This window comes from Phalacrocorax aristotelis, chromosome 11 (genome assembly GCF_949628215.1).
Source record: "Phalacrocorax aristotelis chromosome 11, bGulAri2.1, whole genome shotgun sequence".
NCBI classification, from domain to species: domain Eukaryota; kingdom Metazoa; phylum Chordata; class Aves; order Suliformes; family Phalacrocoracidae; genus Phalacrocorax; species Phalacrocorax aristotelis.
In genome coordinates this window covers 619,130-871,559 of record NC_134286.1, presented here as the reverse complement: position 1 = coordinate 871,559, position 252,430 = coordinate 619,130, and the positions used below count along the sequence as shown (strand labels likewise).

Below are 252,430 nucleotides of genomic sequence, written 5' to 3'. Positions count from 1 at the left end.
CCTGCGAATTGCAGTGGTTGATTGCAGCCCGTGGGGACAGTGTCCCACATGGCCTGTTCCACACACACCATCCCACACACACTGTCCCACGTGCACCGTCCCACACGCACTGTCCCATGCACAGCATCCCACACGCACTGTCCCACGCACACCATCCCACACACACTGTCCCATGCACACCGTCCCACACGCACTGTCCCACGCACAGCATCCCACACACACCGTCCCACGCACAGCATCCCACACACACCGTCCCACGCACACCATCCCACACACACTGTCCCACGTGCACCGTCCCACACGCACTGTCCCACGCACAGCATCCCACACACACCGTCCCACGCACACCATCCCACACACACTGTCCCACGTGCACCGTCCCACACGCACTGTCCCACGCACAGCATCCCACACACACCGTCCCACGCACACCATCCCACACACACTGTCCCACGTGCACCGTCCCACACGCACTGTCCCACGCACAGCATCCCACACACACCGTCCCACGCACACCATCCCACACACACTGTCCCACGCACAGCGTCCCACACACACCGTCCCACGCACACCATCCCACACACACTGTCCCATGCACACCGTCCCACACGCACTGTCCCACGCACACCATCCCACACACACTGTCCCACGTGCACCGTCCCACATGCACTGTCCCACGCACAGCATCCCACACACACTGTCCCACATGCACTGTCCCACACGCACCGTCCCACACGCACTGTCCCATGCACACCATCCGTGCACACCATCCCACGCACACCGTCCCATGCACACCATCCCACACACACTGTCTCACATGCACTGTCCCACGCACACCATCCCACACATGCTGTCCCATGCACACCGACCCACACGCACTGTCCCACAAGCACCATCCCACACGCACTGTCCCATGCACGCCGTCCCACGCCCACCATCCCACGCACACCATCCCCCATGCGCTGTCCCACATGCACCGCCTGTCCCCAGCCATTCCACATGACATGGTGGTGGCACAGCCTGTGACCAGGCTGCTGCACACAGGCTGCAGCTCTGCCGTGAGGACGGATAACGGGCACTCAGTCTACAGCCAGCAACGGCTGATCAGTCGGCAGCTGCTGGTGAGTCCCAGCAGTTGGGAACATCTGGGAAAAGCAGGCTGTTTTTCCAGGCCTAAGCGCTGGCTTGACTCTGTTTCATACCTCAATTTCAAAGACAACGCAGGCCCACCTGACGCCCGTATTCAGATTTATTTGGCTCTGCTTTCCACATCATGGCCAAGCCTGCATTCCCCGCGGTGCTTCAGTTCCCCACTTCCCACACAGCCACGAGCCCACCAAAACCACCTGCTCAGCCCTGCCCGGGGGTGTAGGTGAGCGCGGCACGTACAGGCTCTTGCCAGGGTAGTACTTCTCATGGGGGGCTGCAGCGCACTCAGGCTTTACTGGCACAGGCATCTATGAGGGGTGATCATGCTGGTACAGGCAGACAGCAAGTCTGTGCCTTGCCACGCGCGGTCCAACGGCGGACAGTGGTTTCGCCACTGTGGTACAGAGCAGAGCTTGTGGTGGAGCCATGCCCATCCGGAGCCCTGAGCCCGCCAGAGCCCTGTGCCCGCCAGATCCCTGTGCCCACCTGGAGCCCTGTGCCCACCTGGAGCTCTGTGCCTGCCGGAGCCCTGTGCCCACCTGGAGCCCTTTGCCCGCCAGAGCCCTGTGCCCGCCAGAGCTTTGTGCCCGCCAGATCCCTGTGCCCACCTGGAGCTCTGTGCCCGCCGGAGCCCTGTGCCCACCTGGAGCCCTTTGCCCGCCAGAGCCCTGTGCCCGCCAGAGCTTTGTGCTCACCAGGAGCCCTGTGCCTGCCAGATCTTTGTGCCCGCCAGATCTTTGTGCCCACCAGAGCTCGGTGCCCACCTGGAGCTCTGTGCCCGCTGGAGCCCTGTGCCCACCTGGAGCGCAGTGCCCACCCGGAGCGTGGCGCCCACCTGGAGCACTATGCCCACTGGAGCGCTGGCATGGTCCTCCAGCACCGAGACGCCACAAGCACGAAACAAATGCCGGAGACTGTAGAGGTGAACCTGACGAGAGAAGTGCAGCACATCGCGCTGTGTCCCCCCGCGTAATACCAGCTACTCCTGCTTCTCAGATGTCTTTAAAAGTGAAGGGGACGAGGTTTAGGCCAATTGATTGCCACATGTGTGTTGTGCAGAAAGCAGTGCCAGTGCTTCTGCTGCTTGGGCCGTGCAGGAGCTGAGCATCGCCATCAGCTCTTCAGGCAAATGCCGTCATGGTACATCTGGGTTCTTTGCAAACTCTCAGCAAGAACAATTTTCCTTATACTTTTCAGTCATGCTATGGGATTTTCATTAAAGGAAGGGGTAGGGAAAAACCCAAAACTATCGAAGGGGAGGATCTCTCTTTACGGTTATTTGTAATGGCTTTTCCTCCCTGGCTGGCTCTGGCTCTGACTGTGCTCTTCCTCCTGAAATCCCGCCATGTGGGTGGCAACCGAATCTGTAGATGACCTTCCTGAGTGCCAGCCAACAGGACGGTGTTCTTGATAGCCTTTCCTATTTTAGAGGGCTGCAAGCAATTTAAATGTTGATGTGATCTACTACTGATATTTGCAAATGAACCGGTAAAAAAATCCTGCTGGTGCATTCCTCTCTTGTGGAACGTTTTCTGGCTATTAGCAGAAGAATACAATGAATAACTGGGTTGGTAATGCCCTGATCTGTCATCAGCAGGAGGGTGTTTACAAGCAATCTGAATCGCGTCTCTGAAGAGCTTTGTATTTTGCATGAGCTCATGTCAGTAAAGTTTTCATTAGTCAATGAGAGAGGAGGTATCCTGCTGGGTACTTTTCTGCTGGGAGATTGGGAAGAAATCAAACTTAATAGGGATTTGCGTGCACTGATTTGCTGGTGGAAGCATAGTGCAAAAGAAAAACGGTTTTGAAGGGGATACTGCCTATGTATAATCTGCCAGCCACATGCAACTCACGTGTATGGTGGCTCCCCAGCTGCGTAAGCTTTAAGAAGGGGGCAGGAGCTCCCCTGAAGTACCCCTGGCTGATGGGGCAGGGGAGCAGTCAGGCTGCCTTCGTCGACAAGTTCCCCAGAGGCCCTGGGCGCTCAAGTGGGGCGCTGGGGTTATGTTCTGTGTCTCTTCAGCGTCAGAGTAAGCTTCTGCAACTTTTTATTCAAAAATTGACTTTTTATGATAGCGTTAGAGGAGTGACCGGAGGGCGTGGGAACCAGGATCGCCAGCACCTGAGTCTCTGTTTGCCAGGGAGCGTTAATGCTGTTTCCTTGTTTATTTTCCTGGGCTGCTGCAGGAACTGGGGAAAAAAGAGGCTTGAGAAATACCAAAGTCCAGATCCTGCCATATATATTTTTACTTTGTGTTTTCTTGTCTACTTTTGTTTTAATAAAGCAAAGAGGATTTCACCATCTTCACAGTCATGTAGAAGCTGCCCCTGAGGCTTCCCTCGGGACAGCCGAGCCCCGGGAGAGGGGACCCCCTTGGCATCGCTGACTCACACTGCGGGGGAGCAGACCTTGTCCCAGTCCCCCTTCGGTTTCACTGGCTCTGCTCTGGTTTATGTAGGGTGCGTGGGCTTTTGTGCTGGCTTAATCTGGGTCCCGGCTCAGACCATCAGCTCCCGCCGAAAGCAGCGGATGGAAGGCAAGGAGCACACACGTTGGCCTCAGCCCGGGAACAGCATTTTTGCAGAGGAGGGTACAATTTCATGAGAAAAAGTGTGCGAGATGAGGTCGCCTTTAGTTAGGGCAGGAGGAACTCTCCCTCAATCCCGTGTATGCCAGAGGAAGTGAGCCGGATGCTGCGGTGCTGTTGCATGCCTGGGCGGGCAGCGTTCCTGGCCCAGCAACCGCAGGCCTTCGCCCGCCGTCGCCCATCAGGCTCCTGCCAGCACCGTCGCAGTCAGCAGGGAGCTTTGCTCAGCAAGGGTAAGAGCATAGCGAGGGTAGCGGCCTTCCGCTTGGAGAGGCTGCGTGCATGTTTCTGGAGAGCCTGGCAGCATCTGAACGCTGTTCCCATAGAAGCTGCGAGGCCCTTTGCGCTTGGCTCTGGGACGAATGGTGCTCAGCAAGGTAGCTGCTGCGGGAGTCGGCCCCGCGGGGGAAGGCAGGACGCTCACCGCCTTCGCCACCGTGCGCTGGCTGCACGCTTGTCGCACCGGCCGTTGCAGTGCTGGCGGGGTCGTCGCCATGCCCACAGGGATGCTGTGGTGGTACCCACGGTGTCCCCTGGCCCGCAGCACCTCTGGGACGAGCTGGCCTCCCCTGCAGAGTCACCTCCCAGCGCAGGCTGTGTCCGCAGCTCCCCGCTACGTGCGGCTGGCGCCCACTTGCTGAGCTCTCTCCCTAGATATTTCAGTAACATATGTTAAACGTATATATATTTTTAAAAAGGCATGCCCCATTTTATATTGCTAAAGATATCTATTTAATGTAATGCTCTAAGAGAGTCTCTTTTCTGACCGCACGCTGATTGCAGCTAAATATTCTTCAGGGGAAGAGTCAGTATGTGCCAATATTAACAGAATTTTTTAATGTAATAATATTTTTTTTGTTAGGTACTGCCCAATTTTCAAAGGCACATCCCTTTGTGGCATGAATGGAGCATACACTGGCACAGTCTGGTGCCGGTATCTGCTTCTCCAGCTTTCCTGTAGCTGATTCTGGTTAGGCAGGGCTAGTATTTGCACTTGGGGGACAACGGAGTGTTGTTTATTTCTGCCCTCTTTGCAGAAAGTGTCCTTGCACTTTAGGGCAGAATCCTGGAATTAAAGAGCGGTAGCTGTTTTCTAACTGTGTCAAAGGAGGCTTGTAGAGGCGCGCAGATCCTTTCTTGCACCATGACAAGCGGCCGAGTGGTGCTCTGCACCGTCTTGTCCTGCTGCCTGCTATGGAGAGAACCTGGAAGCGGGCAGCTGCCGAGGTGCCGGTAGCGGTGGCGGTGCCGCGCGGCTGGGACCGTGCGCTGGCCCGGCGCAGCGGGTTGGGCACCCACCACGGGCCCTGGGCACGGCCTGGCGGCCCAGCTGCACGCAGGAGCTCCAGCCTGGCCGGAGGGGCACGGCACCGCGCCGGAGACCAGCGCAGGCTGCAGCCTTCCCGCGCCCTCCGACGCTTGCTCACCTGCTCCCGGGTAGCACGGAGCGGCTTCTGCTCATTCCCTTTTAAAACAGCAGGTGAACATGCACTCGTGATTCAAAAAGTAAATATCTACATAAAAAACCACAGCAAATTTATAATAAGCTGCTCTCTGTGCCAGGTATTTTGTGTCCTGTGGCAATTCACCGCTGTTTTTATTTGTTAACGTGTCTCTGTAATGAAAAGAGTTCTCTATATTGATATATTTTCTTTGTAATAAGCTAAAAAGCTCATTGCTGGTGCCTTTTTGCTTGGGGAGGACTCCCAGCCCACAGCTATATTCATGAAAGTAACAAAGCATAATGTCTCTGCAATTGCCCGTTTCACCATAGCTGAGCAAACACCACAGGATCACCAAAAGAAAAAGAACAAGGAGCCTACGGAGTGGGCAGGAGGACTTCAGGTACAATAGCATGGTTATTTCCCTAGGCGCGGTTCCAAGGCGAGCGGTTCCAAGGCAAGGGCTAAGCTTTCAGCTTCCTACGCGTGACATGGGAAAAAAGCCTTTGCCCTGTCTCGGCGGGGCTTTGCTGCTGCGTTGCGAACCTTTACCCTTTGCAAGGTGTGCAACGAGGTCAAAGCAAACACTTATCACTTTATTACGGTTGCAATTGTATTGTGGTCGCGCCACTGTAGTCTTTTTCAGTCACCTTTCAGAAATGGCAGCGTTTTGCCTTAAATTAACCACATCTGAGGCCAAATTCTGCTTCTAGAGGACGTTAGCTGGGTTGCTGCCACTGCTCTGGTTTTTTTTCAGTCGGAACTGTGATCTGGCCCCAAATACACTGAATAAGGAAAATGGAGACCTGCAACGTTACAGCATCATCGAGGCTGGGGAGCAGTGGCAGCCGCTGCCCTGGCCAGCAAGACGCGGCAGAGGATCCCATGAGGCGACCGGGACTCGGAAGTCACCTTACGGGCCTGAAGGACATTTATTCTCACAACCAGAAAGAGGAGCCAGTTTGGCATCTGGGGTAAAGATAAAACCAATCACATGAGGCTAGGGGAAACAGAACTAGTCACTTTGGGGCTGTTTCGGTCCACGCAACACTCAGCTGGTGCTGTGCCGTGGGGCAGACCTTTGCGCTTAGTGTTCAGCTCTTTTTGTAATCTGAAAATCTGTTGTTGTTCTAAGTACAATAAAGGCAGAGTCTTATTTGTTGGAACACTGCTCTATGCGTGTGTTTGGCTTCTGTTTCAGTTATGTGCATGAAAAGCATTATCTGCTGTGACCAATATTAGCTATTGAAGATGCCAAGAATAAGTGGGTCATTTTTCAGTGGACGAGGCTGTATGTTGGGTTATTCGTAGGCTGTTTTTCACAGTCAGATTTTGCTATTAATCACATGTCTGAACTGATAATTCATTTACACATCAATTGACCGATCCTTTCGTATATGCCTCTTTGGGTCTTTTAGATTGAATTTCATTTGATTAATGTATTTCTCAAAGCAAGGAGCTAATAAAGGCCAGTGTCCTCCTCCTTTTGTTGTTCTCGGTATCTTTATGAGCGGCTGTAAATCCATTCCGCTGGAACTTTGTTATAAAATTGACCTACGCTCTTCAAGTAATAAAAAAGGCTGCTTATCGGCCCACTTTTTTAATTCAAAGCACAGATGTGTATACTGCACAGGGTCAAGATTTTGTTCGCTGTGAGACAAACCAAAGAGCTTGGGAGAAGAATAATACCTCATCAGTCCACAGAGAGCTGGCAATGTCTGGAGTAAAATTGCACAGCAGCGGCACAAGCGCCAATACCCCGCAAACCGAAAGCACGGGGTAGTTAGCAGTGCAAAAACCCTTGCCCACGTGGCATAGTGTCATGCTTAGGCAGCTGCAGAGGACCTGCTCCCGTCCCTCTGAGCCACAGTAGAAAATGAACGCATTATTTTCAAAATTCACCGTGAATCGATATTGAAAAAATCCACCGCCGTTCGTGGGCTGCGGTGCCGTCTCAGATGCTTGTCAGCATCTTTTCGTCCCAGTGTCCTCCCATCAAACTTTTGCTTGGCCACAAATGTGGCCGGAGCCGCTGGTCCAGCACGTCATGGGGTGACGGACCCAGCCCTTTGCGTGGCTTCGCACCTCCCAGCCTTACGCTGGCCTCCGTCCTCTCGGTGGGCTCCAGCCTCGTGTGGCTTGCACGGTATTTCCCTGTAGGAGAAGAGTAAGGAAATTTGTCTGCAGAGGATTGGGTCTGGCCAAAAGGGCGACTTCACCTGAACTAGTTTTGCTCTGTTACGCTCCAGCCATTTCTGCTGCACCTCGTGCATCTCTCCATCACGATGTTCATTGTGACCCACAACTAACATCGAAATTGCTGATACCCCTGACAGTTTCGAATAGCACACGAGCCACACAGGCAGAGCTGGCGACTGCCGCCTTGCCAGCGCGGTGCCAGCACTCCTGCGCCACATGCCTGGAGCGCTCCAGAGCAGCCCTTGGAGAAGCCTCTGCTCTCCAGCTCTCCGAGAGCCCTCCAGTTACCATAAGGAAGAAGGAGGTAATCGTGGTGTGCAAGTCCAGCACAGGTTCAGCCAACATCTTCTGTTTTACCTCCTTACTTTGCCAAAAGCCAAGCGCGCCAGGGTAAGACACAACCAGTGGATGTCTGGCAAGGACAGTTTCTGATACTGGTAACTGTAGCATTGGTCAGCGCTCTGCCCCGGCTCTGAATTCAGAGCACAAGGTCCCCAGATAAAGCCACCTTTTGGGCTGTCTCTTGGGAAGCCCTTGTGGTAGCGACTTGTGGTAGAGACTCCAGGGCTCATTTGCCTCTGAGCCAGGTGGCGGAGCTGCCTGCGCTGATCACTGCCGCAGCGGCTCTGACCGTCGCTCATCACCCCCAGCCAGAGGAGGAAGACCAGGCATGGGAGACATGGTGGTTGCAGGCATGGAGAGGCTCCAGGGTGGGCGAGAGAAGAGCCCGGGGAACCAGGCCTGATGCTTGTGTTGGCAATGGGCATCTCCGGGCGACGCGTTTCCACACAGAGGGAGAAAAGACACACCTATGAAATCTCATGAAGGTGGTCATGCAAAGAAAAAAAAGACACTTTTCCCCTCTTTGCTGCTTGTGGCACAGCCGCTCCCCAGCTGGGCTGGCAGGGCGGTGGGGCGGCTGCTGAGCGCCCGGCACCGCGGTCGGGAGGCTGCCAGCTCTCTGCTGCCAGCGCTGGCAGGGCTGCCCGGCTCTGCCCCACAGCACCGCCTCTAGCTGAGGCTACGACACTCTGTGCCAGCCGAGCAGGGGCCGGGGACCACGAGCAGGGCTCGTCGAGCTCTCCTGGCTGTCCTCAGAGCAGTGGCTGGCGCTCGCATGTCTCCATTGCTGCAGGGCAAAGTCGAAGACCTTGAACCCACTGGGCGGGCAGAGCTGGGCTTGGGCAGCCCCCAGGGACGCAGGATGCACAGCTCCTGCCAGGCAAAGCCGTGCTCCCCTGACCCAGGCGAGAGCTGCCCCAGCCCTCCAACCCAGCTGAGATGGGGGGCTCGGGGGGGCTCGGTGCCACCCAGCCTCCAAAGGGAAGGGAGAACCACTCGGGCCAAGTGCTCTGTCCTTGGCAACGTAGAAACCCACTTAATATCCACAATAACCATTTGATATAGAAAAGGCAACACTTTTGAGCAAGGAGGAGGACTTGCTGGGAGGTCTAAGAGGGCTGCAGAGCTCCACTTCATGCTGCCAGGTACATTTTTCTGGCGGCCTCTGGAGACTCCTGGCCCTAACCCTCCTGGCCCAGTCAGCAATAGCCCCTGTCCCAGGCAGGCTGCCGGCTGCCCTTTCTGGACCTTTGTGACAAGAAATACAGCAGGACCTTTCCTGAAAGACTCTGTCAGCCGAGGGAGCAGGGCTGCTCTGGGCACAGCAGCCCTCCTGACGAAGCAGCAGGGGGTGTCTGGCAGGAGGCCCGCCTGCTGCAGGAGGGGCTCTAACAGCAGAAACCAAGCAAGGAATCAATCTTGCTTTTTTTGTTTGTTTGTTTGCCAAAAACATCTCATGTCAAGCAGCCCTAAAATGGCTCTGTGCTTCCAAGCAGTTCGCTTGCTTTTGTCCTTAGAACAGCCAGTGGGAAATTTTTAAAAGATAAAAGATTTTTCCATTTCCTAAAACGATAATTAGTTGCTTTAAACTCACATTTCAACAGTGGTTTACCTCCCTGGGGCCCTGGGAGTACTGCACACGCTGACACAGCTGCACTGGCAGCCGTTTCCCTGTTTCCCTTCCAGTTGTGTCAGGGTTTGGGCTGCACCAGAATGAGCTGGTAGAGGGCAACGCTCTGCATGCTGGTTTATTTCAGGAGCCGTGGATGGACCCCGGTCAGCAGCACGGCCCAAACCCATTCCAACTGCAGGGACCCCCAGCGCGCAGGTTGGCCAGGTCCCCCGCAGGACACCCACCTGCTGCTGAAGCCCCACATCCATGGGGCTCCCCTGCTCCTCCTCCAGCCGCGGTCACGGCCCCCTGTCCCCGGTGGTCTGGGCGGCTCCTCCGCCCCCCTCGCCCAGCCGGGCTCAGCTCCGCAGCCGGACGAGCTGGGGGCGAGTGGCGGGGGTGCTGAGCCACGCCGGCAGGCTGGCTGGTGCCTGTGCGTGCAGCCCGGGCCACACACGCATCGCGCCTCTGCCTCGCACGAAGGGTTCGGGATCTGGCCGTCGAACTGTCCTGTGACTGACGATGTCGTACAGCACTTACTTATCCCAAAGCACAGAAGTAGGTCTGGGAGCCACCAGGACACTGGCTTTCCATGGATCTAGAACTGCCTATGGACTATTTAAACAAAGCAATTGCAGACAATGGCCCGAGACTGCTGGCTATACAAACGCCAGCAGTAAGGGACTCCCAGCCCTGAGAAGCTGAGCGGGGCGGTGTGCCTGAGGCCACAGGGCCTGGCAATGCGCAAATGAGCAAAAACTGCTTATTAACAATTTTTGTTAAAATTAGTTTAGTTTCTCCAGTTTGCAAAACAAGTTTTTGCAACTCCCTTTGGGACAGACTATTTAAAGCTCCAGGCTTCACTGGAGCCCACGGAGAGAGCTCGGCTGCTGCTATTGCACTGACCCCCTCCAGTGCCTGGGCCGTCTCCAGCGCTGCTGCAGAGACCCCCGGGGCAGCCCCGGGAACGCCCGAGGACCTGGCGAAGGTGGCGATGGGCTCTCGCAGCTCGCTGCTCCTCTCTTGCCCAGCTCAGCCCAGTCCGAATCCCTGAGGGAGCACCACAAAAAGTGCTTTAAAAGGTACAGGTTTTAACAGGAAGGCAGCTTAGAGCTGGCGCAGGAGCATGGCAGGATGCTGCCCATGCCAAGCCTCTGCATGAGGCTTCTGCAGTGGGTTTTTTTGTTTGGTGGTAGGTTTTTTTTTACCATGTTTGAGGATGCCAGCTTCACACAGAAACCATCCTTATTGAGAGGAAAAGCATGGGGATGAATAATGAGGCTAGCAGCGTGCACGGTCAGCGTGCGCTGCTGAGCTGGGGCAAAGACATCAGGTTTTCCCGTGCAGCCGCCTCGCTGGTGAGCAGATGCACGCCCTGCCCCCAGGCTGGCGGCTCCAGGGGGACACCCCGGCTCTGGCCTCCGGCCCCTCTTTTGCACCTGCCTGCCCTTCCTGCGGGGCAGCTCCTGACCGCCGCTGCGGCTCACCCCACTTCTGGCCAGGGAGGAACAGGGAGGGTGGCAGGGGCTGTGTGCACGCTCCCTCGCAGGAGATCCCGACCATAGCACGGGTGTGTGATGCACTGGGCCAGGAGCATCCTGTGTGAAGGCACTGCTGCTTCTCTGGAGGTAGGGTAGAGCTGCCAGTAACTTGGTTGTTCGATGACAGGGATTGCCAGTTCCTCACTACTGTTGAAGTTTATGTCATGGCACACTTGGCACCTCCCGTGTCCCGCCTGACTTGAGCAAACAGCGCCGTGCACAGCTGCGAGAGGCGCCGGGGCTGCTCTGCCCTCCGTGTGTGCCGGGCTCCAGTGGCCTGTGCAGCAGCCACAGACCTCAGCGGGGTCACGCTGACTTGTGTCCTCTTGACACAAGGAACATCAGCCAGCTCTGGGGTTTGCTCCTTATCCAAAATCGCTGCCACCACTACCAGCAGGCAGACGCCAAGGAGAGGGTGAGCAGGGCCCTGCGCGCCCCGTGTCCCGCCCCACTGGAGCGGAGCGGAGCGACCGCAGGGGCACAGCGTGGTGCCGGCATGAGCCCATGGGGCCGAGGGACTGGGGAGGGACCAGGGAGCGCAGGGCGTGGAGCAAAGGATGCCGGACCTGTGAGGGGACGGATGTCCTGGGGCGCAACGTGCTGCGGGGATGAAGGGCTGTATTTCTCTAAGCCTCCGTGGGCATGGCAATGCTTACCTGTGCTTTCAAGAATCTTCAGAACATCTGCCTTTTAGGCGCGCTCTCACAGGCTCTGACTGAGGCTGTGGAAACACGTCTCCCATAAACTTCAGAAAACGTGGAAAATAAAAAACATCACAGCTTTTACTGGTTCAAAGCATCTCAGGATTTTTTAAGCCAATCTCAGGATTTTTTTTTGGTGGCCCAACTCTTGATTTATGACTGTAAAGGCCAAGTAACAATCCTGGAGGTTGCCAAGAAAACATCCGTTGTGGAAAGCTGGTCCTAAATCAGAGCATTCAGCTGGTTAATTGTGCAGCGAGTTGGGCCAGAGAGAATTATGGAGCTTAAAACTAAGACTCTGATCTTGCAAGAAGTCCTGCGTGGGTGGATTCCTGCGCCTTTATGGGTCTCTGTGCAACACATAAATTTAAGATGTCAGCACTCCACTAAGTACATTTCAGTTCTAAATGTATCATATAGATGTGTCTACTGAAGCGTGCCTTTAACCTCTGTAAATTCTTCCTCTGAGAAGTCCTCACTGAGGCCCAGTCTCAAACTTTGAAACTTCTTGTTTTGATATCTTTTCTCTGTATAAAAACCTACAAGGTTTTACTTATGCTGGAAAATATTTTTCTGGCTTAGATGAAATCAAAACATTTTCCTTAAGAAGGCAAACCATGCACCTGTGGGTTGGGACAACAGGATTGTTGGGATTGTGCCTCAGTGCTCGTTCCAATCTGTAATCATTCACTGCAAGGGCTAATAGAAAAAGAAAACAGTTTCTTTCCCTGAAATGCTGTTGTTTTGAATTCAGGCATCCATCCCTAGGAAAATTACAGCCCCAAAAAGAAACTTAAAAGAAAAAACCCAAAGCCTCAAGCTGCTGCTTCAGCTGGTGCTCCCTGGGCATCGAGCCCCGCGTCCCAGGCAGGGGATGCTCCCGGGCACAGGGGTGGGGTGGGACGCGCCCCTCCGGGGGATGCCATGCGTGGGGCTGCTCCTGCTGCCAGCCACCGCCACCGGAGGCCGTCGCGCTGCCACACTGCCCTTTGTTTTTTCCAGCTTTAACAAGGATCTTTGTTAGCTCTGCGTTCGAAGCATTTTATGCTTAACCAGCAAGCCCAGAGCCCGAGCGGCTCCGGATGGACCATGCAGTGAGGTTTTCTGCCAGCCAGGGTACCTGCGCTGGCAGCTGCAGCTGCGACAGACCCTTTGGGCGCAGGTCAGCACCGCAGCTGCAGCAAGACCTGGACAAGTGGCTCATCTAGTGATGGGAGGGCCAGCAGGGGCCACTTCCAAGCTCATCCATCCCTGCATGCTTTAGCCAGCCTTACCCTGCATCCCGCACTGCTCCCAGCACGTAGCCCCAGCCCCAGCCCCACTCTTCATCTCCTGCTCCTGGCTGCAGCGGCACCCTCCGCCTGCAGTCCTGGTAAGCGGCTCCTGTCTCACTAGCACCGTTTCCCTCCCCAAATTATTGCTGACAAACCTTCAACCTGTCCTTCGGTATCCCAAAGGTAACTCAGCAACAACAGCCCCAGATAAGCCCAGGATGAAAACTAGGAGAAGGTTTCCAATCACAAAGGAACTGAGATTTTGCAGTCTGTATTCTTGGGGGGGGGGATTAATCAAAACCTACCTGTGGTTAAGATGGGATTAGCCTAACTTATAAAAGGACAGGCACCGGGCTGTTCCGCTGCCTGTGTCGGTGGCAGGCAGGGCCCGCAGGGCCGTGGAGCATCCCCAGGTGATGCCCCAGCGCCAGCTGGAGCTGCCTGCCCGCCCCTGCCCTCCCCAGCCCCCCCCCACCCGCGATGGCCGACGGCCCCTGGCTCGAGCACCCACCTAAGTGCTGAGCCCTGCGGGATACAGATTCGCCCCGAGCCCGTGCGAGGGGGCAGTTTCACCGCCCGAGCCGAGAGCACTGACGCTGTACTGAGCTGCGCACTAGGCTGGAGGAGCTGAGGAGGCGTTCTCGGCCAGGCTCCGTCCTGCTGTGCGCTGCAGTACTTCGACTGGGACTGTGGGCTCTTGCCAGTTTATGTTACTAGGATTAGTCTTTCCAGCTGAAGAGACAGGGAAAACCAAAAAGGGAGCAAAGGAAGCCCTGCACATTACGTGCCGTGAGCCTCTTGCATGAACTGTGACTTGGCCAGCACCGGCCCACTGCTAACGGCAGAGCACAGCTATGAAGAAACAGCCTCTCACTCCTACTCCCTGCCAGGAGAGTGATTTTTCTTCTTTTGTGCCAACACGCACAAAGCGGCAGTAAATCCTGCCGCGGGGCAGCTACTCGGGGACTCCTCTTCCATTTCTGCTCCAGGTGGTAGATGGCACAGGGGCTTCATGGGCACCAGCAATTCCCAAGGCCGGCAGACGGAGGTGGGGGTGTGGGGGCGCTGGGGGGGGCAGGCACCCCTGTTCGGTTGCCCCTCGGGGAGCTGTGGAGCGCTGCATCCGCTGCTGGGGCTTGTCCCCGCCGCTGTAAGCGGGGCCTCGGGCTCCACGCCGCGATGCTGAGCGGGGAGCGGGCGGGCAGGAGCGTGCTGGGCAGGGACGGTGCCCAGCTGGGCGCTTGCTTGGGGGCCTGGAGTCAGAGCAAGGCACAGACCTGCTCCAGCCTGCAGAGGCGGAGCTCATGATGCAAAGCTCAGCACCCTTGAACCAGAGCTGGGATGGTACAAAATAATTGCAGCGAGGAAACGGAAAGAATATGGGAATTAGCAGCCTAAAAAGGCGTAGGTGAGAATGCTCCTGTTGTTCAGGTGAAGACCCTCAGAGACACCAGAGCTGAATTCGTTCATCTCAAACTGCTGGAGCCGTTCCTGAGCTGTGGCCCTTTCCGTCCACGTGTTAAAAACAATTAATAGATCCCTCAGCAAAGAAGGGAGTGGTGTACGTAGGAAATCTTGTGGAAAGAGGCTGCACCTCCTCTTCGGGGAGGGAAGCAGAGTGTGCAGGCTGCGAGCAAGCGGCGGGGCAGAGGGCAGCTCGCCTGCCCCACACTCCCCCCAGAACACCCTCCCTCGAGCTCCTGCCCGGCTGCCTTGGTCAGGCGCTTCTCCACAAATTCAGGCTCAGAAGCAGGCTGCAAGACTCCTGTTTAAGAGAAAACTGTTTTTTCCTGTGAGAGGTCTTTCTGTTAAAAAAAGGCAAGAAGCCTGAAAACCAAATGGTAGTGCACAATGTCAGAGTTGAGAGGGATGGGAAAACACTTGTGAGGAGGGGAAAAAGATGCCCAGCAGACGGGAAGAAGCTGGTGCTGTGCCTGCAGCGATCATAAATAAATAGAAAGGCACTTACGCTGACAGAGGCAGCGGAACAAGAATCAGTGAGCCAAAGTTAAAAATGAGAAAACATTTAAAGAACACGTGCTGTCAAATGTGCCTCCCTGTGCCAGGCAGAACGACCCGGCCCCGCGCACACCGGCGGCCCCGTGCCATGCTCGCGCGCCCTGCTTGCACGTGCAGGGGCCAGCGGCGACCCCGGGGTGCTGGGACGGGCCCTGCGCTGCCCGCAGGACCCGGGCAGTGGGATCTGCACAGCAGAGCCACACTGGAACATCGGTTGAAGTAGAAAACCAGCACGCTTAGGCTCTTCTTTTTTTTTTTTTTTTTTACTTCATGGAAACTTTATAAACAGTTGAAGTAATCTAGGCTTTTACATGACAAAACAGCTCTGAGGGCTGATGGCCAGGGGCCCTGGCATGCTGCATGGGGCAAATCCCACACTCCTGGCTGTGGCACTGGCAGCAGGGACTGTGCCCCGCAGCCCTCCACCAGCACAACCGAACACCCTACAGCCACTCCGCCACTGGTCCCTAGCGCTCGGCTGCGTGCATGGAGGAGGGAAACCCAGCACAGACACATATGCGACAAATGACTTTAAAAGGACACAATGAAATATGTTTCTAATAAGCTGCTTCCCTCCATTGTTCACATGTCAAACTTAAACCCCCCTCGGATTTCTTCCTTCCCACGGAGCCCAGCGCAGCCCTGCAGGTCCGCGCCAGGCAGCGAGCGCGAGGCTGACGGTGCACGAGCAGCGCAGGGGATGCGACGGCCCCCGTTCCAAGGGGGTGGGCACCGCTTGGCATCCACGCGTGGTGCTGGGGCTGCCGCCGCCAGCGCCACCCACGCCCACAGAAGCCCAGGCGCTTCCCAAACCAACAACCCCCAGCTGTCCTCAAAGCACAGCCCCGGGAGGGGAAGGCGTTTAGGGGAACGTTGGCCTTCTGTGGAGGAACCTGGTGCCCCTGGGACAGCCACCCCAGGAGGTGCCGAAGCCACCGAAGGGCAGGCTCGGGCACCAGCGCGCAGCGAGAGACCAGGGGCTGGACTGCCTGCAGCTGAGCCTGTGGCCTGCTGGAGGGGCTTCCGCAGCCACCACAGCAATTCTGGGCTGGTCAGGACACCTCCCTCCCTCCTTTGGTCTCGCTGGCTCGCAGCTCTCAGATACCTTATCACAAAAACCCTATGTGCTTTGTTTTGGTGCTGCTCGCACCTCCCAGCCACTCGTGAGAAGGTGCAGCAGAAAGGGCTCACTGTAGCTTCGAAAAGCCCTGAGAGGCCGGCGTGCGCAATACAGCCCAGGGGTTACCGCGGGTTTGATGTTTGCTTCTTTCTTTTAAAGCCACTTTTACGTGCCACTGTTCAAAGCAGGAGCAGCCGGGGTACCGCCGACCCCGAGGGAGCGGGAGCACCGTTGAGACGACATGCGCGCGTCCCGTCAGCGCCAGCGTTACATTCAGCAATAAAGCAGACAGGCACGGGATGCGCGCGGACGGCAAGTGCTGGGACCCGCCAGCAAACCCACGCCGGGCAGGGCACAAAGCGCACTCGAGAGGATGGAGCACCTGGGAAGCAGCTACTGGGGATGTTTGGCCACTGGTTTGGGAATGCTCCCAGCACCCAAGGAAAATCATTCAAAACAGGGAAGCCGCCTTTGGGCTGGTGAGAGGAAGCAGGAAAGCCGCTCATCACCTATTTACAGGTAAATGCTCAGGAACTGAGCCCTGGTGTCAGCTGGAAGCACAAATAAGCCTCTACTGTTAACAGGGGTACTAGGGGCGGTCCTAGCTAGGAGAAACCCTTCCAGACCAAAGGGCATCATCTACACAGCCACTGCTGAGGAAGAGAGACTGGACATCTCTTGGATGGGAAATTAACGTAACAAGCAAACAAGCAACTGGGTGCCTCTTAGGGAAGCGGAGGACTTTGACCCATATTCAGCGAGTTTCAGTTCCTCGCCACCTCTGTGCTGGCCACCAGAGACACTCCAGGACAGAGACTTCTTGGTGGGCCTGTGGGAAGCGGATGTGGAGGGAGGGTGGCTCAGGTGGGAGGAGGAGGAAGAGGAGGAGGAGCAGGAGGAGAAGGAGGAGGAATGCCTGCTGCCTCCTTCTCCCAGCTGTGCTCTCGGAGGCTGCTGACCCGACCGGCGCTGCCCGGAAAGCCGACCGGCAGGCAGGGGATGTGGTCGTGCTCAGGCAAAGCCCCCTGGCACAGCCGCATCTGTCCTGCCTGTCTTTGCACAAGCAGCATTTCCAGCAGCGTACACTGCTCTCCTACACACCAAAAAACACAGTATAGCTTACTGAGCGAGGAAAACTTAACATAAAGGCAGGAGCTTCTCATGGCAAGGGGGGCCAAGCCAAACTCCAGTCATTCTACCCTTGCATCCAAGCACGGGGAGTCAGCCCCTTCCCTTTCGATTCCATCGCCTGCCCAAGGTCACCCTTGCCAAGGTGCATTTCCCAAAAAGTGAGCAGGTGAACGGCCACTCCCGTCCTCCGCTGACCCTTCCAGAGCCCGTCGGCTGGATGGCTCTGCCCAGCGCTGCCACTGCTGGCGCTCGCCCAGCCCTGCAAACGCTGCCCGTCACCTGCAAGGGCACATGCGAGTGTCCTTTGCAGCCTGTGCAGAGAGGAGCGGCCGAAGGACTGGGAACAGTTCAACACAAACATCTGGGTAGGGTCTTCTCTCCATCGGTATCTCCCTCTCTTCTCATTTCTTGAGCCACTTATGACAGCATGCTCTGAAATTACTGTCCATGCTCTGAAATTAGCTGCTCCCCAGGGGCACTGGAACTGCAAAAGTCTTAGCTGTGACATGTCCGTTTCACAAGCACAGAAAATCTCCTGGGTCTAGCTGGGCTGAGGTGGTTACAAAGCCTGGAAGAAGAAAACAAGCACGCTCTGTGCAGCAGTGTAAAATCACCAGCGACGGCACACCAACAACCAGAGCAAGCCCAGGTCTCGGCACTGCCATTCGTACAGCGCTCACGCTTACCCCAACCGCTGCCATGAGCAGGCTCAGGAAGGGCAGATTTACTCCGCCCTGCCCCACCACCCCCAACAAAGAGCACAGACCACCTCCAGCCATTACCTTTCCTTCCGCAAGGGTCTCCTACAGGAAGGACATTTCTCCTGATCTTTCTTTTGAGATTCCCATTGCCTCCACCGGACCCCCACCACCCTGTAAATGCTAAGTTTGTGTAATGTGTGCTTTTGGTTATTATTTGATTTACTGTCAGAAACACGTACCTTTAGCCTCAGCTCTCATCACCTGGAATCCTGCCTTGTGGTGATGAAGAACTGTATATAAGGAAGTAGAAGAACACAGAAAAATAAATTAATGCAACAAGCGAGCTCAAATTCATATCCACTAACCTAAATAGAGGGCTGGGTAACTGTCCGGTCGGTGTAACAAGTGAACTCGCTGCCAACACTAACAGACAACATTTAGCACTTACATGCAAACCTGCTCACGCTTTTGGCAGAGGCCAGTGAACTTTAAAAGCGGGAAGCTGAAGCTTACTTGAGCAGATATTATTACAAATTAAACCCGCTGCCACAAACCACAATGCTTGCAATTCAAAGCCCTGCCACCCCAGCCTTGCCCGCAGCCTTCGGTGCGCAGGCTATCACTCCATCACGCCATACCTCTGTGGTGGAGCTACGCCTGCACGTACATTGTGTGCAGGCCCATCCACTCTGGTCTCGCACCTCTGATCAGCTGCTGTGACCCAACAGCCCTCCTCATCAGTCCCATGAGCTTATCTCTGCTCGTCGCAGTGGCTGAGAAGGGCAACGAGCACTACGCTGACTTAGGGCCGCACGCGTGATGAAAGGCACCCACAGATACGCTTATTGCTTAGCAGATTTATGTTTAACTTATCAAGTCTGTATCTGGATTAGCATTTGACACTTCGTGTTCTTTGTTTAGTTCCAGCATTTTAGCCGAGACCCATCTTCTGCCCACAAGTATGGGGCAAGGAAGGTCGGGGCTGGGACTTCACGAGCTGACTCGCTCTGCCTCGGAGGTAGCACCCTATGCAGCAGGGCTGCTTTTATTTACATGCCACCTTCTCAGTGCCAGGCTTACTTGCTTGTTCTTCGGGAAGCTGTCTCAAAGAACTTTGTCCTAGAGGCTACCCTGCAAAGAGAACAAGAGACGTCACTCCAGTTACTCGATGAGGCAGTTTGCTAACTAGATCTCATCCATGCCAAGGAAAGAGTGATAGCATTAGCGGACACCGAAGATGATCGCTTTCGAACGCTGTCTTTTCTGCTGAGGCAGCAGCTGTGCTCCTCAGGCTGCGACCTCCATTCCCCTCTGCCTTCCCGCCGCCCTTGCCAGGCAGCCCTTGATCGCTTCTGGCTAGACTGCTTATTTCCATGCTCTCGCTTATGTGCTGGTTTATAAACCCGTATCCATCACTTTTTATGGCCTCTCCTTCAGCTTTTATGTGCTTCACATTTAGCCTCCAACTGCCCTCATAGAAAGAAAAGTTCTAACACGCGACCCAGGAGGGCACAGGCGAGGCCTGCCCCTGCCCTGCGGGAGCCGAGCTGAGCCTCACGGCACCCTTGCTGGACTACAGAGGGGACACGCAGGACGTGGGTCAGCGGCACAGTGCGGCGTTACTGGGGGATCTCCGCAGAGAGCGGGGGCCAGTGCGGAGTGAGCTCCGGAGCTCTCCCACGGCCGGCCTTCCCCAGGACCGCTGCGGGAGATCGGCACTCGTGGGCTGCGTGGCTTCCACAGTGCAGAGGCACGCCAGCTCATGACAAATGCTTTTGCATCTCATGTCACTACTGGCGGGGCGAGGCCCGGGGGGTGGCCCCACACCCCACAGGGCTGCGGCACCGTGGCAGAGCGCCGGGTGAGAAGTGCTAGCGCAGACTTGGGGTGCTGCCCTGCTAGAACACCCATCTTTGGTGGCTGTGCGGCAGGAGCGAGCTCTGTGGCAGCACCCAGGTTACAGCCTCTGCACCAAACCAGCCCTGGCTGCTGGGTATTTAGTCACCCTTTTTAATTTTCTGATTCCCATTGAAGCCAGCCCGGTTTCTGTCTCTTTAAACTCTGGAAGAAACCTGATGATGAAGCTGAACTCCATCCAATTTCCTTAAGAGACATCCAAGCTGGATCTTGTCCTTCCCTGGGAAGCATCTCATTTGAGAGCCGTGCTCAGAGCCAGGCAGGGAGGGGCTCTCCAGCTTCACTGACACGAGAAATAGCAGAGAAGGTGACAGGACAAAGCTCAGCCCCAGGGCTGTATTTGAGAAGGTTCAAAGCTTTGTTTTTCCTGCACGGTTGCCTTTGCTACGGCCACGCTCCCCTCTCAGGCCGTGCCCTCTGCACAGCTTTCCAACGTGATGGTCAAACCCGTGCTTGCACTGGTGCCGAAGAGGACGTCCACAGGCTCCAGCCATCGCACGCCACTCGTGCTGGAAACCGATGTGGTATTTCTCCTCCTCCTCTTCCAAAATTCCCGGTAGGTGACGCCAGCTCCTACTGCTGCCGCCTGGGCTGACCTCGTCCCCACGCATGCTCCCTCGGGCCGAGCTGCCCACCCCGGCTACCATGTGCCTGCCGAGGGCTGCTGACTTACACGGATGAAGGCACCTCTTCTGCTGTTCCTGCTATCAGGTCCGGCCTCTGCTCCAGCCTCGGAGGGACGGGAGTCCTACACGGTGGGTCTGGAGGTCTCACAGGGGGACGCGTTATCACGGGCTTATCGCCATGGGGTCGTGGCTTAGGGACACTGTCATAATCGCCTGCAAGGTTGAGATTACAAACACTGAGTACAAAGCTTTGGTGGAGGGCTACGTGTTTATGAAAAGGCATTAAACAAGTTAGTGGGCTTAGTTCTGTCTGTCCGTCTGCCCCAACATCCTCTCTTTGATGGCGGCCAATAGCCAGAAGTTCAGGAAAGAGCCCCAGGAAAAGGCAGTTCTCATTCTGCTGCCCCAGTGCAGCCTTCCTGGCACTAGAAAGGGCTGATGCTGGACCCTGTGATGACAAACTCGATAGAGTTGCTGATTGCAAAGGTGGTACTGCCTGCGAACAATAAATTTTCTTAAACAAAACCTGTGCAGTGCCGCTCTTCAAAAGCGAGAGGAATAGCACAAACTGGCGATCCCTGCAGTCTGGGGCTGCTGCTTCTCCGAGCTGCTGTCTCAGACAGAGGCACTACCTGTCCTCTCCCCCAGCTTTCTGCTCTGCTCGCAGGAGCTCCTGCCTCGGCTGCTTTTCTTCCCCAAGATCCAGCCAACCTCGTTACTCACTTAACCCTTGAAGACTTTGAAGGGTTAAGTGAATAAGGAATAAGTGTCAGGCTTCGCCTGACACCCCTGGTGACCCCACACCTTCCCTCCATCACCCAGACCTCCAGGGCGCAGATCACAAGCAATCCTTGTGATCTTTTTATGTGGCGCAAAACCATCTGTATGGATTTAATGGCTCAAAACCATCTTTATATGGTTCAAAACCATCTTAAGGGCTGGGTTCCTGCCCTTCCAATTTATACATTTCCACAGCTAGAGAGTCCTGTTTCTGATTAGAAGTAAGTCAAAGATGTTTTTTCTATTTGGTAAGATAATTAATTGCTGCAATTACTTAGCCAAGGCTTTGTCAACCCCTTAGTTACTGAACTTTATCATACGCCTGTGTGCTAGCTCAAACACCAGCCCTTAACCAACTTTCCTCCATACTTGCATTTGTAAATTCTGATCCTAAATTTTCTCCTTGGTCAGCTATATAACCTGAATTTCTCAGTGAAAGGCCTGTTTTCTAATCCTTCAGCCTTTACTTCTTGGTTTCTCCAGTTTTTTCTAAATTATCCCCAAACTGTGCGCATTAAAAGCTCAACACAGCATTCTAGCACTGATTCCAAGTACCAACACAGATGCAATATAACTTTATTACTACTTCAGCCATCTATGCACATGTTCAAGGATCAATGCAGCCAGTTTCTCTAGGCTGTGGCTCCGGGACATGCTGACAGCACGCTATGCGTGATAACGCAAAGCCATAAAACTTGGAAGCACTAAATGCAGTTGATGTATAAGCCAACTTTAAAAGCTATCTTACCCTTCCAAAAGCAGATTTCCACCTACCGTTTATGCAACAAATTTTAAAAAAGCCAGTAGTGTCAGTCAGATGTATCTGATGTTTGTGCTACCCAGCCGGGCCTTTCTTCTTTCTCTCCAGTGCGCACAGGAGTCATTTGTCAAGAATGCAGCCTGGTTTTTATTTTATAAACACAGGGCTGCGAAGCTGTCAGGGAATGACAGCATCTGAAAAGCACTGGAAAGTGCACAGGAAAAGCTGGCAAATTGCAGAAAGCAATACATCTTTTATTAAGACCATCATCCCGAGTATTTTATAAAACTCGGCAGCAAATACCTGCTGCGAGAGCAATGCGTGCTGCCCTGCAAACGGCTCCCTGGTGTTGCAGGGGAGAGCGTCTACAGACACGCAGATACACACCGACCTGCCTTCTGCCACCAAAATGGACAACGCCAGCTCAGGTCTGGCCCCACACGAATTATTTCTACCTGTAATAAATTTCTGTGTAAAGCTTACTAGAGAACAAAAATTAATAATTATTTATGTTAAACACCAACGGATGAACTGTTGAAATAGATGTTCCCAGTAAAGCCTTGGTAAGCCAGAAGCTGCGTCACAGGGGGCCTGACAGATAAAACCATCAGGAATTAAAACATTAAAGTGACTTTTGCCATTTTCCTTGTCTCTGCTGAGGAGAGAGTTGACAATCCGGAGCACTTATGGCTGGTTAGGCTGGGTACAAATTGCCTCGTGTTTAATGGTCTTTAAATCATTACTGAAGCCTGAATTTTATGAGCCCACTGAGCTAGGCTGAGCTCAGCACAAACAGTGGTTTGGCTAGCACACGGGAAGCCTGCTTCATCTGAAGCTGGTGGCATCTGCCTAGCTCAGCAGAGAAGGGGCAGCACCAGCACCGGCACCGGCACCGGGCTCTGCAGGCTGCTCCGAAACCCCAGTAACCAAGAGACCAAAAGTACCCGCCGTCTGAAATAAAACGGGACAACTCAGGAGGCCAAGGCCTGATCAAACCCTGGGGCTGCACGCCCGTGCCCACATCTCAAGCTGTTCTGGCCTCCCAATCCCTCTTGCTGAGCTTCATCAAGAGGACTCAAGGCGAGAAGCCCACCACCCGCTCCGGCTGTCCCCATGTACGATGCGCAGCGGGGAGCGCTGGCTCAGGCGCCTCGAGCTTTCCTCAGGAGAATGGCTTGAGCTGGGACGCCGTCACGAGCCATGGCCCTGGGCGCACGCTCACCCTCTCTGCCGTAGATCCCGGGCCGGGGAGCTGGTCTCTTGGCCTGGAGCGTGGAGGTCCTCAGGGCAGGGCTGGCCACCACCCCGTTGGCAGCCTTGCTGGTCGGCTTTGCTGCTCCGTCCTGCAGCCTGGCCACCAGCTTCCCCACCTCCGCCTCCGCACGCAGGTCGGGCCGGCCCTCGGTGGGGGGACGCCCGGGCTCGTCCCCCCCGGGCCGGGGCGCGGGCAGGCGGCTGCGGTGCAGCGGCTTGGGGACCTCCGCGCTGAGGCTGCCGCTGCCGTTGGGGGTCTGGCCGTGCCGGTCTGCTGCGGAGCCAAGGAGACAGACAGCCATCGCGTTAGGAAGCAGTGCGGAGGCGTCATGGGCTCTGCCCCGCCGGAGCGCAGAGCTCTCCCCTGGAGCTGCTTGGCTGCTGCAGCACCACCGCACAAGCTCCCTCCCCCGTGGCAGGGAGGCCAGAGGAGACAGCTGCTTTGGCAGCGGCGGTTCCTCATGCTGAGCAAAATGCAAACAGCAAGTGGCTCATGCAAATGCTGAGGAATGAAGAAAACTGAAAGAGTGCTGAATGTAAGAATATACTTAAGGGTTGCTTCTAAATTTCCAGTACTCTTGCTTGGGAGAAGTTGGGTACCATGCTTTCATGTCCCTCCAAAAATCATTAATGCCATCACTCCAGCAACCTGTGCTAGAGACCCATGCACAGGGTGCAGAAGTGCTGCTACGAAACTGGTTGTGCCCTGCAGCCTTGGCGCAGCCTGACACTAACGCTTCTGCTCCCAGTTTGGAGAAATGTTTAAATGCAAGGGCACCTCTAACTACACATGACTTCAAAGAGCAATTTGAATCAGTCATGGTTTGCCAGTGCCAAAAAGTACACTTGTAGTATTAAGCCTAAAACATCATCAAAGCTCTGAAAACTCTAAGGGAAAAAAAGACTTTCTACCTCTTTGGTGATGATGTGATCTAGGGCGCAGCTTGCAACGACAGAGCAAATTGGGTGCAGAGAGACACACGATTTTAAACTGATGTGCCCTTTGACATGATACTTACAATCAAATGAATTTAACAGCAGAGTTGTACTTGGTCTGGAAGATACTATCACTGGGTCCTGAAAAAGCACTTCAGTGTTCTTGCTCTGGATGTAAAATGGCCGGCAGCTGAGCCAGCCCTGCAGACCCTCTCGGAGTGATGCGCTCTGGCAGGACAAGACTGAGCAGCACACAGCCCACCCTGGCCCGGGCACGCTCGCTCCTGTCCCACCAACTCTGATCCTCAGCTGCACTTGCATCGCTTCCCATTTTTACCTCTGAAGCTACAAAACCTCTCCACTGGGCTTCTCATATGCAAGACCCAGTCTTAGTTTAGCTAATGAAGAAGCTGCAAGTGCATGAGTATTTGCTTTCCCTTCTCGCTGAACAACAGACCTCACTGTCTGCCATGTTCACGGCCTGGAAGCACAGTCCTGCTATTGTTATCTCCATTGCTCCCGGAAAGGTGTTAAAAGAAAGAGGAGGGGTGAGAGGCAGGTAAGGCGTTAGTGAACAGCTGGACTGACCTCCGCTTTCTTCCACGGAAGCACCAAAGAAGACGGGTCTTTCCCTCAGAGGCCGTTTGGAAATGGTGATGGGTTTGTGCCGCCGGGCAGCCACCCTGGGAGGAGGCACCGGTGGTGCGGTGGTGTCTTCTGGGGGGCCAGAGTAGATCTGTAAAGGCAGACACATTTAGATGACCCAGCCTGACACGAGGGGGCTGCTGCCTCACCTCCAGCTGAAGGTCCCCCCGCCCAGCACAGAGGTGGATGGCGGCCCCCACCGACACCCTCCCCACGGCCCCTGCCCAGACTCCAGCAGCGCGGCGGTCAGAACCCCCCAGGGCCAGGCCCGTGCCGTGTGTCGGGCATCCCTCCCAGAACAGCCCACCACAGCCGCGCTCGAAGTCGTTGGGTCCCTTGGCTCTGGCAAGGAGTTCGGCCGTTGAGCCACGCCGGGAGCAAAGACCCAGCTCCCACACAGTAAGCGGCCACCCACTGCCTTCGCCAAGGATTCCCCGCTCCTCTCTCCTCTCCAGCGTGCACGGAAGCGGTCTGTGGCTGGGTCACAGCCCCAAGCCACCCCGACCAGCCCGCGGCCCACCAGAGCCTGGCAAGGCCCTTGCAGCCCTTTGCTCCAGCCCTGCAACCCCAGCTCCTCCAGCGCTGCTGGAGAGGGACAGACGGCGTGCACCAGCTGCCCTCAAGGGTCGGCAGCACCCGGCAAAGCCCCGGCTGCCGGGGCTAGAGACAGAGAGGGGCTGCAGCAGGGCTGATGCTTTAGTTACGGCCCTGCAGACATCCGTCCTGCCATGGGCTTTCCTACAGAGAGGCTGCCTGCTCCGCACGCTGCTCACCACGGCAGCAACCGCGCCGCTGAACTGATCAGTGGAGAAAAATCACAAATACGGACAAAATGTGTAGAAGCAAATTATCCTGGAGCAGACGAAGGAAGCTTTGAAGCTGACAGTTTCTGAGAAAACGTCAAGATTTCCACACCAGCGAGGCAATACAATCTACAGAAAGCACCTGAATAAACTGCCGCATTGTTTTTAAATTTAATGCTAAAAAGCCCTTCAGCTCTTGGCTTACAATGAAGTGTGTGGCACTATGAAATTATCTTGGATGAAATACTGGCACAAAAACAATGCTGCTAAGGAGTTTTATCTCCTCTTCTCACTGGTCATATGGCACCTATTTGGTTGGGTTTAATTTAGAGGCTCTTATTTATGTCAGTGCTTTTTTTAAGAGCTGAAAAAGAATTAAGCCTCCGGGCAGTCTCTTGAAGATCTGAAACACTACATTAATGACCAAACCCAACTGCTCTTGTGTTTTTCCCACGGATATTAATTGAGTTTATATTAGGCTTTAAGGAGTGAGTTGCTACAAACGGGGTCGCATGGCTGCCGAGAGCCGAGGCTGCGCTGCCCGTCCTGGGAGAACGTGGAGCTGGTCCCTTCCCAGCTGTCGGCAGGAGATGGCTCAAGCCCAGAAGACAAAAGCTCGCACCAGACCTTACTGACGAGCAGGGTCACCGCCCCCTCGGTGCACGCTTTGTTATGGAAGAACAATTTTATTGCGTCAGCCAGAAAAATTTTTAAATGAAGAAACTAACGTTCTGATTTGATTAAGTACGCTATTTCTGTAATTTATACTAAAAGCATGTTCTCTCTTCTCCCAGCCAAAGAGCAGTTCTGTGAAATCAAGATGGGGGGTGAGAGAGAAAACCACTCTAACCTCCTTGATCCCAAAGACCGGGTAGCACGTGCCTTGGTGAGGGTGGCACCGGCCATCTCTGCAGCCGGGCTCCCCACACCTCTCTTGCGTGGCCAGTGCAGGGGCAAGGTCGGACCTGAGCTGAGCCTAGCCTAGTCTGCCCAGGCTTTCACTCAGCAGGCTCGGTATAAATACAGTGTCCTGGCTCCTGAGTTAGTCTGCCCTATTCTGCGTACACTCTGCACCACCTGTGCAGCATCTCTTGGTGTGTTTAGGGCCAAGACCCAGATGAGCTCCAAAGCCCAGTCTCATCATTTGGCTGCTGGTGCCTAATGCCAGCAGGGACTCTGCCCTCTGCAGGGGCCGTACATTTTCTCCACTCACTCCAGATACAAGGTCCGGTGCGTTCCCCCTGCCTGGATTCAGAGGAATTTGCTATGACATTAACAGCCCATGATTTAAAAGCAGCAGCTCATGTATTATTAAAATAGCAAAGGTTTACTTGCAGCAGGGCAAATTTTTTTTTGCAATTATCAACCTCAGTCCCATATACTGACAAGTGTCCAATAATCTTTTTTATAGAAAAAAATTCAAGTTCCCCATGGATGCTTACACATGTACCACAGACTGCTATTTTCACAAAATGCTTTTCAACATCTGAGAACCATGCTAAAACCCACCGCAAACTACTCCTTTTAAGATGTGGGTTGCAGCCTCTGCTTTGCTTCTGCCTTCTAAATGATAACCCAAGTTAAACAACTTGAAGGTACAAGGATATTGACAGACCCTCATATTTAGAGGCTTGTACAATAAAGAAGGTGTTTCCAGGGCGATCAACTTATTTCATTTAGCCATGGCACTGAAATATAAGCTGTGGAAACAGTAATTACCCGCCAAGTCTTCATGAATAGTTACTTTGTCCTTAGAGTCTTCATATCGCACTGTATAAACCATAACCTTCTTCCTCCAGACTCATTTAGAGTGTTTGCTCATGTGTGAGCTGAAGACACTTTCAGTGCTGACGCTGGTCTTACAAGCTCAATCTAATAAATGTTACTAACTTAACCTTATCACTGCAGAAATTAAAAGCAAGCAAAGAGATGTCTGGCTTAATTAAAGATTTCATTCCAGCTCTTCGCAGTGGCAATGTAAACCATGTGCTGGCTCAGCCTGCACCGCAGGCTGTGGAAGAGGGGAGGACAGAGGCTCCGTTCTGGAGCAAGTTGCGTGAGGACCACAGCACACAAACGAGTCTGTGTTTTGCTGTGGGAACTTGTTTAAAGTGTTTGCAGAGACCTAAGAAGAAACTGGCTTGTGATTTTCATGAGGTTCTCGTGTGGATGCTCAAAAGTCTCTCTGAGCTTATTCATCCTGTTTTGCTGGTTTCAACCCTCAGCATGACAACTGACTCTCACGCCACCGATCTGGTCCCCGTTGGGTTGCCCCGACTCCACATCTGCTTTTGCAGGAACCCTGCTCCTTTAGCTCCGGCCTCGTGTTCCCTTCCCGAAAAGGGAGCTTTGCTTCTGCTCATGTGCTGCCCTGGCTGCTGGGAGCGCTACTCCATCCTCCTCACCGCAAACATGTCCGTTAAAGGATGGCTTCCAACTTTCCCTACCTCTACGACATAAGGGATTGTTTGGACACTCTGTCATGTAAAGTATTATGAAAAGCTGAAGGACCAAACTTAGTCCTTTGAACGCAGTACTGCTATCAGGAAGGCAGTCTGGTCCCTGGCACGCTCACCTGAATGCAAACGCTGCTCAGGTTTTTAAATATTGACATACAGCTCTGTCATCCTCCAGCCCCCCTGAAAACCCAAAGCCATTATACCAGATATCGTGAGGAGAAAGTGCTAATGCAGAAGACAGTGGAATATTCTGCTTTCCATCAGGAGACACACCACAGCAGGCTAATGCAGCCCGGGCATTTAGGCAGCGCTCGTAGGCGGAAATGTCCAGCAAAGATCCCGCGAAAGGCAAATGCTGCCGGGGCCCTCGGCAGGCTGCGCCGCCCCGGGCAGAGCACTGCCCAGCGCAACGGGCGCCGGCCGCTCGCTGAGCTCCTCTCCGGCTGCTCAAGTGCAGGCAGCAGCTCCCCTCCCAGGACTCACCATTGCCACCCCTACACCTGATCTGAACAGACCGTATGCACAGCTGAATGGTTTTCATCGACCTTTCAATACTTGTCTGCTTTGGGGTTTTTCCCTCTGTATTAATAGTTGTATAGTGCCTTATCTTGGACTGTGCGCGCTGACACCAGTTATGCTCTGGTCTAGCTCCTGTCTTCAGCAAAGGAAAGCGTAAAGTGCTGTAATGTCCAGGCATAGAGTAGTTTTCTGTTTTTCAATATAGATTCCTCTTATTTAGAAAGAAAAGCAAAAATCCCTAGACTCAGGGTTTCCTTTGGCACTAGCTAAGGGCAACAGTGAGGCATATATCTCTACACTTCTTGTTTCCCTTGGAAGCACTTTCAGAACAGTACATTATATAAAAACATCCCAGCCCCTGCAGACTCCAGAAGGAGCCAGAGCTCTACACTGTTGCCACAGCAACAGTTCGCATGAACATGATGGAGCAGCCATCATGCATGGAGGCGCTCCCGGGGCTCCCATCGGTACCTTCCCAAAGTGCTCGATGAGGATCTCAACTACTATGTTCTGGAACTTGATGTTCATCATCGCTGCCACGGTGTCCTCCTGGGCTCGCATGAGGGTAGGTCCAAATATCACCCCCATGTTAGACGGTGACATCAGGTTCTCTCGGCTGTGCTCACATATGCTGCGGAGAGGAGGGAAAGAAGGAATAGGTTTCGGTTTGGTTTTTTCCAAACAGATCTTATTCCAAGCAACAAAAAAAGGATACAGTAAGAATCAGGCGTTCTATGTTCTTCATTTTATTTCAGCAGAATTTGCTTCCCAACCCTAGCAGAGATAAAACAGGTCTCTAGCTACGACACACACGTTTGGCTAGGACAACCTTTTGGGAGAGCAACATGCTGACAGCACTTTTATTTCATCTCTTCCCACTCCCAGTTCGTCTCAACTCTGCAATCAAAAGTCATCTGCGCAACACGCACTCAAAAGGAATCATTTATATCGAAATATCCTATTTATCCAGGGTTGATTTTGGACTTATATTTTTCCCCTCTCTGAAGGAGGAGGACTGAATGTAGGGAGCACACTGCTGAGGTTTTCAATATATCTCTACACAGCATCTTCCTTCTGAAAGTACCCCTGTTTCCACAGAACAGAGCTCTCTGTCCAGCAGCCTTCAAGCTCTGGCGGAGCAGCCTCCAGTGCAAGCCTGAGCAGCAGCACCGTTTGCTGGCTGAAGTGCCAACCACCGAGGTGGGCACTACCCGCTTCCAGAAGCGGACCACAGGAGACAGACGCTGACATGTACTGAATTCTGGGTTTGCCCTGGAACTCTGGTGTTAAAGAGGTTTCTGTCAGCAGGAACAAGAGAGGGAACAGAATTTAAGCGTAAACACTTTAAGGAACAAACACCAAAAGTACAGCGTTAGCTTCATCTGACTGCACACCAGACACTCTCAGCTCTGCCACTTACACAGAAAGGTTTCTAAAAAACCACACAAACATACGCATGAAAGGCTGGAACCGGAGGGCAGGCAGGATGCCCCAGGCAGCCCTCCTCGCCACAAAGCGGGCACAGCACCGAGAGCCAAGCACTCGCCTTCGCATGTCAGGGCCTGACAATCCCAGATCAGCCCTGCTTATTCCTGAAACAGTCCGGTTTGGAAAATGACTTCTCCGAAGGTCCAAAGCGAGTCCTGTCAGTACAAAAGCCATTGCTTCTGCAAGGCCTGGTCCTTCCTGACCTGCACAGATCGCTCCCTTGCTTTCAAGATTCAGCATGGCTCGTCACAAGCCTCTCTCCCTGCTGCACCCCTGCTCCTCCCTGGGGTGGAGAGGGCAGAGCTTCCATACTGAGTGCGACAGGAGGGAGGAAAACACCCATTTCCCAGTGCAGTGCTGGTGCCATTATCATAAGTAACAGACTTTTTCGGTGGCTCTCTGGCAGAAGAAGACGGAAGCAGTGCTGCTCAGTGTCACCAAGCATCCAACATGCCTGTATGAGAGCAGAGACTGACACGCTCAAGCCTTCATGCTGCTTTAAGGGCTCAGGACATTGAATCCATAGGGCTGGGGAGAAAACCAAAGCATGCTTCATGTTCAGTCCACGGGCACAGGTCCTACAGCCCTTCCCAAACCCAGACCTAACGCTCCTGTTAACTGGAGTGAGAGGTGACAAATTATAGCTCTGCTGTCAGAGGGTATTTTCATGTTGAAATTGTTTCCTGCTTGGTGCTTGTCAGAAAGGGGATGAACGTGGCAATTAGAAGCAGAAATGAAGCAGAAGCACCACTTAAGGCAGTGGGTAACAAGGTATCACTTGTGTAGTCCAAATGTAAATTCCTAGGGGGAGTGTGGTGGATACAATTTTGTGATCCTGCCACAAAAAAAAAGGCTCATTCTGCTGTTATCCTTACTTTGGCTTTAGAGAAAAACATCTGCTTACTTGACAAGGTGTTGTATGAGGAGCTCTAACATCTCTCTGTTCTTGTCAGGTAGTTTATAGACCAGCGCATGAATGGCTCCCAGCCTGTAGTCCAGGTTCTCAGATTCTGGAAAGAAGTAACACAAAGAAAAGTTTGTGCCCACCACTTTCAAAGTAAATACATAAGAAAAAGATAAATCCAGAGAAAATCTGTGGGAGCTGCTCCTTCTGCAGCATCGGGCTGGCCAGCCAAACCCGGCCATGGGAAGCAGAAGGAAAGTGAGATTACACAGCAACAGGGTAATCATTGTGAGAAACGAAATGAAGTGAAAAGAGGGAGAAATGAAGCTTGAACGGGAGCTCAAGGACGCACTCTGCCTCTGAGCCTGGGTGGGGAAACAGGCTGGGCATGGCCAGGTACCCCCCTTCACACCCTCTCCCCGCACACCAGCACACCTGGGGAACGCATGGCCTCTCTGCTGGGTATCCTATCAGCCCAGACAGCTCTAACACTGAACAACAGGGTAAAATGTCCTGCAGGGAAAAAAATTGAGTCCCTGACCCAAAGAGGTCACCCTTAGAAGCATAAATAATCAAGAAACAATAAAATACTTGGTGTGAAAAGAATAATGGGGCATCTTGGTAGCTGAGAAGCTTAATGGTGCAAGTTTCTGAGGGAGGGTAGGGAAGGGATCACGGTTTTGCACATGCTCAGCCACCGTTGGTTTAACCCATTCTGAAACTAATAAATCTTGGGCTTGAGCACAGTCAGTAGGTGGTGGAAAATTTTCCTTTCTGAGAAAGAACAAGTGTTATTAATTCTCCAGAGGTCCAAACTCAAGAGATGCAGGCACTCTCCTACCCTCCCACTGACTTGAAGGAGGCATGGGGGTGTGAAGGATAATCCAAAGTGTTTCTGAGTGTGCTGTAGATTTCCAAGTGCCAGCACTCTCATGCTGAGGGAGATGACCACCTCCCTGTACCCCTCTAGTCTCCATCTCAGCATGCCGGCTCTCAGCACGCTCTGAGGATGCCAGTTCAGAATAATTACGGCTTATTTGAGATGGCCATAACAACAGGACAGCCGAGGGCCGGCCAGTTCAGCGCTGCCAGTGCACCCGTGTAACTTGGCTAATCTCCCTTAATACTGGCTGTGGCTCAGCCCCGAGAGCTGCAGCAGAAAAATGTCTTTCATGTACTGGCGGACACTTTGGATTCAACATCCCAGGACAAATGTCATGACCTAGAGGGAGCACCTATCTATCTGTGTGGCAACAGCGCATCCCATTCCCTCACAGGTTTTAAAATAAATATATTACTAGTGTTGAGAAACAATTCTTCTGGGACACTTGTGCTGACTGGAGGTTAGTTGACATCCCTTGGCTCTCCAGACCCTCCGAGAGCACGAAACACCGTTAGAGGGAACAGCACTGCAATAGCAAAGGAAAGAAGGGAATAAATACCGCCACCTCCCTGGCACAATTAAGCACTCAGAAGAGAGGGTCACTCATCTTTCTACAGGGGAAGGCGGCCAGACACCCTGGGTCAGGCTGGCAGAGCTCTGCCAAGTGACTTTGATGTGCAGTGTTTGGGGAGGGCAGGGCTAGGGGCCATCAGGGAGGGCAGTCGCAGGACTTACTGGCAGCCAGGACCAACTCTTTGTGGAGCTTGTATGTCATGACGGGTTCAGACAGGTTCCTGCAATAGACAGAAAGAAAACTGAGCTCTGGCAGGGAAGCGCGACCCACTTGTGACTGATCTCGAAGGACCGATGGGCAAACCTGCTCGCCCTCCAGCGCCACTGGTACCCAGTGCCATCTGCCCCCCAGCCAGTATTATTGAAACAGCTTTCCCCATAGGATGTGGAATTTCTACAACAGGCATATTTCTCTCAAAAAAAAAAAAAAAAAGAAAGAAACCCATTCCTCTTCCCAAAGCCTTTGTCACGTCTTTGCCTTTTCCGCCAGCCAGATGTTAACATCTGGCAGTTCAGTCCGCTTTCCTCCTGGCCCAGCCCCAAGCTCATTTGCCCACTGGGGGCAGGCGCGACCTGCAGCGCTACCTGAGATAAAACTTCAGTGAGCTGGTAATCGTCTTGATGTCCCAGTCGCCGCTTTGGAGGTCCACATCCCCTGGGCATTTCGGATCTGGAGGAAGAACAAAATGGCTTTAAAATAAGGTCCATTTTGAGGTTGTTAATAAATAGCATGCTCTCAGGGAGGGTACACTCTTGAGACAAACAAAGCTACAGAGGCACATGAAGAAAGCTGCTGATTCTCACGGCTGGGAAAAGCAAAACAACAGTAGCAACGTCAGTATTTTAGAAAGGCTGGGGAGCAGTGCTGACTAGGGACAAAGGAAGAAGCAGAAGGTAACATTTAAGCAGTGGTGAAAAGTCAGTGAGGGCATATTCTCTATAGTTTGTTTTTTTCCCAGCACAGCCAAGACTGGGAGAAACGCCACGTTTCAACGGATCCGAGACAAGCTTTCTGATATCCAAAGCAACCTAAGTGTCCAGCTCCAATCCCTCCTTCGCAGCTACTCCCCTGAAGGCTGTTCTGGAAACGTTCACTCTCGCTGCACGGGGAAGAGGGAGCTCAGAGGAGGAGGCACAGCAGCGTGAAGCACGCTTTGCTGCTGCCTACCCTCACCAAACCACCACATCGTTTCTGTGGTACGATGAAGTCAAGGACATGGTTGGAGGATGGGGGGCAGAACCATAGATGTGGCACACCACAGAGCTTCTCGCAGGGAGGGTGAGAATCTAGAAACAATAGAAACTTAGGCTAAGTAATTAGTCATCAGCCAAGCAGAACCGGATAGCTGCCCGAAGTCGCAGCTCCATGGGAATTGGGTACAGCTACACGTCAGCACAAACCAGCTGTTTTAATAAACAACAACAGTAAAAGCAGTAGTAAAACAACAGTAAAAAACAATTGTAAAAGCCTCTGAATACTACATTAATGTCTGCAAAGGGAGCTGGTGCGAGCCCGAGGCACACACAAAAACGTACTTCCAGCCCCTTGGGCAGGGACAGTGAGAATGGCCCAGCCTTTGGGCGGGCAGGAGACCGACCCTCGGGGCTCACCCAGGGGCTCACCCACATACCATGGGGCAGGGGCATGATGGCCTCGGCCAGGCCCCAGCCTGGGAGCGCCTGGCCTGGCACGGAGCAACACTGTGGAGCCCCACTGCCTGCTGCAGGGAGTTTAACCATTTCTCGTATAAAGACTACCCACCGATTTACATGCTTGTATTAAATAGAAGGTCCATTGCACAGAAAGGCTTACAGCAGAAATGTATACATCGATGTATTAACGTATACATCGCACGCAGTGAGGTGTCCCAGTCCTTCTGGGTGAAAACCTTAAACCAAGGTAACGGCCTCCCTGTGGAGGCCACCTTCCCAGTATGGCTCTCTGCAATACCCCAATGAGGAAAAGGGTCCCCCTGAGCTCATCTGCGGGGGCTGGTTTAGGAGGTGGCCATGCTGGACCCGTGGGACAAGGCACCTCCCCACAAAGAGCATTGGCCGGGTGAGTTCCCTGGCAGCAGCGTTGCAGGAGGGGCTGCCTGAGCGCTGAGGCCCTCGGGATGCTGCATGCTAATTAACGAGTGCTAGCTGTCACGTTGGCTCCCATTTGCACTGTCTAAATAAGAACGGGAACACAGGCTGTTATCAAGGGAAAGGAGTCCAACCATACGAAGTTTAACAAGGGCAAGTGCCGGATTTTGCACCTGGGGCATGGCAGCCCTGGCTGTACAGACAGACTGGGCAGCGAGAGGCTGGGGAGCAGCTCTGCAGAGGGACCTGGGCGTTCTGGCCGATGGCAAGTTGAGCATGAGGTATAGAGGAGAAACCGTACGAGGAGCGGCTGGAGTCCCTTGGTTTGTTCAGGTGGAGCAGAGGAGGCCGAGGGCAGCCCTCATGGCGCTCTGCAGCTCCCTCCCGAGGGGAGGAGGAGGGGCAGGGCTGGTCTCTGCTCTCTGGTGACCAACGCCAGGACCCGAGGGGATGGCAGGGAGTTGTGCCAGGGGAGGGTTAGGCTGGGCATTAGGGAAAGGTCCTTCCCCCAGAGGGTGGTGGAGCCCTGGAACAGGCTCCCCAGGGAGGCATCACGGCACCAGCCTGGCGATATTCCAGAAGTACTTGGACGAGGCCCTCAGAGACACGGTGTGAATTTGGGGTGTCCTGTGCGGGCACAGGAGCTGGGCTCGATGGTCCTTGTGGGCCCCTTCCAGCTCAGGGCATTTTATGATTCTGTGAGTCAGGACAGCTGGTAAGCAATGATTCATGCCATTGCTCGACTGTTGGATGATGCTGGCAAACCTGTGCCACGTGTGCCCGACTGCACGAGCAGCCCCGCTGTCCATGGCCCCTCCGCTGCTGCTGCGGCTCGACCGGCAGCTCCTGCAGCCCTGGACTGGGAGCTGCTGGCCGTGCAGGCAGCGCAGGAGACGGCGAGGGCTCATCTCTCTTTGGCTGACGTCCCGCTCCCCAGGCCTGTGGCAGGAATATGTCCTCAGCACGTGGCTCCAAAATGCCTGAATATTTATAGCACATGATGGGAGAAGACTTGTCCCCACTGCTCCAGGGTCACTGCCTCGCTTTACCTCGCTACTGCTCACTTAACTTAAAACGCAGGTTAGACCACAAACATAAATGCAGTTTAAAGGGAGAGGCAATAGAGCGGGTTGCAGAAAAAAGCCCGGAAAAGAAGGGGAAGATGTGCCTCAGAGGGGCCACAGGGCCCAACCACCGCACTGGACATTTCTCACTGTGAAAACTAATTATCTCTGTCCCTCTTAAACAATTACAAAAACAGGACAATCTAGGGGCACGGAGTAATTAATTCTTACCAAAAAAGGCGTTCAGCAACTTCTGCACCTGAATATTGCTGCCAACAGTCCGGTAGATGCCCTCCGTAGTAATGCCTAAGCAGGAGAAAGCCGAAGAGCGTTAGTCAGCCCCGGTTCTTCCCCAGCCGGTGGGAAGTGCAAAAGCCCCACCTAGTGGAACTCCTCGCCCAGCCGTCAGGGTGCTGGCTCCGCAGAAACGCTTCTGCCCCGGGGAGCCCCCGGGCTCCGTCCCCGCACCGCCCTGCAGCGAAGGGGCTGCTGCTGCCAGCGCCCGGCTCTGCGGGCAGAGGGCAGGGGGCTGCGGGCAGGGGCTCCGCTCGCCCACGGCCACCGGCGCGGCCGGGACGCGCACCTTCTGCCGGGATCGCGTCGCGGTCAGGGGAGCGCAGCCAAGGTGTGGAACCCGTGCTGGAGCTAGCAAGCCCTACCTGCCTAAATATGCTGTTCCTGGAGAGTGCTGCTTCAACACAGATTTGTTCAGATTGTCGCAGACGGCAAACACGTTTAAGCAGATTCTTTGAAAATACTAGCCTATGTTAGGAAAGACAGAACTGCTGTATTTGCCCGGCTGTGCGAGGAAGGCCACATTACCCTGCTCCTCCGCACTCCATCGGGGCGTGGGTGGCCACATGCCCCAAAGGCCCTGGAGGTGAAAGTCTGGGGATCCAGCTGTGCTGCAGTGGTTCACCTTCCTCCTGCAGCCCGTGTCAGCGATGCACGCTGGTACAGGCTAGGCGTCTCACAAAAGACCAGCAGGTGAGCTATCATCCATCAGCCTGCTTCTGTCCTGCTGCTTTTAACAAAATGGGTCTGAATAACCCAGCACCCCAGCTAACCCCTGCCTGTCCCCACAGTACAGACTTCCAGAGCTGTTCTCCTGCCTAACAATGAGTTTTCTCAGTGCCAAAGGTGAGAAACTGGTGAATGAAAACAGTATAAAGGTGGAAATTCAATCCTAACTGCAATTTGGTGTAACGACACTCCAGCCCGCGCAGGATTTCTGCTCCTCTGTCATGCGTTCTTCAGTCAACGACACGAGACTTTGACTTCTGTCTAACAGCGCGGTGCCGCAGAAAACGCAATACAGCTGCAGGCCGCGGGGAGCAACGCGTGCCAGGACAGCGGCCCCTCCGTGCCACGGCGGGCACCTTACCTTTCGTTTCCACTGCGTTGATGCACTTCCGTACAAACTTGAAGCCGACCTCGTTCAGCTCCACTGTTTGAAACAAGAGAAGCAGGGTTAGCTGAGCACCAGCACGTGGCTCCCCGCGGAAAGCTTCTGGGAAGGCCCCATGGCCGGACCCTACCCGGTACACAAAGCTGCAGCGCCCCAGCGCGCAGCCGGGTTCGCACGTGCATCTGCATCGCGCGCACCCCTCCGCGAAAACACAGGCATTCTTTAAAACCTGACAAGGAACTATTAAGTCCGTATGTTCTCCATTTTTCCTTGAGTCTATTTTGAGTTACAGCATTGCCCCCTACCCCCTTTCTGTCTTCAATAATAAAATCGTAAATCAGAGTCCCCACCCTATGTGAATTTGTGTCTGATAAGGAGATGATTAATCATTTCCAGAGCACTGCAAAATCTGCAGTTAAAGCTCTTCCACATCACAGGATCGTATAATTTCTGCTTATCTACTTGACTAGATTAAAAAGCAAAAACAATACAGCTTGATATGCTGAGTGAAGCGGAACACAGGTCTTTGTTCCAGCCAATTAACCGCAGACTATCTCCGTGCCTGTCTTGCAGGCATCACGAAGCAGGAGAAACTCACCATTTCTTTCTATACACATATTTCAACTTCTGTAATCACACCACTACTTCTGCTAATTCCACTGGGATATCTGAAAGCATCGCCCAAGTTATAATGCAAAATACCTTTCTGTTCAGTGCAAACATTTATATTGAATTTCTCCCAAATGACCACGCTGCCGTTGGTTTGGAATTTTTTGGGTTTGGGTTATTTGGGAGGAGTGTGGCTTGCCGGTTCTTTGTTTTTCTTTTTAACGTGGAACAACATTTTACCGGAAAAAAGAGCCACGGGACACATCTGGACCAACTCCAGTCACAGCACAGGCCGTGCTGGAGAACCCTATGAAATCACTGGATTTTCAGCAAGTTGTTTATAACTATTCCCTCTTCTCTGAGCAACAGCGACGACAAGCTCAGATGTATCTTAGCTCTAACATAGGAATGAATAAAGACACCGCTAAAGCACAGATCCACTCAGTACTTGGTCCTGAATGGTAAAATACGACTTGAAGTCTTTCTAGCTCTAATCTATTAAAAATAGAGTGTATTTACTTTTGTGAAACACCGAGTCGCATTCTTGCCAGGCGTGTAATGCGAACACAGTCTAACAACGGGTTTCATGCTTATGCCTCTGATAACGCCACCTCTGTGCTCATTAAAGTCAGCTAATGAAAGTGCTGATAAAAGTAAGCTCTAACACGCAGAACGCAAGTTCTCACCCAGCTAACGACGCCCAGAGTTCCCCAGGGCAGCACGCGCGGCCGCCGCAGCGAGGGGCTGCAAAGGGGGAAGGCAGGGGGGCAGCACCTGCCCTGGGGGCTGCAGGGGCCGTGGGTAGGGCACACCCTCCCTGTGAAAGGGGAGACACGGGACGAGGGGGTGGGATGGGAGCTCTGCGGAACTAAACGCCACCTCTGTTTTCCTATTACAATCGCTGCTAAGGGAAATGTCCTCAAAATCTGTCACTGATCTTTCTTCCCCTCTGTTCTTTTGGGGTTTGGAGGTGCAAACTGAACTCCGCATCCCGCTAGTTCTTGCTAAATAAAAACTGCACGTTGCAATTGATAACTTTCACCATTTGCAACTCCTCCTTATCTGGCCTCAGTGTCAGACACTGTGATGAGAAGAAGTTACACTGCTGTCACGGGGCGGGGGGGGTACACAGCCTATTCAGCAGAAATCGAGGACGGGCCTATCTGCGAGGAAACGCACTGCCCGACCTCCAGACAGCTTCGGCAGCTCAGAGGAACAGCAACAGAAGTTACTCACTTTCTTCCTGTTTTGTGATGGGACTGTGGTAGATCTGAAAACGGGAGGGAATGGAGGAGGAGGAAACAAAAACATAATGCAACGTGATTTGATATTTATTTTTGAAAGAAAATGCAGCACCCCATAAATCACCCAAAGCCAGTCACGCACAGTGAGACGATGTCTTGTAATTAAGCAAGACACCATTATCTACACAGTCAATGAGTTTTTGCTGGCTTCCTACGTTTCACTGGAGCACCTATTTCTATGAAAGAGGTCTCCCAAAACCAGAACAGGAATCTTTGTTTGTCCCTTAGTTGCCCTGTAAAAGCGGCAGCTGGACAGTCTGGCGCACAGCAGCTGTGGGTTTTTTGTTTGTTTGCTTGCTTTTAAAAATTTACGTGTCAAGACATTCCTTCATCCCATACAAAAATAAATTTTGTATTTTTTTATTAATAATAAACAGCAGGTACCATTCTTGATAGAAAACTCAAAAATCCTTTACACATAACAGCACGCCATGCAAACTGCGTGAGCCCCAGAGGTCCCCTAAGTGACCGGCTGCCCAGCATGGGCACGCTGACCCTCCACGCGACCCCATGCCCCCTCCTCTTCAAACGAGTAGGAGAGAAGTGCTGCGGAGGGAGCCCGTGTCCCACCTCCCTGCTCCCACATCCCACCTCTGCAGCAGCCACAGAGCCCTGAGCAGCTCAGCGAGCGTGCTTGCTGCGAGCCCTCCCCACCGAGCCCACCCAGGGAAAGGCCGCTCTCCAAGGGCTTGGCCGCTGCCAGGCACGGGTTGTCCGGTGCTGCGCATCACGCTCTCCATTTAGGGGAAAGGCGGTACGAAGCAGGGGTCTGTGCTTTGTTCAGACGACGGAAGGCAACACCGGCGGGCCAGCACCGGTGCAGGGCGGCCGCTCCCTTGGGCCAGACTTCCCAAACACTGCTCAGAGTGGGGATGGACCAAAATAAAATCCCCTCCCGCAGGTTGGAGAGCGAGTTGTGAGCAACAGAAATACCGAGTGTTCCAGACCCAGTAAGGCCCCCGTCCTTAGGCAGTCTGGCACAACTAGGGGGTGCAGCAGAGATTTCAAGGGGGAAACCCAAAGTCCCCACGCGAGCTGTGCCGGAGCAGAACAGCGCAAACCCCCGCTTCGGCTGTGCAGTGGCTGAACTGATGCCTGAGTTACGGGTAAGCAACAGCAGTGAAGTGGCAGCTGTAGCAAGGAGCCTGCCAGTGGCTGTCACTGCTCCTCCCCGGGGCCCACCAGCAGAGGACACTGCTCGGCAGCACATCCACGGCTGGGTAGCAGCTCCCCGAACACTTACCGGCTCCTTCCCGTCCATGGCTTCCATCCACAGCCTTCGATTGGCTTCTGAGAGTGCTTGCAGCGTGATGGTCCCAGACCTGCGCAGAGTTCACCCAGGGACAGGCAGGAAAATGAAGCAAAAGTTTTTAATAAACAGCAGAATACGATTTCGTCCAGGTTTACAGGGTTGAGCTGTCTGGAGGCCATTTGAATACTAAGCATCTCACCTTTCGTTAGTTTCGATGTCAAAACAAAACCTTTTGTCTATAGAGTCAGTCTTTCTCCTTACGCAGGATTTCAGTGTCAGGTCTAAGGTGCCCTAGGAGGGAAAATTAAAGCCAAGATTAGAGGAAAGAAATACAGGAGAAGCTTTCAGGTTCCTCGGCACCCTTAGGCTGCAGCCTAGCGCGGCACTGCCTGTGGAGCGCCAGGCTCCCAGGGGGTGCCCTGCCAATCCGGTGGCATTGGTACCAGGAGCACAGACAAGCCTTCCCACCACCAACAAAGACGGAGATCTTTATGAGCCAGGCTTCTGCTCCTCAGCCACAAAACGTCCTAGACTTCATGGCCCTAACCCGCAAACGAGTGCCAAATGTCTCAGCAACAAGCAGTGTGCTTCCACAGAGCAGGAACACTGCTATAACAAACCTCATGCTTGGTCTTTGAGGCCAGGACTGGGCTTGTCTGTTATCTGACACAGCTGGGTCCTAATTTTTATCAGGGCTGATCAGCGCTACCAGTTACCCATAGTGTCCATGGTCCACGCAGCTTTACGTAACGTACCTTGTAGAAAGAGAATGTTAACTGACCGAATCTGGGCTAGCTGCACTCTGATGAAAGGCTGGCACTGCGGGGCTGAGCTCTGGCCCTCTGCCTGTTAACGAAGGGGCATTAACTGACTCTACAGCAGAGTCAACTCGTAATGTGATCAACTTGCAATGAAAATCCATGACTTTGCAGGAGCTCCGAAGAGACACCCAGCAGACCTTACAAGCAGCCAGGCCCTCGGCTGAGTCTGCAAACCTGGAATACGCTCGTCACTGCCACTGCTGCTTCATCTGCATGACCTCTGACAGAAGCCGATCAAGCCGATCAGGACGGCCCGGTGGCAAGGACAGCCTCCCCAAGACTATGTCCGGCTTACATGCTGTCGCGATAACCTCCTGGCTGCGTCTTGTGCATGTGCTGGTTGTTTGGGGCTTTTAAGAGCACTCCTTGTAATTTTGGAATTTGAAGTTGTGTGGCCAGTTCTGACCCAAAGGCAGAGATTACCAGACTGCAAGAGTTTGAGAAGGGGACTAATTTAGATTTTTACGAGCCCCTGCCTGCATTAATTTGCCCTAATAGGCATGTTTACGGCAGAGATGACAACAGATCTCTCCAGTCAGTGTTTTGGACTTTTCTTTGCCAAGGTCTCTGACAAGGGCTTTCAAAAAATATATTTTATTTTACTGCTGCAGCTTGTAGAGGCCTGCCAAAGAACAGGCCATGAGATCACGACCTGGAGAACAGCACGCCTGACTGTGAAGTCCCCGGGGAATGTCACTCCATGGCAGAGGAGGGCGGGTGGACTCAGCTGGACGCACTTGCTGTACTCTGAGCCACGATCCGTCATCCACGCCTGCACCCTACCCCTCCTCTGTCATGCCGGGGAACTGCAGGGAACTCCCAGACACATCACTCACTGGTAAAAACCAAAGCATTTTGTGGAAGAAGCAGTTCCCCAAATCGTGCCCTATTGCACAGTTTAGAGCTGAAACTGCTGCCCTATCGTCCTCCCCTAACACCAGTCCCGTTCACATGTAGCCAGTTCTGAGGACAGAAATGAAAATCACGAACCAGTTACTCTGCAAACATGCAAAGGCAGAGAAAAACTGCTTTTGGAAGCACTCATCTACTAACCTGAGTAATTCAAGTACTTGCAATCATTGCCAGAGGGCTACGTGCAAACCAGGCTGCAGGTTCACCGCCCATTTGCATGGATAAATATAAAAATTAGCTTGTCTAGAAAGGCAGAAATTTCACACTAGACCAAACCTGCAAGTCACCACTGCCCAAATAACTCTTACATTAAACGAACCCGCGTCTCCGCTGCCAAACCCTGCAGGGCTTTGGGTCATCTGGGCGGGAGGGAGGTGAAACTTCTCTTCACGGAGGTGCTCCCTTCAGGTTGCACCAAACCACCCGCCTGTGCGGCCAGGCAGGGAGGGGACTGAAGCCCACTCCTCTGCCCCGTGGCCGGGAGCCCTTCCACAGCCGCAGTGTCAGGACCCAGCCCACTGTCAGCATGTCCTGAGGATCAGCGCCTGCCAGACGACCGCTCCCGGTGGCGGGGCTCGCCTCTGCTGCCCCGGACGTGGCACTTGCATGTCTATTTGCTTACGGAAAGAGATGACGTGGGTGGATTGAAGGTGAGACCTGATGGCTGGGTCAATGTTTGCAGACACCCCTCCAAGAAACCAACTCACTTGCTTAGCTCCAGGCTTCTGGTCCATGGGCGTCATCCGTAAGGTTTTTGCCTCTTTTTCGTACTGGCAATAGTATTTCACCCAGGAGATGCCCAGTGCCCCTGCAGAAACACACGGGAAGCTGGAGTCAGAGGCGGCACCTTTGCTGGACACAGCCGGCAGGGCACGGCCGGCATTTCCTGCGTGTCGGCGCGTCTCTGGAGACGGGCGCCGCCGGCCCTGCGGGGACACCTCCCTCGCCAGCGTCTCCGCTGCAAGAGCCTGGAGGAGCGAGAGGAGGAGGGGCGCAGGGCGCAGCCACCCCCAGTGCCCTCCCAAAATGCTGCTGGTGAAAGGGTGTTTGTGGGACTCTGGCCGCAAGCCAGGCTGGTTTGGCCAAGTCCAGCCAAGACCTACACAGGCAGGATCCTACGTGTCCTGAATGCTTGTTTCACACAGACACCACTATTTTTTCCTGTTGATGAAAACTTGGCAGTAAAGACAACAGCATCTTTAAGACACTCTGAAGTTCCTATTTATATCACACTAGATTTATTGTCACTTTTCTTTGTTGTCTTACCTGAACCCCTTTCCTATATGAAATATTTCAACTGATTTTTTTCCATGGTTTTTTCGTTTTTTTTTTTTTTTAAGTTGCAGTTGTCAGGAGCAAGAACTCTCTTCATACTCCATTTATAGGGGAAACATAAACCGAGGCAGCAAACAGCCACTGTCATGCAGGAACATGCAACATTTGCTTGTGGTCTAAAATTACTGTCTATGTGTTTTCTTTTAAAAGCAGGATAAACATACATACAAATATATGTATAAATACATTTGTATATATAATCCAAAAAACAACTGCTCACAAAGTAAGCTGGAGACTCAGAGGCCACAGCTCTGCATACAGGCTTTCATCCAGTGTTCGTGGTTCATTCTTGCATGGCCATGGAAAGTTACAGTGAGTATTTGTGAAAGACTGAAATTGGTTTGATTTGATTCTGCACAGAATCACAACAAGTTTCATTCTCGGCAGCTTAACTCTCATAGCGGTTAACACTTCAGCTGCGCTCAAATGCCCTCAGAGACACTGCGAGAGGAAAACTGGGCAGGACACCAGAATTGTTCTGATAAAACGCTGCCAGAGCTCCAGTCCCTCCAGCACTACAACGGAGTAATAAATCTCATCTAATTTGATCGCAGGGCAATTAGCTCCTTGCTTACATGGCTCATGTAACCCAGAGTAAGCTCTGTGCCACCGCTGAGAAAGCTGGCAGCTAAAGTTGCTGGTGATTCCCTGAGCACCCTGTGCACTGGCAGGCGGTGACACCCTGTGCAGCACAGCCCACAGCACTGCCGCAGCTAAAGCTGGGCATGGGAGCTGAGTGCAGCCCACGCCATGGGGCTGCGAGCAGGGCAGCTCAGGCTTACGTCTTCTTTAACACATTCAGGTGCATATAAAAGCCATTACATTTCTCCTGAGTGTACAGATAGCCCTCAATGGTCGGCTGCCCAGGTAGCTTGCAGGTTAGGGGGGCTTCCTTCATCCTCTTCTTCAGGTCTTCCAGCTCCTCGCGTGTGCTGGAAAAATGATTCCTTGTCTGTTAAGAGAAAACAAAAAGAAGCACATTTGAACATGAGCAACAAGCGAGCTTCAGGTGTCCCTGGTCAAATTTTGGTGCTTTGGCAAAAATGAATCGGTCCCCAAAGTACAAAATGCAGAAGCCACTCCAAAATTTCACACAAAAACTCCAGCGATAAGAACACGGGGCTCTTAAAAGATGACCGAAGAGACAAGGTTTAACAGACCGTGCATGGAAATGGAGTTGACTCCATGACTCCAGACTGTCATGACTGGGAGGACACTTGTTCTTTCAATAAAAGAAGCTTAACGCATTTTAAGGCTAGGTGGAGCAGAAGGAAGCACCTGAACCCCTCTGCACAGAACTGTTTAGGTAGCAGGCATATTCTCCTGCAAACGTGGGCATTGGTTCCTCAAAAGATCATGCTACACTGCTTGGCAGGAAATAATTTTTAAAGGGTCACATCAACGCAGAGTACAAAATCAAGGCACTTTTATGGAACACCACGTAGACCAATTAATGAGCCAGCAGCAAACTCAGCTTGGCACAAATTTATGGCTGTTGTTCCAGGGCAATGAGGGCCAGCCATCAAAGACTGAGCATGAAAGGAACAGGACAGATATTATACCCCATGAGTATACTTAGCCAGCGGAGGAGCTTACCAAAGCATGTAGTAAGCTGATACAATTAAGATCAAGATTGGAGGCCTTTTTAGATGATGTGCACAATTTTGATCTCATGAAATAATTGGAAGAAATTCTCAAGCTTGTTTATCCACAAGGTTAAATGATACAATTGCAATAGCTCCTTCTAGACAGAGAAAAACACTATAACAGCACCTGCAGACTCTCTTGTGCGGGAATGGAGAAAATACAGGTGAACTGAGAAGGAAATAACTTTATCTGCACCGCCCACAATGCAAACACGGACAGCCTGTTTTGCACGCAAAAGCCTTGCCACCAGAGGGATTTAAATACAAATGAGAACAGAAGTCACCCGCAAAAAAATACTTCAGCTAGGCAGTAACTCACATTCTGCAGGCTGAGCTGAAGCTGCTGTTTATAAGGGAGGAAATCCTGCGTGAGCTCAACTGTCAGGTTGTTGTAAGTAAAGAGGCTGTGGAGAAAAGCCAGCACCTGCAAAGGAGGGAAAGGACACAGATTAAACTTCTCTTCTGTATTTCTAATCAGAGGAAAGTGACAGGAAGCAGGCTTTCAGAAGTTACATATACACTTTTTTTTTCCCTTGCTATTCTGAAGCGATGCAAGTTTTAGTATGACTTATCCACCACAATGTCCCTGAAGTCCAGGTCTACCACCCACACATCTGTCTTAATAAAACACACCCAAAATGAAAGACCCTGCTGGGAGAACAAGAGCAGATCTGGAGATTGCTCGTCCAAGAGACGTACACGATCCCACGCTCAACCGCATCCGGCGCCAGGGCAGAGCCGCCCACCCAGGGCAGGGTCCCTGTACGCAGCCATGAGCTGCTGCCACTGCAGCCTGTGCAGGTAAGTGGACCGGATAACAACTCTCTCCCTCTGAAGTCAGCTAACGCTTACAGAACACAAGGTGCCCAAGATAATTCATAACAAGACCTCTGGCTACCTACGGCATCCAGCCTGTTGCTCAGGATCAACTTACAGACATGAGAAACAAGTCTGTGGCTTCACAGCGCTCCAGCAAACACCACTGAGGCTGTTAAGCTGCAGCAATCCAAGTATGCAGGGTTAACTCCTGCTCCATCACAAGACTCCCCAGGACCGAATCCAACCTGGTCACTCATCCCTTCCTGCAACTGTCAGGAAGTCAGCATATCTGGGCATCAAACAACAAGGCCTGAAAGAAAAGGAAGCTCCTACCGGTTCAACAATACTGAATTTCTTGCTTTCTTGAACTTCCTGGATCTGGTACACATACTCGAGGGAGGACTCAAAGAAATTGTGTCTCTCTTTGTCAACCTGAAGGTCAGCCTGGAAGAAAGAGGGAGAGGTGAAATAAGAAAATACATCACACCTAGCTTGACAGTATTTGACTAGCATTTGTCTGTCAGCCCACAAACAGTTCTGTCCTCACTTAAGAAAAAGCCTGCCAGTGGTGTCTGGCCCAGGCTGTGGACACTTGGCACAGAACCAGAGGACTGGAGCATTGTCCTTTCTTCTCAGGTCTGCCCTTTTCTGGCTCCCTTTCATTTATGGATCCAGAACCTCACCCCACTCTGCAAGAACAAGGTTTTCCTGAAGTGTATTTGTTATTTTAGCATAAGCTTCTTTGCCACCTGCAGCCCTGCACCGGCGATGACAAGGCCACTGTCACGACCCTCTGGCCTGACTCCAGCTGTGACCCGAAACCTGCAGTTCGAGAGCTGCAGCACCAGGTGGGACAACGTGGTGTGCCGTGTTACCACAGCACACACAAATTTCGCCTTGCAAAGATGCTTGTAGGTTAATCTGACAACTGGTTTGGCAGATCGGATTTGATCCAGTTACCCTGACATGGGTGGAACATGTTTGGCAGCAGCATCAGCTGGAAGGGGCAGCCCCTCCTGGGCCTGCTGCCACAGCTCCCCCTGCAGACACCAGGAGCTAGGCAGGAAACTACGCTGGCAAAAATAATAACCACCAGTTATTTTTCACCCAGATCAGTTCCCTGAGCCAGGTGAAAGGGTGGCCCATCCCCAGGTGCGCCAGTGTAACTGGTTGCTGCCCTGCACTAAAAGAGTGACATTGCATAAAGCCACTACTACCGCTGAACACACTAAGGAGAACTACGATCTCGGTTTCCTTGTCTCATGCAGAGAATCTACGCTTTAGGTAGATGTAGTTACTTATCACTTTCAACGGTTTACTGAAAAGGATGGTTTTCCCCCCTTTTTTAAGATCTAGAACAGCTGGTGGTGTTGCTTCTGGACCCAACTATGAAGAAAACTCCATACACACCTCCTGTAACTGGGACTCCTTCTTTTTGGAAGACAAATGCAAATGGCGATCCAGCATAGAATAAAACTTCTCACCATCCTTCTCAAACTTTTTCTTTCTCTCCTGTAGATGCAAGAGTTGAAGCAGAACCAGTTATTGGCATTTTCCAGATAAGAACATGCAACGACACCAAGATCTTTTGTGCGATTCAGTATTCCCATGGAAAAACTCTGGTCGGCCCAACCAGAACAGGAGGCAACTTTCCATTTGCTTTGCTTTCAGTCTGTTGCCTACACCGGATTTAGTTACGCCTCAAGACCAAGCTCTGAGAGTACTTTGTGGCACAGGCACTTGAAGTATTTTGTCATGTTAGCATTGTGGCAAAAGCCCCACCGACGAGGTATCGTTCCCCTCTCAATCTCTTTGATGTCAAGTAAACTCGAGACATACTAATATATCAAAAACCGAGTCTCCATTTGCTAATGTGCTGTTCACATAGCTCAGAAACAACCAGACAAACACTTCAATGTCAAAGACGTGTCTGGGATAAGAAAAGGTTTGTTAGAAGTTTGGCAATTTTCTATTTTGAAGCTTTAATTGTGTGTTTCTGATAAGTATCAGAATGAAAGCAGAAGAGAAGAAGGGCGATACGTGGGAAGGAACTCATCATCTCTTTCTTAGCAGTGGCGGGAAGAGAGATCACAAACCTCGCAGTCAAAGCTTACACAAATTTTACTGTGTAGCGCCCACCCTGAACACAGCCCTGGGGAACGCTGCCTCAGGGACAGCTGCGTTACAACACACAACGTGAGGGCTTCACCTCTTGGAGGTCCCCTGCAGATGGTCTGGTTCTCACCGATCTACTGTACATCTCAAACATGCCAACCGCAGGCATGCAAACACGAAGCGTGGGCTGATTTGTGAAGAAAGACTTTGTGAAGGAATCACTATAACAAAGTTATTTGCACTGACCTGAATTATGACCCTGTTATTTGCCTGAAAGGGTAAATGTCTACAACGAGAGCAAAAAGAGACATTTGAGAAGGAACCCAGAGAGAAGCTGAGCTGAGGACCTGCCTGTCTGCTCATGCCCTACAAAGAGTGTGAAACCACAGAGGGCTGTAACCATCAAGAAACAACCACAAGTAGAAGCCAGTTTGACAAATACCCACATCAGATGGTAACTGAGCCATCGGTGACTGCTGAGAGGCAGATAAATTGCTAAAATAAGGAAATTCCAGCCAGGCAGCAGCCTCAGTGCCAGGTCCCACTAGCTGAGGACTAGTATATACATACTACAGGGTATGTACAGGGTGCCCAAATCCTCTGCCTAGCTTTTGAAAGCTCAAAAAAGTGGAAAGCAGGGTTAGGAAGCCCCAGCCTCCTGAGGAATTACTGGTATCTTTCAACAGTTATTTCATAAAAGCTCTGAAATACTGTTCTCTTGCCCCCTTTCAGAAATTTGTGAATAAGCAAACACACACCAATGCCACCACGAAACAGAGCAGATGGACTCTGTCAGATACTAGTTATCTTCCTCATGAATTGAGCAGTGACTGCAAAGTTTGGAGCTGCATTTCCTAAATAAAGTCCTTTCTCTTTCTCCAGTCGGTTCTCCTGCCATGAAGTTTTGCCTCCCCATTCCACTTGCACAGACTGTTCAGTCTGTCAACGGGATGGCGTGCAGAGTGGGGCGCCCGAGTTTGGCTCCGCACGGTTAGCGCCTGCCGAACCGTCTGCTTTCTTCTCAGCCCCTTGCTCTTAGCGGCTACTGCCATATTGCCCCTGGAAGAAGAGAGGTTACTTTCTGGTGGGCACACTCAGGGAGACCCTCGCAGGTTTGTTCACTGGAGCACGTGAAGCTTGCACAGCTCCCCGTGTCACCCATCGTGGGGAGCAGCTCTCAGAGAAGGGCAAAGGCACTCATGTTCAACAGCTGGGTCAGACCTGCTGGCAACAGCCACCTCGGCCTCTGCTGGAGGAGCAGCTTGCCAGCAGCACCCCGGCTCGTGCGGGTGGACACCAGTTCCTTAGAGGCACCTCAGAGAAAGGGCAGACAAGCGTTACTGCCAGCTGCCTTCCTACGAAAAGGATTTCTCACCTGTTTCCCCCGTTCTTGCACCTTGTTACTGTGAAAGCACAATTACTATGGAAAAAAGCAAAGGCACCAACTCAAATATCCCTGCTTATATTTAACTGTCGGGAGCAGGGCAGGCTTAGACCAGTGAACTTTTTTACCCCAGTACTTACACCTACTGCCCTACAGAGACCCTGCGATTACAATACCCTGGAAGGGAAGTATATCTTCTGGTATCATGCCTTGCACCATCAGGGATACTGTAACTCCATGTTAGCAAATTCATGCCTCAGAACAAGACCCACATAAAATCCAGAGGAGCAGAGTCCTCCGAGAGCAAAACCTAATTTAAGCAGCACTGCAGCTGTGGGGCCGATGCCAGGAAGGACTGTCAAAACATTACCCTCGTGACTAACACCCCTGATAAGTAAATCCAAACCAGAGAAGCAAAGCATTTGTGCAGCAGCAATTACCACGTCTGTAAGGTCACGCTTCTGGATTGTCTGTCCGTGCCATTAGATGCCATGTCTAATGCAGCCAGGAGGAACCTAGGCTTGTTTTCATTTCTGTAACGAGGAGTCACCAAACCCCAAGGCCACAGAAGCGCAGTGAAACGCAGCTGCACCGAGAGCACCGGCGGCCGACGCAGCGCTGCGGGTCTGCAGCCTGCACCTCTCCTGCTGCCGGGTTCTTGCACCTCAGAGAGGATGGCTGAAATCCCCCGGTGATGGAGGGCCAGCCCTGAGCCCAACCAACAAGAGCGCAGCTACTCCCACGGAGGTGGCACACAGAGGTGATGTCTCAACACAGCACGGGACGGTGCCAGCCCCGCTCCCCGGGGGACCTGCGGGAGAGCAGCTGAAGGGCAGCAGCAGAGGGGCTGAAGCACGCTCCCATGCTCACCGTGCCGCTCAGGCATCCTGTCTTGCCTCTCGGTGCTGGTGAGCAGCACACGTAGGGTGACTCAGCCGCCCCCACCCTGGTGGAGCGGCCACGAGGGATGGCAGCCACGCTCCAGCCCAGAGCAGGGACCCACCTCTCCTGTCATCCCCGCCCCAGCTGGGCGGCTGCTCATCGTCCCAGGAGATGCGGGAAGGCGAGAGGCAGCGGCCCACCAGAGCCTGGTGCTGCCGCGGCCGGGCACGGCAGAACCCGCAGGCAGGGGAGAGGTGCCAGGCAGGGCAGGGGGACGCGCCTCTGCAAGCAGCAGCCTGGCAGCGCATGGCTCCTGGTGAGATGAGCATCTCGGCACCAGGAGAGGGGATGTTGCTGTGGGTGGCTCTGGTGCCTGTGCAGGCGGCCACACTACCACGAACCCATGGGGGAGACCACGAGCTGTGTGTGGCTGTGGTCCCCGTGCAGGCGGCCACAAGAGCATCAGCCTGCAGCTGCAGGGAGACCACAAACCAGGACCCACGCAGCAGCTCCGCCACCAGCTGGCATGTGCAATGCCCCATGGGAACACATGTCCCGTCCTGCGGCAGTGGAAAAGATAGGTGAAAAGAAAGAAAAACCCTGGGCCAGCAACGGAAGAGCTTTTTCTGCAGCGGGAGCTTGGAGGCCAGACTGCAACTCCTTCAGGGAGCACCTCCTCCTCTGCCAGCGCCCATGGGCAGGCAGGGGCACGTGGCTGCGCCAGGGGCGCGGAGTGACGAGCTCTCCCCAGGGATCAAGGGGATCGGGAACAATGGCCAAGATGGACACCAGTGCCCGGAGCATGTCTCACTCCTGCAGCACTGCTGCTGCGTGGGAAGGACTGCAGCACAGAATGCATTTTCGGCTACTAAAATGGGGCTTGCCAATCATTTCCCGCTATGGCTAATTAACATATAACTGAAAAGCAGAAGGATGAACTACAAATCCCTCCTGATTGTCAAGCCAAGGGTTCTAACAGCTTGTTGGCTGCTGAACAGAGCAAACCGCGACAAAAAACCAACACAAAAAAACCACCCAGAATGAAGCACAATCTGGAAACACGAGCACAAATTAGTTCCTCATGAATATTCAGCAAAGGACGACATTACCTTCCCATTAAGATTTGCCAAGTCCAAGGAGCCACCCAACTCTCATTTATTTGCTCACCAAGAGAAACCGAGACGATCTCACCTGAATGCAGGCAGAGTCGTGCAGCAGTGAAGGAGGGTGCTCTTCAAAAGCTTCGCGCTCTAAGCCTCAGCAGATGCTGCTTTAACCAGAAATAAGCCAGAGTAGTCGGAAAAGCACAGGGGTCAATCCACAAGCAGCTTTGGCTAGCTGTGCGTGTGCGGGGTCCTGCCCTGCACACTGCTGCTGCTGCTGGGAGCTGGGCGAAGCCAGAGCCCTTCGGCAGCCACTCAGTTCCAGCTTGAGCAAGAGATGGAGCAGCCAAGGACTGCGAGGGAAAGGGGCAAACGGGCTGTCCAAAACTCCCCCTTAACCATTAGTTGCTAATTAGGATCCTCCAAAATTCCCATCCTAGAAGAGGCAGAGTGAGCTGCAAGCGAGGACCCCAGCTCACCTGGCTACTTCTCTTAAAGAAAACCAAAACAAAATGAAATGAAACACACTTTGCCTGCTGGGAGCCTCCACCTCCGAACACAGGGGCAGGGTCCGGGTGGAGGATCAGCACCCCGCAGGACACGCAGCTGGCCGTGAATGGGAGACAGGCACGCAGCCGGCGCTGGGTGCTGCCGGGCTCCCCCCGCAGGGGGCTCCCCCCGCAGGAGCCCCGGCCCTGCTGCCCCCGCAGAGCAAAGCTGCAAAGCAGCTCCGAGCAGAGCCTGGGAAACGCCGCAAGTTGAAAGCCTGTAAATATTGAAGAAGCTGCTTCTGCTGCATTCCCCGCCCCGGTATGCCCCGTTTTGATGAAGGCAGCAATAACCCTGCTGAAATCGCAGCAGAGCTACCATGCTCACGACATGGGCCCCCAGTGGTGAGCACGAACAGCAATGCGTTCACCATCACTCAATAAAGACACAGCGACGAACAAATTCAAACCCCAAATCAGTTTGGGGGAATCACGAGCTGTTGCTGGAGAGGAGCTGAAGGCGCGAGATGGGCGGCAGGTTCTGCTTCAGCTTCCAGCCTCATGCGGCAAACAGCGGAGGGAAGAAATGGGAGAAAGAGATATATGTTCATGTGGATAAAAAATACTTCATGCCTAAGTTTAACTAATTTTTTATGATGCATCAGCAGTTAGTTGAAAAAAGATAATTTCTAAAAAGCAAAGTGCTGTTGAGGAGTGTAGAAGGAGCATTTCTGTAAAACCACTCTCAGTTTAACCTGGTCTTTTCCCCTCACCCACTGCGTTCTCTCAAATGTTCCTTAGATATTGCTCCCACAAAGATGACAGCAAGTAGAAGTTACTGTCCTCCCTTTTTTTAAAAATTATTATTATTAATGAAATATTAATAATAGAATTAACTGCGTGTTTTTAGGAATACATGTTATCTTCTATGTGAGAACTTTTTGAAAAACATTGCAGTTATTCAGCATCCCAGAGCGTAGTAAACATTTCTCCAGCAGCTTACGAGTCCAAACAAGCTTTTCCCTCTGATGTTTTTGGTTTGCTTTGTGTTTTTGGTTTGGTTTTGGGTTTCTTTTTTTAAAAACGCTGTCTCCTTCCAAGTGGAATTGGGAGGAAAACTTTTACTACTCAAATCCTCCTAAACTTAATGACTGCAGCGAGGCTCTTAAGGAAAGTGCCCCAGCCCCAGAACACAGCTCGCCCGCAGCGTGCGGGCTGAAATTCAAGGGCTTTGCTGCTGGCAGGGATGGGTACAGGCACCGTCCGCGTGCGAGGCCCCTGCGGCAGCGCCCCGAGCTCAGCCCCAGCCCCAGCCCTGCCGTGCCAAGGGGTCTGCCCTGCGGGAGGGCAAGGGGGGGTTTCCCTCAGGCTGCTGTAGAGCTGCATCTGCTGCAAAACACACGCATCGCTCTGCCGCACAGCTCTGTAGGTCAAGCGTGCCAAGTACCACCATGCTCATCTGGGGCTTCAGGCCACAGCCAGCCCTACCGTCCTGCTTCGCTCTCCCATCTGCAGTGAGCACGTCTCTCTAATTACCCTCCTTCCCTTGCTTATCAAGAACTCCACCACCCCACATGCTACTCTGCTCGCTTTCAAACCTCAAGCTCAGGCACGGCTTCACCAGGCACACCTGGGACTCCAAGAGCTTCTGCTGCACAGAGACGGCACGTGGCACCAAATCCACCGAGTTCACAGCCTGCGTGGACCGAGCTCGCAGTCCAGCCTCCATGAACATGATCTCATGTGAAACGCAAAAACAGACTACCCCACACGCCCTCTCCCTCAAGTGATGCCTGCGCCTCCCCAATACCACTGTGCCCTTCCTAGCGCTCGCAGCAGTCGCGACTGTGCTGGTTCCCTCCTCCGCTCACCAAACCAGCGCTGCACCCCCAGCCACGAACCCTCACTGGCTCTTTAGCTTTCGAGCAGAATAAGGTTCCGTGGCCAGGGCTGGGAAATGGGTCAGCTCAGGGGATCCTGGATTCTCCGCTTTTATTCTCCATGTCCACACATACAAACATTTACCAACGAGTCACAGGAAGAGCGACAATCCCACAGGTCTGTGGCTAGCAGGGGAAGGTGGCTGGAGGGGGGTGGCTGCAGCGGGTCCTGGTGACACCCCAGGGGCTCCCCTGTGTGGGAGCACACCATCTCACTGAGGAGACTCCATTCATCCCCGGAAAACGGGTTAATGCAGACTCAGATGTCTTAGTCAGACTGCCTGGCTGCTCTCCAGCCAGAGTCATCACAAAGACCCAATTCAAAGGCCTTCCTATCTGGCTTCAGCATCTTGCAAAGAGAACAGAAAACATCTCACAGAAGGCGACTCTGCCAAAATATGGGAAACGAAAGCAGAGGGCACAAATTCTCTGTGTCATGTCTCTGGTCTGCTCGGCAGCCCGGCCCTGGCCTCCCTCCCCCTGGTGTAAATCGGGAAGGATCTACGCGGGTGATGCCAGTCAGCGGAGGCAAAGCAGAAACGGAGAGGGACCCCTCGCTGACAGAGCACCATTGTGAGGAGTCCTCATTTGTATTTCACGCCTTCTGCTGAGGGATGCGAATGACCTGGAGGAGCTCTGCAGGCTGGCAAGTGAAGGAAGGCTTTGTGCCCGAGGCAATACCCGGGGGACACAGCCCAGCGGGACCTGGGCCAGCGGTGTAGCGCGGGCTCCTGTCAGGAAAGCTTCAGAGGTGAGGGCAAGGCTCTGCAGTGGGCTGGGGCTCGCTCCAAAACTCGTACCCGCTCCAGGCTGCAGGGCGGCATCGGAGAAAGCCTCACCTCCCCGTGCATCACCTGCAGCCTGGGCGCACCGGCAAACGCCATGGGGTGCAAAGGGCTGCCCTGCAAGCTCCTGCGTGCGAGCGCTCCTGCTGAGCTGTGGCAGAGCCCTTTCTCACCGAGGTGCTCCCGACACCTCTGCAGTTCGTGTTCCTCATAAGAAACAAAACCCAAAGCCAAACCACAAAGACCTCCAAGCCACCTGCAGAGAATGCCTACCCTCTGCCGCCTCTCTTAACTGCTCTGGACAGCGTTCTGCCACGGTCACTGCCCAACGGCTCCACTCATGGGCAGGGACCGAGGAGGGCTGCAAGCTGCCAGGTGAATCCATGTCAGCGCTCAGAGCCCCCCACTGCTGGGGCTATGGCACCAACCGTGCCGAGACACGTGCCTGCCAGCCGGGCACCGGCCAGCTCTGGAGCAGGAGGCACGGTATGCGACCCGTGGGCAGGAGGCAGCATGGCTCTCGAAGCAGAGAGCGCTCTGGGCTGCAGATAGTGATCCTTACACACCTTAAGGGCTACCCGAGAAGAAAACAGCCTGAAGGACACTTTAACACTGTCATCTTAACATTTGCAGACCGTTGCCCTCTTGACTTAAGTGTTCCATAAACAGAGGGGAAAATAAGCTTGACCTTGTTCTCATGACTCCTACCCCATGACTCTTTTCTAAATATGTGCTGGCCCTATTGTTAATGCAGACAGATCAATCAGGAGGGAGTTTTCTCTCAGCTCTGGGCACGTCCACGTGCTTGTAACGCAGAGGCCTGCAGCAAAACCTGCCGGCGAGGAGACTTTCCCCCTGCGCCCGGCGGGGAAGTGCAAGCAGCTTCGCCAGCACAAGAGCAACAGCAGCCGCCTTCACCATGCTCACGCTGCTGCGGCTTCTCAGAGAGGTGTTCCACACGCACAGTTTACAGGGGAATTCTGAAGGGCAGGATGGCGATCAAGTATCATTTCTCAAATCCTGTATTTATTAAACGTCAAAGACTCCAGATGGTCTGGGCTGAATCCAAGCCCCAAGTGTTCTCCAAAACATCTCCATTTCTGAGCTGGTACAGAGCCAGCCCCATTTCAAGCCGCCGCCGAGTAGTGTGGAACCTGGATTTCTTGGTAGCAGACAAGGGAAAAGTAATCTTTTCTGCTCAACATGTGCCGGATTTGCTTTTTATAGTTTGTTTCTTTAAAAGTTTGGTCCACGTGAAAGACTCGTTAGAAGCTTTATTTAAATATTTCATAACAAAAGCCCTATGACTATAGTCAAGTTGGGACTGCTGGCCTCCGCTGCTCTTTCTCCCTCCTGCTCTAACACACGCTGATCAATGGAAAGTATTTTATTCTCAGTAGCACTGAATGAACGAAGGGGAGAAGAGGGAAAGAAGCCAGGAGTACCTCCTCATCACCAGTCGAAACAAGCACTCCTCACTCAGGATGGAGACAGCGCTAGAATCAGGCCAGAAGAGAACCCAAAGAATTCAGGAAAAGGTTTTGGAGCCTCTTATGATTGAAAAATCAGACTAAAAGTCACAGCACGGACTGTCTCATGCCAGCAGCTAAAAGCCAGCATTGGATGGGGAAGTTTCTGAAAGCATGAAGTTGAAACCTAGTACAACAATTGTCTGCTTTTAAAAAAAAAGAGAGAAAAATTGAATTCAAGCATATTAAAAGAAAACACATCTGTTTAAATTTAAAACAAACAGTCAGGCCTTACCTTGGTGAACCCTATTTGCTCCTTCCGAAAGTTTTCCAAAGGTTTGATCAGTAAATCACTAGCGTTTTGTACCTACACCACAAAAAAAGACACAGATTAATTACAGGGCACAGATTCGTTTTCCCTTAAATAGAGGCTGAGCAGAGCTAGAAGCCAAGAACTCTTAAGATTTTAATGTCTCTGACTTGCAAACTTGTTCCCTCTGTGTACGTGAAGTCACTTAACCCATCCGTATCCACGTGTCCCCATCTGTAACACACAGAAAACCTCAATCACGGCACACATGGCTTTGGGGACATTCTGTAAATGGCAGACGGGTTTCCCCCAGCCTGCCACCAGCTCCATGCCGCAGGCTCCGCTTGGGCAGGACAATCCCGTCAGCGGCAGCCCCTGCCACCCATCCCCTTTTAAGAGAACTGCTGTCCCTAATGGACACGGGAAGGGCTGAGGGAATCGACGTTCAATGTACGCTGGCTGCTGGGTGAGCCAGCTAGGAGCAGCCCCAGGAGGCATGGCTGTTTGTTTATCTCTCCGAGAAGCACAAAACAGAACAAATATGTTCTCAGAGCACACTGGAGACTGCTACTTACTTGTCAGCTCAGCTGGGTCCCTGCCCGCAGCAAGCTGCCCTGCCTGCTCTGACGGGAGGGAAGGGAGCAGAGGAGAGGTGCTGCTGCGGCTGCTTCCCCTCAGCTCCAGACAACCCGCCGCGCTCCCCTCTGCCACCCGGGCGCACCACTGCACTAGCCCTGCTTTCCATGACAGCAGCCACCCTTGTCTTTATGCAAAGCCAAGATGGGTAAGATCCCAGCGGCAGAGACGTGTCGAGTTGCTAGCATCTCCCAGTGAACACAGCCGCTGCTCATGCTGGTGTGTGCGCTGCCAGAAAGCAGCTGTCCGGACCTGAAACGAGCTCTCTTCCAATGCTAATCAACTCATAAGAGCCCAGCAAGGCTGCAATGGCAGGAGCTGCTTCGCAGAGAAGGCGTGATGGAGGCCCCGAGCTCACGTGAGCAGAAGGCAGAGCTGGGGCTGGCTCCCTGCTGTGGCTTTCTCATGGTCTGGCATTTCTCACCACAGACAGCACTGGGCTGTCAAATAAATGATGGACTTCCCTTCTCCCGAGATCCGGCCAGAAGAGAAATGACAGCAGGTTATCTGTCACAGCGAGAGAGTAACAATAACAGCTAGGGAAAAGGGAAAGCCTGCCTGTGCCTCTTCCAGTCCTGTCAGATGTCTGAAAGCCGCTTTCCTGGGGCATGCTCTGCGCCCCCTCTCCATGATCCACAGGCAAACTCACCCCAGTTTGTACCACTGGCTCCAGCTCCACCCTGGCACTGGGACACGACCTGCTGTCTCTTCCCATCCCCACTTCTACTGCACCAGGCTGTCTCCTGAGCTCCAGAAAAGGGAGAAGGGAAGAGAGGGGATAGGACACTACGCTGCTAGAGCCCTTTCCGGTAGTTTAAAGCTGATCAGCCTGGTGAGAGTGTGCAACCTTCTGAGTGAGCTACTGTAGAAGACTGGTCCTACAAGTGTGGGGCAAAAAAGAAGATTTAGAAAAGTTGGACAGCATCCCTAAAACCATCCATGATCCCTGAAATGATCCCTTCCACCCACTTACCCACTGCCAAATGAGTCATTGTACCAAGGATGTAATTAATAAAGAAATATCTTACTGCTTTCCTCTGGGTCCCTGCCTGCCTGCGGACCCGCAGAGCGGATGGTGGCGTCCCGCTGGCGCAGCCCCCCCTGCAGCGCTGGTCCAGCCAGCAGCCTGGCACGAGCTCCCACTGCTGAACGAGGCAGAGGAAAGCAGAGCCAAGCAGCACATTCCTGGCATGCTGTAAAAGCTCTCTACTGAGCCTAACCTTCGTGTTTTTCCTGGAATTAGGAGTGAAACGGGAAGCCAACGCTCTCTCTGGAGGAGCTCTGGAGAGGCAGAGGGCACAACGCAGTGGGAGACCGAAGGCAGCGCATCATCGCCCTGTGGGAGCTGTGCCGGCAGGGGCAGGGGCACAGGGGTAACCACGTGCTCACACCCGGTGAAAACGAAGCTAAAAGTACATCTCACCTCTTATTTTTTAACACTTTGTTTCACCACAAAACCAGCTTGTTACCAGCTCAGACACACCTGGCTCTGCGGAGCAAACCTGCTGCAGATGGCTGGGTCCTGGGGCTCCATGACTGCCTGGCATGCACGAGAGGTTTCGGAGACTGCGTGGGACAACCTCTCCCCCTCCCTGTCCAGCACCCCCCTTTTGCGGCTCAGGACCCATGGCGATGGCACCACGGTCAGACGTGATACAAAGCACAACATTCCCAGTGCTCCCAACTTCCCTCCAATGGAAGCTTCACATCAAGGTATGTGGTGCCGTCTGGCCATGATTTAGCATTTAAACATCGCAACGAGGCAGTAATTATCAGAGCACAGTTCAGATCAGCTTACCATCATGGACCTCTCCAGCTCTACCTCTTGGAGCAGCTCTGCGAACTCCTTAAAGGACTCAGCTGTAAAGAAAAGAAGAGGCTGGTCAGTGGAGCCGGGATGTGGTGCCAGAGCACGGGACACACGCCGAGGTACCCAAGTTTGGCTGCACCCCCGGCATTGCCATCTAAAGGCTTGCTGAAAAACATAGAAGAGGTGGCTCCTTTTGGCAGAAACTGAGCGAGACAAGGCCGTCGGTAAAGGCTGCCCACGAGGGGTATTTATTTACACACTGGAGAAGAGGGCCTCCTGCCTGGAGCAAGGTGGGAGATAATGCCATGGGAAGGGAATTCAACGTTAATTAGCCTTCATTAGGAATTGTACCCCAACGCCGGTATGGCAGGCAGCAGGGAAGGGGCAAACGAGGGGAAGGGGCAGCTTCCGGCACCGGGGCCCGTGGTAGGATGGGCTCTGCGGGGGCTGCGGGCAGGACGGGGCTGCCTGCCCTGCCTGGACGGCTGCCACAGCGCTGAATGGGCCCGGCACCTCCGCCCGAGCTGGCAAGGGCTGAGCGTGCTTTCTAGGACCAAGACAAGTCTGTAACAGCCCAGAATGACAAAGGTTAAGTTCAGTGACAAGAAGCACAAAGTCTCTGTATCTAGGAAGGAAAGGCAGCAGGTGTAGAAACAGTCACAGACATTGACACCACTCCCCGAAATGTTAAAAATTAAACATAAAGATCTCATTGACCAGCACTTTTCTTGGAGTCCAACTACAACAGCAATAATGTGAAACCTTTCCTTTAACGAACTGAAACAACAAGGTTTATTTAGCCTGGGGAAAAAACAAGCTAGGTAGGAGCAGTCAGCTCTCCCCACACCAACAGGGAACACTCACCCCTTTTCTCTGCCCATCGAAGGAGTACAAGGGAAGGGGCTGAATTTGTAGCAGGGGAGAAAACCTCTCTCACCAGAATAGCACTAACAGCACTGAAGTGAGGAGCACTGCGAAAGCCTCGGTTCTCCGGGAGGCTGTAAGACAAGGCTGGGCAAACATCTGCCTACACATACAGCGTGGCTGTGTGCCGAATGCCTGCGGGGAACAATCCCATTGCCCCAGCGTACCTGGGAACTGCCTGGGAGTTAGCTGGGAGAGGTTCCCACGGTGCCCCTCGCCTCGTGAAGTACAGGCTTTGCAAAACCCACAGCGGTTCTTGTGCTTGCGGTTCAGACCCCGCGCTCGCTGCAAAGCACCCCGGGGCATTTGGCCACTGCTGAGCAATTTAAAGGCTGCTTGAGAATGAGTCAAAGAACCTCAGAAGCACCTGGCTGACAGCAGAGCTCTTGAGCAGGGCGGCATCCAGAGCTCCGGCATGCCTGGCTTGGCAAGGGTAACACAGGAGAGAGCAAATCAGGCGTATAGTGAGGCATGTACAGCAACAGCTCACCCCACAGATGAGGGAAGAGGATGCATTTGTGCTCTGTCTGCAAGCTGAGGGCCCTCTCCCCACATCCACAGGCAGTACCTTAGAAGTACCTGTCCTGCTAAAAGCCAGCCAGAACACTCTTGCAAGTACGAGCTTCAGTGTTAGAGGATTCACTCTGCAGCTGCTGAGGCAGACACAAAATGGAAAAACCACAGCCTCGTGACACAGTCCCTCAGCTGGCATCATCAAAACATAACCTTCTTGATGAGTCAGTAACTTCTGAGTTCTCTTCCAGCGCGAGGGCTTTGGAGCCCAGCACATGCAATCTCCTAATAGTTTATTATGCTTGACCACAGGGCTGACACGCTGACTTTCACTGTGGTTACTCAGGACAATGTGAAACCTGGAGTGCACACAGACACCGGGAGCCCAAGCCAGGAAAGGAATTATCATGGGGAAAAAGAGAATCCAGCCCTGAACTTACAGGGAAAATGTCAGTGCCTAAAATTTTCACTACATGACTTTTTTTGTTGCTGTACAAGGAGAGTCCAGGTGCACACCTCCTGGCTGCAGTCGCAAAGCAACCCACCGAATCTGTCTGGGCACTGAGTTTGTCCAGGCACCACAAACACCTGGCTCAGGCTACACTCTGCTGCCAGACCCGTGGTGTCCAGCAGAACCAGGGCAGACCTGCCCTACTGGTCTGGGTTAATGCTTGCAAACCCTTGCAGAGCGGAGCAGGGAGGCTGCCTGCAACTGCTGCCCTCCGCTACCTGGGCACTACCTGGGAGCGACTCAGCTGGCCTCCGCGAGAACCACGCCAGGAACATCAGCTGCTTAAAACCAGAGGATTTCAGGTTCACGTGCCTGGGAGGGAGGAACACGCCATCCCATTCCATTGCCCCATTCACCTCTGAAGGAGCTGCTGCCTTGGGTCCTGTGCGGGTGACCGACAGAGGGACCGCAGCCGCTGTGTAATGCGGCTGTGTCTGTGACAATTAACGTCCCCAGGGGAAAGTGCTGCTCACAACAGACAACCAGTCTGTACTGGCAGCGTTCAAAGCCACCACCTGATGCGCAGGGGTGTCAGCCTGCTCTCTGCCTACATAAAAAGAAAGAAGTGTGCCATTAGCCGTATTTACAGATCAAACACATTCCCTGAAGTACGGCAAGAAGTGCTTGTGAATGTTTTGCTTCATTCCCACATCCTGCACATGAAATGAGCTCCTACGCTCCCACGCGATCTCCGGCACCCTTGCAGGAGGTGGAAGCTGCTATGGAAATGTCAACGCCCTGCTGCTGTTTCAGGAATGAGGGAGCCTTGCAAAGAGGCTCAACCCCAGCAGGCACCACAGGGCTTGGTGCAGGAAGAGAAACACAGCACAGGCTTTTTCATACAGGGAAACCAGGGACCTCTTCATGAAAAAGCAAAACAAATATGCCCCAACAAAAACAGAAGTAGGGAAATGCGCTCATTTAACATTTGCTGTGTTCTCTTTTTGTTCTCCTCCGCCCATGATCCCCCCATTCAACCTCTGCCATTTGCAGCAGTATTCCTTGCCTGCCAAGCACCATGGCCCTGCTGCACCGGCTCACCGCACCAGCCCACCGCACTGGCCCACCGCAGCCCCACTGCGCTGGCTCACCACAGCCCCACTGCTCCAGCTCACAGCTCGCTGCAGCCCCACCGCACCGGCTCACCGCAGCCCCACCGCACCGGCTCGCTGCACCCACACCGCACCGGCTCACCGCAGCCCCACCGCACCGGCTCACCGCAGCCCCACCACACTGGCTCACCGCAGCCCCACCGCACCGGCTCACCACAGCCCCACCACACTGGCTCACCGCAGCCCCACCGCACCGGCTCACCGCAGCCCCACCACACCGGCTCACCGCAGCCCCACCACACTGGCTCACTGCAGCCCCACCGCACTGGCTCACCACACCAGCCCACCGCAGCCCCACCACACCGGCTCGCCGCAGCCCTGCCGCACCGGCTCACACTGCCGGGCCCGGCTCCCCTCCGTGACCAGTGCAGGGAGGCAGGCGGAGCGGCAGCATGGGGGTACGGGACGCTGCACCTTTGTCCCCTCCAGCTGAGAGGCGGCACGCTCCTTTCCTTGGACTCTTTGCTTCAGATCCCTCAGCTCCCAGGAGGGGCATTTATAAGGCAACGTTTTACTCTCCCTTATTCAGATGTATTTGGAAATTCAGAACCTCTATTGCCATTAGATTTGGAGGCTGACTCATTTCCAGTGGGTTTCATCTAGAGACTTCACATAAAGGAAATCAGATTTTGAAGGGCAAGCTGCAATCTGCTCTAAATAAAACAACCCAAAGAACAGGCTTTACTTCCTTCCCGTTTTCAGCGATGGCTGAGAGACCTGACATCAGCAATGTCACACTTGCAGCTGCTCTTCAGCAACGGCTTCACAAGAGCTTTTTAAATTTTTTTAGTTCTTTTTTTCCATGTTCAGTGCCTAGGAGCAGCCCGGCTAACACCCTGTGCCCCCCACCACGGGCAGCCCCCTTCCCCTCAGCCCAGGCAAGCACTGCCAGGGTTTTGTCCCACGGGCCAGGGTCAGACCGACGGAGGCTGGAGGATCTCCTGCTGTCCCTCCCCCTGCTGCCACCGCTGCAGCACCTGCACCGGCCATTCTACAGCGCTAGCTAAGCCAAGAGCACGATTAATTTGAAAAGCAATGGGTTTAGGGCATTTAGGCCATTTGTTTTAGCTCCCTGGTTGCAGCTGCACAGTTGCACCAGGCTGGCAGGGATGTAAAATGGCTTCAGGACTGCTAATCCTGAAACAGATGTGCGGGGAGTAGTGTGACACGTGCCACAGGCTTCCCTTCTGTGAAGGAGACTGGGGATTATCTGCCATACAATGACATATCCAGCAATTCATTTTTCTTGCCAGTTTGCAGCCTGGTCCCTTTTTCAGGGCAGCTTTGGTTTTGTAAGGTGTCCTCTGACGAGCAACAGCATCTTTAGGATTTAACAGCACCTGCCTGGATTGGGAGATACACCCATGCTGGGCCACGTGTGCTCCCAGTCTACCTGTGGCACTGGGAAGAGGGACTTGCTGGGAGGCCAGCACCACACTGCCATCCTCCCCAGCACCCGGCAGCATGGAGCAGGGCTGGAACCATGGGAAACCTCCGCAAGTTATCCACTGAACTGGGAATGTGAAACTCTACCCGTGAAAGTTCAACTTTGTAAAATATGCTGTGGAATAGCTGACCGGCGTCTGAGGAACACGGCTTCTGACGGTGGTTAAAAACCATCAGCGCAGGCAAATTCCTAGAGGAGAGGCTCAGTAACTGAAAGGCTGCATCAAAAAGAAGAAAACTTACCAATATTGATCTCGTCATCCGTTAGTGTGTCTCCAATAAAGTCAAACTGAAAGGACTGCAAAGTCTGCGAGAATTTCTGTACTGCCGATGAATAACCTGGAAAAGGACAGAGCGATAAGGCTGTGCATTTTTGCAACTGTTATACAGAAGTGGCAAGTCTTAGAAATGTAGCCTGAATGGAACAAAACTATCGTGAGGTGGTTAGAAAAATCCATAGTCATGAATTTAAAGCACGTTAGAAAACCTTGCAATGAAAATAACCATTAGAGGCCGCAGAGAGCAATTGCTTTGTTTTGTTTCCTTTTTCTGTCCCAGCGTTGTTGAAGATGCTTCTGCAATGGATGCACCAAACCATACAAACAGACGATCAATAGCCTCACGTCCTGCTACGTACAGGAAGAGACACAGGCGCATTTGCCCTGCAGGAAAACACGCGGCTTCAAATGCAGCATTCACCGCTGCCGCAGGAATGTTTTCAGAGAAACAGATCTCCCTGGTGCCATGCGTGCATCAGCACAGCTCCTCGGAGCATGGAGACTGTCAGACAGGCTTCTCACTGTTCTAAGGAATTTTTTCATTATATGGGAGAAAAATCTGTAGAGTCAGAAAATAAATGTGGGGAAAAAAGACAGGACTCAAAATAATTGCCCGTCTTTAGGGGGTCACAGACACAAACAGGCCCTAAGAGAAGTATGACAGTGCTGCAGCGAGTGCAGTGAGCCGGAGGGCTCAAGCTGTGCTCATCAGAGCATCTGCAGATGGCCCTGGGACCCACTCCTGGCCCACTGGTGAAGAAATGTTCAGTCTCGAAGCAAAGACACTTCCTCATGGTGGACGGTAGCTCAGCCCAAATTATTTTTGGACTTCCCAGAGAAGTTTCTAGCCAAAAGGATCCTTTGTCTCTTTGCATCCTGTGCGGCTGCTTCACAGCTTCGTCAGTGGCTCAGTTGTTGAGAAGGCGTCTGCTGACATTGGCAGAGAAGCCGCAGCTGGGACAGGGCAGCGACAACGCAGCAGACCCCAGCGCCAGAATCACCCACCTGGTGACAGCTGTGACAGCCACAGGTAACACTTCACTGCAGGAGGAACCAAGCCCTCCCGCCGGCAGAGCACAAGCGCGGTCGATGGGTGACGGATTTGACAGCCTTGCACCAACCACATCTTCCTGCACAAAGTTACACGCTTTTTTTGCAGGGTTAGTCCTTCTCCAACAGCAAATACCTGAGATACAAACAGGAGGAGGCTGAACTTCCCTGACCTCAGGGAATAGACAATAAAAGAAAAGCAGAGGAATAATTTTATACTTTGATTTATGTTGCTGTTTTCCGTAATTTTGGACACCAGCTACAGGCACCGTCCCAGGCTGGATTCCTCCGGGGGGGTGCATCGGAGGCAGCGCTTACTGAAATTCAGGAAGCTGCAAGTGTGGAAGACCTGACGGCACAGATGTTGACATGCAACCAGCTCACACACCCCTGCTTCGCCAAACCAGGGGAAAGATTGCTGTAACACAGCAATGCTGTCTACATGGGTGGTTTTTTTAAAGTTACCTGTTTAAAACAATAAGACAAGCACAATCACTTTTGGCATCAGTTGTTAAAATCCGGGGGGGCGGGAAATAACGGCCAAAAATGAGGTGTGAACTAGCGAGGAATTGTGTCTGCACGGTATAGGCTGCCCCTGCATTTCTACCCTTAGGAAAATGGTGATCTGGGTGAATTTTTGTTTTATCTTTTCCACTGCACTCAGTGACAAAATAACTTATCAGCACGGCGGCAAATGTGGTTTTCTGAAACATTGCTATGAAGGGGAGAGAAAAATTGGACAACACTGAAGTGGATGTTGGGAAAAGAAATCAAGTGGCCCATGTGGGATCGCGGCAGGTGCCCAGACTGCTCTGCTTCCCCTGTCCCTAGTTCCAGCAGCGCCCCGGGGCCCCCCAGCCCTCCTCAAGGTCCCCAAGCAACCACGGCATGCGGGGCCGGCCAGGTCCCCACGCTGGGGAGGAGCATGGCCTCGAAGCACACATAGTGTCCGCTTCCCCCTCAAAAGCCTCGTTCAGCAGTTTCCTCCGACGGGTCAAACCTTTGCTCCTGAATGGGCGGATTCAGGCCTGAATGTCGCTATTTAAGCACAGCTGCTGTGGGGCTGAGAGCGCGTAAATGGGTGAACTCCAGCACAGAATGATGTCATTGATTTGATGGAAAACCCCAGCAAATAATTCAGTCTCAGTCCCCGTAGCATTCGCTTCAGGCTGGGGCCGGAGGCTCTCATTCAGTTATTGCTCAGGGGAAGCTTTGTTCGTCCCCCTGCAAACCCTCATCATCTTCCCTGGACGCTGCTGATGGTCCCTGTCCAGCCCCTCCTCACTCCTTGGCTACGTTTACTAGTGGGTGACCTTCAACCACTCCATCTGAACACCCATCCCGACCCAGTGCCATGTCCCTGGGCAGCCGCTCCCAAAGCCAGCAGCACCCGAGGTGGCTCATCGCGTCCCTCCCGCCCGCGCCCCCGGGCAGCACCCGTCCGACCCCTTCCGCTTGCGCCGGCCGCCAGGATGCGGGGGACGAGGCACCAGCCAGCTCCGCTGCGTGCGTCCCTGTGAGCCCAGAGCACACGCAAATCCCACTCCTGGCGGCCGTGGGGACGGAGGACTTGCATGCACCGTTTTTTCCATCGTGTGTGTCAGCACAGCGTTTAGCCCCAGCAGTGGAGAAACAGACCTTGGCGAGCTGCTCGCCTGTTGGTTTTTACAGAAACAGGGGGTAGGGAATAGCAGAGAAGGGTTTGAAAAAGCCAAACACAATATATTTTAACCAGAAAAAAAGAGATGGTATAGCTGATTTAAATTACACTTTCCTTTCAAAACGCTGCCTGGCCTGGAAATTTATTTGCCAGTTTTCTAGCTGAAGGAAATCCAGGTGGACGTGCTGTAAACCTCATCCTTAGTAGCGAAAAACAAGAGAGACCCTTAATTAGGCCAGCACCATTTGGTTTTTCTTGGGACAAGGAACTTTTTTCACTTTGGGGAGCCATCCTCATCCTCACCTTCAACAATGCCGGGTGTCGGAAGCGCTGGCTGTGAGCAGTGACCATGTGCGCTCACCCTGATGCGCCAGCCCGCGGCCCAGAGCTAACGGCGGCCGGAGGCGGACAGCCATCCTCGCTGCCCCACACCCAGGCGACAGCCCCCGAGGACATCCCTGGGGCAGCTGGGGCAGCTGCCCAGCACCGTGCACAACCCCACCGTAAAAAAACAGCTGTGGAAGATTTAGGGTTAGGGAAGGAGTGGACAAGCCAGAGGGAGAGCCAGCACCGTGAACGCCTGGCGTGGCTCCTGAGGAGCGTTTAATGGAAACCAGACTCCTACGGACCAACGTGACTCGTCCTCGTACACGTACAGAGCCTTGGCTGAACACCAGCTTCTAAAAAATCCTATATACACACAGAGGACGGACAGCGTCGGGTGCTGCTACAGTATTACGGGTGTTATTATAACGATGGGGTGTTAACTGGGAAACGAACGTAGGGGTGACTCTGGCAGCTGGCCCCGCTGCAGCAGCGCCTGCTGGCACCACTGCCACCGAGGGAACATGATGCTTGTGCCTGGAGAGCCATGTCCCTGCGGGGTCCGGCAGCCAGGGCAGCACCGGGCCCCGATGCAGAGTGTCCCCACCCAGAAACACCTGGTGGGAAGTCGCCCCTTGCCTCGGTAGCACCCGAACGGTGGCACGGTGACACCCGGGGCCAGGGAGAAGGGATGAGCCACGGCCACAGGAAAGCGGCTCGACAGCAGGAAGGGGCCACCGCGCTCAGCAGATGGAGCTGGGCAGGAAGAGATCAGCTGCATGGAAAACAGGGCTATATCTCCACAGTGGGAGAGATAAGCCCATACTCTCCCTCATTTTAACAGACGCTCGGAAGTTCTTTCCACCCCGATACAAACACACAGCTGCCAAACGCCCCCAGCTCTGCACGCCCAGAGGCTGGCAGCGGGGAGAGGGTGCGGGTTGGAGAGAGGCAGCTGCTGCTCACGCAGCCCCAGGAACGCGTGCGGAGAGCCGGAGCGCTGCTGAAGGAACAACGCTGTGCTTCCAAGCCAGGGATGTCACTGCAAAGAGCATGCAAAGCCTCGCCACCGCCCGGCAGCCCCCAAGGGCCCTGTCTGCTCTTGGTACAGCTCAGCCGTTTCTGTGGAAAAGCACCAAAGTGAATTCGATCAGGAATCCTCTAGGGCTCTTCTTCCGTACAGCGCTCAGTAAGCGATGCCAACTTTCACAATTTGCGGTCACAGTAATTCACTCTTCTAGTAAAAATAAAGTCCCATCTCTCTGCACAGAACAACCCCAGCCAAGCCCCGCCTGGCAGGAGGGCAGGAAGGAGTGCCAGCTACAGCCGCACTACTCTTAGGAGGTACACAAAGAACCTTCTGGTTGTATTTATGTATACATAAACGCACCTCCAGGGATTGCAGCTATTGAAGGATGTGCCCCACAGCCTGCTCGGTTGGCTAGTGAAATCCTAGCGGGGATTCTCATTTCAGCCCTTCACAGCAACCACAGGCAACCGAAGACTACAAACAAACAAAAAAATTTATTAGCTTTGCAAGAGCCCCTCAGAAAGCACAGACTACAACCAGGAGCCCTAAAACAGGCAGTGATTCTGCTTTTACCCCCTCCCCGATGCTTAGAATTTAGAACAGAAGGAAGCCATCGCTGCAGGACAGACCCTGCGGAGGGGTGCAGCCCCGTGCACCACCTCATGCTGCCACGGGGATGGGCGATGCGGCTGCGGAACAGGGCGCAGAGGTGCTGCTCGAGGGTCCGCGAAGTTCGAGTTGCCACAGATGCACATGTTTAAGGAGCTTTGCACTCCTCAAAGGGGGGCCGCACTGATCTGAGTTTCTGCCCATGTGACTGCAAATGTCCTCTCTTGCCAGGAGAAGAAACCACGTCCCTGAGTATGTGGAAATAAGAAGTGCCAGTGACAACCTGCTGGTGACAGCTATAGGCGACCACCAGGACCACTGTGTGCCGGCAAAGGAGGGCCGTGTTCGGGCTGCCTCTGCCAACACCACAGAGACACGACACGATGTCGGGTGTAACAGAAATGCAGAGAGAAAGCAGCAAGATTTTTAGAAATAAACACTTTAAAAACCAGCAAAAACCCTCCTACTGCATAGAAGAGCAGTCACAGAGCATACACGTCACATCTGCCAGCACCAGGCTGCCAGCACCCTCGCACAGGTCATTCATACCTAAATATCCCCTCACCAACCCCTTATTTTTTACATTTGTTAGCTGTGCAGCAGCTGGTAAAGCCAGGACCACCTCTGCTTCTCCCTCGGGAACAGCCAGGCGAGAACTGCTGCTCCTGCAGGAGCTCAGGGGCCGAACGGGCTGCGGGTTCAGCAGGTCTTTGGCTAACCCTCAGTCTGCACTGCTCCCTGAACATCACGCTGCAAATTAAGGAGGAAAAAAACCAAAATAAAATGAAATAAGGAACCCCACACATCACCATCATAGCAATCATCGGCCAGTGACACTTCTAGAGCAAATGCAGTCCTTAATTTGACTCCAACCGAGGGTAGGTACAGCGGGCACAGACAGCTGAACCGAGATGGGGCTGCAGCGTCCCCGTCCTGTGCCCAGGAAGGGGACAGGGTGCCCCTGCCCACACTGGAAGGCAAGAAGCAACTTTAAGTGGTCTCCCTGCCTGCGCTGACAGACAGACAGCTTGGGGAAGAGCAGCCAGCAGAGACTACCACGGGGAAACAAGCTGCTCCCACGCTTCTGCGTCCGCCACACTGACAGACTGCAGCACGGAGGTGCCCTGCATGGAGCAACTTACCAACAGCTTCAGCAATCCATACGGAAAACCCAGAACGATTTTGAGCCGTGGCAATGCAAATAAACAGATCAAACATATGGAGGAGGTCCACTTTTGTATTTTGCTCTCCTCTTCTCCAACTTGAAAACAGAAATTTCAAAACCAGCCACATGCTTTTTTTTCTTCAACCAAGAGACAATAAAAGTTCATTCTGTACTTAAATAAAAGCATTTTAAGCCAAGGACAAATTTGAGGGTTAGGAACTGAACTCTGGAAATCTAGTTTTTCAGGGGAATGTTGCAAGACCCTGATGCACAGCAGCTGAGGATGCACCTCAATTTTTTCCCAATGCTTGGTCACTACGGGACGTTTTCTGCTTCCTCGTGGAGAGCAGAGCAATGGGACATGCAGAACATGAGAAATACCATTTGGTCCCTGAAGGGAAAAGAATGTGCCCATTGTTACCGACTCCCACTGAAGAATTTCCCAGGGAGTTGCGTCATGAAGGAGACTGAGTTCATCCATGCTGCAGCCCCAGAGACGAGGTTCCAGACACGGTACCCAACCCACCACTTCCAGGGATTCTCTGTACCTGCAGCAAAGCTTTATGAGCCAAGACACAAAGTGTTTTGCCCAGGGGCTGGATTCTGCTGTGAGCTGTTGTCTTTACCCAGCGCATATGAACTGCATGAAGTCCCCAAACCTTGTCCTACCAAAATACCTCAACTCTGAAATCAGCGAAGTTACCCCGACTGAGCACAAATGTGCCATTAGGAACATGACTAATGAGTCCTGACTCACAGAACACTCCTAAATACTCTACAGCTGCTTGAACACAAAAACATGTTGATTTTTTCAGATGAGGGGAAAAAAAAAAAACTTCCGGCCAGCCTTCTAGGTAGTTCCAAAACTACCCAAGCATCCTGCAAGGAAAACAGCACTCCTGATACTGCATAATCGAGAGATGCTTACCATTAGGCAGTTAAAAAACAGACCAGTACAGCGTAGAGACTGCTCTGCGTTAACCCACAGCAATGTTTGCGAGCGCCCCTGAAGGTTTTCTGGATGCTGTGGGATTCACAAATACTGACATGTTTTTCAAAGGCCATTTTTCACACACTGCTATGGGTTTTCTACTTGCCAGCAGTAAATGGCTAGCATGAACTCCTAAAAATAACTCGCTATATTTAGCTGTGCTTTAGAAATCTCTTGCAAAGGAATTCACTGATAGTCTAACACTTCTGTTATACATTTGTCCTTTCTAATCAGTCCTTTATTGACCAAGTCTTTTATAAAGTGCCATTTCACTACTGCAGCCGATCTCGCACAGGCTCCAGGGAGGAGAGCAGGGCCGCCGTTCAAGTACAAATACATTTTTCAGTAACTCTCCCTACCTGGCAGCCTTTTGCTTTGCAAGCTGGTTATCTGCCCTCCGTACCATTACCTAAACTTACATATCACCCTCCTGATTTTCCTCCCACCCAGTTTCTGTTTCCAGTCCTAAACTTAATTTTTCATTCTCATAAATTCTACTCTTTGCCCAGGCAACCCTGTGGTAAGTGCACAAACTTGCTCAACAGGCTTATTTTCTTTATTACTGTTTAATTAAATAAAAAGACCAACACAGCAATTCTTCACATTTATCATTGTGTCTATCAGCGTATCATGTCTTATCTCCCTCCCTGACTGACAGAAACCTGCTATACCGTACCTGTCACACTCCAGAAAAGCTGGCAAGCCGTATCACGCTGGATCGAAGATCAAGGAAGTTAAACGCAGAGAGGCTTTTCTGGCTGCTGCAAGCAGAAGGAGGCTGCAGGTCTCAGCAGCAGCTCAGAAGTTAGGCCACGTATCAGCTCAAAAAACCAAAACAAAGAGCAAGAAGGCGAGGCTGGAAGGACAACAGAGTTTTGGGGTATACTGGTCTGTTTTAGGGAAAACTGGAAGGGTGCGACATGGGTTGCACCATCTGGGGAGAACGATGCCTGTGTGCTGTACTCTTTCCCCACCTCTGCTTAAGACAACAGCAATTATCCAGCATAACTTTCTTCCCTAGACCTTCATAGCGACAGCAAAGCCCTATTTTAAAGCAAAGACAAGGCGCAGACCGTTCTCCTCCCAGTGACACCCACCAGCTGGCAGTGGTTTCCCAGAGAGCGGCACTTGAGGCTGTACTTTTAATGTTTTTTTAAAGGACAGTGTACAGATTCATTTTTGATGATTTTTTGCTTCTGAAATACCAGGACAGCCATGAGCTTCAGCACCCTTTCAGCACAGCCTCCAGCCCGGCCGGGCAGGGATACACGGATACGCACACACACGGATACCCGGGCGCTCTCCCCATGAACAGCGGCACGACAAAACTACTGCAGGCATCAGCACTTCTGGTGGTGCTTCTCACCGTGAGCGAGAGGTATAACTACACTTTGGATGCTGGAACGCCTCAAAGGACAGTTTTTCACCTTTGGCGCTTTTCTGGCCTTTCAAACCAATCTTGCAGCCCTCAAAGCTGGAGGAGTTCCTTCAGCGAAACTGGAAAAAGAGGCAGAGTGCTCGGAACATGTGGCTAACTGAAATGCAAGTTAAAAAAAGATTAGCAACCTTAGAAATCGGCAAAAGTGTTGAAACGCACATTAAGAAATACAACTGTAATTTATCTCAATCACGTATATCTTGACATCCATCCAGTATGTCAGAGGGGAAATGACCAAGTTTTCTCCGTTAATATTAACCCCAGGTTTACAGACAGGTTGCGTTCAGAAGAGCTCCCACCACCCCAGAAGACCAAAGGAGCTGGCAAACACCCCTCTGCCGACAGCGTGGCTGCCGTCAGCCCTTCCCGTGGGTTATCGCACCCCAAACTCTCACAACAGGAATTCATTCCTTCGTTCACGATTCAGCTCCTGGCAAAGCCTGACCATTTAGGAAGTGGCTGTTTTTTGTATTTCAGTTGAGTTAAAGCGATGCAGAGACAAACATCCTTCACGAAGACCACCTGACCACAGCACTCAAGCCTGCCAGGAAATGGCGCCTGTGAGCTCCGGGCTCGGCACAGCTCTAGGACAGGGTGACGCCAACTGCGGTCCAGCTCCGCGCCTCGCTGATACAAGTGAGCATCACGCAGCACGTTTCCAGCGTAAGACTCAGTTTAATCACTCAGATGAGCGCTGACAGGAATAACTATTTTTTGAGCAAATGTTCAGAGGGTTGCAGATGCAGAGAAGATTCACCAAGGAGGAAATGCCGCCGCAGCCCTTTGGTCCACCATGGACCAAAATCCAACCGCGGGGGCCGGCTGCTGCTACACCTGCACGGATTTCAGACCACCTGGTGTCCAAACCCAACCATCACCACAACAGTGAATTGCTCAGCACTGCCCTGGACCGTGCTAAACTCGAGCGAGAGAAGGAGAGCCGTAGCGTGAGGGGAAGGCTGCCCGGCTCCGCAGGCACCGGCGCCGCAGATGAAGGGGGTTCCTGTGCCGGGGCACGCAGCAGCTCCCCAGCCAGCTGCAGAAGGGCTCCATGGGCAGCAGCACACGGCTGCTTTCCTTGCAAACCTCAAACGCAGAGGCTGCCGGACACCTGCAGCAGAGCACGCCGAGGCTGCCGATGGGCGCAGGGATGCAGTGTCAGGTGAGCCGTGGCTGCGGCAGCTGGGTGTCACTGTTGGGACCGGGGCTGTAATTCAAGGGTGGCCAGATGGAATTAGGATGAGGCTATAGGTGGCTCTGTCTGCTGCACCTATTTATGTACCTATTTATATCACCGTTCCATGGAGACCAGTTGCCTTTTCTAACATCCTTCCCTGACCCTGGAGACAGAGCTTAGGGATGCTGAATAAAGAACAGACTCTTTGAAAAATAAAATAAAAAAAAAAAACCAACAAGCTGAGCCATGGAAGGCAAATGAATTTTCTCCTCCCTCGGGAGGAGTGAGCTGTTGAGGAGGGGCTGAGCAGCCCACCTCCTGGGGGCATCAGCAGAACCTTGTGCAAAGCAGCTGGTCAGCAACAACAGGGCAGAGCTGCACAAATCCTTGCGGCGCTTCAGGCCGCCTGGAGCTCCCTCCCCGGCTCTGAGAGCAGCCGAGCAAGCTTTTGGCACGGCTGCTTTGGCGTAAGCGGCAGGAGAGGGTGTGCTCCAAGAGCTGCGGCTCCCTGCTGTACAAGCAGTACGAACACAGGGAAAACAAACACAAAAACAACAGACTCTTATCCGGGGCAAAGCATTAGCAATCCCCACAGAGATATCTTATGATCTGCAGAGCCATCAGATGCATCTCATTGCAACTTTCCAGCAGCCACCCTTCCCAGGCAGGGGCAAGGCAAGTGAAAACCAAGCGCTTTTGCAGGCGGCTTCAGCGAGCGAGCGGAGCCAGCGGCTTGCTCCCCCGGCACGCGATGATTTCAGAGTTTCCTTCGATAAGGGCACAGTGAAGGCCAGGCAGGAGGCCAGATGAGTCACACACGGCACAAGGGGAAGACTCGAGAGCAGCCTACAAGCGATCCGAGGCTGTTCTGCATGGGGAGGAACACGCATCCCTCCTGCTCCAGGGCCGGGAGCCGCTGCCAGTGTGGACATGGCCCATCCCATGGCTGCCGGCACCACCTGGGAGCATTCCCGCACACCTTCACCCGCCCAGCACCGGGACGGCCCGGACCCACCCGCCCTGCGGACCACCGTTGGGTGGGCTTCGCCCAGAGCTACGCCTCCTCTGGGCGCCTCTGCAAGCCCCACATCCCACGAGGACTCGGGGGTCTGGCTCTGTGCCTCCACCGCAGAGGGTCCCCCGACACCCTGCTGGTCCCCAGTTCACCATTTGATGGCACAGGAACAGGTCATGTCCCTTGTTCTCCATTTTCACAGCTACAAGCTTTAGTAAGAGTAATAAAATTACTCTTGTTTACAAGTATCTAGCCTCAGTACTTCATAATCAGTCCTGGCTGAAGGAACAGGACAAAAAAAGGAGAGAGAACAGACTGCAGAGAGCAACCTGAATTCTGGGCTTTACTTATAAACTTTATCTCAGGTTATTCAGCTGCTCTTATCACCATTGGAACAACTTGTGACTGCACATTCACCTGCATGAGGATTTGGTGACAAGAAATGACACCAACCACAAAGGCAGTGTCTAAATGTGCCCCAGGAAGGAAAAGGCAGCACGACCTGGCATCGCTGCTCCCGACAGCGGTGAGGAGTCTGCAAGGCAAAACAAAAGCCAATGTGGAAAAGCTCAACACCACCAAAACAAAAATGAGAAGTTTCCAGAAGCTTTTATCTTCGTAGGTATCAGAAACTGAAACAGAAGGTTTACACAGTTTGAAACATTTGTTTAATGCTTAGTAAGAAAAATAAGTGCTGCCTGCTGAATTTCACCAGCAGTTTCAAAGGAGCTTTCATTTTGGCATGTTCAACGTCTGTAAAATAGCACTGTTTGTTTGCAGGAAAGAAGCTTGTCCTTTTTTTCTATAAACCTCACAGTTCTTCAGATGGAGGAAAGAAGCTTGTCCTTTTTTTCTATAAACCTCACAGTTCTTCAGATGGCACAGAAATGTCTGAAAGCCAGTGCTGGGGAGCAGCGCTCCCGGCAGCGGAGGTGCCGCCTCGGCAGCGAGCGGTGCTGCAGCCCGGCACCCACGGCATGCTCTTGCCCCTCTCCCCCTTGGGGAATGGGCCATCTCGGCTCTTCAGCTCCTTCCTCCTCGCAGACCGGACCCACAGCCGGGCAGCCAGAGATCGGTGCTGGAGTCGTGCTCTCTAGGCAGGTACAACGCGGCACAGGGCCGAGGAGCGGCGTGGCCGGCACCGTGCCACGGGGGGGGTTCTGGCTGTGAACGACTGCGGCTGCCGTTACGGCTCCACAAAGGCAGGCTGGCACACAGCCGGACAGAAGCCACCCGTGAAAAGCTTGTGGGCGAACGTGGCATGCCACATCTGTAGTTACCAGTGTGCTACCAACAGAATTAATAAATAAAGTATTCCAAAAATTCCTCCAGGAAAAAGCCACAAAAGCTGAGTCTTCGCACGGTGACACATGAGGAAAGTCTTTGGTCAGCAGCAGCGCTGCTGTGAGCCCACAGGCTCTCAGACACATTACAAAACATGGATAACACCCACATCCTCCCAGCGAAGGAGCGAGGCAACAGAGGAGGGATGAAAAGCTCTCTGCATGTCTCATGCATGGCAGAAGACAAAAATATACTCAGACACGTGAAAACTACTTAACCTCTTGCCCTGGCCCTTTGTGCCGATGTATGCATAGCATCATAGAATCATTAAGGTTGGCAAAGACCTCTAGGATCATCCAGTCCAACCCACAACCCAACAACTCAATGGCCTCCTAAACCATGTAAGTGCTGCATCTATGCATTTTTTGAACACCCCCCAGGGATGGTGACTCCCCCACCTCTTGGGGCAGCCTGTGCCAGGGCCTGACCACTCTTGCAGTAAAGAAATGCTTCCCAATATCCAACCTAAACCTTCCCTGGCGCAGCTTGAGGCCGTTTCCTCTCGTCCTGTCACTGCTGACTTGGGAGCAGAGACCGATCCCCCCCTCACTCCAGCCCCTCTCAGGCAGCTGCAGAGAGCGAGAAGGGCTCCCCTCAGCCTCCTCTTCTCCAGGCTAAACCCCCCCAGCCCCCTCAGCCGCTCCCCAGCACACTTGTGCTCCAGTCCCATAGAACACATCCCAAAAGAAAAGATTAAAAGCCCTAACAGCAAGCACCTTAAAGCACAGGCAATCTTGGGAGTTCTTGGGAAGCATATTGGGGCACTGATTGGGCTGGAAGAAGCCATCACAAAATATTGCATGCTGGTTTAAGCTGGACCAGGGGCTGGTCCACAGCCCATTCAGCAGCCCCTGCACTGGCAGGGAGAGGGCTGGCACAGGGTGCTGCCACAGCAGGGGCTGGGGAGGGGTGGGAAGCGACCCCAGCCCATATTCCTGCCCTGGGATTTCTATCAGCAAGCCAAGCCCTGGGCACCCCTTGTGCGGGCAACAGGGACCTGGACGGAGCAGCTGTAGTTGGGAGAAGCCAGCAGTTCCCAGGGAGGAGGCTGGGGACCCCACTGACCCAGCACGGGGGGCAGCCCTGGCTCACACCAGCAGGGGAGGGAGGCCCCTTCTGTGCTCCCCGCAGAGCCCGGCACCACACAGCTCATGTGGGAGCCACCGCTGCACAGCCATCGAGCCCGGTGCATCAGCCACACCACAAAGCAAACGTGATGGCACCAACACACAGGGCGAGCAAATTGCTCTGGCCCGGAGCAAATCTAACAAACACACATCAACGAGCCCCAGACAAGGGGTAAGATACGCCTCGCAACTGGAATAGGCAGATACTGTGCATCCTCCTCGTCTTTCCTGCCTGCATCTGAAGATATGGCTTTGGCGGCTGGGGGAGGGATGGCTTTCTGGAAGGGCTTTTTGTTCTTTTTTTTGCTATTGTATTTTAGTTTCTGGTTAAAGCACGTCTGGTTTAGATTTGCACCAACTTGGGGCCCTGGATTCTGTGCACAGTGCCTACAGCCCAGGAAAACGAGCTGCTTCATCATCTGCCAGCTGCAGAGAGTCCCCTCTCCCTACCTGTCCTGAGGATGCCCTGCAGAGCACGGGTGCTCGCCAGGGAGAGCAGCGCCAGCAGCACACGAGCTGAAGTCCACTGCACTGACGTACAGACACAGAAACATTTTTTGAAAGTGAGCATCGCTTCAGAGCTGCTGCAGGGGACAAGGGACTCCTGCTCCACTCAAAGGCAGAGACACAGGTCCACAGAGGGGAAAAAACATGATGGGATTTTTTTCAGTGGCGAGAATCACCTTTGGTGGATATCGTTGTGGACATCCTACCAGGTCAATGACGCCAGAGTCCTTCCAGTATCACTCTGCAAATGGTATTGCGTGTTACCGGTACTGCAGAACACCGTGGCCTCTCCCACATATACAGATATACACACGCACATACAGTTTGTCTACTCAAGGCCTCCCAAGGTCACTGTATTGAACAGCTTCCAGGTGTTCCTACTTCCACCTTTGCCATCAGATGGTGCAAGCCACAGCCTGCAGCGCTGCAGCACAGGGATACTCAGGAGCACATAGGTCTCCAAATCCTCACAGAGACATTTTCATTCTATTAGTGCATGCTTCTCTTTTGCAGAGGATCCTGGTTCCTGGCTCACTTAGCACGTCCTTGATGTCTTTAACTTACCGAGTGTCATTGGTTTAGCTCTAAGCAGTGTCTAGGCCCACACAACATCACCCTAAAGCAATTGATTGTTTTTAAGCTGGATGTAAGTCTGATGTCTCTTCAGACAACTAGAGCTGAGAAGAGAAAATTTTAAAAGTTATCAGCAGTAACTGGAGCCCTTACTGGATGAAACCCCCAGCAGGGACGGAGAAGACCAGCAAGAAGCGGACAAGTACAAGGAGAAGACATTATTGCTAGAGGGGAGTGATGTATTTTCCAGCAAGTCATTTTTCCCCTCCTAAAGTCCAGAAACAGCGTAACGCTAGCTGCTGTGGTGTAATGTGCTCCAGGAGAAAGGGGGAAGTCGGCCCTGCAGCAGTGAGCCGTCCCCTTCTCAGAGTCAGCCCAAGGCAGCTCCTCCCAGCACCACCAGCGCGGGTGGAAAACCAGCTCCATGGTAAAACAAAAGACTTGAGCAATGCTTCAGTAGGAAAGCATCAGGGAACGAGCAACAGATCTGTGCCTGCGCTCCTTCTCTGTGACGCTTTCCCCAGCCTCCTCCATTTGGAAGGTGAGCACAGAGGCGGTGGGGCTGATGCCCAGCTGACTTCAGCCCTGCTCCAGCAGGAGCGTTCAGCGGCTTGCTCCGTCTGCAGCTCCGGGCTCAGGCTCCCCGTGGTGCTCTGCAGCCAAGCAAGATACTGAGAAAACAGCCAGGAAGCCACTTTTATTTTTTCCTGTTAATACATCCCTAAGCTGGTGTATCAACAAATGTCATATCAAATGCAGGGACGGCAGACCAGCCAAGATAACCAGACTACCAAGACCTTACTCTGCTGATGAAACCCAGCCAGGGCCAATTCTTTGTTCTGAGAGCGGTGCCTACTGGTACAGGGTCCGATCCTGCACCCGTTCACGTCAAGGCTCGGGTACTGACTGTTGCTGGGGTGCAGCATCAGGAGAGTGCAAGGACAAAACCAGAGGAGAAAGAAGAGGACAGACCAATTTTCAAGAAGTCAGATCCGCTCAGCAGCGGCTGCATTACCGACCCAGGGCTCTTGAGCAGCCCCTTCATGTTCGCGTAGCCAGTGGCATGAGAGAAACTGCTAACACAAGTCTTGTTTGGACTCCAGATCCCTCCGGGAATACTGGGCAGCTTAACGAGTGGCTTTCCACGAGACATAAGGCCTCTGTGTATCCACACGGAGGATTTCTGTGCACATCTTCATTAATGTGCCACACGCTGGCTCACAACTAGGCTGTCTTTGTGAGACAGGATACTTTTAATGCAGGCATCTCGATGCCAAGCCCTGCTGGGAGCGCAGAGCTAATGTTTGCCTGGAGAGCTGCAGCCTTTCCTGTGCCAGCAGAAGGGCATGTGTGGGACGGACTCGTTCCTCTTCCTCCTTTTCCAGAGGAGCTTTAGGTTTGTTCAGACATAGGCAAAACCCAGTATCTTGCTCTTACACACTGTAGTAACGGATTCAAACCTTTACAGACTTTGCACGAACCAGCACACAGGGTTTCTGCAGGAACCGGGCAGACAGGCCACTCCAGGACTGCTTTAATCTCATTAAAATACCACGTCCTGTCGACACTTGGCTTTCTACACTCCAAAGCATTAAACCCTCAAGCACCACCTCTAACAACAGCACAGAAACTTCTGAAGAACAGGTCCGCCACGCTGAGGACCGCAGCGTCCCCTGAGCCAACAGGCAAGCTCCCACGCACAGTGCTGCGGTGCCAGGCCTGCAGGGAAGAGGATGACGGTGGGACCTCCCCTGGGTCCCCTGTTCTCCACTATTCTAGGGGAAAAGCCCACCCAGTCCCTTTTGTTACAGACTGTCGTATGCTTCACAGGCATAGACGCCTCTACACATTCCTTCATAATGTTATCCTTCCAGGATGAAACACTTGCACTGCCTGGGGAGGCTGGTTAACCGACATGCAAAGTCAGAAGCGATCTGCAGAGCTTTAAGCACTACAGAAATCAAGTTCAAAACCACGTACACAACATTTGCATGAGAACTCAAAGCTCTTCCAGCTTCAAAGGACAGTTGCAGCACTGGTACATTAATAAAGAGAGCCTCAGCTTGACATTTCTCAAACTCCATTTGATATATAATTGCGAGAGAAGATCAAAGAGCAGGGGTAAATAGGTGGTTTTGCATTACCACACACACAGCAGAGTACAGAGAGCAGGAGAGATTCCAGAAAAAACAACATATTGAGCCACAGAAAGAAAATGATGTAAGGAAGCCATTCTTACAACTACTATGATGCTACACAGTCACCTACTCCGACATCCTTGCCTGTGGCCTCAGGCACGCAGCGAGTCTTGCCTGCGACACCAGTGCTGGCCACCACGGCATGGGGCCGCAAGCTCCGGGACACAAACAAGCTGCTGCCGGGGAGAGATCCCCAGCGCCCACGCCGAGCCCTGGCCAGCCCGAGGGGACGGACAGATGTCTGTCCGGCCAGCCCGGCATGCTTTGAGCAAGGCGGACCTTGCAGTTTCCACCGTGGCCGATGAGAAGTGCTGAGCTCGGCTTTCAGGGCCGAGCAAAGCAGCCCCTGCGCAGCCCTGGCCTATGGTGCGCTGAGCAACTGCGCCGCAGGTGAAGGCACCGGGCGGCCACCCTGGCCCCAGGGAGGAAGGTTAACCTCCCAGCTCCTCTCCCTCCCCAGCCAGGGCCAGGCCATGGGCAGGCTTCAGCACTGCCAGTGCAATGCACAGGACCAGCAGCGTCACTTGGAACTGCCAGTGACTCCGCACACTCCTGGCACGAAAAAGAAGGGATGCAGCCAACTTTACAACAAAAATAACTCACATTTCTGTCCCAAAGTAACTTACTTGCTATCACTGACTTTCACGCCCAAGTTTATTACACATGAACAATATTTTTCTGTGCTTTAATCGGTTTAATTTCTTATTTGACACAACCTCATATTCAGTCATCTTACAGTGTCCCGTGTATAGTCAACTGTCGGGGGCTTTTCAGGCAGTTTCAGCCACTTACAGAGGCAGCAACGTGGCTGTAATTGCACGGGGACCCGCATCAGGCCGTGGGGAGCTGCACAGCACTCAAGAGGGATTTACTGGCTGTACTTTATTTATTTCAGCTGGTAATATGTCAAAGAGTCGGTTGGGTGGGGTGGAACCAGATTCTCTTAATCCCTTGAAAGGCAAGAGGAGTTCAAGGCGCTGAAGTGCACCCCTTATTGGGGTAACAGCCCCCTGCTTCAGACAAAGCCCTGAAGCACTATCTACTCTGCAGAAGGGGAAACTGAGGCACGTAGCAGACCGAGGGGAGCTGAAGTTCCCCCTTACTGCCTCCCCACTCCGTGGAGCAGGACCGCACAACTGCCACCAGGAGCGCACGCCTTCCCGTTCGCGTGAGCTGGGGCAGCTGGGGAGGTGCTTTCCGCAGCCCCCAGACAAGCCTCCCTCAGCGTGCGATGTGCGATGCGCTCTGGAGCACCACAAGCCATGGCTGCTGCTGGGAGCCCTCCTTCAGCCCACGCCCCACCCGAGCTAACAAGGGCGGGAGCCGCTCCTGGCTCTGCCCCACCGCAAACCCAAGTGAGGCAGGGCTTTCCAGGGACAGTTTCCAGCGCTGGCCCCTGAACAACTGCGCCGGGCAGAGTACTCCCTCCTGCTTCTCCCTGCAGAGGAGCCAGAGGCGGGGAAGCCCTGCTGCCTGGGAAAGCACTTACCCCGTGGGCCTGGCTGCGCTTCCAGCCTCTCCCTGGGTTGGGGATGGGAAGGGAATGGAAAGGGAAGCTCAGCTTTTCATTAGAAACATGAAGGGAAGCTAAAGCCAGCAGACTCCTGCAGAGGAGCAGCAGCTCGGAAGCGGATTGGTTTCTTCACCGGGGCTCATGTTCCCCTGCCGTGGGTCCCTGCTGCCCTTGTCTCCGTAGCTGGGGGCTCAGGATAGCCAGTTTTGGCTCGGTGGCCAGCGGGAGCAAGGCTCCCGGGCTGTGTTGAGAGAGGGACTCCCCGGCAGGGACAACCCCCAGCAGATCTCCATGCCAAGGGACCTCCCGTGGGAAGGGGGCCCTCGCCTCTCCTCCTCTCCAGGATAGCGGGTGGGCGTCCACGAGCAGGGTCCCCCTAAGCCTTCACTCTTTCTCCCTGAGAAAGCACCAGGCACCTGCACCACCTGTGAATGCCACATGTGGGATTCACTCGGGGAAGGGGGTTAAATGGCTTTCATCCAGATTAACAGGAATTCTCCTCTGAGGAAGGACCCAGGTTGTCGCAAGCCTCAAGACTGCTGGGTATAAACACCAGTAAACAAGTCCTGAGTAAAGACACGGCTGCCTTAAAACTGCTCCCGCAGCACATCACAGGCAGGTCACGCTTGCAATGATTCACTGCTCGCCATCACCGACCATCACCATGGACGGGACGGAGCGGACAGGCTTAAAACCGGGAAATGGAAGGGAGTATGTGAGTTTGTAAAACAAGCAATTCATTTAATTAAAGCAGCACACCTACAAGCTAGACATAAACCACCGGAAGCATTTCATATTACGCATTTACAATTCCATAGTACTTGAAAGACTGGTTTAAAAAATTTGAACTCATGTACACGTATTAATTTGCTACAAATACAGTTGAATTAATCTACCTGTAAAAGGGCTACAAAAAAGTCAAAAGACGTCCAAAACTCTCAAATAGAAGTCACCAAAGTAGCACTTATTACACGTTGGATGCCTAGCTTGTGCTGCAGACATAATAAAGCGATACCAAGTGCGTTTTTTTCTTTTTTAGCTTCTCTGCTAGAACGCTCCTAATATTTTATTACCCAGCAGGTAGGCTGAGACAACCTTAACTGCGTGGGCACTTCCAACACGAACACTGCCAGCAACCAAGAAAACAACAACACACGCGTTCCTCGTATCACAACGTAGCTCAAACCCCCCCGGCTCCTTCCCGCACATGAACCGAATGTCCTGCAGAGCTCCATGTAAAGTCACGCTTGCTTTTTTCCCCCCTGTCACTTGGCAAATGGAAAACAAAAGACAATTTTGGGCAGTCACAGGCTTTTGAGTCTAAGCGTGGACTGCATTTACGGCTGATCACGTAGAGCCCAGCAGACCCTGTGTTTCCCGCAATGAGGAACTGCGATTCTTTTCACAGTTGCCTGCACGAGCACTGCTGCGCTTGCACAATTCCCGCGGATGCATGTGTTTGTATCCAGACCGCGCTGCACCCGAGCCTTTTGTTCGGCAGTTTCCACCACCATGTCAGGCTGAAGAGCCTGCCAGCTGGAGACAGCAGGTGTCTGACATTTCAACCAGTCTGAGCAAAACAGGGGACTGCTTTGCTTTAAATCTTATGTTGGTGTTTATTCATTAATTAATCGGCAGGCACGCAGGCAATAGATACACCTGTAACATCACCAGAGGTCTGTACTCGGTGCAGTGAGTCAATACCTTGGAACAGTTTGGCCAAAGGTTTAACCAGGAGGGTGCCTCACCCGTTAAAAGGGTAAGGCGGAGGACAGGACCTCTGGACAGGTAACAGACAGGTCCAATCAGGACAATCGTTAAAATTAACCCTCTACCCTTGAAAAAGAAATCTCCCTCTCTCCCCTGGTGAGAATATCATCACCTTTGCTTCCCAGCTGCTGAGGGACACATCCGTCCTGCAGCACTGCCACAGGGCAGCATTGCATCGCCAGCCATCGCTGTCGCCGACCGGGAAGCAGGATTTACCAGCCGTAGCCCAAGGCATTTAGGGAGTGGACAGTGAGTAGCCCCAAATTCCTACTCATTGTCCAACATGGAGAGGATTCAGAGACGAAGAATTTTTTTAAAGTTATCTGTTAACCAAACAGGAAGGGCTGAATCCCCGGGGAGCTGATGGAAGCCTGGGCGGGTATCGGCCCCAGCACCCACCCCAGCCGTGCCCAGCAGCTGGCTCTGCCAGGCCACCCCTCTGCCCGCTGGCTCAGCTGCACTTTTAAAAGAAAACAGCACTAAAACACCCCCCCAGCACTTCAGGCAAGAAATATGGGGCTTCCTCTGCCCTGGGGGGTTATCTGTGCTGTCTGGGTGTACTCAGTTTCCTTCTACTTCTCCCCTTCCTCCTTCGCCAGTCTCACTGGGACAGGTCTGCTGATCCGGCAAAACACCCTCACGCCCCTACTCTGAGCGCAGCATTGGGGCTTACAAACATTAAAAACGGAAAGAGTTTTGACCAAAGAGATGGAGAAAGAAGCAAAGCAGGCTTGTTAAAATCCCTCTGGTTTTCTACCCGCCCCCCGCCCCACCCAGAGCGAGCAGAGATTTTGAGGGTTTTTTTAGTACATTTAAGCATCTTACAACCCCGTGACGTCTGCTGTTTCAGTCATACTAGCTTTTGTCTTCACTGTTTTCCAGATGGGCAAACACAGGCTATTCCAGTCACGGCCCTGATAACAAGGAAGCTCTGAATTATTCTTAACAAAAGGGCAGCAGCTAAACCCATTAATACCAACTAAAAACCAACCAGCTGGCAAGAAAACCAGCATATGATCCGAGTCTGCCCCGCTGATTTTTTTGTTTGTCTTCCCTTGGCCTGATGCAAGCGCAGCATTCAGAGCTGCTGTCCTGTCCTCCACTTTTGGCCGTATTTTTATGCACATTTATAAAAGTGGAGAACATGGGAGGGATGACCCAGGAAAAGTATCCCTATGGCTCTTGGGGGAAAAAGAAATCCTAAGCAGAAGGGCAGGTCAGTAAAGCGCTAAACACACAGGACCGTGCGCTTTCAGGTGACACAACCTGGTCCAGGTATCTCTGACGGTCTGGATCAGCACTTCCGAACAAGTGACTTCCTTTACAGTCAACGCTGAAATGGACATTTAATTGTAAAAAATTCACGCCGTTGTTAAGAAAAAAGGGTAACGCACCCACAACAAAAGAAGGACTAAAGCCCCTTTCTGGACGGAGCCCTCTCCTTCTCGCAGCGGGCCACCCCAGGGGAGCAGGGCTGGGTGACGAGGTGGCCCGTGCTGCCCTGGGCGCGCTTCTCCACCCATGCTTCGGTGAGGGAAGGTAATGGAGCGCCTTCCCCAAACGCGACATTATTCTCCTTAAAGGAAGGCGGTGGCTGGGAGCGCCGAAGGAGCTCAGCAGCCGCGGTGCCCTGCGGTGCCGGCGGCGCCAGCCCAGCTCGCACGGAGGATGGGGTCCGACCTGCACCCCTGCAAGGCCAGCTCCGCGGCCACCCAGGCGTGGCGGGAGGCAGAGCTGGCCGCCCGGGGCCTGCCAGCCCACCCCGACGCGATGCTGGGGCCGAAGGCGGCCGCCGTGAGCTGGGGTACGGGGCCGGGAGGCGACGAGGGCGGCTGCCGAGCGCCGGGGTAGGGGAGCCAAGCCCAAGGTGGGCTTCCAGAAGGACCGCATCTGCAGGGTCGCGTTCAAGGAGGAGAAATCCCGTGCGGCCCGGGGCAGGGAGGCGCCGGGTGCCCCGCCGCCCTGCATCTCCTGGTGAGGCCCCGTCCCCGGGCCCTCCCCGCTCCGCGGGCCCCCCGCCCCGCTCACCCCGGATGGCGGCGATGAGCGCATTGCCGTCCTTGATCACCTCCTTGATGAACTTGTTGGTCCGCTCCAGCTCCTGCTCGTAGCACTTGAGCCGTTCTCGGAAGTCGGGGCTGTCCAGGTAGCAGTCGCTGAACTCCAGCGGCGGGTGCCCCATGGCTCCGCCGCCGCTGCCGCGGGCGCCGCTCCTCCTCCCGCCGCCGCCGGCACCGCCGCGCTGCGGGGCAGGCGGCCGCGCCTACGGCCTCCTGCTCCCGCCTCCGCCCCGGGAGCTCCGCGCCGCGGCCATCCCGCCGCCCCGGCGGGCACCGGCACCGCCCCCGCCCGGCCCGGCACGGCACGGCCCTGCCCCGAGAGGCTGGGGCGGGCGGGGCCTGCACCGCGCCGCACCGCCCCGCACTGCCAGCGCCCCCCGCCACGCCCGGGGCGGGGCTCGGGAGGGAACCTGGCCGGGCCGCGGTAGGCTGGGCACAAGCCGGGCGGGCGGGGCGAGGGCGCCCCCTGCCGGCGGGGCGGAGGCGGCCCGCCCGCGTTGCCATGGACGCCCTGGCGGCGCCGTGACGCGACAGCCGCCGCGCCGCCCGCGCCCGGCGATGACGTAGAGCGATCTCCACGTCGGCCGAGCAGCCAAAATGGCGGCAGCGGAGGGGAGCGGGAGTGGTGGCGGTGGCGGCAGCGGCGGCGGCGCGGGGGGGCCGCTGGTGAGGGGGCCGTGCGGGAGCGGGGCCGGGCGGTGAGCGGCGGAGGCACCGGGGGCACAGCCTCCCCCTCGGGCGGGCGGGGGAAACGTAACGTCGGGTTACCGGCCCCGGGCCGCCGGCTGTGGTACTTAAAAAACACCAACGAGCTTTTTCCCTCCGCTAACTGTCGCTGAATAGGGGATAAACAGCCGGGCACTGGGGGTTACCGGGGAAAACAGAAACGCCTGCCGGCCTCTGTGAGCTGTTTAAATCAAGCAGACACCAGCCAGGCTGTGGTGTTGACCCTGTTGTTAAGTGTTGTGTCTTTGATTTCCAAGCGGTTGTTTCGCCTTAAACCCAGCTGAGAAACATGGCAAGTGGCTCTGAGCTGTTTGGCGTTTCTTTTTTTCTAAAGGTTTAAAAAAAGCCCCATTCAGTTCGCAGGTCTCGCAGATGTGTCAATATCTGAAGATATTCCAGTGGAAGGGGAGATCACTGTTCCTGTTGGATCTCGCTCTCCCGATGAAGACTTCTCCACGCTGGATGAGCCTGTTAGGGATACCATTGTGAGTCTGGGCCCGTACCTGCGGTAAAACACGTCCTTTGCTGGTACCTTTGGCCAAATGTTATACAAAAACTGCGGTTTTGCATAGCTCTGCTTGACTTGTACTTCATCGTAAGCTTGGGGTTTTTTTTTAGAGCCGGCTATGTAAAATGTATTCTCGTGGATGAAGAAATCGCTGAATTACAGCCCCAAAGTTTCCCTGTGATCTCAAAACTTTTGCAAGGGCAAAGGCCTTGGATGAAGCTTGGAAGAAAACTGTCCCAGCGAATAGGGTTTTTAATTATTTTTCTTTTCCTAGAGGAGCAAATGTTATTGTTCTTAATGGGGCATTATTAAAGGATAAAGTACCGTTGTTATTAAGGAACATAGAAAATGCAGGCGTTGTTTGTTGCAGAGGATGCTACAGAAATTTTGGGGTTGGATCGTACCTTGGTTTGCCGTCAAAGCTCCTTTACTTCTATCTTGCCGCTTTTAGTTGCGAACTGTAGTTTTTATGAAGGAATAAATTAAAGTGTTGCTTCTTTATTTCAGATGAGAGATCTGAAGGCTGTTGGGAAGAAATTTGTCCATGTCATGTATCCAAAAAAGAGTAGTGCGCTCCTCAGAGACTGTAAGTATAAGAAGGTTTTCAAAATCTTGAAAGGGTGTTTTGCCAACAGACTTTGCCCACAAGGGGAAAAGAAGAGTTTGGGGAACCGGGCTTCAGAAGTGTCTGTTCTGCGTTTGTTCTGTTGTAGCATGCTTGTAGCTACAACAATATGTATGTAGCTACAAAAGCTACAACCAAAGCGTGTACCTTTTTCATGTAGCAAATGTGAAAAATCAGCGTCACCAAAGGTCTTTGAAAGCAGAACACGTGCCAGAATATGTAGAACAGTTGGCAGGCTTTGAGCAGATTATGTTATAGAGTATGGCACGTAAGATGCTAAGGAAGAAAAGCGTAAGGAAGTGCAATATGCAAAATGATATGCTGGGAGCTGGAAGAGAGTGCTTTATTGTTCTCTGGAAAATGAAACTGAGCATCGTTCTGTGACATTTAAGATTTTATTTTTTCCTTTACGTACAGGGGATCTTTGGGGCCCTTTGGTGCTTTGTGTCTCACTTGCACTGTAAGTACTTAAGTACTGGGTGGATTATAGGTTTTATAGTCTTTTACATTGGAGAAACGAGAAATCAAGAATGTCTGACTACACATGTTGAGATTGAGTTCATTTGATCCTTCTCTGCTCACGTGCAAACGCTGCCTGTTCAGATTTTCACATAAAATGTATTTCTGATGCTTCAAGCCCCTTAGGATCTCCCTTCTTTAGACTCGGGATTTAAGGGTGAACTCTTCCTAGTCCCCTCTCTGAAGAATGATTTTGCGGACAGGTATCCCAATTCACGTTGTCCTCGATCCTCATGCGTTTGGCCAACTTTGACCCTATCCTGCAGGGCCAAACCTTTGTCTGAGCGCTGCAGCGAGCATCCTGCAGGACCGAAGGAGGAAGAGAGGCTGTTGTGGTAGTTGGTGGATGGGAGGCGGTGGTGGCTCCCAGGAGTTCCTGGGGCTTCCCTGGGGTGTACGCATGCAAATGTGCCCAGGGTAGGGTGGAAGTGTTGGTCAGATCTAGCAACTATTGGAGGCGCACTTATGTACTTGGCGTACAGAAACCATTTGGTGAAATGTTGCTGAAGCGTTAGCAGAAGTACGCAGTGTAATTTAAATATTCAAATCAATGCATGCTCTCTCTTCCAGGCTTTGTGTTGTTTGTGTCCTGTAGTTATTATAAGCTTTTCTTAAAGCTTTTGCGTTCTGTCGTGCATTACGATGCCGGCTTTGAGAGGTTACCAAACTTGGTGTGCTTCAGTTTTCATCTTTTAGCCTGTTGTCTGTGGTTTGATTTTCCGCTACATGCTTACACAGGCCTGAAAACAAGGAAACAAATGGACTGAAAAGCCCCCACGTGAGCCACAACCATTTTCCTTTCCTACTAAAAATTGAGGATACTACTAAAAATAAGAAAACAGTTGAAAAATAGTGGGTCTGCAGCCTAACTGGGAATCCGTGTTTCAGGCTTCTGTCATCTACTCCAGGTCTCTCAGTTGCAAATTACTCCCTTGGTCTGTTACCTATGACAGGATGCTTCAGGGCGGATCAGCAGACAGCAAAGAGGACGGAGGGCCCCAGTTTGCTGAGGTCTTTGTCATCATCTGGTTCGGTGCAGTTGTCATCACGCTAAACTCAAAGCTTCTCGGAGGAACGATGTGAGTGCCGGGTTATGTAGTACCTGTTAAAATGCTCCCATGCAGGGAGTTTCTGCAGTGCTTTGACTACTTCTTTTCCCCGTTTCTGTCTCTCCTTTCCAGATCGTTCTTTCAGAGCCTGTGTGTGCTGGGTTACTGTGTCCTGCCCCTGACAGTAGCGATGCTGGTATGCAGGCTGGTGCTGCTGGCAGGTTCTGGGACCGTCAGCTTCATCATACGTCTCATTGTCGTGGTAGCGATGTTTGGTTGGTCAACGTTAGGTAAGTACCTTTTTGCGTCACAGGGCTGTTGTACTCGCTGAGTAGTGCAGTGCTTAAGGAGGTAGATCTGCATGTGTTCTGTTGGGTAAAGCCAATGGGTATTGTGGTTTAAGGTGCTTCCCAAGCTGCTGAAGTGTGGTAGAAATAGTTCTTCCAGTTCTTGCGTTGGCAGAGGTTCAGCCCCTTCCTATGCTGCTGTTCATTTTAATTTCCTATGCAAATTGCCTTCAGCAGAAGAATGATGATAATTTAATATTAAACCCCATGTGAGGCTCCTGGGTATTTTACTCTGTGATCTATGTTACAAATGCTATTGGAAAATGCTCCTTTCATACAGATGCATTTGCATTATTTCTCCCTTTCTTAATCTGTAAGTTGAACTCTTGTTACAGAATGTTCATCCGTATTTATCTTTCTATATGATAAAGAAAGCGTCAGCTGGTGATTGTAGACCATTGGTATAAAGCGATGAATTACTCAGTTTTCTCTTTCAACATAATTGTCATGCAGATCCTAATGCAAAATTGCTAACATCTGCAGTGGGTCTTAGACTTTCAGTTTTACGCTGCCCACATTTCAAGTATTTTTTCTTTTTCACCAGCATCTACAGCTTTCCTGGCAGACAGTCAGCCTCCAAACCGCAAAGCTCTTGTTGTGTACCCCATCTTCCTCTTCTACTTTGTTATCAGCTGGATGATTCTCACCTTTACACCTCAGTGATCTCCGACCAGAAGAGGAGAGACTCTGTAATACGGACTGAAGTTTTTTCATGAACACTGCAGTTAATCATTGGCTTTATCTCTTTCTAATTTATATATATATAGTTGCTGTAAAAAGGCAGGTTATGGGATAAAGCCAGAGAACTGCAAAAATTGGTCATTTGTGTGTCCCTCTTTTTGAAAGATACAGAGGCCCAGCTGCTGAGGGGTTTTTATTTAGCCCTGCTCTTCAGTTGTATTAAATAAAAAAAGCCTACTGTGACAGGGATTATTCCGCCTGAGGAACAGAGCGGGAGATCCTGGCATTTCAAGGCGTTGAGTAGATGAAGGTGAAGTTGTAGGATTGCACGACTTGGCAGAATTCTTGCTTGTGCTTGGATTCTCCCTGAAGATGAATATGCCTTACAAAATAATAGAACTTCATTTCTGTTATGTGTTGGGTAGGGAGGAAACATGTTTGACTCCTGTTCTTTTGCATTCACTTAGAGTGGTGAAATAGATATAAAGTGCATCGTAGGACTGTGAGCTTTCACTTTGAAGTCAGATTCCAGCAAAAAATAAGTTGGGTCCATTTTGTGGTTAATTGGAGCTGGGCGGAAGGGAACTGCCTTTGCTCATGTTTGTGTGTTGTGTATCTATGTTTCATCCCTTTGTATGTCAAGAAAGAGTGTTTCAGCCAAATGCCTTCAGCACCACAGTTACACCGACTTACCAGTATCGCCCGAGAGGGAGTGTGTTTACACTGGAGAGTTATAAATCCTTTCCTGTGACCGTAGATCAGAGTTAAAAGTCCCAGAGAAACAGGAAAGACTAGTTTGCAGCAGGAACTTAGCTGTTACTCTGCATGTGAGAATGGAAAATTGTCTGGAGAGTACCAAGTAAAGTGTGTGTGTGTGTGTGTGTAGATGTGTTAACAAAACGTTTGTGAAGGAAGTTGAAGTTTGCTACGTAAGTGGTTTGGGTGTGAACGTACCGCCCCAGGACTTAGGCACAAAGCTTTAAAACGAGCTGGAAGAAGGAAACTAAATCATGTTGAAGGTGGTGGCTGCTATGGAATAGGATATAGACTCTGATCTTAACTGCTTGTGTGTGACTTTTCATGTGGTTGTTTACGTGTTTATATATTTGAACATGTTTTGAAAAAACATGAAAAAAAACCCATAAAAAACCACATTTGCGTATTGTTTCTTTGTACTTACGAGATGTGAGAAACTTTTCCATAGGGTTGTTTGTTGTTGTTTGTTTGTGGGTGGGGTTTTTTTTGCTTAATACTTTCTATAAAATGGGAGGAGGCTTTCTTCCCTGGCTCCCTGCGGGTGCACTTGTGCTCCTTGCCTGGAGACCCATACGCAGGTGTACAGGTGTGCTGTTCATATTTCAGTGGAGGGATTGCAACCTGGAGAATTGCTTTTTGAAAACTGTCTAGAAATCCTTTATGTTGGCCATTATTTTCAGTAAGCAATCCAAGGGGAGAGCTTTGAAACATCTCGGGGTGAAAAAGCTGCTGTTAAAGTGTCGCTTCTCCTGCAAATGAGCATTATATTTCCCTTTTCCTATAGTGACGGGTAGACCTGAAACTGATATAAGTGGGTCCTGCTGAGGTGTAAATATGCCTAACTTCTATTTATATACACAAGTACAGTTTCTGTTATAAACACTATAAGTATTTGGTAGTTGGGATGGAAACTTCTCAATGTGCAGATTATAAGTTCATTTTTGCATTTCTGGGAGAAGAGGGAAGGAGAAACCAGCTGCTCTCCGCAGGGGCCCAGCTTTGCTGCAGAACAGCTGTTACGGGCACGTATGCGTGAGGCTGGTGGCTGTTCCTGCTGCCTCCCTCACGCCTTCGCCCGTGGTTGTTCTGAGGTGGTGCGAGAGGAGCTGTAGCGTTCTGTGTACGTGGGTGTAAAATGGAAAGAGGGAACTTTTAAACTTCCATTAAATTACTACTGGTTTGGAATGTGATTTTTCCTTTTAAGCGCAGTTTTCCATTCATTTAAACATTGTTTAGCTTTATGAAGCAGGAAAGCAATATTCAAGGGGAGCAGATAGTAAAGCTATTGATGGCTACGCTGGGATTCTTTAAGCCGAATCTTTCTTTCCTAATGCAGCACAAGAATTTAACCATGCTTTCAGAGAAATCCTTGAAATTCTATCTCTGTAGTGTCTTGTGAGTTAAGCTGATATTGTATCTGAAGATAATTGGAGTAATGTTTAACTGATCCAGTATCTTTTTGAAAAGAAGGAAAATTACTTCTAAGAGGCATTAAAATCCCAGCTTTTTCCTTGCTTGTTTTTGGCTTGGGTCAAGTCTCACGATGGTTTGTTCTGTAACATTGCTCTTGGCTTATACAAGAGAGAAGAAAATTATTTGTATATTAACTAGATTTGCTTTTCAACTGGTCACTGAAGTTTTTCCTTGAGAGGTCTTTTTAATCTGAAAGAACAGGCAGAATTACGCTGGTTCTATGCGAAGGTGTGATTTTGTTTGTCTGTTTTTTGACTCATGGCAATCCTTTGCTATGAAAGCCATCTTCTGAAGCTGTGAAATCTTTATGGGTTTATATCACTAAAGATGTCACTTGCCCTAAGGTTTTAGCTGGCAGGATGCAGGTAGGGAACTAGGTTTTTGGAGTTTTCATACCTCCAGTTGAATAAAGTTACATGTCTTATGTATGGTGGGTTTTTAATCGTTGTTCCCTCTAGCAGAGGGTAGAGGACACTAATGTCCCCAGCCAAGCAGTCCAGCTGCTGCAGCTCATTGCTTCTCTCACTTTCTGCCGTGGGAGATGTACTCGATGCCAATACACTTAAAAGCACACAGTGTATCTTGTCAAAAATAACTTCCCCATCACAATGTCGTAATCAGTTCTAGAAGAGCTTCACCTAGAGTGGCGTGGCCTTTCAACCTGAAGCTGATAATCACAGAATCCCAGAATCCCAGGCTGGAAGGGACCTCAGGGATCATCTAGTCCAACCTTTCTGGGAAGAGCACAGTCTAGACAAGATGACCCAGCACCCTGTCCAGACGACTCTTGAAGGTGTCCAACGTGGCCGAGTCAACCAATCTACTGAAAAAGTTAGCCCTTTTTGTTAGAAGAATGTAATTGCTTAGCAAGGCAGAGAGCGCAAGCGATGAGCACCAGTGGAAATCAGCGTCAGGTTGATTGACTGAGGATTAACTGTCTTAGGTGACTTCAAAAAATTAAGAAGCCTTTTGGGTGGAGTTTGTCCCTCAGCCAAACTTTGTTCTGTAGAGCCACGGCGTGTATCGAGGCGGCTTGCCCTCAGCAAACATGCGGTTCCCAAAGCAAACTAGGTACCAGCACGCTAAAGCCCGATGGAAAAATTTCAGGTTTAGGGAAGTGAAATACCTCGACCTTCTCTGATATTTGCAGACTGCCTAGAATTAATGTTAACGGTATTCCTTTAAAATGATGGTATTATGTGAGAGAGGTGAGAGTGCCTCTTTGTAACAGAATGCACTCCTCCAAAAATGCGTGCAGGTCAGTGATCCTTATAACCGCGGCATATATTTTTAATTTGTTACAAAAATATAGGTGATAACTCAGTTGTGCTTTCCAAGGAGAAAAAGTCTCTTCCTTCTTGTTTAAGCTGTCTGAGGGAAGGGTAGCAAGGAGGAAAGCAGATGTCTTTGCCTTTAATGAAGTGTTTTAACTTTTCTGTAGAGAAAGTGGGTGATTTTCTGATGCATAAACCAGGCTTTCTTTCCTACTAAGATTTTTTTAATACTGTTCATCAACTGAAGTTGTCTGTGTTTGAATTTAATTTTGATGTATTTAATACCAATGAAAAGAATTTGTTTTAACTTAAAAATTTATAAATTAAAACACACTGAAAGACATGTGAGCAATCGTATGTGTGGGTTAAAAGCACTGTGTGCGCTGTACACTTGGGTAGTGGTAAGGAATGGCCTGTCCCCTGGGAGCTCCCCAGCCTGGTTGCATGGGCAGGAGGCAGCAGGTCGGCTCACGGGGACACTCCAGAGAGATCCTGCCAATACTGCATCCAGAGAAAGGCATTTTATACGGCCTGGGAGCTCGGAGTGAATTCAAAGAAGGTGAGGCATAAAACCAGCTCAGTTCGCTACTCCTGTGCCCGTGGAATGCTGCTAAGCGTCTGGTTTGTGTGTCACTGACTTGACAGACGTTGGTAGGAACGCCGGGGTAAGATGTAAATCCTTCTTCCCTCTGCTGGAGGAACTGCTGCTGTTACAGGCACATGAAGGATTTGATGTGCTGACGTTCTAGGCAGCTGTGCTGGTGTTTCCTTGGAGCCGGGACTAGAGCGGGCATTTGTTCTGCGTGTCTTGGGCTGCTCTGCTACAGCAGCCAGCACTGTATGGGATCAGCTGTTCTGCAGGGGGCAAAAAAAGCCCTGACGTTCTTGTTAGGGGTCCATGGGACGGATGCCCAGGTGCCAGTAACGCTCGGGCTTTGTGAGGAGAAGATGCCGAAGGGGTTGGTGACAGCAGCGAGGCAGAAGGGTGGAAGCCCACCGGTGCTCCCTGGCCCGGCGTGGGCGATCTCTACCCCAGGGCGGGACGCGTCAGGCGTGGCAGAGCCCACCGGAGCTGACCCCCCGTGACGGCGGTTTGCTCATTCTGAAGTCTCGCCTGTGCTCCTGGCGGGTCACAGGCTCTGCTAAGGCGGGTGGATGCGCAGCAGCGCTGGCTTGGCTCGCCCTTCAGTCGGTGCTGGGGCAGGCAAGCCCCCATCTCGCTGCCTGCGGCTTCAGGGGAGGAAAGTCTCGGTAACCACCTCGCAGATGTGAGTCAGCCCGAGGGGTGCGTGCCGGGACTCGGTGCGCCGGGATGGAGATATGGGGGCACTAAAAAAGGCGTGGGTGAAGAGGGACTCAGTAGGAAGGTGGCTCTTGTGCCGCGCTGTGGGGCAGCAGTGGGGGGACTCTCCTGCAGGAGCCTGGCACCCTGGCCGAGGAGCCTTCCCTTGAAGGTGGTGGCAGCAGGGACATGCTAACCATGCCCCAGGGCCCTCGGCTGTCCGGCTGGAGGGGGCCCAAGTGTCCCAGCGGTCACAAGAGGGCGGCACGACATTGCAGTCCCTTAGATCTTGGTGCTTTCTCTTTTTCCTGGTGTTTTGGTTTGTTTTTTTTTTTTTTTCCCCTCCCCATGTCTTTTTCTGTTCCACTGGAGGATATGGCAGGCCATTTTTTCGTGTCCTCTCTTTAGCAAGGACAGCCTCTGGGAGGTGAGTCCTGAGCCTTGGCCATCACTGACGCACAAAGAGACTTGTCCTGTTGTGCCTGACCTGCTTGTGCGGCAGGGTCTCCGTCTGGTCTGCCTTTTCTGTAATATCTATGCAATTTTTGCGCAAGACGATCACTTTCATTCAACAAGAGGCATTTTTTAAAAAAGCCTATTTACTGTGGCAGTGGGGAAATGGTCGTAGAATCATTATGGTTGGAAAAGACCTCTAGCATCAACCCAAGACCCCCAGGCCTCCTGAACCATGTACCCAAGTGCCACGTCTGCACGTTGTTTGAAACCCCCCCCTAGGGATGGCGACTCCCCCACCTCTCTGGGCAGCCTGTGCCAGGGCCTGACCCCTCTTGCAGTTGAAGAAATTTTTCCGAATGCCCAACCTGAACCTCCCCTGATGCAGGTTGGGGCTGTTCCCTCTCATTGTATCAGTAGTACCTTGGGAGAAGAGGCCAACCCCCCAACCCCCCCCTCACTACAACCTCCTTTTAGGTAGTTGTAGAGAGCGATAAGCATTATTAAGCATGTCTTCCCCCCCCCCCCCCCGATAACAATCAAGAAATGCATTAAAGTAATGTCACTTAGAATTGTGCATAGGAAATCATTAAGACCTTCTGGATTATTTCCATCTATTAGCCAATTAATGTGTTTATGCACTGAAGCATACCCTTACATCCTCTTGCACTTCTGCATACCACAGAGCAATTGCTCAATGCAATTTCTTTTACCCTTGCCCAGGCCATTGGTGGGTGGAAACCTGAGCAAATCTTATGATTTTGTACACAGTCAGGGCTGCTTACATGCCTGACATTTTAAAATTGGTCTTATTAAAATTTGCTATGCACTTACATATAATCTTGCTTCTGGAGCCTTGCTAGAGTAACCCAAGTAGCTTGCCTTGCATATTTGTAAAAGAGATGTTATCAAGGTTCTTAAAAGTGTCAAAATACTTGACCTTTTTGCGGAAACAGCGTTTTGCAATCTATTTAGCTTTGCTCTTGGAAGCAAAATTGTTGCATCTGGAAGAACCGGTCTGAGAACACCGTGGCTTGTCAGCAGTTTGCACGTGGTCCATTGCTGACACTTGGCAGATGGGTTGTTGCTTCCTCCTCCTCGATAGTCTGCATGAACTTCCCCATCATCGGTGCAAGGGGGAGGAGGATGCTTAGCAAAGAGAAGAGTGTAACTTAAACACAGGTGCAGACTGGCTGGTAAAGGAGGACTTAAAAATATTAAGGTTTTGCCAGTGGCTACAGTGGTGTGTCCTCTGTGGGGTTTGGGCTTGTTTTCTGGGAACTTTGTATATCATTAATGTTGGTCAATATTAACTTTTTTTTTCGAAGGTTACTTTAGACAAAATGACTTCACCCTTTTTAAAACCTTTAATTTTTAAGAATTGTAAGTAGCTTAAAGTCAGAAGATCGAGTGTTGGGAAGCGCAGGTGACCGAAGAACCAAGGGGCAGAGCGGAGACTGCTGCGCAGGCGTACGCGAGACTTGGCTGTAAAACAGACTTGGCAACATACGGCGATGGGCCGCTTTTTACTGGAGGTGCTGTGCTGCAGGATTGAATGAGAGTGTTCTTCGTGTATTTTAATGGCTAAACCCAAAGCAATGGGCGTACACCCATTTGTTAATCAGACTCTTCTGGATACACACCTTCAGTCAACCAGCTGCTCCGGAGTGTTGCCTCCCGTCACCCTCGTTCCTCTTCCAGCCCTCCAGCTGCGAGGGAGCCACCTTATCTTTCTCACGGGCAAAGGTCGCAGCGTAAGAGGGACCTGCCCTCCCGCGCTGCGGGGACACGGCTGCGCTGTGCACCTACCTCCCTTCTCGCATGCAAACTGCAGCACATGGAAACCGAGGCAGCCCAAGCCCCTTGCCCCTGGACTGCCCCGCTGGTCCAGGGGAGGGTGAGCCCACCCGCAGGGTGCTGCATGGCCGGGCTGCCCTGGGGAGGAGCAGGAGGAGGAGGAGGATACCCCCAGCTGTGCTGCAGGAAAGGGGGACCCTCCACCAGCAAAAGGCACTGGATGTGGCTGGGCTGAGTGGGGCTGGGAACATCCCACCTCCCGCAGCTCGGCAAGTGGTAGGGCCCAGGGTGGCAGGTGAAGTCCCTTAGCAGCAGCTCTGGGGTACCTCCCGCACCCCCAGAAGCTGGAGGCTGCAGTTTTGCCAACACCTTGTTTGGGATTTCATTTTTTTGTGTTGTAGTGTGTTTTTTCCCCTCTCCAACTAATATGTCCAAATGTTCTGAAATGCAAGTTCACGGCTCAGAAATGAAGGGTGGTCGTTTTTGTTTTGTTTTCCTCCCCACAGAGCTAAGCCCTTGCTCTCAGACAGAGCCAGCTCACAGCCTAGGGGAAGTGGAAAGCCTGTGCTCTGAACCCTTCTTGGGAAAGGGCAGGAATCCCTGGGCTCTCTGGGCTGGCACGGCTGAAATCCTGCCTTGGAGAGGCAGTGGCTGGTGCTGGGGGGGTCTGTGCTTCCCCTGTGCCTGGGGGCAGGCTCGCAGCGGTTTTGCCCTCAGCAGCTGCTCATGCAGACAGCTCCGAGCCACAGCAGGGATGCTCTCCAAGCGATGGGTCTGGCCCCTGGTCTTCCTGCACTCTGTGGGGAACCAGTGCTAAAAATGCAGCTCTTCCGCTCAAAAGCAGGTGTTCCTGGATGCAGCTCAGCAGCTAGGAAATATACTTTATTTGGATAAAGTTAAAATTTAGCATTCATTTTTCCTCCCAAAGCTAAACTTTTAAGGCTAATATTTTGAGTGTTGGATTGTATGTAGGGCAAATAAATGCTGCCGGTAACAGCCAAGGAAATGACCTTTCCAGTGAAATCAGGGAGTAACTCACCCAGTGAACGCACTGACTACTGGTACGGCGAGCCTGTGATTCCTGACCTTTGCCTGTCCTACAGGTGACTGACGAAATAGCTGCAGGAGCTGGAAGTCAAGCTGGAGACTGCTAAATCTTCACGTCGTTTTTTACTCTGCCCCGAGGCAAGGCCGTGTGCCCGGAGCGTGCGGGCAGGGGTTTTGCTCTTTGGGGTGCTCGCTTCTCCCGGGAGCGCAGCTGGGGGAGCCTTTCTGCAGGCAGCGAGGGGAGCCGGACGGGGCATGCTGCGCTGAGCAAAGCAGGTATCTCGGCAGAGATGCCGGAGGGTAATGTGGCTAACGGGAACGGTGTGGCAGGGAGCTCGTGCTCATGGGGCTGCTGGCACTGGCAGACATAAGGGTAGCTGCCTTGCTCTGCTGTCCCCTTGTCCGGGGGGCAATGCCCGTACTGTGCAGGGGCTCGGCGTGCATCGCCAGGGGTGGGTCCCTGGGAGACAGGAGTAAGGAAACCCTTGTTTCCAGGGCTTGCTTCGGGTTTTGTTCTCAATCCTAGTGAAAATAAAAAGCTACTAAAAATGCACTTGCCGGTGTGGGAAGGATAGTTTCATTATTCCCACCTTGTTATTTTCCTTGAACCTTGGTCACCCTCTGAACTCTGAAATGCAGGCAAAGCCATTCGCTCGTAAGGGAAGACAAACGGGGATGGTTCTGTTCAGTGCGTTACAGCCTCCCTGTGCCTGGCGCCTCGGCACATCTGGCTCTCTGAGCCGTCTGTGTCTGATGAGCTGCTGCTTGTGCTGCAGGCTGAAGGGAGGGGGCTGAATGTCGATGGGAGCCTCGGGGACAGTGAGGCCGATGTGGGCGGGCAGACTCCCACCACCCCGGTGCTCCGTTCTGCCGCAGCAGCGGTGCGGGACGAGCTCTCCCAGCGCCACCGCTGTGCCTGTGCCTGGGCGGGAGGAGATGGGGCGATCACCATCCGTCTCAGCTGAACAACTCCCACGCCTGCAGAAGGCATGGCCCCGGCTCCTCCTGGGAGGCCTGAGGCAGCATCTCCTGCGCTGCACCGTCTTGAAACAAACCTTCAGACGGCTCCCAGGGGTCAACGAGACCCCTGCAATCCCCATCTCTTCCCCCAGCGCTGCGTTGCTGGCAGTGGGAAGAGCATAACATGAAACACAAGCTCCCTCTGAAAGGGTAAAAGGAGTTCTCTATTTTAAGAGAGAAATGAAGAATACAAAACAAAGGTGGGGAGAGGCTGAGCAGCAGTCCCAGGGCGATTGCATAGATAGCATCTTTTGCTGGAGGTGTGTTGGTGGGTGACGTACAGGGAACCACTACAGAATGGGCAGCGGTTGCTAATCACTGTTGTTCCAATGCGTACAAGGTATTTTAAAGCACCTGTTGACCTGACTGAAAGTTAGGCTAGCTGAGCTGTGCAGTGTGCTGCGGCCTCGGAAACAAGTGATGCAGGGTCTGGGTGCTCCAGTGAGTAAAGCATGTGGACATACCTGGAGCAGAGACCATTACATCCCTTTCTAGTCAAAGGGAATGGAAAGGAAAATGAGGAAAAGCAATATAAATGTCATCTTCTGGGTGGTTCTTGCTAAGAAGTTATGTTTTTGCCTTTCCAGTTTTCCCTTGCTTGGTTTCTGTCTGTGGACAATGGAGACGAGGAGTGCTGAGCACCGAGCAAAGCCCCCTGTGTCTCAAGGCCAGCAGGGTGAGCTTCTGCCCTGGTGCTCTTCAGCTGGCAAGGAAGGTGTGTATTGCCTCTTCTGTCGGAGCAGCAGCGAGCGCAGTCCCGAGGATGAGCCTAACTATGCATTGACAGATGATGACTCCTCGCCCTGCCTGGGTGGGTCTTTCCCCAGGAGAACCTGGAGGCACTGTCCAAGATCCATCAGCCTCACAGAGGGTCGTGCAGGGCACAGAGGGGATGGTACAAGCAAGAATAAATTTTTCAGCAGTGGTGAAGTGTTGGCCTTCAATGAACTTTCTCAGACAAAGCACAGGCATGTGCTTGAGCATGGTGAAGCAGAGCTGGCATGGCTGCTCGAGCCACTCTGGGCAGACCTGGGGCAACACCACGACATCCCAGACCGGGAGGAAGATGAGGATAATGCCTTCTCTCCATCTCCTGGGGAAATGAAGACATGGTCTGGCCAGCTGGTAAGTGTGCCTGTCTTCCGGGCATATTCACAGCCAGAGCTGAGGCAGTTCAGAGAGGCGGTGACTGTGGGTGCCTGTTACCTGTACCCCAATACCCGCACCCCTGAGGCACCGGCTGGTCCTGAGGTTGGGCTGCTCTGGCAGATGTCGAGTCTCTTTGCCTTCTCTGTGCCCTTAACTCCGGCTGCAGGCAGGTGAAGTGCGGTTCAAATGCTGTGCATGAAGCTGCCTTTGCACCCTTTAACGGTCAGTCTTACGCCCTGTGGCGTTTCTACCCAGATAGGAACCAAATCCCTGCTTGCCCTGAGGCAGTGGTCGAGGGGAGCAGGGAAAGCATCCAGGGACTGAGGGCAAATCGTGTCCCGTGAGGGCTTGCAGGAAAGGCTGTTGGGACAAACAGCTCTGGCCTGGGCCATCGCTGCCGGCCGGTTTTCTCCACGTTTGGGTCTGGTAAATTGTGGGCATTGCTCGAGGCTCCTCCTGCGACTGTGAACCAGCAGGCTCCTGGGTGGGCTGCTTGTATTTGTGCTCCTTGTGCAACGTGTCTGTCTGCTGGGGTCCCAATAAGATCTCTGTTCTCCCTTTTAAGTCCCTCTGCAAGAAACTCACACTTGTCTCTGCGGCTGTTCCCTAGGTGCAAAGCAAGCAGCAGGCACAGGGGCCCAGGCAGCTCCAGCCCCGCTGCTCGGGGTCCTGCTGCGTGCCCGGCTGGGCCTCCTGGTTTGCTTTCCCACGCAAAACAACTCTGATTTGTTTCTCTCGCAACTGAAGCTGCAGTGGAGCCGTTGGACTGGGCGCTGGCGTTAGGACTGCTCGCCATTGCCGCGGCGGCTGCTGCAGTGCTGAGCAGATTTCCTGCCCGGCCTCAGCCTTGTCTCACCTTTGTTCCTGTGCAGGTTCGTTCTCGGGCAGGAGCACGGCTTCCTGTGGTGTGGTTTGGGGAGGAGGTGTCTGCTTCTGTGCCGAGTCCAGCAGTTACAGCCATGGCCGAGCCAGGGCTGCAGCTGCTGCTGCGCGTCCTGCCTCGCCCCTCCCTTGGCATGGCCGAGGGTGTTTTCCCTGGTTTTCCAAAAGAGACTGTGTGTCTGCTTCTCTGCCCTGCATTGCATCTGCTGGGCCGGGCACCAGGAGCAGCGTGGCACCCCGTTGTTTTGTTTGCACAGATACAGTGACCCTCGGATAAGCCACCCTTACAATGACTAAACCATCCCCAGGAAAGTAATTTCCAAAACCACAGTGAGCCTCTCAAGCACCGGGCACTTTCTCCTGCCATTGAAATAAGTGTGTGTGTGTATGCTCTGCTTCATTCTTTGCTTAAGTAAGACAGGTGCTGCAAAGGAAAGTCTACAGGGTAATGACATTTAAAATTAACAGATCCCTACCTAGAGCTGCTGCTTCTCCACCTGCTGTTGGGTCCCAGGGGTCCCTATAAGCCATTTAAGCCCCCACACAGGCTGCAGCTTACAATAAACCAGCCACTATTACCTTCCTGACAGCATTTCCTGGCTCAAAGCTTGTACCTGGTGCTCAGAGCATCCAGGTGTGCTCAGGAAGAGACCTGGGGTGTCACCAGTGCTCTGCCTGGGTCGTGCTCATTCCCGTGAGCCCTGGTGGCACAGAACAGCCCACCTGCTCCCCACAAACCCCAAACGCCTGGGTTGAGCTAAGAAGCCAGGAGCATGTGTCCTGTCTCCCCTTAAAGGTGTTTCGGAGTTGTGCCCCATGGGGTGCTGGCTCCACGCAGCGGTGGATGGCTGCGTTTGGGGAGGAAGGTGGGTTTGGCCATGGGGTGGGCAGCGCAGCACAGCTGCCTTCCAGGCTGGGGGGCGTGAAGGGCCCCCTTCCCCTGCTTGTTCGCGCTGGGGGCGGCCGGCTTGCTGGGGGGAGCCGGGGGGGGCAGCGGGCCGCTGTTGGAGGGGCTGCAAAGGGCTGATAGGCTTCCAGCATGCTCTTGATCTGGTCTACCTGCAGCGCATCCAGCCCCCGTGCAGGCGGGGGGCTCTTTGAAGCTCCCCCTTCCTCTGAGGAGGGAGTGGGGAATGAGACGGGGGTCTTGCTACACAAGTGTGTTCTTGTTATCCTGAGGCAGATGTTGACCTGCCTTGCTCACAGGGCTCTGTGAGTGATGGCTTCTACCACGGCTCCCCGCTGGGAGATGAGCCATCACCCCCTGATGAAGCCTATCCATACTCCCTCCCTGAAAGGACAGGGGTGCTCGCTCAGTTTTTTTCCCGTGCACCCCAAGAGATGGGAAACCCCTCCCTTGGACCGTGCCCCATATTCGACTTCCCGGCAGGTGCTGCTCCTGCCTGGAGGTGGCTCTGCCCACTGCACTTTGTTCAGTGTAAAGGAAGGAGAGGAACTGCTGCTGGGCTCCTCTGTGCTTCTGCTGTCGCCGATGCCGCCCGATGCAAGGCAGGAGTCTGCAATGAGGTCATTGGTTTATAAAAAAAAAAAAAAAAGGCAGAGGGTAAACTTTGGAGCTTAGCAAGAGCTGCTGGATTTCACTTGGATTGTGTTTTCTGGTTCTCTTCAAACCCTATTCTGGTGTTCTGTTGCTGTCTCAGGATCATAAACAGATGGTGCAATTATTTATACCATGCACTTATTTAAAATCTGCCTCTCCCCATAATTCAATCCTGCGTTAGCAAAACAAATGTGGCTGAGAGCTGGGATGGATGCAGTTGCTGCCTCTTTCTCTGTCAGGATGTCTGAATTCTTCACAGCAGCAGTGACAGAAGCCCGAGAGAGCGCAGCCCTGCACTGGGCATGGGGAGGGCATGGTCTGGCACCCAGGCTGCACCCAGGATCTGTCCTGGGGAGACTGGGCTGGGGCAGGGAGCGGGGACAGGACAGAGGCTGCTGGCTCCCCGGAGGTCGCTCAACCTCAACAGCCTCAAGGCATCTGTGTAATTTGGAAAGGAAAGGTGCTTTTGTTCCAACATTGTGTTTTGTTAAGGGACTTGTAACCTGACTGTGAAAGTTTGGGCTTGGATGTTTCCAAGCTGGTGGGTTTGACGCCCGTGTTGCTGCGGCCCCCGAGCTCTCTCCCTGGCGGCAGAAGGGCGGCCAGCCGTGCAGCTGCGGGGCTCGGCGCTTCTCGCCAGGAGCAGCGCAGCCGGCTCAGTCCCTGGGCGCTCGGGACAGAGATCCTGCTCATTTAATCTTCTCTCCCTTCGCTTTTCCTCTCCTAGCTCTGTGAATCGCTTTGGAGTGGGGAAGCAGAGCACATCGCTCCAGGTCAGCCCTTTGGCGTGGGGCCGAGGGCAGGACGCTCTCGCTGCGGGGGGACCGGGGGAAGAAAAGAATTTGCTGCTAAATAATAATGCTTTTGTGTGCATGAGGGTTTGCATAAAGTGTTTTCTGAAAATGCCTCTGAGTTTTCCTGGCGTCCCCAAAGGTTAGCAGCAGCGCGCGTGGCTCCCGTCCAGCCCTGGAACTCTCCGGGGCTGCTGTGCCCGTCGACGTGGGACCGGCGCTTGCTGTCTCTGAGCAAGAAGCGTCTCTCCTTATTCACGCAGTTGATGGCCTAAAGAAAGGGCATTGCTGTGGCAGTGCTTTTGACTGAAAGGGTGCTAAGAGAAGCTCTGCCTGATGCTGGTTTGTTTTAAATGTCTTCTGCGGTGCTCCTGAACGGGCAGAGCCACGTGCAGCCGCCCCTTGCCTTCGGCATGAGTCCCCTGCCCGCTCCCGCTGTGGGGCCCGTCGCAGCTTTGCTGTGTTTTGCTGTTGGGGGCACTGCAAGGTCAGCCCAGCTCTGGTGGGGTTTGACTGCAGCTGCCACAGCAAACTTGGGCTCTCGAGGGTGACTCGGGAGCGCTCCTGGCCTCCAGGCTCTGTGCCACCATCCTCAGTGCTTTTGCAAGGAGGCTTGCGTGGCCAGGCAGCCCTCTGCTCATGGTGGCCGTCCTCCTGAGACCCCAGAGTGCCGGACCGTGATGGCAGAGCTCAGTAAGCTAAACGGCACAGGCTGGTTTGCAAAAACCTTTGGATCTTGTTGTCTTTGTGCTCCCGCGTGCTCTGGGCTTGCACATGCTGAGGCTTGGATCCATCAGGGAATTTCACTCCTGGCTCCGTGCTAGGTGGAAGCAGCAGTGCTGTGTCCAGGGACCCGGACCCTGCAAGCAGAGCTGTTGTGTCCCTGGCACCACACTCTGCACGGGCAGCTGTGCTGGACAGGGTTTGCCTCTGGGTTCGGGCTGTGGATAACTCGGTACATGGATGGTCCAACCCTGCGCAAGTGAGTGGAGGCCGTGTGTGAATTTGTCACGCGGGGTTAAGCTTGCAAAGACCTGCCCTTGCTTGCAGGGAGCAGAGCACCGCACCTGACAGAGATTCCTCTGCCTTGTTAATTAATACCAAACCTTGGCCAGAAATAGGGCTGGGATCTTCCCCAGACAACAGCTGTCGCTAGAACTGTGCGAAAATATACAAGTAGATCAAGTCTACTTTATTAAATGGCATTTAATTGTGCAAGCCTGAAAGACACATGTGGCTGTTGCCTGTGATTATTTCTTTTTCAGCAGCTGAGCGTGCTGGCTGTTGGGGGCAGGTAGCTGGGCACGGGCAGGAGCGTGTCCCTTGCGCCCAGCCAGCTGCCGGCCGTGTGCATCTGTGCCCGTGCGTGCACGCATGCGCTGGTGCCCCTCGCGTGACACCAGCCCTCCCGGTGCTGCTCTTGGGCGGGAGGGGCTGGCTGCGAAGGGAAGGGCTCCCAGGCAGCCCCCCGCTAAATCGGCTGCAGTTCTGGCCTGAGCTTGCGTGGGGAGTGTGGGTGCTCGGGACTGTCTGTCTCCCCTCAGCCCTGGGGCAGAGCCAGGCTGTGTCCCGGGACTCGGGCTGTCCCCTGGCTGTTAACAGCACAGCCCTTTGATTTCCTATACATTTGCCATAGGAGCCTCCCTGCTCTTGCTAATAATAAGAGATGCTCGCAATTCCTTGCACTGGTCTGGCGCCGGGCCTTCGGGGGCAGAGGATTAATGTCCCAGCCAGGCTCTAGCAGCTAAGCAATATTCCCATGGGGAAGGGAAATATGCCTTGTGAGCATTCTGCTTGTGCCGTCTTATATATGTAAAAATGCAGCCTATTTCTTTTTATCTTCAAGATGCCTATATGAAAACTGGCTTAGCAGAAGGTTTTTGCTGGAGTTCTGCCTTGCACAGGAGTCTTTGTAGACTCTTCCCAGACACTTACACTTAGGTGCTTTCTTGAATATCAACAGAGGTAAAATCAGTCAGGTATACAGGTCTCAAAAAAAGCCATTTTCCTTCTGTATCGCTTGGGTCTATTTGTAATTTGTGTAACTTGACTATAGTGTCTCAGAAATGTTGCCGTATCAGTCACGCTCTTTTAGATGCTTTTAAATAGTGTGCTTCCCCCATGCTGACCACGCTGGGCACCGCAGCGTCGTGAGCTTCAGCTAGTCACCTCAAACGCAGACAGAGCGGGGGGTGTGTGGCGAGGAATGGCCTGAGCTGCGTGCTGGGCCAGCGGGTTTGGAAACCGTAATGTAAAGGCTGAGACCAAGCATTCCCTATGGATGGTAGCTACTGGGGATGGATGAAGGAGGAGGAAAGAGGTAGGAGGGATGGAGCCAGGCACCCGGACCCTCCACAGTGCCCCAAACAGCGCGTTCCCGGTTGTCACCCCCCGTGGCTGTGTCCCCCGCCGGGGCTGCCGCCGGTTATTTCTGCTTCCCCCGCTGGGGAGGTTATTTTTTGCTGGTGGTGTCACTGTCCTCGCCCGCAGCCCCAGAAGCGCGGAGGTGGGGGTCCTGGTGAGCCCGGGGTATGCGGCAGCTGGCCTCCGGGAGGGAGCACACCCTGCCTTTGGGGGGGAGCCAGGGCACTTGCTAACGTTTTTATGTTAACAGAATTTAATGGTGCAAACCTCCTCTTGTTGGAGTCTTCAAGCTTTCTGGCTGACAGCTGTGGGCTTATAGATCCGTAGAAGTCTCAGTGAGTTGGGACAGGAGCACACCCCAGCTTGTGCAGCAGAAATTCCACAAAAACATCATGATGCAATTTTTTCAGTGATGTCATGTCCTGTTCAGTGAAACTGGGGAGTTTGGCGAGTCTGAGAGGACTAGTCCTCTGAAAAGTTGATTTGGCTTTTGTGTGTATGCTAAATAAATCAGTATTTGTGAATACATTCACTGGTATTTACAAAACAGACTGTCCTTTGCAGAGAAATGCACAGGTTCGGCCTTTGCCAGGAGCTTTGAGAGGGCTGGGGAGGGTGGGGGACTTCTTGCAGCCGTGGGTAAGCCAAGGGGTCCTCAGGTCATCCAAGGGAGTCCAGCGTGCATCTGAGTTAAGGGAAAATGTAATTGGTGCTGGAGGGTGAAGCATCATCAGGATGCGAGTGCCACAAGTGCTGGGAGAGGGTGACATCCTGCTCCTCCGTCTCAGCCTTCAAAAAGGGACTTGCCGAGGGGACACCTGTGGGACCAGCTGGCTGCTTCACAGCTGTGGGACGGGGGATTTATGCCTTTGGCCCCAGGGTGCTGCCCGGCTCACTGGCATGTTTCCTTTTGCCGCAGAAGCTGGCACGTGGGGATTAAGTAATTGTCTAATTGTCTGTCAGAGAGGGAGGCTTTGCTGTGGTGCTGGGCCTCCCTGGGCACCTGAGCATCCGCCCGCGGCCTCCCTCGCCAGCAGCGCCCATCCCCAGCACGTCCTGCCCGTGCCCTGGGACCCCGCTTGCGCCTCCCGGCAGGAGCCACAGCCAAGCCTGCTGCAGCCACCAGCCGCTGATGCCAGCTCGCTCACCAGGAGGCAAACCGCCCCGGAGGTGCTGGCACGGCGTGCTCGGGCAGGAGCGGACCCGGGCGTGTGCCCCCAGCCCGGCGGGCCCCTTGCCCTGCTGGACCCCCACACAGGGCGCACGGTGCAGCAGAGGCTGCAGCACAAGGACCAGGCTGGTGTGCCAGGTGGGTGGCGTGTCCCCGACAGATAAAAGCTGGGGCATTTCCCCTTGTCCTGGTCTCAGCACCAGCCCAGTTGGTTTATTCATAGCTTGTCTGTCCCTCCTCAAAGTAGAAACAGCAACTGCCCCACTGGAAATAACTCCTTTATCGATAAATGGGCTCTTTGTTTGCATGCGTGCATGTGTTGAGGCTGGTCACGTTGGAGGGTGAGCTTTCATAATCGAGCATGCATTTGCCAAAACTGTTCCCTTACTGATTGCCACCCCACGGCACCCCTCTGGGTGCTGCGTGCCCCCTTCCAGGGCGGTGCTCTCTGGTGAGGGGGGGCTGGCCGGCTCCCCGGGGCAGATGGGTGGCAGAGCCCCGGTTCCCTGCCCGCCTGGGCTGGGCCACCGCTGGTGGATGTCCGGCAACGTCTGGCTGAGCAGCGACGGCCAGGGGCCCCGATACGAGTGACGGAATTAGGTACCTTTTCCAAGAGATGACATGAGTTCTGATTCTGAATGGTTTGTTTTCAGAATCAAACCCAACCAGTTCAGACCCTCATCTGTTGAGAACTGCTTTTTTTTTTTTTTTTTAACAATTTTCTCATGTTCCCAAATGTGCCATTGGAAACTGGAACGTGCATGTTGGGGTTACTTTTAATGAGAAACCTTTTAAGGGAGAAGCAGTGATGGCAGGCAGGGAGCTCGCTGCCTCACCGGTGCCATGGGGCAGCCGTGGGACAGTGGGAAGCTGGGAATTGTCTGCTGCTGCTCTTCGACGTTCATGTATCCCAGTCGGTTTCTCATGGCCCAGCATTGTGGAGCCGGGTGCCCCCTCCGTAGCAGGGCACCAAGCCCAGCAGAGACTGTTGGCTGCTCGGCTGGAGCCCAGCACCTTGATCCGTGCTGGGGCTGGCGTCACAGCCGAGCCCCCGCCGTGGGGTGCCATGTGCCCGTCGTCCCTGGGCAGAGCCCCTGCAGCCCCTCGCCCGGGGCACGGGAGGGCTGGTCTGGCGCAGGAGGGGTTCGGCCCTGCCCCTGAACGCATGGTTTCTGCAGCCTCCTGGGCGATGCTTCCTGTGGGCAGCAGGTTTTACGCCTTTGCCACCCCAGCGGTGTCACAGCCCCTGCCGGGCGCTGCCAGCCCTGCCCCGTCAGCACCCGCCCAGCAATTCAGCCTTATTAAAAGAAAAGGGTTACTGTTCCTGCTATGCTAATGGGGCAAACGCCTGCTCTGTGAGTCGCTGCTCCCTTCCTGACCTCGGGGAAATGCATACACACACCAGCAAGTGGAAAATCACTGCATGTTAATGGCTCGCCGGGGCTGCTCTCTGGTGAGGCGCAGCTTGCCCCCTGCTTGCGCCCCTTCAGACACCCCACTTTTTCTCTCAGAAATGGGGTCAGCCCTCGGGAGTGGTACCAGCAGCGACAGTGGCTTCTCTTTGCCGGCGAGGACGTTGCCTGGCAGGCTGCCGGCCTTTAGCTGTTATTAATACTGTGCCTGGGTGCTGCTAGCAACAGCCGTGACAGCAATAGCTCATCAATGGGCCAGGAATAGCTGCTGGCTGCAGGCCTGTTTGGAGGTGACATGGGATCCTCTGGGCATGATCTGTTGTGAGAAGAGGCTGTACCTGTCCTCCAAAATACCAGCCCTGTCCCATGACTTTATGGAGAAAGCAAGATGTTTGTCGTGGTGCTGGGTCTGGTCGGTGAGCATCCCCGTGTCCGTCCCAGCTCTGGGCGCTGCGGGCAGCAGGTGGCACAGAGCTGGCATCACCACGTGGAAAACTCTTAGTGAGCCTGTACAGTATAGAGTTTTCCTTAGAATCAGCCTTTTAAAATCAACTTGAGCTTAAACTGGGTCCTTGCTTAAGCCTGAAGGTGGTAGTGACACACATGTATATACAGAGAATTAATAGAAATTGCTTTTGCTTTTCCTATAGATGTCTGTGGAGCAGGTACATTATAAATGTTGGGAGGAGGCAAATGCAGCAGTGCAGCCTGTGTCCTGGCATCACTTGGCAGTAGCGCCTGCTTTGGTGTGTACAGGCTTCAGCCGCTTTGCAGGGTGTCCAGTCCCCAGGACCTATTCTTACCAAGGATGATATCCTGGTATGCTGAAGAAGGATCCTAGATTTCAGATTACTTGAATGCTTTTGGGATGACTGGATAGGAAGAAGCTACAGAAGCATGCAGAAGCCTCTGTGGTTTGTCTCCCAGGCCCTGGGAAGGAGACAGCTTTCTTCTGTTTGCACTAACTTTTGGTTTGGTTTGGTTTTTTTTTTTGCTTTTGGAGGAAGTGGGAGAGGGACTTAACACTGCCAGAGCAAGCAGTGAAGTGAGGTGCTGGTGGGTTGTTTCTCTGGCAGCGCCTTTCTGGTGGGCAGGTATAGTTGTACCTGTGCCGCTGTGTGGCCGCCCTCCCTTCCGCAAGGACTTCCCTGGTTTTGGCAGGACAGAGCCGTCTCCATCGCTCTGTCGTGGTTACCTTACGGGTATCTGTTTGCCACCTGACGTGCTGCCTGTGCCTCCTGGTCCGGCGGGGCATTCTGCAGGGCAGCATTGCCCGTGCGCCCCGGCTCTGCCCCGCTCCAAGGGGAAAGCCTGTAAGAAGTGTTGAGGCGTTTCTCCCGGCTGCCCATGGTGACGAAGGCCGGGACCAGCGTCCGCAGGATCCTGTGGTGGCAATGCTGACCAGTGGCGCTGCCACAGCGGTGGGTCCCCTGGCAGCTCTCCACGCAATGCCAGCGGTACCCAGTGAGCTGGATGGGCACGTCTGGAAACGGGCACTTATCCCAGCTGCCTTCGTCCACCACAGGGAAGTATTTGCGAGTCCTCGGAATAAAAACTGTGGCCCTTGAGGCAGCGGTGAGTGAGTTACGGAGGGTGGCTGACTGTTAGGCAGCAGTGTCTGCCTTTAACTCCTACGTGCATGCTTCTAGGGATAAGATGCTTGCTAGGATAGGTGACCCCGGGCAAGTGTCCCATAGAGGTGAGACCCTCTTCCCAGCCCCAGGCGTTTAAAGGAGGAGAAAAGAGGCCGACACACAATGCTTGTGCTGTGCCTTGGTGCCCCCAGCCCTGCTGCGCTGGCCCAGTAGCGCCAGGGACATGGCAGAGGAGCTGCGGCCGGTGCCAAGCCTGGGAGCGGGGCCAAAACACCGCTCAGGAATGAGCGAGGGGGAGATGGAAAGAGGCAGCTGGAGCCAGCGCTGGGACTGACGCCACCCACGTGCTGCTGCCAGGGCTGTGCCGGTGCTGCCGGGGCAGCGCTGAGGAGCTGGGGGGGCCTGGGTGTGGGTCGGGCCTGCGGGATGCTACGGGGGTGGCGGTGCCCGATGCCGCCTTCTCCAGCTCTGCTGTGTCATGGTCTTCCGTGCTCCTGTCCTTGCCTTGTCTCCCAGCTCATGTGTCCCAGGAGCTGTGACCGCTGGCTCCGCTTCACCGCAGAGAGCACCCGCGAGGCTGGCACTGTCCCCGCTGTAATGCAGATCTGGGATCTGAGCGGTGGTGGCGGCCGTGGCTGGGAGGAGCTGCCGCACACCATGGGATGTCCTGTGCTTGCGTTGCCACCAACCGAGGTTCTGCCAACCAAGGCCTGCTAGCGGTTTCCTCGCTCCTCCGCTCCTCGCCCTGATGGTCTTCCGCTCCACCAGCATCTCGAGGCTGTCCCGGTGCCCCCCGTGTGCACAAAGCCAGGCGGTCTGGGGGACACTGGTGACAGGCAGGGAAGAGCAGTGAAGGCGGCCCCAGGACAGGCAGGAGCGGTCTGCTGAGGTGCCGGTCCTGCTTTGGGGTCCCCAGCGCCCCGTCCTGGTCCGCCCTCGCTGACGTGTGGCAGAGGGCTCAGCTGCCACATGCACCAGCTGCTGGGGTATCGCTACAGACAGCACCTTGTCCTGGGGGAGAACACCGCGCTCCCGCCCGCCAGCACAAGCTACCCACCGACGCGCACGGCCCGGGCCGTGCATGGGCAGGATCGTCCCTGGGGGTGTGTGAGGCAGGTGCCAGCCTGGCGTGGGTGGTGGACAGGAGCGGTGCCACCGGCTTGCTGGGCATCCACCAAGCGTCCTGCGGGATCAGGACACTTGTCTCAGTGACACTGACCCGTGGCTCAGCCCGGGCATCGCTGCTGATTACCTTGCCCTTGCTTATTCTGAGCTAATCTTGCAAATCACCGGTTGGTGGGGTTTTCTTATGTGCCTGCAAGAAAACTTCTCGCCTGGGGGCCTGCGCACCGGATGGCTTGCACAAAGGTTTGTGGCATTGCCTTTCATTATGGTATTTCTCGTGAACAAATGCTAAGCTCGCACAAATGCTTGTGGAATGAAGATAAGGAGCTGTGAATAGAGCTGGAGTGAATGCCTAGGCCACATCTGATGGCTGGGGGGTGGTTTTCCCCCTATGTTTATCTCCCTGCTGCAGTCACACCTGCAGGCTTGCCCAGCCATGCCCAGTGCCCCCAGAGGGGCTGCCTGCCCGCGGTGAGGCTGGGTGCCCACAGAGAACCTGGCCGCACCGGAGCATGCAGGAGGCTGCCGGTTGCGGTGGGGACACCTGGGGACGACTGTGTGACCGCGTGGGTATGGCTTGTCCCTCGGCATGGAGAGCCTCGGGAGCCCTCTCGAGTGCATCTGTGACTGCTGCTGGTGAGCTGGAGCAGGGGCTGGAGTGAAAACCTAAACCGTCTGGGGTTTGGGTTTCCAACGTCCTCCGTGTGCCTTTGACAGCCAAGCTCCCTTTTCTGTTGCTCTGGGGTGTTTCTTTTCCCTCGCTCCTTCCCACTGCCTGGGAAGGGGAGTGCTGCTCGGTGCGTTCGAGGCAGGAAGGAAAGCCTGGAGCTGTTTAAAACTCGCAGTCTTCAGGGAATTTCAATCGCCGTCCAAGCCTGTTCGCGACCAACTGAATAACGGTGCAGGGTTTGAATCGCTGGCCCGCCTCCGCAGGCAGCGCTGCCTCCTCCCTCCCTGCCTCCCTGCCTGCGCCGAGCCCCTGCCCGCACTGGGGCTCTGCCTGGCTCCGTGTGCCGCAGCCAGCAGCCATGGGGGTGCCGGGGTGGGCTCTCCCCGCGGCCGGGGGCAGCGCCGCGGTCTAGGGGGGGCTCTGTGCCTGCCCCCCCCCCCCCCGCCCGGCCCATCATGCCACTGCTGGATTTTTTCTGGGCTTGTTTCAAAAGAGCCAAGGTAAGGAACCGTCAATTTAATGGTGTCCGTCTTTCGACACCCTCCTAATTTCGGGAGAAGCTGCCGGAAGGGACGGTGGGGGAGGCGCCTCTGGCGGGGCTGGGGTTTGTGCACGGTGCCTGACGTCTGCTCCAGAGGGACGTCGTGCCCGTGCCCCGCGTGCACGTGAAAGGTTAATTTTGGGTGGGCCGCACGCGGATGCGTTGGCCAGTGCGCCCTGCGCTCACCCGCGACCTGTCGCCGATGGTACCCACGTCTGGGAGGCAGCACCCCCGACGGCGGGCAGGGTGCTGCGCCCGGCCGAACGCCGGCGGCGTGTGTGTGGATGCAGCGCCGCGGTTGTAACACAGCTGTTGGTGGGCTCCGAGTGTGTGAGCTGCCAGCCCCCCGACGTGGTCTGCACATGCCAAGCTGGGTCCTGCCGTGCGCGGCTGGGCTGGGCTGGGGCACCCGGGCAAACTGGGGCTCGCCTGGAGGCTCACGTCGCTCCTGGTGCGGCCGCGGGGCCACATCTGGCTTCACCGACCTGGAGGGGCAAAGCGGCTGTGAGCGGGATGACAAAGGAACAGTGAGACTGGAGGCCCCGAGATTTTAATTTCCTGCAGCGGTGGTTCTCGTGGCATCTGGTGTTTTTCATTCGGGTTTCATTCCTCATCTGCCGCCTTAATAATGTGCAAGTCTCTGGCTGCCCCTGTTTGTTGTGTTGGATTTTTTTTGTATCACAGCCTGTGCAGTGCAGTGGTAGGTGTCGCGGGTGGATTTTGGAGGTATTGTGAGTATGGATTTCAGGAGCCTCAGGCCGGGAAGAGCACTAAAATCCCTTTCCAACCAGTGCTGTACACCAGGCTGTGTCAAGCGAGTGGATCCACCATGGCAAAATGAATGTGGAATGCACGCTGTTCCCCCGGGGTTTGAATGCAAAGCTTAAAATAGTTGAGCCTAAAAATGACATTTGTGAAATTCATTAATAATATTAGTAGCTGTCTTGTCCCTGCTGCCTCCAGGGAGCTTAGCAAGCCCTTGTTAACCCTCCTCGATCCTGTGAGCTGTGTGTTGTCATTGCCATCATGCTCATGGCGACAGGGAGGCAGGGCCCGGGTCCTGCATCCCCCCTTGCAGAGGTGCAGCTCCCAGAGGGGCTGGGCTCCCCGCGGACTCGGGCAAAGCCGAAAGCAGCCAGCGACTGCTGGCAACCTCATGCCTGAGGAAGGGTCCGCTTGCCCCGCTGGTGTGGGTGGCGGGGAGGAGGCGGCGAGCTGCTGGAAGCCATGGGATGGCTCCTGCAGCTGCTCCTCCAGCCGCAGCCCCGGGCAGCGCAGGGGACTTCTCCCCGCCCTGGGCATGTTCCCAGCCCCGCCATCTGCGGATGCTTCCCCATCTGAACCCTCTGGATTACCAATTAAGCTGATAGTTGATCTGCTTCTTGCTTAACAAACCCATTTGCAGTATGCCTGGAGCAGTGTGGGGGCTGAGCGTGGCAAAAGTAATCCGTGGGTCTGGGAGTAAATTTGCCCTTTGGTTCTGGGGCTCTTCCTCCCCCCCGTCATCCCCGGGAACTGAGGAGTCATGGCCAGGGAGCCGTGCAGGGGCCTGGGAAGCTCCAGGGATATTCCCTCCAGGGATAAGGGAAGCTCCAGGCAACTGGAGGCTCCAGAAGATATTTGCCATGAGATAGCTGGGCTTTACCCACAGAAGGGATGGGCTCTGCCCAAGGAGAACAAGCCCTGGAGAGCAGGGGTGAGAGTCCCTTGGACACCACCACCAGCTACCTGCCACGGGGAAAAGGAAAATCTGTTGCTTTAGGTGTAAGCAAAGTGGTGCTTCCCTTGGAGCAGTGGCCCAGCAGGGAAGGATAGGGGGCTCTGCCTGGATGGGAGCTTCCCTGATGCTCTGAGGTGAGGGCCAAAATGATGCTTCTGCGTTTTGTGCTTCCTTGTTAGCTCGGCCCATGAGGCTCCCGTTGAGTCTGGCATTGCAAAACCCCAGAACAGAGGTAAGGGTCTCCCTGCTAGGTACTACAGGTGCCTTGTTCCCAGGTTCAGGAGCGGCTGTGCTCTTTGCATAGTTTCCTTTGCTGGTTTTAAGCTTCCCGTTGCGCTGCTTGCAGCAACACAAGGTATTCTGGTGGATGCTTTGTTTCTCTCTTCCGTCGGCATACTGCCGTTCCCATATTTCCACTTCAGTTCCGCAGCAGCCACCCCCAACCCAGCAGACAAGGTCTGGCCGGTCCCCACCTGGGTCCCACAAGTCCCCGTGGAGTGCGAGGCGTTGGGAGGGGGCAGCCGGGGAGCAGCCCTGCCTCGTGGGAACCAAGGGCTGAGCAGCTGGGTGGGCTTTGGGGCCAGCTGGCACCGGCGAAGCTGAAGGGACGGAGGATACCCACCATCCTGATTCCCCTCGGCGAGCACCCATGGCCTCACATGGGGCTGAGGATTCTGCTTCAGCCTGGTCTCCCACCTTCCCCCCCGTGCCGGTGTTGCTCAGCTACTCACTATGAACAGCGGAGGAATTTCTTGAAGGGGGAGAAACATGCAGGGCTCTGCCTGTGGGATTGATGTTTTCCAGGTTAACTGAGGTGGAGCTGTGGCTGGAGGAAGATTCCATGGGAAAAAGAAAGTGTTAGGGCCAGGACATGACAGCAGGGGACAGGAGGTTCCCCAAAGGTGCTTTAGCACAGGAACCGGCTTTCCCTGCCCTTGCTATGGCCTGGGAGAACAGCCCTACCTCATCACCCACCAGACCTTGCCCCACTCCACAGGTATCAACTGCCTGTGCCAGCTGCCAGGCTGATGTTTGCAGAGCTTGTGATAACAGACACGATAGGGTGATCATCTCCCTGTCCAAACATTTTTGGCTCTGATGCTCTCCAGTTGCCCGCACACTGCCAGAGTGGGACTCGGGCGTCTGCCAGGCTTTCCTGGGGGAGCACAGAGCTGAGCACGCAGCTCTCAGGCAGGCACTGTTGCGAGAAGCCCAGCAGCGGGGAGGTGGTTAAGCCCGTCTCCCCCAAGGTCATCCCCAGCCCCGCTGTCCCGGCAGGAAGAGGGGTCCCGGGTGGCCCGTGGGAAAGGCCGGCTCAGCAGCGTGCTGCATTCCTGCAGCGATCCCCGCTGCCCTACCGACTCCTCTGGCCCTGCTGAGCAGGGCTACAGCTGCGCTGGAGGGGGCTCGCCTGTGTCTGGAGAGGGGCCAGGGGCCTGGGGAGGGTCCTGGGCTCTGCGCTCGCCTCGGGGCCTGGGCAGCGCCGGGACCCTCCTGCTCCTCCACCTCCATGCAAATTGCCATCGTCTCCCACGTGCTGGCAAGGCTCTGCCATCTGTAAATCCCATTTCCCTTGGCTTTGTCCCTGCAGAAGTCGAGCCGTAGGCGAGGGGCAGCTCCTGTGTGTGGTGCTGGTGGCCCCTTCCCCACCGCGGGTGCTGTGCCCATGGAGAGGCTTGGCGAGTGAGAGGCCAGCCTGCTTTCTGCTTTTTTTTTTTTTTTTTTTTTTATTTCCTTTCTTTATTGTTGGCTTTCTGTGCCTGCACCATTGTATGCTCTGCTCCCAGGCCCGCTAACATCTCCATTGGCATCTCTGCAGCCGCACAGGTACCAAGGGACATGCGTGTTCGGGGGACACCAGCCCAGTGCTTCCTCCTCTGGAGTGAGGGTCTGCCTCACCGACGCTCCCCCAGAGCCAGACCCAGCTCCAGCACAGGCCAGTGTGGCACTGGTTGGAGTGCAGAGCTGTGCTGGTTTGGGGTTGACCCTGTGTCTTGTCCGTCTTGGTGACCTGTCAGTGCACAACACCCTTTTCTTTCCTTGCGGGAACTGGAGGGCAAGTGGAGATAGGGTGCAACGCCAGTGAGCATAGATGCAACTGGGAGGGGAAACTCCATGAGCTCTCGGTCAGGGCTTTGCTGGGCTGCAGGTCCCTGTGCTGAAATTCCCTGTGGAGGCTCAAAAGGAAAAGGCCTCCTTCAGTAATTCACTCTGAGGCAGGGTCCGAGTGTCCTGGGATCTATCCCTTCTGCTCCAGCTGTTTCTCACACAGTTAGCAGAGCCCTTCCTCAGAGGATCTGCTGCAGTTCCCCTCCACTGCTGATGGTCCCTTCCCCCTTGCTCTGCCGCTGGAGACAGTGCCCAAAGCCGCCATCCCTAAAACTCCCTGAGCCCTGGGGGTGAGGCTGGATTCTTCTGAAATTTGTCTTGGAAAAGCCATTGTGCTTCATGCACCGTGACGATGCTCTTCTCCCAAAGCCCTTGGAACACTGTGGAACCTGGGTCCTGGAGTGCCCATGTGGTGGGAGGGGGCTGCCTGGGAGGGGAAGACAGCGGTGGGGTCTGGCTGAAAGGCTCGGAGTGGGTTCTCCAGCTGTTGTCCTGCCACGGGTGCTCTCCCCGGGGGTTTCTCCAGTGGAAAGGCACTGGAGCCGCTGGCTCTGCTGCAGGTGGAGCAGCAGCTGTGAGGAGCTGAGAGATGCTTGGGTGAGGGACCTGAGCTGGAGAGAGGACAGTGGGACGCAGCTAAGGACAGCCACAGGGACTGGCCTGCAGGGAGTGTGCCTTTCAGCTCTGCCCACTCCAACCCCTGGGCATCAGACCCTGGTGAGGAGGAGGAGGAGGAGGAACGGGAGGTGACCCACAGGTTTCCTGTGGCAGAGCCCTGTTTCCAGAAGGCTGTGCAGGGGCTGCAGGAGCAGACCCGAGTGTGATGCACAGTGCACGGTGTGTGGGTGTGCAGGCAGCTCACAGGCATCACCTGGCTGCTGCTCCTTCTCCGATGGCTTCCAGGAGGCAGGGAGCCACCGTGCTGGGCGCATGCTGGGCATGTCCTTTGCTGACCTCTGCTTGTCCTCAGAGCTGGCTCAGGCACCGCTGGTCCTGGCTCCTCTCCAGGGGGCAGGGAGGGAGGTGGTCCCCAGCCCACGGCCCTGCATCTCTCCTGGGGCTGCCTCTGCCCTGCGCCCGCTCTCCTGCCTGCTGCTGCATCCTGGCTGCGCTCACATTCCATGTGTGTTGCCCTCTGTAGCAAAAGCCAGACAAGGGAACCCTACGGCACCTCCCGGGGACCCTGCAGTCACCTGCTCGCCCCCCCCGGCAACTTCCCAAACTCTACTGGTACCCAGGCGTGGACCAGTGGCTGAAGGGGCTGGAGTGGGGACCGAGCCTGAACGTGAGTGGTAGGAGACCATGAATGTAAAAATCAAGAAGATAACAAAATGATTTCTGTTTTTTTTTTCTTTCTTTTCACAGTGTTTCACATTGCTAGAAGATAAAAAAGATGCAGGTAAGCTGCAACAAACTTTTTTTGGGTCAGGAATGTGCTCACTGCGGGGTGGGCTGGGGTTACAAGGAGGGGACAGCCCTCTTGCTGGACTTCTGGTTTCTTCTGCCAGCAGTATGCTTTTTGCCCCAAACTGTCGTTTTTCAAAGGGGCAGGAAAGGCAGCCAGCGTGAGGCAGTGCCAGCCAGGGCACCCGCCAAGCCCCAGCGATGCAGGAGGGACCCCCCATGACGTGCCCAGCCCTTCCTTCACCCCATCCTTTCCCCACCCTGGCTGCAAACGCAGCTCGGCCGTACGTTGCACTCGTTGCCAGTTAGCGGTGTGGAACCCCGGCCACTGTGGGTGTGGAGCAGTCTGCGGACAGGATTGGGCCCCTCGCCGGCCTGCCTGCGCTGCCGTAGCTGTGCCAACATGGTGAGCTGTTCAACCAGGGCATCCCAGCCCGGCAGTGGCCCTGCTTCTTGCTGGTTCCTTCCCAGTTCCTCTCTTCTTTGTGGTCAACCACTTCATGCTCTGCAGATAAGCTCATTAGGAGCTCCAGAGCCTTGACACTGCTGTGCCGTAGGGAGGAGGGTCTCCCCCGGCTTGGAGCCCCCTCCGCTGTGTGTGATTGAGTTGTCTCACCAGCGACAGCTGCGCAGGAGGGAATCGCGTTGCAGCTCGTGGCTAATCCGTGGTTGTTGTCTGCACATCTGTGGGCTGCTTCTGCTCTGACCATCCCTCTGCAAAGGTGGGGGAGAGGCTGGGGGCTGGGTCCACCCTGCCGCAGGGGGCTCGTGGGTGCCGGGGAGGCTGGTGGGAAGAGGAGGTGTGTGCCTGTGGTGCTGGGGACCAGGGATGGGGACAGGGCTCGTGGGGTCCCGGACAGGGCACCTGCTGCCAAACTTGTCTGAAATGGTGTTGATGGTCCTGGCCGCTGCTCTGCTGGGTGTAAAATGCTCTGCATCTCGCTTTGTCCTCGTGTTCAGCCCTGGACAAACAGCCGTGGGCAAGCGTGGCCCTGCTCGTGGGCAAGATATGCAGAGGTCCTGCATTTTAAAATCTCACCAGTTGGACTAAGGGAGGCTCTTGGCTCAGCGCCGCCTCCAGAAGTAACCCTGGCCGGGTCCTACAGCCAGCGTATGGCTCCCAGCAGCTGCGGGAGCGGAGGGACCCTGGAGCACTCCTGAGCCCTTTTGGCACAGAGGTCAGAACAGGTCCCGCAGACGACAGCCCTCGAACGGCAGCGACGGCAGGGAGAAGCGGTGCTGCCTGTGCTGCCGGCCGGAGCCTCCAGCGCCGTGAAACGGGAGATGCTGCCTTTGCAGGGAGCCCGTGGGATGTGCCTGGGGTCTCCGAGCAGTTCCCCTAACTGGAGGGCAACAACTCGGCCTCTTGTTTTTCACCTATGTAAGGGTTAGGTGAGCTCTGAGCCCAGCCAGCGCAAGAGCCCAGGAGCACAGGAAAGCTCTGGGCAACAAAAGGTGCTTTGTGAATGGAGCTTCAGAGGTAATCCTGGGTGGTCCCTCTTGCCCTTTCACTGGAGAGATTAACAACATGAATGTCAAGAGCTTGTTAAAAAGGGTTAAAGAGCCCTGTGCAGGGGGAAGGGGCAGGGAAGACTCCTAGGGATGGCATCCATGGCTAGGATTTTAGGGGGACGTATGTTTAAAGGTTTTTGCCTCTTGGTTAAAACCGCCTGTAAAATCCAAGTCTCTCCTGGTAAAGGCTCAGCTACGTTCACAGCAATCCCAGCCCGCACCTTCCTGGCCACGCGTCCCCGTCCCAGCCTGAGGAGCTCGGCGCTGCTGGAGGGATGCTCAGCCGCCACGGCCTCACGCTCGCGCAGGGGTCTGACGGCAGGAGGAGCAGGAACCCTCGCGTACGTGAGCAGCCGTGTGGTTTTACACCTGCGAGTCGATGCATCGACTGGGGCCGTAGTGGGCTACTCAGCATCGCTGCAGCCTGCAGCAGTATGGTGCCCAGTGGAGAGTGGCTGAAGCTCTCCCTTTCGTGTGAATTACGCTGGACTTGGAGCAAGCCCGCGGTGAGTTCATACCCTCCGCTGGGGTTTTTAAAGCTCTGAGAAGAGGTTGGTGCAGTTGCTTGCTGTCCTCCTGGCTGACCGTCCCCAGAAGGTGCTCTGACAAATGGGGGTCATTCAGGCAGTGGTCTCGGGGGACACCGTCCCTTCCCTGATGATATTTTTAATCACTTTGGGGTGGGTGCCAAGAGGACCTCAGCTCTCAAGTCAACAATGCGAGGCAGGGTGGAGTTGGTTCCAGTTTATCCCAATAACCGTTGGGAGCGTGCCTCTCCTGGCTCTTCCATCGCTTCTTGATTCCCTCCGCAGCTGGCAAACTCCTTGAGCCGCTGACCGAGGCGCAGCCGGACCCGTTCCCAGCTCCCAGGCGCCGTCCCTGCCCATGAGCAGCTGGAGCTGGGGCTGTGCTGCCGCAGCCCCTTCCCTAAACCCAGCTGTGCGCAGTCGCTGCTGCTTCCCACTGGCGCTAAAATAGCTGGGTATGCCGTGCTCAGCTCACTCAGCAGTAACGGTGGAAAACAGCCTGGATTTAATCCGCTTGCTTGGGGGTAACATTTCACCGGAGCATGTGGGGACTCGGTCTCCCCCTGGCAGCGCTGCCAGCCCAGCGGGTGCCCCCGACGCCTGTGTGAGCACCGAGCAAGGTGGTGAAGGGCCATCGCTGGTAACCTGCCTCCGCGGGCAGAGTCACAGCCTCTCTCAGGCAATTTAACCGAAGGAAGAAACCCCAGAACTTTGATTTTTGAGACAGACCAGCCAAAGTTGTGCAGTGTGCTACCCGGGGGGAGAGCCCTCTGCCCCGACCCTGCAGCGAGGCCTCCCTTGCTGTGGTGTGTGAGCCCTGCGCCCCCCGCGTCCCACCCACTGCCCTGCCCAGCGGCAGGACCCCACCTCGCGTTGCCACGTGGGTCCCTGCCTGCAGGTGACCCCGGGCTGCATGGGACACGGTGCCCGGCCCTGAGCCGTCCCGCTGGAGCCGTCCCAGCCGGGGCCAGGTTTCCATGGATTTCCTAACCCTCGGCTTCCTCTCTGACATTCGGTTCCCATGTATTGTTCTAGACAAAGCAGAAAGGAAAGGCTCGCACACCAGCCATGCATGCATGCGAAAATTGCATCCTCTGAATAAATTCCTGCCGATAGCAGCATCAGACCTCTCCAAAAGTAGGATCGAGAGTGTGCTCTGCGAATGTCATTAGGCAGTGGCCTCCTCTAACTGCTGAGGAACGGCTGCTTTCAGTGCAGCCAGGCAATGACGGTGTCAGAGTATTTCAAAAGCTGGCTTCTGCGACTGGATGTGGTGAAATAACAGAGAAAAGAAGCATGAGGGACTCTGCTGAACTTTTGCCCCTGCATGAAATAATAGGGTTGTATTTACCCAGCATCTGGATCTCTGAAAATAACCTGCTAAATTTAGCTGTTGTTGATACGTTGTCACAACTGAGTTATTCTTCTCTCTTTACATGAAAGTCTCCTGCGCTGGTTCTCTTGGTTTGCAGCCCGAGCACGAGCTCTTCGCTCCTTGCCTGGCATGTGCCCGCATGTTGGGTGCCCTGTTTTTGGAAGAAGAGGGGTATTGGGATCTGTTTTTCCCTTATTCCCTAGGGGTGAAAGGGAGAGAGACCAGGGGGGTGGCAGGGTGGCTGTGGCGAGGGCGTGTGGCCATGCAGAGACCGGCACCACTGCCCTCAGCACCGGGGCCATGCTCTGGCTGCAGCATCCACGCAACAGAGGAGACCAGAGGAGGCCCGTGCCTTGAAGGCGTGGGGTGGGATGCTGGACGTGCCTGCAGGGGCCTGTTTTTGGGGGCTTCTGAAGCTCCCTAGAAATCACTGCCTGTTTCGTGGTGGGAAACGTGGCCGAGGGTCTGGATGCTGAGCGAAGAGGTAGGAAGTAGAAAAGCTGAACTGAATGTGATTACTAGCGGTTTTGGCGTGACATGTGATGAAGGGGAGCCTGTGTTGCTTTTTCCTCTTCCCGCCCGCCGCGGGGTCAGTCTCGGGCTCGGCTGGTGAAACACTGAAACGCACTGAAACGCTGACCTCCGTCCCAAAGTACCTCCGGGTCCATCCCCGAGCCGCGCAGCCCCTGATGCTGGCTTGGCAGCAGTGGCACCGACCGCACTCGGATGGGCTCTGCCACTCTTTTGGTTATTTTTCATGAATGGAGAGAGTAATTTCTCAAATACTCTAATTTTCCTTCGGTTACAGCCTCCGTGGCCTTATCCTGGGCGCTCTCCTATCACTGGGAATTGATTCCCTGTCTGACTAGTGTAAAATGCCTTGTGATTAACTCTAAGTAGTAAAAGAGTTAAAAAAAAGTAAAAAAGATAATTCCAAAACAAGAATTTACGCACTACAAATCTCCCTGCCAGGGCAGCTTCAGAGCAAACAGTTCATGCTTCCTTCCATCAGATGTTTTCTCAGAAGCTGGGGACAGCATCTCCTCAGGCTTGAGACACGCTCTCCAGCGTTTCCTTTTCAGCCCCCTCCGTGACCCCTCGAGGTTATTTTTGAACCGCTGAGCTCTTTGATACGTATTTATCCATATTGGTTTGATTTCCCCTGGAAGGTAGGCTGGCGCTGAAGCCTCTGGGCAGAGCCAAGGCTGCGAGCTGTGGCGTTCCCCGCTTGTCCCCTGGGTCTCTGTCTGGGGGTCCCTCGGGGTCGGTGCCCTCCACACTCTCAGTAAAACCCTTTCCTCAGTGCCGTGCTGGGCACTGCCCGTCCCGCCGGAGCCTCTGCTTTCCGGGAGCCGCTGCTTTGTGCTGCTGCGTCTCTGCAGCCCCGCAGAGACCTGGTTGCGGGAAAGGCAGGCCCATATAAACCCAGGGAGCCGTGCATGTAATTACATCCTTTGTTAATTAACAGGAACCGCCACGGCAGCGATACGGGCATGCAAAGGGCTCCTGTTAATGTCTTGGCCTACAGCGATTTTCAACACTTTTTGTTTGTTCTCGTGCCACCTTTTTGCTCTTTTGGCAAAAACGCGAAGGCTGCTGGATCAGCCCCCCGCTCTTCCAGCCCCTCTCCCCCCGCAAAGGGCGGCCGGCTGCCGAGCGCTCGTGCTGCTCTGACTGGCTCCCGAGAAACGAGCCGAAAACCTGAAATGAGGAAAAAATAATTTAACAGAAAATCGAAACCAACTCAGCCATGCTTAAGTGTTTCCAATAACTGACCGTGCGGAAGGTGTTTGTCAGAGGTCAGAGGCCCCTCCAGCCCACAAAATGAAGCCATTTCTTGCCCTTGTTCCCCTTCTGCCTATAAAAATGCCTGTAACTCTGAAAACCAGCGACTGCCACAGTAACTGGTCCCCAACCCCCAGCTCATCTCCTCTGCCCTTCTTGGTCTTTAATTTCAGGGTCTGGAAGTTCTTCTGTTTCCTGTAGCTAACAAAATGCAGATTCCCCCTTCTGAACAGCAGGATCCTATCACAAAGTGGGTGATTTTCTTTGAAGGCCAGAAAAAGTGAGCCTTGGTTCGAGGGAGGGCTTTCCCCTGAGCTGGCTGGGCTGCGGGGCGTGTGGGCAGTGTGGAGACTGCGCTGGGAAAGGCCCCTTCCACCCAGTATGTCCCCGAGTGCTCCCCATGGCAGCAAGAAGCCATTGAAATGGACTGGAAAGAAATTCCAGGCAAGAAAGTACAATAATATCTGCATCCCTGGGTAGCTTCCATGAGACCAAAAGGAACAGGAGGGGAGTTCTGAGTGTGGTTACTTCCCTGAAATTAAAATGAGAAAATGCATGGAAAACTGACAGGTTTGGCTCTACGATATTTTTTTCTTTGGTAGGAGCTGTGACATGTAAGCTGCGTTAAAGATGCAAAGAAAGGTAATGTTTCCTGTGTCTGAAATAACCTGCTCGTACTTCTGGAGAGAACTTTGCTGTGAACGAAGGCGGCTCCGGGTGCCGCACGGCCTTTGTGGGTGCTCTGTAATACTCATGGAGTTCTCTTCTCAAAGCGTGAGAGGTCAGGTGGGAAAAAAAAGGTGTGAGGTGTTGGCAGGCCAGTCGGGTCGGGTTAAATCCTTCTTTTCTTAATGAAGAGACGCTCAATCCTGCCAGAAATGTCCGTGGTGCTTTGAATACCAGCTGCGAGCGCAATGATGGGTGGCTGCGGGGCCAGGGCTCCGGGTGGTCCCTGGGTGGGGGGGGGTGTCAGCCCACTGGCCCGGTCCGGGGGGGTGCGGTGGGCGCAGGTAGCATCCTACGATAGCAGAGCGTAGGGAAGGGCAGGGGGCATGGGGGTGCTGCTGGCAGAAGGTGGTGTGGAAAAAGCAAGAGTCCGGCCTGAAAATGTGTGCTGAGAGGGGCCCAGGGTTTTGTTTTCCTTTCGATGTAAAATTATGCGAATTTGGGTGATGTTCTGGCCTGGTGTCTCTGCAGCCTGCTGTGCCTGAGCGGGCTGATAAGGGTGTTCCTGGTACGGCAGGAGGGACAGATCGCATCTGCTGATGTCCCTGGGGAAAAGTGCAGTGCTGGTGATGTTTGATGTGTTTATAATGGCTGGCAACAATGTCTGGGTAAGGCAGAGCCCTGAGCCGTGTCGCTCTGCCGTGCAGGTACTAACCCTGCTCTCTTTGCCAGCTCCGTCCTAGGGACTGGTTTTCTGTGAGCTCAGGGGGTGCTGGAGCAGGGATGCTCCTGCAGCCCCAGCTTCTCTCTTCACTGCTGAAAACACTGGGGGAGAATGGAGGTGCGGGGGGACTTCTCTCTGAGCCCATCTCCTGGTGGGTGTGGAGCCGGGGTCCCAAAGCCACGCGGCGTCTGTCCTGAGCTGACTGGTAAAGCAGGTCAGAAAAGAACCCACGCTTTTCGTCAACAAAAAGGCATTATTTTGCATTTGACGGTGTCTTAATGACACTCGTATCAGTCTTTTCATGAAGACAGTTACCATGCTTAAGGAATTTTTCTTTGTTTGGAACTCCAGTGCTAAAACTGATTTGATGTGGCTTTTAAAGGTGACTGATAACGGTGTGTGGATAAATCCTGAAAGCGATTTGTTTTGGGATGTGCGAAAGAGGAACCGCTGTGGCTCGGCTTCTCAGTCAGCTGCGATGCTCAGCGAAGAGTTACATCTCACCCCTGCCCCGAGACTTGCCTCGGAGACTCGTTCCTCCTGCTGTTAAACAATCCCTTCAGGAACAGCCCAAAACGCGCAGGGTGGACACGGGCTGTTCCTCAGGGGTGGGGAGCTCAGCGTTGGTTGTTGTTGGTGAGGGGAAAACAGAGTTTTCCAAAGATCTCCCGCCGCCGGACCTCGGCGCTGGCATGCTGGGGTGAGCTGCGGCCAGGGGCTGTCGGCCCAGTGGGGCAGGGGACAGAGAGGGCAGGAGGTTGTTTTGGGACGATCGCACAAGATCTGGGAGCACAGCCGCAAATCCTCTCCCAGGCCTGCCCAGGAGCCAGCCGTGCCAGTGAGATTTCCAAGAGATCAATCAGCATCTTCTCTTGGTAAACCCGGCACGTGCTTCCTGAGGCTGGACCAGAATGGAAACCCTCTTCCTTAGGCATGCAGACCACCACCGTTATCTCTGGAACAACAAACCGTTTCTGGTTTGTTGAACCTGTAGCAGACCTGCGGTAGTTAGCGTTGCTTGTGACCCCACGACTGCAAACACAACGCCATCTTGCCTGCCAGGCTGCTCCTCTGTCTGCCCGCTACGGCAAAGCCCATGGGTGGACTGGGGGTCCTGCTTCCTCACCGCCCCCTTGGCGGTACCGTTCGCACGGCAGGAGGACCAGCAGCGCTACTCCCCTCCATGTAACAGGAGGAGGCTCTGGCATGGGCAGGCGAAGCAGAAACAGTTGGGGTAATTGAGCTGGTTGTTGCTTCTCATTGCTCGCAAACGTGTTTACCTTCCAAGAGCTGGAGGCTTTTTGCTCTGGTTCAGCAGTGGCCACATAATCCGGATTCCTCAGATAAATTCCTGCTCTTTCTCTGAGATCTGTGGCTGCTGTTTTAATTGCCTAGAGCTCTGAGCCAGACACAGGACCCTTGTTGCACAAAATCAGCTCCCATGAATGATGCTGTTGTGCATATGTCTCTGAGCTTCTCCCTTCCTCCCTCTCGCCCTCCTCCCTTGGAAGCTGGGGAATTCAGTATTGGTGAAATCCTGCCTGCTGTACTCGTGCAGCTGGTGACACCAGCTGCCATTTCGTGTGTGCCAATTAACTTCTTTCCCCTGATTTTCCTTTCGTAAACAAGGATGTTGAAGCCATCCTCCTCCTCTTGGCCAGAGCCAGCTCGCTCACTTCCCGCTGGCGCCGACCCTGTGCCGAGACGGGCACTGGAGCATCCCTGCGGCCCCCGGCCACGGCTGGCTCTTGGGATGTGCCTCCCCTTCCTCCTCCTTGCTCTGCCGTGGCTGAGCGTGACCCCATGGCACGGGATGAGGGATGCAGAGGGGTGAGCAGGGGTCGAGGTGGACGGGGCAGAGGCGGTTTCTGGGTTATCTGCCCTGCAGAGAGGTGCTGGCGCGGGCAGGAGGGAGGAGCGGGCAGCTCCTCTCCCGCCTTGCGCGGATGCCCAAGGCCAGACCAGGTTTGTGGCCACTTGAGGGTAGCGCCCCGGTGCCCCGCACAGACCCCTGTGCTTGGCAGACCCCCGGCAGGGCCCCGCGGGTGGGATTGCTGCTGGCAGGCGCCGGGGATGCTCTGCCGGGCCCGGCGCTCCTTGGCGGGGTTTTACTGGGGACCCGCAGGTCTGAAGGGCTGCGGCGGCAGCGGCGTGGGTGGCTGCTTTGACAGCTGGGCGTTGAGAAAAGCCAACGAGCGTTCTGTGTTGGGTGGGCGGACAGGGAAAGGGATGAGGCACCCCAAGGTGGGAGAGGGCGGCAAGCGCAGGCTGGGCCCAGCTCTGACCCGGGGTTAGACGTGAGAATTCTCCTGTTCTCCATCTGCAGCAGTGGAAAATTATGAAATGTGAATAATACTTGCATTAGCCGAGCAAGAGACCCCCGGGCCCATGCCTGTGAATGAGCTTACCCCAGGACACCCACTTCTGGTTTGTTCGTTTCGGTGGTCGGATTTTATTTGTACACCTGAAAGAAGTTGTTAACTTTTTTGGTTTTGGCTTTTGTTTTGGGGTTTTGTGTGGGTTTCCCCCACCCCGTTTATTTTGATTGTTGGAAAAAGAGACACAGATAATGACCATCCCGGGGCTGCTCAGGATGTGTTCGCGGTGGGTGCGTGGGTTTCCACGGTGGGTGGTCAGCTGGAGCAAAGGCCCTTTTCCCAAGCATTCATATTATTCTTTTTAACTCCGTTAAGTCGTTTCCCTGCTGTGCCTTTCCCCGGCACTCTCACTTGGCGTGGGGTGTGGCGTGCCGTGGCCGGCAGAGGGCGCCCTCTCCCGCGCCGCTGCCGGGGGGGGGTGTCACGCGTGGGGGGGGTGTCACGCGTGGAGGATGCACTGCCAGTAGCCGGGCCGGTGCGGAGGTTTGGAAAGCTTTAGTGCAAATTGCTGCTTATCAGTACCGGGCCTGCCCGGTGCCCCCCTCACCCCGACCCGGGGCTAATCCCTCGTGGGGTCTGCAGCTCTGGTGTGAGCTGAGTGGGTGCCAGAGCGGAGCACAGGGGCTCCGCGTGCCTTTGCAAGCCCGCAGCAGCTAAGCCTGGGATTCTTGCTGGAGCCTGGGGGAGCCCCGCGTGGGTGGAAGCACCCCCTTGCCCCCTGCTTGGCTGGGCAGGATAAGCCACTCGCGCCGGTGGGCCCTTCGCACGTGGAGGTGCTCTGTCCGCGGGTGCTGGGGAGTGCTTGATGCGGGGGCATGCGGATCCAGCCCAAGCAATCGGCCTTTTCCAGCATTGGCGTTGCCTGAGCTCCCCGGCTCCGGCAGCCGTGTCACCGTGCATCTCGGTGTCCTTTCCCCGCAAAACAAGGCAGACGCGTCTATAGCCGTGTTGTGGCCGGGCCGGCTGTCCCGCTGGACCTCACCCGGAGCAGGGAAGGGTTTTGAGCGCTGTCAGGCAAGGAGGCAGCGCGGGTGGCAGAAGGCATCCTGCAAGGCGGGCAGCGTGAACGGCTCACCTGAAAATGCCTTGACCTCAGGTCTGGCGTGGGCTGGGCTGTACGTGCACTCTGCGCTTCACAACGGGGTCAGGATTGAACCCGGCTTTGCCTGGGTGCGTGCGGCTGAGGTGGCTCCGCTTGCTCAGCCTTGTCCGCCTGCTGAGCCGGGGTGCGTCGGGTGCACGCAGCTCTTCGGGTGCCCTGTTTATAGCCCCCTGTAAGGGCCAGGCCAAGGGTGTTCCTTCCAGCCCATTGCTGGAGCCTTCCCAGGTTTAGGTCTGGGTGTGCTGAGCAGCTGGGTGGCACCCACCCTCCCTGCTGGGAGGAGGAGGCAGCTCCCCAGCCTTGTCACCCTTCCTGATGGTTTTTCCTACCATTCAGCCAGCCCAGAAGGGCCTTTGTTGCATTTTTTCCTATCCCTTCTCAGCGACGCCCTTCGGACCACCCCAAGCAGCCCTCTCCCCTTGCTGGCGGTGATTACTGGGGGGCTGCCCGGGAGGGCAGCGTACTCCGGGCTGCTCCATCCCTCGTCGCTCTGCCCGGCAGCTCCTCCGCACGCATGCTGTCCGCAGGCAGCGCTACCCGCTCTGCCAGGCACCTGGTGTGAGCACATGCGTGTGCAGATGCACACACTGGGCGCCTTGTGCAGGCGGCGGGGCAGCCCGAAGGTGAGCCCACGGGCACCCCGCCATTCCTCAGCAATACGCTGGCAACTATTAATATCGCCGGGCGTGAATGCAGCCCATTCACGGGGCGGCGCGGGGGGAGCGCACGGTATGCGCCACTTCTGCTCCTCCCAGCGTCCGCCCCAGCAGCGCGGCCTCAGCCCTCCCGGTGCGAACGGGGTGAGCGCACGCCCACGGCTCCACGTGGGACCGGCCGCTGTGGTCCTGCCCTCTTCGCCGCCTGTTTATAGCTCAGCGTCTCCCGGAGATTTCCTGCCTCTCTGACTCCACACCCGCCCCATTCCTGCTTTGCATGAGGAAATGAGCGGAAAATGCTTGAAATTCTCCTCTGAGCCGAGTGCTTTTTCCACTGGCTGTCACTGTGGCGCTGGGGCCAGCCAGGTGCCGGTGCCTGGCTCTGACCTGCCGTGATGCCTGGTGAGAGGCGAGCCCATGGCAGCATAAAGTGCTGTGAGCTCTGCCCTTACCCGGCCATGCTCCCCACGCTGAGAATGGTGCTGTGTCTTTCTGCCTCTGCCCCTTTCCCTCTTCTGTGACCAGAGTGAAAAATCCATCCCAGATGTCCCCTGGGGTGCTGGCGCAGCAGTCAGCACCCTGAGGCTTTGAGCCTTCATCTGCTCCCAGAGGTTTTGCTCCCCCTCCATCCCTTTGCCACCCTCCCAGGAGCTGGGGAGCAGCGCCTTGTGCATGTTGGTGCTTCTGGGGGCCAAGGCTCAGCTGGGTTCCTGACACCCCGACCCCCCTTCGGACCCCTCATCCTCCCGCGGCTCTGCAGTGGGCGCTCACAGCCTCCACCGCTCCTTGTTTTAGTCACCTTCCACTGATGTCCACCAGTGCAGATCAAGAGCAGCTCCCTCTGCCGCGGCTGACCGCCGGGGTGGCACCGGCCGCTCCCGCAGTAGCAGCCCTTGGACCCCCCGCCCATCCCTGGTCCCCAGCTGGCCGGAGGCTCCCTCAGACGAAGCTGTGCGAAGACTTCCAAGTTAACAACAGCCTCATTGAGAGGCCTGCTGCGGAGAGCCCCTTCCCTCCAGGGGTTAGAGGCAGTCGGGGGGTTGGTGGGAGGAGGGTCAGGAGCTTGGGGCTGGGGAAGGAAGGAAGATGTGCATCAAAAGCCTCTCAGACTATGAAAACAATAGAAAAAACTTGTTTTTTCCCTTGATCCTCATGTTGGGGCACTTGGGCAACCCTCCAATCCCCACCAGTAATTTCAAGGGAAAAGTCAGTTTGTGGCATCCCTACAACCTACCTCGTCCCTCCTGCCTTTCTGGCCATCCCCACGCCCAATCCCATCACCGCCTGTCCCTCTTCGTGCTGCATCTGTGCTGTGTTCCCTGTCAAGCCTCTTGCCCAGCGTTCTGCCGCCTCTGTCTCACACTCTGCCTCCTCTCTGCTTCTTGCCCTTCCACGCTCAGGCTGCTGCTGCCTGACTTCCAGCCTTATGGCCTCCCCTTTCCCACCAATTCCTCCTTCGAGTCCACCTTAAACACTGTTTTTTCCTCTTAGCTCCTCTATTCCAGACCCTACCCCCCATTTTCTTCTTCACCCTCTTGCAAATAGTCCGTGGCGGGTCCCATCACGTGTGCCCGGGGTCTGGGTTGCAGGAGCCAGGTCACGAGACGTGCGTGCGCTGCGGGAAGGATCTTCCTCACCGTGTGCCGTCGGAGGAGTAACCACTGAGCACCAAAATCCCCAGCAGCGTCAAGGGGGATCTCGGGAAACCAGTCCTGCAGGAGCAGCTTCTCTGCTCCCCTTGGTGCCTCGCTGCGCTCGCGCCCCTGCTTCTGCCACCCGCTTGGTTCGACGGGCAGGGAGAGCTGGGGACGATTGGTGTCCGTCCCGAAGCTGTCCTGGGGCCGGTCTTTGGGTGGGAGCAGCCCGAGGGACCCCCCGGGACACGCTGTTGGGTGTCCTTGGCCTGGGACCACCGCCCGGACGGGCCCCGCAGCGGCTGCTGCGCTCGGGACGCGAGGGGGGGAGGGCGGGGGGCGGCTGCCTGCCGTGGGGCCGGGGACTGGGGGGCACCGCGGGGCACGGACGGGGGACCGGCACTGCGGCTCCCCGCGGCTCCGGGGCGCTGGCGGGTGCTGCCGAGCCGGGCTGTCCCCCGTGGGGGGCTGCTCTGGGGAGCCCCGGGACGGGGGGCGGCAGCGCGGAGGCCGCTGCCGGGCGGGACCGGGGCGGGACCGGGGCGGGTCCCGGGGGCGGGCGGAGCCGGCGGAGACCCCCCTCCCCCCCCGCAGCCCCGCACCTGCCGCCGCCGCCGCATTCACACCGACAACAGCCGGAGCCACGGCTGGCACCGGCACCGCCAAGGGTCTTCCTCATCCACCCCCCTCTCCTCCTCCTCCTCCTCCTCCTCCTCCGCTCGCCGGCACTGGGCAGTGCCCCCCGTCTCCCCCGCGGAGCGCGGTTCTGGGGGAGGAGCAGCACAGACCGAAGGTAAATCGCAAACCTTTGGGTGGGTGATGTGGATGCTGCGGGGGGGGGGGGGGTGTGAGGAGAGAAGGGGGCGGATTTCGGAGAATAGCGCCCGTCACGCCGGAGGATGCTGCTCAGGCCCGCCGGCGGGTGGAGCTGCTTCCAGCAGCCCCACCAACATGGGCCGTCGGTTGTTCGGCACCGGGTGTCTGTGCACAGGCGGCCGCGGGGCCGGTACGGGGTGGCTGTTGCTGTAGCCGGGGAGGAGGAGGAGAAGCTCGGAGCTGGCACACGCTTCCTGACGTGCTGGAGCTGTTGCTGGATCCCCCTCGCTCCTGGGGTGAGTCACGGCAGTGCGTGGGGTGGGAGGCCGCCGACTGCGTCCGTCGGAGGTGGTGGGCCCGTCCCTGTCGGAGCGGGCACGTTTGTACCCGTCGGAGTTGGCAGGTTCGGCGTGTGGGGCTGCCCGACTCCTTCCGCGGCCGAGCTGTTTGCTGCTGGCAGACCTGTCGCTAAACTAACGGAGGGGTGCGAGTAGTCTGGCTGCGGGTTTTGGAGCGCTCAGATTCTCCCAGGGCTCCTCTCCACCCCTCCTCTAGCTGGGGTTACTGACAATTGCATTGGTGGCTGGAAAAGCACAGAGTTGCCGTCTGATCCGTGGAGCCAGTGAGGTCATGGAAAAACTGCACTGACGTCACGAGGCTTCGGATCGGGCCCTCACGCAGCGGGGGGAGGCTGGACTCACGTTCTGGCTGCTGGCGCCGTAGGCACGTGTTTCCAGTCCATGGTCTCTTTTGGAGACCTTTGATTTGGTGGAAACGGATGGGCTTGCCGCGCGTGTGTAGTTTATCACACTGAACTAGCAGCGCTCTGTCACAGCGCGTCGCCAAGGTGCGCGGCTCTTTTTTCGGGAGTTGTTGGAGCGTGGCTGACTTAAACCACCAGCTTTTCGTGCATTTGGTTTTGTGGTTTGTGCTTTATTATGTCTCCTTCGTGCAGAGGGCAGAGGAGCCTCTACAAGACCCTCGTGCAGTCCCAGATGTCAGAGCACATAGCGTGATGTTATTGGCAGAAGTCTACGTTCTTTTGCTGTGCATGTGCATACTTCAATTCTTATCAATGAATGTGCTTTTTTTTTTGTTTGCACTGTAACTGAGGCACAGCTAAGCATGGTAGTGGTGCTGCCGAAGCAGGCGCAGCAGCCCCTTGCAGGGGTCTGCTCCCCGCAGCAAGCCGGGCAGGGGGCACGGCTCAGCTCACACCCCACCAGCCTCTCTCCCTTCTTATAGGGAAAAAATCAGCTCTGACCCTTATGCCAGAAGCTCGTCAGTCATCTCCTTGTGTGACAAAACATCAAGTCCCAGTGCAGAGCCGGTATCAAACCTGGCTCCTGAGGAGGTGCTCACGTTTGCTTTGCGTACTTGCGCTTCGTCCGAGAAATACTTTCCTAATAACAGACCGACTGATTAAATCCAGTCGTGCTTCTGTTAAACATTGTCTGCATTGCCTCGAATGTCCAAACCTGAGCGTACACGTGGGACAGGCTGCCAGCAACTTAGTTTTGTAACAGAACAGAACAAGGTTACGTCTTAGGGCGCTTCAGTACTTCCCCTTGGTTTCTGTACTGATTTCAAAAGGATTTGAAGGTTCTCCAAGTCAATCAAAGTAGAGTTGGGGGAAGAGAGGTTGCCCCTTCCCTGGGGGCATAGCAGAGGTTGTGGCGTGACTTGTCGGCTTGTTCCTTTGCTGCAAAGGCGGCGGCGGCAAGCGCTGCAGGCACGGCAGGGCGCGGAGGGCAGGTCGCTGTGCCGCAGTGGAGCCTGGCAGCAGCGCAGGGAGGCAGGAGGGGAGCTGCTGAAAGCCAGGCGCTGCCCCAGCTCTGCTCTGCGGGGGACCAGCATAAATCACCCCTCAGCAGAGAGGAGAACCCAGTCTCCTTTCTTACACTGTTCGGTCCTTGAAGAGCCCAAGAGTTTGCCTGTTGCAGGGCTTTGCAGACTTGAATTTGCACTTCGCGTGGTTTTGGAAGGGCTTTTGTGTTCAGATGTATGTGGGAGTTTAATCCTCCAAATATAGGCAGTGTGCCGGCAGCGAGGCTGCAGAGGCAGGAAATGCCTCCCAGCGCGGTCGCTGCGGCCCCGGCTGCGTGGGGAGCTGGGGAGGGTCCTGCGGGCCAGTGGGACCTCTGCCCTGCACCAGGGCTCCCCGTGGCCCAGCACTGCGCTGGATAACAGGGGCATCTCCTTCCGTCTCCGCCAGCCTGATAACAGACGTTGCTCCAACCCTTTGCCCACCAGATTTGGTAAAATGTATTGCCAGAGACCAGGGATGAAAGCTGAGCTGGTTTTGTGGGTGTAAAATGCTTTCGGGGCAGCACGGGGGCTACGAAGGCTGGGATGCTGTTGCCTTTGCCAGGATTCCCGTCCCACGCCGTGCCGTGCCGGTCCTGCGGCAGCAGCAGCGCTCCGAGGGCAGAGGAGCCACCTGGAATGGTGACCCCCCGAACGGTGGGTGCTGCTGGCATTGCCCAGGGTGGGCTGAGGTGGGAGCTGGGGCACGTGTGGTGGTGGGAACGGCCGCATGGAATTTGCGTCTTCTCGTTTCTCAGCTTTCCTTCATCCACACACTCCTCCAGCCCTGCTGGGAAGCGTGAAGGAGGTGTTCGGTTGGATTTAGAGCCCTGCTGGAAAGTGGCCGGAGCCCCCGTGGGGCCGGTGGCCAGGGCTGGTGCGGAGGAGCCGTCGTTAACCTTTGCGCCGAGCTCGCGCACCCTCTGGAGAGGACTGGCAGCGGCGGCGGTGTGCGACCGCATTCCAGCAAGGCCGGGGGTCTCCCTCCGGGTTAATGATTGAGCCACAATAACCCTTCTTGTGCGAGCCTTTCTGAAAGTCACCTCCGGATAATTATATTAACTTTTCCAGGATGCTGGGGCTGGGTGCAGAAATTTAAAGGGACAGGGTCTTTTCCTACATTTCCAGCAAGAAATTAGTTTTTACGTGCAGGAAGCGACGGCTTGCTGGTTTCCATTGTCTCGCTTTGCTTTCTGATCAATTTGGCACGTTATTTGCACAGTTCTGCAGCAGGGCTGCCCGAGGTGCAGAGCCGTGCTGGCCTCGTGTTGCCCCGCTCCGTGGCCGTCCCTCCTCTGCCCGGTGCTCCCCCAGGGCTGACCCTGGTTCCGACCCCACGGGATGCGGCTCCCGCTGGGTCCCAGGGCGTCCAGCCCCCGTCTCGGGTTGCCCAGCCGTGGCGCCCACGGGTGGGTGTCTCGCCAGCCTGCTGTTCTTCCCTGTGCCCCTCGGTTAATAATCGACAGGGTCCCCACGCCATGTGGGCATGCTCGCCCAGCGCCCAGCGGCGGAGCTGTTTGTCGAGCCAGTTAAAGGATCCCTTATCAGAAAAGGGCACTTGTCACCCAGTGCCAGTTACAGGCAGAGTAAACGTTAACAGCTGGTGCCGGGGACAAGTGCGGCAGCTTGGGGGACCTTCCCCAGGGGCTCAGCCGTTTCCCATCCCGCTGCACTGAGGCATGTTGCCAGCTTGCGTTCCTTGCGCTGCCCCATGGCCGAGCTCAGTCACCCCCTTTGGTGGCGTTCCCGGTGTCCATCCCGCAGGTCCTGCTCTGTGTCACGGATTGCTGCCGCTGGTCAGGGGGAGCTCGGGGCTACCAAAGCCCGCTGGCCGGGGGGGCCGGGCTGCAATTTGGTGTCACACCTCGTGTGCGTGAGACGCAGGCACTGAGCTGCTCTAGTTGAGCTGAGTCTGGCAGTTGTGCGGGGTTCGGGAGCTAAGTTAGCAGGAGAGCGCTTGCTGCTGTGCTTGGCGCAGGGAAGGCAGCGGGAGCTTGGGGCGGTCACCAGGATGGGTGTAATGTCAACCTTAGGCCCGCTGACCTGCATGAGGGGGAGCAGCGGAGTGGGGGGTCCCGCTGTGCCTGTCCGGCACCGCCTCTGCCCCCGCTGGGCTGCCTGCCTTGGGGGGGTGCAGGCGGAGGGGCGCAGCGTCACAGCCCGGGGTGCTGCCGGAGGGGACGAGCCGTCAGCGGGGCGTGCTCGCGCAACGTCCTTCCTTTGCCCCCGTCTATCCAACGTGATGAGTGTGCCTGGGCTGGCGGGGCGGTCAGGGTAACTCCCGGGAGGGCAGCACGGTCCCGGGGTGAGACCCCGCAGCCAAGCCTTGGGCCTCCTCTCGCTGAATTGGGAGCAGGAGCTCGGCGGGCCGGAGCCCGGGTCTGCTGGGGGATTTCCTGCCCTTCATCTGGGATCGAAAAGCATCTGACTGCAACATGCGCACGCAGAGCCTGCCGAGACCCTGCGCCTTCTGGGCCGGTCGCCCGCTCGCTGGGCGCTTCGCAAGCAGGCTTTGATGCCGGGGCATCAAAGCTCGCCGGGGCATGAGTGATTGATGGCTCTATTTAAGGAAGGTGGCTGTGCCTGCGGGAGCGTGTGCTGGGCTCCACACTGCTAGGCTGCCTGTGCAGGCGGCTGGCAGCGGCACGGGGGTGCTTCTGACCTGCAAGCGTGCCGCTGCTCCAGCACAATTTATTTGCAAAGGTTCACGATGGCGTTTCCATTCTCCCTTTTCCCCGCACCCTGAATTTTACATGAATATTTTCGCTGCTGTCAAGCACACGAGTTCCGTTTCTGAATGCCCTTTTGTCTGGTGCAGCGCAGAGGAGTCACGCTCCCTCCCCATTCCTTCTAGGAACGGCAGCAAAACGCTCCCGCCGCACCCCTCGCCGGGCGCCCCAGCCACGGCGTGTTTTGGGTGGACGAGGTCAAACCCACAGCCGGCTGCCAGCTGCAGACGGGGCGTTTGTGGAGCCGGGGCAGTAAATCTTTGGGGGTGGAGGGGTCCGTCCCTGAGCTACGAGTCCCCCGTGTGGCTGTGGGCTGTGCAGGGGCGAAGCGGAGGGGCTGGGGGACTTGTCCCCCTTCCTCCTACCCCTCCTGCCTTGCCACCAGGGACCTGTGTGGGCAGGGTGGGGTGGCTGGCAGCCGGCGGCTCAGCCTGGGGCTGCGGGAGGAAGCACAGGGAGACCGGATGAGAAAAAGCATTAAAAAAAAAAAAAAAGGCAATTAAAGACCCAGAAGAAGAGGATGAGGCTTTGCTGCAGGCGCTGGACTAAAGGCTGGGCGTGGGGGCAGTGGGTCAGGCTGGGGAGGGAGGCGGAGCGGTTCCTGGGGCTGCAGGCGGAGGTTTGCTCGGGGGGGGGCTGGCGAGGGGGACTGGGGGTCAATTCCCTCTGCCGCTGCTGGCAAAACTGGAAATGGCCGTGCGCAGTGGCAGGCAGAGGTGTCACGGGGCTGCAGGACGGTGACGCTCAGCTGTGACTCAGAGCGCACTTGACCTCGTTTCAGCAGTGTCATTGGGCAAGAGCAGGACGTCTGGGCAGTCAGGGATGGCGTTTCAGCTTTTTTTCAGTTTTCCCAGGCAGAGAATCACCCACGGCCGCTGTAACACCTTCCTGAGCAACCTCCCGGGGGTCTGTCCCTTGCAAGAGCCACCGGCGTCAGCCTCCCGGGTACGGGCATGCACTGGGCTTCATGGCTGGGGCTGGACACGAGCTGTGTCTGTATGATTTCTCCTGGGATGAAGTCCTGGGAGCTCTGGTGGTGTCGCAGGAGCGGCAAGAATTTAGGCAGCAGTGTTTTTTCCCCAGTTAAAAATAATGGGCTTCTGGAAAACAACAACAACAACAAAAAGATTTGAAAGACTTAAGCGCGCCTGAGACTGTACGTGAGAAGACAGGTCGTCAGTGCCTGCCATGTGCCGGGCTGGCCCCTTGCCCTGCACGGGTCCCCTTGTCCCCCCCATTGCCCTCTGGCCCAGGGAGCCTTCCCCTGCCCATGGGCGGCCGAGCGCTGCTTTGATGGGCCACGGCAAAGCCGGTGCATCCCTGGCAGCGATTTGCCTCCTCCTTTTTGTTTCATTCAGCATCCTCGTGCCCATCTCCAAACCTTTTTATCTTCTGTTACGGATGTTTGTGATTCTGATCTTTTGTTGCTAGTTTGGAGCAGGGAAGGTTTCTTGCTCGACCTCATTATGGCCCCATTAGTTTCTGGGACGCACAGATCGCTGCCTGCAGGCCAGCTTGGCCGCGGCTGTCTGGTCGTCGCAGAGGAAGGTGCTTGTGCGGCTGCAGTTTGTCTTCCCAGGGCCTCCTCGGGCGAGTGCTGTGTTGTGGCCATCCTGTAACGTGGCCGGTAGTGTGACGAGCGGGCTGCAGAAATTAAGCTGAAATCCAGATAAATTACTTACAAGTGCTGCTGCGGGAGGTTGCAGCGTTTCCTCCCCAGCTGCTCGTGCCGTCTGGTGGGAGTCGCTGTCCCGTGGCAGAGGCGTGAGCGTGGCACGGAGTCCACGGCCGGCGAGGGTGCCCGCTGTTGGGTGCCGGAGCTGCTCAGCCGAGGCGCCGGCTGTGCCCCCCCAGCCTGGCAGTGCGGGTGCCGGGAGGCCGGGGATGCAGGGCCAAGCGGGTAGGGATGGGGCAGCGGTGCCAGCATCCCAAATCCCCTCAGCTGCCTGCTTGTGCAGCGGTCGGGGCTCTCGGCCAACCCCGCAGCTCCCCATCCCCAAGGGAGGTGAAAGCCCAGCTGCTGTGTTGCTGCCAGCATGCAGTGTTTTTGCTGTGAAGCCTCTGTAAGTTTAGAGGTGCTTTAGTGTCCCGGTGAAATGCATACACGGCGCAGCGCAGGGGTGGGGGTGCTCGGGGCTCCCCTGGTTTGGCCGGGGCTGTGCTCCCAGCGCATGCCCCTGTGCGCCTCGCGTTGCTGCTGGAGGTGCCTGTCCCCAGAACTGCCAACGTCAGCTGGGCGGGACGTCTGCTGGGCCTGCTGCTTGATCTTCCTTAACACCTTCCATGTGGGCATCTCCAGAGGCTTTAGATACCAAAATGCTTACTTGATCACTGGATTTCTGTGCAAAGCTTGTCTCGGCAGAGCCATGGGAACAACCCTGCTCTCTTGGACCCTGCTTGGCCATTGCAGAGGCGTGCTTCTCCTAGAGAGCTCTCCCAAAGCACTTGTTACCGCTCTCCAGGATAACTGCCAGCTCGGGCAGGCTCTCCTCCTGCAGCGATCAGGGCTGCTCGCGCTGGAAACCTCAGTACATGAGGCACAAAATCATGGTCTGAGCTGAAATTGCCTTTCTCGGGAAGCAGGCGTGATCTCCGGCTGAACCCTTGCCTCGTGCTCCAGGCGGCCGCTTGCTTTCCAGCCAAGTGGAAGCTGACCCTGCTGCTTTCCTTTCCCACGCCCAGGGCCTGCACACACCTCTGCAGCACAACTTCTCCAGCGCTGCTGCTGTTCAAGAAAAAGAAGAAGGCAACAAGTATTTTAGGCATTTTGCAGCAGCAGCTGAATTGTATCAAACTACTATGTGCATCTGAGACCTAAAGCCCCCAGTATACATTTTTTAAGGGGCACGTTTAGGGAGGCGTTGCGGTCCGGTGACAAGGGGAGCGCTTTTGCGAATGCAGGGAGCTAGGCTGTGCGCTTGGCTTTGCTCCTGGCTCTGCCGCAGGGGAGGCTTTGCCTCAGCTTTCGCCTCTGTAGAAGAGTGAGAACAGAGTTGCCTCCTCTGCAGGCTGTGACCTATGAATGCACAGGGACACTACCGAATCCTGCCACCAAGTTTTATTTATTGGTCCTGCCCCAGCACCGGTGCTCTCCAGCAGCCCGTGCCAGCGCCTGTGCCTGTGGCAGAGCCCGTGCCACCGTGGTCGGGGGGCTCTCCCGGGATGCCAGATGCTGTGTCTGCCGTGGCGCTGCCTCGGGTCCCCAGGAGGGACTGGGGAGGGTGAGCTCTCCTCTCCCCGTGCTGGGCCGTTTGCTTTGGAGCCTCCTCAACCGACTGTTCTGCGACAGCTGCCTCTCTGTGTCCAGGATTTCCTGGATTTCTTATCTTTTTATTTTCTTGTATTTTGTGTAGGGATGTTGGTATGAAAGCAGCGTTTGTACATCCTAAACCTCCAGACGTCGCTTTGCTCCGCGGCGTGGCTGGAGCAGCACAGTGCTATGCCTGCGCGGGCAGGAGCTGCTGTGTTTGGGGGCCGGTGTTGAGGGGGTTTGGGGGCTTTGCCTTTTTCATTGCTGCTTTCTAACGGCGGTTTCCACTCAGGAACCCCGTGCCTGCCCTTCACGGGAAGCTCGAGAACCGCGTTTCTAGCTGCAGAACGGCAGAGCACACCTCCTTAGGGAGCCTCGTAGGTGACCTGGGACCACCGCGCCCCTCGGGAGGGCTCCTGGAGAAGGGGTCGGAGTGGGGAGGGGAGGCACGGGTGCAGCCCCCATGCCTGGCCCCCCCAGCTGCGCAGGGCAATGCAGGACCTCGAGTAATGCGAACAACTGCGCGAGCTCCTCCTCTGCCCGGCGGCTTTGGGAATGGAGTTGGCGTTTACTGACAATTAAGAGTGGGTCCCAGCCTGTGAGCCTGTTTTGAGGGTCCAGTGCTTTCCTTATCAGAAAAAGAGTTTGCATTTGGATTATGGATTTTGGACCGTTTTTGCTCAGGTCCCAGCGATGGTGCGAGGACACAGGGACCTGTGGCAGGAGGCTCCTCTCTCATCGCCAAGCCGGAGCACAGATACCTCGCAACACCCTGAGGGCCTGAAGCATGTGGGTGACTGAGTTTGCAGCAGGGGCTGAAAGGGTTAAAGCTGCTTTGCAGTGTGATTTTATTAAAAAAAAAAAAAAAAAAAAGCCCATTTCCTTCATGTCCAGAGACAGTTTATTTTCTGGGCATTCTTCAGGACTCAGGGAGGTGCCTTTTCTTTAAGGCATTTCCTGTAAGCAAGTTTATATTTGGACTGGGGAGGGTGGGGAGAGGCGGTGGGTGCTGGGGAGGGGTCCGGCGGCCTGAGCAGAGTGACCTCAGCTTTTGGCTCCTTGTCCTAAATTGTTCGAGGTGGCAGCTGCAGGAGCAGCGGTGGCGGGGCCGGCCAGCCGTTGGAGTGGGGTCCTGCGTGTCCTGGTCCCCCGGGACCGCTGCTGCCCACGGTGGGGCTGAGCCGGTGGGCACGGGGCGGCAGGGACCCGCAACACCTGTTTGCACAGATGGGTCGGAGCAAACAGGGCAGTGTGGGGCTGTCGGTGGAGCAGCCAGCCCTGATGTACGTTAAAGCCTCAGCGTTTAAAAATAGGAACAAAATCCCGTTACCAAGGCCCACCTTTGCAATCCCCCCTCCTTGTTCTTGGGGCTGGTTTGCTCCCCGGCACCTCGTGGGGAGACGGAGAGTGAGGGCTGTTTATTCCTTCGTCTGCAAAACCCACCAGAGAGGAGCTGCGTGCCCAGGGCAGTGAAGCTGTCCCTACGCGGGGAGCGTGATCTGGGGTAACGATCTGAGTCAGCCCCGATTCGAGTGGGCCTCGCTCTGGTGGGAATTCACGTTGTGCTGGGTCAGAGAGCAGCTGCCTCGGGCTTGGAGCTGAGGAGCTGCTCTGGCTCTCCTCCCCTTTGTTGCTTCTCCCTGCTAAGTAGTGACCTGCTGAAGTCCTTCTCTAATATCTGCAGGGTTTTTAGGTTAGCATTAGGAATTTATGGAGCAGGCAGGTTTGTCTTCACCGTAATTCGGCACTGCTAACACCAGAAAATAACTGCCTGTCTTTGCCCAAGAAGTGGTCAATGCCAAGAAAAGGTGACCTGTCGTCCCTTCCTCCCTTTAAGACCATCCGTTCCATCACCTTTAAGATGATGAAGATAAGTCCTGCCGGACCCCAGATTCTGAGGCTTGTTGACCACCTCTAATTCTATTCCCGCCCCCAAGATGGCTGTGCTTTGCAAGAAAAACAAAAAAAGATCAAGCAAGCAAGCAAGCAGTGTAATATAGAAGATCATCACATCTACTGTGCTCTTGATGTCTGTAGTGCAGCATTAACTCTTTTCCCATTGATCAGACCTTTATTCTTGTGCGAGGTCCTTGGAGCCTGAGCGGGACCCCGTGGCTGCCGGGTGGGACGCAGCAGGCTGGGCTCACCTCCGAGGCAGCGCCGCAGTTCAGGCAATTCCCCCATTGTTCCCCATGCCAAGTTTCTTTTCCCCCATTTTGTTTTCTTTTTATTACTGTGATTTCCTAACATCGGAAGAGGCGAGTTATGAAACTGGAGTTATCCAAACACGTCTTGTTTGAAGATAGCGTTTCATCCAGCAGATGCAGCTTCCTGCTCTGTAAATGGTTTTCATTGTTTTGCGTTGGCTCCTGGCCCCGTCTCTGCCGGGGCCACTGGTAGCGTCGCTCAGCTCCGGCAACCCGAGGAGCGGTGGTCCCAGCCACGGAATGCTGTTGGCCGTGAGGCGAGGTGAAAAGGCTGAGCTGGGAACACTGGTATTTTGTAGATACACTCCAAAAACGTTTGGGAGGCTCACTAGAGGCTGCCTCTGCAGGGGTGAACAAGGCAGCGTGCCTTGGGCTGCTGGCTTGGCTGGCCGCTGCTCCAGCTAGGGATGCTCGGGTTTTCCAACAAGATGCTGTCTGGAGGGGACAGTTTGTGCCACTTCTGCTTGAGCACACGCCAAGCTGAAACGCTTTGGATATCCACCTTGCCGATTTTTGCTTGTGGGACCCCGTAAATCAGAACGGGATCCGGCCTGTGGGGCCGTGGCCAGCTGCCCGCTGTTGAAATGGGGGCAAGGCACGGCTCACAGAGCGGTCCCACGACACTGCTATTAGCACCACTCTTTCAAGTCCTGGTTGCAAACCGGGCCACGCACAACGGTAGCTGCTGGTCTGATGGTTGACACCCAGACTGCAAAAGAGGAAGGAACCAGGGGAAGAGAGGGTAAATAAAAAACCCACCTGGCGGCAGGTGCTGCCGAGGGCCAGTCCTCGGGCTGGGGCTGCCGCCTGTTGGACGGGGACCTGGCTGGGCCTGGTGGCGGCAGCCACGGGTGTTCCTTGCACTGGTGCAGGATACTTCTGCCAAATGTGACATGGAAAGCTCTGGAAAGAAACGGATTGATTTTGTTTAAAGATGTTTTTAAATCACTGGGAATCAGAGACCTGAGGTGGTGTTTGCTGGAAAGCCACGGAGCCCTGTGTCCAAGTCACCCGCCATAAGGGAGCGGGAGGAAGAAAAGCCTTCAGAAGCGTGTGCTGCACCGGGTTTGCTCAGCACGTCCCGGCCATCCAGCGGAACCGCTTCTCCTGGGGCAGCAGGAGTAACGCCAAAACCTTCCCTGCTTCAGAGTCAAAAGCATTTGGCTTTGGCTGCATTTGTGCCCTCGCCTCCTTTCCCCATGGGTTTTGCATCTGTGAAGTTTCTCTGGCTAAAAAACCTGGGGACGGCTCTCAGTCAGATCTGCAGCCTTGCAAGCTACAGAGAGACACCAACGCGGTCTCTCTTCGGTAACTGGAAAAACACCGGCTGACTGTCAGCTCTGGTTTTAAACATTTGATCCAGAAAGCAAAAAAGTGTGAATTAATTTTCGCGTAGGATGGTTAAATAGGGAATGCGACTGGATGAAACAGTGAGCTGCTTCTTGAATAGCTGCTACGCATCTGGCGATGTGTGTGTTGGTGAAACAGGAGGCTGGTCTTACTTCTCGTTACTGCCCGCTAAGTCGGGTGGTGGGTGGAATCTGTGTTTTGCTGGTGAAAAGCTGGAAATTCCGCTTTGCCGCACAGATGTGGGTGCTGGGCGAGGGAGGGCAGCCTCGTCCCCTCCTCCCTGCTGGTATGGCCACGGTGTTTGCTGTCCTCCGAGACCCCCAACATTAAACAAACCTGTGCTGTGGGGTTTATTAATTCTCTACAGTACGCTTTAAAGTTCTGCTTTTCAGAGAAGATGTGAGCGGGAACACCTGCCATGGGAGGCGTGCGCCTCTTCGTCCTTCCCGTTTTAGAGTTCCAGGTTGCGGGTGGCACGGTGGCGTGCGTGCTGGCTGGCCGAGATGCCTCCCCAGACCTTCTGCCAGGGCCCCGGGAGCTCTGTGCTGCAGAGTCCCGGCAGAGCTTTTGGGGAAGAAGAGCTGCAGGTCCCGGTCTGGTGGTTCTCCCTGGCTGTCTGCTCTTGGGTGCAGGCGGGAGGGATCCTGGTCTGCATGGTCCTCTACTCTTCTGCGGCTCTCCTCTGGAGCCTCACCACCACGAGTGGTTACTGGGGGGTCCTCTTGCAGCTGAAGGGGGTGGGCGAGGCTGTGTTCATGCCTGGTGGAAGGCGTGCTCCTGCTCTGGCACACAGGTTGGAAGAGGTGGGTGAGGTAAGTTTGCAGTCCTGTCCTCCCCGGTTGTCCCCAGCCGCTGGGAGAGGTCTCCGTGGTGGTGGCGGGACATGTAGCATGGCATTGAAGAAGTCGTCAAGAAGGAGGGAAGTCAGAGCTCGCTGGTAAGCCGGAGCCTTAGTGCCTCGCGCTCTGATCCCTGGGCACACGGATGCTGTTCGCCGTGACCTTGGCCTTGCACGGAAGTGGTACATAACTGGCAGCTTGAGCCGGCTGCGAGCAGCTGAAGGATTCTGGGCAGTGGGGAGTTGGAGGCAGGCTAGGCCCTGGCTGAAGGCAAATTTTTGGTGGATTGCCTTTCTCTGTTGGTAGAGGAGCTGGGTGTGCCCCAGACCTCTTCCTCCAGCGCAGGAAGCCGCAGTGGGGGGTCACACTGTCCCCAGGGCTGGGGCACAGCCGTCCTCCTGCTGCTGCGGCCCATGCCGGCCATGCCTGCCTCTCCTGCTTTTGTCCTCCGCAGCTTTCCCACCTGCCTGAGAAGCAGTGATTTTTAAAAATTAATTTTTTTAATTTTTTTTTCGCATGAATGAAGTGTGTGTTTTGTGAATGTTCTCTACGGGATGTGAAGCCGCAGATGTTTGCTCATTAATTAAGTTCTGCAAAACTGCTGCCGGAAGCAGCGCCGAGCACTTGGCAGATCTCTGCAGTTTGACGTTTTTTCCTTCCTGCCCCCGCCTCTGCTAAGCAAACCCTGATCGAGCCCTTCGCTCTGCGGTGGCAGCCCCTACCTCTGCCACTCTTCCCTCCCCTGCCGGAGCTGTGCTTCGGGCTGGTACCTCTCGGTCTGAGCGGGTGGGCTGAGATCCCCTGGGCGGCTCCTGTGAAGGGAGTCCATGCCTCGCGCCTCTGTTTGTTTGGCCGCAGCCGTCAGAGAAGGCAGAGAATAATGAGGTCAGAAGTCTCACTGATTAGTATTTGATAAGGTCCACTGACATTTTATCTTTTGTCTCCATAGTGAGGAGGAAAACACGGTGAATTAATGTCATGTCTTGGCAGGGCCAGCCCTCCCCGACTGCCCGGCTTGGGGTCGGGATGGCGTCCTGCCTCACGGGACCTGGAGCCTCCGAGATCCCGCTCTCCTTACTGCAAACGAACGCACAGATCTCGCGTGTCCTCGGGCTTCTCTCTGGCTGCGCTGGCAGAGCCGGTCGCCTGCCCGGCCACTTCAGCTGGTGAGGTTACCTGCTCCCCGGTGGTACGTGCCACCCCTTGAACGGGGGCTGTGCTTGTAGGTGGCTCCTGGCAGCAGGGAGGCAGCGTGGATAAATATAACTCGATGTTGCGTAAGTCTGTGTATTGCAGATTATTGAGATGCTCTGCTTTCTTGGCCGGGCTCCTAAGCCCGTCGGGGTATCGAGTGATGCACTAGCGGCTTTGACAGTGCTCTCCCAGTTTCCCAATGCGAGCTGCCCCCCGCTGCCCATCTCCAGCCTTGCCGGGGGCAGCGGTGGGCAGGGCAGGGCAGTGCGGCCGGGCAGGAGGAACCGCAGGCTGCCAGCAAGCTCCTGCCTGCGGCACCGGGGCGGTGGTCAGTGCCATGGACCCGCCGTGGTGCAGAGCTGCCAGGCAGCCCGTGGGGGACCTCACGGGTGCTGCAGGGTGGCTGGAACGCCTCCCTGTTACAGCCTTGTTATCTCTCTGGCCAGGCTGTTTGGCACGTGTCATTTATCCAGTAACGACTCTTTGTCCAGAGGGGAAAACAGTACCGGCAGGCACGGCTTGGAAAGAAGGAGAGCAACTAGGGAGAATGAACACAGGTAATTTCAGCTCAACCTGTCTGACGATGCTGGTGGAGTGAATCAGCTGTCAAGGTCGTGTCAGAGGGCAGGAGGCCACGTGCTGGTCCTACCCTCGTGCTGTGGGATGGCGTCCTCTGGCAGGGGGGGCTGGTGGCTGCACCGGGGCCCGGAGCAACCCTGTCTTTCAGCAGATCTGCTTTCAGCAGACCGACAGCCTGAGCCGTGGTATGCCTTACAGCCTCCTCAGGGCACAAAAAGTGAGAGGGGAGAAGCTGTAAGCTGTGTGGAGGAAAATGAATGGACAGCAAAGGGTTCTGCTCAGCTCCAGTCCCCTCCACCTCGGCAGGCGCTGGGGGGAGGATCGGCGTGTGCTGCTTCTCAGGAGGGCAGGCAGGGGCTGAAGAGGAAGCCCCCTCCACCTGCACCGAGTGGTGCTGCACATCCCTCCCCGGCGCCAGCCCGCAGGTCCCGGCGTGGCGACGGACGCAGGAGTTTTGCATTGGAAGTGGGATGAGGTGCCGTGTCCCACCGCTCTCTCTGGGAACGCTCTGGAAAGCTGGCGGGAGCAAAGATCAGCTCCTCCGGTCCAGCCTGGTGATCTTAGCCAGGAGGCACCTCGCGACCCTCTGCAGTTCTGCAGGCAGGTTGTTGGCAGGTAGGAGCGAAACGCCTGGTGAGCAGCGGGTCCTTCGGGACAGCGGTCGTGGGTCAGCACCATGTGCAGGAGTGCATCAGCGCGGGCGAGCCTGCGTGCGGGCAGGGTGCGGGAGCATGCCCGTCCCTGTGCACGCGGCTGCAGCTCGCTCCGCTGCGCGTCAGGCGAGCGGCCGTGCATCCCGGCACTGCAGCTTGCATTTTTTCGGGCAAAAGCAAGGCGCGGGCTGCCTCAGATGGGGCTGGATAGCCAGTGGCTGCGGTGGTGCGTGCTGCTCGCCTCCTGAAGGTGCTGAGGCTGTCCAGGACCGCGGGAGTGCTAGGCCAGCCCTTCGCAGAGGGATGAGAACAGAGGCTTTCGCAGCTTGCCATTTCAAAGCAGCTCAGCACGTGATCTTCTAACCACTTGTGAACACCAAGTGTTAATTAAGGGCTTCGAGACCCTTCAGAAAACATGCGTGTGTGAGCCAAAAATTAGCAACTCATAAAAATAGACACGGGTTGAGTTTTAGAAGGATGTGAGCTGATTGATTTACCACAAATGACGTTAGCCTGCAGCTCTAAGGTAGAAGTTTTCTGATGCAAAGGTTTCCTCAGAAACATCAACAGGAGAAGCGCCGCACGCTAGTGAGACTGAGAAGTAGTGCTTGCTTGAGAAGATGTAAACATCTTAAAGCGCTGTTCTGCAAGATGCAATGATGACGGCTGGGGAAGTTTACACGTGTAGAATACTGCCGTGCAAAGCACTGAAGTTTGGGACTGAGGTGGCCCTGGGGGGCTCCGAGGGCGGGCAGCCCCTCTGAAACTGGGGAGCGGGGACGATGCTGCCAAGGTCCCTCACCCTGCAGAACACGGTTGTACGGGCTTCGAGCCCTGCAAGGGCTCTTCCTGGCTGGTTTCCCACGAGCCAAGGAGACCTGAGGGAGCGCCCTGCCAGCCTTTGGTCCTCCTGCCGCAAAACAACGGGGAGAGCAGGGCTTCCACGGCACGTGTGGTCACTGCGGCAGAGGCGTTGCTGAGAGTTTCCTCCGCGCGTGATCGCAGGTGGGTATTCCCGTATGACTGTCTGCAGCGCCAGGTTTTCCTAGTATAACCCCTAGAAAGCATCGGGCGCAGGCTGGAGCCTCCGTCAGCCCTGTGCACAAGCCTGTCATCAGGAGGGGAATTTGTCTCCCGTTAGCAGCAGGCTCCTCCTCGCTGTGTCCGGCTGTGAGCACGAGCCGGACCATTGTGCTGTCAGGGCAATACTCAGCCGGGCAAGCAAACCCAGAGGAGGTCTTGGTGTGACAAACCTTGTTTTGCTTACACACTGGCTTTCACATGGAAGGGAAGCTGGATAAAACATGCCTGTTCCTGCCAAAAGGCGCTGCTTTGCCAGTAACTGGCCTCTGTTTTTTCTGCAAACGGTTGGCGTGTTGCATGAGGGCTTCCTGCTGTCTTCTAACCCGTGGACTTCTCCTTGGCCTAACCCTGGGGAGATCTTCCTCTGCTTCTGACCTTGCTGTCTGCAACCACAGCACCGGCTCCGATGCGATCGGCGTCATAACTTTCCTTGAGCCGGAATAGCTGTGCAAGGGGGTGTGAGCTCATGTGCCTGTAAATCCCTTGGAAGGCTGGGAAGTACTTGGTTAATTAACAAAACTGAAGGAGAGAGTCATTTTAACCATGTCTGAGAAGCATTTCCCGTTGCTTACAGCAGAGGTCTGGGATTCAGGACTATCCTTTGGCTATGGACCACTCCAGTCCCCACCGCACATCCTCAGATCCTTGCTCTGCCGTAACGTGAACAGGCTCTGCTTGCTTCAGCTCCTCAGAAAATGCCATATTATACATAAAGGGCCACGTTTTAGACTGTGTCTGCGTTGTGGGTAGGGGCGTGGGGTGGGCTGGCTGGCAGAGATGGCTGCGCCGGCTTCGCTGGTGGGAGGCAGACAGATGGGACCAAGCCAGGTAAGCCAAGTCTGCCATTCCCATGGTTTGTCTTCCATCGGGATTCAGCATCTCGACTGTCAGGCCAGCGTATGAGTCTGTAACATCGCTTGAGGCCAGCTTTTGCATCCTGTTTTGTAATATTCTCTGACATTCTCTGCATTCCTGGCAGGGAGACTTCTGTATATTTTTTTGAAATGTTCCTTTGTCTCTTTGCAAAACTGTGACATCCTTTAAAGCTGCTTCTCAAAAAGTCCGTTGGCCTGCTCTCTCCAGCAGCTCCTGTTAACTTCATGAAGAAAAGGAAGCCTTGAGCCCCAACACCACCTTCTTCCAGTGGGGGGAGAGGGGGAGAAAGAGAGAGTTGTGGGCTTCTGTGTGGCTCAGGTGACCTCCATAAACCTCAGGTCCGTGCTGTCTGATCCCACCCTTGTCCTAAGGTTTCACTCTGATCTCCACGTTCCTGTGATGATTTTGGGCTTGTTAGCTGTGCTTTCATTGCCGCGGGGCAGCGGGGTCAGGAGGGTCCTGAGTTTGGAGGAGAACTCTGGAGAGGGCAGAAGCCACCACAGCGGTCCTTGCGTTGGTGTCCTGCCGCTGGTGCTGGCCTCCTCTGCCTTACCCACCAGGGTGTAAGGAAGCAAGCTGCGGGGTGGGTGGGATGTTTTGCAATGCTGTACCCCTCGACAGGGGATGAGACACCTATTGCGCGTCCCACTGGGAACTGGAAACAAGGCAAGAGAGAAATAACCTGGCGTTGAAGCCCACGGTGTGACCTAATGGAGAGTTTGACTCGGATCAACACAGCTTGTCATCAGCTGCATCAGGACGTGTCTGGCAAGCACATCAGCCCTCCTCCAGTCACCCTGTAGGTGCCAGACATCAGGGAGACCAGGACAAGACCAACTGGAGAAGGAGGAGCATGAACTAACAAGCCAAAGCGCAGGTCCCCGCGCCAGGTACCCTCTGGGGCTTGGGTACCCTTCCCTCGCTCCTCTGGGCAGGAGCTCCCCGGGACACGCAGGGAGCCCCTCGGATGGGCTGTGCCAGCTCCCCCTTCCTCCCACAGGTGATAGGGACAGTGGCGCCGGGACCCTCTCTGTGCCCCAGAAGGAGCTGTTGGTTCAGGGACCCCCTCAGCTTCCTCTCCTGGGCAGCGTTTCAGGTTGTTCCGGATGAGGGGACGCCTGGCTGCCTCTCCCATCGCTTTGGAGCCGGCAGAGGCTCTCTCCTCCCTTCTCTCCCACCTACAGATGTTGGCTGACTGCAGACCCGGGAGGCAGCTGCTGCTCTTTTGTTGCAGCTGGAATTATGGTCTGGTTTCCTTCTGTGGCGCCACGGTAGCGTTAACGACAGGAAGGTCCATCCAGGGATAGTGGTGGAAGAGGCTTTTCCTGAGGAGAACTGGACCAAACCCCCCTTGTCGAGGCGGAGGGTGCTGCAGTGGGCAGGATGTGTGCGTGGCACCCACAGATGGCTCCCTGCGCCCCTCGCCCCAGCTGGGACCCGCTCCCAGTGCCGGCGAGTGGGTGCCGTGTGTCCCTGCGGAGAGCCAGCCTTGGCCAGCACCGTCCTGCAGCTCCAGCGTGCACCTGCAGCGCCGGCTGGGTTTGGTGTCTTTGCTGTCGTGTGTGCACAGAAAGGCCTTTTTCATGCTAAAGTATGGTTATTATTTGTTACCTGTTGGCTAAGCCCGCTGCTGGCTTGTTATTAGCAATACTCTCTTTGCAAGGGAAGCGCTTGCTTTCAGCCCCAAGAAGATCAGGACCTCGCGGTGCAGGGATTTCATTAACCTTCTATGTCAAAATAGCTTCTGGGACCGCAGAGCAGCGTTAGCGGAGCGTGCGCTGGGAGCGGGGCGGGCAGCAGCCGAGGCACCCTCTGTTAAAGCACGCTGAGGGGCAGCGGCACGGCGCGCTCTGAGGCCCGGTACTTCTCTGCATCGCTGGGACATGAGATCACATTTGGAAGCAGCTTTTGATTCCTCCCGTGTTGGTGGAAACTTTGCACATGGTCGCTGGTAACTTGGATGGCCGCTGGGACGCCTCCCCATCGGCGAGGCGGTCGCTGCTGTCGGCTGGACGCCCTTGCTGTCGCGCGTGCTGGTGTTTTCATCCAGCTCCTTTCCAAGGTTGGCTCGCAGATTTATTTACCTGCCTGCTCCCCTCAGCTCTCCCCTTCTGCACTTTGGGCCTAGGATCTCCCCTCCCAGGCCCTGCTCAGCCGAGGGGATCTCACAGCTCATTCTGTAAACTATTTATGCCAAAAGGGCCGACCCGGGGAAGCGCAGTTGCAGAGAATGTGCTTTTCATTACGGACACTAATCCCATGTCAACCAGAGCTTCTCACTTGGACCGCGCTGTTTCCCCCAGCTTCTGTCAGCCCGAAAAGGTGAGGCGAGTGCTGAGCCCTGCCTGCGTGGAGGGAGGGAGCACCCCCGGGGCAAGGCGAAGCCCCGGCGGCTCAAATGCCGACTGTGAGTCTGCAGAAAATCAGGCAATGAAGTCTGCATGTCTTGGATAGCAGGTGGTCTTGGTCTTGTCCCTGAACCGTCTGTTCCAAAGCTTTTAGTCCTCTTTGGTGTCTTGAGGGATGGGGAAATTTATGATGGACCGGTCTTTGCTTTCGGTTTTCCCAGCCCTCCCGCCTCCCGCGTTCACGGCGCTGCCCTGCCTGGCTGCCGGCGGCTGGCAGCTCCTGCGGTCTGCAAACAGCCGACCAAGAGAAGCCGCTCCGCTGAGGTTTAAGGCCAGACTAGTCAGCGCCTGCTGGGATGAGAAGGGGGCTTTAGGTGGTGTCCATCGCTCTGCTGCCTCCCAGCTTACTGCAGGCTCAGTTCCTTCCAGAGCCTGGCGCCAGCAGAGCGCAGCCCTGCGGGAGGTTTCACACTTGAGCACGTCAGTACCTAATTTTTCCAGTTGCGATTGAAAGCTGCAGCCAACCTGGCTGGGACGGGCATCCCGTGCCTGGGCGGCCACAGCCAGGACAGGCCACCTCGGCGTCCCCGCTCCGGGGCACCTCGTTCCCACTCGCCGCAGGGGACACGGCAGCGCCTCCAGGCGCAGGAACGGCTGCTCGAGGGGAAGCGAGGCCGTCCCGCCACTCGGGCAGGGCTTACGGAGAGCTGGAAGCAGTTAAGCGGCGTGCCTGCGTGCATGTGCGCGCTCGCGCCGGCTTTCTGGCGCGCTCACCGCCTGCTCCCACCCCCACTGTTTGAACAGTTCAGCCCTTGGTGCGGCCGGGGATGTCCTGTTTGCTTCTAGCGAGAAATTAGATGGCTGGCTCAATGAGGGCAGGCTTTATGAGCTCGCTACAGCCGGCCCGTGTGGAAAAGTCGGAGCTCTCCAGCTGACTGCCCGCAGGAAGGTCTTTGGCTGGGAGTCCTCTCGCCTCCGGCGGACAGTGCTGGGGTGGCTGAGGTGGGGATCAAGGAGGCCGGTGGTCATGCTGATATTTCTTTCTGCATTTAATCCACGGTTTCCAATGAACAAAGCCGGGATTAACAGCTTCTGCCATGGTGAGTCTGCTCGTGTCCCAGCTTTGTGTTTGTATTAGGAGGTTTCAGCTGGCAAACATGCTATCGGGGGGAGATGGGAAAGTCTGTAAAATGACCCTTTTTCTTGTCAGAGTTTTCTTGAAAACAGTGTTTCCTTTGCAGTGTGATTAGTTTGCTTTGGCTTTTATGCCAGAGGGTGAGGGAAGGGTTAGGAGGTGTAATTTGTTTTGCTGTTAAGCTTTTTTTTTTTTTTCCTTTTCTTGGAACCAGACCAGATTTTCCTTTACTTTTTTTTTTTTTTTTTTTTTTTTTTACACCTTGAAATGATCTGCAGCTTCTGCCCTGATGGGAGCATGTGCCCTTGGAGAGGGGCTGCGGTTAGATGAGCCCTGAGCCCCTGGTGAAATAGGGCACCGGCGCTGAGGGTGCGGCTGTGCGCGATAGGAAGGAGAGGGGAAATGGATGCGACAAAGTACAGGCTCGTTTCAGTCGCATTGTGCGCGGCTTTTCAACCCCTCTGCTCCCCGCTTAAGATGCAGTAAGCGTAATGGGTCGGCAGCCTTTTCAATATTTGGGCTTTATTTCTCCCAGGGTCAGCCAAGCTGGTGAAAGCGTGGTGGTCGCGCAGGGTGCCAGCTCCTCCTAACCTTCGGCCGTTTCCTCAGCCCAAGCCAAAATGCCTTTCTGGGAGCCTGACCCCTGCCTCCTACCAAGCAGCAAGGGGGGCCGGGGGGCAGCTGGGGGGGCCGGGGGGCAGCCGGAGCCCCGGGAGTGCGGTGGTGCCCGTGCCAGCCGCGCCGCGGGATGTGGCATCGCCTGCCAATGCTGATTTACTGGAAAGCAGTTTCGAACGAGAGGAAAGGAGGGCATGGCGTGGGGGGGAGAGGGCTTCACGGCTGCGAAGGGCGAGCTGCGGGCGGGGAGGGACGTGTCCCCAGGAGCCGCTGGCAGCAATGCTGGAGCCGTGCCGGTGGGCGCTGGGCACTGCTGAGGGACTGGGGCTTCGTACCGTGCCACTGCGGAGGGGAGAGATCCCGTGGGCAGGGTGAAAGCCCTGCCCCAGCGTACCCAGACCTGCGTTCGCATGAGAAATGTTACTTGGCTGCTTTTTGAAACTTAGTTTTTTGGATTTTTGGTTTTACGCTTTGCTTTGTATCTTTCTCTGGAAGGACTGCGGGGAGATGTCCCTGTTGGGGAGGAGGCTGCCGCACAGACCAGGAGGGCCGCTCTGGAAGCGAACCGTTTGCAGGCTGAGAGGTGCTGCTGTGGTCACCTGCACGTGCCGGCGTTAACCTGGTGTTAAAAACCTGAATTCTGCAGGGATCTCTCTGACGCAGGATGGGATTTTCACAGGTTTCAGGGGTGGCACATGCCGGCGTCGGTGCAGAAGCGCGGGGTGCCTTTGCTTGCAGGCTCCCTGCAGAGCAGCCGCAGCAGCAGATGCAGGGACCCGTTGATAGACGGCCTGAGCAAAGCAAATGCCAGCGGGCTGCTGGTCGTGGTCACGCTGCAGGTGGGAGGGAGGGGAGATGGCTTCAGAGACACGCTTCAGAGCCTGCAGGAGGGGATTGGTGGGGCAGAAAAAGGAAGCACATGATTGCACAGAACTGGAGAAATACTTGGTTCTGGCTTATTTTTGTATTGCAGCCTTTAAAAGGGGAAGAAAAGAGCCCTAAAGCAATCCTTCATGCCTCTGCTGAGCGATTAGTGCCCATTTCTTCCTGCGAGGATCCGTTTGTGTGCCAGGGCTGTGCCAGTGCCTGGCCATTGGCTCGGGCAGCCACTGGACCGGGTGTGACGGCCCCGGCTCTGGGCTCACCATCCCCACTGAAGGCCGTAGGAGCCTTTGCGTTCTTAGCTGGGAACTGGAGGGGCTTATAATTCTGTACAACATGGAAACAGCTGTAGAAAGACCACGAGGGAATGCTGCTCCATGGAGTTCCTCTGGTAACACACACTGATGTTTCTTCTAAATAAATGTGTAAAAGTAGGGGGAAATTCCCTCATGTGTTCAGCAAGTAGTTATTCTTCAATGCCTGGATTTAAACATAGAAGGAGCTGAGGACAGCTCCTACGCAGGTAGTGCAGGAGAGAAACTGCAGCAGGTTGCATCGCCTGGAGATGCAAATATGCATCAGCTGCAGATGCTGCGTCCTGGAGCAGAGAGCGCTCTGCGAAGCTGAGAGCTGCTGCTCTCTGGCTTCTTAGCAAAACTATTGCTGTTTTCTTTTGCCTTGGCCTTCCTTGGCCGTCGGTGGTGGCTTGTGTTGGGTCTCGCACTGCATGTGGTGAAAGCAGCAGCAGGATGCAGCGCTCCAGACTTCAACCTCAGGGCGTGCTGAGGCGGGAGTAGGCTCTGGGTGCACCGGTTTGCTGGCGCTGGGTCCAGCGTTCTCCCAAGCAGTGGGAAAATGGGCTCTTGTTGTCAATGTAAAGAAACGCATGATGCGATCCCTTCTCGTCAGGGAGGTGCGGTCTCGGCCCGTACCTGCAGTGTCCGACGGAGGCCGTGCCCCAGTGCCACTAAAGCAGTGAGCTGGGGAGCTCCGGCACCGCTGGCTGCCCTCGGAGGGACGGCGTCTGTTAGTCCAGACAAACTGCATGTGAGACCTGTGGGATGATCAACAGGAAAACACTACTGCAATTTTAGAAAGGGTGGGATACAGGATGGGCAAGGTGCATTCATTTTCTTCTGTATCTGAGTAGCTGATTTCATCTTGCTTCTCTCCTGGGTTTCCAACAGCAGAAATGGGAGAACCCAGCCACCTCTCTCTCCCCGAGCTTGCTTTGCCATTGCCTTCTTCAGACATGGAAACAGAGGTTCCTGCTGGGCCCCCTCCTCCCGTGCAAGGGGCCGTGCTGCTGCGCTCCTGGGCACAGGAGGGGACGGGTTCCTGCCCTGCCTGTTGTTCCTCTGGGGTTGGAGCAGCTGCAAAAATGCAGGAGGACGGATCAGGGTCTTCACCTTCCTGGCCCTTTGTCTCTGTTCCTATCGGTGCCCCCTCCATCCCCTTGTTCCCACCAGACATCTGCTCTGCAGCTGCAGCGCTCAAACGCAGGACGTTTAACCCCTGAGCTGCCGCAGCGCTTGTGCTCCCAGCGGCAGCCGGAAGCCGAGGGCCAGGAGGAGGTGTCCTGAGGTGGCCGAAGGTGCTGCAGGGCTCTGAGGAGTGGAGATGCCTGTGGGGAGCAGGTATCTGTAATGTCCTGTGGGACACCCCCGTCAGGAATGCCTCACCTGGCCAGCACACAGGTCTGCCTTGTCCAGTCTGCCACGCTGCGCGGGACCTAAAACGGCGGAGTGGAGCAGCCACCAGCTCCGGGGACTGGCCACATCCTCCTTCCTCCGCTTGCTTAGCGAGGGCCGGGAGCAGCGCTGCCTCGCAAAGGAAAGCCGTCGCGGCGGTGCCGGGGGGACCGCGGCTCGCTCTGTCTTTGCCACCCCTCCGTGTCCTGCAGCCACGTCCAGTGGCCGGCACGCCCAGCAGCCCAGCGGGCTGCTTCGCTCCAGCAGCTGCTGCACCTCGTGCCTCTTGAGCAGGGATGTCGGTTGTTCAGCTGTTGCTCCTAAAGTAACACCCCAAGAGAGGAAGAGACGCTTTGCTGCTGCTGCAGATGAACATTGGCTTCTCTGGAGGTGAACCTTAGGCTTTGCTGTCCCAGAGGAGTGAATAATGAAAGGAGAGAAATTTTCTCCCCTTCTTAAAGAAGATAACAAGCGTGTTTGCATTTTGTAAAGGCACGATGGAGCCTCGTTCATTTGGGGCTGATGTGGCTACTTCAGAGCTATCTTGCAATCTTTACTAAAGCCAGCAAAGGCTGCAAGCGTGAATTTAAATTGTTCAGAGTGATGCTTGTGGAAGCAGTGGTGTTCCCCATGCCGATCAGATGCAGCTGCCGTCTCAAGTGCCTGCCTGCAAGGGGAGAAGCTGCTTTTTGGCTGGGCATGGTGCAGAGCCGAAATCTGGCATTGCCCTGGACTTCCTCATGGCCCCGGTTTACAGTCATGTCTCTGCAGTGCAAAGCACAGGGTTATACTCGCTTTGGATGCGAACGGCTACGTTTTGACCGCCTTTAGAACCGAAGAAAACAGGCTGGAGACCACTGGTAGGCTCGTTTGCAGGAGAGGAAACCAAAGCTGTCGCATCTAGTTGACAGTGGTGGTTACATGCAGCCCTGGAGCTGAGCCGAGGTGCGAGCGGGGGGAGCGCTCCCCGGGGCGGCTGCTGAGGGGCTGCCTGGGGCAGGCTCTGCGCACACCCTGCACCCGCAGAGCGGAGCCCCTTTTCTTACCTGGAAACTTGGCTTTGACAACAGAGCGGCAATTTGTCCGGCGTCCCAGGGCTCTTCCTTCCTCTCTGCTGTCCTAACTGAGGAGTTGCTGCCCAGCTGGGGTTTCCAGCCTTGCTGCCGTCCGGGGCACGGGGTGTGGGGCAGGATGGCCACGAGCATCTGCTGAAGCTGGGTCCTGCCCAGGGGCAATGGGAAGGAAGGGAGGGAACCCGGCCGGCGGCCGGAGGGCAGCTGGGAGCAGAGGAGCTTGGGGTGACGTTGAGGTGGTGCACAAGGCGATCCAGAAACCCGACGGCTTCGGTCTCCCAGTCACGTGGGTGGCCGGAGGGCTTCTTGCCCAGGTGGTGCCACGCGGTGCGTGGGTACTGACACCCACGCAGACACAGGCCAGCAGTTTCTGTGCTACCCCTAGGATCGTTTTTATGCCCAGATTTCCCTCATATTCATCCTCATGAATTCATGTCTGGGACACGGATGGGGTGGCGGGCTCTGGCACCAGCCGGGGCCGCCGCAGTGCCACCCCCCCACTGCGTGGTGCCGTCCGCAGGGGGGCGATGCCCTTGGGAGCAGACAGGGCATTTTGGGGCTGGGGCTGGAGGTGGAGGAGGCATTTGAACAACTCCTTGCTGGTGACATAGCAAGGAGCAGTTCCCAAAACTTGTGAGACCTATTTACTGCACGAAGGTTAATTATGGAAACCTGCTGCACCCGGGAGGGCGTCCAGCTGCGTTTCTCGTTCCTGTCTGGGTGCCGTGCCTGTGCTGGCGGCTTTGAAATCTCTGTGTTTTGCGGGATGGCGCTGGGAGCTGGCCCAGCTGGAAACAGGTAACCGGTATTTATGGGGGCTGAGTGCCAAACTGCGTGGACAGGGGATGCCCGTGGCTGCTTAAACTCGGCGTGCCCCTCCTGCTCTGAAAGCCCAGGTTGGGGTGGGCAGCGAGCCCCCACGGCAAGCCCAGCGCCGCGAGCGCAGCCCCGGCAGAGCGTGGGAGGTGGCGCGGGGGCTTCCTTCGGGCACCCCTTCTGAGCCCACTGGAAAGGGAGAGGTGCCTTCGGCCAGCACGGAGGGGTCTGAATCGGCCCTCAGGTGTGTTTGAGTGATGCTCAGCTCAGAGAGGTGACACCAATTCCTGTGAGCACAGCGCTGGGCGCCACAGCCAGAGTTAGTTCCCCTTTAACTTCACGTACACTGGCAGTGCCGCAGCCCCGGTACCTTCAGCAGCAGTAGGATGCGTGCTTCCCACGGGAAACTGCTGGTTCAGCTCCTCACTTTTGCAGGCAGTGAAGGCACACACCCCTGGTTCGGGGGATGTGTCAGGATTTTTTGTCATTTCTGTAAAAAGTTTTCCGTTTACAGACTGGGAAGGGAAGCTGAGCTCCACTTCTGCATAGTCACTGTTGTAGGCAACCGTTTCTTTTAAGGCGGGATGGAAAAAAAACACACCAAAACGAAGAGAAAAAAAAAGAGCGTTCCCCCTGCTAGGGCTGGAGTGCGGCAGCGGGGGCGCAGAGCTCCCGCCCGCATCTGCCGGGCAGCTGCTTCACGGCTTTCCATTAGCTAACGTATGGGCAATTTTGTGATGTGGTTTTCTTTTCACATGCTAATTGGCTGTGTGTGACTTTTTATGGGGAATTTGGAAGCTTGCTGGGAGCCTGGGGTGTGACTTCTCAGTTTTTTATTTTTGATTTTTAAAGCGAAAGTGCAGAGCCAGGGTTCTGGGAAGTGGCTTTCCTGCCTGTAATTGCTTTGGCCTCCGGTGTTGCAGCTCGCTCGTGTTAGAGCTCTCAGTGCGTCTCGCAGGCCCTTTCCTGTCGCACCGGTGCCAGGTCAGGGCTGGGGTAGCTGTAGCCCCAGAAGCGCTCGCGGGAGAGATTGCAGGCTCCACACATCCCACGGCCAGGAGCTGTCCCCGTCGGAGCCGCCGTGGACCGGGCGTAGGTCTCAGTGCTGCCCCGCTGGTGGCGTGCGTCCCAGGAAATGCCACGGTGCAGGAAGGTGATGGGGGAATTTTGTCCTTCCATTCATGTTGGTTCGCATCCTTTTCTTCCACTTTCAGTAGCAAAATGAGAGACTCTTCTCTTTCTCTCTTTTTGCTTCCTGCCCCTCAGCCCGGCATGCGGGGAGGAGCTGGGGGTCTGCCGGGGCAGCCACCAGCCAGCCGTGCCCCCTCCCTCCCCCCGGGTCACTCTGCAGCAGCCGCTGGTGGAGCCGCCCCCGCTGGACCCGCTCGGGGCATTTCGGAGGGACCCTGGTGGCCTCAGGCCAGAGTGTGAGCCCCTTGTTGGGTGGAGACAGAGAGAGCAGCTGTGGATGCCTGTTCCTTGGGACATGCCATCCAGCCTTAGCAGCTGCTGGAGAAGGGCAGAGGCTTTGCCTGGAGGGGATTCTCTGGTGGCTGGTAAGGGTTGTGCACCATCAGGAGCTATTTCCAGCAAGTGCGTTGGTGCTGGTTCCCCCCATAGAGACATCGAGGTGCTTATCGAGGGCTCATCTCACACAGAAAGAGCCTCCCCTGAAGCAGGAGCTGTTATGGAGCCTCTCATCTACCCATCCAGCTGCTTTCATGAAACTGGTTAGTGGCTTTGTACGTGTGAGCTTCACTTCTCTGTCAGATGTGGGTGAAGGTGGCCGGCAGGTTGGCGGCAGTGCTGACAGCCGGGGTGATGCAGACACACAGACAGGCAAGGCTTGTGCAAATCTTCTTAGGAAAACAGCTGACAATACCAGGAACCCCCCAGTCCCTCTTCCCCTGCCGCAGATGTCTCTGAAAGCCCAGGTGGAAGCGCTGCCATCTTTTTGTGTCCCATCTTCATCTGCTCCTTGTTCCTCCGTTAGGACCCGCAAAAGCGGCTGGCACACGTGGCTGGCGCCACAGCAGAGCGGCTCTGTGGCAGTGGGAGCCCCGTGTGTGGGGTGTGTGCTTGGGCTCCTCCGAGGTTGGGTTCGGTGTGAGGGTGGAAGGCGGCTTCGTGGGGTCTGAACTCTTATTTCTTAGGGAAGCGGGCTTTGGGCGTGTTTATGCGCCTGTCTGCCGGTGTTGGCACGCCTGCTCCCCCTGCAATACATCTCGAATGGGAACATTTCTGTCACATTTAAACTACAGATGGCAAAGTTATTAAGTTACCACAACCTCGTGAAAATAATTGGCTGACCAGAGGAGGCAAAGAGACCCTCTTCCCAGCCCTGCTGAGCAGTGGGTGTAGTGTGTGATGAGCCTTTACTAGACATCAGAGAATCCTCACATCTGGAGATGCAGCCCTGTCGGAAACCCCTCTCCATCACTGCTGCTTGTGGCTTCTCTGCCCAGCGTGAGGCAATGGGGGGGCTCCAGGCAGCATCCCGGGGCTCGGGCCGGATCTCCAGCAGAGGCTGCAGACGGGCGCTCGCGCTGTGGCTGTCGGGCACGGGCTTTGGGTACCCCATCGCCTTGCCCTGGCAGCGAAGCTCCCAGGGGGTGGCAGGGAGGGCTGGGGACATGGCTTGCAATGGGTGACCCCGTGCACAGTGTCTGGCCGTGGCCCTGATGCCGTGGGTGCAGCCGTTGCCCGCGCGAGTGCTTCACCGCCCGCCTGCGTGCTGGGCAGGAGGGTTTGCCTGCCCGTCCTTTCCTGCACTTCCCTGGGAAAGCACGTCTGTGGGAAGGGTGGGCGGGAGGAGGAAGCTGGCCGCTGGCTCCGTCCAGGACAGGGACACTCGGAAACCTCTTCCGTGCCAGCGCTTGGATGTGGGGAGGGCTCCCGCCTGGGATGGGCAGAGCCCCCTGCCCTTGGTGGGCTTGCTCCCGCTGCGTGCGCTCTGGGGTGGGACGCAGGACTGGATGCCTGGGACCGCACTGCAAAACAGGGCGAAGAGAGGTATGCTCCCCTTGGCCCCCCCGCCAGCCCCTGTGCAGGGAGGAGGCGGCGGAGGGGAAGGAAATGTCGTGCTCTGACACCTCATTTCCAGCGGGGCAACGGGCGGCCGAGCTCAGTGCTCCGCGCCCTGCTGCACGCCGCAGCACTGGCCCCGGCTGCTCCCTGGCCCCACGGGGCGGCCGCGGCCTCGCCAGGCGTCACGCGGCTGCTGTGCGGACCCTGGACGGCGAGCGGTGCCCGTCAGCGCCCCCGCCATGCTCTTCTACCAGTTCAGCCCCTCCGCCGTCAGGGGTAAGCTGGGCATGCAGCTCTGCTGGCTGCCTGTCCCTTCTCGGGGGATGGTGGCCCCATCCATCCTGGGGGGCCATGGGGGGGTCACGACACCGTGGGGCAGTAGCAGGTTGAGAGGCTGGTGTTTCTGCTCTGGGCTGGGGGCACCCGACCTGCAGCCTCTGGCCGTGATGGCCCCGTGGCCGGTGACTCCGTTGTGAGGGGGGTCTGGCAGGTCCCTGGCCGGGGGGGGGCTGTGCGAGATGCCCATCCTCCGACCCTACCCGCCCTGCGACGCGGGAGGGATCCGCTCTCCGGAGCTGTCGTGGCCAAAGACCCTTCACGTGGGCCTGGTGCCCTCCTGGCTGGACGGTCGCTGCCGCAGGGCGCCTTACCCGTGGAGGGGCTGGGGTGCGCGGAGGGATGTGGTGCTCTGCGGGGACCGGGCTGACCCTGCCGGGCTCCGGGGTTGAGGTCTCCACTGGGGTTACTGGTTTGCGCCCTGCTGAGGGTCAGCCACAGGTTTTGGCTGGTTTCACGGCACAGCTAAGGACAGCTGCACAGTTTGGACCCAGATGTGGAGGCTTATTCCAAGCCTTCTTCCCAAAACTTCTGAGGTATTTGGGTCCAGGGTTTTGGCTTGGTCCCATCCTAACTGAACTGCTCGTTTGGGGCTTTTTTTTCCCCCTTTGCTATAGCTTTGTAATTATAAATGCAGCCAGGGCTCTTGGCTGAGGCTGTTGGTGGATGGTGATGAAATTGGGGTGTTTCACTGCAATCGGCTCTGGGTGGATCTGGCCTCAGCCCAGTCTGTGCTGGGTGGCGCCTCCGAGAGGGACAGGGCGAGACCCTGAAACCGCTGTCGCATTTTCTATGCTTGAGGTCAAATGTGTGTTACTGTCAGAAGCGTAAATCTCAGCAGCCTGACGGACTGCTGACACCAGGCAGCAGCCTCCTTTGGCTGTCTGAGCTTTGGGCTGTTTTCCCTCAAGTTCTGTAAATTTGAGAAATTTCCCAGAAAAGTGTGCTGGCTGTTGGATGGGCTCATCCGGGCGATAGCTGAACCGCGTGTGAGGGATGGGAACCAGCCAGGTTGTAGAAAACCATCAGGGTTCTGGTGCCTGCCGGGATGAACGCCAGCCTGAAAGAAGAGCTGGGGTGGTCCGGGGTGGTGGGAAGGAGGAGGGAGAAGGAAAGGTTTCTTTGGCAGGCTTTTCTGGAGGATGTTTGCATAAGACCCATGAAGTGACCAGCCCTAAGCTTTGATGAGCTCTGAACTAATTTGTTAAGAATAAAGATCTTCCTCTCTTGCTTGGCAGAGTATTGTACTTGGTTTGGTGGGTTCGGAAGCGAAATATTTTATCGGGAGGTTAGAATTGTATCTTGTGGCCCTATCGCTCCTGTGCTACCGCCTCCTCTTTGCCTGGTGCTAGCAGAGAGGGTAAAGCCGAGCCGTTTCTGCTCCCTGGGGCAGAGACCCCGCTCTGCGCACGGCCATCGCTGCCCACCAGCACCCCCCCGGGCTCCCCAGTTCCCGGCTTTGCAGTCGATCATTTCCTCTGCTTTGTGCCGATGAAACGCAGGCTTGGGCACTGCCGGAGCGCTCCCGCGGCGGGAGCTGGGGGGGACGCGCTGCCGCTGCAGGAACACGGCTGCTCCTGGCGGGATGCTCAGGCTGGTTCTTTGTTTTCTTTCAGAAACTGAAGCCAAGAAAGCTTGCGACTGGCTGCGAGCGGCGGGATTCCCTCAGTATGCCCAGCTTTACGAAGGTGAGAGCTGCCGCCTCCCGCTGATCCCAGTCCCTGCCGTGTAGCTGGTCTCGTGTCCTGTATCACAACCAAATGCCACGGGTGGCTGCAAGGGGAGCTCACAAAGCGCTGGGGAGAGGAGAGGTCGGGCACGATGGTTTACTAATTATATGATCATGCGTTAAAACTTGAAGCCTTCGGGCTTGGCCGTGGCCTGGGGAGCTGTTAACTTTTCTGCATTTCTGAACTTTTCCCCTTCAGGCAGGGCTGCGAGGAGTCCCCGGGGCGGCTGCTCAGCCCAAGGGCAGGCAGGCTTTGGAGGGCCATCGGCTCCTCAGTAGTTCAGTGAGTGTTTGCAGTGGGTGGGAGCGTGGCGGTGGCCAATGTAGGTAACGTGGAGGCTGAGTGTTTCCTCCCTCCCTCCCTCTGACATGTCCTGCCAGCTCCTGCCCTGCCCCGAAATGCTATTTGGCAGCAAGGTCTGCGCTTTCTGAGCATGCAGAAGCTGTGCCCGGAGCACACCGGGTCCCATGCCGCACAGCCCCCAGGGCGCCGGGGGTGGGCAGACCCCGCCGATGGACCCGCTCCCACCTCCTCCCACGCACCCACAGGCAGTTTGCAGGCCTGTTGGTGGGTCTCGCCTCCGGCTCAGCTGTGTTTACTTCAAACCCATGGCAGGGTCGCTGGTCCCTGCCGGGGGGGCCGAGGAGTGGTGGCTGGCCAGGACAATAGCGGGAAGCCTGGTCTCCGGTGGGCTGCAGTGATGGCTATTGTTCGGCTGGGCACTTCCACTGCCCCGCGCAACACGTGTGCGGGAGCCACGCTCTCGCCCGCCGGGTGATGGCTTTACAGGCTGCCTGTTTGCCTCTGGTTTCTATTTTAGGGGGCAGGCTCCTAGCGCGGCCACGTGCAGGGGCTGGCCAGATTCCTGCAGGTGAGACCCAGCCCCAGGTGTCAGCCCCAAATAGTGCCTGCAGCCCAGGGTGGCGAGGAGCGCCTGCTGGGTCTATGAATAACTGACCCTTCTTCAGCCTCTCTGAGCAAAACTTTCCACATCCTCTGCATGTTTCATTCTGTTTTTCCCCCCAGCTGGCAGGGCTCAGCGTCCCCTTGGTAATTGCACTCAGTAGCTTCATTAACAGTTGAGCGTAGACACTTTGGGTTAAAATGGTCCAGGTCCTACGTAGCTGGTCCCAGCAGAGCAGCCTCCCAGTGCACAGAGGTGAGCAGGGAAGGGGAGGGAGGCCCTTGGGCACCTCGCCACCCTCACCTACCTTACCTGGAAAGGGTGCTGCCCAAGGACCCTGGGCGCATACCACCTCTGGGTGGTCCTCCAGCCCCTGCCCAGAGGCCAGAGAATGTATTTGCCTGTGGGGACCTGACCCATGGCCTTTGAGGCATGGGGCGGGGGATGAATGAGATACTACATCTACTGTACCACCATAGTGGCACAGCTTTCTGGCCCCTGGGAGACCTCCTAGCAGCTCCTAGCTCTCCCCAGGGGAGAAGGGAGTCACTGGTGAGCAATCAGTGCGTGTGTAATGTATTGCTTTATGGGGCACCAAGGCGTCTCCTGGGCAGACTTAGGGAGGTGGCTACTCTCCAAAGAACACCATGAGGTGCTGAGGGGAGAGCCGAGGGGGTCCTCATCCCCCCTGCAGTGTGTGCAGCTGGCACCCCCGAGGAGGGGTAGCCCAGGCTCCAGATGTGCTCAGCTGGGAGCGGAGCCACACAGGGTACCTGCGTGGGTGTGTGAAACCACTGCAAAGGGCTAGTGTTTATTTCTGAATCAGCTCATCTTGCCGAGTGCTAAGGCCAGGCATCACCCCAGCCCAGCAGCAGCCTTTCCCCATGGGCTTTAACCGTCCCAGGCAGGCCACAGTCCCCGGCGCAGTGACCGGGTTGTTTGTCCTGCGAGGGGTAAGCGGTCCGAGGAGGAGGCGATGCGAGGGGTATCTGCTGCATGATGCTGATCCCCTCCCAGCATCTGGGCTGCTGCAAGCCCTCCTGCTCCTGGCCCGGTGGGGCTTATTTGGACCCCTCTCCTCTGCCTGGCTCACCCCTCCCACCTCTGCACTTGGCTTGCGCTCACCGCCACGGCACCAGGACATCCCCAGCCCCTCCACGCCAGCCCCCGTTTGTGTCTTTCTCTTGCTTTTTGCTGGCTGCCTCCTGGAACTGTGGGCAAAATGTGGTCCCTTGGGAGGAGCCGCTGCCGGGAGTGCGGGCCGAGTCCTGCCTGCTGAGAGCCGCCTCCCGGCCGGCTCGGTGAGACCATCCCTCACTGTAGGTTCCCCTCCTGCAGCCACGGCTGTCATGGGTGGCAGCTCCCGCTGGTGATGTGATGCCCCAGCCTCCCTGGCTTCTTCCGACTCGTACTCATGGCCCAGAAGCCTCCCACGCCTTTCCCCTCTGCTGCTCTCCCGCTTCCCCAGCTCTCCATCCTCGGCGTCTCTCCTCCTCTTGCCCCCCGCAGCATCTCCCTCCTCCCACGCTCACCGCCGGCTCTTGTGCCTGATGGGGCGGCTGGCTTGGAAACAGCTGTTGATTTTCCTCTCGCTTTTCTCCCAGACTCGTCGTTCCCTCTTGACATCAGCGCTGTGAAGAAGGACCACAGCTTCCTGGACCAGGACTCCCTCAAATCCCTGTGCAGGTAACGCTCCCTTGTACCCCTTCACCACCGCAAGGACCCACCCTGGCGAGGGCTCGGGGCTGGCGGGGCGGTGGGCGCTGCGGGGTGCCTCCCTTGCACCCCGGCTGCGGTCAGAGCCCGCTCAGGCGCTGCCACTGCCTCTGCAACAAGGAGTTTGGATGAGTTAATCTTCTGAGTCGGAAAGCATCGCTGGCTGTTGGGAGGTGCCAGGGGAATGACTGCGGGTTTTGTTTGAACATACAGAGCTCCTGGAGAACGGAAACAGATCCCAGGAATAATTCTCGCCTTCGTGTGACTTTTGGGCAGTGCTTTAATTTCAAGTTTGGGTAACGCCAGCCTGTAGAGCTCAATTAGAAATGGATCGGTCAGAGCTGAACTGTGAAACAGCAGAGGTGCAAAGAGGGACCCAGTTCTGCTGGGTTTTGTCCCGCTGCCGGCTCTCCCTTTCCACTGCCAGCTGCCCTGGGTGGCCCCTTGCGGGCTGGGGTCCCCAGGGGAGGGGGCCTGGTCTCCCTGGCTGTGTTCTGTGTTGCTTTATTTTGCAAGGGTGCTCCATAATGTCTCTGAGAATGAAATGGAGTTTGGAAACCATGTCTCTGCATCAGAGCGAAGGGGTCTTGCTCGGCTGTTGGCATAAGGCGGATTCAGGTCAAAGTGCCCGTGGATGAAATCGTGCTGTGGACAGAGTTTCGCTCAGTTGCTGGGCGCGTGCTGCCTGCGAAAGAGGGAAAACACGCAGTGGGGGATTTGCTGAGCACCGGTGCAGGGTGAGGCGCTCCGTGGACGTCGCAACGCTGCTAATGAGTGCTTTGTGCGGGTCGGTAGGAGCTGCGGGTGCTCCCGGCGGCGGTTCACGAGCTGCTGGTTCGCGCTGTGGTTTGCTTTGCGCAGGGGAAGTCTCTGCTGGCGGGTCCCTCCTCTTCCCTGGAACGACTGCTCCGCCGGCTGCTCTGGCCAAGGATTTCTGTGTTCACAAGTGCTTGCTGGCGTCGTGTGACGTTAGTCATCCTGGCGCCTGGCAACGTGGCCCTGCTGGACATTTTCCACCAGGACACCCCACTCCTTGCGGCAGCAAGGCTGAAAATAGCTCTAGAGATGCCGCCGGGTGTGTTGCTGCAGGAGTCAGCGTGTGTTTCGGGGGGGAAAACTCTCCCAGTGCTGCCAGTATGGGCAAGAGCTGGCAAAAGGAGGGACACGCCCGCCCCTGTCCCAGCATGTGTCTGTCCAGATGGGCTGTCTGTCTGGATGGGCTGTGTGTCACCTGGTGCTGTGGGTGACTCAGCCCTGCTTTGGCTTTCGGGCCACCTCATCGCGCCCGTGCCCCCGCGATGACTCCACGCCGAGAAACGAGCGCTGCCTCTCGCTGTCCTCCCACACACACAGAGAGGGGATGGGAAGTGGTCTGTGACTTGTTTTCCCAACAGAGAGGCTGCTGCACTGGGCAGGGGGGGATCCCCTGTGCCGCTTCCCGGGTTCCCGGAAAGCTCCTAATTTTCCCTCCTGGCGGCAGCGAGGCGGGAGGTGACGAGAGGTCTCTGACCGTCCCGCCCCGTCGGGGCTTTTGGGTCCTTTTGTCGTCACCTGGCCGACTGCCCGAGCTTCGGGGCTTGTTTGTAATAACCTGGAGCAGGTCACGCCTGCCCAGTGCGGCCGGGTGGGCCACGCGGGGCAGGAACGTCCCCAGCCCCCCCGGGATCCCTGAAGTGGCCCCTTGCAGTATTTGGCTAACAAAAAGGTCTAGAAGGACACTAGAAAATGGAGCGCTTCAAAGAAAATTAATCCCGTGCGTGTTCTCTTCCCCCACAGCACACGTGCGCTCCCATCTCACGCCCTCTGCAGGGCTCTGCGTGTGTGCTCCTGCTGCAGGATGAGCTGCAGGACCACGCACTCGGCTGGGGGGCTTCAGTGGGGCTGCAAGAGCGGCGGTAGTCAAATTTTTGGTAAAATGTCCCTGAAGTTTGTTTTTGGCTGTGCAGACTGGTGTTTGCACACTGGAACGAAAGTGCTTGGAGTAACAATTTGTGCTAATTAAAGTGAATTAATTGGAGATTCATTCACTTGTGTGAAAAACAAACAAACAAACAAAACAAAAAAAACCCAAACCAAACCAGGACTTGAAGCTGTAGGGTGGGAAAAGGTGAAGGGCCCAGCTGGGGGACAGCCCTGCCCTGAGGGCGCCTGGCAGCTTTGCTCGGGGTAGACAGGCGTCCCTTGGTGCTGCGGCCATGGGAGGGCAGGCGCCGGGCGCTGGGGCGGCGTTTGGGCATGGCCAGGACGTCGCGGTGCCTGCGCGGAGGGAGCGTCGCATCGCTCTGCGGGCTGCGCTTGCAGCATCCCCGCTGCTGCACAGCCAAGGGCTTGCATTGCTCATGCACTCCTGTGGTTTCACCCCGGGCTGTGATGCCCAGGGCGCCTGTCACTGGGTGCCTGGGTGGGTGTCGGAGGTGTGGGGTGCAGCACACTCCCCTGGGAGCCGGCTCGGAGCTGTGCCGGATTCCGCCTGTCCCTGGAGCTGCAGCTGCTGGGTGACAGGTGACAGTGAATGACAAGAGCTCTAGGACAGAAACAGGGGAAAAAATAAGCAGCAGGCACTGTGGCCCCAGCACGGGCCAGGGCTGGGGTAACGCCTCTCTTGGTTTCTTGCAGGAGGCTGATGACCCTGAACACATGTGCCTCCATGAAGCTGGAAGTCCACTTTCAGCGTAAACAGGTAAGTCTTGGGCGTCCCGGGGCAGGCTGAGGGGCGCGGGGGGGCTGGTGCGCACTGGTGGGCAGCAATCCTGCGTGCAGTCATGACACTGGTGTGCTCTGGGACGGCCCCTGTGCGCAGGGCAGTGCCCAGTGCTGCTGTTCACTTGTTCCACCGGCTCCCAGGATGGGCACGGCCTCAGAGGTGCCCGGCTGAATTAGTGGGCGCCTGTGTTTGCCCTGTGCCCCTGCACCTCTCTGAGGCTCTGGCAGCAGCGAACCGCAGTTGTACACCCGTGCTGGGTCAGCTGCGCTGGGCCGTGTGCCTGCAACCTGCAACACCACCCCCGGGGTCTCTGTTGAGCCGGGCTCTGAGACCCCCTGGCAGCATGTCTCTAGGAGGAAGCCGGACACTGGAGGGATGGGTGGAACTAGCCTGCATGTCAAAAACAGCAATTAATACCAGCATGTTAATAACAAAACCTTTTCTATTTCTCTTAATGAATAATACATTTAAAATGCACGCCGGCTCGGTGTGTAGCACATGGAAATCATTACCCGGGTGTATCCCTGCTTCTTTGGGCTGCCCTTACTGGGGCTTGGGAAGGGACGCTGCCCCGCATCCCTCGCCGCGCTGCCCGGTGTGGCCGGGGGGTTGCAGGGAGGCTCTGTAGGGATGTCCCGAGTGCCTGCGAGCTACCCAGAGGCAGCCTGGAAGCAGCGCCGTCCCCTCCCCAGTGCAGCGTGGCCCTCGGGCACGGCAGAATGATGCCTGGTGCCTCCTGGAGCCCTCTGTTGCCAAAGGGGACGTGAGTGGGCTTAAGGGGCCGCGCTGTGGACTGTGCCCCCCGCTGGGGTGCTGGTTCCAGGAGAGTGGGGCAGGGGGACACACCAACCCTCTGTGGCTCTGACGGATTGTCTCCTGCTGTTGACCATCTGCAGAATGAAGACTCTGAGGAGGAAGACCTGTGTGCCATCAGTGACCGCTGGGCTTTCCAGAGGGACAGCAAGAGGTGGTCACGGGTGGGGTCCGTGGACGTCCTTTCCCAGGGCTCCGAGGTCCTGAGCTCCACCACGCGGCCGGCGTCCAGCCGCGAGAGCGTCCTCACGGACCTCAGCACCAACCCGGAGGCCGTGTCCCTGCACAGCAGCGGCAGCACGGGCTGCACGCTGGGTGTCGGGGCTGCGCCACCTGAGCCCCCGTCCCCCATCTGCACCATCGCCGCCTCCAGCCGCAGCTTGAGTGAGCGCTCCTTGCCGGAGCAGCCCTCGAGCCGTGGCGAGGGCTCCAAGGAGAAGCCGAAGAAACTACGATCTCGCAGCTTCTTGAAGAGGATCGAGTCCCTCCGAAAGAAGGACAGGGAGAAAGCCGGCCCAGAAGAGAAGGTGGCCCCACACGACAGCATCCCGGCCACGCCGGGATGGGACTCCCTAAATTCTAACAGGGACGTTGCAGCCGCTAAGGACAGCTCCCCTAAAAGAGGGATATCTGCCTCTTTTCATGGAAAAAAACACTTCTTCTCGCTATCGTACAGGACTAACCGCTTGCTAGGCTCAGGCGGGAGCAAGGTGAGCTCTGATCCGAAACGCAGCAGAGTCTACCTGGAGGACTACGAAACGCCCGTGACAGCCAGCAGCAAGTGGGCTGCTGGAGACCGCCAGCACCGGCAGGCGTGCGAGGGGAATTGCTTGGTCTACATCCCCCTGGACCACAAGCCGGGGACCTTCCCCAAATCCCTCTCCATCGAGAGCTTGTGTCCCTTGGCCGGCAGCTCCCTGACACACTGGAAATCGGGGAATGCACCCACTGGGCTGGTGGGAGGCGGCAGCAGCAGCAGCGTGGAGGGCTCGTCCTCCCCGCCAGGCTTCGCCTGCCGCCGCCGGCGGGGCTCCTGCAGCTCCCTGGGTAGCCGGGTCAGCATCTACGACAACGTGCCGGAGTTCGGCAGCAGTGAGGATTTCTGCAAGGAGGACGGGGAGGTGACCTACGAGAACCTCGATGACATACTGCAGCACATGTGGGGGCTGCAGCAGAAAGTGGAGCTCTGGTATAAAGCCATCTCCCCCAACCTGGCTGGGGAGGAAGGGGGCGAGGAGGAGGAGGAGGAGGAGGAGGAGTCGGACTCAGGAGGGGAACCCTCCAACCTGCACTTCGAAGAGCGGTCCATGTCGGATGTCGGCACCTCTGCCAGTGACTTTGACAGCACGGGCAACTCCCTCAACGAGGCCGAAGAGATCGAGATGCGGGAGCGCCGGGACTCGGGGGTGGGAGCATCGCTTACCAGGCCCTGCAGGTAAGCATGGGCTGGGGCTGCGGCCCACTCCCCTCCGCTGTGCCTGGGAAGGGCTCAGTCCCGGCGCTGCCAGCCGAGGGACCGCTGCAAGCCCATCCCCATCCCATGGGCGCTTCTGCAGCAGGGGTGCGCGGCCCTTGGCTCTGCGGGAGCAGCACCCGAGCCGTCGCTGGAGGGGTGCCGGCCGGTGCCCTGCAAGCCCTGGCTTGACGATCGCCCTTTCCCTAGAGGCAGAAGCGAGGTGGAGGGAGGGAGATGCTGATGGACCAGTGCTGTGATGCGATGCGGGCTGGGGGAGCGCAGCGCGGGTTGCTGGTGCACTCTGGCGGCTGCAAGCCACCGCTGCCAGCCCTGCTGCCTGCAGCTGCTGCCTGCTCTGCGCAGGCTGCGACCTCTCTGCTGGCATAGATCCGTCATTAAATGAGTTTTCATTTACTAATAACAGGTCTAAATGAAGGAGGCACTTGCTTCCAGTGTGCTAGTGCCCCCTTGGGCTTTCCCTGAGAAAACTCCAGCCGTTGCTGAATTCTGTGAATTTTCTAGCCCCTGCTTGGCAGGTGCTGGAGGGTGATGTGCCTCCAGGCAGGCATGGAGGGATATAGAGGAGTGTCTTTTTTCATTAGCTGGGAATGTCCCTTGCGCCTTTCTGGGCTTGGGGATGCACCAAAGCAGCAGGGCAGGAGCCTTCCTGAAGCAGCATGGACTGGGGAAGGGTTTTAGCAGGCTCCCAAGAGAGCACTACCTTGGTGGGGTGTGTTTTCTTCCTGAGAAAACGGGTTTTGGTGATGTCCCTTTTGCCATGGCCTTGCGCTGCGTGGTGGTCCTGCAGGCACGCGTCACCCTGAGCAGCTGAGCTCTCCCCAGGTCCCCTGGGGGACTGTAGCACCCAAGGGTGCTGGGGCAGGTGCAGTGACCCTGCGTGGAGAGGATGCTGGTTGTTTCAGGGGAACATGGGGGAGGGAGCAGTCCTCTGAGGCCAGGGAAAGCGTCTCTCATGCTCTCCCCGGCACTGTCTCGCACTGGGTGAGCACCCAGCCGGAGGAAGCAGCACTCAAGGCACTGGAGCTGGTGCTGGGATCCCTGGGATCCTGCTGTGCCCACACCTTCCCCCAGAGCAGCGGGTTCTGTGGGGAGGGAAAGGCCCTTCCCTGGGCTCTCCAGCTCGGCCACCACCAGCCTTTCCCCACAGAAAGCTGCGCTGGCACAGTTTCCAGAACTCGCACCGGCCCAGCCTGAACTCTGCCTCCCTGGAGATCAACCGCCAGTCCTCCGCCCAGCTCAACCTGCTCCAGAAGTGCTCCCTGCTCCGTCTCACAGCCATCATGGAGAAGTACTCGGTGCCCCACAAGCAAGCCTGGACGTGGTGAGCTGGTGGGGAGGGGGACTGGGACGTGCCCAGGGCTTGCAGCATGGGGCACCTTCGGTGGGCAAAGGTGGTGGGGAGGGAGGGGAGGAAGCTGAAACAATAGCTGGCTTTGCTCTGTGTGACACTGGGCATCCTCGCAAGCGTGAGCTGGGGGCTGACGCCTGGGCTTCTGGCATCGCCTGCATCCAGGAGGGCTGCAGGCATTTGTGGGGCATTAAAAATGCTGCAGCAACATAAAAGAGCAGGACGGTGGTTTCCTATTGTAGCCAAGCATTTTGGCTTAATAAAAGGTGCTGCAGTTCCTGTCGAAAGCTGCCTCGTTGATATTTAAAACTGCAGAAGCGTGTGTGTGACCTGGGGTCCTGCTCCCCTCGGCGAGGTGGTGCTGAGGGAGCCGTTCGGTGCACTGACCTCTGTCTGTCCCACCCTGCAGGACTGTGCCCAAGTTCATGAAGCGGAGTAGAGTCCCCGACTACAGGGACAAGATGGTCTTCGGGGTGCCGCCCATCGTCAACGTGCAGCGGACGGGGCAGCCCCTGCCCCAGAGCATCCAGCAGGCCATGCGCTACATCCGCAGCCAGTGCCTGGACCAGGTGATGCTGTGACCGCTGGCCATGGCCGCGGGGCGGCTCCGAGCCTGCCGCTGCTGCTATGGTTTGGGGGAAAAAAAGCTGCCTTGCAGGGGTGCTTTGTGTTCACCTCTTCTGGCGCTTGGCTGTGGTGAAGCGGGAGGGCGAGGTTATCTGTGGGAAGCCAATGCCCACGGGTGGCTCCTTGGCCATCCCTCACTCAGGCTTCTCCTCTGGGTTGCAGGGGAGTGAGGTCTTTGGGAAAGGGGTTTCCTTGCCTTTCCCTCGGTGCCCACGCTGCGCTCAAGCACCAACCTGCTCTTCCCTGGCAGGTTGGCATTTTCCGAAAGTCAGGGGTGAAGTCCCGGATTCAGGCGCTCCGGCACATGAATGAAACCAGCCCCGACAACGTCAACTATGACGGGCAGTCGGCGTACGACGTGGCTGACCTGCTGAAGCAATATTTCCGTGACCTGCCGGAGCCCATCTTCACCAGCAAGCTGACGGACACCTTCCTGCAGATCTACCAGTGTGAGTGGGCTGGGGCTGGTCTCCCCTGGGCTGGGGACGAAAGTCAGGGTCTCCCAGGGAGGAGGCGTCTCTCCGTCCATTTGGAAGGGGTGATGGCGACGGGTGGTGGCCGCGGGACAGACCCGCTGACCGTCAGCATTGCCCCGTGCCTGCAGTTGTGTCGAAGGAGCAGCAGCTGCAGGCGGTGCAGGCGGCTGTTATCCTCATGCCGGACGAGAACCGGGAGGTGCTGCAGACCCTGCTTTACTTCCTGAGTGACATCGCCTCTGCAGAGGAGAACCAGATGACCGCCGGGAACCTGGCCGTGTGCCTGGCCCCCTCCATCTTCCACCTCAACGTGTCCAAGAAGGAAAGCACCTCGCCGAGGTAAGGGTTGGCCCCAGCCTTCCTGCAGCCCCTGTCTCCCCGTCACCCCTTCCCTGGCCATCCTGGGAGGAGGCCACTGAACCGGGGCAAGGCGCGGTGGGAACGTGAGTGCGCTCACACAGCCCCCCGTTACTCTGCTTCGCGCTGCGGGGGTGCCCCGCTCTGCAGCGCAAAGCAGAGCAATGGGGCCACGGGCGGGCTGGACACCCGGCCGTCCCAGCGACGCCTGCTCCCCCGCAGGGTGATCCATAAGAGAGGCACCATGGGGAAGCCTGACCAGAAGGACCTCAACGAGAACATGGCTGCGACGCAGGGGCTCTCCCATATGATCACCGACTGCAAGAAGCTCTTCCAGGTGGGTGGCCGTGGTGTGCCCAGCCCCGCGTTGCCCTCCCTGGGTGCTGCCCGTGGGAGATGTAACCTTGCTGGCGGGTGCTGGTCCTGTGGCGTCCGTACGAGGTGAGAGAAGGGCACCCGTCCTCAGTGGGGCAGCTGCCACTCAGTGCTGGGAGCGAAGCCCGGCTGCATCTCGTGGCGGTGCAGGTTACAAGCTGCGGGGTGTATGTCTAGGGGGGCTGTGTCCATCCTCCCCTCTCCATGGAGGGGTGAAGAGTTGTGGTTTTCTGGCTGCCCAGGGCTGCTCACAAAGTCAACATAGGATCCCTCTGGCTTTCTGAAGGTCTATATGCTCTTGGCTTGTAGGTCTCCCATGACATCTTGCTGCAGCTGAGCAACTCGTATATGGCAGCAGATGCTTACCCCCATCGCCTGTCTGACTTCGTGTGTCAGGGGGAAAGCAAGGATTTACACTCCTACTTTGAGCAGAGTGTCCAGAACCTGCTGAAAGAGTCACTGGAGAAATTCAAGGGGTGGCTGAACACCCCAGGGCCCCTGAACACGGAGCTCTCCTGCAAAAAGGTAAATGACGCTGTGTGGAGGGGGCTTGGGGTCACGCGGGGAAACATGTACGGGGTGACCGCTGGGAGCCATGGGTCTTGGGGGCACCTGCCAACCGGCTAACAGCCCCTTGGTGCTTGTTTGCTTCAGTGAGGAGGGATCAGCAACCCCTTCCCTGGCCAGAGGATGGAATGAGAGTTGGACAGCTCTGGGATGGGGGGGGTGCTCTGGGCCCAGCTGTCCCGGCAGAGAACCCACCACATTGTTGTCAGCGGAGGAGCTGGCTGCCTGCACCCACCCCACCCATCCCATCCCATCCTACTCCATCCCATCCCATCCTACTCCATCCCATCCCATCCCACCCCACCCCATCCCATCACTAGCCAGCAGATGCCAGGTGCTGCTCAGTGGTGGTGGAAGCCATCAGTAGAGCCACTCGGGGGTAGCATTTTGGGGGGTCCTATGGGACAGCCTGCCTGACCCTTCCCTTGGCCTGTCAGGTTGGGGACGGGCACCCTCTGCGCTTGTGGAAGGTCTCCACGGAGGTTGAGGCCCCTCCCACCACGGTGCTGCACCGGGTGCTTCGGGAGCGTCACCTCTGGGACGAGGACCTGCTGCAGAGCAAGGTGGTGGAGGCCCTGGACAAGAACATGGAGGTCTACCACTACGTCACGGACAGCATGGCCCCCCACCCGCGCAGGGACTGCGTGGTGCTCCGGTGAGGGCAGGGGAAGACCCGAGCGCAAGGGTTCTGTCTTGGTTCGGTGGATCCCACCCGGCCCCAGCCCAGGGCTGTACAGGCTCGCCCACCTCCCCGCGCCCTGTGCGGACCCAGGGGTTGCCCACGGGTGGGCACGCAGGGGTGGGAGCTGAGCAGGGCCGCTCTGTCCCACAGGCGCTGGTGCACGGACCTGCCGCGGGGAGCCTGCCTGCTAATCTCCCTCTCAGTGGAGCACGACAAGCTGCCGGCGGAGGGAGGCGTCAAAGCCGTCGTGCTGACGTCCCAGTACCTCATCGAGCCCAGCGCCGTGGGACGCTCCAAAGTGACCCACATCTGCAGAGCTGACCTCAGGTAGCGGGGGCCCTTGGTGCCGCTGCATCAGCCACGGGGGAGGTTAACGGATCGGTGGGGTGCAGGAGCTGCTCCTCCCCCCGCCTGCTTGGCCCGGCTGCAGCTCACGCGGTCTGGTGCCCGAGGGAAGGGGGTGCTGGTCTGGGGCCAGGTTGTAGCTGCCAGATCGTCACTGGGAAGGGAGCCACCAGCTGGGTCTTGCGGTGCTGGCAGTTCCTCTGGCGGCTCCGAGAGTGGCAGCAAGCCCCTTGGAGTTTCTGCGGGAAACACGGGCTCCCCCGTGGGTCGGAAGCACAGCACTGACGCTCGCAGCGGCAAGCTGTGCTGGGTATAGCGGTGAAAGGGTGGGCTGAGGCAAGCGGCAGTCTGCTTGGCCGTCTGGGCTGGCGGAAGCCCGGCTGGGTCAGGGATGCTCCCCCGTTTTGCCATGTGTCTGTTTTGGGGACACATTAACCACATTAAAAGGTCCCCTTTTCCATCGTGTAGTGTTTGTTGAGCGTCTCGTAGCCCATTGTGGCTGGAGCTGTGCTGAGTGCCCGTCCTGGAGCAAGAAGCAACGTGCTGCTCCTTGGCACCTGCAGGGTCTCTTCTGCCCACTCATCCTCCTCCTGTCTGTTCTCTTCTCCAGGGGCCGGTCTCCTGAGTGGTACAACAAGGTCTTTGGCCACCTCTGCGCCATGGAGCTGGCGAGGATCCGAGACTCCTTCCCAGCCCTGAGTCCCACCAGCCCTGAGACGAAGATATGAGGTGCCAGGAAGATGCTCTGCCCTGTCTGATGTGGACTTGCTGGTGGATCTGGGCTGGGCCTCCTGGAGGGGAGCAGGGTGCAGGCAGCTGGCCGCGGAGGGGGAGGCAGAGGCTGGCGCGTCACAGGCACATATTTATAAGCATCCTTTTACCCTGGGCTGGGCATTCCCCATCCCACCGTCCCTGCTGCTGCTTCAGCCGCCCCTTGCTCCAGCAGCGAAGCCGTGCAGCCCGTGTTCTCCACAGGAGGGACTGGTGCGCAGAGGGAAGAGAGGGTCTGTGGGGTGACCCCCCCAGGAAGGCAGCCTGCGGGCAGGGCTGGGAAGGCGCTGGCCCGGGTTGAGCGGGGTCCCCCCACGCGAGTGGGGGCGAAGGTGCGTGGAGCGAAGCGGGAGGGCGTGGAGGCGGGGGGGGGGCGAGCGGGGAGGACGGTGCCGCGTTTGTAAGTCGCAGCGCTGTGTCGGGAAGTGGAGGGTGGGCAGCGAGGGGTGGGTCGTGTGTGGTGTCACCCAGCGGGGACAGCCAGGGGGAGTCACTGCGAGAACCTGTTTGGTAGTGGAAGAGGCTGCTGTTCTGGGAGGAGGGGGGGCTACATCTAGATAGCTAGGTATGCCTCCAGTGCCAGCCTTGTTGAGTGGCAGAAGGAACCTATTGCCATTACCTTTGGTGCTGAATTTCCTAGGAGAAGAAGAAAAAGCCTTCTCGTCCTGTGCCTTGCTCTTACTTGGCTGAAAGCCCTCTCCGGTGCACTAGGTTTCAGTGGGGGCTGGACGGACAATGTTCCAAGGCAAGCCTGACCCTTGAAACCAGCCTGCCCATCCTTTGGAGGGGGCAGGACACGTCTAGAGCCCCAGAGCAGCTGCCCATGTCGTTGGCTACAAGCTGGGGAGGGGCAATGCCCCACCGGGCCGGTTACCAGGAGGCACTGTGGGAGGGAGGGAGGGACATGGCCAGTGCTGCAGCTCCCCATTTCTTGCTGCTGTCGGGGTTCACGTTGCACTGCCCCGGAGAGGGGAGGAGGGCAGAACAGCCTTGCCAGCACCCGCTGCACCGCGGCAGAGCCCTGGGCTGAAAGCGTCGGCCAAGGCAGGCTTGGGCTCATCCCAGCTCACGGTGCAGCATCTGCTTCCTGTAAGAAAGCGAAGCATGGCAGCCCAGGCTGGGCCAAGCACGTGCCAGCTGCTCGGGCCAGGCTCGGTCCCGTCCTGGCCTCTGCAGTGAGGTGGAGCTGTCCTGGAGTCACCCCAAGCAGGGGGGCCCATGGCCCTCCTGCGTGCAGAGGTGCCTCCCCAACGCTGCTCCCTGCAGAGACGTCCACCCCCTTCCCACCCCTCCCTTCTCCTCTGCAGAGGAACCCTCTGCTGTAGCTAACAGCACGCAGGACCCGACCTGGTTTCTCCGTTCAGGCGGGGACCCAAGTTACCAGACATCGTTCCAACTGGAAGGCAATGTGACCCACATGCGGGAGCGATTGCCGGTGTCAGTTTTGCTGTAACACATTGTATCTGTCTCTCTTTTGCTGAGAAAAAAACCAAAAAAGCAACCCAGCCTCTGTTCTGTGTTTTTATATATATATTTTATATATATATAAAAATATAACTAACATTTGGGGAGTGTTTTATTTTTCTCCTAATATTTTTTTTAAAAATTTCTCTTTTTCTGTCTATAAATACTTGTACATTTGGAATATTAATATATAATTCCGGCGGTAGAGCTCAGCGTCAGGTGATGTTCACTTAAAAGATGTGTATTTTATATTTAAGGGACTTTTGTTTTTTATCATGTGCAACTGCAACAGATTGTTTGACTTGGATGGGGGCTGCTCTTCCCATCCATGTAATTAATAAAGTACTAACGATATCTGCTGGCTGATGGGGAAACCTTCATGCTCAGCCATACCCTAACACCGGAGCATCCCAGAGCCGCGCCATGCGCTTCCTCGCGGAGCCGGAGGTAGTGCCTGGCAGGCCGGGGAGCCACGGGCATCCCTGCGCCGCCGGCGTCACCAGGGGAGAGCTCTGCGGGACTCGTGCAGCTCCAGCGGCTCGGTCTGCCCGTCACCTCCTCCTGGGAGGCGGTGGCAGTGACGGGGTGGAGGGTGGGATTCAGGGCGCTGTTGATGGGCAGGGTGGAGGTGACCACCCAAGAGGTGACGGTGCCTGTGCCAGCCAGGACACGACGTGGGGGGCTGCCCCGTGACCAGGGACAGCCCACCCGCCCCAGCCCACGCAGCAAAGAGGGGCAATGCCCGTTGGTGGGCTCGTGGCTGGAAGGGAGTCCCCCATGGGGTTCATTGCTGCTGCCTGGGGAGGGGCAGGGGCCCAGGGAAGCCAGTAACACTGCCTCTCTCCCCTTGCGGCCCACACGTGGGTGAAGAGAGCTCCACACTCGGCAGTACCTACACCGAGGGGTCCCCGACCCAGGGACTCACGGTGGGCGGCAGCCAGCGGTGGGCTCTGCTTCAGGGCTTTGCGGGGAGTGGGGCTTCACCTGGCATTTCCACCTGCAGCAGGGAGAGCAGCCTGAGGAGGAAGATGGGTATCCAGCAGAGAGCATCAGTGAGGATGATGAAGAACCACTTTGACTTCCCCGGAGCAGGTGCAAGCCTCTGCTGTTTTGGATGCAGTGATGTGGATGGAGTAGAACATGCCAGAATAAGCAAAGATGATGGTAATGAAAGCTGTGAGATTCAAGCCTGGAGAGGAAGAAACCTCACTCTGAGCATAGACCAAGTGCAAACCTTGTGAGCTGGGGTCGGCAGTATGGCCGGCGGCAGCAGGATCACTCCTGCTTTTATCACTAGAGGGGGCAGAGACATCTCAGCATCCCCAATTAGTCCTGAACCCAGCCTTAGCCCAGCTGTGCCCATAGCCTTGGCCGGCTCTGGGGTGAAGCTGGGCACAGCACCAGGCTGGAGCAGGGTCCCAGCGGGATGGCAGTGCCCCATGGAGTCAGATGTCCTGCTGCCGGAGGCAATGTGGGCTCTCATGGCACCTGGAGGGGAGGCCTGGCCTGAGCAGCCCAGCTCTCACCAGGGAGCCTGTCCTGCCCCACATCATCCCCATCCCCAGCTCCCAAGTCCCGAGGTGGCCTCACCCAGGTAGATGGTGGTGGAGTAGCCCCGGGCACTGGGCCGCTCGCCCAGGTCAGACGGCAGCGGGAAGCGTACCCCGTTCCTCCCGTAGTACTTCCCAAAGGTCTCCGTGGACCACAGGGGGATGATGCCGAGCGAGAAGCCCAGAAGCCAGATGACCACTAGCACCGAGATGGTCTGCTTCTTGCCAGCTCTGCGGTGGCTGAATGGCAAAACAAGGGAGGAGGAGTTCTCCAGGGTCATGTAGGTCAGCAGCAGGACTGACACCTCTGAGGACAGCATGGCCAGCTGCCCACCAGCCAGCATGGGGGGCTGCCCATCCAGCCGGCGCTGGGGGCTGCCCAGCCGGCACTCGGCGTGCTGGCTGTAATTGCCCAAGTACTTGAGGTTGAAGGCTCCGATGATGAAGATGTAGATGCCCATCAGGCCGTCTGCACCTGGGGGGAGGCAAGGTACAGAGAGGAAAAAGTACCAGTGGGCAAGTGCAGCCCTTTGCCTTAACATCACAGCCATAAAGCCATCATAGAGCTGGGCAGCCTTTGGCTTTATGCATATATATGTATTGAAAAGCACTGCCTGCTGGTGCCTGTGAGCACAGACCTGAGGGCAGGGGCCAAGACAGACATTGCTTAGTTTCCTAGGGATGCTCAGGAAACCGAGATGGGTTTCTGGGCGTCCCTAGGTGCAGAGGGACACCCAGAAACCCATCTGCCATCAGCACAAAGGGAAAAAAGGGCAGCAGAGGGGGCCTGGCTGCACTGGAGGGGGCCGGCATCAGCTAGACAGCTCCTCCCGGGGGAGATGCCGGTGGGCAGCCCCCCCCACCAGTCCCTGCCCACACCCCCACCCTGCTCCCAGCACAGGGACTGGATGGCCGTAGTGTGCTGGCTGTTCTCCATGACCACAAGGGACCGCATGCAGGTGACAAAGAGGTTGCCAAAGCAGGCGACAACCTGGACAAAGATGTGCAGGACGGTGTCGGCGAGGAGGTTCTCGAAGGAGGAGATGCCATCGGCGCTGGGCTTGCAGCTGTGCACGTGGGGGCAGGTAGCTACAGTGCTGGAGCTTCCTGAAGTAGCCGTCAGGGCGAGGAGTGGGGAAGAAGGTTTTCTGGCTGACCCTGGGACCAGGAGCAAATGTGGTCTGGCACACACAGCCCCCTGCCCCACACCCCACGGTCTCCCAGCCCCCGTCAGCTCCCTCCAGCCCCTTGGGTGCTTTTTACCCTGCAGGAGCAGGGACAGGGCGATGCCAGCACACAGCCCTCCCTGTGATGGCACCTGGCGCCGGGACAGAGGGGTGCAGGGGACAGTGACAGGGCACTAAATAAGTAACACCCCGAAGCCTTTGCAAAACCGGCTGGAGGCACCCCGGTGCTTTTTGGATCACATACCTCAGCCGCTCTCTTAAACCTGCCACTATTTAGCACTGCCAATTGATAGATACAAGACTGCTTTCCTCCAGCCCATGCTTCTCACAAAGTAATATTCAAAAATCAATCCCTTATTCAAATCCTTCAAGTTCCATTAACAGGGATTCACATTTATTCCCCTCCATATTATTTCAGATTAATCTTTTCAAGCCTTATAAAAGCTAACCCATATAAGCTTAGCAAAACTCTACATTAGGAAATGACTACAAAACTGCAATGCAAGGCTCATTTCTGCTTAATTATAGATAAAAGGAGAGAAAATGACTGCTTATTAGCAAGTCAGGTAGAAAATGTACCATATTTATAGTGCAAACAGACCAATTACAGAAAGGAGGATGTACGGTTGTCTTTCATTACAGATATTTTAAAATTTGCATCTGGAGAAAAGGAATGATTTTTTTTTTCTCCTTCCAAAGAGATGCTGAAGCGCTCACAGCTGGCTGCGTGGTCCTCTTTCCACCCTGTGCAGGGTACCTGTCCAGCCTGTCAATCTGCACATCCCTGGAGTTCTTGGCTCATTATCTCAGAACCAAGCAGGAGGACCTCTGATGTGGTTACTTAAGCACAGCTTTCAGCGCACAGCCCAGCACAGCCTGACGGAGCCTGCCTTGCCCACGCCACCGAAGCAACACGCACCTTCAGACCTGCAGATGACGCTCTGTGTCGCAGGTGCACCCAGACGGGGCACCCGCAGCTCCGCGAGCGGCTCCCTTTGCACGGACAGAACGCTCCCTTGCTCTGAGTAAGCCCCGGCTGGGGAGACCCGCTTGCCCCGGGGTGTTTTAAGGAGCATCAGCATGAGTGGGGGCTTCCAGTGAGCTGAAGTAAGTTGCTCACAGGTGTCGGAGTGAATCGGTTTCCCTCCCTGCACCCAGCACCCCCAGGCATGGGTGCCAAGGCAGCAGCAGCCACCCGCTCCCCTCACTCACGTGTGGGAGAAGTTGGTCAGCTTCTGGAAGGTGACGCTGTGGATGCTGGGGATCAGATGCATGGGAGTACATACGTGCGTCTGTGCACTCATGCACTCACACACACACATGTTTTTTTTCCAGTGTAACAGCCAAACCTTCTCCCCTAACGCTGACTCCAGGCTGCTGCCAAGGTTTCCAATCTGTGTTCTGGGCCGTGGAGAAGGTGTTAGTCACCTTAGAGCGATTGCAAGTTTGGTTTTATGGTGGTTAAAGCAAATTTGTTATCCTGTGCGTCCATCCTGGAAATGGCTGGACCTTAAAAGCCCCATGGATCGAGATGACCTGGTGTGAAAACACCCAGCAGAGGAGGGGGGTAGTTTGGGAAAGCATCAGATCCTGTGGGCAGTCGCTGACTCAAGGCGAACAATCGGCAACCCAAACGGCAGGCACCGCCACGCACCCCACTCATCAGCAAGTGCCGAGGCTCTGCTCAGGCCAAGCTCCCAGGGACGTGCCTGTCCCAGGCAACAGCAATAACCCTGTTTTAGGTAGAGCGTGCTGTGAGCAGGAGACGGCACAGGGAAGCAGCAGCGCCAGCGTCGCCTGCTGGTTCCCCGCCCAGGCCAGGCACCTGCTGCAGCTCCTCGAATCAGGAGCGAGGCAGACGCCTCCCTTGTACCACCACTCCTTGTGCCCCGGGGAAGGCGAGGAAGCCACAGCATCCCTGATTTGCCCCCCAAAAATGCTAGAAGCTGCCTGGAGAGGGGGTACAGGAGGTAGTGGACAGACACCTGCAGGAGGGGGTCCCCCAAACCCCACGGGGGGCTGCCCCTGCCCCTACTTATAGGAAATACAGAGACTTCAGCCCCACAAGTATTGTGGGGATGATTGTGGCAATCCTGTTGTTGTCCAGCATCCTGGGAGGGGATGAGGAAAGGTCAGACGAGGGGACCCGGCAGGGGCAAGGAGGCAGGGGGAAGCCCCCGCAGTTAGCACTTGTGCTGCCCCAGTGGAAGGGAGCTCTGACCCTTCTCCCTGCCAGCTTCCATGGACACCCATCCCCAGGTGGGGGGCTGCCCCCTCTGAAGCCCACCCCCCCCCTTTGAGCCCTGCCCAGGCAGCCCTGGCTGAAGCATTAGAACCAGCTGCAGAGCCTGGATTCCTTCAGTCAGGGTCTGTTGGATTTTTCCTCTATTCAATTGTGAAATAAAGATAAATTAGAAACCATTTGGGGAATTCAGGGCCGTGCTTGGCTTCTCAAAAGTCCTCTGGCTTGTTTGCACCACAGACCACCCTCCGTGAGCTGCTCGTCCTTCTGTTTTCCCTCTTTGATTTAAGGAATAGCTGCACTGGCCCCACGGCAAGTAAGAGGAAGGGAGCCTGGGAGGATGGCAGTCCTGCCCGAGCTGGTCCTGCAAACCCAGAACAGGGACGAACCACCTTGTAAAGTGGCCTTTACGGTTTCTTCTCTGTAGCACAACCTTTATAAGCTCTGTGTGTAAAACCACACACTGCACGGGCCCAGATGAAAGAGAGACTTTGAGAATAAACAGAGGGGAAGGATATTAGCTGGACTTTCAGTTTAGGCGTACATTTTTCAAGGTGACGGAGCTGCAAATCTCCGGGTTTAACAGCACACTTGAAGCCTTTTATACACAAACCACCTTTGCTCCAGCCCAGGACCTGAGGCTGTCTCTGCACGAAGCCCATCACCATGCGCTGCTGCGGCCACGGCTGCTGGGGTCCGGCAAGGGGAGCGCGGCACGGAGAGCCCCCATAACAGGGTTTCGGACAAGGCCACATATAGTCCGTGCTAAACCCAACCTCAGTAACGGGAGGGAACCTCAAAGAGGAGTTTCCCAAGAGAGCCGCCGCAGCAGAGGCCAAGCATGACCTGGTCCCTGGGGCCGGTGGGGATGGCGGGGAGGTGGGGACGCAGCCAGGCATTGCACCCATTGCCACGGCGGCCCCCAGCACGGGCCTGTCACCTCAGACACCCTCAAGCCATCGTGCCTGCTGTTCCCCTCCTCCCAGTGAAATAAAACTATGGTAAATGTGAGGAAGAGTCAGGATCAGTCACATCTTCTGATGCTGTTGGGACAGGCAGAGGAGCTCACAGCCACTCGAGGCGATGCAAGTCTCCAGAAACTGGGGGCTTCAGCTGCGTGATCCTGTTACGGCCGAGGAACCTGGAGCCAGTGCAGAGCAGAGCGATCCTCAGACACCGCTGCCCATTAAACCCACATTTGCTAAAGCTGCTCATCCCGAGCTGCCCACAGCCCCTGGCTTTGGGGGCCCCCGGCACCAGCTCCCTTAGCAGCTCAAGCGCAGGATCCCAGCTCAGACTGGATAACGTGAAGATGGGAACTGCTGCGTTTGCAGGAGGGGAAATGCCTCTGCTTTGCTCCATGTTCACTCAAAATACATGCAACTCCAGCTCAAAGCATGCAGGAGCAAGAAAAAGGGCTCAGAACCTGGCCTCGAGCTGGCTGTGCTGCGAGCCTTTGTGCCAAGAGGAGCTGAGAACTGCGTCCATCCCAGGGCCCTGTAACACAGACACCTTTACTCACAACATTTTAAGCTGAGAAAGTCCAGCAAAGGCTTTGGGAGAGATCAACTGGATCTTGTTGTTTTGCAAAAACCTATCTAAAAAAAAACAGAACAGAAAAGAGATTGAAGAAGTATGTTTTCTAAGGGATTGTCAGGGTCTGAGGTCCCCAGGGAAGAGAGAGAGGTGCCCACCTCTGCAGGACTCCAGCCACGCGGCTCGCAGGGCTGGCTGCTGCCTGCCCAGGGATGGAGACCCAGGCTGCAGCCCCTGCTCTGCCGCAGGCTCCTTGTCTCAAGCGGCCCTGGAGAGGCTGTTTCCTTCTCTGCCTCATTTACTCCATGCAAAGGGAAGGAAACTAAAAGCACAGATGCCCGACGGTCCCAAGTGGCTGCTGTGAGCTGCTTCACGTGGTTATCCCCGTACAAAGCTGCCATCCCACCCACGAGAGCAAACACCTTCCCCCCTCCCCCCCCCCCCCCGTTCTGCTGGGTCCCTCCCTGAAGTCCCCGGTGCAGAAGCCTAGAAAGGTGAAGGGCTGAGCGACTGAAGGGTCTGAGCTCTCTAGAGCAGGGCAGCTTACTTGCGAGGCATGTCATGCCACCGCACGCCCAGGGCAGCCGTCGGCCAGCATGGGCACTGCTGCCTGCCTGCCTGCCTGCGTGTCAGGAGCACCATGGGCTCCGGGAGCTGAGAAAGCTGCTGTCTGGACAAAGGTAGCATCCCATCAGAGGGCATTGTCCCAAAGACAGCTGTCCCGACAAGTGCACACACTTGGTCCTCTGCAGGTGCCCCCACCACTGCTGATGCGCACAACCGCTGCTCTCCCCTTTTATACAAGCCAGCCAGCGAGCAGGAGAAAGAAAGGAAACACTCAGAGCTTCTTCAGGCTTCTGGCAAACTGAGCATCCAGCAGAGAATGGATTTTATTTCTTTTCAGATCCCTAGCAGCAAAACAGAAGGGGGGGGAAAAAAATCAAACCTAGGGCCAGCAGACTAAGGGGAGATGCCTTTATCAATGGAGAACAGCAAAGACTGGAACCTCCTTTTCTGGTGCAACACAAACAAAATGCAGGGCAGCTGCGGTTAATGCTACATTGCTAATTGCCCTCCCAATCTGCAAGCTTTGTTTGCTGCAGATGAGCTTTTTCGCACTCTCCTCCCTTCCTAGCCCTTGCTTTTTGTGTGCAAAGGGCACCCCCGTCCTGAACCTTGCTGCCCCTTCCCGACCCTGTGCACGCCGGCTGGAGGCTCGGCAGTGAAGGCAGACTCCCCAGGCCTCCCCCTGGGCAGGATCCAGCCGTTCCCTGCTCCCCAGCTCAGTGCTGCTTGTGGGAGGGTTGCAGCGAGAGCTGAAGCTCAGCAGAGAGGGGTCTGTGGGTGTGGAAAGGTCTCTTTGCTTCTTCGGATCCAGGGACACCAAGTAAAAGCCAGGGATTTTATTACCTTCCCTCTAAGCTCGTTTTCCTGTGGTGTGTGCCCTGCTCGTACCCCTCCCGGGGGAGAGGGGTGCATGCACCCGCTGCTGCTCACGTCCTGGTCGTGCTGGAGGAGACGCAGGGCACCGCGGCGAGGTCCCGCTGGGGGCAGCCCACGGCCCCTCCCCAGCCGCGGCCCCGCTCCGCGCAGCGCCGCAGCCCTGCAGGCAGGCAGAGGGGATGCGCTGAGGGGAGGGGACGCGGTTCTGCGCGGGGCGGGGGAGACCCGCGCGGGGTGGGGAAGGACGAGCGGCCCCTGGGAGGAAGGCTTACGGCAGGCGTCACCCTCATCTTCCGCTGCCGTCGGCTGCGGGGGGGAGAGTGGGACCACGTCAGAGGCACCCACCGGTGCGGAGCAAAACCCCGGCGGCCTCGACGGAGGGTGCTGGATCGCACAAAGCCTGACATCTGGCTCCAGTCCCACAGATGTACCAGGGCAAAGCAGGGATTCATCCAGCCCCACAGCCTGTCTCTAAGCACAGCCACAATAAAATATTCTTTCCTCTATTTCCAGCATCCCACCTAGCCCGCTTTAAGGATAACCTGAGCCAGACGTTGCATACAAGCCACCGAGTTATCAGCTCCCAGAGGGTGTGAATTTGTCCTGGACTCAGCATCCCTGAGAAGGAGCTCCACGGAGGCACTGCGTATTGTGCGAAAAATATAACTCATTTTGTGTCTTTAAATCTGCTGAACCCTTGTGTCCTGACTGACAGTGCAGAGCCCTGTGGCTCCTCTGCCTTTCCCATGGCCAGAACTGCCCCAGCCTTGCAGCAACAAGGGTTTTCCTGCAGCCCAGCCCAGGAGGAATCCCTGTCAGATGAGCTCCTGATGGGGCACACGCGGCCGCTGCGCCGGGACGGCGTGTGAACGCAGATGGCTGGTTAACGGAGCAGATCCAGGATCCCTCGGGCTTCCCGGGGGAAAAGCAAGCTCTGCTCTAATGCACTCGTCATCCCAGATCGTAGCACTCCCGCGGCCGGGGGTTATTCACCCTGACCCGCCGTCCTCCTCGGCAGCTGGGTTGCCGCAGCCGGGCTCCCTGTTGCAGCGGGGGTCCTGGGGCAGCAGGCGGAGGGGTCGCTGCTGGGGAACTGCCCAGGGCACACATGTGCCCGTCCCGCTGGGAGTGGGTTGGGGGGGGCTCTGCCAAAGGAAAAGGAGATGCTCAGCGCTGGGGCAGCACCTCCTGCCCCTGGAGCGCTCACAGAAGCTGGGGCCACATCCAGCTTTGTGGCCAGCGCCGGGGCCAGGGGGCTGAAGGGTGCCTGCACCGCTGCTGAGACCAGCATCGCTACACCCGTGTCCTACAAGACCATGTTCCGGCCGGAGCAAGCGTGAGCTCATGGGGTGTTGGAGACCACCGAGGAGGCACGAGTGTGCCCCAGGGGAAAAGGACCCAAAACCTTGCTTTTGGAGCACTTTTACTGCAAAATACTGTGCTGGAGCCAGGAGGCTTGGGCAGAGGCAGTTCTGCTGAGGAGTGCATGGAAGTGGAGAGCCCCAACAAACTGGCCATCCCATCCCTATTCCCCATTCCTCCGCCCCATCCCTCGTCCCCAGCCCCCCGCCCTGTCCCCAAGGCAGAGCCCTGACCCCCGGTGCAAAACTGTCTTGGCAGCTCCAGCTCCCCTTCTGCTGAGCCCTTTCCATCAGAGCCATCACAGATAGCCAGCTGCAGGGCCCTGTTCATTAATATCCTGCAATTATCCATGGCAGAGGCATGCTTCAGATCCAGCTAAACATTTCCACAGCCTGCTTTGATCAGGGCCCTGGGAAGTGGCAGCCGTCAGGCACCAGGGGAACACGGCTGGGGGGGCCCAGCCCCTAGCTCAGGATTGTCTCCAACTGCCAGGCTGTTGGTGGCTAATGGTGCGTGCTGTAATTAAAAGCACTTTGCCTCACCCACTCACTCCCCCCATCAACCACCCCGTCAGCAAGTGCTGCGGCGCGATGTGGGATGGACAGGGTGGAGGGGTGACCGGTGGGGGCTTGCAACGCGCCGTGGGCAGCATGGTGGGGCCGCGCTCCCCTCCAGCTGGCCTGGCAGCCGAACCACGGGTGCCCCGGCCACCCCAGCGGGGTTTGCCTGCAGGGATTTTCCACTAGACCAGAAACAGCCCTGCTTTCTGCCATAGCTGGCTGAGCGGGACGTAACCAGCACGCGCTGCCTGAATCCCTGCCCGGACAGCTCTGACCGGCCGGGGCCCTGCAACCCTTCCCGGGGTTTACTGATGCGTCTGGGCCGCTTGTTCTGGGGAAAACAAGGACTCCAAATCCATGCAAAACCCGATGGATTTAGCCAACAAGATTCAAAGTGTTTTAAGGTTTGGAACAGAGTCTATTGTGGCTCCATAAATCTTTCCTGAAAACCGGAGCCATCCCAAGCACCTCTGAAAGGGATTGCTGCCCACTTGAAGCCATAAAGTGGGTCCAAGTGTCATTTTTAACAGACCCACACTATTGCTCCTCTTTGTCTCCCACCTTAAATGAGCCAGGATCCCAAATTAAAATATCTGGGTTATAGCCTTGGTACAGCTTGTACAGAACATTGGACTTGCAGAGACCTCTGTTTCGGAAGCGCCTCCCTTCAACTAGTCTTTTTTGCAAACCAAGAGGTAATTTTAGGTTTTTATAAGTGCTTGTGGCAACATTTCTGTATTAGATGTGTCTAAACCCACGGGGCTGTCACACGTGTTGCTTCAACACTGAAATGCCTAACAACTGCCAAAGAAATTGCTGTCTGCCTGGGACATTAAAAAGCATATCTGCTATTAAATGTTGCAAAAACTTATCACTTAAAATTGATTTATGTGTGATCTTTTGTTCCTTCAGCGGGGAGCAAGAACATCTCTTTTCTTCTGATAACACAGCAGGCACAAGTGGAGGCAGACGGGTCGCTGGAGATGCGGGTGAGGGCTGCTGCATGTGCTGGAGGCCTTCCCCTCCCATCCTGCGAATGCCACGACTATGTTACGTACCTCTAAAAGAAGGAACACAGGAGCCAGCGCACGGCTGTTCCTCTCCGGTGAGCGGCGCGGGCAGCTCCTGCTCCCGCGGCATTTCCCGGGGAATTTGCTCGGGGTGGCTTGTAGCCGGACAGCCTCGTCCAAGACCTCTCGTCAGGGCACGGTCTCAGTGACTTTCGACGCTTCTGGGGGTGATTCTGATTTATGAAGCCAAAGCCTCTCTGAGAGGATATATACAGACAGAGGTGCCCTGCACGTCGATGGGCAAGTGGCTCTAGCACTGAAGTGTCTGACTCGGGAAGAGCAAATGTTGGTCCAGCCAAAGCTCAGGGGTGTGGTGAGGGCTGGTGCTCTCCAGATTACACAAGCTTTGGAACAGGGGGTGTTACGGAAATACATCAGGGAGAGTGAGAAAGCGGTAGGCAGCGCCCTTGGATGGAGCCGGCCAGCGCTGCTCCCTGGCATGGGCTCCCGGAGACGCGCGGTGCAAGGCCCAACCGGCTGTGCGTGACCCTGTGCACGGCCTTCCCTGCTTGCCTTGCCCAAGGTGAGCTGGGCTTCCTACGTGCCAACCGCCATCCTGCTGGGAAGCAGCAGAAATGTCACCATCAGCTTGAAATGGTTCACCTGGAATGAAGCTGGTACCTGGAATAACCCCTCGCTCGGAGGCATCGCTGTGACCCACGGCGCCTCCTCCTGGCCAGTCAGACCGAAAACTGGGAGGGTGTGAGGAAAAGAGAAAATCCATCATTTACTTCCACCTGTTAGCTATAGCTGAGCTGGAAGGGGAACTGCTTTTGCAAGATTTGGTGTGTGCGCTAAGACCGGCACCACGGCAGCGTACAAAAGGCTTTACAAGAAGCTGGTGCCCACGTTGAGGCTCGGGCGGCTGTGAATCAGCAGCTGAGCAAGGACGCCCATCCAAGGAGGGAATAAAGACCAGTGGGAATCTCTGGTACGTGGATATCTCATGGAGGGTGTGCACAAGCAATTGCTCTAACAAAATCATGCCTTGCAAGATGGACAAAGGCAAGTTCATCATGAGTGACTGCTCCTTTTGGTTTTCCTAAGCACCTGTTTCTCTGAGGCAGCAAATACAATAAAGATTTGAGCCAAGTTTAAGTGTAAGTTTATTTCTAGAGGAACTGTTGAGTGTTAATGCTTCAATAAAAGAGTTTTATCATGCTTTTAAGAGTACTTCAAGCTGGCAAATTGCACCCAATAATAAAACTGTGTGCGAAAAACTAAATAAAATGATGTTTATGTCAAAACAGCTCAAGTCCGCGCTGTGTATCAGAGCGGAGCACCCACAAGAAGCTGGAAGCTGCTCCTCGACGAAAGACCTCCCCACGGGTGCTCGCAGTGAGCGCCACATGGGACCCTGCTGTGGCCCATGGGTGCAACGCCAGGAGGGCTTCTGCCAGGGCAGGAGGGCTGGTGTTTGCTCAGGCCCCCCGTGAGCATGTGCGTGGGGAGCAGGTAACTCCCTCGAAGCATCCCGCATGCAAAACGCACCGGCCGATGTTTGTGTTAAGTGCAGGGGCAGCTCCTGCCGTGCTGCAGCCAGTGCAGGGAGGTCCCCAAGCACTCCTGAAGACAGCCTTCATCCTGCCTGGGGGACCATACACCGGGGTCCCACCAACCTGCCAAGAAGCAAGTAGGCTGACCTGTTTAATGGGCTTTCATGCGCATGTGTTTTATGCACGCCCACGGAGGTCCTGCTGCTCCCTCGGCTGCTTTCTTTGCTGGCCCATCCCTGCTCTCGCTGGCTGGGAGCTCTGCTTTGGCACAGCTCTGCAGGATCCCTGCAAGATAAACACCTAAACAGTGAATTAACATGCGGACAAAGATTAAGGGCAATTAAGAGCATCTCGCCGCAAATCATCCAAACCTCTTAAAAGAGGCTGGAGCGGTGGCAGGAGACATGAGATTTTGGAGGTGCTGTCAGGTCCTGCCCTTGCCGGCAGTGGCTGGCGAGTGGCTGGGCTTGGAAGGAAAACCATGTCTCCTTAACACAGTGTTTTGGGTGAGGAAAGAGTAAGAAAAAACACACACCAGGTGGGGACAATACAAGACCCCTGGCTCTTGCCCTCTTGCAGCCCTGCGGAGGGAAGCGTGTCCCTTACCCTCTCCAAGTCCTGCGAATGGAGACAGATCTCACCCCAGCCCTCAGACCTGAGCTTGAGTCCCTTTAGAGGGATTTTGTCCTGTCTCGGTTCTGTTTCTAGTTATCCAGGGAGGCTTTCTGTTGCCCACTGCCATGCCACGCAGGTTTCTGGCTGTTTTCTTAGTCTGAATTTATGCAGGACCCACAGAAGGCAACGGGAACCTTTCCAGGGCCTCCAGGTCCCTATTGCAGAGAGCGTATCCACGTATGCAGCTACGTAAATAGTGCGAGAGAAGAGTTTATACATATATACATATATACATATATTTATATATATAAACACAGATAGCTTCTATTTTTTTTTCAGGAATGATGCACAAGCCCCACATTCCCAGCCAAAGTGATGCTTTCCAGCCACCCCCGTAGGACCTCATTCTGTATTAAACCTCTCCAGGGTGAGAGGAACCCATGATTGTGCAGGACAGAGATCAGAGAACAACCTCAGGCAATAGAGGAGAAGGTGAAATTTAAAAAAAAAAAAACAAAACAAACAACAAACCCAGAGGAAAAGTGCTTGTTTCCCGCAAAGTCAGCGGGGAAAGAAGGTGATTTTCAGACGATGTATCTGTAGGGTAGAGGGACCTTCCCCGGCCGAGGCGGGACGGGGTGGGCTCGGGCCCTACGCTGCGGCAGGGACCTTCCTGCCCCCGCTCTGCAGGGCCGCAGAAGGAAGCACAGCCAAAGGCGGCAGCCAAACCTGGCCGGGACTGAGCTCAGCATCCACCTCAACTTTTCACGAGGGTCACCCAGGATTGCAAACAAAGCCCACGCACCTGCAAGAAAGCAGCCATGACCAAATTCTCTGGACACTAAGAGGCTGAACGACACATGTTTTTGGTCTGCATTGCCTCTGTCTGCGAAGAAACCGTGTAAGTTCTGCCAGCAAAGCCCTGGAGCCACAGGATGTGGCCCGGGGTGATGCACCTATCGCCCACCCCGTCTGTCTCTAGCGGCCAGGCTCTCCGCACCACAGCGCATCCTTGCTGCCCCCGCCAGCGCTGCACCCCCTCTCACGGCATGCCACATGCAATTCCCCTTACACTTCCCGAACCCAGGTGGGCTGAGCTGCAGCTAAAGCAAACCACTCGTAAGGAGACACAAACAATTAACCGTTTGGTTGGAGAGAAAGGTTTAACCCCCCCTCTCTCGCTCAGGGCAGGCCGGGAGGGCACAGTTTGCACAAAGTAAGCCACAACAAATCAGAGTAAAATGGAAACAGCGCAGAGCTATTGCCTCTCCGCCGTCCCCATTCCTAACTTCCAGCAAAAAGTGTCGCTTTTCGATGTGGTTTCTGTCCGCTGCTCCCTCCTCTTTCAGACTGACATCGGCGCGGCGGCTGCGGCTGCTCCCCTCCGCTCCCCTGCTTGCCCGCTCTTCTCTTGAATAAAAGGCAGAATCACGACTTGCAGCCAGCCCTGGGTTTGCAGGTAGCGCCGATAGCGATAAGCAGCGCAGAGAGCGCGTTACCAGGCACACAAACTCTCTTTGCAGGACAGCACTTTGCCGGCGGAGCACGGCTCTTTCAGGCAGCCGACACCCCTGTGCCGGGATCTGTACTGAAACCCACAACCGCCCCAACCAACACCCCAGTCAAACGGCCTGATTTCCCCCCGGCTTTGGATGATGTGACATGCAAAGGCAGCCACTTGTAGCAGCGTAGAAAAGTGACAGCAGAAGGATCAGGAGCAGCCCCATGTCAGCGGCCACTGGCCGGGCAGCCCCCAGCCCCCAGAGGCTTGGGAACGGTCTGGGAGGAGGGAGGGGGATGTGGTGGTGCTGTGGGTCCTTTCCGATGTCTCCCAGAACGCACACCAGGGATGCCACGGGTTGTCACCAGTCACCGGGAAGCCACGCGTGGCACAGCCGTCGCCGTCTGGGAAGGTGCCAGTGCAGCGGCGGTCGGGTCCATCTGCAGCACCCCGCCGCCTGCGTGGGGCTCTGCACACAAACCCAGCGAGGGGCTGTGTATGGTGAGGGAAGGAGAGAAGGAAAGGAAACCAGCCCTTTGGCTGCGCTCCCCACGCCGGGAGCAGAAGGGGGGTGCACGCCCCAGGGGAGCCCAGGTCCAGCCTGGGGAGGAGGAGGAGGAGAAAGAGGAGGAGGAGAAGGCTGCTTCCTCCCCCAAGAGGGCCCTTTTCTGGCTTTGCAGTCAGGACCTGCACCCACTCGTGCCCGGTGGCCCAATGGACACGACGCAGCGGTGGCACCCACGGGGATCTCAGCCCCATCCCGGCACTACACGGCCCCACCGGCCATCCCAGGGCAGGGACACCGCCCCAGCGGGGACAAGGCGGACGCCACCCCGAGCCTTCATCCGAGCACACGGCAGGGCACCCAGGCTTTGTGGGCTGGGGTCCCGGTGGTCTGCAGAGGGCTGCGGGTAGGGGCAGGGGCCTCCCTCTCTCCCCACGATGCTGTGGTCCCCCTGCCCCTGTCCCCATGCTGTCCCTTTGCCTCACCCATCCCTCCCAGGCCCCAGGTGCAGACCCTGCCCCTGGCCCCAGAGCACGGCTGGGGCTGAGCAGGGAGGAGGAGGAGAGGGATGCTGTGCAGCCCACCCCGGGCACAGGTCCTCCCGCTGTGGGGGCTGTCCCCGGGCAGCCTGGCTGTGCCCGTCAGTGACTGCAAAGGGGCCAGGCGTGAGCGGTGGCAAAGCCGCCCCTTGCGCAGACTGCCGGCCGTGGGGCAGCCCATCGTCAGCTCCTCGTGCCGCTCGGAAACCCCATGCACCGGGACGGTGGGAGGCACGGGAATGGGAGGCTGTGCATGGAACAGCTTCTCAGGCTCAAACTCACCCGAGCCTCAAGGAAGAGGGAGAGGAGCCAGAGTTTCACAGCTGGGGAGTGGGAGGGAGGAGAGGTGGTCCCAGCCAGAGAGCAAACCCCTACCGCAGCTTTCTCTCCGTGCTCAGCTCCCCGACCATCTGCACAGTGAGCACAGGTCTCCTTGGAGCCTCCTTTCCTAAGCATTTCCAAAGGCTTGCTACAGGTCCAGAAAATCTGTAAAAATTTAACACCTCCCCTACTGCTGGAAATCAAATCTTTACTCAGGTCCCACCTCTCCTCGGCCTGAAAAGGTAAGCGCGTGGGACTAAATGACACACATATCCCTCCTTTTATTTGCGTATCCCTACTAATACATTTAAAGCTTATCAATAAACTTGTCAAAATTCTTGATGATGCTTCTAAAACAACCCAACAACTATTTTTGTCCCTATTCCTGGTCGTCACTGTACTGATGCCCCTTTCCTCCGCGTCGAAGGAAACGGGAGTCCCAGGGACGCAGCCTTCCCTCCCGCCGCCTCCTTCCTCCAGCGTGAGCTGCCCTGCTGTGGCGATAGGAACCAGGGAACGGCTTCCAAAAGGACATGATATAAAGTATGTGTGGCTCTAGATTAAATTTATTTAAGATCTAAGGGCATTTTGAAGCTAAAATCCAGACAAGGTGAGGCCGGTGGGGGAAGAGGAAATGGAAGAGAGGCAAAATTTTCCTTTTTTTTCAGAGAAAGAAAGAAGCTGTTGGACAAAAGTTCTGTGCATGCAGATCTTAGACACTCTGCAGAGGCTTTGCAATTCCACTGCTGCAGTTTAAAGCACTCGCTTTGGTCTCGAGGGCTGGAGGGGGGGCCTCGGTGCAGGAGGCAAACCCAATTTTCTGCCCTCATGTTCAAGCTTGGGCATTTGCTGCTGGACGCCAAGGTGCTGGACGGCAGCGACTGCAACGCCTTTGAACCTGCAGCCAGGGGAAAAGAAGCAAAGGCTCTAAACTTAAAGCCATGGAGGGGCTGAGCTGAGGGACCCACCTCCAGGAACCTCCTCAGAGCACAGGGCGAGGGCACGGGATCTTGGGGGGCTCGGGGGCGAAGCGGGGAGATCTGCGTAGCAAACTGTGGCAGGGTCAGGGCTTTGCTCTGAAGCCGGACCTGGCTGGAGATGCTCTGTCAGGAACAGGAGCGAGGATGCACCTCATGGGGTTGCGCCTGGTGCAGAAAGGCATCCCACTTCACATCTACCGCTTCCAACCCAACAACGGAGCCTGCTCCCCTCAGGAAGACCAGCAGGAGCCAAGGGGCGCCCATCTTCTCTTATAGACACCCCACATTTCATTACTCTTCATCCAACTTGCTGTTTTTGCATCTCTATGGGGCATCTCCATGGCCTGTTCCATGCGCTGGCCCTCGACCGACCTTCTGTGCTCTCAGAGCCTTTCAGCTTTCTTCCCTCATGCTCCTGCGGGCTGTCAGCATCTTCACACCAAGTTTGTATTTCTTAACGTCAGCTTTGTTAATGGGCCAAAAAATTTCTGCCTTTTGGCAGCAATCTTCTTCCAGCTCTTGGGGACGCGCCTCCCACCAACCACCCAGATGATGCATGGGCCTTGGACGCTTCCCCGCACGCATTAAATCTCTGGGTTGAGAAGCCCAGCAACGCATTACGATAGAGAGCCCCGAGGGGCTCAGAGAGGACTTGTGCAATTGCGTGGCATAGATTTATGTCCCGGGATTTTAAAAGCGTAACCTCTTTGCAAAGTTCCGCAGCCATCTGCCGGGCAGCCTTCGGTTCGCACAGCCGCACACGGTGCGTTCCCTACCGGAGCCATCTCCCTGGTTAATGTCACCTCTGAGCAGGTCAGGCCAGCTTTTCCCTCTCATTTTGCTGGCACGAGGAATTATCCCAGTGGACAATTCCCTCGGTTCTCACTCAGGCCTGACTTCTCTGCTGCTCTTTTTTCCCCCTCTATTTGAGGTAAGTCTCTGCCTGCGTCTGAGGCTACGAGCTGCACGTCATGGACCGGCTCCGCACTCCCGCGGGCGGGTTGATGTCAGCTATGGGTGCAAGGCCCAGCTCTGCTCTCGGCTGGCACCTGCCTTTGTCCAGGCAGTCGATCCGGCTGCCCTGGGACTTGATCGTTTGGATGAAATTGTTAGTCTGGGGCCATTACTGGGTTTACTCATCCATCTAACAGCAGTCACAGCCTGCTGCCTTGCTCCCAGCCTGGGAAGCAGGGTGCTGAGCTCAGCAGAACAGCCACTGTTCAGTGCTAAAATACAGAAAGATGCTCATCATCTGGAGAAATTGCCTCGGAGGAGCGGGCAAAGGCAGGGGAGGCAGATGTGAAGCTGATTGTCTTTCTCTAAGTCAGCAGCCTCTTCCCACCCATCTGCCCACCCTCACCCTTCCACCGAAGGGGTGGGCAGGTTTCCCCTCCCATCCAAACCTGAGCACGTCGGAGCAAGCAGCCGCATCATGCCCGAACCTCAGGGGGTTCAGGCAAAGCTCCGAATCTTCACAGCTAAACTCAGAGCAGCCTTTGAAACATCCCTGGCTCCTGGGCGCAGTCTCTGGTGCTGCCAGCATCCGTGCCCCTCTCCTGTCGATGCCTCCCCAGCCAGGCACAGGCTTGGCTCCTTCTTCGGAGCAGGTGGAGGAGGGACCCTCCGCAGCAGCATCCCATGCCAACAGCCCTTCTGCACCACTGACTTCAGATGGACCAAAAAACCCGCAGGAATGGGGCAGCGCTGGTGAGAGGTGAAGGATTAATCAGGCCAGGATGACATCTGCGTCCAGGCACGACGCTGGAAGCATGCATTTCAGCCCTGGTTAAATCCTCTCTGCAGTGCTCCAGGCAAAGCCTGTGCCTCCCACCCGGGGCAGCAGTCACATCAACAGGCACGATGGTTTCAGCATCTCTGCTGGACAGGCATCATTGGTTCAAGGACAAGAAGGAAGTTCATGCACCTTTACCGCCTGACCCAGTGGCAGGATGGTTTTGGCAAATTAATTCATTTATGAATAAAAGAAAAGGCTGCAAACTTGTGCTGTGCCCCCCAGCCCGCCAGCACTGTGCTGACCCCCTTGATGGGCACGGCTCCCCAGCTGGGAGAAGGGCTTGCTACACATCCCGCAGGGCAGCGAGTGGTCCCAGCGGGGCTCCCGAGGGATTGGCCCACTTAAAACCACAGGTTACCCATCTGCAGCTCCCAGCGGGTCTCTGCATTCCTTTGCTGTCCTCAGATCTAGCCCTCCGGGCAGAAAGGAGGTGGGGAAGAGGGAAAATTGGAGAAAATACAACTTTAACTGGTGCTTTGAAAGGCAAAAAAAGAACCTGGGCAAAGTTCAATCCCATTATCAGCCATACTAACAGCAAAGAGGAGCTAGAGGCAGTGAACTTGAAAACACCTTCTCCAAAAAATTAATTTATTAGCTGGCAGAAGAGGACAGGGAAGAAGGTGGTCACAGGTTTGAGAGCCTGCCAAGTAACAAGCAAATGGGCAGAAGAAACCTTTCCCTGCTGAACTGTAAGAAAACACAGTAATAATTAACAATGCACACATTTGTACACAATCTTTCCCCCAGATGGTCCATCGACACACAGAGCACCTTGTCTGCATCTCTGCTATGGCCCAGTGATCAGCTCCCAGGAACAGCTTTGTGTTGGGTGGGTGGAAATGAATGACTTAACGTGAAACTGCAAAGGGAGAACCAGAGGCAGCATCCGCTGGCCAGGAGCGAGGGCGGCAGGGAGAGCATCGCTCCTTCCTCTGAGAGGCCGGTCTGTGATGAAATACCACAACCTGCAGTTGCTCTGATTCACCTGTAAATAATCCCGGCTCCCTCCTGCCCTAAGAAGACGCCATGCCCTGGATTTTCCTTCCTGCATGTGCCTGTCCTCCAGCAGGCATTCTGGGTTTGCCTCGCCTGGCTACCACCAGCAGCGCTGCTGCAGTTCCCGTTCCCCAGACTCGGAGACGGCGCTGCTCTCAAGAATCTGTCATGAAAATAAAAAATACCAAGAGGAGTAGAAAGTGGGTTTTGCAGTGATATTTAGGTTGGGTTTTTTTTGTTTGTTTGTTTTTTCCTTCTTCCATATAATTTTTGGAAGCACAGCTGAGAAGCGGGAGGGGGGCAGCAGGTCCGTGCACAGAGACACAAAGCTGCCCTCCCTTCCTTGCCAGGGCCAGCTGGAGCAAAGTGGAGCCTCGTCCAGCCTGGGCTCCTGCAGCAGCCTCCCCTTGACCTGCCCAGCTCTCCCTGGGCCGAGCAGCAGCACTTCGGCCCCCACTGCAGCTCCGCAGAGCTACTGGAAAAGCGGGCTCCTTCTCTGCCCCCTGCGGCGCGGGGGCAGCTCGCACCGCTTCAGCTCTGTCCCTTTTCCTACCAACAACGGATAATATTCCTGGGTGTGCTGAGGGAGGTGTGCATGTATGCTGGGCAGGGGTTTCCTCCCTGGACAAACATCAAGATGACCATTTCTGCCAGTCCTCGCTAGGGTGACCGACAGCTGCATCACCACCGGAGAGCATCCCGTCAGCCGGAGCCGAGGCGTCGGCGCCTGCTGCTGCGTGAGCGGGAGCTGCAGCACCCTTCCAACCGGCAGCCCGCTCCGCCGGGGCCAAGAGGCAATAACAAAAGCTCGCTCATACCTCCTCCTTCCATGGCTGGGCAAGGAGCAGTGGCTGTCCCCCCCTTCGCGGGTGACTAAAGCCCAGAGGAGATGGGCTCAGAGATGATGCTACAATAGTGGCACAGTAAAGGTCTCCAGCTGCAGCGAAGAGCTCCTCGGTCCAGCCAGGACCTGAAGCTGGACTCCTGGAGAGGGCTGGCTGTATCCCAGACCTGGGGGCTGCGAGGAACACCCCAAAGGCTCTCAAAGGAGGCAGATAGGGCTGCATATCAGAAAGGAGGGCTGCTACTAACAGCAGGGTTGAACTTTGTGCTGCTGCTGAGGCTCGGCCTCTTGCTCCCGCGCAGCTCAGGGGTGGGGTGGGGGTGTTCCTCTCTCCAAAGCTGTGATACCGCAGAGCTGGGGGATCTGGTCCCAGCTGCCGCAGCACAGGGGCTGGTGGGGCAGAGCCTGGACACTGTGATGGCTCGCTGTCAGCACCGGGGCTCTGGTTTGCCCTGGGAAGCCACTTTCCACATCAGAAGTACTTCCCCTACCGCACTGCTTCACAGGTAAGGGACAGAAATATCTATATACTATACTATCTGTAATATCTATAGATTATACCAGTGCCACAGTGCTTGCAGAGAAATCAGTCTGGACCAAGTGAAAATGCCCTGAGCACAGCGTGAGACAGACCTCGCTCACACCATCCTTGCCCCAACTTGCCCTGCTGCCGCTGCGGAGCCACATCCTGGCGTTGCTGGGGGTGCAGGAGGGAGCTGTCACCCTCCATGTGGGAATCCCCATGGAGTTTCATGTTGTTCTACACTCCTCCTGCACATTGTTGCTTTTTATCATGCTGGAAAAAGATTGCACAAATCTGACTGAAAGCTGGCGGTAAGTGAAGTCAGAGAGCTCCTCGCTGGATGGGGAAGGACCTGGGAACTGGAAGAAGTAGGAGACAAAGCCTTTCTTAGGAGCAAGGGCGTGTTAGTGCTCTGCTGCTTAATGAGATTCATACTCAGGGTTTGGCTGACTCATGGTCTTTAATAGACTCCACTGTGGGTGCACAAAGAGGTTAGTTGGGGTGTCAGCTCCAGCTGGGGAGAAACGCTCTGCCTGCCTGTTCTCCTCTGCAACCTCAGCCAAGCGCTCCTTCCCTCCGTGGTTGCTGTGCTTGCTCCGATGCGGCCGTGCTTCGCTGCTGCCGATTTCATTCTGCGGGCTGCAAAGCCATCTGAGGTTGAAAACCCCCAACACTGGTGGAAATTTCAGCTAGTAGCACTCCAGAAGAGGACCAAAGAACATTTCCTTGCTGCAGAAACCCTGCTGTCTACACATGCTCTGTGAAACAGGGTAAATGCTAATGCATGGGAGTCTGATCCTCTTCTTACCCTGTGCCATCGTGCAGCCCTGAGGGATGGTGCAAGGCTTGCTGCGCTGCTCCGTGCGGGGTGAGGGGGCATCCAGGTCGAGGTCTTCGTGATGACATTCCAACCCCTCAGTGAAACTGGCCTCCACGGCCACCAAGGTGCCTCTGCCAGGCGCAGTCCCCGCAGCAGCACATCATCACCCTAGCAGCACAGCCACCGAGAGGGACCTGGCTAGTAGAAAACAGAACCATTGTAAAAGTTGGATGCCCAAAAGAATTAATGAAGGGAAACACATGGGTGATGCTGAAGAGAAGCATTAGTTTTACCTGAGTTAGTATTTGCATGGTAAAGCAGCTCGGACCCCTGATCTGCCACGGGCTTTTACCAGCCGCCATGCTCAGGCCATAAGAGCTGGGGGGGGAGCACATGAACCCACCACCGTCGGACCAGCGTCACGGTTCTCAGAGCTGGGCGCAAGCATAGTTGCAGGCAACAAGGCTGTAAGTATTGAAGTGAAGTAATTACCCTACTCGTTTACGGTTTAAACTCAGAGGCAAACAGAGCCAGTTTCACCACAGACCAACTGGGGCAGAGGAGGAGCAGCCTGTAAGTGCCCTGGGCTGTGCAATGGCTGGGAAGAAGAAGTGGAACAAATTGCTAAAGCTGTTTAAGCTGGCACACTCGGCAGTTTCTTACATATTCTTCAAACTTCCATGCTTCTTACTCCTGCAGATCAATGCAGAATAAATCACAGGAAAATATTTGGGCCTTTGCTTTCCAGTTGTCACGCTGAAATCGTGTGAAATTGCCAGCCTTAAACCAGATGAGAAGTTTGATCACAACAACTTGTTCTGATGTTGGATTTTAGACACATATACTGAGCTGTGTGGCTCTTTAGGGTTCATACCCTCCCCTGCTTTAGGTGTACTGAGAGAATACAGCCTGCTAAGTACCTTGCAGGAGGATGTTTGGGAGCCACTGCAGCAGGGGAATCCAGATTTCCAGGCCCAGAAGAAGAACTGGCTCCCTGAAGGCTGCCAGGTCTGACAAGGATTAAGCCAGTTCTGGGCTTTACTGGGGAACCAGCATGACTTTCCTCTTGCTACTGGCTGGTCCTTTGGACGCTGTTAGGTAGTTCTCACCCCTGTGCTTCTGGACTTGCCTTGCAAAGCCATGGAGTCCTCTTTATATTCCTGGGGCTCTGATGCCTGCTGTATGAAAGAGCTTCCTCGGACCACTGCGCCCACGGCTGCTTGGGCAGCCCAGGGCTCCCGAGCTCCACAGGCACAGGGACAGATCATTACAAGCACATGGCACGGCAGAGAGGGCCTGAGGCCAGGGAGAAATTGGACACCTGGACTGCCTTTAACTGGAAGATTTAAAGTGCTGTGCCAACGCCACGTGCCAGTCCCATGTGCATCACGCCTGCTTTGCAGTGCTGCGGGACGTGCCAGCGCTTTGGTGGCTCACGACGGGAAGGTGCCACTGGAGGAGGGCAGGGAACAGCTCGGTGGGAGCCCCATAACTGTTTGATCAGAGGAAAGCTGCAAGAAGCACAAGAGAAGCTAAACAACCCCATATATAAGCTGAATATTGAGGGGATGGGGGAAACCAACAGCAACGGCTTTTGGATGATGCCCCTTTTTCTCCAGCCACATTGCAAACGCTTCATGTTTCAGCCATGTGGCAGTAGAGAAAGCTGGGGAAAGGTGCTCAGAGGATGCTCCAGCTCTCCTTTTAGTGACAGCTAACATGCCATTACTCCCAAGTTCTTTTAAATAGAAGGATGAAGTCCTGCAGACCCTGTGACAGTGTTGCAGAAGGTGTAAAGGAGGATCGCATCCTCCCGGGGCTCCTGGCTGGTCCCTACCCAGCGCGCAGGACCGCTGCGGTCGTGGCTGGGACTGTTTCCGAGGGAGCTCCCAGGGCACACCCGTAGTAATGACAGGCCTTACCCTGCTCGCAAGTGCAAGTCATTTTTATGGCGTCCTATTTTTGCTGGTGACAAGGGTAATCCATTCCTTTTTCAAGGCGGGAACACAACCACGTCACCTCAAAGGTAACGTGTGCTGCTGTAACACCTGTCAGGCGATGAGCTCTAACACGCAGCGTGTGGGAGCCCGGTCTGTTATCTCTGGCACTGGCAGCTTTATCGTGCTGGAGGAAGAGGCCTGGTTTCCACCGTGCCACTGGAAGAGGCGATTCTTCCTCGGGTGCTCTCCAGAGGGGTGCTGCTGCCTCTGGAGACCAGCTGCGAGCGGGTGGCATTTCAGCTTCCTTCCATTTGCATCACAGTCGTGATGCCCCCCCATCGCATCCTTCACAGCCTCTGCAGCCAGCACGGGCTTATTCAAATCATCCTCAGCTACTAAAAGCCTCCTAGGTTTTGCCCACATTGCTTTCTTCCCTTCCACTGCTCCTGTAACAGCTCAACCTCTTTATCCTTCTCTGTCTCTCTTCAGCCCTCTTTTTTGTCTAGTATTTGTATTGCAAGAACCTCTTCTGCTCTGCCAGCACCTGGACCTCTACGCATAACCCCTTGGCCTTCCCAGCACCTTGGAGCTCTCTCTCCACATTGCTTCTCTCCTTCCCATGTTCTAAGGTTCTATTCCCAGCGGGTCTGTGGGGAGGGGGCAATGCCAGATGATGCAAGGGTGGGATCCAGCTCCCAGACCAACAAGAGCCGATGCCGCTTGGGTAGCTCCGTGCCTCTAACCGGCATTCCCTCCTTCCCCTAGAGCCCACCTGGAGGACAAAATGAAGCTTCTCCCCAGTTTTCTCTGCGTTATTCTCAGCCGTGCCTGGGCGTTTTGCAGTCTAGCCCACCCTGCTACTTCTCCTGGGCTCTTCTTGCCACTGCGGCTCCTTCAGAGAGAGGGAGCAATGTGGGAAAAGCTTGTGTCCTTTTAAACAGGAAGAAGCAACAGGGCAAATCCTCTGTAGGGAAGCGCTGCCGGTGTAGAGATGATACCTCTCCTCTGATGCCCCGGGGCCCTGGGTGTAAGGACCTGATTAGAGAAAATCATCCAGAAAGGCCTTTAATAACATTTCTCGAGCACTGCGTAATGGTCTCCAGGGCTTGAAAAGGATGGCTGCGATGGGAGGGGAATCAGTCTGATCCAAGAAATGTCCAGAACTGCTGACTTCAGCAGCAGGGCCCAGCAGGAGCTTGGCGGAGCAGCCGCCCCCCCGGGCACTGGGTGCTTGCAGAGGCTGGCTCCGGAGCATCGCCCCGCTCGAGTCCTGCAGCTGCTGCTGGCAGCACTGGGGACGTGGGGGCAGATGCTCCTGCCTCGAACAGCCGGAGGATTTTGCATGGCTGTAAATGCACATCCCAGGGGCAGCCCGGGGACATCTCGCCTTGCCTCTACTCCCCTAGCAAACATCCCTGTTCCCCCTTCCTCACTGCATTTCTTGATAAAGCATCCACAATTTTTACTAATTCTATCAATCATGAAACCCCTGTTTGTCACCCAGTGTAAGCTTATCACCTTGATTACTTTATCTACATAACCAGAAAAACCTAACAGCATCACAAATTTTCTGACTGCGATATCTCTATAAAACAAAGCACCTGCCTGTGAAAGCTACTTCTCCCAGAAACCATCTCTAGAAATCACAGCCACATGCAAAAGCAGCATTTGCAATAATAATCAAATGTTTAGCAAACATCATTAGAACAAACTTGCCAATGAGCAGAAATAATTGTCAGTTAATTACTTTATGGACAGCCAAGCAGGGAAATTAGGAATAGTATTTTCTCCATGTTAAACAGGGAAACAGAAGCACCAAAGGAGCTATTGAAGGCCATGCAAAAGGAGGATTGAGAAGAGAAATACCCAGCCCGACCTTGCACCCACCTGCCGCTTCGCTGTCCTTGTGCCGGGGAGCGAAACTCGCACTCTGGGACCCTCAGCGGCCCCCAGGTCGGGGCTCTGGAGCCCCCGCCAGCTCCATGCCTTGCTGGCACTCACCCAGCCCTGTCATTCTTCCCAGCACCGCGCAGCTCCTCTGCCGGGGCTCGGGCTCCCAGGTGCTTCGGGAGGGATGGGGAGCCCCAGCCCCCAGTGAGCCCCAGGCGCCAGAGAGAATCACCCCAGCGGGTGGTATTTAAACCGCCTAACCCAGGTGCTGGTATTTTAACCACTTCACCTTCAGCCCCTCATTTGCTAAAAGTGAGTCAGGGTGTGTTTGTTCCTTTCGCCGGTGACCCACCTCCCCTCTCCCCGGAGCGTCCCATTGCCCCCAGCCCGGCTGCGCGGTGCCAGGGGTCCGTGGGGTGCTGCGCAGGGGCGGCGGGGGGAGCGGAATAGTCAAAATAAACTGGCGGAAGTTCTGGGCGCTGCGGGTGATGGGTTATGCAAATGAGGACATCAGCAGTAATGGCATTCCAAGATTTTTAGTCAAATTTAATTACCTTCCTTCTTCCCCCTCTCTTCGCCTGTCCCTGATCAAATTAAAACAAACAACCCCCAGCAGAGTGTTTGTGACAGGAATCGTGTTCGAGGCTAATTAAAACCTGACGATCGTCACCGAGATGAGCCTGGCAGCCGTCTGTGTCAGGCGGCACGGAGGGCACGCGGCACGCTTGGCGTGGGACGCTCCCGACGGCAGCTAATTAGCTGCACGCTGCTGATCCGCTGCGGCGCTGCGTCTTCCTGCCCGAGCTGCCGGCCGCTGGGCAGGGAGCTAGAGGGGATCGTGCGGCCCTCAATTAGCTGCAGCAATAATTTAACGCACTAATTAATAAAACCGTGTGGCATCTTCTCTAGGATGCTGCTGAGCGTGGCGGGAGGAGGTCTGCGGCAGGGCAAGGTGCTGGCGGAGCCTGCCATCTGACCTCGAACAGGGACCGCTTCGGGCGGGCAGGCGGGCAGGGTCCAGCCCCTTTGGCTACCTGGTGCTCAGCTTAGGCTGGCCCTGGACAGCAACGCCTGCCCCGGCTCCCCCTCTCCTACAAACCTCCAGCTTTGACCTTGCCAAGGAGCAACCCCAGTTGTCTCCCCTCGGGGTAGCGTCACACACCCCACGGCAGAGCCCCCCAGCCCACCGCAGCCCCAGCAGCTGGGCATCCCCAGGTACCTGTCGCTGCGGGGCTGTGCACAGAGCTGCTCAGAGCAGGGTCTGAGCCCTGGATCGTGATGGCTCAGCAACCTGCCTGGTGAGGAGCGGCCTGGGGCAGCTCTTAACACCTGCCTGTCATCGTGTTTGCTAACGGAGAATTAGGGCAGAAGAGTCAGGGGTAGATTTTGGAAAGGCTGCTTGAGAGCCTTTGCAGGTCGGGCATCTGTCAGGGCGAGAGCCCAGGGCCAGAACCCCTCCCTGCACCCGTTTGCTCGTCCTGCCCTGCAGGCAGCACCTCTCCTTAAACCCACTGGCCTTGAAACCAGCGCTGCCTCCTCCGGAGCAGCATCTCGGCTCGCGCTGGGGCCACGGGTGCTCAGGTCTGGTGTCTGGGGCACCAACCGCGCTCCCTGCCCGGAGGAGGCTGCCCTTTGAGCCTGGCGGGCAGACGCCGGGGGTGAGGATGATCCATATGTGGGCTGGCACCGTGGCATATGTGCTGTGGGAGGAGGGAGCAGCTGTGTGTGGGAGGCGAAGCCCCTGCTGCCGCCCCCCCTGCCCCAGCACCGTCCCTGCGGCGGGGCCGGTGTCGCCCAAAGGTTGCCCTTCGCGCCACTTCGCCGGCGCGCGCGGCTCAGCGGCTCCTCCTGGCACAGCCTGCCTTGTGCGCCTCTGCTGCTGAGCCCACCCGTGCCTTTCCCCGCGGAGGCCTGCGAGTGCTCCTGGCTTGCAGCAATCTCTGCTCTTCCTTCACACAGCCTCCTCCCCTGCCTGTTCCCCGACCGCTGTTTATTGCCCCGAGCAAAGGAACAAGCACCCTCCGAACAGCAGCAGGTGATTTTTTCCCTTGGAGGACAATTGCTCTTTCCGCCTTGTTTCTGGGACCTGTGTGCCCTCGATGCCTGTTGGGAGCAAGCGGCAGCGCTGGCCTCCCTGCGCCTGGTCCCCAAAGCCGTGCAAGGGGAGGACAGACAGCTACCGCTACCAGAAATACGGATGTTGACAGGGGTTGCGTGGCCGAGCGGTGAGGGGGAGCAACGCACAAGTGAGCCGCCTGCGACCCGACCCCTCGGCAGCCTTTCCCCGTCCTCGGGGAGGTCCTTGTTACGGCATCAATGAAGTTACTAAATCATTCCTCTTTCATATTGCTGCAAATCAATGGGTCCTGGCGGTGTCATATACAAAAGGCTGGTTTCAGTATTTTAGTTGGGAGGGTCCTCAAGGGGAGCTGGGCTCATTAATTAAATACATTTAATCAATCTGGCCTACAAGGGCACTGGTTATTTATTCATCAGAGGCTGCACAGTGCAAACCGGGTGATCTGAAAGGCAGTAAATAAACATGTAAATGAAAAGCTGAGACAGCAGAGCTTGCTTGTGCCTGGGAGACTTCAGAGCTGGGTCAGATAATACGGGATCATATGTTTAATTTAACAAAATCCAATAAAAAGTGTACCTGCAGTGAACAAGCCCCTGGGGGCAGGGGAGCGGTGGCGGCCGGTGCTGGGGCTACCGGAGCACGAACCCTCCGGGCTCGGGGGTCCGGGCAGGTGCCTCGGGCTGTGCTGGGTGGGCCCAGCTCTCTGCGGGCAGAGGGACATGGGGGAGCATGAGCAGCAGCATCGCCCCGTGCCCGCGCTCGTGCCAGGCAGATGAGAGCCCTGGGGGCAGGTATGGCTAAAGCACAGCCCCGGCCTTCCGTGGATTTATCTGCTTGGCTGCCTCCGCTGCCGAGGAATTTGCAGCATCGTGTTGCTCACATGTTCCTGCGATGGTAATTACAATGAGAGCCCTTCAGGAGTTGGAGAGAGGGAGGATTTCAGCTGATGGAACTGGAAACAAAGGAGGGGGAATATGTCACTTTTCAGCTCGATCTTTGCAGAATTGTTCTCTGCTCTTCTGAGAAATGCCGTGGGAGCCAAGCTGGCGGGGAAGCAGATGAGCTTCCTCCAGGTCTGCGTAAGCCCCGGTTTTACCACTGTTGGAAAATAGAGTAATTCCAAGATCACCTCGAATGCAGAGACTTGCAAATTAGCGCTGAATACAACGTCGATGGTCAGAGCTGGGCATTTCTGAATGCTTGATCTGGTGGGTTTGCTGTGTCTCACAGTTTGGAAGAGCTTATATATTCCTTACATATTCCTTCTCCTCTTTCACTTTTCACCCCCAAGAAGCTGGATTAACCTCGACGATTACCCAGAGCGTTTCTGGAGCAAAGGTGGGGGTTCCTCAGGTCGGCGGCAGCGCGGCGATGCCTTCCCAGGACCCAGCAACCTTTGTGAGCCTCAACCGGCCCCTGGGGCTGCTCCCGGGGGTCCCGCTGGGCTGGTAGTGCCCGCTCTGGCAGCTCTCACCCACGGCACAACTGAATGCAGGGGGTGGGGGGGTGCTGGGCTGCCCACGGGGGCGAAAGCCTATTCTGGCCCCTTTGGGTGTGGATAAAAGGTGTTGTGGGGAGGCCAAGCTGCTGTTTGGAGTGAGCCAAGCAGCTGGCGTTCTGCAGCATGTGGCAATGCCGGCACGGGAAACCGAGCTGCCGGCATCGGATGGGTGCAGGAGATGGTCAGGGACCTGCACTTGCCCCCGGGAGAGGCCAGGCTCAGTGCAGGGCAAGAAGTGGTGTCTCCGCAGGGAGGACGGGAGGAAGATGAGGTGCCCCCTTGCCCGGCATGCCCGTGCAAACAGAGATGCTCTCACACATCTGTGGGTGCTGAGGACGAGAGGTCTGGGTGGTTGGATGAGGAAGGCGAGGAAAACCTGCCAGAAAGTGAGCATGGAAAGAAGAGCAGAGGAAGAGTGCAGCAGGGGCACAACTGTGCGGAGCCTAAGGAGCAGGGAGAGGCTCAGGCTGGACTGTCTGGATTTGGGGATGAGCCCCCCAAAGTGTTCGGAGCTGGGGTTTTGCTCCCCAGGGCGATGTGCGAAGGGAGGGAGCTCCCTGGGAGCCAGTCAGGGCAGGGGGATAAGGAGTTGTTGGCAATACTGTGGGTGGTCTGAAGAGTCAGACTTTGCAGGGAAAAAGGTAATTCAAAGCACAGGTGGGTACTGAGGTTGTCAGGGTGTAGGGAGGGGTGCTGGATTAGCCTGTTAATTGTAATAAATGAATATGCAATGCTGGGGAGAAGGGTTTTTCCCACCGCAGCTCCCTTTGTGAGAACTCAGCTGGCTCGGCTGTCGCCCCGCCACCGAGCTATTTCCCCAAAGTCCCCAGGCACCTGTAGCCTGGAAAACTTCAGCAAGTGGGTGTTTTCCCCACATTTCATGGGTGCCCTGCCCACTGAGCACCCCTTGAGGAGCAAAAATCCTTTGGGAACTGCTGCTGTAGAGGCGAGAGGCTGGGCAGAAGGGGAAGGTCTCCTCCTCCTCCTCCTCCTCCTCCTCCTCCTCCTGGTGTCCCAGATCAGGCAGGATGGCCAAGCCCCAACCCCGCCCTTCCCCCCAGGCTCAGGTCCTCCGGCTCAGCAGCATCCCCAACAGCCCTGTTGTGGGGTGCTGCCCCCCTTCCTTGCGGGGCTTTGCTTTGGGGTGCAGAGGCCAGACCTGCCTGAGCCTCTGACCCCTGCCGGTTCCCACAACCCCCGGGCCAGGATGGTTTTTGCGGTACCTGGGGTTTCCCATCCCGTTTTCTTGGAAGCATGAAATGGAAAACTAATGTGAAGAATATAAACTGTTAAATAGTTTCAACCATAAAGAAAGAAAAAGGGTTCAGTTCCAGGTTTTGGCCTAATCTATTATTTTTCCAAGCTGGTTTCTATCACCGCGTCCCAGACTCCCAGTGATTCACGACAACCTCATTACTTTTGAGTTAACACAACACATTTGGCTGCTAGATGATGGTTTATTAATAACGGGCTCGTTTCCATGAAGATGTGTCTTATCTAGACAGAGAATGCTTTTATCATATGTCCCAAGTTTGTGGCCAATGCCTGCTGTCCCCAAGCTTGCCTGGTGTAAGTGCGAGAGCATGAGGAACGATAAATACAACCTTTTACACATTTTTTTCCTCCGAGGATCTCAAAGGCCCCTGCCTGGAAGATGCCCTGGGCAGGGGATGTGGAGGGGCCGGCCCAGCCCTCCGTGGCAGGCGGTGAAGCCTGGGCATGGTGCAACACCTCTGCAACAGCAAAGTGTAGCAGCCGCGGCGCGTTACAGAGACAAACAAAACGCATTCCCCTAATGCAGCGCGTTCCCCAAATACCTGAACAGAAAATCCATACGCTTGGAAACGAGAGTGTTTGTCCTTTTGCTGCCTGCACTGTTAGCTGAAGGAGCGTGTGTCTGCCCAGGAGCTGCATGTGGGAAGACAGATGGTGAGAGTAACTCGGGCGGTCAGTCCGAGGAGGTGCAGAGGAATCCGTGTTTGGCACCTGATTTAGGTCTGCTGCCTCCTTGAGTCTCCACTGTCCCAGGTGCTCAGAGCTCAGAGACGTACAGGCTTCTGAGACAGTTAAATTGTACCTTGTAAACGGAGGGGTGTGTGGTCACCCCCTCCGAAAGGGCAGCGGGCAGCTCAGGGTGAAGAGCCGATGAATCTGTGCTCACTACCTTGAATTTGAATGTCTTCCTCCTTCCCCACTGCGGGTCCAGGAGAGGAGGATGGCTCTGAAACCTGCAGGAGAGCCCACGCAGGCAGAGCTGGGGCCAGTGGAGCAGACACGGACAGGGCTCTTGGGCTTCTGAAAGAGGGGGAGCCTTTTGGGAGCATCCTCTTGCCAGAGCTGGGCTGCAGAAATGGCTGCAGTGGACGCTCACTGGCCTGCGGGGAGGGTTAGGTTGGGTGCTCGCTGGGGAGGGTTAGGCTGGGTGCTCGCTGCAGGGAGGCTTTGTCAAGGGAGCCCTGCAAGGCAGGGGCACCTGGGAAGGAGAAACACTAGGGAGGAGGAGGAGGAGGAGGCAGACATTCCAGGAGAATCCACATCTGTAAGGAAACAGAGTGGGGTCCAAGGCTGTAATACATCCCAGATGAGGCTGGGGAAAGTGCTCAAGCAGAGCATGAGTCATTGTAAGCAGAGGGGAGAGCAACAACTCTTTGATAAGAGGTGAAGCAACTTTCCTTGGCTATTTAATCTTCGTTTGCCGACTGTGCCAGCTGAGAGCCTTGCACAGGGTCCCCTGGGGACCCCGGCATTCAAACCCCTCCCTCGGCTGCTGGGCCAGTCTTTGTGTCCTTCCTGGGGCTCCTCGGGGTGTGGGCAGGGGGAGATGGCAGTCGCCTGCAGCCCACTCTCAATGCAGGCAGGACCCACATCATCCTCGCTGGCACCAGTGGCTGGAGTTAAAGCAGCTGGGCTGATGCTTGGTTGGTATAAGCTGCAGAGCTTATGTCTGTGAAGATGATTATGTACCTTGTCCAGTCTTCTCTCCTGAGTAAATCTCCCCCAACGGTTCAGTGTTTCCTTCCCATCCTGTCTTTCCGCACTGCGCTTCCCGACCCCCGTCCAGGCAAAGCGGAGGAGAGCTTGTACCCCACATGTCCCAGAAGTGCTGCTGCAGCCGAGGCAGCCCAGGCCACCTTTGCCTTCCTCTCCAGCGCGGCACGGCGGGTTTGTTCCCCCTGAGGTCCGCTGCTGTTCTCAGAGCCTGCCCTGGCAGTCAGGCCCCTCCTGCCTCTGCACGCTCCGTTATTCCTAAGGGCAGAAATTCACGTACCCCCTTGCCAAACCGTGCTTCACTTTTCCCCCAAGACCGTTTCTTCTCTTTCTCAAGATCACTGCAAATTCAAATCCTGTTCCTGTGTCCTGCTTGCTCCATCACATATGCAAAATAAATAGGCAGACTTTCATGCCACCAACCAAGCCATTAATGAATGCGTGAGCCCAGGGCCAGCCCCTCCGAAATCCTGCTCCGTGCACGCCTGCAGCCTGGCCGGAGCGCGACCGCTTCCCCGGTGGTGCAGGTTCTGGGCAGGGAGCACCCAGTTCAGAAGCATTTTGGCTTTCCTCTCCCTCGCTTCCCAGTGTGCCATGAGAGACAACATCAAAAGGCACGAAAAACAAAATATAGCACAACTCCTGCTTCTTGATATCCATGAGGCTGTTGCTTTGTCATAAAAAGAAATTAGATTGGTTTGACATGACTTTTTTCCTGAGAAATCCATGTCGGCTGCGTTCCTCACCTTGTTATCGTCTCACTGCGTACAGGCTGCTGGGAGAAATGTCTCCCAGTATTTTCCCAGCGATGGAGCGAGGCTGGCCGGCACACACCTGCCCGGCTCCTTGCCCCCACCTTGCTGAGACAGGCGCCCTGGTTTGCCGCTGTAGGGTGGCAAAATCTTCAGTGACCCCCGCAGGGCCACAAGCCGCCGCGCTGGCCGCCTGCGTGCCCGCGGTTTGCGGTGTTAAAGGCAGGGAGTGGGACGCAGCTGAAAGGTGCTCATGAGGCCTGTCCCACCCGCCTACGCTCGGCCCTCGGGGTCCCCCGGCAGCGTGGGAGCCGGGGCTGTACCCAGCGCTGCGTGCGGTGCTGCAGCGGCAGGGCTCGCTGCCTCGTCGGGCATGTGTGGGCCGGGCGTGGGGCCAGGCGTGGGTCCCACCATGGGTCTGGCTGTGGGTCTGTCCGTGGGTCCCTCCGTCGGTCTGTCCGTGGTTCCCTGCCGAGGGTCCCTGCCGTGTTTCCCACCGTCGGTCCACCCGTGGGTCCGCCCGTGGGTCCGCCCGTGGGTCCGGGCGCGCGTGCCGGCTGCTGCCGCGGGGGGGCAGGCGGAGACCGCGGGAGCGCGGCCGGGCCGTCCTGCGGGACGCGGTTGCTCCCGGAGATGCCGCTCCTTCCCAGCGCAGCAGCGGCGGGAGATGCGCGGGATGCGCCGCGCCGCTTGGCAGGGCCCTGGGGCTCGCCGAGGAGCCGTGACCTCATCTGTGAAGAGAGTTCTGAAATCAACTCGATACAGGGTTAAAAGGGAAAAAAAAAAATAAAAACAAACCAAAAAACCGCCGAAGATGGGCCCGGGGCTGTGGTTTGGGGGGAACGGACTCACTCCTTGGCGGGGTGGGGGGGCGGCACATCGAGAGGAGCAGGCAAGGCCGGGGAGCAGCAGCGGGTGCAGAAATGAGCCCACAGCAGGCCCAGGTCACCAAACTGCACCCGAACTCCCTCCCTTCCAAGTTGAGTTTTCTGTTCATCTCCTACCCAAGCTGCTGCTGGGCCACAGGGATGCCCACAGCCATGGGCATGCCGATGGCTGAAGGGGTGCCCACGGCTGCAGGGACGCCCACGACTGAGGGGATGCCCACTGCTGCAGGGGTGCCCACTGCTGCAGGGATGCCCACAGCTGCAGGGAAGCCCACGCTGCAGGGATGCCCACGGCTGAGGGGATGCCCACAGCTGAGGGGATGCTCACGGCTGCAGGGATGCCCACAGCCACAGGGATGCCCACAGCCACAGGGATGCCCACGGCTGAGGGGATGCCCACGGCTGCAGGGATGCCCACAGCCACAGGGATGCCCACAGCCACAGGGATGCCCACGGCTGAGGGGATGCCCACTGCTGCAGGGATGCCCACAGCCACAGGGATGCCCACGGCTGAGGGGATGCTCACGGCTGCAGGTTCGCCACGGCTGACACCTCCAGAGCTCAAGCTGCTGCCTGGGGTCGGCACCCACTGCTTCCAAGAGCATCCTCTTCAGAGGCCCTTTTGCTCCCACCGCGTGTTCATTCCCCTCTCTCCCATCTGTGCCCCTGGAGACGCTCGTGTGAAAGTGGGGTCTTTGTTTTGGGGGCGCGGGGCCAGGGCTCGCCCCACTGCAGCCGTGCCCCGCCTGGGACGAGCGGCGGTTGCCGGGCGATGGTTATGATGTGATAAACAGAGGGAAATGGTGATGACGCCAGCTGGGAAAGGGCAGAATGAATTTTATTTCAAGTTTATTGAAGCACAAATTACCATAAGAAACAGCTTCCTTGTGTGCAAACAAGGGAAACAGAGACTCTTTGGGCTGCATGGGTTCTCCCTGGGCTCAGAAGCCAGGCTTTCAGCAAACATCCCTGACCTGCTGCCTGAGCTGAGCCACAGGTTTTCCATGGAAATGTCTGTTTACATCTGGAGGCAGATATTGGGGCGTTTGGGAAGGCTCTTCTGGCAAGCGTGGAGCCGAGGTGGCCACGGCAGGATGCTCTGGCTTCGCAGAGCGCTGGTCCCCTGCCTCCGGGACGCACGCACCCGAGCTGCCCGGGGGAAGAAGCCCACGACCCCACCGGGGGACAGGAGGGGTCTGCCTCCTCTGCCTGGAGCGGGAGGAGGTGCCAGCAAAGGTGCCTCTTCTTACAGCAGAGAAAGAAGGAAAAACAAGCCCTAGAGCTCGCAGGCAGCGCTGCGCTGGCGCAGGCTCTGGCTGTTGATGTATTTCCACCTTTTTCTCCCACCTTCCATGGGTGGGGAGACAGAAGGAGGCTCGGTGCGGCTCCTGCTCTGGCGGCTCGCTGCCAGGCTTGCAGGAGCACCCGGCCTGGCTCCCGCGATGGCTCTGAGGAGCTGTGGGACCTGCTCGGTGGGACCTGACCGAGCGTGAGCCCCGAATGCCAGTGGACGCCCTGGGTCGGGGTCAGGCGTGGGGGAGGGCAGCAGCCGGCTCCGGGGGGGACAGCGGGGCGGGAGTGTGGCCGGTGGGGAGTGTGCCGGCAGCTCCCAGGGAGCCTGCTCTGCTGCTGGAGGGTGAGCAGCTTGCTGGCGTCTCCCCGAGGCGCTGCGTGCAGGGCTCGCATGAGGGAGATGGGTGTTGTGTGGCAGGCTGACATCAGCTTCTGACAGTCGCCTGACACAGGAGTTGAAATACATCTTGAAAGTTTTGCTAATATCTGAGGACCCAAGGCCATGGCTGCTCCTCGAGGTGCCAGAGCTAGAAGGCACGTGTTCTCATAGGATCACAGAATCTTTAAGGTTGGAGAAGACCTCTAGGATCAAGTCCAACCATCAACACAACACTACCATGGCTCCTAAACCATGTCCCCAAGTGCCACGTCTACATGTCTTTTAAATACCTCCAGGGATGGTGACTCCACCACCTCTCTGGGCAGCCTGTGCCAATGCCCCACAACCCTTTTGGTGAAGACATTTTTCCTAATATCCAATCTAAACCTCTCCTTTCAGGCAGTTGCAGAGAGTGAGAAGGTCTCCCCTCAGCCTCCTCTTCTCCAGGCTAAACCCCCCCAGCTCCCTCAGCTGCTCCCCAGCACACTTGTTCTCCAGACCCTTCCCCAGCTCCGTTGCCCTTCTCTGGACACGCTCCAGCTCCTTGATGTCCTGGAGGGGACGGCAGATCCCGGCCGGACCCAGGCTCCCCTGCCTTTGTAGCCCAGCTGTGGCAACACCAGTCTCCAAAACTGGCTTTTTGGCATCTGCCTGAGCCCTTGCCTCGCCCAGGCATCACCCCGTCCCCTCCGCGCAGCAGCGCCTGGTGGAGCGGGTGCGCCTTGCCTGCCCGCCCCGCGCTGCCCGTGCTGGGGTGCCCCACGGCCCGGTTGCCCCGCGGCTCCGTCGGGGCCCCATGGGAGCATGAGCGGGGTGCATGTCCCTAGGGTAGGAGCCATGAGGTTAAAACGTGCCTGCTTGGGTTTTCTCCCACGTCTTCTCTCTTTTACTGGAAAGACGAACGACCGCAACCTGCTCCAGGTCCTGCAAGGAGTTACGGCAAACGCCTTTATGGAAGAGCAGGTACCTCGGAGGTGAATTTCCACCCATAGCTAAAGGTACCCGCCTCAGGCTTGTTCTCTCCTGGTGCTCCAAGGGAACGCCGGCAGCAGCCGCTGCAGTAGGGATGGTCACTGGCAGGAGCTGCATCCAGGACTGGGGAAGATCTGCCAGCGGTGAGGTTAGACTCGCTCGCAGATGGAATTGCATTCACTGGTTTTCAAAACCAGGAGGGACCATATATAATTATCTGGTCTGATCTGCAAAGAGGGGAGGGCGGCTCAGAGTGGGAAGGCCAGTGGAAAAATCAGCCAAGAAATGCTGATTAGTGCAAAGCCTTCTCGTGTACCCCATCCTGCACGGCTCCTACCGTCCTGCTTTCAGGCCATCCCAGGGAGGATGAAATGAAGAAGCCCTCGAGGAAATTGAAAGTGGCTGCAGGAAATACCTGAGCCTCTCTGCAGCAGGAAATGGAAGCGGAGAAGGTTGACTGGCAGCGGGGGCCAGGACACGCACCCAGGGAGCATCTCCAGCCTGCGGAGGCCGTGCAGCGTGAAGGAGGTGCTCATCCACAGCTGGTGGAAGAGGGAAAAAAGATTTCTTTCTACGAGAAGGGGGAAGATCCTCTACACTCGCTTGCAAAACGCCTGTCCAGAGAATCCTCTGATGCGAGGAGACACTTGCTGCTGGTTGCCAATGTGAATCATTTACAGGTGAAATTACCAGAGAGCAGACGCCCACTGAGACACTGAGGCAGAGGCCAGAAGATGTGACAATGCACCATTTCCCCCTGCCCCGCTTTGTAAGTCTTTGCCCCCATATTCCCAGCTCCGGTCTCCCTCCTCCCGCCTGGCGCCAGCCCGACGGGCGAGCTGGGATGTGGCTCCAGCCTGCCCCAAGCACGTCCGCACGGCCAGCTCCTCTGGCCCCTCTGGCCCACCAGAGACCCTCCGGGGAGCAGGGACGGGGTGTCGTGGCAGGTGCCTTGTGAGGAGGAGGATGAGGAAAGGAGGAGGAGGAGAGAAGGAGGAGGAGGAGGAGGAGAGGAGGGCAGCTGCCCGCCAGGCTGGGCGAGGACACGGTGTCTGCTGTCGGGAGCCTGTTAGGAGCTGAGCGACACCCGCTCTCCCCTCTGGTCTCCTCATCAGTGATGAACACATGCACAAAGGGCCACCGCAATGAAATATATATTTATAACAATCATAATTATTATTCTTTCACCAATTTTCTCTTCCGTGGATGGAGCCTGGCAGAGACTACAGAGCAGGCAAAACTGCTAAAGCAGAAAGTAATGGTGCCCCCAGGACGAATAAAAAGCGTACTTCAAACCAGCAGATGCTGCTGAAAGCCCCAGCGCAGGAAATATCTGCAGAATGAATCGGGGGTTTTATGGAGCTTGGTTTGCAGGTTTTAGACGAAAGTTCCACCAGCCCAGGAGGGAAGGGAAACAAGGACCAGGGACTGGCACCTTGGGATGTGGGGCTGGCACCTGGGGACAGAGAGCTGGCACCCGGGGACATGGGGCTGGCACCTCAGCATGTGGGGCTGGCACCTGGGGAAATGGAGCTGGCACCTGGGGATGTGGGGCTGGCACCTCAGCATGTGGGGCTAGCACCTGGGGACATGGGGCTGGCACCTTGGGATGTGGGGCTGGCACATGGGGGCATGGGTGCTGCTGCCGGACAGCTCCCCTCAGTGATTTGTGGGTCTGGCGTGAGCCCTGATACGAAAGCAGCCACCTGCTCACCAGGTCCCCAGGGTGGCCGGCGGGAGCCAGCGCCTCGGTGACACCCTACAGCGAGCCAAGGGCTGCGCTGCACGAGGGGCTCTGCGCCGCCGGCTCTTGGGGGGTGCGGGGCAGCTCAGCCCTGGGGGAGGAGGGACAGGGCTCTTACTGGAAGAAGGGACAAGATTTAAGGAGCAACAAACAAGGCAGCACGCCGGGTGGGAGTGGGAGGCTCCTGCCCCATGCCCCTCCTCACCCTTCCAGGCTCTGTCTATACCCACACTTCAGACCCCACGTGTGCCTCTGGCCCGGGCAGCCCTGGGCAGCGCGCTGTTCAGGGCATGGGACACGGGCTGCATGCCGAGGACAGATGGTGTCACCGACTATGCACAGCCCCAGCCGCCGCTGCTGCCTGATGCCAGAAAAACCAAATAAATCAAGAAAACAAGGTTCCTGTCCCGAAAACCCTTCAAACTGTGCTGGGAAGAGCTCCGGCAACCCAGCAACAGCTGGGACAAAGGCATTCCTGCATGTGCTGCTGAGGTTTGGCACGTGCCTTGTAGTTCCAGGACTTTTTTTTTTTATAGTACGTCATAAAATAATGTTCTATATTCTATATATTTTTATGGCCAGCAGGAGAGCAGTGGAGGGCAGGGAGTGGTGGAAGGCCGGCCGGCAGTGGGAAGGCTGTAAGAAAGGAATCTCCAGGGGGGCATCCTGAGGCAGGCAGAGACCCAGGGGCGGGGGTGGGCAGGGGTGGGCGAGCAGTGGGGAGAAGCGCCTGGACACTCGCAGGAGGGACGAGCCCGGGTGACGGCAGGCTGATGTGGGAAGGAGGGGCGGCTGGGGCGGCAGCACCCCCGCTTAGCTCTGCCCGGGGGGGGATGCGCGGGTGGAAGCCCCACGCCGCAGGCTGGGAGGAGGCCGACCCCTCCTGATGCGAGACCATGTGCGTTCGAGGTCTTCCCATCCACTCGCTGGATGCTGCAACGTTAATAGCAAGAAAAGCATTGGGGGTGTGAAGCGTTTTGACAAATTGCCTTCAGCTGGCTCTGGGGTCCCTCGGAGCTGCCGGCAGGTCTCACTGCTGCTGCCGCCTTTGTGGAAGGGGCCGGCCAGGCTTGGTGGCGGTGAGGGCACGTGGCGAAGGTGTTTGCGGCACCCACAAGCCCTTTGCTTTAGCCTGAGGGCGCAGGGGAATGAACTTCCCCGGAGACCCACCCCTTCTCGCAGGCGATGGGGAACGTGAGCAGCGATGGGACCCGACCTGAAAATGGATGTTCAGGGAGTCAAAGGGCAAGGGGCTCCGCCGAGATAACCCAGAGCGTGAGGCTCAGGCCACGCCGTCCCTCCTCTCCCCGTGCCTCCGCCTGCCATCTAACTGGTGACAGCGTCCCGGGACCTTCCCCGTCGGGGGGGGTACCGGGAGGGTGCTCTGGGGTTCGGCACACCAGCTGGGCAGAGCCGTCTGCCGTTACGGGAAGGGCACAGGACGGAGCCAGAGCCAAACTGGAACCGATCCCTTGGCTTCAGGATGGGGCTCATTAGGCGCTTAATTTTTAAGATGTTCACTAGCTTTAATGGGTGCTTTTCTGGCCAAGCGTGGAAACTTGGCCGTGGTCTCCAGTGGCGTCTGTGGGCTGGGGTGGGCGGGAGCGCGGCGTGCCGGGACCCGCGGCACCGTGGGTGGCGGGGGGAGGCGGGCTGTAGCTGCGGGCTGCGTGGACAGGCGCCCGCCCGCGCCAGGCATGTTCCGGCAGCCCTTCCCGGGCCATCCCGGCGGGAGCCCCAGCGATGGGTTCTCTTTGGTCCCTGCCCCCGGGGCAGCTCCCAGCCTTTGATTCCAGAGGCTTGTCGGGACACTTCAGCAGCCTCCGGGAGGTGTGTGTAAACACAGTGATTAAAAAAAGAATGGTTCCAGGGGCTGTGCTAGGCTAAAAATGGCACTGAGGTAGCCCAGAGAGAGCGAAAGACATGCCACATCAGCAAATATCTTTCTTTTTAAAAAGATGACAGTAATGGGGAAGGGGTCAGAGCTCGGGAAGTGGGAGCAGATGAAGCCCTCACCCCCAGAAGGCGGCTGGAGAGGAGAACACATCACCATAGGCTCAGTGGAAGATGCTTTGGCTGTTCAGCAGGGAAGGAAGGAGCAATTTTTAGATAAAACGATAGGACTGCCGAGACAACCACATTGTTTATTAGTGGGAAAGTTGGAGAATGTTGGAGGGAAGGTGTTATGAAGGTCATTTATTGCGCTAGCTCTGCAGAGCGGCCCCGACGGGTCTCCACAGCGCACAGCTGCAGCCAGAACACTACCAGGGCTCGCTCCCTCCAATTCCCAGCGGGTTGTGTAGCTGCTCATGGATTTTCTCCCAGTAAAACACAGCTGGGCAAGAAAGGTCACTTCTTCTTTCCTCCTTTCTTTCCTGTTTCTCACCTTTTTTTCTCCACATGAGACAAGCTTTTCATTTTGTAACCTATTGCCAGGCGCTAACGCTGAGCCACGACCAGGTGAACTGGGCGGGGGCTGTCAGGGAGAGGGAGGGGGTTTTGGCTGCTGAGCCGAGCCAGGGCCAGCGTGATGCTGAAGCGGCCCATGGGTGATGCTGGGTCGGTCGCTCCTCCGTTGTCTTGCAGCGGAGGGTCCCACCGAAGCTGCTTGGGAAAGCTCTGGTTGATGCACCCACTGCTGCAGACCGGGGCTGGTCAGGCCTGTGTGATCAACGCACGTCTTCAGACCCCGCTCTGGCCCCTCCTCAGACCCAGTCTTCCCCACTTGTCCCCCTTCCTGGGACTAAATACAGTCTTTCAGCCTTTGAGGAGGAGCAGGGACCAGTGGCTCTTGGCTCGCCAAGCACACAGCAGCAGCACAAAGCAAGCAGAAGCCCTTTCAAAGCCGGCTGGAGGAGAAAGAGCTCTTTCTCCGAGCGCTCAGGGTTTTCCTTGCCATTCCCCAAACAGATAGGCTGTGACCAGCAGTTAATATTCCTCTGGCGTGGTGCCCTGCCCGGGGAGGGTGGCGGGCTCTTGCATTTAATAACTTATTTATCTTTCCTTATTGCAGGAACGATGACAGTTTTCATTATTAAGCTTCTAGGTAATAGTCTAGCCTTTGGTGGGAGCTGAATCATCATCCCCTCTCTGCTGACAATTTGATTCAATTACCCGGGAGAGGTGTGACAGGGAGGAGGACAAGTGGGTGCCCCATCACAGCCGCAGCGGCCGCCCTCCTCCAGGGCAGCAATCTGGGGCAGCTGCGGTGCTCGGTGCGCGGGTACCGGGGCGGTGGGGGAGGCTGTGCTCGGTGCGGGGGTACCGGGGCGGTGGGGGAGGCTGTGCTCGGTGCGCGGGTACCGGGGCGGTGGGGGAGGCTGTGCTTGGTGCAGGGGTACCGGGGCGGTGGGGGAGGCTGTGCTCGGTGCGGGGGTACCGGGGCGGTGGGGAGGCTGTGCTCGGTGTGGGGGTACCGGGGCGGTGGGGCCGGCGGGGGTAGATGTGCATGTGCCACCCAAAGCTTGGGCTCTCCATCGATGGTCAGGGCGGTGGCTGTCCCCCAGCCATGCTCTTTTTGCCCACCCATGCTCCCCTTGTCCCTGCAGTGGGGCACACTTTGCCCCAAGGAGCCCCTGAGTTCCGTGCCATGGGGTTTGCAGCGGAGGGGACAGTGGGGGCATGGGGGCATTGAGCACTGGGTGATGGGGAGCACAGGCAGCTGCCGGGCAGAGAGCCCTGGCCCCGGCCCAGATGCGGTGCTGGCTGGGACGTGGGAGGGGGCTCTCCAGTTTCTCCCTTGCCCCGAGATCAGCATTCTCCTCCCCAGCCCCAAGGGATTTGGAAACCACCAGCCCAGAGCGGTGCTCCGTGTGCGCGCTATCGTGCTCCCCCGGCAGTGGCCGCAGCAGCGCGGCCGTCGCAGCAGCCGGGCGGTGGGAGCTCCTAGGAGGAGGAGGAGGAGGAGGGGGAGGCAGCACTGGACGGCTATAGGCACCGCTAACAACACGGGGACAAAGCAGAGGGGCACGGGCTGGTCCCTGGCAGCATTTCTGTGCCTGCGCTGCAGTGCGGGGAAGCAGCTCCACGACTGCGGCTGGACCGTGCTCGTGGGTGCAATGAGGCAGCAGTAATGATATATGCAATCAATTAAACATGACCAATTTTTAATTAGATGTATAAACACGCCTAAAGTTAAATGAGGTTTCTTTATAGAGAAAGAATGCAGCATGGTACCATATTAAATGAGAAACTCATGGCGTTCCCAAATGGGAGCTTCCCAGACTCGCACGTGGAGCCGCCTTTGGAAACCAGCCCCTCACCTTCCACCCTGCCTCTTGGCCGAAGCCGCTTCCAGTGATCGGGGTGTCTGGGCGCGGGGACGGGGCTTGCAGCGATGCAGCTGCTGGCAGGACTGAAAGCGGGGAGAGGGGCCGTGCCCCACGCCGGCGGGAGCCTCAGAGCCGCTGGGATGAGTCCCGGGCTTGCCCAGCTCCCTGCCCAGCCCAGGTCCCACCTCGAGCCAGGCTTTGCGGCACGTCTCCGTCCCCCTCCACCCCAGCCTTGCAGCTGGGCCCCCCAGACGGGCACGCTCTGGGCTGGGGTGCTTCCCCTCCCCTCGCAGATGCACACCTTATTATAATGCTGCCCTTACGGAGGAAAAGGAACAGAAGAAAAGAAGCGAACCGGTTTCTAATTATGCCTTGTTTGCTTTCATTTAGAGCTAATTCAGCCCACACAAAAGTTATTCTCCATATTAAAAGAAATATATATTTAAAAAAAAAAAACACAGATGCATGGCTTCATTAAAAAAATTAAAATGTAGAAACTAAGTAGTGTCTATTTCCACCTTTCCTCCTCTGATTAAAAACTATTTGCATTTCAAAACAAACCATCATTAATTTGGACCAAATGTTACCGGGGCTTTTCTTTCTAGCCAGGATAATTAAGCATGTGGCATGGCGGCGAGTTACGCCGTCTTTGTGCAGAGACTCAGATTAGCTTCTTCCTCTGAGCCGAGGTGGTGGCTCAGAGGGGTGCAGAGCCCGGCTTTTGTAGCACCTCATTGCACTGATGCCTCACGGCCCAGACATCTGCGGCCCAGACGCGGAAAGCGGGGTGGTACAGCCCCTCGTGCATGCCCGCACCAGGGCTCGCCGCTCTTACCGGGTACCCAGAGACAACGCTTCCTGGAGGTGAAGCCAATGCTGAGCGTGCAGGTCAAAAATTAAGGGCAAGAAATCCCCCAAGGAAGCTTTTAGACCCAGACCCTGTAATGATTCCTGCACAGACTTGGAGATCTGGCTGACAGCAGTGATATTTTGTGCAGGCACAGGGCTCTGCCAGCGCAAGCTGGAGGCCATGGTAGTTTGAGAAGAATAAAAAAAGCCCCAGGAAATCCAGAGCTTATTTGCAGGAAACGCAAGCACTTGAAAGAAGGGAAAGTCACCACCGAAGGGGAGCGACCTGCCTTCCCCTGACGCTGCCCGCACACCGCTCCCTCCTCCTCTGCCTCTGCTCACGCCTTGCAGACGGGACCCAGGGAGCGGCGGGCGCCTTCGCGCCGGCCCCCGAGCAGAGCACGGCCCCCAGCCCCGGAGTCCCGGGCCCCGCTGGAGCGGGCAGCGCCTGCGGTGGCCGGCTCCGAGCATCCTGCATCCCGCAGCCCCCCATCCTGGGCCCGGCTGGCGGGGGGACACGTCCAAGGAGCAACGGCCCACCACGAGTCAAACCCTCTGGGTGCCACCGAACGCGAGCGGGTGCCGCGCCGGGGTCGCTCGGTGGCACGGGGACCTGCCTGGGTCAGAGCACGTAGTGCAGGATGGGGAGGGAGACGAGCAGGAGCCTTCTTCGGCCCCCAGTCTGGAGCTGAAGGGTTGCAGGCTGCAAGCTCTGCTTCTCCCAAGTGCTTTGGCAGCTGCCGGTCATGGGTGGATTTGGCCTCTCTGTCCCCTGTGATGGAGCTGCTGTGTCAACCAGCAAACACCAGTGCCCGTGCCGCAGCGAGGACAGCCACGAGGGCTGCAGCTGGTCTTGCTCGCCAGAAGAGTCAGCGTGGCTGGAAAAGGAGAAGAGAAGCTCGCAGGCTCACAAGCACTTCTGCTGTCAGGCATCCGCCCCTCGCTGTCACTGCGTGCCGCGCTCTGGAGGTGCCGGAGCTGGCGTTGTGCTCTCCGACAAGCAGCGACTGGTAAAGCACAGTCCTTGTTCCCGAGGTTTTCTCTCCCTCTCTAGCAGGGCTGAGCCCAGGCGACGCAGGTAGGTTGGAAGAAACTGTGTGTACAGCCTTTGGTTTCTCCTAAATTCAAATTGAATTTGAATGAAAGTTTCTGGATTAATTACAGGGGGAAAAAATACTGACAGCTAAGCGCAGCAAAGTCAGAGACCCCCACGAGGAGCTCTGAGCAGAGCCCCAAGGCTGGGCAGGGCTGAGCGCCCAGACTGGTATTTTGCATTTTCTTCCCCGGGTGACTTGTCCTGGAGGGTCTCCGTGGGGGAAAGGACATCTTAACTCGGATAAAGCCGGGCAGCCCAAGGACTCGCATCGTGTAAGCGCTTCTCCGAGAGAGGCCTCTCAGCCTCTGGGCTTCAAAGCCATAAGGGCTCTGCTGTGAGATACGGCGGCCGTGAGAGCACGGGAGCCCCCCTGAAACGGACAAAGGCCTTTGCTCAAGGGCTGCCTGTGCCGACGGGCGCCCAGGACGGGGGTGCAGTGGCGGCCGCCCCCCTGCCTTGCTGCAAGGGGAGGCAGGGTGGGCACTGGGGCCATGCTCTGCCATGCAACTGCTCCCTCCTCTCGCCTGTTCTTTGGCTCCTGAAACGTCCTGTGGGCACGTCGGCATAGCTGTTGTGAAGGAAAATGATTTAGCCAGACTTTTCCTTCCTCGCAGTTGCCTACTGTGTGTGTTCGCTACTGGTTTTAAGCCCTGCGGGCACCCACCATCCCCGAAGCTCAGGGGGCTGCCCTGCTCCCGTCCCCCACAGCAACCCTGGCATCTGTTTTCCGGATGATATTGGCCAAGGTTCCTCTCAGCTAACATTCCAGAGATATTTACAAGATATGTACAGAAAATAAATACACGAAAAGAGAATTTATTAAAAATAATAAAACTGAGGAACGCCTCACCTGCCCCGCTGACACCATGCAGCCACCCAGCAGAGGCGGCCCGGCAGCGGAGCAGGGAGGTGCAGAGGCCGTTAGCTTTTACCGCTCCTCATGCATCGGCGTGGCTTTGTTGGCGTCTCTCTGGAGCGTGGAGCTTGGAGGAGTCACCCTTGCTGGGGCGCCACCGATGCGGACCCGTCCCCTGCACCCGCCGCCGCTGTGCTCACAGCGGAGCGTGGAACGGCTCGGAAGTGCTGTGCCGGAGAGGAGAAAAAAAGCAGACTATTAATTAACAGCAAATGTACAGTTAATGGGGCTTTTTTCCTTTCCTAAACAATTCATCAAAATGATTTCATTGAAATTTAGCTGATGGGGCGCTAAATGCAGCTGGTCTGTCCTGCTCTGGTTTTTTTCTGTCCTGGCTAGAACAGAAAGCTGATATTGCAGCCTCAGATTTGGGATTAACTGCACGCTTTGGGGATGGAGACAGTGGGAGTGAATAAGTTAGTGCTTCTGCCCCTGCCAGAATTCAGAAGATATAGGGGCTGTAAGTAAAGGGGTTACAATACACAAAACTGACATAATGCTCACCCCTTTCTTTATACGCGCTCCTTTACTGCCTGCAAGTTCATTTAAATGCAGAGCAGAAATTCCTATCGGGCCAGTTTAGGGACTGTAATCAAGCCAAGCTAGGGAGGAAGGCCAAGCTGGTTATTGGTGATGCTGTTACTGGATATGTCACGCTGTTACCGAGTGCGCTTGACAGGTCCCTGAAATGGCCTGCTTCATGAAAAAAATAAAAAAAAAAAGGTTGTTAAATTTTTTAGTGTTTTTTTAAGATTGCTCTTATATAGAAAGAGGGAAAACAGCTGTTTACTGCTTTAAAGGCTTGCTTTCCTTCTTAGAAGTCACATTGCCTTTGGAATTTAAAGGTACAGAGGAAGGCTAAATGTAGCCTAGAAAACTGCCCAAAACTTCAAAGCGCTCAGCTGCTTCTGCCTGAGCTAACTCTGGGTCCCGGGCTGAGCAGCGCCTCGGAGCATGGGCTCAGCTTTAAGCCTACGCTTAACGTCCCCATCAAAGGTGCACGCCGAAGCGCTTTGCCGGGTGGGAGCCAGGAGCTGCCTCCGTATCTCTGCCTCCTGGGCGCCACAAACACCGCCGAGCCCGGGAGCAGCCGCGCTCTCTGGGGACGACAGCGGAGTTCATCCCGAAGCCCGTCCGTCCCTCTCCATCCACCGCTTGGACCACGGTGCCGGCGGGAGATGCCCTCCTGGGCAGGGGCAGGGGGCTTGCCAGCACCCTTGCTGGGTCAGCTGGGTGCCCCAAGGGTGCGATGCCCCATGAGCCGGAGGCTGCCCCGCGCTCGGCTCTGCAGGGACTGTGCTGGGCAGCCCGGGAAGCCCAGCTCTCCCTGCAAACCCTCTCATCCACCCAACCTGCCTGTGTTCCCAAAGCCTTGGGAAGCTGCTGATCGGCAGAAGTGTTCATGTCAGACCAGGCTTCTATTTTCTGCTTTACGCTCTTGTCTCGCGTCCCCAGAGGAGGTTGGTGCCACGGGCGCGCTGGGTGCCACGGCAGGCACCGTGCTCTGACCAGCACAACAGCAGAACAGAAGATTTTCAGCTGGAAGGGACCTACAAGGATCACCGTGTCCAACTGCCCGACCACTTTGGGGCTGACCAAAAGCTAAAGCATGCTACTGTGGGCATCGTCCAAATGCCTCTTAAACACCGACAGGCTCGGGGCATTGACCACCCCTCGAGGAAGCCTGTTCCAGAGAGGTGGGGTGTGAGCTGCTCTCCAGGGAGACGGTGATGGACAAACAGGATCCAGCTGCCAGAGAAGCAAATCCTGGAGCCTCACAACTTTCCCATCCAGCCATGAAACAATCTGCTGATTTTATTGAAACCAGATCACCGGCTTCATCCCGCAGCCGTTGCTTCAGCCAGTTCGTCACGTCCAGCGGCCCTCGGGAGCTGCCCGGTGCCGTGCAGGGAGCGGGAGAAGATGACAGAAGAGATGCAGGCAGGCCGAGTTCCCCATCGCAGCCATGCCCACGCTCGCAACATCTACACATATGTTTCCAAGAAAGGTGGATCAAGGCATTGCCAAGATCCGGAGGGGCTGGCTTAGAGCCCGCATGGCTCCCATGAAGTCCTGACCACCGCACTTTTACCCTTTGGCTCATCCTTTTCCCTGTAATATTCCAGCTGGTCCTTTCCTCTCATACCCCTCCGGGTGCCTTATTTGCAGAGAACAGGGCTGGCATCTCCTTTCCCTGGTGGTGTGGCGGGCAGGGCCATGCCGGCACGCTCAGGGCGCAGCCCCAGCCCGACGCCCACACGCCGGCAGGTCCAGCTCCCCCGACCCACTGGGGCGGAAAAAGGCTTCAGCCCGAAAGTCCTGATCTGCCCCCACTGCCTGCAGTGAGCCCGGGCTTGGCTGGCAGCTGCGGCTCCTGTAAGCCGGGATGGCTGAGGGTCACAGCAAGTCAGCCAAGACTGTCACCTCATCGTCACACTGCAGCCGCTGCATCAGCCCAAGTTTATCCCAATGGTCACAACTGAAATGGGCCCCCAGTGAGTTCACGATCAAAAGTAGCCAAACCTGCTGTAGTTAAGCCTGGACCTACTTATCTGCATTGTGGTGGCACCTAGGGACGGGCTGGCACTGGAGCAACCCTGGGCTGAGAGAGCACAGCGTGGCAGAAACAGATTTCCGCCAGTGATGCTGCAAAGCCTGGGGATTCTGGTCCCTTTGAAATCAGTGGAGTGACTAAGCGCTAGCGAGATAACAAGGGATGTTAGTGGTTCATCACGGACCCTTAATGACTTTTGCCAGATCCCATATGCTGCAGCACACTTGGTGGTGTTGCTGGAGAGTCTTGATGGAAAAGACATGATTTGTTCTCAGGTTTCACAGATCTGGCCTTGGGAGGGAGCCTTGAGGAGCTTGGTGAGGGCTGAGGGCGCCCAGATGGGCGGGGGGCTTTCCTGGGGTCCCCAGGGCAGTTCCTCCACCCCAGGGATGGAGGAAGGTGGGCACCTGGATGAAAGTACCAAGCAAGGACAGACCCCCCCTTAGAGCCCTGCACAGGGCACGGAGCAGACTGTGGTGGAGAGCGAGTTCCCCCTTGCTTTAAAGGTCACCCTTCGGTGCTCGTTTTGCAGAGATTTGACTGACCTTAGTGGAGGGGAGAAAAGGACAATAAAAATAATAGAAGATGGGATCTGAAACCAGCTGGCCTGGAGTTACTGCCCTAAAGAGGAGAAGGGAGAAACCCCAACTGTCCCAGGCAGCAGAGCACGTATGATTTTATTTCAAGAAAGGGTGGTGCTCTTGTTTCACAATCTTACGTAAAGGGTGTTAAATTGTACGAAGGCAATATGTAGTTTTGTATAACCCCTCTGAAGTCCAGAGCTGCACCAAGAGGAGGATGGCGCGTCCTTTGTAATCTCAGTGATGCCTTTAATTGGCTCAATCTACAGTCCTTCACTCATGGTCTTTTCTGCTGTGGTGTAAAAAACACTAAGCTGCTTTAGGGGACTGCTGAGCTGCCCTTCCCTGCTCTGAGGCTGATCCAAAGAAATATGAACAGCAGCAAATGTGCTTTTGACTGATTTATAAAATTTAAATAAAGTAACGTGAGAAATAAAGCACATCCCTGCCTGGCTGTCCTTGCTCTGGAGAGGCCACGCTTGGATGTAGCAGGAGGAGCAAGAAATGAGGACCGGGGGAATTGCAGTGGGACCCTCCATTGCAGGGGGCCCTCTGTTGCAGGGGGTCCCTCCATTGCAGGGTGCCCCTCCATTGCAGTGGGACCCTCCATTGCAGGGGGCCCTCTGTTGCAGGGGGTCCCTCCATTGCAGAGTGCCCCTCCATTGCAGTGGGACCCTCCATTGCAGGGGGCCCTCTGTTGCAGGGGGACCCTCCAGGTCACTGCTGAGGGATGTCAGTGATTCTGGTCTGTCACAGAGAGCGGTGGGGGGGTCCCACGTTATTCCCGGTGAGACCCTCGTCCTGCACCCCGCCGTGGCAGAGCCGGGGCAGGTGTGCAAAGCGTGGTCTAGAAAAAGGCCCGGGCTTAATCTGCTGTGTGCGATGCGGAATGGAAAGCATCAGCCCCTCAGGGTTGCTAAGAAACCCGAGCTGGCACCCAACTTGCCCAAACAAAGCAAGCCTGCGGCTGATACTTGAAAAATCAACGGTGCCTTCAAACACGGCTCTCCTTCCTCTGCCCCCTGATTGCTCATTGAAATGTTGGGGAGAGGCTGTGGGGGTGCAGGGGGGACCCGCGGGGCTGGGGGCTGCCGGGGCAGGGACCTCCAGCACGGCGGGCAGGTTTCGCCAGGAGGGCATCTCCATGAAGGGACCCCGGGGTTTGCTCCTTTGGGTTCGCTTACTTAATCCTCTCGGGCAGCTTCGGGGCAGGGTGAGGGACCCCTCTCCTGCGGGGGACACAGATCATCTCTGGCCCTGCAAAGAATTCGCCCATGCGCTTTGTAATAACACTCCTCACAGGATAAGGACTTAATCCTAGCTGCTTCTTGCCAGCCAGGAAAATAGCCTGAATATTTTAACGAGGCAGCACGTTATCCGCCCCCATCCCCTCCCCTCCGCTCTCGGCTCAGAGAAACCGTTCCCAAATTATCACGGGGATATAAGTGAAGTAATAACCCGGGATGACAGGCTGAACTCAAGGACCATTTGGCTACAGCTAGTTAAACAGCTATTTTTGGCACTTTTTTTCTCCAAAGTCTGATTTTTTTGAAACAGAAAATTAACAAAACCCGGAGCTAGCTGATTTCAACAAAGTGTTTTGATGAATAATATCCATAATGGGCCAAAACAAGATAGGGAGTTTATCTCATCCCACTGCACATCACATTTCATGCTCGCATCCGCTTGTTTCCAGCCTTCCTGCCCAGGCTGTGATTGGAGAGTCTGTTTTCTTTCATAATCTGCTTTGACTGCTCCAAAACGGAACATTTTGAGGGTTCTAGAGAAAAAGGTTTTTTTCTTACATCAGTGCCATTCTGTCGAGAGACTTCTGCAGGAAGTTGAGGACAATCAACCTGTGAAGTTGGGAAATCTTCTCAAAATGCAAGTATGGTCCCCCTGCCATCCCAATTTTAAATCCCAGTGCAGAGAAGGTCACAGGGGTGACAAGGCAAATGTGGCCCCACGTACCCGCATCTTCCCAAACACCTGAGCTCTTTTGGGAACAGACTGATCGTTTTGTTACGTATTTATTAAGGTCATCTCTCCTCAGCACGCTGGGTGGAAAAACAAGTGCGAATGGAATGAATGACTGATCATTAAAACCATGTGCCTATTTACCTTTCGTTTTGTATTTTTATAACTGAAAGAACTCCTCAAGCCCTTAAAATCATCTTCTCTCTGACGTCTGGAAAAAAGAATTAAGAAAAAAGGCGAGGGAAACTCGCAGGTCTGCCTGTGGGACCGGTCCCCTCTCGCTGTCCGGACGTGGGGCCGGGATGCTGGGACGTCCCGAGGATGCCCCGGGGCCGGGGCGGTGGCCTGGACCCGCTGCAGACCTCTGCTCCCTCAGGCGGTGGTGCCGCATGTTTCCATTTATAAATTAATTAAATTTCGTGTTAGAGCCCTTGAGGATTTTGTGCGCTTGCTGCCTCTCCGGGGAGGACGCCCCAAGGCACCGGCTGGTTAGAAACATCCAGCTTCTTGCCCGTGGTAACACAGGATAGCATATAGGGAAAAGAAAAACCAGTTTAGACCTGGAGTCAATGCTGGCCTTTAGCTACTGCACCTTTTTGGTGATCGAATTAGGAGAAGGAGCTACTCAAAAGCTACCGGGAGCATGAGATAGGAAGCACGGCCCCTCTCCAGACCCGTGTTTGCAGCATCTTGCTGAGCACAGGGCTCTCCTTAGGGCAGCCTGGGTTAGACAGTGCCTCGCTGCCGCAGACTGCCAGCCAAGCTGCTGCAGACCCCGACCTGTCTGATAGGTGCAAGAACATCCTCATCCAGCGCACTAACCGGCTTCTCCAGGGCAAGAGCACGAGCCACCCGTGGGGAGCAGGCAGCTCGCTGGCCGCTGCTCCGGCTCCTCCGGCTCCGGGCAGAGCTGCCCTTGCAGGCGGGTTGTGCAGGGATCAGCGGGCGTTAGCAAGCACAGGGCTGGCATCCTGCAGGGCCAGGCGGCAGGAGCGGCAGGGCAGGGCGGCGAGGCGGCGGCCGAGCTCTGGCCCATCCGCGTGGCACCGTGCAAGGGTGCTTCTGCCCTTCTGTGGCTCTGCTGGCACCCCGGGCCGCGGCTGTACGCGGTGGCGGCGAGCAGAGCCAGTTTGCTGGCATGAATTATTTATTGGCCGTGCAATGGGTTTTGCTGCCGATGGGACCGCAGGGTTGGGTTACAGGCATGGTCTGGGGTGGCCTCTGTGTGCAGCGGTAGCGAAGGATGCTGCGGCACTTGTCAGGCTGACTGACTGCTGAGAGCCTGGGGAAAAGCTCCTCCACTCCAGCTGCCCAGGGAAAATGCAGTCGACTACCAGGTCCTGGCTGGATACCGGGGCTCAGTGCAGCCTGGCCTCGGATCACCTCCAGCAAGGAGCTCTTGTGCTGCTGTGCTGTTTGGGCAGCACCAACATTCGTTATAAAATCGTGGTGGTCAGGAGGGTGGTGCTGGGGAAGGCTGCTCAGCTCCGAGCCTCAGCTCACCTGGAATAGGTGAATGATGTAGGGGGTGTGGAGGATCTGCTGCCCTTCCAGGAGGGTCTAACAGAGATTTTCTCTGGGGACAAAACAGGCTACCAGGCTGGCTTTTGGTTGCACATCTCTTCCTGGGAGCTAGGGGGTGACAAGGGAGGTGGAAATGAGAACGTGAAATGGGATGCTTCGACATGAGAGACCTGTAAGGCACACAGTGCAGGTGCGGGGTGCTCAGCACCAGCCGTGCCCCTGCAAAAAGAGTGGAGGGAGAAAACAAACAAAATAAAAATCCCAAATCAATTAAGCAGCCAGACTCATTTGCTCCAGGAGCATTTGTTCAAAAGCCATAAGTAATGTACTTCCCTTGGCTTCAGTGATCAATGCTACTTACCCACATGCACTCCAATTAATAAAACCTTTGTTCGCTTGGCCCTGGTCCACGCCGGCTTTTTAGCACCGTACGTCCTCCAGAGCAGCCCAGACCGCCCCCGGCAAGCTGTGCCAGAGCAGCCTGCATGCTTTGCAGGTCCTCACTGGGATCCGACGGGATGCAGAGAGACTTTCTCCTGCCCTTGCTTGGCCCCAGGAGAGCCCACTTGTCTGGACGGGGGGGACCTAGGAGCTGCCTGGCCAAATCCAAGGGGCGAATGGGTGGGGGGCTGCGGTCCCCTGTGTGACGGTGTGGGAAGGGCCGGTGGAGGCTGGGTTGTGTCCCTGGCCCAGCTGGTGAGACCCCCAGAAGCAGAGCTGGGCCAGTCCTGCAGCGAGCTCCCCGCGCCCCAGCTGGGGTGGGCTTTCCCCGCCTCCGCGCAGCGTCTGCCTGCACTTCTTGGAGCAGACGTATTGCTCAAAATGCTTTTATTTGTGGAAATGCCTGTTCTTGTGCACACACGGGCACGTTCCCATGTGGAAAGTGCTGTGTGTAAGTGACTCTCAAAGACAGAACTACCTCCCCATCACTTTGCATACGCAGGCAATCACCGTGTGAGAGAGCAAATGGGATGCACCCCCTAGTAGACAGCAAACACATCTGATTCCCCTCTCCTTTGGGAGGACAACCAGATGCTTTTAAGTCTGCAGATCTGAGCATCTAGTGCCATTTCTACTTGGTTTTCTTTGTGCAGCCTCTAGACCTTAGAGGCTTATTTCATCTCGGTGTCAGGATCCCTCCCTTGCTGTCAAAGGACAGCCTGAGACATTCGGGGCTCCCCGAACCGCTTCTCCTCCATGTTGGCAGCTCCTGTGCATGCCCCCGTGTCCCCGGCCACCGCTCCAACCCCCAGCACTCGAAGGCCACCCACGGCAAAGCTTGCCAGCCCCGGGACCTCTGAGCGACTGCAGACCAAGCCACACGCCGGCAAAAACTGCCATGGGGTCACGAGGAACTTGCCGACAGGAGGGGCCCAAGTGGCAATTCACAGCTCGAGCAGTGGCCGAGGGGCGAGGAGCTCTTAAACTCCCTCCCAGGGTCTGAAGCCGTGCTGTTGCCCATTCGTCTGAGCTCTGGACAAAGAACCAGAGCAGCAGCATTGCCTAGGGAATAAGTGAGATTTATTTCGAGCTAACGTGAATGCTATTTTGCAGCACTGGGATGTTTAACCTTGGCCAGGAGGAATGATCTTGCTATTGTATAGCAGATAATTAATTGCTGCCAAACCCCCAAGAGGTCAGGCGAAGGGGGGGCAGCTCCGAGGCAAGCGCCTTGAGCCCTTTCCACCACCCCTGGCGGTGGGTGCCCTGGCGGGCAGCTCCGCCGGGCGGCAGCTGCAGGAGCAGGCAGCGGGCGGTGGGATGCTCGCTCCCCTCGCCCGCCTCGTTTATGGCTGTTGTGGGACAAATCAGCTTTTTGTGTAAATCTGTCTGTAGCAAGAAGTCAGCGAGTTTCCCTAAGTGAGTTTTTCGTGTATTTTTAATAAAGGTCACTCTGTGTTTACTGGCAAAGGCAATCAATATTGGCTCATTATTTATAAAGGATCCCACTGGTCGGTAACAACCTGCAGTCGGAGCATGCAGCAAGTTTCGTTCACAGTCTCCTCCATCGGTTGGGGGGTCCGGCCGCCTTCTGCCCCTGCCCAGCCTGAATGTCACTTGATTTTAAGCCATCTCTTCCTCCCTCGTGGAGGGCCCAAGTACCAGCAAGGAGCCCTCACTGTGCTGCCCTTCGTGGTCCTTCCACAAAGACTTCAGCTGTCCCCACTTCCCCATGCCCATTCCTGCTCCCTCCTGCCTTTGAACCTCCCGTGCTGGCTTTAGGAGCCGCCCGACGCTTGCCTTAATTTATCTGGAGCTGAGCCTGCATACGGAGCATCCTCACCCACGTGCCTGGTGGCTGTAAGCCCTCAGGCCGGCTGCAGAAAAGGTGCTTTGCTCTTCCTGAGAGCTGAGCTGCCCCTGCAGGTGACCCCAGCGGGGCAGACCAGGACAGTTGCCCAGGCTTAGACTGGGCAGTTCCTGAGGATTAGGCTGGGGCAGTTACTCAGGGTTAGGGTGGGGTGGTTACTCGGGATTAGGCTGGGGCAGTTATTCAAGGTTAGGCTGGGGTGGTCAGGATTAGGCTGGGGTAGTTAAGATTAGGCTGGGGCAGTTACTCAAGGTTAGGCTGGGCAGTTACTCAAGGTTAGGCTGGGCAGTTACTCAGGGTTAGGCTGGGGCAGTTAGGATTAGGCTGGGCAGTTACTCGGGGTTAGGCTGGGGCAGTTAGGATTAGGCTGGGGCAGTTACTTGGGGTTAGGCTGGGGCAGTTAGGATTAGGCTGGGCAGTTACTTGGGGTTAGGCTGGGCAGTTACTCAGGATTAGGCTGGGCAGTTACTCGGGATGAGGCTGGGCAGCTGCTCGGTGTTAGGCTGGGCAGTTACTTGGGATGAGGCTGGGCAGTTACTTGGGGTTAGACTGGGCAGCTGCTCAATGTTAGGCTGGGGCAGTTAGGATTAGGCTGGGCAGTTACTCGGGGTTAGGCTGGGCAGTTACTCGATGTTAGGCTGGGGCAGTTAGGATTAGGCTGGGCAGTTACTCAGGATGAGGCTGGGCAGCTGCTCGATGTTAGGCTGGGGCAGTTAGGATTAGGCTGGGCAGTTACTCGGGATGAGGCTGGGCAGCTGCTCGATGTTAGGCTGGGGCAGTTAGGATTAGGCTGGGCAGTTACTCGGGATGAGGCTGGGCAGCTGCTCGATGTTAGGCTGGGGCAGTTAGGATTAGGCTGGGCAGTTACTCGGGATGAGGCTGGGCAGCTGCTCGGGGTTAGGCTGGGCAGTTCCTGGTGGCGCGGAGGCCCCCTCGGCAGGCAGACAGCAGCGCAGGCTGTGCCATCGCAGCGATGGTGGGCATCCCTGCAGCCGAGGGCCTGGCGGGGGGACAGTGCCGAGCCCCCAGCAGGGGCTGCCCCTTGCTCCAGCCCCAGCCCTGTCCCCCTGACATTCCCCGCCTCTGGTTGTTGCTTGGAGCAAAGCGGCAGCTGCAGCTGGGTGAAAAGCTGTGCTCAAAGCGATGAGGGGAGGGACAGGGGGGAGAGAGACTAATGCCTTAATAAATTTGTTTTCAGAGCAAAAGAGACGGTTGCCCTTCCGCGGGGCGGCTGCGTTAACCTGTTGTTGCGTTACTGGCTGCGGTGGGAAGCATGGCTGTTTTCAGGCTCCTAATACCAGTAGAATAAGAGAAAAAGAAAGAAAAGACAGAAGCAACTATAAACACCACAGTAAATAACTGGGCCTGGGTGGGACTGGGGTGAGCTGTGAGGGCATGCTGGACCCCCACTCGACCCGCTGCCCCATCCCTCCTGGTCCTCACCGCCCCGGCAAACGAGCTGCTGCAGCAGAGGCAGCGGCAGAGACGGAGGTGCCCAGAGGGGCGCAGCTCAGGGAGGACGAGGGGTGGCCGGAGAGGCAAAGCCTTGCAGTGAGCTCCTGATGCAGCACCGTTTGCCGGAGGAACCCCCCTGCGTTTGCCCTCGTGTTAATGAGCCGGAGATAATTAGAGCAGATTCACATCTGGCCGCAGTGTGTGGTTACCTCCTGCTCGAACAGCCCCTGCGACGGTGGGTCCCAGCCCAGGTGCCCCCCTCCGGAGCTGGCACAGAGGCTGAAGGGGAGATATTTTCACTTATACTAATGGTCTTAACACCAGGGGACAGCTCGTCCCTGCTTCAGGCAGGGCAGGCACGTCCCTGGCACTGCCAAAGCACAGGGACCTGCGGGCAGCTCCCTCCTGGCCAGGTCTGGCCCCAGTTTTGGGGCGCACGGAGAGCTACCCCTTCTTGCTGCTGCCGTGGCTCGGCTGCCCGCTCCCCACTGCCCCAAAAGCCTTTCGGCCCGGCTCTTCTCCGAGCAGCGATGGGGCAGCGGCTCAGAAGGTGTCTGTCGTGATTTGTGTCGTGAGTTTTTTGGGCACAATGGGAACGTTGTTCCCACAGGAATCAAGCAGTTCCTTCTGAATTTTATTAGAATTTGAAGGCTAAAATAAAATAGAGGGGAGAGTGAAACGCATGACCATATCAAGCGGAAAAAAATGAATCGATTCTCTTAAAAGCACGGAGAAAGAGTGTTCCATCTCTCTCTCTTTCCCATGAAGAATAAGGAAGAGCCGAGGCAAATCCCACAGACATGTCAAGGATGCTGAACTTACTTTTTCTTCCGGATAAGCTTAGAAAGAAGAGGAGGTGAGCTGCAGCAGAGCAGAGCGGGGCACAGGGGCTGCGCTCGCCAGCGCTGCGTGTCGGGGGCCGCCAGTTCACTGACCTGAAATTGGGAGTCAAAAAGGAAAAGAAATTTAAAATAAACGTTCCAGCAAGCTTCATTTGTACTGTGGGGAGCTGCACAAGATTGTGGAGGGTTGGGATAAACCATCCAGATGATGTCAAAGCTCTAAACAAGAGCCCATCCCTCCGATGGGGTCTGAGATCATGGAGCGAGCGGGGAGCTGGCGGCAGTTACTGTCTGCGGGAAGGAGCTCAGCTGATGACCCTGAACATCAATTTGAAATAATCAACTCGCTTCCCCTTCAGAAAACAAAGTCCTGGGAGGTTTGCAATGGGGAGACGGATTAATAGCCCAGAACTAGATGTCGGGCCAAGCATGTGGCTGTGTCTGAAGAAAGGCCAAGCTCACAAGAAGCGATCAAGGCTGGGTTTCCCAAAGAGCCCTTGGCTCCGCTGGAGACGCTCAGGGATGGATTTTTGGGTCCGTACGAGTGCCGCAGCCAGCTGGGGCTGCAGCACAGCCGGAGCACCCAGCATCCCCCACCGAGAGAGGGACGCCACAGGCCATTTCTATTACTCTGGGTTTTTTTCCCAGTTGGGTTTTGGCAGAATAAACAGTGGTACGAGCCTGGGAGATGCTTCTCGTGCATGGCGGGGCTCCCAGGGACTGCCCACGAGCAGGGGTCCAGAAGGCAAAAGCTGTGGGATAAGTCAGGCAGATGTTACAGAATTAGACAATTTCTGATGAAATATTCAGCCCGAGCTGCCTTTGAACCCACTGTTAATTCCTCCTTGGCCAAGTCTGTGATTGCATTTCCCAAATACCAATGTAAGAATGTATTTGCACAGCATAAACCTGATCTGTATCAACATTTTCCCCTTTGCACTTCGGTCCCATTTCCCCAGGACTTGAGGTTTGAAAACTTCACTTTGTGAAGGATTTGTGACCATGCTACACAAAACCTCCCTCTCTCCATCTGCCAGCCCTTGCCTTTAGCAGCGGGAGCCTCCAGCTTGCCCTCTCCTTGGTAAGCCCCGCTCCTTCCCCAGCCTCTTCCTCTGAGCGAGAGACTTTTACAAAGGCACGAACAATGTTTTTACAGCTCTATTACCTGCTGATTTCTTTCTGCTGCAGAATGCTCCTCTCGGCCCATGTCCATCGGATACCTCTTCCCCCTTCGCCGTTGGGCTGTGAGACATCAGCCAACTCCAGTAACGCCTGCCACAAAGCCGCTGTGGTCCTCCTTCCTGCGCCGCTCCTGCTCGCCTCTCCCACGCCTGCCTTCGTCAGTTAGGAGTGAAAAATAGCAATCATTAAAAACTGATTTTCATTAAAACGTGCTCCTTCTCATCTGCTGGCACTCCATCCCGTCACTGTTCCGTGTGAAGAGCCCCATCAGGCCCCTCCTGCCCCGAACCCCCAGCCGGGTCCTCTCCCCACGGCAGAGCAGCGGGGGACGCCGGGGACTTGCCCAGCCCCAAACACCGCCACCAAGGTTGGGTGAAAGGAGGGCTGGGGAGCCGGGCACGGCGGGACGTGCCAAGCAGGCAGAGCCCTCCGGGGCAGCCGAGGTGGGATTTGCTGAGTGCCAGCGCCGGCCATTCTGGTCCCAGTTTGATACCAAAAGCGTGACCCTTGGCACTGCAACATCACCTGTCTCTTCTTGGCTGGAGAGCAAAACCCTTCCTAGAAAGACGAGCTGGAAGGATGGCAATAGAAGCAGCAAGGGAAGGACATACGGCTGTCATCTGTGTCCCAGAAACTCAGCCCATGCTGGGAAGAGGCAGCTTCACAGCCCGGGGTCTCTGTCGGCGCTCAGAGACATCCCAGAGTGGGACCCTGCCCAGCTCCCGGCGGCAGCGCCTTCGGCCAGCTCTGCACCCGAGGTGGATGGATGCAGCTCTCGCCAGCGACACTCACCCATGAGGTTGTGTTACAAAACAATAATAATAGTAGCAATAATAATAATAATAATAGGAACAATACAATAGAGCTTCCCTAATTTACACTAAATGACAGGGAGACCCGTTGTGAGTTAATGAAATCTGCGACTTAGCAACCAACGGAGCAAGTACCGCTGTGCACAGCCATGGTAATTCATCACCAGATGCACTTTGTTCGCCCATTTTGACAATTGTAGTTTATTTTTAATTATTGATGCTATCTCCTAACATCCCAGTAAATATACGGAAGTGCATGTTGCAGAAGCGATGAGGTGTCTGTAATGTGAAGCTGGAGACATGCTCCAAGCCTTTGTGGCAGGCGGCTCACCCCGCGGGGGCTGGGGGATGAGCAGAGCAGCACAGCCTGGGACCCTGCCATCTGTGGGACGCCCAGAGCCCGCTGCTCGTTCCGGGCACCCCAAACCAGAGATCCCAGTCACGGGGCTGGGACGCGCCAGGCAGGAGCTGCTAGCTGCCCTTATTTATCCCTGCAATACTGAGCAGCTTTTTTTGTATACAAACCTTTCTCCTACCAGGCACAAACTGCCTTTGTTCTCTCCCCAGCCTCCCTCCGCGGTTCCCTCCTGCCCACACTGCACCCAGGGTCCCTCTGACCTGCGCATCCCTCCCCCCCCTGTTCCCAAGCCAGAGGTATTTTGCAAACACAAATGCATTAACAAGCTGGCAATGAATATTTCATGTTTAACATGCCCTCATTTCCTTCTGTTTAATGGATGCTCTCCCATTATGTCTCCACTTGTTTGAGCAGGATACCTTTCAGTGGAACATAAAAGCCACTCCCTGGTGAGGTGGAGAGGAAACCACTTAGCTCCGTGATTCAATGGCCCCAGACACAGACGTCCAGCTGCCCTCCCCGGCGTGGTCGGTGGATTTGGGTTTCCTTTAACAGCTCCTCTTTCCCTGTCTCAGCCCTGAGGTTTTTATTTTGCTCACGCTGAATTTTGCTGGCACATGTGTCCGGAAGGCCCCGCGCCTCCCCCAGCTGCTTTTGGGCGGTGTTTTGCTGCGGGACAGCAGGTGAGACCAGAAACCATCCTTCTGGGCATTTCCCGAGGCCCAGGGGCGATGCAGGGAGGGGGGAAGGTGCCAGGGCGGTGGTACCCAATCTCCGCTTCCCCCAGCTGACACCGGGGTGTCGGGGACGAGGGACCCTGGCACCAAGTGGGCACCTGGAGCGTCTCTTACATGGAGCAGTGATGGGGGAGGCGGGGAGGCTGACTGCAGACAGGGGTGGCAGCGATGGGTCTGCACGCTGGAAACGGTGGGTTTGGTGGCTTGGGTGGTGGAGGAGAAAGGCCAGGCACCTGATCAAAGATGCTGCCCTGCAGTTTTCTGGGGCCACCGTTCCCTCGGCCGCTCCCTCCCTGAGGAACATCTCCTTTGGCTCAGTGCTCCCCGGGAAAGCTGCAGGTGGAATGGTGCCACCATCAGCGTGAGTCGCTGCTGACCAGCTCCGACGTCACACCAGCGCGGCAGCGGACAGGCATCGCTGGTGCGATCCCGGGCTCTGCAAAATCCATGACAGAAGGTGCGTTGGCTGAAGGCCAAGAAGCGAGGCAAGGGATGAATTGATGTGACAAAAGGATTAAAATTTTTAAAGTGGCTCACCTGTGCGGTAAGTGGGAGGCAGGCCAGCGGGTCTCAGCTCCTCTGAAATCTGTGCCCACACCACCATCCTGGTGCCGAGCCACCACATCATCTCCCCCAGAGCCGGCGGGTGCCGATGCCCGTCTCGCCCAGGGACAGGGAGTGGGTGCTGCAGGCGCCGGGGGGCTGCGGGGCTCCCCGTACGCAGCAGAGCCACCGCATGGGGTCCCACAGCGTCGCCCCGGGGGCTGCGCTCTGCCCCTGCCGCTCTGAGCTCAGTGTTTGCTCTGCATTTCGGTGGGTCCCGTTGCACGGCCAGCCTTGCCCGCCGGTCTGCCCGGACAAGGGCGGGAGGTGGGTGCCCCGCTGAGATGCTGTCGCCGTGGGTGCTGCGTGAGCAACCCCGAGCTGGGGTCCCACTTTGATCACACGAGCACAAATTGGTGATTTCAGTGTGCAACTTCATCTTTCAACAGCAAACGTAGATGATCAAGCCTTGGCTTCCCAGGGCACACCCAGGCTCTTCAGCCACCTTCCCTGCAATGCCAACTACCTTTTGCTCCCTGGAGCTTCCCCACACTGGGACGTTTCAGGCAGAGCCTCAGGGCCGTGGTGAGAGCTGCTGCTGGAAAGGACTCGGTCTTAGGGAATCAAAAAGTGAAAAAGGAATTGATCCAGGTTTAATGAAATGTTACATTTCACTTGCAGGGCAATATTTGTTTTGTTCTGGAGCATTGGTTTTTAAAAAGGAGGACTGAAGGATGTTTTAAAAGCAAAGGATTTTGGAGAGAAAAATCGACATGTTTCATTGTTGAAATGTCAAAGGGCGGCTCTTAATCTGGAAAAAAAGAAAATTTAATTCAAAGATCTCAGTCTGACCAAAGCAAACATAGAAAGTGCAGCACTGGTGTAGTTGGCCGAGAAAAACTTTTACTCAGAGTCATTTCCCCCCTCGGAGGCTTCATGAGCAGCTCCAGCGCTGTGTGAGCCCTGCACCCTGGCGGGCGTCTGACCCCAGCGGGCAGGAGAGCCCGAGAGCCCCCAGCCCTGCCCCGGCCGCGATGCTCCGTCCCACGGCACGGCACAAGCCCACCTGCAGCCGTCACGGGAGCGGGACGGGCGGCGGGCAAGCGCGGAGCAGGACGGCAACTGCAATTAGTTCTTCAGTTTTGATACAATTATAAATTACATGGAGTAGTAACGAAAACAAAGTCCCGGCCAACAGCATGTTCCTGCCAAGCCGCCATCGGGGGATTCTGGCTCGAATTAGATTTTCTCTGGTGACGGGGTGTTGATAGACCCCATTTGTGTGTGTACATGACGGGAGGGCTGCGGACAACCTGCGCGAGCCGGGATCGCTGTGGGATTGCGCCGGGGTCTCCCCAGCTCAGCCACAACATCCCGGGCTTGAGGAGCCAGTAGCGCTGCCAAGTCCCAGGGATGCACGCTTGTGTCAGAGAGCTCGCCTCGGATGCCGGCAGCAGCTGCGCGGGGGAAGAGCATCACGCCGCATGGGGACACAGCGCTCCCGGTGCCCCGGCGGACGAGCCCCGCTCCAGCTCCCACGCCCTCCTCATCCTCTGAGCTTCATGGGTGTTGGGTGTCCCGAAGCGGGGTGCCAGGGGTGTACCCGAGCCATCCGCTCCCCCGGCTGGGTGGACAGGGGATGTCCTGGCCGTACTCACAGCAGCTCCGAAATCTCACTGCTGCAGGTCAGGGCTTGTCAGCTGTGGGAAACCGCTGATAAAATGCACGTGAAGGCTCTGTAAATAACCAGGCGTGCAGGATCAAACCCCTCGTGCATTGATCCACACATGGGGCCGTTCCAGGCCAGGGGCAGTTCAGGGTCCGTGCAGAGGGACCACCCTCTTGGTGTGGGTGCATTTTCTGGCACGTGTCCCTGAACACAATCGATGTGGGGGTCCTGGTGGAGGAGCTGTGCAGAGGCTGGGGGAGGACACCCACGTCCCGCAGACCTTTGGGGCATTGCCGTGGGGCAGGTGGTGACACCTCCCGGCAGTGGCTGTCCCCAGGGCTTGCTGGCTGACGTTACAGGTGCTTCTCCCCACCCAAAGCCCCAGTCTGGTGACAGTGGAGACACCCTGGTGTTACCCATTCCCAGCCCAAAATAAGGCACTCGTCTGCCAGAGGCATGGAGGAAGCGGCTCCTCGGACGGCAGGTCCTGATCCGGAGCAGCGCTCGGACGGGGGGCAGCGCGGCGGGGAGGTCCCAGCCCAGCCCTGGCCTTTGAGTACCGGGAAGGTAAGGGGGTCCCTGTCTCACCCCGTAGCTGGTCTTCAGGGGCCCTCCTGGCCCCTCTCGTCCGCCCCTGGCTCGGCTCCCTGCCTGTCACCCCCCTCCCCGACCCTTTCCTTTTACATGCAGGATTTTAATCTAATTTTCTCAATGCAAATCTTAACAGGGAAAAACCTTGAAATCGAATCTACAGAAGTCTCCTTTCACAGTTCAGAGATTTGATTAAATTGCAAGCTTTGTTAATATTTGGTGCGACAGGGGGGAGAGAGAGGAGGTGGGGAGGGAAGAGGGGAGAGGAGCGAGTGGATCTGTTGGAGGGGCGGCTGGGGCCTTTTCAAATAATCTGTTTACCCCTGCAGCTAAGGAGCCCATTAGCAAGCATTCTCGTTTCTAATTTCCCATCGTGCCATGTCCCGCAGACCTCGCTGTGTTTATTTGGAGAAGCAGAACAAAATTGTTTGTATAATTAGATCTGCTACAAGGGCTGCCCTTGAAGGGTCCCCAGCAGGAAGCGTTTGATTGCGAAGGGCCCCCACCACCGCGGACCCCCGTCCTGTAGCCGGAGCCGGGTGGGGCGGCCAACACCACCACGATCCCACCGGGACGGGCTGCGGAGGTGGCATCCCGCCCGCCTGGGAGGTGGCTTCCCAAAACGGGACGTTTTCCCAGCTGGGTGGGTGTGGGGAACCCTCCTCCTTGCCCAGGTGCCAGATGCGGGCAGAGCTGCCCCGCTCCCACCGGGCCACGCGGAGCCACGCGCGCGCTCGCTGCAGCCCCGGCGCTGGCTCCGGCAACACCGCGGTGGGCGAGAATCGCTGCAATGTGCTCCCAGCAGTGCCGGGATGCCTGGCAGAGTTCTGACCTTCCTCCCATGATCCCATCACAGGCGTGAAAACATGGTTGTTTTTGCAGAAGAAGCGGAGAGCAGCGAGTAGGTAAATCAAGGCTGAAGGAGACAGGCTGACGGCCAGGCATCCCAAGCAGGGACCCCAGATCTACTTACATCTCTTTATTCAAAATGTATTTTACTGAAAAGGGACTTTTTGTTTTTTTTTTCTTGCCAAAAATTTCAATATGTTTTTTGGTAAATGGAAGAAAGTGCTTGACAAAAACCCCATGTTTTCAGAAAAGGTTTGGCATTTAAAAATACCGGGTTAGGAAAAAAAAATGCTCATTAAGAATATTCTTCACTGAAAAAGATTTTCCCAAGAAAATTTTCCCAAGAAACATTGATTTAAGTGATAAAAATAAAACATTTTTGTTCTCTGTAGGGTAGAAAAAACCCAGCCCCTTGCACCCAGTGCAACAGCTCGTCCCAGGGTGCATCACTGCCAGCCCCCCGGCTTCTGCAAAGTGGGGACAGGGATGCTGCAACCACAGGAGAGACAAAACGTAGGCAGGATCCCCCCCCAGGTAACTTGTCTTCTCTTCCTCTGGAAACGTTGCTAACTGCCTGCTACAGGCTTAAGTGGTGAAAAAAGAGGGGTTTATGAATATTGCTGCATAAATGGACAACATTGTTCTTGCGCTGCGAGGTTTCCTGGTCGGCTCGTGGTGTTTGTAACAAGGCTTTCTTGGCGAGGTGGTTAACCCCAGCACGGAGCCTCAGCAGATGGGCACCTGAGGACGCGGCTGGGGTGTCCGGTGATGCTCTGCCCGTGTTTGGCACATTTACCCATGTCATCTCAGATGGCCTGACTTCAAACACTTCCTAAATAACAGAGATCAGTCAAAAGGATCAGCGGGCTCGGTGTGGATGATCGATCGTGGCATTGTCACCGCTCGGGCTCTCAAAACACGCCATTTCCAAGGCGAGCTGCCCTGCTGCTGTGGCAGGGAGCGGCCGCCGCATCCCGGCGTGCTCCCCCGCAGCTGCCCGGCTCTCGGTGGCCGCAGGCGCGGCCTCTCGGAGCTGATCCCGCCCGGCCGCTCCGAGGAGATGGCGCGTGGGAACCGCCGTCCCCACCGGCGGGATGTCCCGGGGGCTGCTGGCAGGGCTGGAGCTGCCAGGGACCCCCTGGGTCACCGACACCTCCTCGAGGGCTGGAGATGCAGCGGGGAGCGAGAGCCCTTCGTGCGGCAGCCTCCTCTCCCGTTTTCTCTCCTCCTCCCTTGAGGTGGGTGGAAAGCAGAGGCCACGTGAGCAATTTAATGGAGCAGAACTTGGCTTTAATCTGTTCCCATAAACGTTTACGATCCCCTAATTATTAACATTTAATGCCGTATGAATTCATTGATGGGCTTTCATTTTTGTTTTTAATGGCTCGGCAATTTCTGCTCTCCCCCTTTGCTCTTTTGTTCCTGAAAGGAAGGAGAAGAGGTGGCAGCACCCAGCAGGGTGTGACGGGACGGGGTGCTCTGCCTCCTCTGTTCCTCTTCCAGGGATGAAGGGCCCCAGGGACCCACAGCTGATCTTCCCCACTGGGAGAGGGGAGGGACCCACAGCCACGGTGAGGGTCCCCCAGCCCAGGATCCCCCTTGCTGGGCCACAGAACGGGACTGGAAATGCTTGCAAGCTTCGGGCTGGGCTGGAGACAGTGGGAATTGCAGAGGGGGAACCTGGGAGGAAAACCCCTGGAACAGAGCATGAACCTTTTTTTTAAATGCTGTTTATTTGAAGTGTCCTGCTGAAATGCTTCCAGCGTTGCCCAGCTCACACACGTCCCTCCCGCCGCCCCCCACCCATCGCTGAGATGTTTATTTAAGTGTCCTGAAAACTTTATCTGGAAATCAGTTCCCTTCTCTTCCCCTTGTCCGCCTTTCCACTTTCTTTTCCTCCCATTCATCACTTTGAAAAATGACCCGTTTTCCCTCCCTCGCTGGACGCCGCCGCCTCCTCCCCGCGCTGCCGGCAGCGGGCAAGGGCTGCCCGCTCATGAATGGGGTTTCTCTGGGGAAGCTACAACTACACCCCCGGGGCGAGGTGGGGGTGGCAGATGGTCCTTCTCTCACCAGGACACACCGTGGACCCCGCAGAGCTGGGCAGCCGGCAATGGCAGAGGGACCTGCCCCGTCTTGCCCATCCCACAGGGACCATGGTGATGGAGGAGAAGTGAGAGATGGGCTTGCGGAAGACCCCAGCGTGGGGCTTCCCCCTTCCTGAGCCGGGGTGCTGGTCATCGCCGAGCATCCTCTCACCTGGCTGCTGCTCCAGCTTCTCACATTGTCAGAATTCACTAGGGGAAAAAAATAAATTAATTAACTAAAACCAAAGCCTGAAACAATTATTTGTCCAATTCCCAACCTCATTTAGGAAACATAAAATCACACACTTATTTCAGGGTGACGTGCGAACGCACATGCTGCCTGCGTTTCCATGACTAATTTCATCTGCACACAGAAGCCCCCTCCCCTTTACCCTTTCCCACCTACATCTGTTCCCCACACTCTGGGCTGGCCAGCAGGGAAAAGCAGCAGAAAAAAAAGGAGAGAAGAGATGGGAAAATGCACAAAAGATGTGGAAAAATTATGTGGCAGGAGTCGGAAATTTCATTTTCTATCTAGGGCTCTGACACCCCCAAGCATAAGCTTAGCTCTGTAAAGCTGGGATTAAGAGCTCTGGTGTACAGGAGCTGCCTCTGAGCCTTGCTGGATCGTGCCTGGCCGCCCCTCTCCCTGCCTGCCCACCGCCCCATCGCCTTCCTCCCGAGACCCACAGCCCTTGCACTGAACGCTGGGTGCTGTGGCAGCGCACAGGGTGTCCCCTTGTTGCTCCGGCCCCCTGCGGTATTTCCCTGGAAAAAAAGGGCTGTAAAACCTGACAAAGCCCGTGCCCAGGCTGGCGCCTTGCTCATGCCAGGGGGGTGCAGCCCCGGCGCGGCCGGCTGTCCCTGTGCCCGGCACCACCTTCCAGCCGGGCTTCCCAACGCCAAATCCCGTGTGGGTCTGTGCCTTTGTCCTGGGGGGTGACGGAGGACAGCGAAGCCCTGGCAGCCCTCAGTGCCCAGCCAAATCTTCACCCGCTTTGGTGGCTGGCCCCAGAAGCGAGGGGACTGCCTGCCCCCATCCCTGCTCTTCCATAGAGCCCAGGTATTAATTTTCACAGTGAAGAGCAAACACCCTTTGCCCCAGGCCTCACAGTGCTCTCCCCCCTGCACTCCCTGGGCTAATCCTGAGATCTGTCCGCCCTTCTCCGCTAAATCTCTCTTCCAGGCATGTATCGACCGTGGCATTAGCTATAACCACGTCGTGCCAGCGCTGGCTGGACAGCGTGGTGCTTAGGGAGGGTGGCTACCGGGGCAGTTCCATTCCTGTGGTTAGGCTCCTGGACTGTATAGAGTAACGGAGACTAAAGGAATTATTTTTAAAAAGTTGTGGAAATCGCCCTGTGAATTGCTTTTGCAGTCCTGCCCCAGTCTGGGCTCGGCGGCAGGGTGAGCTCTCGTCTCCCTCCCTGCCCTCCGGCCGCTCCCCATCCATCAGCAGTCGCCGGTGCTCCTGGGACCTTCAGTAAATAGAGGCAAAGGCGCAGCCTTCGGGGTGAGGGGCAGTGTCAGGTCCCTGCCAAAGATACCCCGTGTTTGGAGATGGCTTCCTTTCCCTTGATCATACTCTGATTCTTTAATCATGTTTTTCCTGCAGTTTCTCTTTATGTCAGAAATTAATCTATTGCTGCTAATAAGCAAGCATGAATTCCCTCGGCAGGAAAGTCAATTGGTTGTGTCAGATGCGAACTGGGCAGCAGCGTGGGCGGGATGCGAGGGGCTGGTGGCCTGGAGGCTTTGCTGGGCACGGGGGAGGATCCCCACGGTCCCCACAAGCACAGAAACCTCTCGTGGGATGGATGTGACCAGGTAGGTTATGGCTTGGCATTATTACACAGCAGTTTTTAGGGATGCAGATAGCTACCTACATGGTTACAAGCCTATTAGTGCCTTTGTATTAATGTGCTTTTGTATCTATTTATAAAACAGGCCCCTATGGATGGGGAAGTCCTAGGGACCGCTGGCAGCCACTCTCACGCCCTGCCCCATGCGGGCAGTGCTTGCAGAAGGACAACCCGGTGGGGGAGGCTGCTGGGACGTCCAGGCCTCTCCAGCGGTCTCCTTTACAGTTAAAAAAAAATAATTTTAATTGCTGCTAGGCACACTTTTATCCAGGGCAGGGGGAGCTCTCTGTTTTATCTGACTGCTCCCTGCTGCTGCCGGCCTGGCAGTCAGAGGGCAGCCAGGGACAGGGCAGGACAGGACCCTTTGGCTCGCCCACCCCGGGGAAGCTCAGCCATTCCCCACCCAGCCCTTTATCATCCAGCAGATACAGCTCTACCTGTGCTACCCACACCTCTTTTCTCTTCCTTCCTAGTCTCGGTTGCTATTGTCTCTGGCTGTTTTTGCCTCCCTTGGGATGCCTTAGCTTTCCAGCTCTGACTTGCCTATGGACTCCTCTATCCACCCTGGCAGGTTAAAGACGAGGCAAAGCCGTGTCTGGTTTGCAGAGCCGGGATGTGAGACTCTGCCGGCAGGGAAGGAATTCCCCTGCCTCCCCCCCAACAGCTGCCAGAGAGGTAAATTTGCCCAGCGCAGCCCAAGGGCCTCACCCGGGATGCACTCTGTGTGCTGCATTGCCTCTGCCGAAGGCTGCAAGAGGGAAGAAAAGCTCAGTCTGTGGCAGGAGGCGAAGGACGGCTTGGACCGGGGCGGGAGCGTGGTGCTGGGACACGCCGGTGCGCGAAGGAAACAAGCTCAGTTGCAGAGAAGCTCCAGGAATCGGAGCTCAGCCTTTGCTTAGGTAATGATCAGGAAAATACCCATCACTGGGACCTGCATGAGGGAGCCCCAGTAAAAGAGACCCGCCTGCCCCACACCGGGGGAAGCCACCGGGCCTGCAGAGGGCACTCGGCGAGGGCTCGGCGGGGCGAGGCCAGCCTCACCCACCCTCCCTCCTGGGGAGGGCGCAGCTTAACGTTTCCGAGGTCTCAAGAAGGGCTCGATCAGCGGGAGAACGGGACAAGGAAAGCGAGGGCTGGCGGGAGGGCTGGCGTCGGGCTCGTCTGCCAGCTCCCTGGCATCCCTGCCAGCCTGGGCAGCGCCGACAATGCCCGTCTGTGAGGCACAGATGCAGCCACTCGACGCCTGATGCCCAGCTCCTTCAGCCCCCGCACAAGCCCGCACTGAAAAATGCTGATACCAAGTTTGATACCAAGTCAGCTTTAATGGGAAGATTATTTGCAAGTCTTTTCCTGGCAGCGACAACGGCGGTGGCGGTAGCAACAACAACGGTCTCTCTGCAAAGAGCTGAAAAGCTGCCAGGCAGATTTTCAAGTGAAAAGATGGCAATAAAAGGAAATTTGCCATTGCACAACCCCCTCCGCATCTCACCTCTCACCAAGCAGCTGCAGCAAATCCTGGTGCTTTTGTTTTTATCTTTGCAGAGCTCTGTGCCCATTTCTTGTATCCTGAGTCCACCACCTCTTAATTATCTTTCAAAGCCGCAGCGGTGGGGAGGGATGGCAGCTGGGGAGCCTTTCTCCGAGTCGCGCTCCAGCACGTGGCGGGATCGGCCGTGCACGAAAGCCACGGAGAATGGAGCAGCGTGGAGCAAACCCACCCACCGTGGGGCTTGGACCCCTCTTCCTGGGAGTGCAGCAAGCTCTGCCTTTGCTTTGTTGTCAGAGTAAACATGCTCTCATCTCTCTAGCACACTGCTCTCATCGAACGTTAAGGTCCTTGTAATGATCAAATCGTGAAAACTAACAAGCCCTCCCACTAAAGTAACAGGACGGTGGTTAATAAATTGGATGTGCTTAAGAGCAGCGGGCGGGATGGAAATGCGATTTTACCTGCATCTCTTACGGGGAGGCTAATGGGAAAGCAGAAGGATGCTATCTGCGCTCGCAGGCTGCTCGTGGCAGCGCACCGAGGAGTCCCCAGGGGAGGGGCACGTCGCGGGGAGGAGGAACGGGGATAGGAAGGACCTTGCCAGGTGCCACCCAGTCCCTTCCCTTCCTCGGGACGGTGTTTTTCCCAGCAAAACCAGTAAAGGGACAAGTTTACTTGAGTAACCGTGCCGTGAGGCCTCCAGCACTGAGCTTGGGTGGTGATACCGCACACAGCGGGACAGGGCAGCTGGGGAATTTCCTCTGGTTTTCAGGAAAATGTTTATCTTCTTGAACTGCCCCTTCCCTGCGCTTGGGCGGGAGCTGAGCTGCCCTCCCGAGTTCTGCTTTTCGCCCGACAAGCCCCGTTCCCCAGGGGCTGGTTCTGAGCCCCTGCGGCGTGCTCCATATGGGGAGCACGGCACAGATACACCGCATCCAGGGTGCTTCAGCAAATATCAGTATTTAAATTAGGTGTATCAGTCCCTATCTTCTCTTGTGATGTGAGAACAAGGGAAAGGTGCCCGGGGAGCATTTAGGAGGGTGAAAGACAAAAGTGCTAATAGAAAATGCTTCCTGTATGGGACAGAATTAACAGGAGGAACTCGGTGTGTGAGCGAGATGGGGCCACGGCAGAAGTCGCTGGGGAACTAGCAGTTTGCAGGGGCGGCAGGAGCACCCGCCGCCCCTGGAGAGGAGGCGCAGATGCTCTGGGTGTGCAGAGGGAGAAACCAGCATTTCCCTGGTGGGGGGAAATTCCCTTATTTCGGCTTCCGTTTTTATCTTGAATAGGTTGTGCTGGAAATTTTCTTTTCAGACGTGCTAAAGCATTGGTGAGGTAGCTGATTTCAACATTCCCCTAGCACAAAGTTTTACTTTGCTTAGTTTTGCCTCGACCACGTGGCTGTCGCTGCCTCCTGCCCCCGTCCCTGGTGCCTGGCGGGGCTGGGGAGCCAGGGGTGCCGGCACAGCGCCGCTCAGCAAGGGCCTGAGTCTCTGATGTGGGACTTGCTCTTGCGGAGGCACCCGATACTGGACACTGCGACGCTGACCCCGCTCTGCTGCGCGCAGGGGGGCCGAGGCGCTGGCGGGGGTCCCCAGGCCTGACATCGCTCTGCCGCAGGTTACTCTCCGGGCAAAGGTGCCCACTGCTCTGCTGCAGCATCGCACCTCTGCCACCGGCAGCGGGAGGCCTGAGCAGCTCCTTCCCGCGAGCCTGGGCTCTCCTCAGGCAGGTCCCCTGGCATGCTGGTTGGGATCCTCAGGCTGAAATTGGGGTAATCCCATAAAGAAGGACAGAGCGCGAACCCAGTCGAAATGAAAGCACTTATGGCCATGAACCTGGCAAACAGCATTTGGAGCTCTGTAGCAAAAACAAAACAGACCCAGACGGCACAGATTTTCTTTCCTTTGAAAGGGAAAACACAAAGTTAAAGGATTTAAATATTTTTTTTTTAAGAGGAATTAAAACAAAAATTCACATCTGGAATGACAACTCCTAACCCTACCCCGTACCCCCCAAATTAATCTGGCTCTGTAATGGAAATGCTGACAGACTCATAACTCCAAGCTTTCAAACACAGATCTGGTATTAAACTGCCCCTGAAGCCCTCTAAGGAGTGCTGCTCGAGCGACGGCGTTCTGCAAGCACTGAAGGAGAGCAGAGCGGGCTGCCAGCGGGAGACGGGGGCTCATCCCCTCTGCCCGTCAGGGTCACTGTCTGCTCCTCCAGCACGGGGCTGCAGCTTTGCCTGCCTCAGTGCCTCCCGCCTGCGGCCCCGACCCGCGCACAGGGCACCCAGGTACCCCCGCACCCTCCTAGCCCCTCCGCCCCGGGCGCACGCGTACCGCTCAGCTCATGCGGCTGCTGCAGCCCTTTTCCCTCCATGCCTGGTCACACTGGCTGTCCCCTGGTCCCCACGCCGTGCCCACCCGCTCTGTCTTTGCGGGGTCTCCCTGGGCAGCAAGGGACCCCGCCATACCCCCTGCCGTGAGTCTGAGTGCTGGGGCTGTCGGGAAATCCCCCCGCACGGGGCTCAGGACACACTGGCTGCACTAAACCCGACATGTTCTTTCCCTTCAAAGCTGCTGGTCTCTTGCAATTGTTTAAACTTTGGTAGCATTAACGTACAAGCTGTAAAAATAGAGCCTGATGCCAAGAGACCCATCTAGCACGTCTTTGAACTTTATGCCGGCCTGCCGGCAGCTGCAGGTCTCTCCCTCCATTGCCTCCCCGGGGCAGCGCAATCCTCGGGTGACCCAGCCGGCGGGGGGAGCGGGGGGCTCCGCGCCCAGGCAGGAGGTGTCGGGGGGGGCACGGATTTGGTGACTTGCAGCCTGTGGTGCAGCCCAGGCAGGGGCAGGGTGGTGATGAGCACAGCCCAGGCACCCTGCCCACGTCCAGGAGCTGGCTGACGGCGGATTTGGGGCAGGAGGGAAGGGAAAGGAGGATATGGGAGGGCGAGGACCGAACAAAAGCTCGTCGAAGGGCAAGCGTTGGTTGCATGGTTGCTCCAGCAAACAGCTTGGCTTTCCCTGTGCCAAGAGAGCCACTCACCCCTGTGACAGCTTTTCGGAGCGGCTGACCCTGTCCCAGATGGGACATTCTGTCAAGGGAGGGGAAGGTGCGATAGGCGGGGGCTCAGGTTTTACCTCTTTCCCTAGAACAGGCTCCTGACTGGGCTGGTGGCACCCCAGGCATTAGCGGTGGTGGCTCTAGGGTGGTGGGTACCGTGACTGTCTACCCCACGGCTTGGGGGGAAATGTGGGTAGATGTGGGTGCCTGGCCAGGGGCCAAGCACGGGGCAGCGCAGACACGGGGTTTGGGGTGCTGTAGGCGCCAGGAGCCCCGGTCCTGCAGAGGGGTGGGGTGGGAAGCACCTGGGCAGCGTGGGCTGGCAACAGCCATCCTGCCCCGTGCACGCTGCTCTGGGGTCGAATAAATAAACCCCAACCTCCCAGCAGACTGACATGGGGACTGGGACGTGGTGCTCAGCTCTCACACACTCCTTAGTAACTGGGGTGAGGGGGCGGATGTGCCAGAAGGGTCCTTGTCACGAGCCAGCACGGTAACATCATCGCCTGCGGCCGCCCTGGGGATCCCTGCGCACGCGGAGTGGCCCGCGGCCCGCTGGGCGAGCAGCCCGGCCGGCGAGAGGGGATGGAAAGAGAAAGCTCTATTGTTTTCCCACCTGTCCGAGTTACAAAGGGCCAAATGGGTTTTCATGAAATGTTATTAAAAAATGAAAAGGTTTTGGCTTCCGGGCCGAGGCCTCGTTTGCCAAGTCAGCCCCAGGCAAAGTTTTATGACTAAGTATGTAATAAAACCCTTTGAAAGAGGGGCTTATAACCAAAGTCTCCACAGACCCCCTCCACTCAAGGGCAGCACATGGTGGATTGCAATGCGTTCATATCCTGCTTGGTCCTCTTCTGAAGGCATTTTTCCACGACAGGGACAAGATTACCAGGCAGGCAGGGACCCTTCCCCTGCCGGGGGCACGGCTGGGGTGAGCAGCGGAGGACTGGGGGCGGGGGGGACACGGCTGCAGACACACGCCAGGGCAGAGCAGCTCCCGACGAGACCCGTGCTTTGTGCGTGGGACGGGGGCGCGCGTGCCCCGCGGCCGGCTGGGCTCGTACCCTGGAGCCTCAGCCCCGCGGGGGCACGGCACGCAAGCCAACATGCGACGGGCACCTCTGGAGGCTTTGTCGAAGGGTGTAAGGACCTAACGGTTTGGGAGGGTCTGCGGGGAGGGAGCTTGGACAGGGCCAGCTGCATAATGCACCGATGTCAGTGTCACATACATCGTGCGTGGCGCACACGTGCTCCCTGCAAACACGCTCCATCCGCATGGAATATCTGTGTGCAAATCTTAGCTTTGAATAATTTGTAAATAATGTTCTCGTTATTCTGCTAGCTCTAATTAGGACAAAGGGGGAGGAAATGAAGTATTTAGGCTGACTCCCAGGGAAGCTTCATAGAGTGGATCAACTCCATAGACTTCAGAACAGTGTCCTAAGGGGCTGCTGGAAACCCTGAGCCATATAAATTTAGGGAGGGAGCCCTGGTGGTTAATGCACAGGCCTGTGTCGGCCCATGGAGGGTAGGTGAGAAGATAAAAAGGCCTTTTTCATTCCCCTCCATGGCACGGCAGTGAAGGCCTAGAGGGCAGACTGCAGATTTCTCCTTCCTGCAACGTATCAGTCCTCGGGCTGGAATCTCGCGCTCCACTCTTTTGTGATCAGGGTTTAAATTGGCGTTTAACAAGATCACTACAGCAGCGTAATGAGACATCACTTTAGTGCTGCAAATACCAATCTGCAGTTAAAAACTGTATGTGTCAATTGATGGCTTTGTTTCCACAGTTGTCTTGTTAGATGTCAATCACGTGGCTAAGCAAGCCTTTCAAGCAGAGAGATAGAAGTGTGAGGGGTGTAAGTGGGAGTGAGTGGGTTAGGTATATTATTTGGAGTTAATTACAGCAGGGGAATGACGGGAGCTGGTGTTGGACAACGCGCCTTGGAGCGAAGCCTGCCGGAGACGTCGGCAGCTGAAGGGGCAGGTTTGTGCAAACCTCCCGGCGGTGGCTGGCTGGGGACAGGGGCTGCGAAGCGGGGGCTCTGCCCCAACCCCCCGCGAGGCTCCTCAGGGGCCTGGCCGGGCTGAGCCGGCTCACGGTTCGCTCCTCTGAGCCGGCCAGACAAACCTCGTGGGTTTTGGCTTTTGCATGAAGTCTAATGAAGGAATCCTCCGGCTTCACTTGCCGTCTGCCTTGCCTGCAGAAGCAATCAGGTATCGGGTGGCAAAAACAGCCGTGAAGGTTTGAAAACCCCGAGCCGCTGCAGGAGGCAGGCTCTGAGCCCGGGGTCCCCGGGCAGAGGGAGGCGAGCAAAGCTAACGCGTTGCTGTTGGTGAAGCTTTGACCTTGCCAGGTGGGTGGAAAGGCTGATGATACGCTGATAGATGGATTTACCTTTCCCATCCAAGCCACATTTCGACAGACGTCCTTTTAGCACTGTGTCGTACCGCGGCTGAGCGCTGGGCGTGCTGGAGGTACCGGGGGCGGGGGGAGAGGGGTGCTGACAAGGCAGGACTGCAGGTCACGGCGACGGAGGGGCTGCAGCCCCCCCGGCTGTGCTCCGTGCGCTGCAGGCAGCGCCGTCGGGCCGGTGGCTGCGGGCCCTGCGCTGGGGCACCCGGAGGGTGCTGCGTGCGGACGGAGCCTCGCCCCGGCCTCTCCGAGCCGGGAAGGGACGCTCACGGCGGGGCGGGGGGTGGGGGGGGGCGCGGCTGCAGCCCCTCCTCTCGCTGCGGCGCCAAGCCCCCCCCCCCCCCCGGCGGCGCTGCCCCCCGGCAGGCGCGGGGCTGTGCCGGGCGGTGCGCCTCCAACACCCCGGTCAAAGCAAACCGCTGTTCCTCGAACAGCGATAAACCCGACGCCCCCCCTGCGCGCCAGGCAGCCCCTGCACCGGGGGGGTGGGGGGGGGGCCGAGCAGCGGGAGGGCCGTGCCGCCCGCCGAGCGCCCCCGGCCCCCCGTGTCCACCGGGAAATGCCTCTAATCCCCTTATTCTAAGGTCAGAGCTCCGCTGCTAGTCACAAATAGGCTTCATTATTAATTTTCCCACCGCCGGCCCCGGATGAGGCCCCGCTGCCTGCGGATGGGCTCCCCCTCACCGGCCGGGCGCCGGCGTCCCGCAGCTCCGGGTGGGGGGGCCGGCTGTGCAGGGGGGTACGCAGAGGGAGGAAGGGCTGGGGGGGAGATTTTTAATTCAGCCAGAAAAATTGTCTGTGGGATGAAAAGCAGCCAGACCCTACGAGGGAGAGCTGGTGGGGGGTGCAAGAAGAGGCGAAAATGGCTCCGCATGGGACTTGTGGGCACCCCGCAGCAGCCTGGAAGAGGGTGCATGGGAGGCTGACCCCAAAATGGAACTCCTTTCCCATGAAAAATGTTCTCCTTTTCTAATAACAGAACACATTCCTGATATTGGGTGAAACGTCATCGGTTTCCTCAACATTCCCCATCTTTCAGTGACTTAGAACTACCAGGTAATCTGTAACGAACACACACGTCATGCCCGGGCTGTGGGGAACTGCCTGCATGTGGCATTTATTTAGTTATTGTAAGGGAAGGCGGAGAATTGAAGGTTTGCTGCTAACGATTCACCACGCATGAATGACTGGGAAAAAAACCCAATCCAGCCCCACTTCCCCTTCAGAAGTCTGGAAAATACAGCCCAAGAGCCCTGTCCTGTGCTCAGCGGAGAGAACCCCTCGGAGCAAAGCAGGCAAGACCCCCAGCACACCTCAGGGGTTTTGGACTGCAGTTCTTCGGGCTGGTCAGCAAAACGCAAACTCCTGAAACCCTCCAGCATTTAAAAAAACCAACAAAAAATCTCACATAGATGCCCTTACAAAGTAGGCCCTTTGTCTCCTGCAGCAGCTGCCACAACCTTGCTGCTGCTGCTGCAGATCTTGACTGGCTTTTGGGTACATGCATGTGGGAAAAGAAAGGGTCAAAGAAGGTGGTGTCTCCTTTTCCTTCCTTTTTTCCTGGTTTTTTTTTTTTTTCCTTTTTACCATTTTTACCCTTTTTTCATTTTCCTTTTTCTCCTTCTCCTTCTCCTTCTTCTTTTTCCCCAACCCACTGGAAAGAACATTGGTGTATGGTTGGGAAATCCTATAGATGAATTGAAGGTGGATGCTATGGATGAGCTGACAGTGGCTCCTACGGGTGAGCCAACAGTGGCTCCTACGGGTGAGCTGACAGTGGATAATATGGATGAACTGATGGCTGATCCTATGGATGAGCTGACAGTGGATCCTATGGATGAGCTGACAGTGGATCCTATGGATGAGCTGATGGCTGATCCTATGGATGAGCTGGCAGTGGCTCCTACGGATGGGCCGATGGCCACGCTTCTGAAGCCAGCTGCACAGGCTCAGTGTGCACGAGGATGGGTGCATTGTCAGCTGGCCCCAGCACACCTTTGCAGAGGAGAGCGCAGGCGATGAAGCACCTCCTCCTCCATCTCTGCTCTCCCGCTGGGCTTGCACAGAGGCAGAGCGCTGCCGCCGCCTGCGAGGAGCCCAGCCGCAGCCTGGGCACTGCCCCCGGCCTCGGCCGCCCCGCGCTCACGGCAGCTATCCCACTGGCGGCTTGGCAGCTCCCAGCACCCGGGGCGGCTCCGGGCTGGCACAGCCATTTGTCAGCGCTGCAGAAGATTTATTGCTCATTTTGCAGGGACGTCACTGCACAGTCCCAGGAAAGAAAGGAGTGGAATTTCAGCAAACTTGCTTGCAAGAAAAACACCACAAAAATCCCCAAATCCTTGCTAAACAATGAGTGCATTTTTAAAAATCAGCTGATTGTTTTGGTAGGATTCTTGGAGGACTTTTAGGCCTGCCTGAGAAATCCGCCGTCTGGCTTGAAGGAGATCTTCCCCTCGCCAGGAACTCAGCACCTCCCACCTGTGATGTGGCCCTGTGGAAACGTTTTGAGAAGCAGCAGCGGAAGAGAGTTCATCCCTCTAACCTGAAAAACACGTGGAAAGAAATTATTGTGTTATGATCAAACTGGCAGGGGATGGCGATTCTGCTTCTCAACAATTTCAAGAGCTTGAAATTGATTGTTTTTTTTCTGCTGGAAACAAAACCTGACCTCCTGTAAGGCCCTGCAGAATGGGATGGCATTGAAACGTCCATTTCCAGATCAGAAGAATCGGGGTTTTGATTGTGAGCATCTGTCTGCCTCTCTCCATTCAGAGGTGACCGCAGAGTCCTTGACCTGACTTGTTGAAAATGGCATTGAAATCAATGCGCCTCCACGCGAGTGCTCACTTCTCATGAAATCCTGTATTTAGACAAAAATAGACTTGATCAAGAAACGCTCCCACCGGTTTATCCCAGCTTCTTCAGCTCTGCTGAGGTGACTGACAGCAGAGCCGGGCTGCAACATCCCTTGTTAAGAGGCGAAGGGACGATGGTGGTCTCCTCGTGCTGGGGCAGCGGGGAGCGCAGGTCTCTGCCCCGCGGGGCTCACCAGCTGCGCAGGCTGGGGCGAACGCCCTCGGGGAGGCATCGCTCCCCCTGGCCTTGGGGACACATGGGTGCC

General features: G+C 56.1%; 4 protein-coding genes across 14 annotated transcripts; 2 read left to right on the top strand and 2 right to left on the bottom strand.

The window, feature by feature from the left end:
- Positions 1–14,856: 14,856 nt before the first annotated feature.
- Positions 14,857–85,397, bottom strand: OPHN1 (oligophrenin 1). 4 transcript variants are annotated; one of them, XM_075106510.1, is made up of 24 exons: positions 84,890–85,397; positions 63,296–63,391; positions 58,535–58,596; positions 56,086–56,157; positions 47,035–47,136; positions 45,958–46,068; positions 45,125–45,229; positions 43,982–44,111; positions 42,532–42,632; positions 40,291–40,382; positions 40,083–40,161; positions 38,772–38,805; positions 36,903–36,965; positions 35,750–35,824; positions 32,952–33,036; positions 32,529–32,587; positions 30,911–31,016; positions 28,990–29,149; positions 24,681–24,828; positions 23,125–23,430; positions 20,410–20,575; positions 18,900–18,950; positions 18,059–18,109; positions 14,857–17,686 (listed from the first exon to the last, which is right to left on the bottom strand). In XM_075106510.1, the coding sequence occupies exons 1-23, from the start codon at positions 85,383–85,385 to the stop codon at positions 18,067–18,069; spliced, it is 2,742 nt and encodes a 913-aa protein (XP_074962611.1). In that variant the 5' UTR covers positions 85,386–85,397; the 3' UTR covers positions 14,857–17,686; positions 18,059–18,066. The 4 variants fall into 4 exon arrangements, with proteins under 4 accessions (XP_074962611.1, XP_074962612.1, XP_074962614.1 ...); XM_075106511.1 differs by having other exon boundaries at positions 23,125–23,427; XM_075106513.1 differs by having other exon boundaries at positions 84,850–85,133.
- A 43-nt stretch (positions 85,398–85,440) lies between these two features.
- YIPF6 (Yip1 domain family member 6) lies at positions 85,441–93,187 on the top strand. The gene is made up of 7 exons (XM_075106514.1): positions 85,441–85,547; positions 85,964–86,092; positions 86,623–86,701; positions 87,158–87,200; positions 88,213–88,338; positions 88,441–88,598; positions 89,200–93,187. Exons 1-7 carry the CDS (start codon positions 85,479–85,481, stop codon positions 89,316–89,318), a joined length of 723 nt encoding a protein of 240 aa, XP_074962615.1. The 5' UTR covers positions 85,441–85,478; the 3' UTR covers positions 89,319–93,187.
- Positions 93,188–95,704: 2,517 nt separating this feature from the next.
- Positions 95,705–175,309, top strand: STARD8 (StAR related lipid transfer domain containing 8). 8 transcript variants are annotated; one of them, XM_075106502.1, is made up of 16 exons: positions 95,705–97,694; positions 99,026–99,563; positions 116,894–116,927; positions 160,216–160,287; positions 162,838–162,919; positions 165,566–165,629; positions 166,550–167,901; positions 169,091–169,264; positions 169,701–169,860; positions 170,169–170,367; positions 170,523–170,733; positions 170,902–171,088; positions 171,436–171,651; positions 172,131–172,348; positions 172,526–172,702; positions 173,331–175,309. In XM_075106502.1, the coding sequence occupies exons 2-16, from the start codon at positions 99,057–99,059 to the stop codon at positions 173,446–173,448; spliced, it is 3,771 nt and encodes a 1,256-aa protein (XP_074962603.1). In that variant the 5' UTR covers positions 95,705–97,694; positions 99,026–99,056; the 3' UTR covers positions 173,449–175,309. The 8 variants fall into 8 exon arrangements, with proteins under 8 accessions (XP_074962603.1, XP_074962602.1, XP_074962604.1 ...); XM_075106501.1 differs by lacking the exon at positions 95,705–97,694 and having other exon boundaries at positions 99,030–99,563; positions 170,974–171,088; XM_075106503.1 differs by lacking the exons at positions 95,705–97,694; positions 99,026–99,563 and adding an exon at positions 111,371–111,658.
- LOC142063210 (uncharacterized) lies at positions 174,362–189,743 on the bottom strand. The gene is given in 15 exon segments (XM_075106661.1): positions 174,362–174,448; positions 175,349–175,608; positions 175,940–176,031; positions 176,033–176,144; positions 176,546–176,980; positions 177,400–177,589; positions 177,591–177,663; positions 178,905–179,093; positions 179,741–179,803; positions 181,004–181,075; positions 181,457–181,528; positions 182,307–182,378; positions 182,968–183,053; positions 183,907–184,058; positions 189,695–189,743. Coding segments are annotated over 15 exon segments (2,004 nt in total).
- Between the last annotated feature and the right edge of the window lie 62,687 nt (positions 189,744–252,430).

Coding starts and splice junctions, on each gene's coding strand:
- OPHN1 (XM_075106510.1), bottom strand. CDS start 85,385: ATGGCAACGCGGGCGGGCCGCCTCCGCCCCGCCGGCAGGGGGCGCCCT. Junction 44,112..45,124: donor TTCAGCTCAGCCTGCAGAAT/GTGAGTTACTGC, acceptor TTCTCTTAACAG/ACAAGGAATCATTTTTCCAG. Junction 29,150..30,910: donor CTCATACAACACCTTGTCAA/GTAAGCAGATGT, acceptor TCCTCTCCGCAG/CATATGTGAGCACAGCCGAG.
- STARD8 (XM_075106502.1), top strand. CDS start 99,057: ATGGAGACGAGGAGTGCTGAGCACCGAGCAAAGCCCCCTGTGTCTCAA. Junction 162,920..165,565: donor TCCCTCAAATCCCTGTGCAG/GTAACGCTCCCT, acceptor GGTTTCTTGCAG/GAGGCTGATGACCCTGAACA. Junction 167,902..169,090: donor TCGCTTACCAGGCCCTGCAG/GTAAGCATGGGC, acceptor CTTTCCCCACAG/AAAGCTGCGCTGGCACAGTT.
- YIPF6 (XM_075106514.1), top strand. CDS start 85,479: ATGGCGGCAGCGGAGGGGAGCGGGAGTGGTGGCGGTGGCGGCAGCGGC. Junction 85,548..85,963: donor GCGGCGCGGGGGGGCCGCTG/GTGAGGGGGCCG, acceptor AGCCCCATTCAG/TTCGCAGGTCTCGCAGATGT. Junction 86,093..86,622: donor AGCCTGTTAGGGATACCATT/GTGAGTCTGGGC, acceptor TCTTTATTTCAG/ATGAGAGATCTGAAGGCTGT.